Here is a 268,994-nt window from a genome sequence, read left to right on the forward strand (position 1 = left end):
AAGGAGAAGCAATTTGCCGGGATTCTTCTGGCCAGGCGTGTCCCGACGCCCACACGCCGCTCTCGCCTGTGCGGACAGGAGACACGTGCTCTGATGTTGCCCGACACCCGGCGCTGCTGCCGGCTTGCGGTCTCTGGAAGCGCTCGTGCAGGGCTTGGCTTTGTTCCTCCCCGCACGGCAGCTGTCAGCCAAGGCCTCGGCGTCCACCTGCGGGTATCGGCTCGGGGTTTGCCCTTCGCAGGGCGCGGGGCCGTGAGACAGCGAGCACGTGGGGTGTTTTGCGCAGGGAACCCGGGCAGCGTTGCTTCAGACAGGACGAAACCGGCTCCCGAGAGAGCGGCGATGCTCTGCCCTTCCCTTCTGTCTCACGGCTCCTGAGCATCCTTTGGCTTCAGGCAAGTCCTATCACATATCCAAGCTTCCCTTCCCTGTTGTTGCTCTGAATCACCGAGTCTGCCTCCTGGGAGCTGATACTCTTCCCCAGCAGAGCCGGGAACAAACCCTCACGTTCTGCTTTCCAGGTTTCCCTGGTTTTCCCGATCTCTGCAAACCTCTCTGAGCCTTTAATTCCTGGCTCCAAAGCCAAACCGCTCCGTCCCACTTCGCAGCCCATGCAGGGCACGTCCCGTCTCAGCACAGCCCTGAGCGGTCCCCCAGGCACGGCTGGTGGGGCAGCTTGGTTCCCCCACATCTTTTAGGTGGGAAAATCATTCTTGGGAGTCTCGGTGTTGCCTGTGCCCGTCGCAGACAGGCTGCAGTGGGGCAGCTAACGAAGGCACCCGCACCCCGGCATCCAGCGAGGCTCCGACGCGCTCCGCCTGCCGTAGCTGGGCTTGGTGACAGCCGGGCTTGGCCCAAAAACGCTGACTTGGCTGAATCCGGGCCAGGACGGCTCCTGCCCTGGCAGCCAGCAGGGGCTGGGAGCGACCGCTGGGGATGGGGTGGCACAGGCAGCATCCCGCCGCCCCCCGCTCCCAGCACGGCTCCCGCCACCCTGCTCGGGGCCAGCCCGGCCTGCTGAGGGGGGGCGGTGGGGCCGGGGGCCGGGAACACCCTCCCTGTGGCTTCCCTCGCAGTGAGGAGGGGATGATGCCATGCGCGCAGGCTGTTCCTAAGGGAGGAATGTCCTTTCTTCCCGTGCCATGTCGCGGCTGGATAAGTACAGGCCTGGGGCTCGGCAGCCTCCGCAGGGCTTGCCGTCGCAAAGTGTGCCCGGCGCATCTGGCCCGGGTGCTCCACAGCCGCCGGGGCTGCCCCCTCCCTCTCCCCAGCACATCTGGGCCAGGCAGCGGCGAGGCCGGAGATGCTGGGGCTGGCAGGGAGAGGCTGGGATGCACGGGGAAGGGAGAGCAAGGGGCAGAGCCCCTCTCCTGGAGCCCCGGTGCAGGTGCCCGTAGGCATGGCGGGGCACACAGGGCGGCCACATGCCTGCAGCACGGTCCCCAACGGGGAGAGGTGCCCAAAGTGTGCCGGCCTCCTCCTGCCACGAGCACGCATCGCCTCCAGCAAGAGCACAGCGTCGCTGGCACCCGGCCCAGCGAGGCCAGCGCAGCGATGGCACACGCTGCAGGTGCAGGTGACAGCGAGGGGACTCCCCGCTCCTGCCCTCCCCTTTCCTTGCTGCCCCCTGGGGGGCACTGGGGTCCCACCTGAGCAGCCCCTTCCCGCCCCGTGGCTGCAGGGCAGAGCAGGGTGTCCAGCTGCTGGCCCATGTGCCAGGTCGTGCCAGGGCCCCGTGCACCCGCACGCACGCAGACACGGGTGCGCAGGGGCGTGCAGCACAGGTGTGCACGTGTGTGTGTGTGTGTGTGCATCCACTGCCCTCTGCTGAGGGAGCCCGGGCAGCTCAGCCCCCATCGGAGCTCCGGGAAGCTCTGGTTCTGCCTCCCTCCACCCCACACACCCCACCGCTGCCTCCTTCCTCTGTGTCACCCACTCTCCTACAGGGGTATTGCTACGCCCTGACTGGGGGGGGCTATTTTCCGCTCCCCGTCCCTTGGCCCCTGGCTTTGTGCTCTTTTTTCCATGCCAAGAGCTTCCCAGATGCTCCCAGACCTCGTGGCTTTTTAGTTTCTCACGGGCCCCTCTTCCCCCTCCCCATTATCTGCTTTGGGGAGGGGGAGCTGTGTAATTATCCAGCTAGTTCTGATTTCTCCTAGCCCCAGCCAAACACTTCCATATGAATTAATAACCAGGAGCTGGACCTTAATTAATAACAAGGAGCCAGCTGTCAGCGGCCAGGTGCAGTGGGACAGCAGCACTCCTGCCCAAGCCAGCCACGCCAAATGGGGACAGGGGACATTAAGCCACAGCCCCTGGCAGCCATGCTCCCCTCTGCCCTGCCCCAGGGGTGATCTCAGCCCCGGTGCCTGACTGATTTAGCATCTGATTGTGATGGGGTCTGCCCAGGCACTGCCTCGTGTGCTGGAAACCTCAGCGATGCTGGCACAGGGCAGTAGTGTGTCCATGAGGCCGGATCAGCCTCTCCCTGCAGCACCCCTGCTCACCTGGGGGCTGCAAGCAAGTGCTTGGCTCCCTGCAGGGTCTCGGGAGGGTCTCAGGGTGCATCGAGCTGCCAAATGTGCTGGGGAGGAGCCGCTCCCCCTCCCCGCCTTGCCTTCTGTTCCCTTGCGGCCGCTCTGAAAATGGGCCACTTAATTCAAAGCCTCTGGAGGAAAGGAGAGGGGGAATCTCTGGTTACGTCTGCACTTGCAAAGCAAACAGTCCCAGGGCATTCCCAGGCACGGCAGCGTGACTGTCCACATGGGAATTTGTAGCACTGCCCTGGTGTGATTTTGGCTTGGGGCAGCTCGCGCTGATCCAGGCAATTTTTTGCTCGTGGTTTGGGCACCAGCCCGGGTCAGGGACAGTCCCGGCAGGGCTTGGCACACAGGCTGCCCATTTGCAGGATGTGTTTAACACCCTGCAGGTGGGCTGCTCCCTGGCAGAAGTCCTCAGGGCCAGAGAACAGCCCTGGGCTTATTTAATTTACTGTATAGCGACAGCTTTTGTGCCTAGAGCATCCTTCCTTCCCGGAGCGCCTGGCGACGGGCACTCTGGCAACACAGCCCTGCTGCTCCTGGGCAGAGGAGCTCCCACCACGGTGGCACGACACCAGCTGCATTTGCACAACCACCAGGCAGAGGATGGGGAAAAAAAATCCGTGTGCGTGCATGCATGCACGTGCCCGTGCCAGGTCCTTGGCGTGCCGCACGCCTGTGTTTGCGCCGCGCTTGCCATGTGCACGGCAGGGCACGTGTGCCAGCCGGCAGCCCGGCGCGGGTGCGTGTGCTCTGCGTGGGCTGGGTGTGTTTTCGCTCAACACATGCCTTCATCTGCAGCGGCGGTTTTTGGTTCAGAGAAAGCCCGTGCGTTTGATGTCTGCGCGTGCTGGGCTCCGCAGGTATTCCACGCACGCTGCGCCTCTGTGTGTGTGTGTGTGCGCGCGCACATGCGTGTGCGCACGTGTGTGAAGTGTGAGATCAGTGTCCCAGCTGGCCGCCGCTCCGGCTGCTGGAATCCCTGCCTCCCAGGCCATGTTATAGATGAATACACTTGAAAGCATTTTTTCCCCCTTAGCCACCAGATTTCACTCGGAGGAGAAAAGGAACTGGGCACTTTATCTTCATTAGCAGCTGGGAGCCTCTCGGGGCGGCTTTTGTCTGGGCGATGCTTCCTCCGCCCCTGCTCTTATCCCCTGTCCTCAGTCATTAGCCCTTTGGAGAGGGGAAAGGGGCTGCCTGGCAGGATCCTCTGCCTCTGCTCCAACCCTGCTCCCGCTGGCCACCACATCCCTCAGCCCAGTGGCCTTCTGCAGCCCTCTCCAGGCAGCGGGGCTGGGAGGCGAGGGGACAGCTCCCTTCCCTTACCCACTGTGGGAGACCCCAGAGTCGTGTGAGGCCCCAAGAAGCCCCTTTAGCAGCAAGCTGGCTTCAGAGCTGGCTTTGGCCAGTGCTGGCTCAGGGTCTGGAGGGGCTGGGGAGGGTCCTGCAGGGGGCTGCATGGCCAAGCCCCCCTGGGAGGGGGCAGCCTGTCCCTCCTGGGCTGCTCAGCACGGAGGAGCGCTCATGCCCGCATCCGTTAATACCCAGTAACCATGACAACTGGCACGGAGCTGTCATCCTGTCCCCAGGCCAGCCACCACAGGGGTCCTGACGGAGGGGTTTTGGGGCAGCAGCTTTCCTTGGTTCGCTGCTGCGTGCCCCGGACTGCTGCTGCTGGGGCAGTCTCGGGGGGGGGGGGGGGACACACAGCGCTGCCCCCAAAAGGGTACTGGGGGCATCCCGGGGCAGGGATGGGGCAGGATGCTGGGGCTGTGGGGAGGGCAGAGCTGGGAGCACAGAGCCTCTCTGCTCATCTCCCGCTAGCCCAGATGCTGGGGGTTCACCGAGACAGCGAGGCGGGGGTGTCAGGGGGCGGACTGCCTTAGGTAACATTCCTTCCCACTTAAAAGGAGCCATAAATCACTCACTCTTTATTAAAAGCCCTGCCCAACCGGGAGAGAAATGTCAGGAGCATAAATCACCCCCGCCGCTCGCTTGCAAGGGGTCCTGGCTTGCCAAGGGGTGCGAGGCAGGGAGCGAGCCCCCCACCGTCCCCGGGGACGGCACGGCACAGCCACGCTCTGCATCCGTCCCCACGGACAAGGGCTGGGGTCCAGGGTCCCGACAACCAGACCCCCCCCCCCCGTGCAAACCCTGCGAAAGACTGGAGGAAAAGCAAAGAGAGGCTGGTTTAGCCCAAAGCATCCCTCCTGCCAGCCCGGGGCGGGGCGGCGGCGCAGCTGCGGGTGGCGAGCACCCTCTCCTGGGGAAGGGAGCCCCTTCTCACCCCTCCTGCCCGACCCCAGCAGGCCTGCCCTTCCCCAAGCACCCAGCCCTTGCTCAGAGCCCAGCTGAAGCCGAGCACCTGCCCAAAGCCCGTGATACCCCGCTGCCGGCCAGGATATTGCCCAAAAGGACGGGAATCGGCCCCGTTCTCCGCGAGAGGCAGGGAGCAGGGGCAGGAGGTGCTCACGCAGCGCTGCAGCGGCCTGCGCAGAGGTAGCCGTGCTCGCCTCGCCGCCTCCTGTTTTTCCAGCTCGATGCGCGGCTTAATATAGCAGCGCTCATGTTGTAAAACATCGCCCGTAAAACACGCAGGATGTGCCGCGTGGGAGCGTTCCCGAGCCAATCCCCAGCTGCTTTTTGATGTCAGCCTGGAAATCGCAGCGTCCTGGCAACGGCCGCCTTCTGGGGCTTGCGTGCAGCGGGGCCAGCCCTTCCCCAGGTGCCTGCACGAGTCCCCGCTGGAGCTCGGAGGATTTCCACCCACCCCCGAGCAGAGGGGCAGAAGTGCTGGGACCGGTACTGGGGTCAGCCTGCCCAGGACAGCCACCAGAAGCAACCACCGGTGCCACTGGCACGGGGTGCACACACCGAGGATGCAACAAGTGTTTCTCTCCCCTCTCTGCGTGTCCAGCCCCATCCAGCCCCAGTGCGGGGCTATTCCCAACGCTGCCCGTTCTTGGACGGCTTCTCCAGAGCAGCGGCAGGCTGATAACGTGGCAAAATCAAGCCCTGCACGGCCAGGCATCCACACGCGCGAAGGCTGAGCGCTGGGGGCCCCGTCCTGCGCAGAGGGGAGGGCTTGGCTCCGCGGGGTACCGCGAGGCTGGGAACGGGGAGGCAGCCAAGGACGGCTGATCATCCTATTCCAGCCTCAGCTGGAGGGGAAATGGGCTGGGGGGGAGAGAGAAAGGGGGCGAGGGGAAAGGAGGGGGGGGATCTTGCTTGGGAAACCACCGGGACTCTTCCATCAAAGGGAAGGAAACCCTAAGCAAAATGCTGCAGGCTTTCATGAGCCGCTCGCTGCAAACCCCACGGGTCTGTTTATCCTGGCACGGGAGAGCCCATAAAGCACAGCCCCCAGCTGGCCTGCGGAGTGATGCTCTTCTCCACCGCAGCTGCGGCAGCGGGGCCGGGACGGGCTGCAGGGAGGGGAACGGGGCTGCAGGGAGGGGAACGGGGCTGCAGGCCTGGCCAGGGCATGGCCACAGCCAGCAGGTGTGCAGGGGCAGGTGTCCCTGTCCCCACACCTACATCCCCGCAGCAGATGAGGACCACTGGGGTCTCGGGGGCTCAGTCTCGGACCCGAAAGCAGGTCCCAGCCCAAGGACAAGGGGCTGGGAGCGGGGCTGGGAGCTGTCACCACGGCTGGCCGGCTGGCACCCCCGAAATGTCTCTGACCCACGGTGCCCCGCAGTTTCCCACGTTCCCTCCCGCCCGCCACCCGTCATATTTTGCATTTCTCCCCCTATCTTATCTCCCCGCCGGCTCACCCCTGTGCAGCTGGTCTCTTGTTTTCTCCCTGCTCTCTCCCTCGCTGCCCGGCCCCACCTGCCGCAGCTCCCCGCTGAAGGACCCCGAGGCAGGTCCCTGATAAGGGGCCAGACCAAACAAGAACCTTTTGTGCCACGCTGAGCTCATCCGCAGGAGCCGGCTGAAACCCTGGCCGGGGCAGAGCAGGAGCGATGCAGGAGGGTTCGGATGGCTCGGTGCCCCCAGGCAGTGCCAGGCACGCAGCACGACCACGCCGGGTGCTGCCTCAGTTTCCCCACCACCCCGACAAGCCCTCCGTGCTCACTGCGGCGTCCCCATCCCTCCCTCGCCCCCGTGCCGGGCCGAGCCGCGTGTCCCGCTGAGAGCTGCTGTCAGCGCCCAGCCCCGCGCGCACCGCAGGCAGCAAGCACGGGGGACAAAACTCTCTCCTCCCCCCCAAGCCTGCTGCCGGGTTAATATTCCCTCTAACGACAGACGGCTCCTTTTATCCCCTCGCGCGCTCCCGCCAGTGATTTAATCTCCAACAAGCCGTGATTATTTCCTGTACAGCTGCCTCCCTCGCACCACCGGCCAGGCCTGACGGCATCCCACCGGGCAGGGAGCAGGTCTCCGGCCGTGACCGGGGCTGGGGAAGGCGCTGGGTGTTTGGTCAGGGGGGGGTCTTCCTAACCCCAGCTTCACGGGGCTCTGACAAACCCTGGGGGTTACGTTGGCAGCCCGGGACCCCCCCCAGGTGGCTGCACAAGAGCTGGTGGCACGGCCAGCAGCAGCCTCGGGGGGTCACAGCTCCTTGGGGACCCCCCCAGCTGGAACAGCCAGGGCGTGCTTTGCACGGGGAGCTCGGAGGGGCTGGGACTGACCCCGTCCTGATCCCTGCTGCGAACGCGGGGAGCTCCGAGCACTGGGAAGACGTGAGGCCAGAAGTCCACTGAGGACAACGTCCTGAGCCTCCCCTTGCCCAGGCTGCTGGGGAGAAGGCTCCTAAATTAGCAGGCCATTACCCACCACAGGCGCTTTGGCTGTGCTGCTGAGCTGGTGGAGACAAGGGGGGTCAGCGCTGGGGGCCTGGCACCAGCACATGAGTCCAGGCTGGGAGTCCTTCGTCCACGCACTACCCGTGGGGGGGCCAGGATCCCTCCTTGGCAGCTCAGGGCCGAGCAGCAGGAGCCCGGAGCTGGCCCAGAGCCACCCGGCAGCAGCAAAGCGCGGGGCGCAGCTCCACCTGGTGGGCAGCCAGACCCCCCCCCGGCCCCCCAGCGCCTCCGGGTCCCTCTGGCCACCACCGCAGGGGACGGGGGGACCCCGAGAGCTGGAGCCTGTGGCTCTGCCTTCCCTGTCACCGCTGGCAAGCAAGGTGGGGGGGGGGGGACAGCAGCCTCACCCGGGGCTTGCACTGCACCTGGGATGCAGCCTGCGGATGCGCACCCCAAAGACCTTTTGCCCCGGGATGCTCCTCGGAATCAGCACCCGGCAGCATCCCTCCCACGGGGACCCCCCCACACTTCCTCCCGCACGGTGCGAGGCCCCCCCGGGACCCCCGGAGGGGGGCCGGGTGCCACCAGAGGGCAGCACCGGCCCGGGGCTGCGACACCCGGCACGGCTGCAGCGGGGGGCACAGCGGCTGCTGGGGGGGCCGGGGGGGGGGCTGGGGGGGGCCTGGCTCCTCCTGGTTGTCTGCAGGGTGTGGGGGTAATTAGCCCCTCCGTTAATCACTGCCAGGCTGCAGCTGGGTGGGCTTCCTCCTGCTGCAAGGCTGTAGGGATGCTCTAATGGGGGGTTGAGCACCTGCAGCTACGCTTGGGCTTCTTGGGGTGTATCGTCCCGTCCTGTGCACAGCTGGAGCCGTCTTCTCTCGATGGCTTTAACAGCAGCTGCCCTGAGGGGGCCATGGTTTGCAAGCACGGCCCCAGCAGCAATCCCCATCCTCACCCCACGGCAGCAAGGGGCAACCTGGGGGCTGCCCGGTGCCGTCCTGTGCCCCTCTCTCTGCCCAGGAATCGGTAAGTGTTTCCTGGTCGATTCAAGGCCTGGCTCCGTCTCACAGTTTCCACCCAGAGGAGCTGTGTTTCGCTGCCTCGGAGCTGTTTCCAGCGCTGCTGTTGGGCAAATAGCAGGCCAGAAATAGCCGCTCTCCTGGGGCTGCTGCGCTCCGCTCCGTGCCGCTGCCTGAACCCGGGGCTGACCTTGGGGCAGAGACTGCACGAGCTCCTGCAGGTCCGTGCTGCTCCGAGACACGCTAAGGGGGTACCGCGGGGTGAACCCCGAGCAGCCGAAGTGTCTGGGGAGCCACGGCTGCAGCCCTTCTCCCGTGGGGACCAGCCAAGGGGTGAGGGATGGAGGGGGAGCAGGATGAGACGGGAAAGGTGCTGGGGTACCTGGCAGCACAAGCACGTTTCTCCTCCCTGGGGGGCTGCAGACAAGCTGCCAGCCAGGCTCTCCGGGGCTCCCCAGCCCCAGGGCAGCCAGCTCAGCCAGCAGCTCTGCCAGAGGTTGTGTGCGTGCCGTATGGGCTCGGGGGGGGGGAGCGGCGGAGCCACCAGAGCCGCCTGCCAGAGACAGACGGAGGCTGCGAGCTCTGTCTCCACGGGTACAGCAGCCCAGCCGCTGCCAGGGAGACGCGGCCCTTCTCCCCGGCTGGCTTTGCCAGTGCAGACAGACCTCGGCACAGCAAGCGAGCCATTAAAAACCAGCCCCAGCCAGCCTGCAGGCAGGCGCTCCTTCATCATCCTGGAGCAGGCAGGAGGACGTGCCAGCTGCCTTCAGCCAGTACCCGTCGCAAGGCCCGTGCCCGATAGCTCTGCAGCCTGGAGGGGGGCTGGCATCAGGGTAAGGGCCCCAGGACCCTCCAAAGGGCATTTTCCTATCCTGGGGGAGCTGGGACAGCACGCGCCTGCAAAGAGCTGCGTGGCTCCTGCAGCTCGGCACTAGCTCCTTGCGATCTTTGCTCAATATTGCCTGGTTTTACCCTTGCTTCACCCCCCTGGTGCTGCTGCGTCCCTGACTCAGCTGCAGGAGCCCCGCCAGCTGTGCTGGCTACCAGCATACCCCACTGCCCATCCAGAACACCCCAGATTCAGCATGGGATACCCATTTATGCCCTCAAAATCGAGGGCCTGGACAAGCAGCCGTCCCTTTGTTGGCACTAGCCCATAGCTGATGTTTATGCTGCCCCAACTGGGGTGACCCCTAGGAGCAGGGGATCTCCGTGTGCCCGCGGTGTCCCAGCAAGGCCAAACCACCACCAGGTGAAGGATGCTGAGAGCAGCTTTGAGACCGGCTGTGTGTGCTGCCTTCTCCTCCTGTGCCGTGCCTTCCACAGCTGCCCAAAGCTGCTGGGAAGCGACCAGCCATGGCCAAAGGGAAGAGCCAAGCAGAGGTGGGCCCGAGGACGTAGCTTGTGCTGTATCATTGCCTGTCAGCCTCAGGGCTGGAGCCTGAAGAGTAAAACTGAAGGGGGGAGGCAGAAAAGATCCTCCTCCTTCACGTGGAAGAGCAGCTGCCTCCCAAGTAAGCTGCAAAGCTGCTTCCTTACCTGCATAAGAAATGTCCCTCTGCTCTTGCAGGGCCTGGGTAATTCCCCGGCGCTCGCAGGAAGCCCTTGGCACTGCCAGGGGGAAGGACAGCGTTGCTTACTGACCGCCCCCACCCGGAGCTGATCCTCCGGGACCAGACCCCGCAGCAGGACATGGGCAGGTCCCGGAGCTCATCTGCTGCTCCCAGCCGAAGCCTCGAGCTGCATCACCGAACGGCCCCAGGCTGGATTTTTTTATACAGGCTTCAGCCAAACCTCCCCTCCCGGGAGCAGTGGGAGGCTCACACGCAGGGAACTGCTCGGGGCTGGCGACCACGAGCCCAGCTGGGGGAGGCAGGGGAGCTCTCTGCATGCTCCTCCACGGGAAAGGCTGCAGAGCCCGGCTCATCAGAGCCAAATACAAATAGCCCTTCTTAATGAGTTCGGGGAAGCCAATTTGGGAGCGCTCGCGGAAGGCGGGGGCGGTTTCATGCGTTTCAGATGAAAGGATCTGCGAGCAATTTTGCTCCAGCAGGAGCAGGCAGCAGGCAGGGAGGGCTCTGCTTCCTCACCTGCAAAATTCAGCTGCGGGTTTCTCGGGAGACCGTGTTTGTGCATGGCAAATCAGTCCATCCTCACGCGTGCAAAGAGGGCAAGGACCACAGGCTCCTGATCCCTTCCCTAGGACTAGGGCTCCTCCATCTTCTTTGCTAGGCTTTGTACATCCGGAAAAGCTGACTTAATCTTCATCAAGAAGCTTGTCCTGAGTTTGTTCCTTTTTCATTTGTACCTTGTATCCTTGTTTTGACACCAAATCCTCTTGGTTTTTTGTGTGTGTGGCTTTTTTTTTCATTTTGATTATTTTTCTTCAGCCCAGCCTGAGCAGGCCTGGGGTAGGTGATGCTGGCCCAGATCCTTTTTGATTCTGGCCTCTCCCAAAGCAAATCTGCGTGTCTGTGCCTCTGTGCATACGCGCATGTTTTTGCAGAGGCCTTCTGCAAGGGAACAGCGGCGTGAGGCTGGCCGCAGTGGGTGATATGTGGGAACGGGGCTTTGCCCTTTTCCCTGCCCTGGCACAAAGGGCACAGCCTCTGCCCTGCCCCAGGCGTGGCACATCAGCCCCAGGCACGAGGAGGCCCGCCTGGAAGGATGAAACCCAGCTCTGAGCCTGCGCTTCCATTTCAAACACCTCCAGCATCAGCAGTGCAGGAGGAAGGGGGGGGGGGGCTCGTTTAGCTCCTCCTGGCTGATAATTCATTACCGCCTGTTAGCCGGGATCCACCCAGCAGCAGCCACATCCTGGCACTGACACGTGTTAATTTCGCAGATAAAAATGCTGTATCAAAACGCATCATCGATACATTCTCCCTGAAACCTTTCCCAGCTGCTCTCGGGCACTTTGCGTGCGGGAGCAGCGCAGGCAATCGGGGCGCTTTGTTCCTGATGGATGCCTGGCGATGAGAGCTGCGGGATCCGTCCCCCAGCTCACGCGAAATACGGCAGGACCTTCCTGCGAGGGGCACGGAGGCAGAGGGGGGGCTGGATTCATCAGCGCCGTGCTCAGATCTGGAGGGGGGAGAAGCAGGCCGTGCACCCGGCTGGTTTGTCACGCACCGTTCTGCGGCGATGCAGGAGCGCAGCATCCCCTCCCTCCTACCCCTGTCTCCAAAATCCCCGACTTTTGCCGGATGCCGGTGGGGGGAGATCTCCCCTGAAGGGCTGAAGAGGCAGGCTGGGGTGGGGGAAGCAGCGAGCTGCTCGTGCAGCAGGCGCTGGGCCGCTTTTGCAGGAGCAGGCCGTGGGGAGCCAGGCAGGGCGCGAGCACAGGCCGGGGGCTGGGGGGCTCCCTGCAGAGCCGGGCTGGGATCGGGCTGGTTCCCACCAGCGGGGGGGGGCTCTCCTACCGGGACCAGCCCCTCGGTGGGGGCCATCTCAGCTGCCCCCCCCCAGTGCCTGCCCACCCACTTCCCAAGCGTGGCATTGCCCAGGGCTCTCCCCCACCCCCGCAGCCAGCCGTGCCCCCCCCCAGCACCACCGGAACGGGACCTGGCAGGGCTCAGCCGTGCCCCCGGCCCCCCCCACCCCGGTTCCCACCCCCCCACCCTCGGGCTCCCCCCTAGCGCAGGGGCCGGGAGCGCCCCGTGAAGGTCACGGCGGGGCGGCAGCCGCTCGGGGCCGGCATCCCCCGATCCCCCTGTCCCCCCCCCCAATTCCACCGCCTACCGGCGGCGGGGGGGGGGGCGGGGGGGGGCGGGACTCACCGGGGCCCGGTGCGGCACGGATTGGCTGGCGGCGGGGAGGCGGAGGAGCTGGGGGGGGGGGGGCCGCGGCTGGCTGCAGCGGCGGGCACGGAGCCCAGAAGCGGGCGCGGCGGCGGAGCATCCTCGGGTACCGCGGCCCCGGTGCCGGCCGCTTTCCGCTTCCCACCCCCCCGCAGCCGCCGGCCTCCTATGGGCCCCGCTCGGCGTTAGCATGGGCACGGTGCTCTCCCTGTCCCCCGCCGCCTCCTCGGGCAAGGGGGGCGGCGGCGGCGGGGGGCTGCTGGCCGACAAGGCGCCGCCGGGAAGGGTGCCGGGCAAGGGCGAGAGCAGGCTGAAGCGGCCCGGGGTGCTCATCTCGGCTCTCACCTGGAAGCGGCTGGTGGCCGCCTCGGCCAAGAAGAAGAAGAGCACCAAGAAGGTGACGCCCAAGCCCGGCGCCGGGGCCCCGGGGGGGGTCCCGGGGGGCCAACCCGACCCGCTGGTGGCTCAGCGCAACCGCGAGAACCTGCGCAAGTCGCTGGGGGACGGAGCCAAGCAGGGCCCCCTGGCCGTGCCCGTGCCCACCGTGCCCTCGGCGGCGCCGCAGGAGCCGCAGCCGGGCTCCGGGGGGGGCAAACCGCCGCCGCCCCCCCCGCCGCCGCCGCCGCCGCCTCCTCTGCCGCCGCCCGGCAGCCGGGCCCCGGGCTCGCCGCGCCGCGTGGTGGTGCAGGCGTCCACCGGGGAGCTGCTGCGCTGCTTGGGGGACTTCGTGTGCCGCCGCTGCTACCGGCTGAAGGAGCTGAGCCCCGGCGAGCTCATCGCCTGTTTCCGCAGCGTGGACCGCTCGCTGCTGCTGCAGGGCTGGCAGGACCAGGGCTTCATCACCCCGGCCAACCTGGTGTTCGTCTACCTGCTGTGCCGGGAGGCGCTGCGCGGGGAGGAGATCGGCAGCCAGGCCGAGCTGCAGGCGGCCTTCCTCACCTGCCTCTACCTCGCCTACTCCTACATGGGCAACGAGATCTCCTACCCGCTCAAGCCCTTCCTGGTGGAGGGCGACAAGGGCCGCTTCTGGGAGCGCTGCCTGGGCATCATCCAGCGCCTGAGCGCCAAGATGCTGCGCATCAACGCGGACCCGCACTACTTCACGCAGCTCTTCCAGGACCTCAAGAGCGAGGGCGAGGCCGGAGACGGGGCCAAGCACTGGACGATCAGCCTGGACCGCTAGGGAGGTACCGGGCCCCCGGCGGGGGAGGCCAAGGACTGCCGGATCCCCCCCTCCCCCCCAAAAAAAATCTCCCCGTGGAGATGCTGCCTGGACCCTCCCTGCTCCGGATCCGGCCGCTTTCCCCCCCCCCCTCCCCTCCATCCCCTGCCGACCCCAGCTCTCCGGGACACCGACACGGCGGAGAAGACCGGGGGGGGGGGGAAAGGGACGGACCCGGGGGGCGATGGGGCGGGGAGGGGGGGGGCAGGCTGCCGAGGGGCGGAGGCTCCTGAATATGTTTTCTTTGGCCAAAAAAAAAAAAATAATGGGGGGGAAGGGGAAGGAGGGATGCAGCTGGAGGGGGGGGCTGGGGGGTGCTCCCGGCAGCCCGTGCACACCAAGGGCCCCCCCACGGCAGCGCCGGGCCCCCCCCCCCGCCGGAGCTGTCCGCGGTGCTGGAGCCGCCGCGGCGGAGCCGGGCAGACAAAGGGCGGCGGGGAAAGGGGGGGCCGGGGGGTGCTGGGAGGGGGGGGGGCGCGGGGCTTTGTGTCCCCGCCGCTGCCTCCTTCCCCGCCGGGGGGAAGGCAGCGGGGTGTGGGGGGGTTCCCCCGGTGCGGTGGGTCCTTCAGCCTGGGGGAGCAGCCCGCTCGCCCCTTTGTTTGAGATGCTGAGGGGGGGCTGCAGCGTCCCTTCCCCTCTCCCCCCCCGCTGCTGAGCCCCCCCCCCAGGTGCAGCCCCCCCCCCCCAAGCTCCCCAAAGCCAGGGCACCTGCGGGGTGAGCGGTGTTCTCTTGTTCCCTCTTCCCCCCCCCTCCCCACCTCGGCTTGCTGCGGGGAAAGGTGTATGTGCCAGAGGAGGGCTTGGGGGGGAGGGGGGGGGGCTGCTGGGGTTGGGGAGGGGGGGTCCTCTCCTCTTGCTTTGCTTCACTGGAGAATAAAGAGGCGGCCTGGATGGGCCTGGTGGTGGCTCCCTGGACTTGCTGGGGTGCAAGGGGGGGTGTTGGGGGGTGGCCCTTGCCCGAGTGGGATGTGGGGAGCCCGTTCTCGGAGAGAATTTTCTTCCCCAGTGTGAGCTGGGGGGGGGGGGGCACACCCCAATGTCCCTGCTGCCCGCTGTGCCCAAGGCCAGCCCTGCTCCTCCAGGGTGCCCCCCGGCTCCCTGGGCGCTCTCCAGGCCTCTTGCGTCGCAGATGGAAACGCCTGCCTGCCGGCTGCCTGCTGCCACGAATTTAACCAGGAGCCCGCGGCCCCCCCCTCCCTTCGCCTCGAGCAACCCCACCCTCGCCTCCTGCCTCTGCTCTGCAGGGCCGGGGGAGCCCTGTTGCTAGCCCAGTTACCAGCCCTGCGCTTCTGCACGCCCCAGGGGAGAGGGGTGGAGAAGGGGGAAGGCTTTTTCCCTCCTCCCGGCTGCTTGCTGCCATTCCAGGTACCAATTTTTCCGGGCTTTCTTTAGCAGGCTCCCCAGCACGCGCTCCCCCGGCGGGGGTCTGCACCCAGTGCCCCCCAGCCCCTCCGAGCCAGGCTCTCGCGTTCCCCCCGCCCCCCAAAGCCAGGAAGGGCTGCGCTGGCTCTGCAGGTCACGGAGGGTAAGCTGGATTCCCCACCTTTGTGCGCATCAGCAGAGCTGCTAATTAGGCCCAATCTGGCTCATTCAGGCAAAGCTGCGCGGGCAGGAAGACGGCACAGATGTCCCTGTGACGGGGCCCGACCTGGCAGGGTGCTGGGCGAGGTTTTTCCGTGGCTGCGCGCACCCGGAGGGACCTGCGCTGCTCCCACCCTCCCCGTCCCTACCGTGTGCACTTTTCCTTCCTTTATATCGACGTTTATGTGACCTTGGGGGGAGCAGTCTGGGCTAAAATATACCCATAACCCCTCCCCACCCCACATTTGGCTATACCCCTTCCTTCCTCGACCCTAGCAGTGGGGCTTCAGCCCCTCTGCTCCGGAGCTGAACCAAGGGCTAACACACACGGAGGTTTCCCACCCTACAAATCCCCTAAGAGACACTCCCGGGGTCCTTCCAGCCCCAAGTCCTGGCCTTTTAAAGGCTTCCAGCTGCAGAGGGGCCGCGTCCTTCCCCTCCTCCCTTGTGTTTCATTGATTAAGAGCGCTAGGCCTCGTCGGGGGAATTAGGAAGAGCTAATTGCAGGCTGGTAATTGAAGACAGCTTGGAGTCTCTGGAAATGTCAAGGAATGAGAGACGAGCTCGGATGCTCCCGTGCATTTAAATACGCATCGCCGGCTCAGCCGGAGCCTTGCTGGGGGGAGAGGCGTCTGCCTTTCCCTTCCCCCAGGGGACCTCGCGCGGCTGCCGGGGGGAGCGGGGAGCTCCTGCTGCCACCAAGGCCAACGGGGGACAAGCCCAGGGGCTTGTAGCCCCCCAAGAAAGGGGTGTTTCTGCCCAGAGCTGAACCCGCGCCCAGGTGGGCTGCAAGGACGATGGATACCGTGCTCCTGAGGGCAGCTGGAGGGGGAGGTCTCCCGCCTCTGGGGGAGCAGCCTGGGCACCACAGCTTCAAGCTGCTGCTCTGCTGCACTGGGGAGGGTTTGTGGGTGCAGGTGAGCTTCAGCCACGGATGTCTGCTTGGCCCCAGAGAAGCCAGGGCAGGCGGGGAGAGCCTGGGAGCCCCGCTGTGCTGCGCGGCAGAGCAGAGCGGTGGCCGTGCGCTGCCCCTCTCCCTGCCCCGTGTCACCCCGGGGAGCCAGCTCCTGGCGGGGCAGCGAGCAGCGCTCAGCTGGGGCCCTGGAGGGGCGCAGGGCTGGACCGGGTGCCTCTCCCTCGTCAGAAGTCCTGCGTTACAGCTTAATCTGGCATTAGCGCCTTAATCCTGCCCTCCCCGCGGCCCAGCCCGTGCCCTCGGCGGAGTCCGGCCCAAGGTCTCAGCGCTGCAGCGGGGCAGGAGCAGCACCGAGGTGCTCCCCAGCGGCCCCTGCCCGGACACCTGGGTGCTGGCTGGCCTCCTTCCCTGCCTTCTGGGCCTCTGCAGGGAGGCACGGCCCGGCCAGGCTCTGCAAATGGCGTCCCGGGCACACGGGGAGGCTTTGGGAGCAGGGGGAGGCTGTAGACAAGGAGAGCCCAGGGCACGTCCCTGGCAGGCTGCTGGGGTCGAGCCCACTGGATGGGAGCAATGGGGCGAGGGGGTGAGCACCCGCAGCAAGGCGGTGCTTTGGGGAGGACCACGGGGTCCCAACCCCGGCACAGGAGGCGATGGGGCCATGCCCACCAGCTCCCCTCAGCCCTGGCAGCACCAAGCAGGCGGGGGCTGCCCCAGGGAGACCCCGGCACCCCAACCCCACGCACGTTTGCCGAAGGGGAGAGCAGCACCCTTTGGGAAACCCCACGGTTGCTTCCCCGGAGGAGCTTTACGGGGGGGCTCCGGAGCCCCAGCGCCTGCTCCCGCCGAGCCCCGTTAAGTCACGAAGCGTGCGCAGGGAGCCAGGCGGAGGGGAGGTGGCGTCTGGAGAGAGGACGTGAGTCAGCAGCCTGCTGCGGGGTGCTGCGCGGGGCGGGAAGGAGGCAGGGAGGAGGATATAGAAGTGGGAATTGGGAAAACTGGGGGGGGAGGAGGGTGGGGACGCCGGCAGCCCAAGGTTCCCTAACGCAGACGTGACCTGGCTGTGCTGCGAAGGCTCTGGCCAGCACGGGGGAGGATACACACGATGGGGGTCTGCTAAAATAGGAGAGGGGCTCCTCCACCCCCCCGCTCCGATCCCTTTCTCTGGGGCTGGGAGGATGTGGGGGGGCTGGAGGGGTCCCCATGCCTTCTGGTCAAGGTGTTGAGACCAAGGCAGGGCTCAGCCCTCCCCTCCTGCTGGCTAAGAAAAGCCAGACAAAAAGATATATATATATATTTAAAAGCAGGAAAAAAACCTCCTCCTGCCTTTAATCACAAAGCAGCACACAAAGCTCCCAGGCCATGTGCTCTGCTCCCAGCTCAGCACAGGATGAGGCCCTCTGGGCACCCATTCCCCCACCCAGGGCACCCAGCACCACCCCCCGGCAGGCTGGGGGCACGTTTTGGTGAGCAGCAGAGCCGGGGGGCAGCCCTGTCCCCTCCTCCAGCTCATCCCCATCCTCACAGCCGGTTCCAGGAGGCACCAGTCCCTCCCCGAGCTGTGTATTTGGGCACAGGCAGGAGCGGGGCAGCCGAGACAGCAGGTAGGGTCTGGTGGGCGCACCAAGCCACCTGGGCTGTGCTCCCCACATGCCCCCCCACTGCCAAGGGCGATGCTCCCACATCACCCCCCCGGGCCAAGCACCCCCGGGCCGGTCCCTGCCGCCCACCGGAGCCGTGCCGGGCTCGGCCCCGCTCACCCATTGGCAGGATTTTGCTGCAGTCTGCTCCGAGCCGGCGGTTTGGGTGAGCGATGAGAGCAGCGCTGCCGCTGGGCAGGGTCACCCCGGGGCGCTGAGGTGGGGGCGATGCTCTGCACACACACACCCCCCCCCCAATAAGTGTGATGTGGAGGGGGCTGCGTGCGGTGGGAGCATCCCGAGTTGCCATGGTGATGCTGGCTGCATCCTCGGGCAGAGCGTCGCTGGGTCCTGCGTGGGTGCCCCCACCTTCCTGCCGGCTGCCGTCACCGGCGGGTGCGTCTGGGGACAGAGCCGGGGGACCTCCCTGCTTTTGGGGACGGAGCAGAGCTGAACAAGCCCCCAGCATCAGCCTGTGGGTGCGCCGTGGTGCCCCCAGCTCCGATCCAGCAGGGACCTTTTGGGGCCGGGAGCGAGCAGGGAGCTGGGCTCACCTGGGCTTCCCTGGCGCGGGCACTGGCAGAGGGACAGGAGCGGGATGGTGGTGGCGGGGGGGGGAGCTCCTAGTGACCCACATCCCTTAATCCCCGTCCTGCCCTGCGTCACGCTGTTACCTAAGCCCTGAAGCAGGCTCCCTGCTGGGGGCACAGCCCCCTGCACTGGTCTGAGGTGCCCAGCTCTGGCCAGCTCCCCCCCGCCCCCTTCCCATTTTGCCTTTGCGAGGCCAAAATAATAGGGGGGGGGGGGGGGAGGCTGTTTGCGTCTTGCTTGGGGGTAGCTGTTCCTTTTCCCCCTCTTCACATCCCGCAGCCCTTGGGACCAGCCTGTGCGGGGCTCAGGGACACCAGAGGAAGGGACCCCTGCACCCCCTGCATCTCCCTTCCCTCCTGTCCCACGCGTGGGCTCCGTGCCGGCAGCATCAGTCCCCTGTGCCCTCCCTGGAGGAGACACTGCCATCAGATCCCCCTCCCTTAAGCTGATTAGGGCAGCGAGGATGTAGCTGAGCAGATGCCACCGGGGCTATGAGTGTGACCGGACACCGGAGAGATGCAGAGGGGTCAGCACGGAGCCACCACCCCCGGGGCTGCCCTGATCTGGGGGTGGGGGGGGCAGGGAGAAGGGCTGGGGGCTGGCCACCTCCCCCATGGGCTGGATGCTTCCCCCAGGACCCAGCTGCGGGCTGGGCTGTCCCCCTGAGCACCCCGGGGCTTGGTGGCCCTGCCTGGGGCCGGGGGACACCTTGTGGCTGCCCCGAGGCCACCGCAGCAGGGTCATCCCGCTGCACCCCGGGGTGCTCCTGGCACATCCCTGGGGTGCCCGCAGCAGGATCGGGCCATGCTGGGCACGGTGCACTGCTCGAGCTGGTCGCACAGGGCTCTGCGGACCACGAGAGGTCTGGCTCCTGCCTGTAGGGCCGATCCCCGGGTGGCGGCGAGGCGGCAGATGTCCCAGCAGGCAGGCTGCCTCTCCTCTTTGTCTCCAGCTCGCCAGCCCGGGACAGGGCAGGCAGCTGCCCCAGGGGGGTGTCCCAGGAGCCCAGGCGTTCCCCCTAACTTTAGGGGGCTGTAAGAGCCAGAGGTGATGCTGGGGAAAGAGACGAGGTGCAGAGCGAGGCAGGGTGGCCGCATCCTCCCCGTCCCCGCCCTGCAGTGGGGCTGGGGACAGGAGGGGTGCGCCGGGCTGCGTCCCCCGCTCCAGCCCCCTGCGCACACGAGCAGACACAGTCACAGCACCTCTCCGTTTTATTGAAGCCAGATCCCTCCCCTGCCTGGCAGAGCCCGGCACGCCCGGCTCTTCTCCAGCCACGGGGTCAAAGTCCTGCTCTGGAGGGGGGGGCACCTCCTGGGACCCCGGGGGGGAGAGCTCCAAGCCCACCCCTCGGTGCCCTGGGCTCCCGGCTCTGCTCGGGTCCCTTCTCCTGCTCCACCTCCACCCAGCCTCACTCCTTGGAGATGGGTGGGGGGCCAAGGAGCTGCGGGGAGGGCCCCTCACCCCCGGGCAAGGCGGCTCTGTGGGGAGAGAGGAGGGTGGGCACGGGCTGGGGGCAGAGCTAAGCACCAGTGGGGGCCATGGGTTGGGGGGCTGAGGGGAGGGCGCACGCTTTTCCTCCCGTTCACACCCCTCTTTAGCCATCCCTGCGCATTCCCACGACCGTGGCTCCCCCCTCACCCTAAGCGCAGACACCTCCTGCCCTCCAACCACCCACACCAGAGAGAAGAAACCCTACTGCCCCGCGGCCACCCCGCGCCTCTCTCCAAACCCCAACGGGGGCGGCCGCCAGCAGGGCAGCAGCATCCCACCCCCCCCCCTCACCCCTCCCCGCCGAGCTCCCCAGCCCCACACCGCCCGGGACGGGACCGGGATCGGGACGGGGACCGCCTGGCACGGCCGAGCCCCTAATGGTAGTGGTTGTTCATGTTGTTGAGGTGGGAGGCTGCCATGGCGCTGAACGGGGCGGAGGGCTGCAGGCCGTGCCCGGGGTAGAGGGACGGGCTGGAGCCGGGCCAGTAGGAGAAACCGGCCGGCGTCACCCCGGAGGTCATGAGGTTGAGTTTGGAGATGCCCGAGAAGGGCAGCGGGGCCAGGTTGCCCTGGAATTTGTAGAGGGCGTGATCGGGGGCGGCCGGCTGGCAGACCTGCGCCAGCCCGTGGAAGTCGAACTTGTAGGCGTAGCGCTTGCCGTGCACCTTGGTCATGATGTTCTTGTCGTAGTAGTAGCGCAGCGCCCGGCTCAGCTTGTCGTAATTCATGTTGGGCTTGCTCTTCCGCTCGCCCCAGCGCCGCGCCACCTCGTCGGGGTCGATCAGCTTGAACTCCCCGTTGGTGCCTTCCCAGGCGATGCAGTTGAGGTTGGCCCGGTCCGAGAGCAGCTCCAGCAGGAACTGCCACAGCTGGATCTGCCCGCTGCCTGCCCCGGAGAGGTCGAAGCTCCCCGTCAGGGCACGGGAGCGGGATGTGCCCCTTCACCCCCTGCCACGTTGCCCCCTCCCGCCCCCGGGTGCATTTTCCCTGCACTCAGGACGCGGGTGTTAGCATCGTCGTGTCTCCTTCGCAGCATCCCTGCGGCATCCTGCGCCCCAGGCGGGAGGAGAGGACCCCCCTGGGGCTCTGGAGGCTTGGAGGGCAAAAGAAGCTGCAGCGGGGCCTGATGCTGTGTCCCCACACCCCCCCGCCTCATTCCCACCCCACCGAGGATGAGTAGCTGCTCGCTTACTTTGCCATCCAGCTCTGGGCTGGTTCTTTGGTCTGCAGCCCCAGGAGGAGGTATCCCAGCGGCAGCCAGACCCCAACAGCACCCACATCCCCCACCTCCACCTCTGCCTGCAAAGGGGCCGGTGCCGTAGCACATCTCCAGGGGCACGGATCCCTCCGGGGGAGCTGATGCCAGGGAGCAATGCTGCTCCGAGCCAAGCCCTGGCTGCCCAGCAGGTGCAGGGAAAGGTGAGACCGGGTGAGACAGGGTCCTCTGTGGGGTTGAATCGGGCACCAATGTCCCGTGTTTTCAGAGGGTATCTGTCCCCTCCGGGGACACCGCACCTCCAGGCTGCACCGAGTACCCTCGATGCCCAAGGTGCCCCTGTGCCAGGCGGGATGCGGGTGTGCACGGGACATTGGCACACCCGGATATGCCCACGGGCAGGCTGCACCGGGTCTGCCCAGGGGAGAAAAGGGTCCCTGGGCCTTAGGGGAACGAGCAGCCCCATGCCTGGGACAGCCACCCTGCAGGGCAGCCCCGCACCTACCCTGCAGCCCAGACCCCATTCCCTCCGCAACACCCCTGCACGTCCCAGCTCCCATCCCCGGCCGCTGCAGCACAAGGTCTTCCTGTGACACAGGAGGTGCCTTTGCATTTCGTCCTCCCCCCCATGCCTTTCTGCCACTATTTTACCTAATGCTTGTGCTCCGTGCAGCAGGCAGTCCCGTGGCTCACCTGGGTTTCGCCCGGAGCCACCTCTCCCACTTGCTTGCACCCACCTCGGGCACCCGATGCCCCCCCATCCTCCCTCTGGAAGAAGCAGGGAGCAGCCGCTCCCCACCCACCCTCACGCCACCAGACCCCGCTCAGACATCCCGATGCAGGATTTTCCAAGGCTGTGCCTTCACCCTGAGCCATCCCACACCTTCGATCCCTGCACCTCTTGGTGTTTCTCCCCCCACCATGGTGTGCCCACCCCGTGCCGGGGGTGCGGCTGGGTGGGGTGGCGAGGTTCAGTCCTGCCTCTGCGGCTCCCCGGGGAAACCTGCAGTGATCCTAAAAGGCCCTGCTCATGCGGCGTGGCTGGACAGAGTCCGCAATGCGGAGGCAAAAGGGCCAGCCCCAGCCCCAGCCTCGCCCTGCTCCCACCCCTAAACCAGGGCTCCCCTTTTCCTGCTCAGAGCAAGCCCTGGCCCCTATCCCCTCGCCAGGCAGGTGAACCGGTGCTGGCCCCATGTAACCCCACGCCCAGCGCTCCCCAGGCTGCTCCCTCCTGTCCCCGGATGGCTTTTCCCAGGGGAAGGCTCCAGCTCCCGGGGGATCCATCGCTTCCCGGCCACCCCATGCCCCAGCACCCCCCTCCCCGGCGGTACCCCCTTTCTCCTGCTCCCAGGACCGGCTCTCCCAAGCCCAGATGAGCCCTCGCAGCTCCAGGGCTGGCCGGCAGCTCCCTCTCCATCAGATATTCCCGGAGCACCGGGGGGGACCCGGGGTCACCGTGCTCTGCTCCACAGGCTGCGGGCTGCAGCAGCACCGGGCGCGGCGCTCCCCTCTGCTGCACCAGGACGGCTGTCAGGGGGCCCAGCTCCTTCCCCGTCTGGTTTTGGATCGCAACCATCCTGGCCTGAGCTTTGGAAGCCCCGCTGGACGGGGCACACAGAGAGGAAGGTGGCCTGGCTACGGGGTACGGGTGGGTCCGTGTGCCCCGGGGGTCCCTGCTGCCGGGGAGCCGGTGGGGCGCGGGGCGGGGAAGGGGCAGGCGGGCTCTTACCTTTCTGCACGCTTGGGTTGAGGGACCCCCACGCCTGGCTCTTGCCGTCTTTGAACAAAGTTTCTCCGACTGGATCTGCGGGACAAAAGGGGAGCGGGTGTGGGGGGGGGGGGGGCCGGGACCAGGCGGGACCGAGACCCCCCGGCGCCCACCCCCGGGCGGCCGCTCCCCCTCGCCTGCCCCGCCGCCGCGGCGAAGCCAGGAAACGCGTCCAGGAAAAAGGAAATCCGATTTCCGACAGAGCCAGGGAAGCTTTTAAATAGGAATAGAAAATCCTGCGGGCTGGGGTAGGGCGGCGGGAGGGAGAGAGGGAGAGAGCTGCGGGGCAGGGGGAAGAGGTGGACGGGGAGACAGAGGGACGAGTGTCGGGAAGGGCGCTGGGGAGCGGACGGGTGGGGAAAGGGAAAGAAAAGTAGATGGAGAGGCGGGTGGAAGGCAGGAGAGGTGGGCGGTGGAGGGCTGGAAAGGAGGACGTGTGGATGGAGGGACGGAGGGAAGGGTAGAAGGAGGTGGAAGGGTGGAAGGATGAGCAGGCAACGGGTAGAGCGGTGCGGGAACGGCGTGATGGAAGGGATGGAGTGATGGAAGGGACGATGGGCAGATGGAGGGGACGGCCAGCGGTGGGGACAGAAAGAAGGACGGAGGGATGGGTGGCTGGGGTGGAGGGGTGGCTGGAAGGACAGGGGAAGAAGGGCGGCTGGATGAAAGGTGGGTGGCAGGATGGCTTGGAAGGACACGAGGACGGACGGACGGACGGACGGAGGGACGGGGACACGGCAGGTGGATGAAGGACGGGAAGGAGGACGGGCTGCCAGAGCAGCGGTGGGGACGGAGGAAGGGACGGCGTGTGTGGGGCTGGAAGGGGGGGAGTGGGGAAGGCAGGGTGGGCGCTGGAGGGGGCCGGGGCACCGGGGCAGGGGAAGGGCCGCGGGGCCGCGGCGGGGCAGGGCGGGCGAGGGCCGGGGTGCGCTGCGGTGCGGGGGGGGGGTCCGCCCGTACCTGGCAGGTACATGTTGAGCAGCAGTGGCACCGCTCCGGCGCCGTGTCTCATGGCAGCTGTGGGGGCGGCCCGCGGGCTGCATGTTTTAATATTCCTGCCCCTATTATTATTATTATTATTCCACTTTATCAGGGAGCAGCTGATGGCGAATAAATGGCAGCGGGACGGGCAGGGGACGGGCAGGGGCCGGGGGGAGGCGGGAGGGGGGGGGGGGAGTTTCCAGGCAACTCGCAGGGGCTCGGGGCCCCGGCTCCAGCAATTTCCTCCGCTGTAATTAAAGCGGGCGCTGCCCCCCCCCCCACCCCAGCCCGCTATCGGGCCCGCATCAGACTTTAATCACGGCCGCGGGTTTCTATGGAGAGCGGCTCGGGCCGCTTCCTGCCTCTTCCGCCTCCTTAACTCTTCGCAAACACGGCGCTGCCATCCCAGCTGCGAGCGGGGCTCGGACACTGCCTGGAGACCGCTGTGGCCTGGCCTCCCCCCGGCCTCCCCCCGGCCTCCCCGTCCCCGCATCGCCCGTGCCCTCCGCGTCGCCCCGCCGAGCACCGTCCCTGTGCCCCCCGTGCTGCTGCTTCCCAGCGCTGGGGTCCCCTTGCAGCCGTGGTGGGGTGAAGTCGGGCACCCATCGCGTCCCCGTGCTGCGTCCCCTTGCAGCTCCCGGAGCCCTGGGGAGGGTACGGTGCAGTGCCAGCCGCTCACGGCACCGGGGCACAGCTCAGCTCTGTCCCCTCCCTGCCCTCTTGGTGCATCCTGGGGTCCTCAGCCCTGTCCCGACCTCTGACCGCTCTCTGTTAGGGTCTGCGCAAGCTGGGTGGCCCCACACACCGTCCCAAACGCGCACGGCCTCGTCTGCATCGGGCTTTGTGGGCGGCTCTGCCGGCTCCGGAAGACGCCAGCACCCGCTGGCCGTGCGCTGCCCGGTTTGGGGCTGGGACAGAGGTGTTTCGGGTGCCTCCAGCCTCTGCAAGCGGTGTGAAGACAGGAGGGTGACTCGGGGAGAAACTCGCAACGGGGAAAGGGGCTGGGGCAGTCTCGGCTCCCAAAGGACACCCCTGGCCACAGGTGCCACCTCCGAGCGCCAGCTCCGTCCCCACGGCCAGGACTGCACCCTGCTCCGTCACCGCGCAGCCCAGTGTGACAGCAGCGGGCAGCAGCATTCCCGGCCAGCCCTGCTCTGCCTGGGGGGTGGGCAGCCCCCAGGGGCACCGAGGGAGGAGCTGGGCGCTGCAGCTTCCCCGCCAGCCTGACCCGGAGGGTGCCACTGGCCGTCCTGCCCCAAGCACAGCAGGAGCTCGGCGCCGTACCAAGCGAGCCGCTCGTCAGCCCGCGAAGCCTCCTGCGGTGTTGCGCTGACGTCCATTAAAGCTCTCGCTCCAGGCTCAGCAGAATTCCTCCAAGATGTTCCTTGTGAGGCGTGAATCCAGTGGGAACCGGGACACGCTCGTGCCGGGCCCGCGGTTGTTATTCATCCCGCAGCCCACACGTGCCCTGCATCGCCAGCCCATGGGAGGCAGCGCGGGGGGGGCGCCAGGCTGGGAAGTCCCACGGCTGGGGGCTGGGGGCTCCCCCTGTCCCCTTGGGAAATGGGCTGAAAGCGGGGTTCCCTTGGGTGCTCAGCCAGCCCCCCCGCCCTCCACCCTCACCGCCCATCTCCATCAGGGACAGGGAGCAGGTGCTGGTGGGGAGAGCTGAGCGCAGCCCGCCGTGCGCCCCCACCACGTTTCCCCCAGCCCTTAAGGATGGTCTCCAGCCCCCCCAAACCGCCCCCCCCCCACCGTGCAGCCTCTCCGCAGCCTCCCAGACTTGCTTTCGCTGCCTGAGTCACTGCAACAAACCGCAGGCAACGGAAAACAAGCCCCGGACACAGCGGGGTGGGGTGGGGACGGGGGGGGCACAGCCACCACCCCTCTCCTCTAACAGCCTCAGGAGCTGGCCCCGGTGGTGGGGATCCTGCTCCGGGGAACCTGCGTGGCAGAGGGAACGCGCTGGGGACCGCGGGGCAGTGGGAGGGCTGTGGGAGCTGGAAATGGGGGGGGGGGGACCGGGGGCACGAGAGATGGGGAGCCCTGAGAGTGGGGGCTGCAGGAGACCTGGGGTGTGATGGGGCTGGGGGCTGGGGGTGGCCTGGGGGCCGAGGGGCAAGGAGGGTGGGGACCCAGGGGATGGGGAAGGATGGGAAAAGCAGGGAGGGGGGAATCTGGGGGACCCAAGAGGCGTTGTCCCAGGTTCGTGGGGAAGCCGGGGCAGACCCGTGGGATGGGGAGGGCAGGGCGCATGAGAAAACCCAGGGAAGGGGCCCAGGTCCGTGGGGCAGGGAGGGGATGGGGGCTCAGGTACTGGGGGAGAGGAGGGCTCAGGTCAGTGGGGTTCCTGGGCATGGGGCCCCGACCCCTGGAGCACCAGGCCGGCAGAAAGCAGCACGTACCCACAGCTGCAACCGGGCGGTTTGCCCCCCCGACCCCCCACCCAGCTCTCTCACCCCCTCAGGACAGGGCAGCGCAGCCCCCACATTTCCCTGTGACCACCCCCCAGATCTTCCCCCGTTGCAGCCCTGCGGGTCAGAGCCCGGGACAGCTTCACCTGCGTGCCGGCGGCGTGGAGCAGAGCGCCGAGCTGACGTGGCCTTGGGCTGGCCGCGGCCCGGCCGGTGTGCAGGAATGTGTTTGTGCAGGGGGAGAGGCCGGGCTGCGTGGGGCCGTGGCGGGGTGGGGACAGGGGAGGGCTGGGAAAGGCTCGGCGGCGGCCACGCAGCCCCACAGCACGGCCCTGGGAGGATGCGGGGGGTGCTGGGACCTTTGCACGGGTCGCACGGGGGTGCAAGGGGAGCGTGGAAGCACGGGGCGTGCACGCACACAGCGGCGTGCGAGCTCCTGCGTGCAACGCGCGCGCTTGTGCACGTGCACGCGCGCAGCCCAGGGTGCAGGGGTGTGCACGCACTGATATCGGGGGGGCCGAGACCCCCCCCCAGCCCGTCCCAGACCCTCCCCAGCCCCACGTCCTGCTGGGTGCAGCCCCGAGGCCACCCGTGCGGGCAGCCGGGCACCCAAGCACCCAGCGATTCTGCTTTCCTGTGGCTTTACAGGCGACACCCAGGGTGTGGGGAGCACCTCGGGGTGCCGAGGGGAGGTGCACGCCCCGGGAGAGCTGGGGGTGCTGCAGCGAGATGGAAGAGGATGGGGTGGCTGGGAAAGGGTGCAGGAGGAGGAGGCTGGGTGGGGCTCCCGGTGTGCCCAGGCGGAGCCGGAGCCGGATGCTGGCACGGATGTGCTGGCGTGGCCGGGCTGGGGGGGGGGGGGGGGGCACGGGGGAACCGGCCTCTGGGGGTGCTGGCAGCAGCGAGCTGAGCCCCCTCGCCTGCCCCCAGGTCCTCCTGCCCTGGAATCAAAACCTTAGCCCTGGGTTTTGCCACCTTGAACAGGACACTGCCCTGCACCCCCTCCTGCTCCCTCTCCTGCTGACCAGTGCCCCCAGCACCCCCCAGTACGCCCCCTCCGTAAGCCAGCGCCCCCCAGCGCTGCCCCGACTGGGGCGCCCCATCTGTCCCAGCCCCCCCTCACCCAGACCAGCCCCGTGCTCCCCTTCTTCCCCATGCTCAAGGGGCGGGGACCCCTCTCCCACACCGGGGACCTCGTGCTTAGAGGCTTTGTGGCAGTCACCTTCCCCGGCACAGAGCCTGGGAGCAGCATGACCCCCCCCCCCCAGGTCCCCCCCCTCCCCAGTTCCAGTAAGGCCAATATGCCCCCATCTCCCCAGCCAGAGCATCAGAGGGGTAGGAGCCGTTCTGTACCCCCTCTGCCCCCCGTGCATGGGCACCAGGGGACCCAGGTGGGGGGCAGAGGTGGCCACGGGCCCGATCCTGGCAGGGGAACGGGAAACTGCATCCAGGCCGGGATGGTGCCGGGGGGCGGCAGGGCTGGGGCAGGCACCCTGCCTCCTGCCCCACGGGGGGGGTCCCACAGCCCCCGAGGAGCAGAGCAGAGGCAGGAACACCCGTCGTGTTGTTGTTTTTTTTTTTTTTGACAAATGCCTTTATTCGCTACCAGGTACAGGTCTATGGCACGGCAGCCCGGGGGGCCGCGGGGGGCGCGCGCCCTGCCCCTGCTCAGTGCTGGATGCGGCGGATGGACTGGATCTGGTTGGTGTGGGCCTGGCTGCTGTATTCGTTGTACTTCTTGTACTCGCCGTTCTGCCTGTCCCGCTCCAGCACGTACTGGTAGCCCCGGTAGCCTGGGTACTGGTACGCCACCCACCTGCGGGGACACCCCCGGCTCAGAGCCCCCCGCGCCACGTTCCCCCTTCCCATCCTCTCGGCCCCATGGTGGGGACGGGGAGCACAGGGACACCCCCACGGCATGGCTTTCCGAGGGAAGGGGAGCAGGCAGAGTCCCCCTCATTTTGGGGTCCCCCATCCGTGGGGCTGCGCTCTCCGACACCCCTCTCCCCGCACCCCCCCCTCTCCCCCCCGCCAGCAGGACTCACGCTCCAGCGTTCACTTTGATGGATGCCACCTCCTTGTTGCCCCAGCCCATGGCCTGCAGCGAGGGGTAGTCGTCGCTCAGCTCGAACTTGTGCCCCTGGAAGTTCTCCGCCTCGTACAGGATGGCTTTGCTGTCGTTGTGGTTCTGCGGAGCGAGCGGGGCCGGGGTCAGCGGGGCAGCTGGGGCACGGCTGGGGGACGTGGCGCGGGGGTATTTGTGCCAGGGCACACCTTGGGACCGTGTCCGGCTTTGGTGCAAGGCTGTGAGCCCACGGAGGGGTGGGGGGGGGGCTTCAGCCTCGCCAGGACACCCCAGGGCTGCCAGGAGGATGCTGCCCTTGTGTCCCTGTGGGCCCCGAGGCATAGCTCTGGGGGGGGGGGGACCGAGCTTTGGTGACAGCAGCCACATCCTCTGCACCCACACGGGCTCCTGCCCCCAGCATCCTCCCACTCCCCAAGGCTGCAGGGCAAGGCAGGCTGCTGAAAGAGCCCCCCCCCCCCCCCCAGCTCAGTAGGGTTTGGATGGGCGCTGGGCACCCAGGAGTTAACGGCTGGGACACTGAGCGATGCGGCACTGTCCCCCCCTCCTGTCCCCCCCCCCCGTGTGCCCAGCCCCCATGCGCATCCATCTGCACCAGGGAGCAGTCCTGCCAGCAAGGAGCGATCTTATCGCGGCCCCTTTATTAAAGCCCGAGCATATCTGCCTGGTGATTATTAAAAGTTGGGGGGGGGGGGACGCCCCGCGCCGAGGCGCAGACATGCCGGCATCGCAGGCACCCGCATCGCTGCAGATGGAGCGATAGGGGCTGAGTCTGCGCGGCGCGGCTCGGGTACCCCAGCAGGGAGGAGGATGCACCCCACACATCTCCTCAGCACCCCTCTGCTCCCCCCGGCCCCAGGAAGCCAGGTCTGGGGTGGGGGGAGAGGGGGACGTGAGATATGGGGACCCCATCCTGGGAGGTGGCTCCCCGATGCGCAGAGCAGGAGTTGGGACGGTGTTCGGGGCTGCGTTTTGGACGTGAAGCGCATCTCAGGATGCTCGCAGGGAGCCGGTGGGCACAGCCGCCCCTCCATCCCACGTCCCCACGTCCATCCGTCTGTCCCACGTCCACTTTCTGTCCCCGCCGCCCCCCGGTCCCAGCCCCGCCGGGACCCCCGTCACTCACGGCGCACTTGACGGGCCGGAAGGAGAGGAGGTGCTCGGTGCGGTAGCCGCTGTTCCCGCTCCAGGCCTCCCACCGGGGGTAGTCGCCCTTCTCCAGGATGAACTGCTGGCCCTGGTACTCGGGGTACTCGAAGCCCACCCAGCTGGAGGGGAGAGGAGGGCGGCGCTCAGGGACGCAGCCCTGCTTGGCAGATGGGGAAACCGAGGCACGGCGCAAGGGAGGGAGGCTGTGCTCCCCCCCCCCCCCCCCGGCAGCGTGGCGCACTGAGGGGTGGCGGGGAGGGTGCCGGGGGGGGGGGGGGACACTTACGGGCCCGACTCCACCTTGATGGAGCGGATCTTGCGGAAGCCGCGCTCCATGATGCTGGGGCACTCCATGAGGAACTCGCAGCGCTTGCCCTGGAAGCTCTCCTCCTCCCACACCGTGATCTTGTGCTGCCCCAGGGTGTCCATGGCTTCGCTGGTCATGCGGGGAGCTCGGCTGCGGGCAGAGCCCAGGCGTCACCCGGGCAGGGGGTCCCCATCCCAGGCCGCTGTCCCCTCGCCCTCCCAGGCTGGTTGGGGGGGACACCCCCCGGCCCCCTTCCCCCCCAGCTGCACTCGCAGCACCCCGTCTCTCCGTGTGATACGCCCGGTGCCCGGGGCTGCCATCATTTCTCTGCTCCCAAGCCCCCTGCGATGAGTGACCTGGGTGCCGTCACCTTGCTCACCGAACCCAGCGGGCGGTGGCCGTGACCCCCCCCCCAAGACACAGCCCACCCCAAAGCAGAGCACCTCTCACAAGGCTGACCCCCCCCCGCTACCCGTGCACGGAGCACAGCACCCCGCACCCTGCCCGTTCCCCGGGGTGGACACAGGGCGGGGGGCTTCGTGGGGGGGGGGACACACACAAGTGCGGCGTGGCAGCGGCTGTGCGTTTGGGGGGGCTGAGGGGGGGGTCACAGCCTGGTACTTACTTGGTCGCAGGGCACAGAGGCGAAGGTGGCGGTGCCGGGGCCGGCTTTTCCCCGGGCCCTATATAGGCGAAATGGGGGTGGCGGTGGGGGGGCAGGCGCTGTGTCAGCGGGGGGGGGGGCGCCCACCCGGCCGGGCTGCCGCTGTCCATTCCACTCAGGCAGCGTGGCGAGAGCGGCCCCCCCATGTGCCCCCCCCCCCAGGAGCTGACAATGCAAGTGCTGGGCTGTGTTTGCACAGGGGCTCAGGGCACAATGGGCCGAGGGCCTGACGCACCGCTTTCCTTTCTGCCCCCGGACAATGTCCCCGCTCGGCACGGGGATTAGGGGCTGCTGCCTTTCCCAGGGCGCCGGTGCCAGCGGGACGAGGACGTGGCACTGCCAGGGCTTGGCCAGGGTGGGCTCGGGGAGGCGTGCGGCCCCCCCCCCCCCCCATACGGGTGCTGGTGCACCCCACTGCCTGCCCACGTCCCCGTGCCCATGTCCCCGCGCCTCCCAGCCAGGCAGGGGCTGGCACACAGCAGGAGGGGACCAGAGCCGGGACAGGGGTGCCACGGGGACATCCCCAGCCCCACCAGGGCTGGATGAGGACAAAACGGGGGTCCCGGTGGCAGCGCTTCTCGCCGTGTCCCCGCACAGCTGCGCCTGGCGGCTCTGTCCCCTGCTCAGCAAGGACCGGGGACCGAGGGGTGACAGCAGGGACCAGGACCCCCGGTCACCTTCGTGTCCCCGTCCCCCCCAGGCACCGGCAGCACCTCTTTCCCCGCAGCGAGCCCCCCCCGTGTCCCCCCCAGGGGAGCCCGGCTGTCCCCTGCAGCTGCCTCCTGTCCCCAGCCCTGCCGCCTGTGCCTATGCCTCCAGGTCCCAGCAGAGGGTGCAGCCCGGCAGCGGTTGGAGCTGGCTCCAGCGGAGGGACGGGAGGCGGCGGGGGTGGGGGGGGACACACACGACACCCCCTCCGCTTGCAGCACCCTGGGTGGGAGTTGCTGAGGGAGCAGAGGGTGGGGGAAGGATGGGGATGCTCCCCGGGGAGGGCAGGGGGTGCCCGGGGGCAGCAGACCCTGGGGTGCAGCGATTCCTCATCCCAAACCCCAACCCCATCCCCATGGGGCTGGGGAGGGCACGGATCCATCCGGCTCCCCCCCACACCCCCCCCGTCCACCTCCCCTCCGCCCTGTCCCCCCTCTGCCCCCCCTGCGTGTCCCCATTTGTCCCCATCACTAAGAGGTGTGCGCAGTGGCTCCTCTTGTGGGATGGATTTGGGCAGCCCCGTCGCTTGGGGGAAGACGGGTCAGGATGCAGAGCAGAGGTGTGGGGCAGTGCGGGGTGCTATGGGGTGTGGGGACAGCCTGAGGTTACGGGATGGGGGGGCGCCGTGAGGTACGTGGTGGAGTCCCTGCCACTGCAACGGGTTTTGTGGGATATATGGGATGCAGGCTGTGCTATGGAGCACGTGGGATGCTGGATATGGTGCTGCAGGATCTGTAGGGCGCTGGTGCTGTGCCATGCGGGCATAGAGGCAGCCCTAACGGGCAGCCCCGTACAGACCTTTAAGCAAAAGCATCTGGGGAAGTGGGGGGCACAGGGGAGAAAGCCACCCCCAGCTGCAGGCCGTGCCCCATCCTTGCTTCTCTGCCCTGTCCCACTCGCCGGGACGTGCCTCGCACCCCCCCCCCCGGCACACCAGGCACCCACAGAAGGGCGCAGCTGGCGGGGGGCTCCCCGTGCACCCCAGGGTGCTGACACAGCCTGCCCCCCCCCGAGCACCCCCGGTGGTGCTGGGTGGTCCCCGTCCCCATCCAGCATCCCCACGTGGCGGCTCGGTCACCTGCCAGCCCCCAGGACCCCCTGCAGGAGGGGGACAGGGGCTGGGGGGGGGGGGGGGGGCAGGCAGCGAGCCTGCTCGAGGGCAGCTGCTCGCCCAGGGCCTGCTGCATAGGCTAATTTAATAAGGGCCCCGCGTCCCTCCCGGCTCAGCCTGTTCCCTGCAGCAGCAAAACAGATCGGGTTTCTCTCTGCCAGCCCCGGGATGGGGTCGCTCCCCCGCTGCGGTCCCCAGCCCTGCGGGCACAGCCCCACAGGAGGGGACGTGGCTCTGCCCGGGCATCCCGGTGCTGCTGCCACATCTGGGGCACTGCTGGGGCTCGTGGCAGCACGCCGCCCTTCCCACCGTCGCTGTGAGCATCTGGGCTGGTGACCGGGACAGCCGCCCCCGGAGTCCCCCCGGTGTCCCCTTGCTTTGCCCCAGTCCCACTCGGGGCTGCGCTGTCGCCCCCAGGGGCTGGAGATCCAGGGCCGGGGCCGGGAGGGAGCAGATGGAGCCGGTGCCGGCCCCTGTTTGCCTTTTTCCCAGTTGCCTGGTGCTCTGTTTGTTCTGGGGCTGGCTTCCTGCTGCCAGGCCTGAAACAGGTGGCTTTTATTTGCAGGGTCTGGCTGATTAGAGCAGGGGCAGCGCGTCGTTCCCCTTACCCAGCCCCGCTGCTCCCTTTTCCTTCCTTTTTTCCCCCAGAGAAGCGAGGCCGGGGGAAATCCCCCTCCTCAGCAGGGACGCAGGTAACCCTCCCCAGGCACCTCCCCTCCGGGGCTGCTCTGAACACGGCCACACGAGGATGCATAAATCCCCAGCGGGGTCCGTACAAGCCCAAAGGCACCCAAACCCCACAGCCGAGGCTTGCTGCACCCCGGTGCCGCTTGTCCCCTCTCCGTGCTGGCTGGCCGAGGGTGCACGTGTGCAGGCACCCACCTGGCGGCTGCAGGCGCCCACCCTGGTGCAGCAGGAGCCCCGGCACACGCCGGCCGTCCCGCACGCACGTGTACCCTGCACACCCGTCCCCGCAGCCGGAAACTCCCCGGGACGGCAAACAGCCCGGCAGATGTGCCCGGGATTAGCTCCCACACGCAGCACACACGCACACCACGAGCCCCTGGGGTACGGGGGTCCCCTGGGCATCGCTGCGCCCGGCCCCGTCGCGCTCTGGAGCTGGCCACCCGCTGTCCCCAGCGGCCACCCCCAGGGGTGTGGAGCTCCTCCGCTGTGCTCCTGGGGGCCGCGCTCAGCCCCTCATCCAGCACATGCCCTGCCTGAGTTTGGGGGCAGGCTGTCCCCATCACTGCGGGGACGCTCGGTCCCCCCCCCCAAGCCCCGCCAGCCTTGCCGGGTCCCCACGCTGCCGCAGGGAGCCGTGGCCTCACCTGCCTGCTCCCCGCTGTTCCCATGGGGATTAATCCCACCTGAAGGTCAGGGAGGCTCCGCCAGCTGCTCACCTCCTGCCCGTGGATTACAGCCTGCCTGTGAGCAGGTGGCAAGTGCTGTGTCCCCGGGCCAGCCCGGCCCCGATGCGGGGCTGACAACGTTTCAAAACCCGGCCGGGCTGCTCCAAAAGGGGCCCCGGTGACGGGTCCCTCGCAACCCCAGGGGTCCCCTCACGCCCATCCCACCCTGCCTGGCACCAGGGCAGAGGAACTGGTGGCTGGCCCTGGGATCCTGATTCTGACCTGAAACGGAGCCCGCTGGTGCCAGCCTCCTGCCTGTTACCCCAAAGGTCCCCAGCCTGTCCCCCCCAGGGCACCCCATACCCACAGCATCCCGGAGGGAGGTGCTGGTCCCCTTCCCAGCACCCAGCCCGGCCCAGAGGGCCGGGGCAGGATGCTCCGAGGGAGCACATCCAGCCTGCCCCCAGCCCCACCTGCAGGTGCATCGCATCGTGTTTGGAGGGGCTCCATGGGGTAAGCATGGATCCCACGTCCCAGCTTCCCCTACAGCACCAGGGGGTTGTCGTGGGGGTGCCAGCTGCAAGGATTTGGGTTTATTTGAGTTGTCTTTAGGTTCTCCTCCTTCCCATCTCCCTCAGACCCAGGGGGTGCCAGGTCAGCCCGTGCCTGGCCAAGGTCCTGCCCGACCTTGTGCTCGTCCGCTCTCCTGAGCTGCAGGTGCCTTGGGACAGCCAGGGTGTCCCCCAAAAAGCCGTGCAGCACCTCCGGAGCTGGCCGTGCTGCAGTGATGGGCTGGGGACTGCCGGGGAGGAGGGGGCGAGGCTCACTTCTGGATTTACACCCACTGAACGAACAGAGGGTGCCCTAGGGAGCTGCAGGAAGGAGGCAGGGCACCAGCAAAGCTGTCAGCTTTTTTTTGTTGTTGTTGTTTCTTTTGCCCCAAGCCAGGCTGACGTTCATCCAGGCAGCGGGATGAGAGCCTGGCAGCCGCGGCTCCCCTCCTCCAGCAGCTATTAGGAGGCAGCGCAGGCGGGGGCCGAGCCAGGCGCCGCGGCGAGGACAGAACATCCTGCCTTGGGGCTCCCCGGCACGGCACAACAGCTGGGACAGGAGCCCCAGCACGCCGCTCAGCACCTCGTCCCCAGGCAGGCTGCCTGCCCTGCACCTTCAGTCCTTAACCCGTTTGCTCATAGGGGTTCGCAGCCCTTTCCTGGGGTCCCGGTGACCTGTGGGTGCAGGGGGGAGGATGCCAGGCTGGTGACACTCTGTGTCTGATGCTCCCCACGGCCAGGAGCAGGCTGGGGGCAGATCCGTGCCTGGGACCCAGCTCTCCCCTCCACCCCACCTGCCAAATAGCCAGGGGTTTGTCCCAGCTGGGCTCCACGGAGGCGAGTGGTGGAGGGGATGTGTGGGACAGCCCCAGTGCCTGGGGAAGGTATCTGAGGCTACAGCCCTGCCATGGGGAGCGCAGGACCCCAGCGGGGACAGTCCCTGCTGCTCCGTGCCCCAGTCCCTGCCTTGCCCAGGAACAGGTTGGGGAGAACCAGGGGTGCTCAGCAACACCCCCACCTTCCAGATTAGCCCAGCCCTGGGGACACAAGCAGCTTTAGTCTCCTTAGCCTAGACCTTGCAAGCTGGCTGGGTACCCACAGTGGTGCCAGCACAGGGACACGGTGACCTTGCTGGGGCAGGGAGCCCCTGCTCACCCCAGCATCTCCGCCAGGCATGGCACAGCCATGGTGAACAGGCTGGGGAGAGGTGGGCTGTTGGGGGGGGTCAGCCCCTGGTTCCCTTTGTGCTTGTCCCCACACATCCCCGCTGGCACTGGGTGCAGTGGCAGGTCCCTGGGTTGTCCCCCTCCGTGTGGCACTGGGGTGCAGAGGGCAGCCGGCTGCCTTTACCACATCCTGGGATGGCACAAAACATCCGGGCTGGGCAGGACACGCAGCTCACCAGGAAGAGCGCACACCTCTCCTCGCACGCACACCCAGCCCTGCACACGACGCACACGCACCGGCACACGGAGCAGCGAGCACGGTGAGGGCATCGCCAGCTCCACGCGGTTCGCCCAGCGAGGGCGCACACACACGCACACACGCACAGAGCCGTGCACACACTCGCAGCTGTATGCAAACGCGCGCACACACACACATGCACGCGCACCTGCATGCAAACACACCTCTATGCAAATGCACGCTGGGGCACGCGTGCCTCCTCAGCGCTCCTCCCGCGCCCTGCTCTCCCTATGCAAATCCTCCCGCACCATGCAAATCCCCAGCCCGGGGCCCTGGGAGCCCAGTGGGATGCAAATGGCCATTTTTGGGCTGGTGGGGTGGGGGACAGTGCGTGGTGTCACCACATCCCCTGCGCCTTGTCACCTGCCAGAATGGCACAGCCTTGGCACCGCTGCCACCGGCTCTGGCACGGGAGCCGGGGATGGTGCGTGAGGAAGGGGAGCTGGGGGCAATTTGTGGTGCTGGTGCTTGCAGGGTGTCCCCTTTTCCTACTGGGACACTGGGTCTGGCTCCAGCCGCTACCAGGATACCCTGAAAAGCCAAAGAGGCTTTTTTTGGGGCACCTGGACTAGCCACAGGGTGCCCCGTGTGGTCTCTAACGGACTCGGGCTGTGCTAGGGCACCACGCAGCCCCACAGAGCCCAGAGTCACCGAGGGCGGGCGAGGCGGCGGGGCAGCACCTCCCGTGCCCCGCTGCAGCAGATAGCATCTGTGCCGGGCTGTGCCCCCGCGGGGACGCACGTGCGGCAGCTGGAGCAGCGCGGGCGGCGGGGTCTGGCTTTGCTCAGCGCTGCTAATCGTGCTCTGTTTGATCCTGGGGGCAGCTGCAGGGGTTTGTGCGTACCGGGGCGTGTGTTGTGCTTTCTCAGCTTTTCAACTTTGCCAGGCCTGGTGGCAGGAGACAGAGCCCAGAGACGCGGCCCGGAGCAGCCCGTGGCCGCAGGGCCGTGATGGGCAGCCTCTGGGCAGTGTCAGCACGCCGCGTGCTGGCTGTCCCCGGGCTGGGATGGGCGCTTGGCTACCGAGAGACAGGGCGGGCTCCTCGCCCAGTGCTTTTGATGCTTTCCCCCACCACCTGCTGGAGATGTTCCAAGCATCTGCTCAGCGACGTGCCTGATCTCCATCCCTTGCAGGGGCACCCCAGGATGGAGCGGGGCTGTCCTGCTCTGCGGCAGGGGCTGCTGAGCCTCATCCCGTGCAGGGACCGGGTGGGGATGGGGGAAAGCAGCAGGAATCACCTCGTCCCACAGCACACAAGGCTCAGCCTTCGTGGCGTTCGCCAATGCTGCAGGCAGGGCTCAGGACCCACCGGTAGGCTCAGAGCATCCCTGAGCACAGCTGGGTCCTACGCCAAAAAAGAAGCACGAGCGCCTGCGGGGAGTGCCTGGGAGCAGCGCCTGGAGGGCAGGGCAGGAACTGCTCAGGGCTCTCAGGAAAAACGCAGAGAGCCAGGCATGGCCAGGCACAGAGGCACGGTGCGCATCCTGGGCTGATCCGTCGCTGTCCCAGCTCTCCGGGACTCCCCGCTAGCTCCACAGGGCAAGGAGCAGCCCTGGGCTCTGTGCTGGCCAGGGAGGGGAGCAGAAGTCCAGGTCAAGCCCTACAGCGTGCTTTGAGCGTGGGGTAGGCACTGAGCGGGCTGTCCTGGAGAAGCCCCCCGCAGCTTGCCACATCCCCCCCAGACCCTTCCGTAGCAGCGTGGGCAGCAGCAGGACCACGTGCCTGGCCCGGGCAGCCCAGCACACAGGCAGGGAAAGGATGCGACCCCCCCACCCCAGTCCTCTGCCCTGCTCTTGCTCTCCCTCCCCTGTGGCTCCCTCGGTGCCAGCAGACCGTTGAGACCTACCTGGAGCTGCGCCCCGCTGCTGGCGGGCGCACGGCCAGGCTGCTGCCGGCAGGCGGGACGCGTGTGCCTAGCGTGTCACGGGTGGGTGGCTTTCCTCTCGTGCCCTGGGCACACCTAGCGTGTGTCCCCCGTCTCACTGCCTGCAGTGCCGAGTGTCACCGCCGCCACGTGTGCAAACGGCACGCGGGTCCCGTGTCCTGCGTGCGCGTCCCGTGGCGTTCGCACGTGTTGCACGCACAGTGTCTTCTGCGGGCACTGCCTGCTGAGAGCTTCGCGCCCGTGCCACCCTGCGCCCGTGCGTGTGGGTGAAGGCTGCGTGCGTGCCCCACGGGCTGTATGCTCACGGGGTCGCACTCGCTGCAAACCAGCCCGCGCGTCCCGCACGGGTGTGCACGCTCCGCGTGGGCTGTGAGCCGCGTGGCGCAGGGGACGTGCCGCCCCGGCACGGCGCGGGTGCTTGCAGACGGGCTGGACCTGCCTAACGCGAGCCGAACGAACAAAACGTTCAGGTCAGGTCTTGCACGTGGGGCTCGACGCCAGGCAAGTGCAGAAGTCGCTCCGGGCTCGGACCGTGCGGGGTGGGGGTGCTGCCGGGAGCCCCTTCCCCGTCCCGCATCCCCAGCCGGGTGCCGATGTCCTCGCCACAGCCGCTGCCCCGAGCCAGCTCCGGCGGGGTAAAGTCCGGAAGGTTGGATGCTCGACACCTGCTGCCTGGGAAAGCCAAACAGAGCAGGGGCGGGTTAAACTGGCACCGCGGGGTGGGGAGGGACCGTGGAAAAAAAAAAAAAAAAAAAGACGGAAAGAAGGAAGAAAGAATAGAGGAAAGTAAATGGAGGAGGGGAACAGAACGGAATGGAAAATACAGGTGAGAGAGAAGAGGCAAGTTAAGGGAAGGGGACAGCTGGGACGGCATCCCCTGAGCCCGTCCCCTTCCCACCGGGGGGTTCCTCTGGGCTCCCGGAGCTTGCCCCCAGGGTGTCCCCAGCGGGACCCCCGTGCCCAGCTCCCTGCTCCCAGCCAGGCGGGCAGGACCCCGGCCCAGGCGTGCCGGGCTGCAGCACCTCACCTGGCTCCGGTGACACGCTGGCAGCTCGCAGGTGAGCGGCTTCGCCTTCCCCCTCCGGCTCACGAGCAGAAAATGAGGGTGACGCCGGCTGGATGGGGCTTTTATAGCCCTGATAAAAATAGCGCTGGCTGGCCGGCGGTCGGGGGGCCGGAGAGATGTGGCTGAGCAGAGACAGGCGAGAGGGCTGGGCTGCCCGCCGCGAGCCTTCTCCCCAGCACACCTGTCACGGCTCTGTGTTTGCTCAGAGCAAATATTGACCCAGGGAAGGCAGGCTGGGCAAGGGAGGCGATTAGCCCACCTAGATTAGAGGCAGAGCAGGTCTCTATGCAAACTCTCCAGGGCTGCCTTTGTTAATGGGAGCCTGATGGGCTGATAGGAGCCAGGAGCCTGGGTGCTGGGGCGGGCGGTGGGGAGGAGGAGGAGGTGGGGGGGGGGGGGGAGAGGAGGAGACATTCATTAACCTGCACTGGAACAACACCAGCTGTCACTTTTCCACCCACCTGCCCGGCTCACTTTGCAGCCAGGGGTGAGGGGAGAGCAGGCCGGCGGAGCAGGGGGGCCGGGGGAGGCAGGTGCGGGGTGCCCCGCCTGGGAGCTGCTCTTTGCTGCACTTTGGGCTGCCGAAAGGTGAGGGAGCAGCGAGGTCCTGGGGCAGGAAAGCAAAGCTGCCGCCTCCCCCCAGCAGCCTGGCTGACGGCGAGGACCCCCTGGTGCCCACCCCAGGCCCCTTCCTCGTGCCGAAGGCACCTCGGGCACACCAGGGCGATGCTCGCTTGGCTCCCGGGAGCCCCTGGCCCCCTGGTTTGGGCGGCAGGGCAGAGCTCGATGGAAGACCTCCGCTCGCTCTCGGGGAGCGTTCCCAGCGCAGCCCCATCGGCCGGCAGCCAGCTCGCCCGGCGCAGCGGTGCGAACAGGACGCGTCTCGCTCCGTGCGCCTCGCCTCGGGGTCACCTCAGCCCCGAGCTGCTCCAGCCCGCGCAGCCACCGGGCAGGGAAACGTGGGCTGAGACCCCATGCTGGCTCTCTGGGGAGCGTGCAGAGCCCATGGGGGCCAGAAATAAGCTATGAATACTCCTCAGCCCTGCCAGTCCTCGGCAGGAGCCGGGACATCTCTCCGGGTGCCTCTGGCACCCGCAGCTCCCTGGATAACAGAGCATGAAGCGCGACTGCGGTGGCAGGAGAAGCTCCTTTGTGCGAGTGCACTGGTGTGTTTGTTTGTGTAGATGGGAGCGTTTGCGGGTGGGGAAGGGCGTCACACTGCTTTAACCCCCGCGGCAGACACCTGCAGGTATCCTGGCTCCCGGGAGCGCATTAGACCCTGCCGCTGTCACCCCTTCCGGACCGAGAGCGTGCTCGCAGGTGGCAGTAAATGGATTCCCAAGTGTAAGTGGATAGTGGCGGATCCTTATCAGCCACTGCCACCCAGCTCTCCTTGGAGGCTCGTCCCTGGCAGAGTCGGGATTTTGAGAGGCGGGCTCCGTCCCTCCTGCCTGCTGCTGTCTCTGGGGGGGGGGGGGGGTCCTGCAGGCTGCCCACCCAGCCCAGGCACAGCAAGGAGCTGGGGGGTGCTGGCATTGGCCACCCTTACCCTTTTTTCCAGGAGCTTTGCCAGTGAAAGAAACTGCCTCCGTGTGCTCTTCCCTGGCAGCACCAGGGACCAAGCCCCTGCGCACGCACCCAGCGGGGCTGGCCCCGGTGCGGGCAGGCTCAGCCTCCTCTCACACCAGCCACGGGTTTGTGCTGCCCCACGAGGAACGGCTGGCTCACGTCAGAGCACCTCTTGGCTCCGTCAGAGGCCGCCTGCAGCATCCTGACCCGAAAAAGCCACCGCTCCCAGCTACCAAAGCACCACGGCTGAGCCAGCCGAGCCCGGCACCTCGGGCACGGCAGAGCAGAGGTGAGGGGGCTCTGCCCAGCTCTGCCAAGGGGCCGGGGAAGCTCACCGTCACCGCTTTGCTCTCCAGACGTCGCCCTGGCCGTGCAGATGCTGCAGGCTGCTCGGGGCAGGAGCAGTCCTACCTAACGCTCAGTATGGGGGGAGAAGGGGCTGAAGCCAGCCGGGGCCCGGGGGGCTGTCCCCCGGCACCGTCCCCGTTCCCAGGTGGAGACGGGGTCACACCGGGTGGGGGATTCAGGCTTCCCCCTGCAGTGGGACAAGCGGAGCCCTGCAGACACCCTGGCAGGGAAGACCAAGAGCAGCTTTGTTCCCTTCCCTTTATCTCCCAGACAATGGCACGATTCAGCAGGTGTTAAATGTTTTAACGGGATTCTGGATAGCTTCTGCTGCCCACCTGCCCCAAGGCCACCCCACCCCTCCCTAGGAGCCAGGACCGACAGCCAAGAAGAAAAGGCCCCTTGTGCGTTGCATTAACTGCCTGCTGACTGAGGCTGCCGATAACCAGCGCAGGAGGAGGGGAGCCCGCTGCTCGCCAGGCTCGCCCCCAGCCACCCTCCTTCTGCAGGCACCAGCCCCAGCATCCCCGCCACAAGGAGCCTCAGGCCGCTTCGTGGCCCAGCGCCGAGGCAGCAGCAGGGGAGCACTGGAGGGATTTGTGGCCCCCCGGTGAGCTCTGCCCAGCCAGCCCGAGCACACGAGGCTGTGCGCACACACGCGTGTGTCTTCCGAAATCGTCCGGGGGGGCTGTTCTCTGCTTGAGGAGAAGAAAGAGGACTTTCCCAACCCCAGAAAGGGGGCTGTTCCCAGCGTGTTCGTAAATAGGGTGAGGAGGAAAGGAGAAAAGTGTGTGACGGGTGCACGCCGGGTGGTTCTGGTTGACAGGAACCAGACGAGACCTAGAGCAGAGGCGGCACACGACCACCTCACAGCGGCTGCAAAGGGCTGAGGGAGGAGAGCTTTCTCTCACAGCTCCGTAGGTAGCTCCCAGGCCTCTCGTTCCCTGACTCACCCGCTGCCGAAGACGCTGTCTCAGGGCCCTCGTACTGCTCCAGCTGCCAAGTGCAGCGCTACCTCTCTTTTGTCCAGGTCGTATTCAGCACGGGAGAACAAGGAAAGGGGTGGGGGGGGGAACACACAGTGTTCCCCACATCAACCCATCTGTCCTGCGAGGCAGAGGAGGGAACAGTGCAGACAGGAGGGCATCACCATGCAGCCAGCCTGAGGATGGGCAAACTCATTCGCCTCGTTTCCACCGCTCCAGGCCGCCCCTGGGCTCCTGCTGGATGCCACCCGCTTTGGGAGGATGGCGAGGCTCCTGCCCCTGCCCACGTTACCCGTTTTGGGATGCCAGTCGCGGGATCTGTGCTGAGAAAATCCTAGCGAGGAGCCGGGACCAGGCAGATTCACCCCAAGTGGACCGAACAGCCAGGCTGGGCTGCTGCTGCCTTGAGCTGGGGAGGAGGGAGGTGGCACCCAGCCCCTGCTCGGCACCAGCCGGGGCCCAGAGGGAAGCAGAAAAGCCGCCGTGGGAGATCCGGCACCCAGCGTGCTGGGAAGGGAGGAAAGGGTCTGCGGCACGCCTGGTGAGAAGGATCCAGGAGCCACATGGAGCCCCCCGGGGCTGAGCTCGGGAGCTGGCGGTGCCTCTGCTGTATCTGCAGCAAGAGGAACAGCTCAGCCCTGGGGCTCAGGAACGGGCTCCGCACGCAGGGCTCCTGCGCCGAGCAGATCTCTGTGAGAGCAGCGGCACCCCCGGGCGCAGCAGGCGCCTGCCCTCTGCCAAGCAGGGCAAAAGCAGCCCCGCGACGCGTGGTTTTCCTGCGGGCTGCAAGGGGAGAAGGCGCAGACGTGGCCCTGGGAAGGCAGGGCAGGCAGGGCTCGGAGAGGGACGCCAGCAGGGCGCCTGGGCGCAGCAGAGCCCGCCGGGGCTGCGGAAGGGGGGAGATGCCCCAGGGCCGCCCCCGGTGCCCGGCGCGGGCAGCCCGCAGCCTGCAGCCTCCGCGGGGAGCAGCGGGCAGAGCCCTCAGCTCGGGGCTGGCACCGGGGCTTTCCCAGAACTCACACTGCCACCTCCCGGCTGTGACAAACCCCGCTCCTTCCCCAAGTGAGACCTTGCGGTTTTAAAAGGGGGGGAGCTGGTCCAGGGCGCTACCGAGCCCGGAGGCACCGACCGCGTTATATTACGCATCAGTATCCGTGTCCCCAGAGGCCAGTCTCCTTTTACTGGGCTGCCAAGCCTGCCAAAAGCTGCACGCACGGGCTGGGCTGCTGTATATGGGACCCGCAGAGCAGCCACGGGAGCAAGGAGGGGAGGAGGATTCAGCTCCTGCTCCCTGCTGGGGGGCAGCGGGGGCTCAGCACCTCGGTGCCCAGCTGTTAGTCCTTCCTCAACGATATTCCAAAGCAGGCTCCACTCCTCTCCCAGCTGGCACAGACCGAGGGCACCGGGAGCAGTCACAGGGGCCGTCCGCGTGCTCCCACCGCGCAGCGAGGTCCTTCTCTGATGGTGTGGCCAGCCACGGGAAGAAGAGACCTCGTGAACTCTGCTGTGGAGCCGCTGGAGGATTCAAGCTGGAGCTGAGGACGCAGGCAGGACATATGTCCTTGGAGGTGGCCAGCAGGCCGAGTTCAAGTCGTGGTGTGGGAGGGTCAGAGTTGCTCTGGACTTCACAGGGGTGGGATGAAGGGTGCAGGCACTAGGTGTGCTTGCAGAGCTCAAGCAGCGCGTTGTGTCACAGCTACGTTCTTGAGCTTTGGGGCGTTGGATTGGTGATTCTGAAGGAAAAGAGATTGCCTTTGGAGTGGGGAGAGTGCAGGCTGCTGCTGCCTCCCCCCAGACAGCCATCCCTCCCTGAGGGACCACAGGGAACATCCACCCTCCATCTGACAAGACTTCTGCAACTCTGGAGATGACACCTCCATTCAACAACCCTCCCTTGATGCCCTCTCCCTGTACTTATCCCCAGGCCGGGACAAATCCTCATTCTTTGCCCTCAGTCCCAAATCTGCTTCCCCACATGTGTTCACTCCCTCAACCCAACCAGATCCCACCCCATCCCGGACCGGGGCAGCTTTGCCCCCTTCCTGCTGCCCGAGGATGTGCTGCCTGCTCCTTGAGCACACTCCCAAGAAAGCCTCCTTGCGCCGGGCTCCCCAGCCTGACACGGGCTGTGCCTCAACCTGACACATTAAGGCCAGTTCCCGGCCCCCAGCACAGAACAGATACGCTCTGCTACCTTCGGAAAGGGCTGGGGGGCAGAGCGATGACCCTGGGCCGGGCTGTCAGCACCACCTCCCCACGGCTGGCTTCGATCAGGATGTTCTGCAGAGTGTTCTCCAGCACCAGCTCCGCCAGGGTCCCACAGGCTGGATGCCTGGAGGGACAAGAGTACAGGCAGAGGATGGTTATCAGGAAGCCGATAAGGAAGGCTGCTTGCTGTGGCTCCCCCGAGGCACAGCAGAAGAGCGCACGCTGCTTCCTGCATGCTGAGGCCAATGAACCAAAGCCTTGAGCAATCGGGTGCTGACCCTTCTCCCAGAACTGCCACCAGCTGGCACTCAGCCCTGACCTTGGTCAGAACAGGATAACAGCGGTTTTACTGCTTTTTTCCCTCCAAGCTGTGTTGTAGCTAGCATTCGTGGATGTGCTCGTGGCCTGTAGCAGCGTGCCAGGGTGTAGCCACAGTAAATACGATGTGATGAAACACTGCAGTAAAAATGAAAGGCGAGGTAAGCACACACTGCCTTCTGACGTCCAACGTAGCCAGGAGCATCCAGGTGTAAAGCAGACGTCACGCAGCATCAGCATCCTGGTGCTGCCCGGTGCTCAGCGCCAGGACGCAGCAAGCCTGCGCTCTTCACAGACTGCACTTGGGGAGGGGGGTGGGAGGGTGGGCTAGCGTGGGCTTCCCCACAGAGCACACAGAACACACCAGGAAGGCTACAGGGAAGATGGAGAAATGGGTTTCTGGCCAGGCAGTGCAATTTAAATCTTTTCTGTGTGAGTTCTTCCTCACCTGCTCAGCAACTCCTTCTGCTCCCTCAACTGCTCGTGTTGAAAAACCTCACTCAGCCTCTCCCAGGACTCCAGAAATTCCTTGTTGGGGGAAGATTCTTGCTTCATTTCTTCTCTCTCTCCATTCTCCTCAGTGTAAAGATCTGGGGAAGCAGAGCCCCTGGATGGGACCGTGGTGCACTGTCCCCCGTCCTGTGTCTCTACTGATTCTTTACAACGGAACTGGGAGAAATATGGGATGGGTTCATTCAAACTTCTCTTCACTGCGTCTTGGAACTGGGTGTTCTCCAAGAGGCCACTGGGAGGAAGAAAATAAGGGGTGAGTCCCAGAAAATCAGTTATCTGAGTGACCCCAGGGGATCATTACAAGTAAGAACAAGTCAGAGGGAAAACCGTGGCTGATATCAATGGCTTGAGCTAAAGAAACTACCGTTGCTTCCCCAGTATTTTTTCTTTAGACATCTGCAGCTTACAAACAGAACAGGAAAACCCCAATGCTGCCTATTTGCAGGGTGCTGCCTGTTGGCAAGGCAAGACCATAGCAGGCAGAGCACCGTGGTTCAGGACAGTGACACTGACCACAGCGCAGAGAGCTGGGGAGCAAGACCCTGCCTTTGGCTGTCACACCAGGACTCCCGAGCTCGTAGACCCCAGGGCAGCTTTAGGCAAGCTGCGTCCCTTATTTTGGAGCAGCGTCAATGCACGGATCCCGTGGGATTAGCAGGTGGCTGCCCGTGCTACACGCACACACCTGGAGGACAGGGGCTCCGAACCGGGTGAGTGTGAAGGGACACGCACCTGAGGACGCCTGTGAGCATGTCAGCCACTATCTGCAGCTCCTGCTTGGAGGCAGCGGCCAGGGATAGCCATTTGGGGTCCATCTCCATCCTGTCGCTGACCTTACTCCCATCCACAGGCTTGGTCTCCAGCGGTAGGTGGCTGAAGGGGCTGGGAAAGAGGGATTTGTTCCATCAGTGGTTCTGCTGCTGAACTGAGCTCCTGCAGCCCTGCAGCCTCCTGGCTGAACAGCAGCACTGCAGGCAAGCAGGGAGCTGCGCAGGGTGCTGGGGGAGGCGTGAGAGCTGCTACACGCGATAGCAGCAAGGACACTCGCAGAAGAGGAGGACTAAGCTCTGACTATCTCCCGATGGGCTGCCTCTCTTCCCAGCACCCCAAAGAGCGGCTCCTGGCTCACGTTAGTGTCAACAAGTGGCTGCAGCATCCTATAGAGGCTTTCCCAAGCCCAGTGGTTTCCAAGGTGTACACGTTGTTAAATACTCCTGCCCTTCCCACGCATGGCACCTCTGACAATGATTTAAGCCTGGGCTTTGTCCCATAATATCAGGGCCTTGATACTGGGGTGCATAAATATCGGGACCTGGACTACACCAGGCTATTCTCTCAAGAGAGGGAGAGAAATAGACCACGTCAGCTAATATCAGGGAAAGCAAAGCCCCTCCTGCCGATACTGAGGCACTAGAGCAGAGCTCCAGCTTCAGTGGGTATCAGGTCGGGGCAGCCCTGGCTCAGATGAAGATGCCAAGCCAAAAGGACAGATCTCTTACCGGGGCAAGAAGTACTTGGGGAACTCCGAGGGGAAGTTCCTGAAGAAGTCCTCAGTAGAGTGGGACCTGGCTGTCACAGCGAGGTGTAAAAGGATGGGCTTGGGAGGCTCTGGTTTGACCCACACCCGGCTGGCTTCTTTGTCCAGCAACAGCCTCCTCTCCAAGTGTCCAGCAGGGAGATTGGGCACAGGGTGGTTTTTAATGGGGGGCAGCGTCTGTTGGAGAGAAAAATGGCAGGCCCTCAGTTGCTCCTCTAGCCACAGGTAGGCTGGGGTATGTGTGAGCGCTGGCGTGAGGACTGGAAAGCCCAGAAGCCACCAGATGCTGTTCAGGAGACAGCACCCGAACGGCCTTGGCACTGCAGTAGCCCGATCAGGCACAAAGAGCCACGCTGGGAACCATGCCTGCCCCCTCCTTGCTGCCCAGAGCACCAGCCCCGAGCACCAGCAGGGCTTTGGGTATCTCCCCAGGGCCCTCAGGGCTGTTGCGCTCCAGCCCTTCCACCCCCAGTGTGAAACCAACCCCCCTGCCCATATGCACCTTTTCTGCTCATCTGAAATCTTTCCACTTTTCTCCGGTCATGGCTGCATGCTTCCAGTTTCCCTTCCCGTTCACCCCAGATGGAAAGTTACTGCCCACGGGACACAGCCAGACAGTCTGACTCTTCTGGCTCCTCCAAACAGTCTGTGTCCCAAAGCCTTGAAGCTACAAACCCTGCCGTGCTCTCTGCCCAGGCTCCCACGCTGTGTGATCCAGCATCTGCCTCTTTTCTAAAGCAGTCAGTTTGATTCCACTGGGGGTGAGACAGGCCTGACTTACCTTGTATTTCCTGACCGCAGCTGGGGGCTCAGGGAGATTTTCTGTCTCAGCAGAATCTGATGATCTCTTAAAAAAAAAAATAAGAAAAAAAAGAATAAATGGAGAAGTCACAGTGTAGGGAAAGATTAGGAGCAGAACAAGTCTTGAGGATTTCTTGAGGATTTGGTTTTGCTTTGCCCTAGCTGAAACCCAATGATCTATCTCATCCTCCCAGTTTTCACTGTGCCCCGTTCTTAATGGTAGTTACACGCTTCACTCCAGTGTTTGTCCATGTTTAAAAATCCAACCAGCAGTTTCCAGAGCCACTGGCTTTGTTTTCCCTAAGGCTTCTCATGCCCTCCCGAATTTCAGATGATCATTAGCAAATTCAGAGTTTGTAAGGTGATTAGAAAAAATCATTTTTGATTTCAAGTTCCACATCTGCCATCCCCTCTCTCAACATTAAAGAGAATGCAAGAGGATTCCTGGCTAGAAGTCAAAATCACATTTTCCACTGTCCGCAGACCAGCTGAGAGAACCTGAGTAGGTCAGAGCCCTACGTCCTCTCGCCTGGATTTTCTTCAGGAACGTTTCTTGTTGACACCTGGCTGCTGTTTCCGAGCTGCTGCAAAATTCTGGCAGCACTTACCCCTGCAGGTGACTTCGGCTTCTTCTCAGTCCTGAGGTCCTTCTCCGTGATGGTGAACTCCACAGCCTGCCGTTCCTTCTCCCTTTCCCACTCCTGCAGGTCGCTCTCATACTGACGCAGGGACTCCTGGCTGTATACCTACGGAGCAAAGCATGACCGAGGGAGCAGGGCGAGAAAGGAGCTGCAAACAACAGAGCCTCTGGCTCATGTTCCTGCCTGTTAGTCCTTCCTCCCTTCCTCCCCGTCACGTCCTCCAGTGGCAGGAAGGGGAGAGAGCAGTGCTATTGTACGGCTTACACGGAGAAGACAGTCTTCTGCCAAAGGACACCTGAAAATTGGCCAGTACTGGCCAGAGGGACGGTGCTGCCAGTCTGGGCCCCCACCAGTCTCACAGAAGCAAGACTTGCTTTTCCCTGATATTTAAGTGTCTGACTCCCACTGAAAGCCCGTTCTGTTCAAACGGTGACTTCTCGTACCTCCGTTCAACTCACAAAGCCCCAAGTTGCACAATTACACCTCACCTGGTGAGCCACACAGACAGAGGGGGACACAAAGCACCAGAAGAGAAGAAGCTCCGTTTCCTCAGCAAGGAGAAGCGCTGGCCAGCGTTACGGAGCTACGAAGGGTTCCTTCAGGTGGAAGCCAGCAGGCAGCTGACTGCTGGGGCCAGCCGTTTGGGAACTGCAGTGACCTGCCCACAGGATGGGAATACACACGTTCCTCCCGGGTCTCACCTCACACACCACATCTACGCTGTACAAGGAAGGGATCCCTGAAGGCTGCAGCGTGATGAAGCAGGGGATGCTCTCTCCCGGCTGCATGACCCCCAGCTCTGGAGCAATCTGCAACACCTGGGGAAAAGAAAATCCACAGACGATTTGTGTCTCTGTCCTGTGCCCTTGCTGCGTGCCCTCTCCTTGCGGGAAATACAGAATGGTGAGATTTCTCTCCCTGTGCCCTTCTGAAAGGCAGGTGGCATGAGGGAGATGCAGCTGCTGTATTCAAGGAATTACTGTAGACTTTGCTGGTAGATGGAGTCCTGAGGCTCATCACATCCTTTAGCCTGAGGTTCACTTACCCTCACCAAAATCTTCAGACACCCTTTCTGAATTCTTGCCTTTTTTCCTCCTATCCTACCCTTGCCTCCACTTTCCTCTGCCCTTTCCTTTCAACAGCTAGTAGAAAATCAAGTTTCCAGGATGTTTTCTCAGTGTCTGGGTGAAAATGGAGAGGAAGGTCTTTTTGTGGCACAACGGAGATCCACCCCCTCTCCCCCGTGCAGAATAGAGGAGAAAGAAGGAACGACTCACCCCACTGTCTTTAACAGTGCTCGTCTTCCAGGTGAACACAACAGCCTTGCTCTCCGAGATGTTGTTGAGAAAGACAAGCCGAGACACTCTGGTGCAGTCTGGGATATTTCCGACGCAAATCTTGTGGTGTGATAAGGTGGCCGCCTGCAGGAAAGAGGGCGAAACCAGGGAGAGCAACAGTGAAGAAAGATGGCATACGGGGAAGGGCAGCCACACGTTCATCTTCAGGTTGTACAGCAAAGTCCAGGAAAAAAAAATAAAAATATTAGCTGGTTACCTTTACCATAACAACTGGAATGAGTGTCACGTTTCTCTCAATTTACTCTGGCTGCAATAACTCTTTGCAGCAAGAGGACAGCCCATTTGCAGCGGGGGAGGACCAGCAGCACCCAGACTCTCTTTGCAGCACTCGTAGTCCAGGCCTTTTCCTCACTTCAGTTGGAAAAAGTGTGAGCTCTGTGCTTGGGCAAAATTCTCCTCAGCCTAGCTGTGAGTTCTGGGAAACTGCTCCCTATCTCACCCCGTTACTAGCATGCTGCTAGCCTGTCCCATTCCCCAGGCACAGACCAAATTCATTACAGCGATCATTTTCTAAGCTAAAGAAAACTTATGAAATTCATAAAAACTAACGAAATGTTCGGAGACAGGTTTTTAATCACCTCGTTGCTTTTTCCAGCAATGCAAACCGCCCTGCAGGAAGTCAAAGAGCATACGTAGCAGTGGCCGGGCTCCGGGGAAGGTGCGCTAACGTCACACGGAACGAACCCCTTACCTGCCTGGTGTACGCCAGCGCCGGTGCTGTGTAGCACTTACTGCACTGGGATCTGCGGCTGAGTTTAACCACAAACCATCCAGGCTGGCAGGACGGCTCTGCCCAGGCCAAACAAGCCAGCAGCAGGTCGGGCAGGCACATTCCTCAGGAGGCACCCGAAGCAGCGACCCTCCTGCAGTCTGGGTGCAGGCGATGCATCGCTCAGTCTGGCTTTGGCCGTGAAGCGGAGGCAGCTGAGCCTCGGACGTGGCACGTCAGCAGTAGGACTTTTTCTTAATGCGTGAATGAATTGCCAAGGAAAAGGTTTTATATCTGCAGACAAGGACGGTAGCTGCAATGGGGATAATTTTTAATGGAAATTTCAGAAAATGAACAATGCCTAAAGCCTTTTTCGTTCTAATGGTGGCAGAATGAGCAAGTTGGAAAGAAGGCACCTTTCAGAACAACAGCTTTGGTGAATCAGGCTCTAGGTGACCTGCTGGAAGGGAAATATCTTGCCCATCACACTGCAATGGACTCCTCTGCAATACAGGCTACTGCTAGATGGGGCCACGTGCATATTTCAGTCTTTTTCACTCATTTCTGGGCATATTTCAGTCTTTTTCACTCATTTCTGGGCCGATCATACTGCTCAAATCACCATACCTGGCCTTACCTGCCCAGGCACAGTCAGTTTGGTAGAACCCAGAAGGACAGAAGGAGACAAGACTTCGCTGAATGTGGCGTTCTCTCCTGTGGTATTCGGATCGTAGCCTACTCCCTGGAAGGTGATCAGAGCTGAATCACCCCCCAGGATGTGGATGGGAACTTCAACCTGCCTTGGACAGAATAAAAATATTAAGACCAGAGTCATATTTGGGAGAGATGTGCAAGAGGGCAGTGTACTTGCTAAAGGACTGCCTCTATGTAAACTACATTCATGGGTGAAGAGAACTCCGTGTTTCTTTGCTCTTTTAGGCTTTGACCTCTCTGTTGGCCTTTCCTGCTTACCCAGGAAGGTCAGTCAAGCAGGCAAATAGCAACTTCTGTATGAGATGGGCAGGGACTCCCTTTCAGAACAAAAACTGGAGGGTGTTTTTTTTTTCCTGTTTTATTTCTTCTTCTTTTCTTTTCTTTTTCTCTCATGCAACCACCATTAGTGGAGCTGTGCTCCAGCTCTGGCCATGCCTGCCTCCTGCAGCCTAGGTCAGTGGCCTTTGGAAAGGCTGTTTCCAGAGAGCTTTTTATACCCCCACGGACACTATTAGATCCTTGAAAAATATGTGCTGGGATGACTCTGGTTGTGAAAGAAATGTGTCCTTTGGGAAGGAGAGACTTATGAGATGATCTGCTCTGTTTCTTGACCAGAGCAGTCACTTCTTTGCTCTCAGATTCTGCTTCTTGGAGCAATGGAGCCATCAATAAAAGATCTAAAGAATTTTTGGCACAGGATAGCAGAAAGAAACCATTTCTGGCAGTCATGAGGAGGGCCTTACCAAGTACGTTCTGGCTTCCAGTGGTGAGAAGATCCACTCAATCTGACCTGTTGTGCCAGGGGGGATTTCTCCTCTGGGAGTTAAGCAGACGAACACAGGATGCTGAAAATTGTCCTTCTGGATCCTCACGATGCTGTCCAGCTGAACCTCAAACATCACTGGCATGGAGCCACCATTATAGAGTTCATAAACCTGAAGGGAATCATAGTGCACTGCTTGTTACACCCTGCACAAGTTAAAGCAGTTAACACTTCCCCAGAGGACTCTGATAACCACGAATTAGCCAGCTTGTCTCCTAAGCATGAGGAGACCTCAAAGTGTCAGGAGTTATCCCCGAGACTCTAATAGGCGACTGTGCTGAAGGTTTATCACCACGCAGGTACGTTAATGACTACAGTGCCTCTCCATGTGGCACCCTGTGAATTCAGGCTAGGAGGAAATTAATACAAATTAGCTAAAGGGATCACTGCAAAGTGGATTACTTGAAATGCTAAAACCCTCTTGTTAAAGTGATCTCAATTCAGTTCAGACTTGTTCATTTTCCAAGTAAATTAGGCAGAACAGAATCAAAGTTACCTTTTCTTGCTGAATAAGTGTTTAAGGAAGTTGAATTAATTTACTAAGAAACTAATTAGCATTCATTTCCAGAGTGCCTGGAGCAGCTAGACAAGCCTTCACCTAGATACAACGCAAGAGAACAGGGGAAGAGCCCAACACAGCTCACGTGCATTCTGGCTAGAGTAAATGCCAAATCCTGTAGAACTGGAGATGATGAGCGGTACTTTCCCTACAAGCTCCTGGCACCAATTTCCAGGCTCTGCCTAGTACCAAGTGCAGAGTTTTGATGTGGTGCTTTCCCGCGGAGACCACTCTGTTTCCTGGGAAATGCTTCAGACACTGCTGCTCCTTTGGACACAGTAACGTGCTAGCTCGTTCCCTCTGCCTGCTGCTGGGTTTGGCCCCAGGATGCTCACCTGTGTCGGGGGGTGGGAAGTCCCAATCGCGATGGGGGTGAAGAGGTGCTTAGCGGATGCAAAATGAACGTACCGCTGGTCCTGTTTCACCGTCACGCCTCTGAAGTTCAGCTACAGCAGGAAGAAACACAGTCACTTTCTCACAAAGCCTTGGCCCCGTCACTACCAACTACACAAGGACTCTGAAGGACTTTGCAAACTGAGAGCAACGCATTTACAGCTTGAAATTTGGTAATACTAGGACAGTGAGTCCTAAGACAGAGGCAAGGAGATGGAGAGCCTACTCAGCTGTTAGTTTTTCTCTGGGAGGTTGGCATCTTTTATCAGCAACATGGTACCTTTCTCCATTCTATATCAAGCACCAGCTTCAGTGCTTCTCCTTGCAAGTATGTAGTAGAAATTCTGCATGAATGAAAGTGTCTGTACGCGGTAGGCTGTGCAGCTGTGACATCCAAACCCTTTGCCATAAAATCCTGAGCCAGAATTTTAGCTAAGTAATGACCCCCTCTTGGAAGGGACCATCTGGATGTCCTCACTCCGCAGAACATGCTACTCCAAGACTGTGTATAACAGGGTCCAAAGGCTGCAAGAAGATCCCGGCTGAATTTTAGGTGATCAAGTAATGATTAACAGCAACCTGTCAGCAGAGCAGCCACCCCGCCAAGCAAGGCAGAGGGATTTGTAAGAGCTGTTTCATGGAAAGGCAGGGACACGGGATTCTGTATTTTGAGAAGACTGTGCACAGGCTAGAGGTGAGTCATGGTGCATGGTTTCCAGCAGGATCACCCCAAAGCACCCCGGAGCTGCCTGCTGCCTAGAGACAGAGGCTGCAAAGCAGTCGCAGAGCTAATAATGTCTCTGCACGGACAAAGGGAGCTAACTCACTGCAGTTCACAATTAGGCAAGCCTAGGACATGCCTACTTTTCAAGCTCATACACAGAAGATGAAGACATTTGTGATGCTGGGTGGATGCCTTGGACAGACACCTGAAGGAGATACCATACCAGCTGTTTAAACAAGGCAGAGGTTGCTGATTTCTTCAAAAGAACCCCTTCCAGTTCAACTCCATAAGCAAAGCGATGAGGGAGAGAGGACTAGAAATACAATACTAACAAAGTCCCACGTGGGATTTCATTCTTTCATCTTTTCAAAGCACTACATGAGTGTTCAGCTTCTAAGGGCCTCAGCAAGCCAGATACAGTGCAAATAAAGGAACAATAGCTGACACTTTCAAATTGCAAGGGAAAAAGGGTCAGGAACCTTCCCGAGCTTTGGGAGTGAAACACCCGTTTGTACTACCTGTGTCAAAAGGCTGCCTTTGATTCCACCAGACCAAAACTGCTGAGGCAAAACTGTCATCAGTTTCCTTAGACACAGGATGTGACAATTAGGGGACTATTATTACAGGGAAACGAACGGAGAAACGTGAAGACCTGCCGCAATCAGTTCCCCTTCCAGAGAGCACAAACCTCACCCTGCTAAAATGACTTAGAGCGTGCAAGGACAGGGATGCCAGAGCCCCCAGGGAGCAGAGCTGCTCGAAGAACATGTGCTGCATGTGACAGCATCTCACTATACCTAATTAGCAGCTATGAAGTGAAGTGCAGACGATTCCAGTTTATGGATCCTGTGTGCTAGGGGATTCTCCCTGAGATCCGGCCGTCCCCTCCAGCGAGCTCTGGGAACCAGCCTACAGCCACCTCGTCGTGCAACACCTGCAGGCAGCAGGGCCTTTCCTACTAAAAGTGCTGAGGGTGCAGACTGTGCCCAGCCAAAACTGTCCCTGAGCTCTGAGAACAAGGTCACAGCTGCACTGTTACAGGCAGGCTAAGGAGATGAGGCAAAGGACAACCCACGAGAGCATTAGGCAGCTTGAGGCCGTATTTCCCTCCTGGGCAAGAAATTGGGTGACAAACAAGTCCCACAGAAACTTCATCCTGCAGCCAGAAGAAATTGCTTGCGGGAAATCAGTTTGATTCCTTCGGAGCACCTATAAACCCCGTCACCACAGGACTGAAAGCAGGGGGGAAGCAGTGATGGGAACTCTTGAAGAAGCAGCAGACACTCTGCTGGGGAAGCAGAGTGGGAGGTTAAACTGCCCGTACGTGTAAAGCCATCGCAGAGCTGAGTTTGGACCACCCCAAAAAAATGATGCATCAGCCTGCAGCTGGCTACCATCACCGCTCTGAAGCCAGGCAATTTGGATTTCGACAGAATGACCGGACAATACCGTAGCCTGACAGTCTCCACCTCTGCTTATTGTTGCTATATCACCTTCCCAAAACTTAATTTTTGGGCTGTCATTACAGCATTTACTTCCCTTAAGATCAGCATATATTCTGCAAGTTTCACTCAGTTTCCAGGTGAGGACTGGTACAACCCTGGCACGTGAGCACAGTTAGGGTGGTCTCCACCATCTCTTCATGCCAGGGCTGGAGGGAGTGAAAGCACACTGTGTTTGGCCCTTCAGCTGCCCCCTCTTCCACTCCTACTTTCCAATATTAGTGCTTTGGTACTGGCACTGTGTTGCAACCCCCTGCACTGCTCCAGGTCCCTGGCTTGGCCTCTGCAGCTGCCACTGCCAGAGCTCCAGTGCACCCACGGGACTTTTAGCATCCCATGCTTGTTCAGCCCCTTCTGCAGTGACAGCGTGAGGTAGGGTGGTGGCTTCTGGTGGCCACCAAAGCCACTGGCAACGCAGGCAGGGGAGGTGTGTGCCCTATAGGCTTCTGGTACTCCAAAGCCTAATCCCTCACTGGCCAGCTGGTGAAATGCTGGCTGCCGCTCTCAGGACTGTGCCAGGCAGGCAGAGCACAGGGAGCCCGTCCAAGGGCTTTGAGAGAAGGCACAGTTAAGCCACTGTTTGAACAGCTTGGTCAAAGGGTTGGATTTTCAGCTGACAACAGTCCTGAAAGAAAAGAAAAATAAAAGAGATGTGTGAACACAATGGTCTCATAGGAAACTTCAGAGACAGACAGGAAGGCTCAGCCGGGCATGAGCTGTGCCCGGCAGAGCACAAGGTGACTTTGACTCTAACTGACAGTTTGAGAGAGGGAGGGAGAGAGGCAAATTAGTTCCAGGCCTGAGGAAATGCCCAGGGAAAACACATAGCGGATCAGCTCGGGGACGCTTTAGCAAGCAGCGAAGCAGGAAGAATGAGTAGGAAGCTCCTCAGCTATTGGCAAGGAGAAAGAAGTGGGAGGACCAAGCAGGGATGCAGGGAGCACCTCCTGGGACAGGGGGAGCAGCTGCCTCCATGCCTCCAGAGCCGGAGGATGCTCTGCCAGCCCTGTGCCAGCGCGTGTCCCCAGACGGCAGCCACTGCAGCTGGCACTTGTGGAGAAAAGCACCTTCCAAGGGGTTTTGAAGAGAGGAGAGAGCTGATGAGGTGGGGAGAATCAGGAAAACTTCATACGAGAGAAGCAGGATGGGCTGCACAACTAAACTCCGGGATCACTGCACGAAGAACTCACTGTGCAGCAGATGAAATGAGGGGAAGAAACAAAGAGATCCTGTCCGTGAGTTATACCTGAGTGTGGAAAACACACAAGGATGCTAAGACCCAGGAGGGCTGTTTTGGACTTTGTTTGGAGGAGGAAGCCGTTCTGTACTAACACCACTGATACAATATACAGGTTATGAATATATTTTAAATATATATATATATGTATCCATATATACACATATACATATCCTCTTGCAACTTGTGCTCTGGGGAAACCAGCAGATGCTACATCCGAGGGCCGTTTTGCCAATGCACTGCCCCAGCCCACTGTGCTGAAACCACGGGTTTGTCAGGACGCTGTTTTTATGTCTCTGCTTGGCCCTGTGTTACTGCCTGGCCAGTGCAGGCTCCAGGGGAAGGCCAGAGCCTCCTTCCTGCCACCTAGCTTCTGGGAAAAATAACGGGTAATTCGGTCCCTACCTGCTGTTCTGCAAACAGAAGCAAGAGCTACCTGCTACCTTACCAGAATCTCATGGCCATAGGAAGCCTTCAGCAGGACGGGGAGGTGATCGGTGCCAATGAAATCATGTCTAGCAGCACGAGAAGAGGAGAAAGAGAAAAACCATTAGCCACCAGCCTTGTGTCCATGGTGATAGAATCAGGGTCACACAGTACATTAGAGACAACTCATTTCCCTGCTAAAGAGTCACTGTTGCGTAAGGGCCGTAGAGAGAGGGAGCGGGACAGTTGTGCTTGGGTGGGAAAAAGTGATGCAATGTTGATTTTAGTCATACACCGATTTAGGAACCTGAGTTTCTAGGCCAAAGCCTTTAAAAATGGGCAAGTGGCATGTGAAGGGAAAGGATCTGGTATGGAAAAAGAGGGGATTCTGCTGTCCTGTCATGCGGCACGAGGCCCTGAAGTACAGATAGTTGCCATCACCTGTGTGAGAGCTGGACACATTCCTCCTGTCCTGGAAGAAGCTTCCCTGACTTTGGATAAACAGTGAAGAGCTGGTTATCCTGAATTCTCATCTGGTGCAGCTCACGGGGGCTAAACTCGGCATCCTCTGCCCAGTGTTCCATGTCCATCTTCTGATCAGAAGGAAAGAGGAAGGCCCTAGGGATCCAGTCAGCAACAAGGACAGACAGCTTGCCCAGGGCCACGGTCAGCGTGTTCAGTCCAGCCAGGCTTCCCCACCCAGACCCACCGACGAACTCACCCACTGCCCCACAACACAAGCTACACCAATAAAATCCACCCCGTTAATATTCAGACATCTCACGGCCCCTCTGAGCATTTCCATATCCTCAGAGAGACCCCCGAGAGGAGGCTGGGCTCCGGCAGGCACTGCTTACCACTCCACGGGCACCATACCCTTGTTCACCAGCAGGAGCACCACCAGGCTAGGCTCTGAGCCTACCGGGGCAGCCCCAAAGTTGAAATCCACCATGAAAGGAGTGTACACTGGAGGGATCAAGCACGTGCTGGTTACAGGAGAGAAAGAAAAGATTAAATTGAGACAGGAGGAAGAGCTGGCAGGGCAGGACAGGGGAAAGGGTCGTTCTACACCATTTGTCTTCCTTATAATTCTTCCCTGACTTTATGTTGTTGGCCATTTTTGGAGAAAGGATGCTGGGCGTAAGGAATGCCTTTGGATTTTCTCCCAACTTTTATATATGACTAATGAGAGTGAGTGGTGTACATGGAGGATCGAGTCCTGCTTAGCTGAGGCCTCTTTTTAGCTCCCAATTGCAAGGAACACACTGACATACTGCAACAGGTCTGGTGGAGGGCCACCAAGATGGTTGAGGACTGGAGCACATTACTTACAAGGAGTAACTAGAAACCTGCACTTGCTCAGCCTTACGAAGCAAAGGCTCAAGGAAGGAAACAGCATGAAGCTGCAACACAAGATATTCAAATTAGATATTAGGAAAAAACGTCCAGGAAAGTCCATCTTGGATTTGATGATCTTGAAGGTCTTTTCCAGCCTAAATGATTCTGGGTGTGGTTTCTCCACCCTTGGAGATATTCAGCATTGAAATGGACAAGGCCCTGAGTGACCTGATGTAGTTATCCCCGTTTTGAACAAGAGGTTGGGCAAAGACTTCTAGAGATCCCTTGAAATTTAATTATTCTTTGTCTGTGCTGCTCCTCTCTAGGAAGGGAGAGAAGTGGAACAGCCTGCAGGAGCTAGAATAAAATAACAGAGTGCTATGCAGCAGTAAGCTGCCAAACAGGCCCACAGCCACAGCATCTACGTAGGGCTTGTGCTAGCAACTGAGAGCTCCTCATCTCACCTGTGCCTTGTAGGAACTCTGTACGTGAGTTCGCTGGGAGCTGGGTCTTGTTCCAAGTATTCATTCAATTTGTCCAAGGAGAAAAGCCTCCAGAGGTACAGCGTGCTGACACCGCTAGCACTCCCTGCTGAACAGGCATCTGCGATGCAGAAGGCCGGGTAGACACCTGTTGCTTCTACGCAGCAGAGGGATTGTGGCTCTTCTTTCGTGCTTGCAAGATCCGGAGCTTGGGAGAGAAACACCACTAAGGGGCAGCTGTCCACGACAGCAGACTGGATAGACACGCTACCCGGGCCAAAGAAAGCACAGAACTTGCACACAGTCTTTTCTTTGGCAGCGTTTGAAAACCTCTGAACCACCGACTTCCAGCCATAACTTAAATTCTGCTTTTAGAAATCACCTAAAGTCTATGAATATGGTCCTTGTCAACAGGGTACTTTCACAGTTTAGTTCTGTGCAACTCCATGCTTTTTTTGGTTTAAGCCTACAGCCCAATCACTTTACCAAGCACCCCTTGTTTGCACACTGGGAAGAAAACAAACAGACAAAAAAATATATATATATATATTTTATGTTGTCTTCTCCATACCATCCATGTGGCATTGCCATTTTTTATTCTCCAAGGTGAAAACTCCTTCTCCAACTACTCCCTGCTTGTACAGATACTGCTCCTCACCCTGCTGCCATTCTCCACGCCTTTCTAGTTCTAGTACTTTCTGTATCATACATGGACCAATCCAGACCTGTAAAAAGGACCCCTGCTACATAGGACTGGTTGCATGAAGCTCTCAGAATATATTTCAGGATACATCATAGGAAGCCATGGTTATGCAGAGGGGCACAGAATCTTGCGAGCACAGCAGCAGGGAAGTTAGAGCTTTCCCTGTTTCTGTGCCTTGTGGCTCAATCATATGTAATCTAATCTAATCTAATCTATCATATCTAATCTCAAAAGGTGAAGCAAAAGGGAAACAGCATGCAGGATCTGACAAATTGCTCAGCACAGGGATTTCTGCATGTTGTGCTGTTACATTGGAAACTGTGCTGCACAGCCTGTCTGCAGCCTGTGCTGCCAAGCACAGTCTACTTGGCTGGGAGGGAGTGAATTTCTCCCCCTTCCCCCAAAATGCCCATCTCTTACCTGTGGGGGTGCAAATATTATATTTGATTGACCAGGTGTAATGCAGCCGACGGGCTGGCCTGACCGATACTCTCACAAAAGCTTTTGACCTCGCAGGGATCGTCCCTCTGGAGGGTTCCAGCTCTAAAGCTGTGGGGGAAAAGAGGTGGCGTGAGCTCTTGGTACCACTGGTGTCTCTGACACCACACATGCATTCAGCACAGCTCCCCAAGCAGGCAAAATGCAGAGAACTTCCCCAGAGGAGGCCCTCTGGAAAGGCAGGCGAAGGTTGGACTCCACCATTTCTTCTGGGAAGCCGCTTTGTTTAACTCCCTTCTCTGCTGGGAATTCACAACTTATTTCAAGGTCTCAGTTGGTCTAACTTCAATCGCCAGGCTCTGAGGTTTGCTTTTTCCAGCAAGATAGAAGAGTCACCTGTAGCAAATCCCTAAGCAAAGCAGCAGGTGCTTCTCAATCACTGAGGGACCTGTTCTTTCAGCAAACATAAGATGTAAACCACACTCACACACAGGGTGAGTGACAGCGCACACCCTGCCTGCATTATTTCCAGAACCGCCCTCTGCCCTCCTGTGCACCTCCGTGCAGAAGCACCTTCACATCCTTTGCGCAGTGCAAGCACCAGCACCTGCCATCTTACCAGGGCTGCGCTAGGTGGCATAGCTCCCTCTGACTTCTGACTGATGTGCCTGGTCTCCACATCCCAGCGTCTGGGTAGCCTCCTTCCCACTGGGTTGTAAGAGGTGCCCATGCAGTGCGAATTCCCTCCAATGAGTCTCCCAGCATTTCTTCTCACTTATTTTAGCCAAATATATGTACTTCAAATTGGATCTTTAAAATGTAACAGTCTAATAGCCCATGAAAAACATTTTCTTCAGTCCTTAGTACATGTAGAACAAACACCGCTGCTTTGATTTTACTCAGAATTATGCGCACACACACACACACACAGACAAAATTAACTTTGAGCAAGAAGCCAACACAGATATTTTTGATTAAGTCAGTGATGGGGATAGGAAGGTATGTGTGTTTCCTGAGAAAGGTTTTGCAAAGTTAACACGACACAGAAATGTTTCTAGCACTTGCACAGTACAAAATAAGCTGTTTTGCTGTACCCTCACACAGATTGCCTCATGTCCTCTCAAGCATACTTTTACCTCTTAAAATATGGTTTCCTTAAGGTGCTTATGACAATAGTTGCATGTTAGCCAGCAAGCAGCCCAACCTCTACGTTCATGCTAGTGTGATTTTGCAGAAAAGAAGGGGAGACCACGGCCCCATTCCAAGCTAATTCTCCCACAGTACCCAGTGGATCGCTGCAGACTTCCTCAGGGTCACAAGGCCTGGTGATCAGTTGTTCCACGCTGAGGATGAACTTCAGAGAACAGATGCCATCATTCAGCAGTACGATGCTGCAGCTTTGCAGGTCACCAACCAGAACATTTCCAAGGTCCAGGTGCTCCTTTAGTGCCTGGAACACAAGCCCACCATGCAAAGGTCACTGTTACACAGAGTGAGCAAGTGTGGTCACTGCTCAGCTCATCACTGTGCTGATCCCTTGGCACACAACACACAGTGTAAAGAGCTCCCTACTTTGTGTAGGGCCTCGCATGTCCTAGGAGATGCTGGAACAGGGCTGCAAGGGACTCCAAAGGCTTTCTCCTAGCGTTATTTGGGCTGCTAGCTGGGTAGGATGCAACATGTTAGGGGCTGTGAGGACACTAGCTGGCCAGCTGCACGTGGCACAAAGGCTGCCAGTGTGTCTCTATCTGCCAGCCCCTCCATGACTGCACCAAAAGCCCTCCTCTCTTTTAGCTGGCAATCCACTTGCATGCAATTTATAGTGACTAAACATCTCTGAGACCTTTCTATCCAACTGTCCAACGTCACTGACATTGGGAATTGACTTACAAAATATTATTTTATTTAGCTCTGGTTCCTTAGGAAACCTGCCTGAAAATTAAGGCAGCTGCACAGATCTGTGGACTATCCCAACCCAGTCCCCCTCCTGCTACCCAGTGGGTCCCAGTTCCTTACCCTGATGGTGCCCAGTGCTCCCTCCCCAACAATCCGTAAGGTATAATGGACACTTTTGGGAGAAGCAGGGGCTGGGCTTTTCCAGCTCACGAACACCACAGCTCGTAGGAGATACTTGGTCACCTTGTCAGGAGTAAAAGTCCATTCCTGAGCCTGGAATTACAAGAGGGAAGGAGAGAGCTCACAGGAGCTCCAGACCAGAGCCAATGGTCTGGAGCTCCTGGCATTCAATGCAGAGCCCTTTCCTCCACTGCAGTGATCTACAGAGAGCACTGGAGACATTCACTTCAGTCCTCCATCACCTCTGTCTGTGACAAAGGCTCATATTGATGGCTCACAGGAATGCACATTCAGATCTTCAAAGTCAGCCCTTGGAGATCTGTTCATCCTCACTACTCTTAAGAAGTACTCAGAGAATGCAGTAAAGATTTAGAACCTGAGTTTACAGGTAGAAGAACAGCAGAAGAACATAACGAACTCTCCTGTGCTCTCATTCGTCCTCCATCTATTAATATATCCAGGTGCAAAACATAGTTGTTGCTGTATGGTTACCCAGACCCATCCAGAGTCCCTCTTTAAAACTCATTATCATTATCTAGTCCCTGTTTAAAACTCATTTGGTCTTGTAGTCAAGGAGGATGTCATCACGTTTGGGCAAATCCAGATCATGGGAAACCGCAGAACTGCAGATTTTGGCTAGCAACCCAAGCTAAGACACTGACAAGGGGATATTCTCCCAGTTTGGCATTAACGACCAAACGATCAGCAGCCCTCATATTTCTGCTCTAAACACTCCACAGCTGCATTGCAGAGAGCAAAATACAGTTTTGGTAGAACCTGAACTTACCATGGCTTCATAGGGCTGGAGGAAGCCTGTGGCTGGCCTGACAGACAGGACCTTGCTGTCAGACTGCTGGATCTTCCATGTGAAGGCCATGGGCAGCCTTGTGCAGTTCTTTATGGTGTACATACGGGTCGAGGAGGTCCCTTTATAGATGGGCTTGAAGTATAGATTCCCATCACCTTCTAAGAGCAAGAGAAGGGACTCCGCACAGCTCCTGATGGCAATCTCCTGTGGAATTAAGAGAAAAGTAACAGACCAGAAGTCTCAGCTGACCTCTGGATGGACCTCGCAAAGATGTTGCTCCTTCCAAGAAGAAAGCAAGAACAAACTGGGGCTGAAGGAGGACAGGAAGGACTCTGAAGTGGGCTGCCAAGGAGGTCCCTGAGCACAGTATAGCGCATTACAGGTGACAGAGACCCAAGGAACAAGGGGTACAGGATGTCTGGCATCACAAGCATCTTCTATATGCAATGTGGATTCCCACCTTAAATGCTGAAAGTGTTCTTTCATTCCTATTTCCAAAGAGAAAAATCCAAACTAACCATTAGGAGATATAACAGGTGTCACAGTGCAGGTCACTGATAAAAAAAAAAAAAAAAGTACAAGGGAAGAAACCTTTCTTACCAGCTTCTACTTCCCTCTCCCTACCTTGGTGTATCCAGGACAGGAGTTCAGCTGCAAGGACAGGACATGCTGCTGTGAGATCGTGTTAACTGGGTGAGTGGAGAGAAAGAAAATCTGGTGGCCTCCTGGAATTATGTGTCCTGAGTGGGGCTTGACCAAAACAGAGGGACAAGCAGTTTGGTTCACACTGAAGGTTATCAGTGAGGTGCCTGTGTTCGAGAGCAGAATACTGCAGTAGGTGTCAGTGTCAGAAGCCACGGGAGGAAAGGTCTAGAAGAAAAAAAGCAAAAAGGGTTGTTTGCATTAGGCTCAGAAAGCCAGCTTAAAGAAGCAGCTTTTTTTTTTTTTTTTTTTTTTTCCCATTGAATTCCAGGTTTCAATAAGCACCATCCTGAGCCTGTGGAGAACTCTGTAACTGCTTCTCTTCAAGGAACGTAAGCAAATCACCCAAGGGTACACAATGTATGGTCTTTTCCCTTCTCACCTTTCATACATGCGTGTGACTAATGAATATACTTTCCATTATGCAAGGCTTTCTGCGCCAATAAGTAAGCTCCTTGCTGGGACCTGCAGTCTCTGCATGTATAGTAATCTCTTGGATTAAGAAATCCAACAGGCTGGAATTTGCTCCAGTTCATGCATATCAGGTGCGGGCTGTGTGCCCTGAACTAGGTGAGGAGATTTTCTAAGAGGTTTTTAAGACTCTTCTTACTTCCCAGGATCAGAGCTCACTTTACCTCACAGAATCAATACTTTGTTGTGCTACAAATACATCAACAAGAGACAGGAAAACTTCCACTCCACCTTGCAAGCCACTTCCCTTCCAGAAGCATGGATTCTGTGAGATGCTCTCCACTTGTGTAAGTGTGTGCAGAGTGTCTGAGGCACCTAGGAGGGGACTAAGCACCCTTGTCAGTGCCTACATCCACTTCCAATAGGAAGGAAGGAGAACCCAACAGCTCTCCTCTCAGAGCTGATGAGATGCTCAGTGCAAGCTGTCACACTGGGGGCTAGGAAGATAACACAGGAGAAGGGGCATCCTACTTCTGTCCCAAATCAGGAGCCTCCACACCATCATAAATCACCTAAGTCACATCTTAGGTTGGTGCAGTGGGGCACAAGGTGGAAAGTTCAGAGGTAAACACTGAGCATCTCTGCAAAATCCAAACTTCTTTAAGTACATCAACCCGTCACGCACCTTGGGGACGTCAAGGATGTACTGTGGGATGAAGTGTTCCCGTTCTGCTTCGAACGTGTGCGCCCTCAGCCTGACAGTCAGGCACCAGGGCGGGCAAATGGTGGCATCCTCCTCGATGTTGCTGTACTGCCTCAGAACCTGCAGGCACACAAGAGACAGAGCTGAGTGCACGTGGGAAGGAAGTGTGGCAAGGTGCCTACAAGAGCAAGTACCATCGCAGGCAGCAGTTTGCTTCACTGACACCCCTGGGCCTGAGGAACTGACTTCTTCAGGGAAGGACTGGCTGGTGCAGGATGAGGAACGTGAGTGCTGTTCTTCCAAACAGCTACATTTCAGAGCAGAGAGACCACTGAGTGACTGTTGAGCAGAAGGGTCTCTCCAGGCTGTTCTGTGATACCACAAGGGTTGCCTGAGGGAAGGAGTGTCTACAGACCCTCTTGTGCAGCTTGAGATATATGCAGATCCCAGAGTTAGCACTTTACAGGAAGCCACTGAAAACAAGCATTCATCCTTTACCTGAGCCCATAATACCCCTGACTTGAAGATTATTCCCAGATACCCATTCAGTCAGCAGCCTAACGAAGATCTCCCTCCTACCAGGGAGCATCCTACCACGGAGCATCCTCATTTTAGGATGCTAACACTCCTGTGACTGCAACTTCGTGAGGTGTGAATCCCACATCACACGGGAAGAGAGGCCGCAATGATGCACAGTGCCATCGCGTGCAGTGCTCTTCTTGTGGAGGCCAAGACACAAACAAGTTACTGCCCATCACCCAGGCCGCAACACCCATCCTTTTGCAGACTGCCGTCCACAATATCAGTTCAGTTATTCATAGCAATTTCTCCTTCAGCAAAGCGTGCGTTACTTCACATTCACTACACAGTAAGAGTAATCACAGCTGTCTATACGCATGAGCTATGGCTTGTTTTGCTGATTTATCTCTGCCAGGACACAGACGAAGGAGAAATGTTAACCCACCAGTGTATTGCGGCAGTGGCCACAGGATCTTAGAAAGGATGCAGGTTTGCTAAATTCAACATGAAAGGCTCCATTCGAATTTTAACTCCCCAAAAGGCCTGCAAAGTCTCTTGCTAATCCCTCACCTGAATCTGGTGCTAGTAATTTCTACTAACCTTGTAGAAGGCAAAGCCTTCCAGCTCTGCCGCATAAAGGCTGTTGAGCTGAGTGGGCTGGAAGAGGACACGGAAGGCTGAAGACTTCAAAGGCGGGATGTCACAGATTTCGGGTGTCACCTGGAAGGCACTGCTGTGGCTTGGAGTCCAGGCAACAGTGATCTTTCCTTTGGTGTGGTTGGTCACACAGAGAGGAAGCGGTTCTACCTTGTGGAGCGGCACACAGCAACCAAAATCATACTCCCTGGGGCTGACACTAACATGGGGGGGAAACAAGGCCAGGTCGCTGCTTATGCCATCATAGAAATACTCAGTCATGGAGCTGGCTTCAGTGTATTCCTTGGGGGGCTTGTCCAGAGGGATCTGCAGGATTGAAAGGTCTCAGTGTGAGCAGGGAAAATGTGCCTGTGGGAGACAGAAGGCACTAGAGTCCTGACTGCCTTCGTGAGCAAAAAAACATGCAAAATGCTCTTCAGTAACAGTTCCCAGGACAGCATAAAGTCTAGGCTTTAAGGATGCTTCCATTTGCAGCCAATCCTCACTCTGAAGCTGTACGTGGCAAAAGAAGCCCCCGTGACTGAGTTAAAGCCAGACAGCAGCTTAGCAGCAGAGCCTTTGTAAGACCCAACCAACGCAGATATTGTTAGTGTGTGCTGGGAACATTACCAGCAGAGACACTAAGGAGGTCAGGGTGGCACCTGCAAGTCCTTCTAGGTCTGTCTAGCCTGTGCAACAGAAGCCCAGCCTCTGCAGAGAACAGCACTGGGGCATCTTAGACTTCAGGGAGGGCAACTCTTACCTCAGGAGGCAGCATGAGGGCTCTTTTTTCATCCATCTGCAGCATCCCATCCTTCAGCATCGCACTCAGGATATCGGGGGGATAGAAGGTCAGCCCCCTCACCATATTGGTTCGAAACCAGGAGAGATGTCTTGCCTGTAGGATGGCTGGCTTAGCTGTGTCTGAATGGCAGGTACCAAAGAAGTCCACATACAAGGGTCCCTGGAAAAAACACCAGAAAGGTTTGTAAGATATAAGCTGCCGTTCTGTGATCGCTTTGAACGTTACACTAGCCTAGCACCTCACTCCCAAAAGCGTGCTTGGGAAAGCCTTAGAGTCTGCTCTCTTAGACTGCCAGTTACTTTCTGTCTTGATGTGGCCCAAGAACTTTGAGGCAATTGGAAGGAACGCTGAAGGCACTCCGTGCACAGCTGTGCAGCAAAATATCACTTGGACGCTTAAGTGGACACGAGACTCTGAGGACGTACCTCACCTCACTCCCCCTGCCACCACCCTGCTCCTGCAGGTACTACTGTGCCTGTCCACGTCAGCCCCCTACTGATGAGAGGAACCTGCACCATGGAGAGCCTGCCGAGCAAGAGCCCAGGACGGGCATCATTGTAAATGCAGTGGGAATAGATTTCCAGGGGCTGCTAACTGAGAGGGGCCGGCCCTCGTGGGTTACACTGGAAAAGCCCTCTGAGCTGTCAGAGCTCCGATACCACCCTTTGCCTCTCGTACCTGATGGTGGACAAGGCACACCACTCGGCGGTGATGGCTGATGGGGTGAGCAGGTCGGAAGGTCACCTTCAGTGCTCGTGTTGTTGCGCCCTCCAGGACGCCGCAGGGCTGATCCAAAGAGAAGACACTCCCCCTGCCATCAATATCAAACTGGTAGTATGCAGGGACATCTGAGATGTTGCTGATTTTCAGTATCTGCATCGAACTTTCCCCAAGATTGATCCAGTCGAAGTCCACAGAGAATTGGTGCAAGGACACCAAAGGACCTAGAACAAAAACGTGCAAGACAGATCTTGGACCTGTCATATCTCCTTTCTATCAGGATGTCACAAACCACTGCTGCACCTAACTGATCTCCCCAAACTGGAATGATCTCATTAGCAAACCCACCAGTCCTAGCACACAGCTGGATATTCACTTCCAACAACTTTACATCCATCTCAGGCAAATATAAACTTCAAAGACTGCACCAGGGACAGCCTGGATGGCAGCAGAAGGTAAGTCTATGACTGAGGGTTATGACAGTCCTTTTCCAGGCATTAGCCCTTTCCCTTCAGGGCTGGGAGGAAGGCGGAGAGGAACGTGAAAGGATTTCACTGTGATACCTTTACATGAGCCAACCACCTTCAGAACGGTCTGCTGGAGGCATCCAGCCGATACAACGGTGAAATAATCGGTGCTGTGCTCTCCTACCGTCCGTGGCTGAAATCGTATGCACAAGATCAGCTTCCCTTTGGCAGGCACAACACTGTGGGACACATCACAGGAGAAGACATGATCTTGGAGCAGAGGGTCTTTCGCTCTTTCTATCCTACACGGTGCATCAACCTGCAAGCAGAAAAGAAATAGGTTAACACAGGAACCCACAAGAGCCAGGACGGTGTCGTTCTGTATGCAGAACACTAATCAGTAAAGAATTGCAGCTTTTAGCACAGGCCAACACCACCAAGAACACCAAATCTACTGTGGCACAGCACAGAAACACTGTGCAGACACATGCAACCCAGTCCTGCTGGGGCACTGTGGGCAGCAGGCTCCCACCATATGCTCAGAAATCAGCGGGTTGCAGCAAAATGTCCTGGGGAACTCTAGGGATAGAATGTCTCTCCTGCTAGGAGGGGAGGTGAAGCTGACTCAAGGTGTCCTCAAGGGCCAGTGTAGCCAAAGTGTTCGCAGCGGCCAGGAGAACAGGCAAGCAAATAACTTATTTCGTTCCATCCACACTCCCTCTTCATCTGGGGATTTTCTTTTCACAAAAAAAAAAAATTAAAAAAAAAAAAAGAATGATGCTGTAACTCCGTCCTCTTGCCCCTGAAAGAAGGTCCTGATTCTTAGCTGGGTATGCTGGGCACTGCTGCAGAATGAATGACAGTATTACAAATGATTAAGCTTTTGGCACTCCTAGGTTTCATAGTCTTTTGAAGACCCAGCACTGCTGTCACCCATGCCAGCAGTCGGAGTGCACCCAGCCTTTAAGGGGTCTGGAATGGGCTGAGCTGGCACATAAACAAGGTTCTCAAATGCAGCCCATTTGACTCAGAGCAATTTGCCAGGCTGCAGCCCACTGAGGACACCAGAAGGTCTATCAGCTGCCTGGGACACATGCAGACCAATTTGAGGCGGCCACAACTGCCACGCAGGACTGATGGGCATGCCCGGTGTGAGCAGGAGAGCTGCAGGAAGGACCGCAGCGGCTGCCTGATCTGCACCAAGTGCAGTGAGAAGCAGGCAGGAGCTTCCATACCGTGCTGCAAATGAATGAGTTACTAGTGTCGTAGCTGAGGACAAGGGTGAATGGCCTTGTTGGCAGTGGAAGGTTCATCATTTCTGCTTTGTTCCAACTCCCACTTGGGCTATTTTCACAACATTAAGGGATATTCTCAGAACCACATCCCCCAGGGAAACATGCCAGCATGTCAACCTCTTACAAGAAGTAGTCTCCCTCTCCACATACCACAGACAAGTTGAAGATTTCTACACACTTCTCCACTGTAGTGCCCACTGGCACGGATCCAAAGCACAGCACGTCCCGAAACTTCCCAGGCTTTACACCTTCACACTGTTCCCCTGGCACATTCACCCGCAGGTAGGGGTATTTGGCTGTTAAAGAAGATAATACACTGCGTTAAGAAAGCGTGGTGGAATCTCCGCCCTTGGATATTCAACTCTCAATTAGACAAGCCTCTAATTAACCTCAGATAACTCTGAGGTTGGATCTGCCTTCAAAGCTGGCCCTGCTTTAAACCAAATGAGCTCCCTTCCGACCTCAATTTACTAAACAGAGTCACATCTTTTCTTTGTCAGTGGCCGTATAAGGCACTTCAGGCACAGGCTTGTTAATGAAACCATTGTGGTTATTCCAGATTATAGCCTGCTCGCATCCTGAAAGCTTTAGAATATCCCTCTGTCTCTCTGGCTGGCAAAGACAGCCATGAGAAACTGAGTGCAGGAAGACAAGGAGTTCCTGGAGGTTTTTCTGTTCCATCAGTGAACTCATCTCATTTCTTCCCATCTGCTGGTTTAAGCAGGCAGCAGAAACGTCAGTTTGGCCAAAGCATGCCACGGGGCACGTTAGACTCTGTTGTCTCTTCAGATCACACTTCCAAACCGACAACAGTCTATTAGAGAATTCCACAGGCCACTTTCAAACCGCAGGCTTCATTTGCTCGTCAGTGGGTGAGCCATCTACGGCCCAAGCCTGCGAACGCAGTAGCCTCCTGCATCCCTGCGGAATGCTGTTTCGCGGTTAGGGACAATACGCATTACTTTGGGTACTACTTGCACAAATGACTCACCCCGGGCTTTTAGCTGGAGAGTCCTCTTTAGTTTCTCTTCACCTCCAAACCAGCAGGTTGCTGCCACGTCACACACCACAGCCACCTTGGGCTGGAAGACCACCTTGATCGTGCACTCATCACCTGCAGACAGCATGCCGTGGTCAGGAATCATGTAGAAAGGGCTTGGCGTCTCCCAGGCAAACACAGTGATGAGATCACTAGCAAAGAGAGACATTTGAAGATGAATGAAACCTTTGCTGCCTGCGCAATCGTGCAGAGGATGGGCCTTTCCCAGTGGGTTGCTCACTGAGGATGTTAAGCAACCAGTGTTGAACGTCAGAAGCCCTCACGCATCCCGCCAAATATGTGATGCTGGGAAGGAATTTGTCTCTAATGCCTGTAAATGCTGTGTTTACGCTTTAATTAATCTTTGCCGTTACATCCTAGAACTTAATTAATGGCCAAAAAATCTCTCAGCCTCATCATGTGACAGCACACAAATCAGCTCCGGAATGAAGCATATGCTTTTCCTGTATCTACATTTGCTGCTACTTAATTCCAAATGGACATTTGTTCCTCTGTTACATGCCCAGGTGAGACGAGAGGACTGAACTCTTTTCCTAACACCTCATTCAGTTCTCCTCCGGAGCAAGCTCGCTCTGCTTGTTCGATTTGTGCAAAGAACATGACATAACACTGGCTTTTATATTACATTGATCCTAAGCAGTGTGCTGCTCACCATCCATATCCTCTACCACCCCAGGTCCCTCAGTGCAAGTGATTTCTCAAAGGAGAAAATGACTCATTTGAAATGGTTTCTGGCTGATCCCTTGCTCTGCTGAAGGTACATGTGCCCGCTGACTTTCCACCCTCATAACCACATCAACTGAACATTTTGGGCAGCGCAGGCTATTTTTCAGCTAGTAAAAGGTATTTTGCTCTCACTGTCACTCACCGTAAATGGTTTGAAGTACACCTCCTTCTTACCTGCAAACTTCTCCTCTGCTTTCCTATTTATAAAACTGCTTCAATTAAAACAAGACAGTCCTTGCTAACTGGGAGCATCTTTGCTCCTAAAGGATGAGTCCAAACCACAGAATCCTGCCGCTGCTTAGAGGCCAAGTCACAGAAAGACTAAAATGTTTCCAGCTGGTACTTCATCTCTCCCTGCTCTTGTGGGCATGCTGCCTTTGATTAAGCAGAAGCCCAGGCCTTTCCTGTGGACACGGGATGTTCTCTGCGGGACACTTGCTGGTCACTGACTATTTCCTGCGCATGAATGGTTCTCAGAGCACGCTGGAATCAGACAGATGCGGAATGCCAAGATGTGCCCGCAGTGAGATCTGGTCTGTACTACCACCTCTGCTGCCTTTTCTGCTCTGATCTCAGAGGAGGCAGGGGTCTGCTGACTGCTAAGACAGCCAGAAGATCTAATAACAACTGAAATGAGCTGAAAGCCCGAGAAGGTAGCCAAATATCTGACAAAACAGAAGGAGGGCCTGCTCAGCCACACGTCACTCACCCAATATTGCGCACGGTGAACGTTGTCTCCGTGACACTGTGGACGGCACAGACGGGCAGCTGGACAGTCGCTGGGAAGGACAGACACGGGCGCGGAAGCGTAGCACGCAGGGTGACAGAGAACTCGCCCTCGGCCTTCCTAAAGCAGATGCTGTCTTCGTAGTCCCTCTGCACAGAAGAGCGAAGGGAGACGGCAGTTAGATGGGGTCCCTCTTGCAGGTACTGCAGCTCCTCCAGTGAACACCCATCACCCGACCCTCACCTCTGGGAGGCTGTTGGGAACAAAAACATCTGTGAGAGGGGCACCAGGGAGAGCTTCTGTGCTGGAGAGAGAGCCTGTGAAGCACTCCGAAAGGAAGGCATTCAGGCACGCTCCTCACTGTGTCAGGGAGCACACGAACACCCTCTGAGAGCGCAGTTTGAGGCCACATTTGTTTCACCCGAGTGGTTTTGATGCAGATTGATAGTTTCAGTGTTTTCAAGCTCCCAGTTCAGGTTAACTGAAGCATGTGCAGCCTCTCCTTGATCTCCACCAGCACAGAAATATCAGTCCTCGATTAAGTGCCTTGTCAGCTAGAGACCTAAGCAGATAACACACAACTTAAAGATGCAGCGTTGACAGCACCGTGTACAACTAGCCCCAGGGCATCTGCTGGCCAGCTAAGACAGAAGAAATTGTCAGATATGTGTCTTCCATGCTCCCCCCATCCTCACGCCTCCTGGGCACCACTTTTACAGGTAAGGAGAGACCTCGGGCACTGCAGCACATGCGGTGATCCCTCTGAGAAAGCAAGTCTCCTGCTCTAGTGATTGATGTGGTACAAACTATCTGCTGGAAATGGAGCGAGGCCAGCAGCTTATTTTACAAGGAAAACACTCCACAGTCAACAGAAAAAAATCAAGATACTAAGAGACCAAGGTACAGGGCCCCTCCCAGTGATCACACTCTGGCCAGGACGGAGATACACTTCACAGGCATGTAGCTGTGGACACGAGCCAGAGGCTGACATTCAGAGCAACACAGACACCCGTCACAAGCTGAAGACCAAGAAAAGGGGCCAGTAATAAGAATCCTTGCTGCCAAAAATTAAGCTTAAAGAAAGCACCACCCACAAAAAGGGAGGTCCTTGAAGTATCCCTTACAGAAAATCCCTTATAGAAAATCATCAGCCTTTCAATTTACAAGACAGGGGTCTCCTGTGACATAGCAGAGGGTGAATCCCTCAGCCTAGGTACTGCACTAAAGCCAGCCAGCTGAGGCTCCCTGGGATCAAACCGGGGGCAGGCAGTTCAAATAGGGTTGGTTATCTTACTGACATGGTGGGAGGCAGCACGCAAAGACCTGGGAACGCTTTCTGTGTTTCTACACTAGAACCTCCCCTAAGGACAGGTTCCTGCAAGTGAAAACAAGCCAGAAAGGATAAGAGAAGCAGAGGCCCCTTGCCCCCACGGAAGCCAACCTGAGCATTGAGAGCAGCTTTGATGTTTTGCCACTTTACCTTCTCAGTGGGCCGGAAAATGATGGGCAGAGTTAAGGACATACCAGGGCTCAGAGCAATTGGCTGCGGGAAAACAGTGATGAAGAACCGCGTGGAAGGACACCTAGATAATGAAATCAAAACAAGCGATTTTGTCTGATGCCATACAATCGACATTAATTTAGCAGAAAAGAGAATAAAGTATCAAAAGGCCCCAGCAACGCCACCCCCCACTATCAGAAGGAACTTACAAACCCGACCCCAAGGTCACTTAGCAAATCAGCAGAAATAGGAACAGAACCCAAGTGTCCTGAAAACTGATTCCCACCTCTAAATACCTACCCCTTCCTAGAACAATATTTTACATTCCCAGGCCGTGTAGCGTGAGCCAAACACTTGCTAAGGGCAGAAACATTTGAGGCTCAGAGCAGGCAGTGCTCCGTAATCCCACAACAGGGAGTGCTGGAGTCCCGACATCCAGTGGGACTCCCGGGAGCAATGGTTTCAGGACACACTAGTGACGGGCTGGCACACATCCACAATTAAAATCTCACTAGACTGGAAATGCCTCACAGACAGAAGTATCAGCAAAACAGAATTTTAAAAAGGCATTTCATTTAAAATACTCCTGCCAGGAACAAGGGCTGTGCATCTGAATTAGCATGTTTCTGTCCGGCCACGCCGGCGTGCGTGCGCTGTTTGCAGCACACAGCCCAAGGGAAGGGGGGCAAACGGATCTGAGAAAAGGCGCTAAAGTGATTGACGGAGCAGGAGGGATGAAGACGCAGCGAGAGCGTTAGGAGGAAAAGGAGAAGGAAACTTGCCACGCACCTGTAGCTCAGCTTCTGGGTTTTCTCGTGAACATTTTTCAAGATCAGATGTTTGATCGTCTCTTTTCCAAGCTCCCAGCCACGCCACCTGAGTGTTTCCGCCACTTCAATGCCCCAGAATACGCCTTTCTTCTTCCTTCCCTTTCTTGCAGACAGCTTAGGGAGTTGCAACAGGCACATGAGCAGTTTGTGAAGGAGGGAGGAGAAATCACGCAAACAGCTGTTTCCCTGCACTAGAAGGCAAAGGGTGGGAAGAGCCACCCCGTGGAAAAGCTCCAGGAGTCACCCAAAGCCCTGTCGGGGACTCCAGGTCTGCTCCGTGAGTCCAGAGGGGACACCTCCCGGCCGCAGCCCAAACAACGGGTACTGAAGGATGTCATGAACTAGGGAAGCAAAAGCTATTTTTTTTTGTTGTTGTTTTTCTCCTCTTTCCTTCTCTGCCAGTAAATCTACCCACGACCACGGCACCCTTTGCTCCACCACTCACCTTCCTGACACAGCCACAGCGCAGCTTCTGAACTGAGCCCGAGTTTGGGGGCTCCCCATGCACTTGAGCAAGCATCTGAAAGACGAGGGGAAAAACTCTGCACGTGCTGCTCCAGCACCCAAGCAGCCTTTGCTGCCAAGCCCTGAGAGCTCTCAGGGTGCCTCAGCTCCCCGAAGGGCACAGGCTGTGCTGCAGCACCCCCAGCAATGCCCCCATTTTGCTAGCAGAGCTGGCACAGCAGGGCTGGCACCGCCGTGCACTCAGCAGCCCCCCGGCACTGACCACAGCCCCCCGACCCCGTGGGGCAGCGCTCTCCTCGGGCTCTCACAGCACAGCCCTGCCCGGCCCACGGTGGCCCTGCTCAGCCCGGCAGGGTGAGGCTGTGCCCTATAGCCCTGCTGTATGGCCGCCGCAGCCCCATACAGGTGCCTGCAGAGTGCTCCCTGCAGCGGGGCGCTGCCCAGCTCCCCGTGCTGCAGCGCAGCCCCAGTCCATGGAGCCTGGCCCCGATCCCAATTCCAATCCCAATCCCAACTCCGATCACAAACCTGATCCCAATCCCGATTCCAGCCCTGATCCCAACCCCAATTCCAATCCCGATCCCAACTCGATCCTAACCCTGATCCCAGTCATGATCCTGACCCCGATCCCAATCCTGATCCCAATCCCGATCCCAATTCGAATCCCAATCCCTATCCCAATCCCAATTCCTATCCCAATCCCGATCCCAACCCTGACCCCAATCCCGATCCTGATCCAGATTCCAATCCCAATCCCAACCTCAATCCTAACCCTGATCCCAATCCCGATCCCAACCCTGATCCCAGTCATGATCCTGACCCCGATCCCAATCCTGATCCCAATACTGATTCCAATCCTGATCCCAATTCCAATCCCAATCCCTATCCCAATCCCAATTCCTATCCCAATCCCGATTCCAATCTCAATCCCAACCCTGACCCCAATCCCGATCCTGATCCCGATTCCAATCCCAATCCCAACCTCAATCCTAACCCTGATCCCAATCCTGATCCCAGTCATGATCCTGACCCCGATCCCAATCCTGATCCCAATCCTGATCCCAATCCCGATTCCAATCTCAATCCCAACCTCAATCCCAACCCTGATCCCAATCCCGATCCTGATGCAGATCCCAATCCCGATTCCAATCTCAATCCCAACCTCAATCCCAACCCTGATCCCAATCCCGATCCTGACCACAATCCCAATCCTGATCCTGATCCCAATCCCAATCCCAATCCCAATCGCAAACCCTATCCTGATCCCAATCCTGATCCTGATCCCAATCGCGATCCCTACCCCGATCCCAATCCCAATCCCACTCCCTACCCCGATCCCAACCCCGACCCCAGCCCACCAATCCCGCCCCCCTCCCCTTCCCGTCCCGTCCCGTCCCGTCCCGTCCCACCTCCGCTCCCCGCCCGCGCCGCCCCGCCGCGGCCCGCAGCCGTCCCGGCGCCGTTGCTGTGGGCGCCGCGCGCGGCCTCCTCGCCTCCCGTGGCAACGACGGCGGCCGCCCGGGGTCAGCCCGCGCACGGGGGGCGGCGGGGGCCGGGGCCGCCAGGGGGCAGCAGGAGGACGCGCACGGGGGGGCTACGGGGGGAGCTGGGGCGTGAGGGGGCGGGGGGGGGGCGGGGGGGAGCCCAGGGGACGTGGAGGTGAGGTTGGGTCCTGGAGGAGGAGAAGCTCGTGGTGCTGGCAGCAAGGGCTGCGGTGAAGAACCGCGGGGGTCCGGGACGGAGGGGGCGGCTGTGGGGCTCAGGGGTGGGATGCTTTGGGGGCGTGGGGTGCAGAAGGCCGGGGAGCACTGGCGTAGGGACGGGGGAGCCCCTCGGTGCGGCCGGGTCACCCCCTGGAGCACCAGTGACCCGCATAACAGGTGCCAAAAGTTACGGGGCTGAGGCTGGTGAAGGGGCGGGGGGGCGCAAGCCAGGCAGCCGTATGGGCACAAACCCACGGGGTATCCCGGGTACCAGTCCCGTGGGGCAGCACCACCACCGTGGGTCACCCCTACATCCTCCCAGGATGTCCCTCGAGGTGCGGGAGGCCCTCGTGCCCCCGGTGGGGACACCCAGACAGCCCCCCGGGGGGCGTTAGCGGCGGCGTGGCGCAGAGCAGGGCTGGCAGGAGGAGAAGCAGCTTTAATGGCGTTCGTCTGCCTTTACAACGTGAGTCATCCGGCTAAGCAGCCGTAAATCAGCACCCCAACTCCTCCGGCATCCATCGCGTCCCCCCCCCCCAGCGCTGGACGAGTGCCTGGCTCCTGCAGAAACAGCCCCATAAATAACAGCCGCAAAACAAACCCTCCTGCGGCCGCGGAGGGCCCGCGCGCGGCAGGCGCGAGACGAACGCCTCCCATCCATCACTTTAATGGTTGTACTCTGGAAATTAAACCTGTCAGGGCCCGTCAAGGTGAACGGTTTCGAGTCTGTGACATCCCCTCAGCTCCCCTCCTCCTCCCTGATTTTCCCTTTCCCTCGCTGCCCCCGCCACCCTCGCGGCCCCCAGCTCGCCCCCTCCCCACGGTGCCCACCTCCGCCCACGTCCCTCCGTGCTCCCCTGGGCAGTTTTGGGGTCGGGACACCCCCCAAGGGGTCCCGCCGTGCCCGGGGCTGTGCTGCCTGGGGACAGGGGACCCAGGCATCAGGGGTGCCTGGCATCCAGGTCAGGCACCCAGGGGAAGATGCTGAGCTGCCAGCAGCCGCTGCGGGTCACTGTCCCCCTGTGTAGGACTTATCCAACATCCACCTGCCCGTCCGGTCCCACGCTGCCCTCTCCCTTCACCTCCTTCCCTGCCCATCCCTCTGTCCCAGCCGTGCCTCTCCACGCGCATCCCCGTCCCCTCTGTCCCCCAGCCCATGGTGCTCTGGCACAGCCCTGAGGGGTGACAGCAGGACACGGGGTAGGGGCAGCCCAGCCCAGCCTGCCCCGCTCCTACAGCCCCGTAATGGGACGGGGTGGCACAGCAAACTGGTCCCTGTGCCTGCACTGCCATCACAGCATCCCCAGGGGAAGCCCGGAAAGGGTGCAGAAACCTTGGGAAGTTTGCATATATAGATAGAGGGAAGTATATATATATATATACACACGCACACACACATACATAATATACAGGGTCTCTCAGGACCCTCCAGCATCCTAAGAACCCGGGGAGCCTGCTCACTTTTGGGTCACGGCCGAAGCCTAGGGCTGCTGGGGAGGTGGCAGGGGGTGGCTGTTGTCACCCCACTACTAGGGGCTGATCTGAGCCTGGCACAGCCCCCCCAGGGAAGCTATAGCCACAGGAGGGGGCACACATCCTGAGCACCCCCCTTCTCCCCCCGGTGCCCCAGGTAGGGCAGCATGGGGGCACCGGTAGGGCAGAGCCCCTGTCCCCTAAGGAAGAGCACAGGCATCCGGATAACAGCTTTATAGGGGCAGGGTGTGGGGACTCCCCCAGATACACACAGAGGAATAATTACGAGTTAAATAGGATCCAAACACACATAAGTTAAAGTGGGGGGCAGGCTCCCCACGGCCCCCCTGCCCCTCACGGGTACAGTCTGTGGCTGCCAGCAAAGAGGCCCCCGACGCCTCAGCCCGACCCCTCTCCCTGGACGCGGTTCACAAGATGGAGCCCATCTTCCTCTCCGTGGCGCCCAGCTCGTCCTCCTCCTCTTCCTCATCCTCCTCGCCCCCCGAGCAGGAGGAGTCGGGGCTGTAGCCCAGCTCAGCGGTGCTGCGGTGCAGGAAGCCCGAGCTAGGGCTGCGCCCCACAAACTCGGGGCCCTCGCCCGCCTGTCCCTGGGGCTCGCCGGGCAGCAGCTTCTCGCAGGCTTTGCCGAGCCCCCGCAGCTTCTCAGCCTCCGCCGTGGCCCCCTGCTCCTTGGCTTTGCGGCTCCGCTTCCACTTCATCCGGCGGTTCTGGAACCAGATCTTCACCTGCCCGCGAGGAGAGCACCCGTGACACCGGGGCCACGGGCACCCAGCCCCATGCAGTTGTGCCCCCAGTGCCCCATCCTGTCCCCACTCCCCCCGCTGCCTTCCCTGCAGCGCAGAACCACCCCCCCCCCCCCCCCCCGGCTCCCATTTTTGCAGGCATCCCTGCCAGGAGGCTGGGGAAGGACTCACAGCTCCAAGCGAGGGGCATCAGCATCACCCCAAATTCCCACCCCCATATCCCCAGGAGCCCCCCTCCGCCCCCCAGGACCAAGGTACCTGCGTCTCGGTGAGCATCAGCGACGTGGCCACCTCAAAGCGCTTGGGCCTGGACAGGTACTTGTTGAGCTTGAACTGGTTCTCCAGCTCCAGGAGCTGCTGGCTGGTGAAGGCCGTGCGGGGCCGGCGGCACTTCCCCATCAAGCCGGCCTGCGGGGTGGCTGCGGGACAGACAGCGGGATGGGGTCGGGGGGCAGCGGGGCCGGGGGCACCCCCTCGGCGAGCCCGGCGTGAGGAGGAAGGCGAGCGCCTCTTCCATCGCCTCCCGACCCAATAATGGCTTTATTGCCCGGCTGATACCGACCGGCGAGATACGTTATCAGGCCTCGGTGTGCAACTGGGATCAGTCCTGTGACTGGAATTAAAGCTCCTTTTATTGCCGGGACACGCAGGTGTCTGCCCAACTGCCGAGGGCTGCGGCGCAGGGCTCCGCGCGCCCCGTACTGGGCTGATAGCTCGCCCTCGGCCCGAGCAGGAGGCTGGGGAACAAAGGGGCCTTTGAGAGGCCGGCTGGGGTGGCTCTCGCGCCGTGTTTGATCCCTGCTTATCTCCTCTCCGCTTGCTTTATTGTCGTTCCCCCCCCCCAGGGTTCGGCTTTTACTGCTTCTCCCAGCACCGCAGCGGCAATCAAACCCAGAGGTTTGCAGCTGGGAGTAAAGGGCCGGAGCGGTGCAGGGGGGGCATTAAACGAGAAAGGTCCTTGGCACATCACCCCTGCCACAAAGTCCTCGCCACGTCCCACGGCACTGCTGCAGAGCCCCGATTCTCCCTCCAGCTCATCGGCAACCCAGGCACCAGCTCGGAAAACTCCTGCCCAGCTGGGCACCGGGATAAGGACACACGTGGGACAGAGCGAGACGGAGCCCCGCAGCCTCACGTGGGTTTGGGATGGGGCAGGGCTGTCAGAGGGGGATCCATCTCCAAAACGCCTCTGCTTGCCAGCAGCACCTGGCCGAGCGTGACATGTGAGGGTCACCGCGGCTCGCCCTCCTTGCGTGGCACAGGGCACCAGCAGCCACGTTATCTCCTCAGATTCCAGCTTTGATCCCGACCTGCCCATCTCCCGAGGTGTCCACCAAGCCCTTCACAAACACAGCGGTGACGCACGGCGCAGGAATTTATGAAGGGGGCATTAACTGAGCGCCATCCAGGTTTGATCCCGGGTACCTGGATGCTGGGTGGGACAGGTCAAACAGGCAGAGAGGTGGGGCTGGGCTGGGGCTCTGCAAACTCCTTGTGTGATGAGCAGGGGTGGACACGACCCCTCCTGCATCCGCACCCACGGTACCAGATCCGCCTCAGAGCCTCTGGCCGTTTAAACGAGGGACTGATTAGGAGGGATGCTGTGCCGATGACTCTGACATGCACACGGGGCAATATTTTCATCTAAAAAGTGTTAGATGAAGGACAGCTCAGCTCTGCAGCGGTCTGGGCTGTGGATGGTCTGTGCAAACCCTCAGCAGAGGCACGGGATGGAACAGATCCAAGCAGGGCCCCGTCTGCTAAGGAAAGGGGGACTGGCTTCTCCCACCTCGACATGGAGAGCCTTGAGCTCAACCCCGAACCTGTGCCCTAGGGAACACAGAAATCCTCCTGACCTCCCCGAAAGGCTCCTCTGTGCTGCCTCCTGCAAGGCCAGATGTGGGAAGGGTGGAGGCCCAGAAATGAGCCCTGACCCCAAAAGCAGGGGGAGTTCTGTCTGCTTGGGTTCAGGGGATGCTGACAGGCGGCTTGCTTTAGCAGCACCCCCAAAAGGGACTCGCTCTCCGCAAGGTAAGACACTGAGGACAGCTTGGTCAGGCAAGAAAAGGAAGAGCAGAAATTTTGCCCAAATCCAGACAAATCTAAATGGGATGTAGACAAAATGACTACCAACACAGGTGACTGGCCACTGGAGCACAATCCCTCTGGCAGCCCCAGGTTGTCCACCTCAGTGTCTCCAATTTAGGCTCGGCACAACGGTGCCCATCACAGACCGTGACTTTCTAGAAACCCCCAATTCCTCCTGTCCCAGTCCTGGCCAAACCAAAAGCCACCACCACCAGCACGGGGGTTCTGAGGGTAGGAGGTATGTTCCAGTTTGCCGTGCAGAGGGGAAATGCCTGTCCTAACCGTGTGCCTGGTGGAACCTTCCCCTGCCCTGTGGCACGGACAGCAGCCCCCCAGGGCTCGCCTCTCTCAGTTCCCTGCCAGCCGAGCTGCGAACACTTCTCCATCACCGCCACCACCCCACAGAAAGAGCAACCCCTCAGGAAGGCTCTCCCCCTTACCCAGCTCCTGCCTCAGCACCATGCCTTTGCTTGACAAAGGGTTTCCTACCTGCCCGTACATCTCCTGCGGGATCACAGCTCATCTCGGTATCCCTTCAGCCTGGCCATGCCCCTCTGATGGGTGCCTGGCATTTGGCTGCAAAAATCAGTGAATATATTGGCTGGCCTGGAGCTGAGAAAGCCCCCGACTCTGCGGCCAGGAGCTGTACAGGACAGCTGCCTCCCGGATAATTAGATAAAGCTTATAAAGAATTATTAGCTTATTTGATACAGTTCCGTCTACTTGATAACGAGCCTAATCCAAGGTTGATATTAACCCACTTGGTTTTAATTTGGTTTGTTTAGCTATAGCTCACTTGGCTTTGTGGGCTAGCAGATAAAGGAGAGGAAATTAGCACCCCCGCCCCCACTGGAGGTGTTTCTGCAGATGTCAGGGCTGGCAGAAAGAGAGGTGGTCCCACGGCCAGGGGTCTGCCAGCAGCCCCGACTGCTCTCCATGGGACAGTGTGTGTAAGGGACCTTCCTAAATCTTCCACCCCCAGGTTTCCTCCATCAGCAGGCTCCCGCCTGCTTTTTCCCAGCTGTTTCCCAGCTCGTGCTTCCTGCCGATGCCAGCCCACTGCACACACGGGAGCCTCGGAAGGCACCAGCCAGGAGCAGTCCCTGCAGCCCCTAGAAAGGGGCCTGAGCACCAGGTCCCCAGAAAGGAACCGTGTGCTCCTCCCGAGAGCCTTGCCATGTCTCCCAACCTGCAGCTGTGCATCACCACGCTCTGCTACCACAAATGTCTGCTCTGCTCTCAGCTCCCAGCACCCTGCTGCATTTCCACACCGCCAGCCAGGGCGAATAAATCACAGCTCCCATCAATACCGATGCGCGCAGCACCCCGGTGCCAAACGCTCTCCCTGAGTGGTTCAGGAGGGCAGCCACCTGCCCACAGCGAGTCCGAGCCCCCAGGACAGGGACCCGGGCTGGGAGCAGAGGAGCCCGGGTGGCCGCAGCGAGGACATGCCTGCTCCTTGGACCTTCCCCGCCTGCCCTCTCACTCCGCATTGCAGCAGAGGCACACGGGTGCTGGCTGCGGCTCCGCAGAGGCAGATGGCAAGGAAGGCACCCGTGTATATGGCAGCGGGAGCGCTTTTCGGAGCAGAACCAGCACCCAGCCCCAGCCCTGCTCCATGCAGGTGCCCACTGTCTCAAGCCACCCCCCAGCACCCTGCCTTCCCCTACAACAAGGGCAGGCCTGCAAACAACACTGTGCCTGCAAAACATCTCTACACTTGAAGCCAGAGAAGGAATTCATGATTTGGCTCTAGAATCTCCCACGAATACATCACAAGGGTGACCTCCCTCTGGGGTGCTCCAGAACAAGCACTGGGAGGCTTTCAGATGTGTCTCTCCCAAGTATCTGCCCAGTGCTACCGGAGAGCTAAACATGAGCAGCACCAGCAGCACAGAAACTTGTGCTCACACACTCCGGAAACCTCATCCAGGCAGGTCTGTCTGTCCATCCATCTGGGCCGGGTGATGGGACAGGGACACACAGACCACAGGCAGCCCAAGAGCCCTGTGCCAACAGCAGGAGGCTCCTGCCCAGCTCACCATCCTCTTCAGGAAGGGCTGTGCAGGCAGCATGCCCCAGGCAGGACGCAGATGTCCCCTCCTGTCCCTGCATACCCTCACCACGGTCCCCACCCCCACACAACAGCCAGCACGCGGGAGGCAAAATCTAGCAAGTGGTGGTGGTGACTACAAGAAGTCAACCTGCTTTTGAATCTTGCAGCAAGCCCACAAGAGGAAGAGCTGGAGACACCCTCGAGAACCCAAACGATCCCAAGGGACTTGAACAAGAGCCTGGAGATGAATGAGCCAGTGCAGAACGAGGGCCAGGGCCTGATGGCAGAGCCTACGCAGCAGCGAGAACAAGAGGACACAAGGACCGAGGGAGCAGGATCCCCTGCAAAGGGCTCCCCAGAACTGGGACCAAGCGCCTTCTGACCAGGATATGGACTGGGGCAGTGGTCACTGTGCTTTAAAAATCTACAGCCCTGGCAGTTCTTGCCACATCCTTGTTACACCTCCTTGCGTCTGCCTTGGCTCTCCCAGCTCTCCAGGTCCCAACCCACCAACACTGGGGTCAGCAGCCGCTTTTCCCCCCTTGAGCTACTCCCGTTGGGGCACAAACCTGTCCACGTTATCCCAGCCAGAAGCCAAGCTCGGAGGCGTACCCTGAGGTGCCGCCACCACTTTGCAGCTGGACCCAAAACCCACAGCCCCGGGGAGAGCCGGGGAGAAAGGAGAGCGGCCGAGGGAGGGGGACAGCCCCTTCCCCTTCAGCCTGTCCAGGTGTAACTTAACGAGGGAGCAAAGAAGGGGCTGGTTTACGTTAATTCTCCATTTGTGCGTTGTTATTCGTTTCCAGCGGCCCGGGGCGCTTTTGATTCGTTTCCCGGTGCCGGTCCCGCTCCCCGTTTCTTTCTTTTCGTTTCCTTCCCGCGGCGGCGGCGCGCAACGAGCCCGAGGCGGCCGTGCGGTGCCGGCGGCTGGGGGGGGTGCGGGCAGAGACCCCCCCCGGGAGCAGCTCTGCCCTACCGGCCCCGGGGCCGGCACCCCCCCTCCGTGCCGCCCTACAGCCCCGGGCCGGGGGAGGGCTGGCGGCGGGGCCAGATCTCCCCCCCACCCCCGCGCCCCGGGACTCCGCTCGGGGGTCTCAGCGCTGGGGGTGCGACCCCGCAAAGTGCCCCCCGCAACGGGGAGCGGGGCCGGGCACAGCACAAACCCCGCAATAGGGCCGGCCCCGAGGGCTCCCGACCTCCGACGGGGCGGCCCCGGCGAGCCTCAGCCCCCCCGGCCCCAGCCCCGAGGTGGGGGGGGGGGGGGGGGGGGGGGCGGTCCCGGTCCCGGATCCCTTACCGTGGAAGTCGGAGAGCCTCGGCACCAGCATCCCGGCTCGGATCCAGTGCTCCAGCGGCAAGGAGCCGGCCACGGCCGCCTTCAGGTGCTCCGCGCCGGGCGGCGGCAGGTGGGGGAAGGCGGTGTAGGCGAAAGCGGGGTGCTGGCCCCCCAGGGCCGGGAGCGGGTACACGGCGGGGGGGTAGAGGGCCGGCAGGGCGCCGAGCCCGGGGCCGGGGAGATGCAGCAAGCCGGGCTTGGGGACGAAACCGGCGGGGGCGAGGGGCGCAGAGACCTGGGGAGCCCTCGGCGAGGGGGTGTCGGTGCGCCCGGGGGGGCCGGGGCTCCCCGCGGGGCTGAGCCCCGGCGGAGATGCGCTCCTCGGCGGCTCTTCAGCCAGGAGCGCCTCGATGCTGAAGTTTTGGGATTTCTCCATGGGTTTGTGCATGGCGGGCCCCCCGCCCCCGGCACGGCACGGCACGGTTCGCCTGCCAGGGCAGAGCCCGGCCGGGCAGCCCCGGTACCGGCGGGCATCCACCCGCGGGGCCCCGCTCCGCTCCGCGGGGCTGCCCTCGGGGGCAGCCCTCCTCTCTTCTCCTCTCTGCTCCTCCTTCTCCCGGGCACTCGCTCTCCGATCTCCACCGGGGGGGGGCTTTTTTAACCCCCCCTCCACCTGCCCCAGCTCCCCATTGGCTCCGAGCGGGCCCCCCGCCCCGCCGGCCCGGCCTCCCTCCCCGCGGGCCTCCAGCCTCCGGTGTCCTCAGCCTCCGGCACGGCGCTGGGGGACCCGGTGGGGCCCGATCCGGAGGTTTCTGCACCTCCCCGGCCTCGTAACCCGGCCCAGCTCCGTGCCCAGGGGGTCCCCAGGCTGCGGGGCTCGCAGCGCTGACCCACAGCCGGGCTCGGTTTCCTCGGTGGGGAAATAGAGGCTGCAGAGGACATGGATCTGCTCAGATAGGGCGAGACCGGACAGGCTTCAGTGGCGTGAACCCCCAGCCCTGAGGGGCTCTGCCCTGGGCGCCTCAGGGCTGGGAAGGCAGGAGAAGGGCTCCATGTCCCCCTGCCATTTCCCATTGCACCCCTCTGGGACAGGGAGATCCGTGGACCTGAGCTGGCTCCACACAGTGTCCACCTCCCTGCATCGCCCGCACCCATCCAAGGTGCCAACAGGGCAGGCATGGAGATTTTTACTCATTTGCCCAGGCTTTGCTTATCCAGGCAAGCCACAGCTTGAAAAGCACCACCGGGAACAGACAGAGAGGAGAGCCTCGGCTGTTCTGCGAGATGCGGGTGAGCTGGAGCAGAGCTACCGTAGCTCCACTGCCAGTGGCCTTTGGGAAAAGGCAGAACATTTGGGAGCAGGTCTGTGCCTGTCTGTGTCTCCTGGTCCCACCTTGTGTCATGCTGATGCAATGAGACAAGCCTCTGGTTGTGCACAGCAATGGGTCCTGCTCTTTGGAAGGCAAGTGAGGCAGCTACTGCAGCTCTGCTTAAGGATTATCAGAGCTAGAGAGAGCTCCCGCCCCTGTGTTTCCTTCCCCTTCACCATTTCTATCCTTGCTGGATTCCCTGAGATTTTAGAGCAAGAGTCTGTTCCCCAGTATCCCGCATCCCACAGAGGCTCTGAGGAGTCACACAGGGAAGAGAAAGGCAGAAGCACGTGGGAATTTCCCCAGCCTCCTCTGCCCGGCAGCCCCAGGGGCTTCTCTTCCGCAAGCCCATCCAGCCTGGCCTGGAGCCCACTGAGCTCCCTGCACCCACAGCACCGAGGTCCAAAGGTCCCCCGTGGGGGATAACTTCCTCCTCCCTTTGCCTGAGCTTACTCCATCCATTGAGCGGCCCCAAATCTTTGCGTGGGAACAGACACGCAACAGCCCTTCTCCAGCTGCCTCCCCAGGAGGACAGGAGTCAGCCCCACGGCCAGCCCAGGGCTAGATTGCACAGAAGGGAATTTGGGGTGGGAACGGAGCAGCCTGGCTGCCGGGCAGAGGGGAGAGCTGCAACAGGTATCCTGGGAACCACAGGCGCAAGAGAGGTAGGACAACTCTTCTTCTGCAGGCCAACAGCAAGCAAGGCCCTTCACTTCCCAATAACAAGAGATATCTGGGATGAAAATGGAGGGAGATCCCTCCTCCAGGCGAGTCAAACCCAGAAGCTGGGGTCCGGCAAGAGATGCGCCTGGGGCAGGAGCGCCCAGCAGGCAGGGACAGGAGCAGAGCCCAGGAGAGCCGCCCCGGGAGGTGGCCAGCAGAAGGGGCGGGATGCGGGCGGTGATAGATGCCAGGGTGCTGATGAGTTCACAGTCTTCGGGGTCATTAATCAGATCAGAGCTGGATTAAGGTGTCCGAGGTCTGATTAGCTTCATTTCCCGCCTCGGGAAGGAGGGAACTTGCTTTCCCATCCATCAGGGTCCTCCAGCGACAGCTCACCTGGTTGCTAACTAGATCTGAGGATTGCAATGAGCGAGCGTGGCTCTGGCCTGGTCCCTTGCCTCTGCCCGTTGCAGAAGGGTCTGCACACAGGAGATAACACAACCCCGAGCGTCAGCCGAAGGCCACAGCCCCCAGGATATCAGCCAGAGAGAGCCTGACCCCACGGCCCAGGCACGCAGGGCACTGCAGACTCGCATCCTTCCCCAGCCACCTGCCAGCGGTGCCTCGGCTCTCAGAAATGAGCCGTGGAGGGGGACAGGTAGCATTTGGGAGCACAGTTCAGTTTTACAGCCCTGCCGTTTCCTCGCTGTCACCTTGGGCAGCAACGTAACACCCCTCAGCAAAGCCGACTGCCCCGAGATCAAAGCCCAGGGTGCCGAGGAAAACACACACCCCGATAAAAAACCGCCGACTGGGAGCAGACTCTCGCTTTCCCAGGATCAGGTCCTTATCCCAGGCTTCAGACAAAGACAAGACCCGTGCTGAGGCTGTTTTAATCTCCAATTAACCCATAATTTTGGCCGCTCATAGGCCATGGTTTAACACCAAGCCGTTCTGGTGGGTTTGGGCGGTGGCAGGCACGGATTTCTACCACCTTGCTCCCACCAAGGCTTGACCTTCTAAGTCTTGCAGGAGCTTCCCTGTCCCCAGGAGGCTTGCTAAGGATTAACTGCTCCTCCAGCCAGGGCTTTCTGCCTTTGGAAATGACTTCCCCAGATTTTTGGAGCCCTAACCATCACCCGCAGCGCTGCAGCCCTTCCCCTGCCCCTCGCAGGCCACCCCTACCTCCGGGCTCTGGGAAGCCGCAGGAGGCTGGTGGGGAAGGTAAATAAACTGCCAGCCCCGGGGTGATTTGTGGCAAAATGAACAGCCCCGAAGTCACCTGCGGGTGGCCCGGTGAGATAATGGCTCCTAATCTCCTGGTGGGAGCCGGGCTTTGCGGGGTCAGACCTGGCACGGCCAGCCCGGTGTCCCAGGCTGCTTGGTGGCCGTCCCCTCTGCAGAAGGCACCGAAGCAGCTGTCCGCACAGCCCAGCACCCCCAGGGCTCCCCAAACCCCTTGAGGTGTCTCCCAGCGATGGCAGGAGCAAGTGCCAGGAGTGCCACCAAAGCCACCTGCACGCCTGCTCCCGGGCTGCGCCGTGCGCCTCTGTCCCTGCCTGCACCCCCTTCTGCTCAGGGTCTGCCTGCTCCTGCCCATCCTGGGGGTCTCCGAGCCAGCTGCAGGCTGCCCAGGGCTTCTCCAGGCTGTGCCATCAGCAGGCAGAGCTCTGCCCTAAGGGACAGAGGGATCGCCACGTCTCCATCCCCCAGCACTGCACGGGCTCGGTGGGGAGCTCCGCAGCCCCCTGCTCACCGCATCCAGCCTCCACGATCCCCCCGTGGTGCTGAGCCCGGGTACCTGCCCCAAGCGAAGGGGTTAACAGGGAGAGCAAACACCGCGCAGTCCCTCCCAGACAGGCCTCCTGCAGGGATTTCTGAGCTGCTGTTTATTTAGCCAAGCGATTCCTCAAATAAGCAGCCCCATCTCTGATGGGACGTGGCAAGGCTGAGCAGAAAAACGTGTTAGCAGCTCCCCTCCTGGAGCAGGGGGATGGCAAACGGGTGCAAGAAGGGCTGCTCGGAGTGGAACGAGCCAGAGGAAGCAATAGGATGCCAAAACCCACAGCAGCCACCCAGAGATCCCCTCCTTCTGGTGCACCAAACAAGCTCTGGCAGGACCCGGGCTCTGCCTCGTTGCCCGTCCTTGCCCCAGGCTTTGGCTTTTTGGAGAAAAGGCTGAACAGGTGTCGTACCCGACGGCCTGGCATCACTTAAGAGGGATGGGACGGGATGCACAGCCCATTGGGAACACCCTCCTGGTACACCCCTGTGTCCTCGCTCCCAGCACATCACGCCCCGTGCCTACAGCCCTACTCTCCCCCCCTGCCACCCCCAGCAAAGGGCACTGGGGCACCCCGCACCCCTGATTTGTCCCGTCAGCTCCAGGATTTTCAGCTCCCATTTGGCTTCGCAGGGTCCTGAGCTGCTCCCCCAGAGGGAAGGGAAGCGAGGCTGGGCCCTGGGTGCAGGGTGACCCCCGGCACAGCCTCACCTCCTGCTAATGGGCTTTCCATGGAGTCAGCTCCCAGCCCGCTCCCAGGGTGACTGGATAAATCAGCTGCTCCTCCCAGGACCTTGGGCTCTAATTAATGTCAGCTCATTAACGAGATAACGGCCATTTATTACCCTGTCTCCCTGGCTGCTGATTAACCCTTTCCCGAGGCAGGGGGTGGCGATGGCATGGGGTGGCAGGAGCTGGGGACGTCCCTGCAGTGACACCCAGGGGTGCCTCGGGAGGACGGGGGGACAGGCAGGGCTTCTAGGGCTGAGCGAGGAAAGGATGGGACAGGGTTTGTGTGGGGGTGTGTGCGTGGCAGAGTTTTCCCCCTTTTGGCACAGAAAAGGGGTCCATGGATTACAGCCAAGGCCCTCGTGTCCTCACCTCTAGGTGCAAAAGCAGCCCCGGCTCCGTCTCCCCCGGCACTGCCGCCCCACCGGCCCTACGGAGCAGTGGGGCAGAGTGATCTGCCCTGGGGAAGGGGGTGCCAAGGGGGCTGGGGAGGGCATGGTACCCCCTCCCGGGGGGCTCACGCTCTCGTTACATCAATCACGGTGCGCCGTGGCTCCCTATTAGCGGGAGCAGCGGCTGGTTAATCAGGCTGAGGGCTTCGGCTCGTTAAGCTGACACCTCCGCTGCGAGAGTGAGACATGGGGGCACGCGAGGTGCCACTTATTTATTTTCTGCCTTTCCCAGGGAATATATTAAACAAATTAAATTCCTGGAGTGTTGGGTCAGCACCGACCGCTCTGCGCCTGTGCCCGGCACAGCCACGGGGAGGGTCTGCCGCAGAGCCCGGCCCCCCCCCAGCCCCTCGCGATGAGGCACAGCCCCCATTGCCCTCCCCATTCCCCTTCCCTGGGTGCTGGGAGGAGATCTTGCAGGGAATGCAGACCGTGGCTTGGCACAGAAGCCCCTCGGCCAGGGCTGGTGCCAGCTGTAGCCCTGGCATTTGTTTGTGGGGGCTGGTGGCAGGGTGGCACAGCGAGGCCTCTCCGTGGCTCAGCCCGCCGGAAGGCCGTGAGCGTCTTCTCCGTAGCACCTCAGAGTCTCCATCCCAGGACACTAAGTACGGGGGATTTAGGAGAACACCCCCAAAAGTGCTTTCATGCCTTAACGGCGCTGGTGTTGGCTTCAACCTATGTGGAGCCCTGAGAAGGCTCTTTACCGAAACAGCCCCTGCTTCAGGACCAGCCACCCCTTCAAAAGCAAATGTTGGCCCTGCTCAGATGCCCCAAGGGTTCGTGAGCCATTTCCTCGCCGCTGGCTGCAGCACCCCACCCTGGGGCTGGCCGTGCTTCAGCCCTGCTCCAGGTCTCTTTGGGACGAGGACCAACGACCGTGGGTGGGGGACTTGCCCCAGGTGAACCATTTGTTGATTTATCGGCCGTTCGCAGCTCTTTCCTCTGCCACCACCGCTCCCCTTCCCATCCTCGCAGCAAAGCTGGCGGCAGCCTGTCCCGCTCCGCTGTCCCGTCCCTTTTCGGCAGCCTCTTCCCCTCGCAGATCCCAGTCCCTTCCACTTAACCGCAGTCCTCCCAGCACCTCCTCGGTTCGGGAGCAGTCCCACCTTCCGCCGGTGGAAGGGTGACTCCCTGGAGGTTAGCGACGAATTAGAAATAATTTAATTTACCTCCCCGTTCGGGCGCTTTGATGAGCTGAAAGGCCCCTTGTCAGGCGGCGAATCCATCTTCCTCCAGCCTTACATCAAATTTCATTCCCTAATTAGAAACTCCTGCCCCGGAGCGTGCTGCCCCCCGCCCCGGCCGCCCCGTCTCCCCCACCAGCACCATTAGGAAAATAAATCGTTCCATTAGCCGCATTGTTGTGGCTGGGGGGCCCCCGCCGCCGGGAGTTATTGGAGCAGGAGGGAGGGCGGGGGATGCAGAGGGATGATTTATTAAGGAAAAGGGCCCCGATTAGATCCTTCCTCGGTCCCTCGCGAGCACATACTCGCAACACCCCGTCCCGGGGCACCCCGCAGCCGCTGGCAGGAGGTGACTGCGGGATGGCGGCGGGGTTCCCGGGGCCGTATCCTGCAGGTGCCCGGCTCCCCGGGCGGCGCTGGGACCCCGCACGAGGTAACGTCGGTGCCCGCTGCCTGGGGGACCGCCGGCATCACCCCCCCGGTGCTGCCACCCCGCAGCCGGGGTTGTGCGGGCGCTGCGACGGCAGAAGGCCGGGGGGCGAGGGACAGACGGGAGAGGCGGGGACGGGGCTGGGGTCCCCCCTTGTTAACAAGGCCGGGCCCTGTAACCTTTACAAGGCGCTGAATGGGAGGTGGGAACCTCTCCTCCCCTGATTTGGGGCCGGGGGGGGGGTCTAGGCTTGGATTTTAGGGAGGGGGGACGCCCGCTGCCCCAGATGGGAGCATGTGTGGGGCTTCTCCCGCCGCCACATGCCCTCCCTCTCCCTCCCGCCCACCATTCACATGGTAATGGGGACAAATTGATGGAGGGACATCCATTGTGGTACCCCCCCCGGCAGCCCGGCCCTTCTGCCGGCCACCCACCAGCATCCCTATCCATCACCACCTCGGGGTGGGACGGGACGGGGTGGGGGCCCCGGTGGGATCCCCGCCAGGATCACTGTGCTTTCCACGGAGCTCTCTGGGGGAGCTGACAGGGCTTCAGGAGGGCAAAGAGCCCAAAATCTTATTTACGGGTCCTTCCTCTTCATGCCCTGGGGGCAGCCCAGAGCCAGCACCCCACATTTCCCCCGCTTCCACCCCAAAGCAGCCCGCAGTGCCCTGCAGCAGCCTCCTAACGGGGCAGAGATCGTTTCCCCCATGCCCACAGATACCCTAAAACCCTGGGCCTGGAGATGCCCCCAACACCACGGGACATCCCTGAAGGGCACAACCGGTGCTGCTGGGGGGGTGCCTGCCCCTGTCAGCTGGGCTGGTGCTGAGCTGCGAGGGGGCACGGCCGGAGCATCCCCTCTGGAGCAGAGCCCCCCCACCTCGGGCTCCCCCCGGCCGCGGCACCGCCGGCAGCCCGATGGAAATTTCACTCCATAAAGCGGCTCTCCAAGGCCTGACCCCGCGCCCCCCCCCCCCCCCCCCGGGGGACCAATTTGTCCTTCTCTGTAATAAGAACCTAATTAAATTAGCCCAGCCGCCTCGCCGAGCCCTTAAATTAGCCGCGGTGAGGAGGGCTCTCGCTGACAGCCCGCTGCCGGATTGCTCCGCGCTCGCCGTGCTTTGGGGTCTGGGCAAAGACCCCGGGGGGGGGGGGACCCCGCTCCCAGCCCCGCTGTGGGACAGGGACGGGGAGGCTTGGGGATGGGGCAGGGGCGCACGGGGAGCCCGCGTGGGGCACGGGGGTGTGGGGTGGGCTGGAGGGGGGACGGGGCTGGCTCGGGGTGGGGGGGACAGAGCTGGAGGTTGTTAGCACCAAGCCGATGGGGAGAACCCCATGCGCCACGCAGGGGGGGGTCCGTCCCCAGGGGAGCACCGGGGTAACGGGGGCTGCGGTGATGGGGAGCCACCCGGGGGTGGCTCTCAGCTTGCTCTGCCCTAAGTTGGGGGCTGCAGGTTGAAGGCAATGCCCCCCCCCCCCGAGGCTGGGTCCCCCCACAGCAGAGCTCGGAGCACCCTCCTGGGAGATGACAGATTTATTGGGCCGTGCCCCCGACCACGAAAGGTACATCCAGTGAAGAGACAAACATACACTTGCCCACTCGTGCTCCCTCGCTTTGCCCCGGACAACAATCACCATAAAAACTGTGCTTTAAAATAATCTTTAAATAATTTCTGCTTTTCATTAAAATAATAATAATAATAATAATAAAAAAATAATAAATCCCCACCCCCGCCCCCAAACAAAGAGCTTGCCCGCCCCTCCCGGTCCCACCTTCCCCCGCACGCGCCGGCGATGCCTCCCGGCCATGGTACATACAAAGAGCAGATAAATAAATAAAGGCGCGTGATGCCGCGGGGGGGGGGGTGCCGGTCACAGCCCCCCCCCGGCTCCCTCACCACCTCCACTGCCAGGGAGGCCGAGGCTCTAACTGGGATTTTGGGGGATTTTTGGGGGCGCTGGCCAGACCCCCAGCCCGGGTGAGCAGCAATGAGATACCCTGAGGGTTTGGGGTGCCGGGGGGGGCGGGAGGTCAGGCCAGGCAGGGCTCTGCTCCAGCACCTGGGGGGGGGTTTCTGAGCTTTGGGGTGCAAAAGGTGTGGATTTGGGATGGGGCAGCTTGGGTCACGCTGCCCAGCCTTCTGCACCGGCAGCACCCGTGCCACCGAGTCCGGGTCTCGTGCCAGAGCTGTGCCAGCCCCAGGGGGAATGTCACACGCCCCCCAGACCCAGCACCCCGGGACCCCCCTCCCAAATCCTCCCCGCAGGGTCCAGCCGGGCTGTAAGCTGCCGGGAGCTCCCTCCTTTGCCCCCCCAGCCCCTCCGGGCCCTGCTCCCCCTCGTCTGCCAGACCTCCGCCGTTCGCTAACCCTGCACACGCACACGCACGTCACACGCACACACACACATAGCAGCATGTGGATCCCACCGGGGGCGCCCCCCACCAGCAAGGGGGCGAGGAGGGGGCGCGGAGGAGGCGTGCGGGGGGAGCCCCCCCACTCTGCCCCCCCTCTGCCGGGGGCACGTCCCCGTGCCGCCCCCCCCCCCCCCCGAGAGCCGCCCCGCGGCCACCTCCTCCGCCAGCGCACCCTCAGCTCTCCACCCGGGGCACCCCCAGCGGGTGGAAGCTGTCGGGGGGCAGCAGCAGCCTGCCCAGGCGGTAGAGCAGCCCCGAGTACCAGTGCACGCCGTCCCCCTGCGCCCCCGGCCACCCCACCAGGCTGTGGTAGAGCCGGAGCGGCCAGAAAGCCAGCTGGGCCAGCTGGTGCTCCTGCACCAGGGCAAAGCACGAGGCCACCACGTCGTCCACCACCAGCGTCCCGTGGCTCGTCAGCGGGGCGTAAGCCCCCACGTCCGTCCGGCCCCTCACCCCCACCACCTCGGCGGCCTGCAAGCCCCCCGAGCCCGACGCCACCAGCACGAAGTGTCCGGGGCGCACGCGGCTGGCAAAGGTGGGGCGGAAGCGGGCGGCGGGCGCCGAGGCGTTCTCGGCCACGAAGAGCAGGTGGGTGGGCGTCAGGGCCAGGCGCCGGGGGGGCTCCCGCGTCTCGATGATGTGGAAGGCGGTGAGGGCGCGGGGTTCCTTGTCCAGGAAGGCCAGGAAGTCACTGTAGGTGGGACGGCCGGCCCCGTCCATCGCCAGCACCCGCTGGCCCGGCCGCAGCGCCCACAGCGGCGTCCGGGCGCCGTTCTCCAGCGTCGCCAGCGCCCGGCCGGGGAAGCAGCCGCCCGTCTTCGCAGCAGCCGAGTGCTCTGCGCAGGGAGAGAGAGGAGAGGAGGGTTACCCGTCTGCGAGACCCCCAGCATCTCCCCTGTGACATGCAGAGACCCCCGTGCTGCCCGGCTTTGCCCGCTGCTCTGGCATCGCCACCCTGCACGGCTCCCCTGTGCACAATCCTGGGGTCCCCCCCCCCCCCCCCGCGCCGTTTGGGGGGGTTGCTGTGTGTGCCAGCACCTGCTTCCCAATGCAGGGCCAGGGCACAGTGACCACTCTGCAAAGCAGGGTCCCCAAACCTGCCTGGCCCAGGGAGCAGCCAGCGCAAAGTGCGGCCCTGCTGCAAAGCGCAGGGTGAACACCCCTTGGGTGCGGGGGCACCCGAAGTTTGAAGAGCGGGTGCAGAGCCCCGTGCTGGTGGCAGGCAGAGAAGCAGAGCGCGTGGCTGCTCCCTGGGTGCCAGGGCGCTCCCTGCCTGCCCGTGCGCTGCAGTGCAGCACCCACGGCACCACCGGGGAGGATGCAACAAGGAAGGGCGGCAGGGCGCAGCGCCCGGCACCGCAGCTCGCCCCCACCCCTTGCTGCAGCCCCCTCCTCCCCCTGCCTGCCCTCTCGCCTGGCACTCCCTGCACCAAAGCCCTCTCTCAGCTGCAGGGACGTGTCAAAACCCCCGGCCAGCATCAGGGAAAAGCCACCAGGCTGCTGGGCAGGGCCGCGCCAGCAGCAATCACAAGGCAAAGCACCCGAACACCTGGGGACACGTCCCCTGGGGCGGTGGCACAGGGGGACTGCCCCTCTCCAGGCGAAACAAGTCACCGGGTGTCCCCAGCGCCCAGGGTACATCCAGCCAGGTGCTGGCACTGGCAGGGGATCCCCGGCTTCCCAAGGAGCGATGCTCAGCCCCCCAGCAGCCCCGGCTCCCCCAGGGCACAGCCAGCCCTGTCCTGGGGTCTATTCGATGCCCCCCCACTGCCTGCCAGGGACATCTCGCTTAGGCTCCAGCTCCTGGCCCTGCACGGTCCCAGCCTCGAGCTCCCAGCCCCTGGGGCCCTCTCCCGGGTCCCCACCTGACCCCTCAGCCTCCCCCCAGGTCGCACTGCCCCCCCATCCCTCCCCAGCCTCGGGCAGAGCCAGATCCCAGCCCCCAGGCCCATGAAGAGAGGCATCCATCTCTGGGACAGAATCCTTTTATTGCTCAGACGAGGTGCAGCGTCCGCCCCGTGCCTGCTCCCCAGCAAGGGACAGGTCCCAAATCCTGCACCCCACGTCCCCAGGCAGGCGTCAGAGCCACGGGGTGGGGGGGGATGGCAGGAGGGCAAGGGGGGCACCTGGCAGAAGCAGGGGCACAGGCACCGGGCACGGAGGGGTGTGCGGGTGCAGGGGGGACCCGACGAGACGCAATACATACAACAGGCCACGCGGCCATCCGTACAAAAATAAAAGCCATTTACTAAGAGGCAGGGGCAGCCCGGCTGCCCTCTGTACACAGCTCTGGAGGGGGCCAGGATGGGCACCCCACAGGCTCCACCACACACCCCACGGCTTTGGGGATAAATCTGGGGGGACCCGGAGCCCCGGGGAGCCGCTGTGAGCCACGAGGCTCTGGCCAGCCTCCAGAAGCCCTCCAGGGTCTCAGGGCCCCGCTCGGCTGCCTGGGCCGTGGCGTTTGTCTTCGGTCAGTCCAGGGGAGCATCCTGGGCTTCGAGAGCCTTGGTCCTTCTCCGGGGGCACAGCCCCACTCCTCCGGCCAGCCCCAAGGCACTGGGGTCACGGTCCTCGCTTCGGATCCCGGCCCCGTTTCTCCGGCCAGCCCCTCCGGGCACCGGGAGCCCTGGTCCTCGGCCCACGCTTCGTCCCTCTTCTCCGGGGGTGCGTCGCTCCCTCTCTGCGCCGCGGTCGCCCCACGTCCATCGCGGGCCGGAGATGCGCCCGTCCTGGCATCGGCACGGGGGAGCGGGTCAGCGCGGGGGGCCAGCCTGGCGTCTGGGGGTGTCGGGCCGCTGGCCGCGGGCTAGGGCAGCAGGACAGGCACAGTGCGGTGGGAGCCGAGCGTGGGGACCCCACCCCGCAGCGCCCGGGCGAAGCGCGGGGACGAGGGGCACCGAGTGGCACCGCTGCGGGAGCCCCCGGCCACCGCGGCTCCTCGGGCGTGGGCGTGCGCGCAGCCGGGGGGGGGGCACACCGTGACCGTGGGCAGGCCGGGCTCGTGTGGCACCGCCGAGGCTCTTTCCACGCGTGGGCACGGCCCTTTTGCCCCAGGGCCCCAGGGCGTGGGGCCGGCTGCGCGTCCCCGCCGTGCGTGTGCCGCTGCTGCCCTCTGCCGCACGCCCGCAGCGCCGCCGGCACCGGGCTCGCAGCCGGGAAGGGACCCGGGGGGGGCTCCGGGGGCCTCGGGCACAGCTTCCCCATCACCACCTCCCTCGGCGGGGGGGGGCCTTGCACCCCATAAAATCACACCTCGGAAACCCCTTTCAGCACCGTACCGGAGAAGCGAGCGACAGCAGCGACCGCAGCACCCGGCCCCGGCCGGCTTCCCGCAGCTCCCGCTGCCCCCGGCACCCCCCCGGCCCTGCTCCCCGGCATGGAGCTGACCCCAGAGCACCCTGCCCTGTCCCTGCCTCAGTGTCCCTGTCCCTGCCTGGGTGTCCCTGTCCCTGCTGCATGATGCCCCGGTGGCCGCAGGAGACCCCGGGTGGGGGCTAAGGGACCGCAAGGGCAGGGGGGACAGGCTGGGGGAAAAGGGGGCGCGGGGTGGGAAAAGGAGGCGGGTGGATTTGGGGGGTCAGCAGACAGCTCTGATGGCAAATCTGCCCCACGGCAGTGGTCCCACAGGGGTGTGACTCGCTCCCTGCCCCGCTGCCTGCCCCGGATAGGGAAATCAGGCTGCGGGAGCCAGCACCCCCCCAGGAGCCCCCCCTCAGCCAGCAGCCGGGCTCCCATGGCACGCTGCAACAGGGGGGCCGTCCCCCAGGCCCGCTCACCGTCCCCCCCAGCCTTACCTGACTTGACGGAGCAGTGGATGTGCGCCTTGGACTCGTAGTAGACCCAGTCGAAGCCGGCCTCCACGGCCAGGCGAGCCAGCATGCCGTACTTGTTGCGGTCCCTGTCCGAGGTGGTGATGTCCACGGCTCGGCCCTCGTAATGCAGCGACTCCTCCGAGTGGTGGCCGTCCTCGTCCCAGCCCTCCGTCACCCGCAGCTTCACCCCCGGCCACTGGTTCATGACGGAGATGGCCAGGGAGTTCAGGCGGTCCTTGCAGCGCTGCGGGGCAGAGGGGCAGAGTCAGGAAAAGCTTTTGGGATGGGGGATTTGCCCTCCTGGTTCGCAGGTTGCGCCCCACCATGCTTCCACAAAGCCAAGGGACAGAGAAAAACAGCTGACAAGGAAACCCCGGGGGACAACAGCAGGTCCCAAAGCCCCAGGGCTGCCACAGAGGTCACACAAGCGAGCTGAGTCCTGCCTCGTCCTGCCCTGCCGGGGTTTCTCACCCCAAAGCACAACCCCAAGGATGCCAGCCCTGGATGCCTGGGCGCCCCGGCCGCTTCCCCCAGAACAACATCTCCGTCCCCAGCTGCAGCTCCAGACCTGCTCCAGCCTTGCATCAGCCCCTTGTGCACCTGACTCACACGTACAGCCTGCACTGCTGGCCCCTTCCCTGGCTGCAAAGGGGACGGAGGACGGAAAAGGTGCAAAGAAAGTGATATTCATGGCGTTGAGGAGCTCCTTGACGGCACTGGGTGAGCAAGGCTAGGACTGCCCGGCCAGGAAGAGCTGGTGGGGGGGTACAGGAGAGCTCTGTGAAACCAGAGGGGGGGGGCGGAGCCATTAAGGTCCCATACGGGGCAAGTCCTGGGAAACATTAAATGAAAGAACCGGGCAGCAGGCTAAAAGCAGACGCCGCGGGGGATGTTTTCGTGCTGTCACCGCTGAGCTGGAACTCCGTGCCGCAGGACATCACGGTGGCAGCGACACAAGCGGGTCATGAGACGCTGTCCCAGGGAGCATGAACCAAGGCTATAAAACCTGGCGCTGGGTCCAACCCCTGGCTCAGAAAGGCCCCAGCACCGCTCCTGCGGGGAGCTGCCCCCAGCACGTGGGCCCTCACCCCGTCCCCCATCACCAGCTCCTGCCCCGGGGGAGGCGGGTGCTGCCGCTCCCAGGGAACCCCGCTTGCTCTTGGCATGGTCCAGGCCCCAGGAAGGGCAGTGCCAGGCAGGTCTTTGCCCCACATGGGGCGGGGGAGCGCCTCTGCCCTCGTCTCGTGGCTCCCTGGGTGTGGGGAGATAAGCCGGGAAGGTGTTGGACAAACAGTGCCCAGGAGAGGGGAGGAGGAGGGAGGGGAGCGACTTTTGTCCTCACCAAACACCACCGTGGTGCCACTCTGCGCATGGCACAAGGAGCTCCCAAGGCTCCTGCTGGCAGAGAGGGGGCTTGGGGCCGGGGGCTGCCCTGCGGAGGCAGGCAGCAAGCCCCCAGCACCCCGCTGCATCCCCTGCACGGTCTCCGCTCCAGGTGTCCCCTCGCCACCCCGCTCCGGTCCCCCCTTGCGCCCTCACCGCCGACCCCTCCTTCCTCCGGGTGCTCCCTGCGGGACAAAGCCCCTGCACGCCCCCCGAGACCCTCCAACCTCTGTCCCCTGGTGGGGCACAGCGCCCGCCACCAGCCCCTGGGGACAGGCCAGCCTGTCCTAGCGGGACCCCGCTGTGCCACCCTTGTCCCCAGAAGTGCCACCTCCAGCGGGACCCCTGTTCCCCGGGCTGTCAGGGTCCCCGCAGCACCCGGCACCGGCTGTGCCTGTGCCTTTGGCGGCCAGCAGGTGTCAGGGCACGGGCAGGGACCGGCAGCCAGCAGGTACGGAGGGCAGGGACCGGGCGGGGATGAGCAGTGACAAGCAGCGGTGGGCGAGGGCGGGCAGGTGGCGATGCGCAGGGAGCGGGCGGCGACGGGGAGCGGCGCAAGAAGCCTCTGGTCCCCTCTCCGGGCTCATCCCAGCGGCTGCGGTCCCCAGCGGGCAGCCCAGGGGGGCTAAAACATCCCTGGGGACCAGGGAGGGGCCGGGATGTCCAAGCTGAAAACCCGAGAGACAGGCAGACAGCGGGGCTTGGGGGGAAGGCGCGTGGTGGCAGCGTGTGAGGGAGGGCACAGCCCGTCCCTGTCGTGTCACGGGCGGCCGGACGCCTCCAAGCCACACGTAAAGGCTCTGCACTGTCCCACGGCACGGGGTGTCACCCTTTTGGGAAGGCAGCGGGTCTGGAGGAAAGGCACAGCGCCAAGATGACACGGCCACCGGGGACCCTGGGGCACTCAGGTGGGACCACAGCCTCACGCAGGGGCTGTGGGTGGGATGCGATTGCTCGCAGCCGCCCCCCCGTGCCCGAAGCGTGGCCAGGAGAAGAAGAAGGATCGCACTACACCTGTCCCCAGGTGGAGTTTCTCCCAGAGGGAGCCAAGATCCTCTCCTGAGGTCCCCAAGAGCAATTTGTCACTGCCCTGAGGACGGTCGCCACACCGGTGTCTGCACGGGGTGATGGCTGGGGTAGGGACACCGTGGGGGCAGGGGGCCCGGGACATTCCTGGGCCAGGCTGCCGCGGAGAGGTGAGGCAGGCTCTGCCTCCAGCCTTATCTCAGCACCTCCGAGTGGGACCAGCGAGAGCAAACACACTGGAATTCTTGAGGAAGATGAAACGATAAAGGGAAGGCGGGCAGAGAGCAGCACTACCCACCCCCCCAAGCAGGCGGCATCGTCAGGCTGCCTGGGACACCCAGACCCTTGGACTTGGGGAAAGAAAACAGGTTTGAAGTGAGTCAACAGCAGTAAAAGCCAAGGCACTGGGGGAAGGGACAAGGAGCTGGGTCAATGGCCTTTCCCAGCCCATAGCTACGCGGGGCACGGTGCCAAAGCTCCCACGCTTGGGGGCATCTCCCACAGCCAGGGGCCAAGGGACGAGCCCGGAGGGCTGTGGGATGAAAGCGAGCTGCCAGAAGTCGTGCCAGGCGGCGGGGACAGCCCTCTGCCTGGCTGCCCCAGGCACCACGGTGCCCATCCGTGCACGGATGTGCAGTGGCAGGGACTGTGCAGGGCTGAGAGCCCTCACTTGGGCAGCGCACGTAACCTTCGAGAAGACCCAGGGAGCTTCCAGGTGCCCTGCCAGCAAGGCAGCAGGGAGGAGAGGGCTGGCAGGTGGGACACGGAGCCTGGGACATGGTCCTGGGGGGGTGGCAGGGGCACTGCCTGGGGCAGGGCAGGTGGTGGGAGCAGTCTCATGGGCAAACGCAGCCAGAGGTGCTCTCCTGCCTCTAATCCAAGCCATGCGATGTCACTCGTTCAACATAGCTCACTCTTCCTCAGCATCCCAGGAGCTGTTCTGCATCAGGAGATGCAGGCTCCAGTGACCAGCAGTCATGACTTGTGCAGCTCACGGGGGGGGCTGGATTCAGCCCCTCTGCTGCAGCCCCCGGTCTGAAAACCACCCCGTGCCACAGCGTCTGCCCTCAGGGACCTGCCCCTTGGGGCACATGAGGTTACAGAGCTGCCAAGCCGGCACACAAGCCACTTCTCTCCTTGTTACCAACACCTCGGGCAGAGTCCACGGCCAGAGCCCTGCTTGGCTCCTGCCGCCAGGAGCTCACCCACCCGCCTGCCAGCCCCCGACCAGGGGGTGCAGTGGGCAGCGGGCAGCCCCGGCTCCCCCCCGCCTCCCCCAGGAGCTCGCTCGGGCTGTAACCCAGTGCTGAAGCTGGTGGCCGGGTTTCTTAGCAAGGCCGTGTGGCTCCTTATCTGCATTCCTGAAACCCTCAGGCATTCTCCTGGCAATATTAAAACACAGAGTAACCTTCGTCCAGCATCACCCCCGCCGCCTGCTGCCGTCCTCTGTCCCCCGTGCCCCTCCTTCCCCCGGCCCAGGACACTTGCAGTCCGTCTTCGGCAGGGCGTTTGCACCGACAGCTTCTCCCCTTCCCCAGACGCTGCCAGCCGAGGGCTGCCCCCCGCCGGGCTCCCCGCACCGTCCCACCCGGGGGGCACGGGAGAAGCGGGGACACCTCCGCACGGGGGCTCGGCAGCAGCGCGGGACGAGGCCACCAAGGCGCTCCTGGGGCTCCTCTGCGTGCCCCCTTCCTCCTGCAGGCTCAGCTCTGCCCTCCGCTACGCGGAGCAGAGGGGCAAGGGCCGGCAGGGCGCAGCGGGGCAGGGTGCTGCCCCACCGGGGAGCGCCGCGTCCCGGAGCCGCCGGCCGGAGGCACGGCGCGGCAGCGTGCTGCGACCGCGGGGACGGCGGGACACGGGCCGGGGACAAGCCGGGCAGGGCGCTGCCACCTCGGGGGACGGACGGGGTGCTCGGCGAACCGAGGCGGGGTGCTGCTCCCGAGCTCCCCGTCCCGTCCGTGCCGCGCCGGGGCACCCGGCCGGGCACCGGCGGCAGCGGAGCGGGGCCGCAGGTGCCCGGCGCAGGGGAAGGGGGGGGGGAGAAGGGAGCGGCGGCGGGGCCCTACCTGGGTCATGAGCCGGTCGGCGCCGGTGTTCTCCTCGTCCTTGAAGATGATGTCGGGGTTGTAGTTGGGCGTGAGCTCCTTGAAGCGCTCCGAGTTGCGCGCGATCTTGCCCTCGTAGCGGCCGCTGGCCCCCAGCGTCTTCTCGGGCACGTTGGGGCTGAACTGCTTGTAGGCGAGGGGGATCAGCTTGCGGGGCGGCCGGCGGCGGCTGCCCACCACCCTGCCCGGCCCGCAGCCGCGCACGGCCGGCGCCAGCAGCAGCGCGCACCCGCTCAGCAGCAGCAGCAGCCGCGCCGGCTTCATGGCGCGCCCGGCGGCCCCGGGGCGGCCCGGGGGACCGGCGGCTCCGGGGGCTCCGGGGGCCCCGTTAGGCTCGCCCGCCGCTCCCTCCGCCCGCCCCGGGGCTCCCCATGCGGGGCGCAGCCGGCGGGCAGGTGCCGGTGGCGGCGGCGGTGGCGGTGGCGGTGCCGGTGGCGGCGGCGGTGCCTTGCGGTGGCGAGGAGCGGGTGCCCTGCGCGGGTGCGCTCCGGCTGCCCGGTGGCGGTGTCGGCCCGCTCTGAGCTGCCGTGCCCCGGCGGCGGCAATAAATAGCGAAGGGCCGTTTGTTTTGGCAGGAGAGCGGCCGCTTGCGGGGCGCGGGGCTCGGCGCTGCCCGGAGCCCCCCGCGGTTTGCGCCCTGGCGGTCAGCGCGGCGGGGCTGGAGCAGGAGACCGGAGCCGCCGCTGCCTCCGCTCCCCGGGCAGGAGTGAGAGGGGAAATTGAAGAGATCCGGGACCGGGAACCGCCAGGACCGCACCCTGCCCGTGTCCCAGCCTCCCTGCGCCCTCCCTCCCTCGCCTCCTCCCCGCGGAACCTGCCCCGGGCCGCCCGCAGCCTCCTCCCCCCGGCCGAGCCCCGGGGCCCGCAGCCCACCCCGCCGGGCCGCCCGCCGCCACCTGCCCCCCGGGGCCGCCCCGGGACGCTCCCGGACCGCCAAGCTTCCCCCCCCCCCTTCCTCGCACCCCCTTTTTTTGTCCCGGCCGCCCCCCCGGGGGCTCCCCCGGCGCGGCGTGGGCACGGGGTGGCACCCCCGGGGCTCCGGCCCCCGCCGCGCCGCCTGCTCGCCAGGGGCCCGGGCCTGCGGGCGGGGATCAAACAGAGCAGGGAGGCAGCTGGTTGAAATTTAACCACAATATTCTCGCTCCCCATTGTTTCCAGGGAGGCCCGATATTTCCACAACAGGATTATGGCATCTGATTAACTCGCTGAGACAACAATGAGGGGCTGGGATGGGCTTCCCCTTCTAGCTGCCAAAAGGGGAAAGTAAATACAACACCCTGATTTCAGGAGCGAGGCTTCGCGGGGCCCCCCCCGGTTCTCCCCCAGCTGTGCGCTGGGGAGGGGTCCGGCAGGGCTCTGCGCGCACCCCGCTGGTTCCCCGGCACCTCCCCAGGTGAGGCGGTGGCCTCGGGACACCCCTGCACACGCAGCCCTCGGGGGGATGCCCCCTCACCACGGTGCCCTTTGGTGGGCACGGGGAGCTCCAAGGGGTACCCGGGAAGGCCAGGCTGGAGCGGCCCGGCCAGCAGCCCGGCTCTGCCCGCAGGTCTGCGCTGGCCTCATCGGCACCGAGAGGTCCGGGTGAGAGGGATGCAGCCGGCAGCACCCATGTGCTTGGGATGCTGCTGCCCAACGGCCCCAAAGGACCATCTCCCTTGTGGGAGCAAAGCCGGCCGGAGGTTTCCCCATCTGGGTTTTGTACTCTGCAGCCACGCAGCCAAAAGCCGTGCCCAGAGCTCTGCGAAGCCCTGCCGCTGCGTGGGACGGCGTGGGCGTCCTGCTGCTGCACCCGCACGTGGTGGAGCAAGAGGGGCTGGCCAGCAGCCCCCCCAGCCACAACACTTGCACATCTCAGCTGCCTCTTCCAGCAGAGCATCCTAAGGCAGCCAACAGGCAGAGCAGAGACCTGTCCCAGCACCACTCCCCAGCCCCGCCTCTGCCTTCCCTGGGGCTGCGGCAAGGGCACGGCTCTCTGTGCATCACAGGCACGGGAGAAGCAGAGCCCGGCTTAAGTCCTCAAGGTCCCCCAGGCTGCTTTGCACTCCCACGAGGAGCGAGCCCAGCTCCCCGCCGTGCTCATCGCTGCCACGAGGAGCGGGGAACGGGAGTGTCTGGGGGCAGCGCTGAGGGTGCAGCACACCGCCAGGGAGAAGCGTCCTACGGCTCCCGGCGACCCGAACCCAGACCCGAAGGAGCGCTGCAGCCTGCAACACGCAGCGTGCATGTCACACGTGCCTGTCCCCCCCCCCCGCAGCCCCAGGGTGACAGCAGCCTGGCTCTGCCCTCACCGGTACCCTCTCCCCACGGGGACGCAGGGCTGTTTCTCCCAGACCTGACACAGCCAAAGTCAGGCGGGGAGCTGACTTGGGTTGCAACCACGGCTCCTGCCCATGCAGGGGCCCCAGCATCCTGCATCGGCTCTGGCCGTGGTGAGCAGCAACAGTGTGGCTGCAGAGCCCGCTGTGTCCCCGCGCAGCAGGGACTGCAGGGCTCCTGCATGGGGACACCCGAAATCACTCCTGCCCATTGACACCTGCTGCTGATGAAGGGCAGCCCCCCCCCGGTCCTGCCCCAGCCCTCGGGTGGGTCACCGGGGTGGCACTGTGCTGGGGACACTGCCAGCTCTCTGCAACACCTTCCAGAGGAGCCAAAGCGAGCTGTGAGCTCAGCACCGCCCACAGCACCATATTCCCGATGCCAGCCCGTGTCCCTGCTGGGCAGAGCCTGCTGGCACATGGGGCCAAGCGGGACAGGACCCCCGGGCATGGTGAGGGGGGGACCTTGCACGGGGCTGCTGGCTGATCGGGGTCTGTCTAACCAGGGCTGTCAGTGGGAAGGGGCACTGGCAGCGGCAGCACTGGGGCACGGGGAGGAATCACCTTCCAGCAGAGGTGGGAGGGATGCGGGCCCCACAGCACCTCCCGCATCACTCGGCCACTCTCAGACACCACCAGGACGCACGGTCCCCACGCGCTGCTCCCGGCTGCGTCCTCACCTTGCCCAAGCCCCTCTCTCCCTGACCCACAAAGGCCCCCATCCCCAAACCCCTCTCCCCCAGACCCACAAAGCCCCATCCCCGCATCCCTCAGGCTGCCCCCAGGCCCCGCAGGGCTGCCCGGAGCCGGGCGCTGCGCAGGGCAGGCGCGGAGCCGGGCGCTGCAGTCGGTCTAGGTGGTGCTATTTCTCTATTTTTGCACCGGACGGGTTTGGGATTTTCCTCTCCCTATTCGCTGCCTTGGTCGTCTTCTTCTCCTCTCTCTCTCCCCCTCTTTTTTTTTTTTTTTTCTTTTCCTTTTCTAAAAATACTTGACAGCGATTGAAAGGTCCCTTTAATCGAGGCCACAGAGCCCTTATTAAGGGCACGGGTCGGGGTGCTGGGCCGTGCCCGGCATAACGGCTTCATTAAACCCTGCGAAAACTAATATTTATGGAATCAAATTTATGGAGGCCGAGGCCGAACTTGTGGCCTTTAATGTGTGTCGGGAGCTCAAATCCAGCCGGCTCCAGGGAGGAGGGGGTGGGGACAGGGCAGGAGACCCCAGCGGGACGGGGATGGGACAATGAGCGGTGACACTCCCCGGAGCCGGCGGCGACCTGGGCCAGGCAGGCACCGATGGGCTCCACGCCGGAGCCACAGGGCCTGGGGTCCCTGCCCTGCCCTGGCTGGGGGCTGGGGGGCATCAGCAGAGCTCTTTTTCCCCGCTGACAGCTTCGATCTCCTGCTTTTGCCCACCCTCATCCCCGCTCCTGCAGGCCCATCCCTCCCGTGCCCGGGGGGAGCGGGGCAGGATCTGTCCCTGCAGCAGGTCCTTGCCCCAAGCCCCAGACCAAGGGTTGTCCCGAGGGGGGGTCAGCTCCTGGGTGCTGTTTTGCCCATGTAAGATGCTGGCAGATGGCAGAAGGCAGGACACAAGGCGGCTACGGCTGTCGGCACAAGCTCCCCATCCCGCGGCTTCCCCTTCCCACCACCCACCCTGCCCCGCACGCTGCTCCCTCGGAGAGGAAATATAAAAACCTCTCGCCCTGGGACTGGCCGGCTGCGGCCCTGCAAAGGCCCTTTCATTCCCCTTCCACAGACACGGGGGCTGCTCCGGATGTTTTTGTTTCCCCCTCGCCGCCCGTGAGAGCGGGCAGCGAGGCTGCGGCCAGCCCAGCCCCGGGGAGACGGGGGCAGGCAGGGGCAGGGGTCCCTGCGGTGTGCGGTGCTGCCCAGCCCTGCTGCCTATTTTGGGACCTGGTTGGGCACAGGAGTGGCAGCCCAGCTCCAAAGGAAGCACGCGGACGCAAGGACTGGAAGAGGATAGGAAGGGTTAGAGGGTGGATGGATGGATGGATGGGTGGATGGATGGATGGGTGGATGGATGGATGGATGGATGGATGGGTGGATGGATGGATGGATGGGTGGATGGGTGGATGGACAGGGAATGGAGGGGCAGAGGTGGTGCTTTGTGTCCAGAGAGCATCTGTAACCCGCTCCAGGGCTGCTCCCAGGCCTGGAAGCTTTCAGTGCTTGGTTGTCCCCTGCCCCTTGGAGGCCGGAGCATGGATTAACCCCATGCGCCTGCCCGCTGACCCTGGGGGAGCTGCTGGAGGGGCTGCGCCTGGCTCCTGGCACACGGTGTGTCCCCTGCTTGGGACAAGGGGAAACTGGGCTCCCGCCCCATGCTTTGCCCTCAGGACTCAGCGATCTCCTTCACGAGCACCCACCCCATACCCTGCTGGTCAGGGTGAGGCTCAGCCGGGGCTGGGAGCTGCCGTTCTGCCCCACAGCCCTGAGTTCCCATCTGCTCCTCACCATCCAGAGCCACCGCAAGCCCCTGGGACGGTGGGACCAGCCTGAGGGACCCATCTGCACGGGGGGGGGCGCACCCCTGTCTGGGCACTGCTGGCTGAGGGAGGACAGAGCAGGAGGAGGGGACACGTCACCTGGACACAGCCCTTTAATGCGAGCCAGCACGGGAGCAGGGTGCGTTGTCTCCTAGCCCAAGCCCGTTCCCTGCTGGAGCCCCGCAGCATCCCTGCTGGCACCCCCGCAGCAGCAGCCCTCCCGCTCCCCTCTTGTCCAATGTGGGCAGCCTGGGAGCTGCACCCGGGGAGAGGCACCGAAAAGTGTCCTGAGACATCAGCGAGGGGACGAGGTGCTCACGTCCCCGTCTGGAGGCAGCTCGGGAGCAGGGAACGGCCCAGGCAGCGTCCCCGGGGAGGTGCAGACGAGGCGGAGGGTGCGCCGTGCTCTGCTCCGCCTCTCTCAGATGTCCTCACGTGGTGGCAGCGACCTTTCAGCTGAAGAGCCCCTTCGCTTTCTTCGGCTTGGCCTTGGCCACGGGCAGCCGGGGCTTCTGCACCGGGGAGGAGGGCAGCTGGGAGCAGAGGGGGGGCAGCGTCAGTGCCCCGCGGGGGTTCCCACGGGATGGGTGCGCGTGTGCAAGCAGTGACACCCCCCCCACCATGTGGTGGATGTGCACCATCACACACGTGTGCAACAAGCCCACACGCTCCCCAACCAGGGTGCAGGGGGTAGGAGGTGGTGGGAAGCGAGCTGAGCCCCCCAGCATGCCCTGGACGGGCACGGGGCTGGGATTTGTGGTGTGGGGGGCAAAGGCTGGGCGCTGGGGCCAGGAGGAGCACACCGTGTCTGGCTCCCTCTCCCTGCCAGCCTGGGAAGCCCCTGGCACGGCCAGGCCGTTCCTAGCGCCGTGCTCACCGTGGCTCCCTCGCTCGCAGACGCCGTTTCGTCCTCCGGGGACTGCGGTGGCAGGTCGGGGTGCCCCGAGGTTTCTGCAGCGGGCGCCGGGCCCTCGGCGTCCTCTGGTACCAGGAGCAAAGAGATGCAATTTGGGGTTGAGACGAGGGAGCACGCGGCAGCGCCCAAACCCACACCGGGAGCAAGGGGATGCTCGGCCCAAAGCACAGGGGGACACGTGCAAGGGGCAGGCTGCCCCCACCCAGGTCCCCGCTCCCATTCTCCGGGGATGGGGGCTCGCCCAAGGGGTGCCCCACGCGCCCCCGCCTCGCATCCAGGAGCTCCTCACCCGAGCGGTGCCGTTTCCGAGCCTGCTTGGCCTCCTGCAGCGTCACCGCCGTGTAGAGCTCCTGCAGGGCCGAGGCGAACGCCTGCCCGTCCCCCGCACCGCAGATCTGGGGCAGGCTCTGCGGGACAGAGCGGGGACACCGTCACCAGCCGCCAGCGCTGGGATTGGGAAACGACCCGCCAGGAGCCGGACCCTGCCAAGCACACGCTCATGCACACGCACACACACCTGCTCGGCCCACCGGCTGCTTTCCCGCTAGGAGGAGGACAGCACAGCCGCTGCCTGCAAGCCGTTCATGAAACGCCGGCGATAAGATCGCACGGGAAGGGCCGCGGCTCCCCCAGCAGGAGCAGCGCAGAGGATGAGCTGATAAGGAGCACAAGCCTTGGGCACGGGCAGGACCCCGGGCACACGGTGGGGACGGGGAGCTCCTGCCTCACCACAGCCACCTCCTACACGTGCAGCGCAAGCCGCCCCGGTGGCCCCAGCAGCTGCCCCAGCACAGGCAGGGGATGGTGATGGAGATGTGGCGGGTGCCCGGTTTGCTCCCCGGCTGCCCGAGCGGCTCCTGGTGCTGTGCACACGTTTTCTTGATGCACTCGCCACATCTCATCTCAGCTTCCCATCACCCCGGGGACGCTGCTGGTCCCGGGCAGGGGCACGGCAGGGGAAGGGGCTGCAGGGAGCGTTAAGGGGATGCAAGCAAGCGGGTGCACCAACAGGGATGGGGAAGCGCCTGTGCGCAGCGGAGGGAGGGCTCGGGGCAGGGACGTGCAGGGGCAGCTGTGCGGGTGTGCGGGTGAGCGAGTGTGTGCGCGCGGGGCTGCGTGCGCAGCTGGACTCGCGTGCTGGTGAGTGTGGTTAGTGGTGCATGTGTGGTTGGTTGTGTGTGTGTGTGTGTGTGTGTGTGTCAAAGGTCTGGCACTAATCTCTGCTCGGCTCCACACCCAGACAGCAGGAGAACAAAGTGTAACAGATAAGGCCGGTTCCTCTCCCGGCCAGGGGAGCGGGGAGGGGATGGGGACGCTCAGACCCACTCAAGGCCAGAGTCCAAAGCGTGGGCCCGGCTTCCCAAGGGCAAAAAGGGCAGGCTGAGACCTCCCCCGGTGCTCCCCGCCGGGCAGGGAGCTGATGCCGGTGCTGGTGGCCAGAAAGGCACCTTCCCCGCAGGTCTCAGCCCTCCGGCTGGAAGCAGAGGCGTGAAAAACGCTCGGCTGCAGGACACGCACGCCGCTGGGGTCTGCTTTTTGGCCAACCTCTCCGCAGGACCTCCTGTGGCCCTGCCCACTGCCACAGGAGGGAGCGATGCTCTGGTCCGAGCGCCCTGCCAGCAGCCCTGGGATTGCCAGCCAGAGGGCAAACCTCCCGATTCTCTTTGCCCGGCCTCCGAGCTGCGGGCAGCACGAGGTGCCAGGGAGGAGGAGGGATGCTGAGCACCTCGGACACCCCTGGGATGCGCCAGCCCTGATGGCTCAGCCTCACAGTGCCAGGCTTGCACCCGAGGTTGCAACAGCAGCGCCCGACGCTGGGAAGGCGACTGCACTTCAAAGGCAGCAGAGGGGCTGGCATCGGGTGGCCGACACAGCCCAGATCAAAGGCAGGAGTCATAATTCAGAGAAAAGCAAACAGCAGCTCCCAGGAAAAGCCGGGACCGGCGGCGGAGCGAGCAAAGTGTACCAGATAGCACCGCGCGGGTCAGTGCCCCCGGGCACCACTGCTCACAGCGTGTCCCCACCGCCGAAGGGTCCCCGGGGGGGAAACGGGGCCGCAGGTGCAGGGCACCCCCTGCCCATGCCTCCGGGAAGGGCCCAGCTCCGGATGCAGCCGCCACAAGCCCGGGGTGGAATTTGGGAGTCACCGGCCGGCTCTGAGCCAGCGGGCTGCCGGAGCTCGCCCTCGCGACGCAGACCCCAAGGGAAACGGGTTTGTAACCGGGGCTGGAAGCGTTTCCCTGCAAAGCCCTGCCTCGGCAGGGAGCAGAGCGTGCTGTGCCAGCCACCGGCCGCCTGATGGCCCCGGAGGCTGAGAGGGACAAGGAGGTGTCCCCAGAGGTGGGGGACAAGCCCTGGGGACGGGCGCTTGCCCTCCCTCCTTGCCCCGCATCCCCAGAGCATCCCTGGACCAAACCCTGCTGCAGCCAGCTTGCTGTCCCCGCTGCGACTTCAGCCCTGGCTGCCGGTGCCTTGTTTTCCTCTGATCGCTTGTCTGCGGGATAAACACAACGCCCGAGGCCCGGGAAGAGGCAGGAGCAGGGTGCTGGGAGGCGGGGGGGGTGCCCGCAAGGTTTCCCCCCGCAGCGATACCCGGGGAGCTGGCGGGGGGCACGGCGGCGGACCGACCTCCGGTCGTGTTATGACTACCTGGCCGCAAGGCCGAGCGCCGTGCCCGGTATCAGGAGCGACTCAAGGCTGCGACACCGGCACGGGAGGCTCGGCAGCACACGCTGAACCGCGATTAGCCCAGCCGGGGCGGGGGGGCTGCCCCAGGAAGGGGAGGCTGATGCCGGGGCTGGGATGCGCGTCGGGCTGCGCTCCTCGGCACGGTGCGGGGCAGCTCACGGGGAGACGAAACCCAGCCTCGCACGGTGCCCCCATCCCAGGGCTCTGCTGTGGGGAGGTGGTGGGGAGAGGTGGACGCAGCAGGCAGGGTGCCAGAGCCATCCCCAGCCACCCAGCGTGGCCAAGGGGCTCACGTCACCCAGCCCAGCGCCATGCCCCCGGCGCAGGAGCGTCGCCGTCCCCTGGCACGGGGCTGCAGGCTGGCTGGGCCCCCGCGCCGGTGCCAAGCACCAGAGTCTAAATCGGTCGTGCTCAAAGCCGGGGACTGACCCTTTCATTATCACACCAGACGTTCGAAGCGGTTACCAACATTCTTTGCTCCCAACCCCACATTCCTATTTTTTAATATATTTTTAACTGGAAAACAGAGCGAACGGGGCCTGTTTGGAAATTACAGCCTGGCTGCTGTGGCTTGTATGTCAGATCTGCCCACATTCCCGTGGCCAGCCTCAGCACATGCTCCACAGGGGCACACTTAATAATTCCTGCCGGGGCTGGGAGCCAAGGGGTGTGGGCCTGGGGGGGGGGGGGGGGGCACGGCTTCCCCGGGCTGGCCCCGCCGGCGGTGCCGTGGAGCAGTGGTCCGGGAGCGGCACGCTGGCTCTCCAGTGATGGGCACGGCTGCTTCTGCCCCGCTGGCACGGGCAGGGGCTGGTGATGCTGCAGCAGCCCGTGGAGGGCAGGGGGATGGCCCCAAGGCTGGGGCGTCCCTGTGCCTGGTGGCCACGCTGCTGTCACCCTCCCCTGCCGCGGGCTTTGTGCGCTCCCATGGCGCGCTGGGCATCGCTGCCCGTGGTCCTCCCGGCGTCCCGCAGACCGGGCAGGGATCCACCCTGGGATCCACCCTGGGATCCACAGAGATGAGCACCGAGCTGTGCTAGCCGCTTGGCCAGCCTATACCAACGGCAAGGGATCCTCCCCTGAAGGGAGGACACAGCTGGAGGGGGGGGAGTTGTGCTGGGATCACGGGCAGGGAAAGGGGCAGCTCATCCCCCTGGGATGCAGCAAGCCTGGGCTCCTGTCCCTGTGGGGTTGTCACCCTCTCCACTGGGGCAGAGCTTCCCCAAAGCACCCCGAGCTGCCCCAAAGCACCCCGACCTGCCCCGCACTGGACGCTGACACCCTTTCCACCTCAAGCCCTCCTCCCCGTCTCAGACCCACCCGCACCCACCCACCCCAGCCTGCAGCACGCCCCGGGCACCGCACAACCCGGCAGAGGACATCTGAGGGACCTGCCCGAGGGCTGACCCCGCGGCCCCCAGCACCTCGTGCCATGCCCGCCCTCGGGGGACGGGGAGCAGCAGCCGGCAGCGACGCTGGCGCCGGGCGCTGCAATTCGTCCCGTGGCGCAGGCAGGGGCAGGATGGCCAGGGCTTCCCAGGCACGGAGCCAGCGCCGCGCACACCTGGCAGGAAGCGGCTGTGCCGGCTGGGGAAGGCAGCCTGGAGCTGCCGAGAGGTGACGGGGTCACCCCGGGGAAGAGCGGGCGGCGAAGCCGGGGCAGCCCGACGGCACAGCCCGGCCCGGCACAGCCCGGCACGGCCCTGCGCTCCTCCCGGCTCTGCTCGGGCCCCGCTGCGGGTGATGTTTTCCTTTCCCCCGATTTTCGCTGGCCTTTCCAGCGAGCAAATGTCAGGCGCATAAAGAGCGGCACTGTGAGCGGAAGATGGAGCGAGAATGCCTGCCCGCGTCCCTCCGTAAGTGCCGGCTCACACTTCATCAAGGCAGCCTTTGCAAGCGAGGCACCCGCTTAACAACCGGCGGTCTATGCTGGCCGGCGACCGCAGCAGCCCGCCGCTCAATACCCTTTTCTTTCCCCCCCTTGTGCTGCTTTCACGGCTTGGGTTACAGCCTTTCTCGCAGACACTGCGCGCAGGGGGCTCCGCATTGTGCCGCCTCCGCGCTGGGGCGGCCGCGGGGATGCCGGGGGTCCTGCCCCTGCCCTGCCCTCCCGCTGCTCTTCCAGCTCCCAGGGACAAACCCGGGACAAAGGAGGGCTGGCGGCAGCGCAGGCGTAGGGCATAGGCATTGGCATCCTCCCCAAGCAGCACGATGCTCCGGTCCCCACGGGCACGGCTCGGAGAGGAGCCATGCTGCCCACCACGGGCACCCAGCCCGTGAGTCGGGTGCCGGCTTGGCAAAGAGACACCTAAACCCGGTCCTGGCAAGGCAGGAGGGCTTGGGAGGACTCGATGCAGGAGGCACGGAGACCTGCTGGCCAGCCCCCCGCCCCAGCCCAGCACCCCAGGTTTTCCCAGGGCACAGCTCAGGGACCCCTCTCTGCGAGGGATCCGGGCGGCTCGTGCCAGCTCGTTGCCGTAGGGTTGCTCAACAAAGGTGGACACATCACCCGGGCTTATTATTGTAGGGTTCCTCGGCAAGGCATGCCAGCTCATGCCGGTTTATTATTGTCTGTCCAGGAAAGCTGGACACATCGCGCCGGTTTGTTATTGTAGGGTTTCTCAGGAAGGCTGGCCAGCTCATCCTGCCTTGTTATTGCTCAGGGCACGCGGGGGGCTGGCCAGGAAACTTCCTGCAAAGTGGGGTGATGGAAACGGAGCCACACCTGATGAATCACATGGGTGCCACACGGCGATAAGGGACGGCGGCGGGTGGGATCCTGCACCCCAGCTCCACCCGGCAAAGACAGGCCATGCATTCACGGCAAGAAACACTCACCGCTCCCCTGGGGCCACAAGGCTGGCCAAGGAGCTGGGAGCACGGGGCAGGGGGGGCACAACCACAGCTTGGCGCCAGCGGCAGGGGGGACGAGCAGAGCAGCCCCTGGACCTCTTGGAAAGCAAAGCCTGGGGGTGGCGAGGGGGACCCAAGGGGACCTTGCACCCAGTGTGGCCCCAAACTCAGCGCGCAGGGGATTAGCTGTGATAACAGGGCTCGGAGCGGAAGCAGCCCTGGGCTGAGCCAAGCGAGATTAGGGGCTTTGGGGGGAATCTGGGCGCGTTCGGGACCGGGCTGAGCTGCAGGCAGGGGCCGCCCTGCCCCGGTGGCTTCGCAGTTCCTCCCAGGTGTGGGCGCACCCAGCCGGAGGGGCAGCCCATGGGGACGTCCCCTGGGGACGCTGCCCCGTCCTCACCCGAAACCGCAGCAGGAAACGCAGGGGGAGCAGCAGGGCTAATCCCCCAGGCTGACTCAGGCGTCTCACCGGGCACACAGGGCCAGCAGGACTGGGTCTGGCGCGCCCCGGCAGCCCTGGCACCGCTGCTGGCACCGCCACTGAGTCACTGCCGCTTCCCCCTGCCTGGTGGCAGCCTCAATTTCCTCTTTGCAGCCAGCAGCGTGCCCGGCACGGCACCACGGCGTCCGGGGGACAAGGGGGCAGGTGTCCCCTCCAGACAGGTGGCCCTTCTGGATGGTGACCACCTGGGGCTGGTAGCCGGTGCCCCTACAGGTGGGGAGAGTGCCCAGGCGTCCCCATGGGCAGTGCCGAGCCGTGCAGGTGCCCAGGTGTCCCCGCGGTGCCCAGGTGTCCCACGGGCAGTGCCCAGCTGCTCAGCGCAGATGTTGGGCCCCGGCCAGGCAGCAGGATTGAGTGTCGGGCTTGCTCTCCGCGCAGCGGCAGGAGGCCAGGCTGCCCGGCGAGCACACAGCCCCTTCATTCATGGCAAAAAATAGCCCCCCGGGGTGTGGTCCAGCCTGGAAAAGCCCCCTCCAGCCCCGGCCAGCCCATGTTTATTCAGCGAGGGGGACGCGCTGCCCTCCCCCTGCCCGCCGGCCCTGCGTGCCGTCTCCGTGCCAGAGCGGCCGTTCTTGGACGCGGTTCCCCGGGTCCCCCCCTGGCCAAAACACACAGGCCAGGGCGGGGGGTAGGGGGGTGGGGGGTGGCAAACCCCTAAAAAGCACCGGGTTTGTCTCCGGGAGGAGCAGCCCCCGGTGATGTCATGAGAGTTTGCGCGCGGCCACATGAAAGGGACTCGCTGCCCAGGAAATCCACGGGCCCGCGCTCCGCCAGACAAGCCGGCGATTCTTCACTGGGCCGGGAAGGAAACCTCAGGGAGCCCGAACCAAGCCCGCCTTTGCCCCGGGGACAGAGCCTGCCCCCTGCCCCACAGCCCTCGGGGACCCCAGCCCTGCTCTGCAGTCCCCCCGTACCCAAATCTCAGCCCCGCAGACCCCAGCATCCCAACCCCTGCTCCCAAATCCCCCCTGGGTACCAACCCCTGTCCTGCAGTCCCCAGAGCACCAAAACTCACCCCACAGCCTCCCAGCATCCCAATCTCTCACACATAGTCCCTGGGGGCCCCATGCCCTGCCCCATAGAGGCCAGACCCTCCCTCTCCTCTGGCCTGGGGGACAGCACCCCCATTTCCATGGTGGGAGCATCCATCAAGCTGGGAGCAGCGGGTGATTTAGGGCTAGGCAGTGCTGCTGGCAGACAACGGGGATGCGGCAGGGCAGGGGATTCTCTTTCGGGAGGGATTACACCAAGGACAGCTGGGAACACACAGACACAGACTCCCCAAGAGCCGGCCAGGATCTCGACCCGCTGCGGCGGGCACCGCAGACACGGGCTCTGAAACCGAATCTGCTGCCAATCCCCTCCCCATTTCCCAGAGGCGCAGGTCCCCGGACAGGCAGGGGTGGCTCTGCCTTCCTCCTCCTCCTCCTCCTCCCCTTGTGGGACGACTCCTGGTTCCGCACCCCGCATCTCAGCCCCCTGGTCCATCACCGTGGAGCCCACACCACGTGGCTGGGCCATCTCGGAGAAGGCTGTGGGGCATCTCCATCCTGCCGGTGCCCATGTCCAGCCTCTGTCCCCCCAGCTCTGCAGCACCATGAACACGGAGGGGACAGGGCCAGCAGGGAGGTGACAGCAGCCCCCGATCACTGGCAGGCTCGTGGGACTGTCCCCTCTCCCCACCAGGACCAGGGGGTGATGTTCGCTCCCTCTGTGGCTCTGCAGAGGGGGGCTCAGGCTCTGGGGCTGTCAATCAGGCACCGCTCGCCAGAGCTAAAAATGCGCTCTCAGCAGGAAAACAAAATAAAAACACCAAACAAAACAGAGAGGTGAAAAATTCCTTGACATTTCTCTCCTGCGAGTCCCCAGGGCCAGCAGAGAGGCGAGAGCCCCCGGAGTTTGTCAAGCAAACACTTTCACACCCTGGGCCGCGCTCGGCACGCTGCCGCTGGAATGCCAAATATATATTTAAGCCCCGCTCATCAAAGGAGCCTGTTCGGAGTCGGTCTCGGGCAACGTGCATGTGGGTTTGGCCCGGAGCGAAAACCAGGGATGCTGAGAACATTTCTCGGGGCCGGGAGACGGCGCGCACGCGGGAGATAAATGCCAGCCTCCAAGGCCGTGCGGCTGTAAGGTCGCGGGCTGGGCACGAGATACCTGCCCGCTCGCGGCGCTCGCCCTTATCAGCTCGTGTCGCACAACGGGGTGGGGATGTTTAGGCTGGAGGGAGGCCAGCAGCAGCCCTGCATTCCAGCCCGCCGTAAACTTAGTCAAAGCTGCAGGAGCCCAGCCAACAACGCCAGGGTCCAGGGAGACGAGCAGGAAGCGACGCCGGGAGAGGACAGGGCTGCGGGGACACGGCGCGAGGGCGGAGGGGAAAGGAGGGCTGCCCGGGGTCTAGATATGTGTCGCGGGGGGTGACAAGTGTCCTCGGCCCCCGTGGGCAGGCTGCCCTCGGCTGCCTTCCTTGAGCATCCCCTCGATTTGCTGCAGGCGGCCCGGGGACCTGTGCTGGTCCTGCCGCGCACCGGACAGCGCCCCAGCCCTGCAGGTGCTGGGCTGGGCTTTCCCATCCCCGTCATCGCTCCAGCCAGGAGCAAAGGGCTCTCAGCCTAAATCTTGCCCCTAATCCCAGCTGACAGAGCTGCGGGTCAGGGTCTGGCCGGGAGCAGGGGAGATCATTGCCCCAAGCGAGCCCGGCACGGCGGTGCTGTGAAATCACGCATTACGCGCCTGTCGCCCGCGGCAGGAGCAGCCCGTCAGGCTGCCGGCACCGCTCTGCTTACTGGGGGCCATCCCGGCCGGGGGGAGCTGACCCTGTGCAGCCGTGCCCCCCGCCCGGGTTCATCCCCAGGTGAGAGGAGGGAGCGCGGGGCTGCGGGTTGGGTTTCAGGCACCTGCTGCTAATAAAACAGCCTGTCAGGGCACCTTCGCCCTCCGGGAGAGGGACGGGGTCCCGGCGGGGCTGTCGGGGGGCACGGAGGGCTCGGGGAGCTGCGAGCTGGGTCCCCGAGGACGTCCCCACCCTCTGAGTGCTGTCGGGCATTTAAACTCCTCTTAGCGACCAGGGGACCCGAACTTTCATCCGCGGGACGGCAGCGTCCTTCTGCTGCGGGATCCTCGCGACGCATGAAAGGAGCGAGGAGGAAATCACACCCACCCCGGCATCAGGCCTGGAGCGCTGCCAGCCTTTCTTCCTCCTGCCGCGCGGACGTTTCCTCCCTGCTCCTCTCTCCCGGCTTGTCCCGGTGCCCGGGGCTGCCGAGGCTCCGTGCTTTCTGTTCACATCCCTGCTTTCCCTTCGCATCCCTGCTCTCCGGCCCCTGCCCGCTCCGCGCGCCGCTCTCTGTGCTCCGCATTGCCTTGCCCCTGCCATCTCCGGACAGCAAAACCGTGCTGTTTGGCCATATATATATCTATTTTAAAAGCCTCGCCATTTTCAGCTCTATTTTTCTACCCTGATTTTGTTCAGTGCAGCGTTATTTGGCAGCAGCAGCCCTGTGAAACAGGGCCGTGGTGAGCATCCAGGGCGCCTGCCTGCAGCTCCCTGTGCTTGGGTGACTCTCCCAGCCGTCACCACCTTCCAGTCTAATAACGGGTTTATCTTTAACCTTATCCTTAACGTGCTACACTATTTACTATCTCCTACGAAGTGCCAGGCTAGGAAGTCCTCCTCCACAGCTTAAAACCCCACCTTCCCCATGGCCCTGATCTTTGCCAGCCTCCAAGAGAGCTGGGCAAGGCAAAGGTCCCCCCAGATCCCATTTTGGCTGGGAGAGAACCTCTCCAAACGCCTCGAAACTCAAAATACGGCTCCAGAAGTGGATGCCTGCACATCCACGGCCCCAGCCCGAGCAGGAGAGCAGGAATCAATTACAGGGCTGGCAAAGGCAGGGCTGCTCCGGGGCTGGCGAGCGGCACCGGCCCCCGCGGTGGCGGCACGATGCTGGCGCGCACGTGGCGCCACACCGGGGGCTGCCTGCGGGCCCCGTGCCTCCGGGCTGAGCGCTGCCCACCTCCCCGCTGGCACACCCTGCGGCCCCCCCAGGAGAACAGATGTGCAAATGGCTGGCGGGGAAGATGCATGGCAACCACTTGAAAGCCCTGGTATGAACGCGCTGGTAAACCAGGGCCACTCCTCTGCTCCTCCGGCTCCGGGCGTTATTTATAGTGCTCCGGGTGCCCACCCCGGGGGAGTTCAATCCCTGGGGTGCAAATTCTGCCAAGCCAGCTGTCCTCTCTGCCTTGTAGCTCCCAGGAGCCGCAGCAAGGTCTGCAAAGTGCCCCAGACCCAGCGAGGAGCCAGGATGCTCTCGGGAGGGCTCTCCCTGCCGCACCCAGGACCCAGCCGGGGGCCCGCGGCATGGCCACAGCAGCTTGCCCGGGGGGGGCTGCTGCCTTGCTCCAGCTGGCCTGCACGCAGCACGCCTGGCCAGGCAGCACACCCCGCAGGAACACAGGGACGTGCTCCACCGCAATGCCCTGGAGAGAGGTGCAGGGGCTCCCGGCATCTCCCGAGGGCTGGGGGTGAGGACGCTTCCGCAGCCACGCGTGGCCCCGCCGCTGATCAGGAGCAGGTGGCTGCTGCTGGCGCTCCCCCAGCCAGGGGCTAAATTTATTCCACGGGTCTGTGGGCACCGAGGGGACACGGGGGTCCAGCGGCCCGCCCCGCACGCGGTGCACATCCCAGCACCCGACACCGGTGACGGGAACAGAGCCCTTCCGGACCGTCTCCTCGGCACCCGCGAGTCCTGATTACTGGCCCCAAAGCGGACCCAAGTCCTTCCTCCCCCGACCACAGAGGGGAAAGTTTCCAAATTAAAAACCTAAAACTGGCAACAAGGTGCCCATGGCAGGAACCTCTTAAACTGGCCATTAAAGTTTATAAGTTAGACGGGCACCAGGAGCGCGCGGCAGAGCTGCAGGAAAACAGCCGCCCCTCCTTGGGCAGCCTAACCACGGCTGTCCCCAAAGCCACAGGGCTGACGTCAGGGCATGAGCTCACCTCCGTCACCCACCGCCTGGCCGGCCCCAGCCCCGTGTTTACCCCTGCCCGTCCCCGCCGCTGTCCCTCGCAGCCCGCTCTCCCTTTGAGGTTGGCAGCCCCGGGGCCTGGCGAGGAAGAGGAAAAAGAGCAGAAAGGAGGAAACCAAACCTCAGCGCCCACAAGGCGGGCTGCAAAACACGGAGCCCCAGCAGCTCCCTCCCGGCCCTGCTGCCTCTCCCGGCCACGTCCCCCCTTTTCCTGCCCCAAAACCGCCCTGGCCCTGAAAAAGAGGCGACCTCGAGGGGACATGGGTGCGCAGCCCTCACCCCACCTGCAGCTCGCACAGCCTGCCCGGCTCTCCTCGGGGGCCAGGGCTGTTATCCTCCCATTATCCTCCCGCTGCAATGCGCTCTGCGCCCTCGGTGAGATGGGCCGAGGGTGGGTGCCGGAGCCAGGCAGCGTCCCCTCCTGCCCCAGGGTGCTGGGATGCACCGCGGGGCTGCGAGGTGAGGGGGGGGACGTACAGCTTTTCTCCAAGCCCCCCTGGTCCTAGCTGGGGACATGCGAAGAGTTTTGTGGCACCAGATTTTGGCTAGAAGAGCAGGAACACAAGCTCCCTGCCCGGGCGCACAGGACAGCGCCATTCCCCTCTCCCTGCCAGCACCAGGGCACTCTGCCTCTAGACCTCTCCATGCTCCCTGCACGGCCAGGTGGAAGTGCAGCCAGAGGGGGACGAAACCCAGCAGGCAGCGATACTGGCAGAGCCCTGGGAGAAACACCACGGCTTTTTTTTTTTTTTTTTGGAGCCAGGGGACAGCGCTGGGACCCTGAGCCCTGTGCGAAGCCAGTGCCGGCCTGACCGACGTGCTCAGCTCAGGGCTGCAGGCTGCCAGAAAATGGGCGAGAGCCACAAAAGCCACAGGGGCTCACGAGGGGACGGCGAGGGAAAGGCCAGGGGCCGCGCGGCTGCCCAGCCGCACCAAGCCTGCGGCACCGGTCAGGACAGGCTGGGAAGCCACCGTCCCCATCTGCTGCCGTCCCGAGCCACACGGGGCACATTTCGCCTGCCGCCACCTCCAGCAGAGGTCTGTGGGTTGCATTTATAGCCCTGGCCACAGACCCTGTCCCCACAGCGCCCGAGTGCTCTGCACCGCACGGTGCTGCCCCCGCATCCCCCAGCCCGGAGCATCGCGGGGAGCCGCCGCTGCCACCTCTCCGGGCGCCGTGAGCGGGTGCACGCACGCACGCCCCTTGCACGCCCCTTGCGTGCCTCCCCGCCAGCATCGATCCACGGGGAAGCACACAAGGAAAACACACACACGCACACACACACACACACAAACAGGGCAGCCTCTGCAAACAACTGCTTGTTAAGTTAAAATTAAACTCTGCACAAATATTGACCTTTGGAGGGGACACAAACTCTGCCGATATATTTACCAGCTTTATAAATGGGCCTGACCACAGTGCCCTATATGCCGAGCTGGAGGAGACAAGGGCTGCCCAGGTACCCAGACCGTGTCCCCCCCATCGTGGGGCTCTGCCCGGGGGCTGCCCCATCCCTCAGTGGGCTGTGCCGGGTGGCAGAGCCCTCCCTGCGACGGTGACTTTGGCACCAGGCATTGAGGTGCCCGCAGGAGCCAGCTCGGTGGCCCCAGCAGCTATGGGGCCAGCGGGGTGCCGGAGCAGAGCTGCCCCTGCCCAGCGTGCAGCTGGGAAGCAGAGCCACGGCTGGGCTCCGAGCCCCTGGGGAGGAAGCCGGGGAGCTGAGAAATGAGGGGTAGGGATAGAAATGGCACGTGGAGAAGGGACAGCGCTGCGCTGTGGTGGGGACTCGCATCTCGTGAACCCCCCCCAGAGCTCTGGAAGGGGCCCGCACGCCCAGCTCAGCACACGGGGGGATGGCACCGGGACTGGGAAGGGACCTGGGGCAAGGTCTGCCCCCAGGGGCGGACGAAGCAGCTTGGCTAGGAGAAGAAGCAAGCTCTTCTGATAGGCGTAGGGCCAAGCGCAGGAGGCCAGCTGGAAGATACGGTGGGCTTTGCAGCCCGAGGGTACAAACGGGGCGCACGCAGGTCTCCCCTAGGACCCACCTTTGTCAGCAGGAGGCAACACTACCCCCCAGTGATGTTACACCGTTCGGGAGCCTTTGAAAAACCACCGAGTGCCACGAGCTGCAATTGCACAACCGGGCAGTGAAGGTGACAACACGATAAAGGACACGGAGAGCAACCCCGGGCCCACGGCGCACGGCCCAGGGGAGAAATCCCTGGGGTAACACGAGGGGAAGGCCCAGCCTGGGGCTGGGCAGCAGGGAGAAGGACCCTGCACACCCCGAGGAGCCCGGGACGAGGGCAGGGTGCCCGTGGTGCAGCCGGGTGGGGATTGCTCGAGCCCCCGGCGGCTCCTGGTCCCCGGCCCCCGGGGGCAGGTAGAGGGAGGGGAGAACACGGCACATGCAGCAGGGGATGCCCGAGCTCCAGCTCTCGGAAATACTGAATAGAGTCTTATTCAGGCTGATGTAAAACACTGTTAAAACACACAAAAATCCTTTGAGTAATGGGCGAGCGGGAAAGAGGCATCTATAATTAACAGTAACTGTTCGAGACGGTCGCTGCCCAGAGACGTGTACTGTGCAAAACCACTTGAAAAGGCCCCGTCTGAAAGGCGAAGCCTGGGGTTTTTCAAGAAGCCCGTCATGTAACGATCCTGGCCCTTCCAAAATAATTCTGCCATATTAAAAAAACCCAAAACCTCAGCTTAATCGCCCTGCAGCGCTGGGACTGGAGAGCTCTGAGGAGAGGGGAAGGGAAGCGCAACCGGCTTCCAATTAGAGCCTCGTTAGAAAGGAAAGCTGGGGAGCTATTAGGGAGCGGGCCAGGGGCGAGCCCCGCCGAGCTGAGCCGAGCTGGCTGCTCCCGGCGGTGGGAGGGATGTCCCCACACACAGCCCTGCCGCTCGGCCCCCTCGGTGGGCACAGCGGGACCCCAAGGGTCTGAGCAGAAGGACGAGAGGTGGGCGCACTTGTCGAAGCCCCCCGGGACGTCCTGGTCCTGCGGGGGGGATTTGGGGATGCTCGCGGAGCCACCAGGAGCTTTGGGACGGGAGAAGGGGGAGCTGGGGCTGCAGCCGGAGAGGGGATGGGGAACGGGGTCTGGGGGCTTTGCTGCCTCCCAGAGCCCGGGCAGCTTGGTGCGGGTGCCTGCAGCATGGTTCGGCCGCAGCATTCCTCTCGCTTCGTCAGCCGGGGCTCTAATTGCCCCCAGCGGCCCTGCCTTTTGGGGCAGGCCCCGGGCACCCGCTCGGCGGCTGCAGCCTGGCCCCGGGGCCGGGCGGGAGGCACGCTGCCCGGAGCAGCCTCCCCTTCCCATCCCACGGCCTGGGACCCATCCAACACAAAGTTAATTTCTAACCATGGGTAACCACCAATGCCCGAGCGGGGATGATTTATCCCCTATCTGCCTGGGTCGGATTTATGAGCCACACATCCCCTAGGCTGCGATAAAGGCCATGTCTGTCCTCCTCGCCCCCACCCCCCCCGCCCATAGCCCCTCCGTGCGGACTCGCCGCCCCCCCCCCCCCCACCCCATTTACAAGCCTTCCCCCGGTGCGGAAACCTGACAGCCCGCAGAAGAACAGTAAACAGCACAGAAAATAACACACGCTGGAGGCCAAGCAGAGACGCGCCGGCCGGGGAAGCCACAAATGGTTCCTGCTTTCGGGACCTGCTCAAGAAAACAGAGTGGGACGGACCCTGGGCTCCCGGCGGCTTTGGGAAGGGGCGAAGGGAGCTGCTATTAATAGGAGAGGCAGGGCGCTGCTCCCAGGCAGAGCCGGGCTGGGCGATGCTATGGCTGTGCCCGGGATGGCCGCGCGGTGAGGGCAGGTCCCCGCGGCACCAGCCGGAGGCAGCGGGCATCGCCCCGCAAAGAGGGATTCACCCACGCGGTGGAAAATTCCTCAGCGCGGCGTGAAGCCGGGGGAATCGGGGCCCAAAAGCAGGGCCTGGTGCTGCCACGTTTACCCGTGCCATGCGGCACCGGGCAGGGGGTGCCAAGCCACGGCTCATCCCTGCTGCCGCTCGCCCCAGTCCGTCCCCCCCCCGGCAGCCCAAAGCGGGGACGCCCCAGCTTCGTGTTTTTGGCCATAGCCAGCCCCAAGCTGCCACCCTCCGGCTGGACAGGGGGCGAGGACTGGGCAGCACGGCGGTCCCCGGGCTGCGTGGGACGAGGCAGAGCCCAGAGGGTGGAGGGACGAGGCTGTGGGCAGCACCACGGCTCTCGGGGCAGGGTGCTGCCAGCACTCTGCCGTCCCCGAGCCCTCTGCCGCGCTGATAGCGGCAGCCCCGGCGAGGGAGAGAAGAGAGCCTTGTTCTGGGGCCAAGACTAAGGCGATTCAGTGCTCCGCTCCCCTGAGGTTTCTCGGGTGAAACCTGGCTCTGTAATGGCTGTGTCTGTAAAACGTATGGAAATGCCCATAAAACCTCTATCAAATGCCATATGGATATATGTGGATGTATGAAATGAAGGGCACGGGGGGGAATTGGGGCAGGCTGGCTCCCTGCGAGCCGTAAACACGCCCCGGTGAGAGGCAGAGAGGGCAGCAGCCCCGGGAGCCATGCAGACGGGCCGGCGCTGCCCGGAGCCAGGGGAAGGGCCCCGTGGCTCCGGCTGGAGCACGGCTCCGTGGGGCACGGCCACCTGCACCACGGGGAGCCACCAGGGCACGGGGACCTCGCTGCGGGGCAGCACGGGGACAGAGCCCCTTGCCAGGACTCTCCAGCACCCTGGACCCTCGCTGAAGGGTGGGGGGCAGGAGGACTGGGGACAGGCTCTTGGGGAGACCCCAGCGGGGTGAAGAAGAGCTACCCAAGTGGTCTGTGAGATGCACAACGGGCTCCACGGTGGGGAGGACAGGCCAGAGCAGCACCGCTCAAAGATTTCGGGGTTGAAACGCTGGGGAAGGGGGGGCTCGAGGAGGGTGTGTGGACAAGGGCTGGGTGCTAGGGGTGGAATTTAAGCTCATTCCTGGAGAGCTTTGCTCGCGCTGAGCTGCTGGCACCCGCCCCACGGGGATGCTGCTGCTCCTCCTTCGGGCCGCTCAGCATCTGCTGGGGCAAGGCACGTGGCAGCGCCCGCAGCCAGCCCTTGGCACGAGCCCAGCAAGCAGCTGGCAAAATCCAGCTGATAGCAAGGGAAGCAACCCCAGATCTGGTCGCCCTGGGCTATCTCGGTGCAGCTCTGCCCTACACCAGGCTGTTCAGCTCCGGGGGCATCCCGCTGCAGCCCCAAAGCACGGAGGGGGCAGCTTGTGAGTGGGGAAACCGGGCTGTATCCGGCTCTGCAGCGGGGGGATCACCCAAATACCTGGGAGAAACAGCAGCCCACAGTGTTATCGATGCCTGAGAGCCACCAGGGATGCAGGAACCCGTACGTCCCTTCGGGGATGCCCCATCCCGAGGGGAACTGTCGGCACAAGAAGATGGCACGGCACCAGTTAGAGCAGGCAACTTCTAGTTTTAGTCCAAGGGCACCCGCACCAAATGCAAAGCACGTGTTCAACCCCAGATGGGCAGAGCTCGAGAGGTGTGCCCACAGCACGAGGAGCTGTCGGGGTCTCTGCTTGGCATTTATGGCCTCCCCAGCTAGCAGAGCCCCGCTGCCATCAGCATCCTGCTGTGGGAAGCTGCCGTGAGCCAGGTGAGACCCTACGACCCTATACAGCCGATTCGCCTTTTCCTACAACCCCATGACTCCGAGAGCTGGGGTCGATACAAAAACACCAAATATCAACAGGCTTTGCAGCAAGATCATAAATAAATAGGCAAACAGCGACCCTTGCCAAGGATTAAGCAATAAATCATGAGAGCAGCTGAGCCGTGGCAGGCTGCTGTCACCGCTGATGTTTGCTCCCTGCGCAGCACCGGGCAGCACCCAGCTGGCTCCGCTCCTTCCTCCCTTGCCCCAGCAGAGGCCGGGAGCTGGACTCCGCAGCCAGCCCTCCACAAGTCCCATCAAAACTCCTCGCAGCCTTCCTAAAGAAGAAAACAGGCCCAGAACCCCCAGATTTGGGACTTAACGCTGCTCGTCGACCCTGATCCATTCAGCTGAGCACGGAGGGACCTGTGAGCCCTTCGAGCCCTCGCGCAGCCGGGAAGCCCCGGGCAGGAACCGGCCCCAGGCACGTCCCTGCTGCAAACCCACACCGACAGGGGACAGGCGGTGTCTCAGGGGACAAGGGCTGATGCTCAGCGATGGGGGAAAGCTCCTCGGTCGCTCCACCCCACATCCCTACCGCATGGCAGCTGCAAAGTGGCTCTGTCCGTGCTGCCGACGGGGACAAAGCGCCTCCGCGAGGCACGGCGCTGGCACCTGCCCTGCTGCCCGGGAGCATCCCCGCCACGGAGGCTGCAGCTAGGGCGAAGCAGCAGCGTGGTGCAGGGGCTGCAGCACCTGGGATGCAGAGATGCAGCGCACAGATGCAGAGATGAAGGACGTGGCTGCAGATGCAGCGCACGGACGTGGAGATGCAGCGCGCGGATGCGGCGATGCAGCGCACGGATGCGGAGATGCAGCGCACGGATGTCAATGCAGCACACGGATGCAGAGATGCAGCGCACGGATGTCAATGCAGCACACGGATGCGGAGATGCAGCGCAGGGACGCAGATGCCACGCCGCAGCCCCACGCGGGCAGGCTCTGCAGGCCACCAGCCTTGTGCTAGCCGATGGCAGGGCGCCATCTGCCGCGTCTCTGCCACATGCACCGCGCGTCCCCAGAGCCAGCGGCGGTGCCCTGCTGCATTGCACGGGGGGGACGCTGCATGGATGGATGGATGCAGAGCTCCTGCAGCTCGGGGAGCATCGGCCACCTCCCCACAGCTCGCTGGCACCCGGGGCACCCGCTTCCCAGCAGCAGAATGAGGACACAAATGCCACCAGCCTGCCTCCTTTGGGCTCCAAGCCCCCAGCTCCGGGCTGGGGGTGCCACGGGCCACCTGTAGCCCCCTGGCGAGGCCGGTGGCCCCGGTGGCAGCCCTGGTCACAACGCAGCGGTCCCTGGGCACGGCAGCAGGCTCCTGCGCCCAGCTGGTGCAGCGCGAGGTCACACCCAGGCCTGTGAACCCCGGGCAGGCACAGGAGGAACCTTCTAGTCGCACAATTACTATATTATGTAGCACTAATAAAAAAAAAAAAAAAAAGGGGGGGGGGGAGGGCTTGAAGTTTTCTTAGTGCCACATAGTAAAGTATTTATAGAAATCCAGGCGTGAATGGGCCGCTCACAGGCCACACTCCTCCTCGGCGTCAGGATCTCCAGGAATTATTCTGTGCAGTCACATTGTTGTATTCACCCAGAGATTGAGTTTAATTACAGACACGCGGGCGAACAGGCTGTCAGTGTTCCAGCCTCGCCGGCAAAAGGGCGACTGAGCTCCCTTTAATGGACGCATTTTTAAAAAGACCCAGGGTTGAAACAGCAGCGGGGGGAGGAGGGCAGGGGGGCTGCAGGGACGGGGCGGGGGGACGACGAGGGGCTCTGGAAGAGGCACGGGGAGAGAGTGGGGATGAAGGGGACGGGACTGGGGTGATGGGGAGAGGACAGGGCGGTGGGCACGGGGCAGGATGCGGGGCCGGAGCATCCGCTGAGAGCGGGGTGGCTGATCCCTTTGGAGACCCAGAGGAGCTTCCCGAAGGAAAAAAAAAGGGGGTTGGGGAGGGCTCCCAACTTATTACAGAGCAGGGTATAAACAGAACAAATAAATATAGAGCTGCTTTATTACAAGGCTGGCCAGCTCTGGTGGCTGGCTGATTACAGGGCAGGCTGCTCCAGCGCTACCCGAGCCCAGACCTCAATAAAGGCCAGATTGGAGCTGCCTTTTGCCCGTTTACAAGCTCGGCGCGCTCCCGCCGTGCCGCTCAGCTCCTGCGCGCCGCCGGCTGCCCCCGCGCCCGATGGCAGGGCGAAGGGACGCAGCAGCGGGGGAGAACCAAAGTTTAAACAAATAGTGAGTAAGCGACGAGCAGGGCAGGCGGGATCGGCGGCCTCGCAGACGAGCACTAAAAATACAGCTTATTTTCCAAAGGAGCCCGCGACGTCCAAAATTGGCGATCAAGAAAAAAAAAAAAAGGAGCAAAAAAGCCGTAAGAATTACAGATCCATCACGGGGGCGGGGGGAAAGACCCGAGAACAAGGAAAGAAAAACACCCCGATGAGTAAGACGCACGCGTGACGTACACAAACACACCGAGACGGAAAGGCGTGAGCCTCCTGCGCACGCGGGCGCACGGCCGCGCGGGCAGTGGCACACGTGCGGGGCCGGTCCTCGGCGGGGATGGACGCTGCCAGCCCCGCTCAGCTCTGCTCTGCTCTTTTCCTCCGGGGCCGAGGGCACTAACCTCCGTGCACACACCTCTTCCCGGGGCTCAAAGGGCGCTTTGTCTCCCCACCCGGGCTCCCAAGCCACCGGCGCAGCCCCAAGGGCTCCCGCGACCACCTCGGTGCTGAATCCCTGGCCCCGGCGTGCCCACAGCTGATGAGGGAGGGACGGAGAGCAGCACGTCCGTGGGGCTGCGGGCCGGGAGGCTTCAAAGGAGCTGATTTAGTATTGTCCCACCTGCCCTGAAACGGGCGCTTGAGCGAGGGATGGAGGTTGCCTAGGGTCACCCCGGCGCTGAACAGAGCCCTTATAGGACGGGGAAGGAGAAAGGGGCTGCTTTGGGATGAGGTGGTTCCCCTGGGCACGGCTTGGCGGGACCGCTGCAGTCCCACATGTCACCCCGACCACCCAGGTCCCCACGGTGCCTTGGCCCCAGCTCATAAATTTGGGAGAAAAGGCAGAGCTGGCAGGGAAAGCAGGCGCTGCTCCCAGCTCTGCGGTGCTTTGCAAGGCTCCCCTCCCCAGAAGCACCACGGCGGTCCTCAGGGACCCCAGCCCCACGCCCTGCCCAGCAGCACGGCTTGGCCGCGGGGCTCTGAGTGCCTCCAGCCAGCCCTCTCCTCACGACACCAGCCCCCCCCCAAAAAATACACCCCGAGGAGGCGGGACGGAGCCTGATCCCAACCTCGCGGGGTTGACAGGGGCAGCGGGGAAGCTGCGCGGGGCAAAGCAAGAGGCACCTGCCACCCCTGTGCCTCTTCTGCCCTTTCACCGCCGCTGCCCTCCGCCTTCACCTGTGCTGACGGCGGTGCCGGGGCTATAACAGGGCGAGCCCGGGGCATCCGGGGCCATCACGGCACCCCCCTTGCTGCCTCCCCCCGCCCGGAGAGCGGAAAACGTCCCCCCGCGAAGGGCAGCTAATGCGGAAGCTGTTCGCATCCCGTAGCGCGAGCCCGGCGGGTGAGGAGCGGGGCAGCTCCTGGGTCGCCGGGTTATCGGATGATAACAAGGCAGCACAGCCCGAGCACGCGACTTCCAGCAATGCAAGGCTGCTTCCTTTGTTTTGGGAAAACAAGACGGGGGACAGACCTTCTCTGGCACGTTCTTGCCCGGCCTGAAGCTGCCCCCCCCCACCCCACTTGCACCGGCTCCCACGGCGGCCGTCCCCTCTGCCCCCATCCCCGCGCGGCGGCTGGAGGAGGAGGAGGGGGACGGGGCCAGCCTTCGCCCTTTCCACCTTCCCCACTGCCCGTGCGGAGGCTCGGGGAGGCCGGGACAGTCACGGGGGACCCTACCAGCATGGGGTTATCTCACCCCAATCCCAAGTGCAGGGTGAGCCCCTTACCAGCACGGGGAGCAGGACAGGGCACGGGGGACCCTCTCCGTCCCCGCGGCCGTACCCCTCGCTCCCCAGACAGTTCGATGGGGGTGTGGGAGCCCCCCCCCCACACACACACACCCCTTCCCCAGCGGAGGAGGAGGAAACATAATAAGAAAAATAAAATTTATAAGCCAGGCGGTAATTACAGCGTGGCTACAAAAGGCTGCCTCCTCAGGGCCATCATTATGTGGCTAAATTTAACGCCCCGCGTCCCAGGGCTCTGAGCATCCACACAGACGCCGGCTCCTGCTACCTTCCCTCCGTGCCGGCCAGGGCAGCACAGCTGAACAGCAGCCAAGAAAGCCATAAAGCAGGTCAGAATTTTTTTAATAGTCTATTTACCAAGATGCTGTTTTTACTGCCGAGGTTTCTCTCGTTTTATCTCTGGCTTTTTTTTTTTTTTTTTTTCCCCTTCTCTCTCTCTTTTTCCCCTGACTCCTGAACAGACTGGGCTGTATTTTCTGTTTTAGGTTCCTCTCTCTCACTTGCTCTGAATACTATTTTCAGAACTCTAATTTTATATGGCAAGTCCCTTTTTTTTTTTTTCTTTCCTTTTTTTTTTTTTTTGGTAAATATTTGCCATGACTAAGCCAGGACACATCCCGTTTAAAAGGCTCCCATCCCACAAAACATCAGCCCTTTAATGACATGAATCTCATTAGCTCTCCCCATGAAAAGAGGTATAGAAAGGGAGCATCCCTCAGCCCCTCTGAGCTCCTGTATCTGCACAGACGTATATTTAGCCATGTGTACTGTACAGTCACAGAAGGGGACAGACTGGGCACACGCACACCACCCCATTCAGACAGAGGGACCGAAAGCGGGGGCCCCTGGGGCAGGCTCTGTGGCCAGTGGGTTTTGGGATATCCGTCTGTCTGGGATGGGGCCGGGAAGGCTCTGGGCCCCGCAGAGGCTGAGCCGGGCCCTGGGAGCCCGTGGCCAGGCACAGGGGAGCCTCAGAGCCCCTCCAAACCGGGCTCTGGGCACCTCCGGGGGCCCTCCTGCATGCCCGGGGGGGCAGGCAGAGCCCAGCCTGGGCTGAGAGCAGAGCCCAGGTCCCCATCCCGTGGGCCAGGTCTGGCACCAAGCTGTAGATGTTGCAGCAAGCAGAGCTCCCAAGAGCTGGGGCTCTTCCAGCCTTCCTCCCAGCACAGATCTTAATCCGAGGCTCCATCCACACCAGCATCCTCAGGTGGCAGTCCTGTCCACCCCGCTGCCCCTTGGGCGTCTGCGTCTCTACACGGGCACGGTCACCCCTACTTCAGCATGGTCATCCCTCCCTCAGCACGGCCAGACTTTCCTCAGGGTGGTCATCCCTCCCTCAGCACGGCCAGCCCTTCTTCGTCATTGCCATCCCTCCCTCAGCATGGCCACGCGTCCTCTTGGCTCACGCTCCTGACGGCTGCCTGGTGCCAGAGGGTGAACCCCCAGGAGGTGCCCACGGCTGACTGCTCCCCCGCAGAGCCTGAAGTCAAAAGACGTAGCTGGAGACATCCATGGCGAAGAATGGAGATGTCCATGGAAGAGAGTGGAGAGCTTCATGGAGAGGAATTTGCTCTCTCTCCCCCAGGGCTCTGCTTTCTCCCCATTTCCAGTTCACCCCGGTTACGGCGCTACTCCTCCCTGCCGTGCCAGTGTCGGGTGAGTGTCCCTGCATGGGCTCCACCTCCTGAGCCATCCCCACCAGACCGGGTGTGCAAGCTGTGCAAACACATCTCTGAGCCCCACGGCTGGGCTCTTACCTCCCTGGGGGTGCTCCTCTGCATTTTGGGGGAGATAAGCGGGAGGCAAAACCCCTGGAGGGCTGCAAGGAGCAGTGCCGGGCAGCGGCTGGCTTCGCTGCAGGTACCGCGCCGATGGCGCAGCACCCGCTTCCCGGCCCAGAAATAAACCAGCTGCAATTTCACTTTCCCCTTGTTTTCCTTCAGATTGACCTACCAATTTGGTTTAGGCATTGCCAACACCACCAAACACAGCCGAACCCCGCAGCCGAACGGTAACAGAGCCCCACCGGCTGCACGCTTTGGGGTCCTCTCCTCCCCACGGGGCCACGTCCCCAAGCTTCTCCACGACCCGGAGCACTGGAAGAGCCAAGACACACGGGGAGAGTCCCACCTGCCCCAGCACATGGCTCCCAGAGCCGGGGCTTTCTGGAAAAGCACAGCCGTGCCGAGCGTGGAGCTGCACCGGGCTGGAGCACGTGTGCCGGGAAGGGCTCCGCGCTCCCCCCCCCGCACACGGCAGCCAACATTAATTCATTAACAGTCCCATTAACACCCAGCTGTGGTTTCCCCCCAAACTCAGGCAGGGACCCGCTCCCCTGTGACAGCTGCTGACAGGCCAAGTTTCCACGTTCAGCCCTTCTGGAGTTCTGTATAAAAATAAGTGGTGCTTTTTTAAAAAGGAAAACTGTATTTCCCCTCTACGCACACCCGCACGCGCGCACACACGTGCAGAGCTCACGGCAGGAATTTGCTCAAATTTCCCCCACCCACAAACACATCTCCTTTGGCTGGAGACCAAACGTGGGCATTCTGAGCCCAAAATATCCCTTTTTTCAGCACCCAGGACGCAAGAAGCCGGCGTTAGCCGGAGCGGGGCCAAATAGCGCTCCCGCTCCCCGCCACCCCCGGCATTGCCAGGCTTTGCCGTGCCGCACAGGGCCTGATCCTGCCCCACCAGCCTGCGCCAGCCTCTGCACCCTTCCCGTTGTCACCCCCAGCGTGGGAAGCCCTCTGGGTTGCGGCTTTTGGCCTCATCCAGCACCCCCAGCAAGGCAGCTGCCGGCGCTTTCCAAGGAGATGCCCTCACGGGCTGTGCGCATCGTGTTTGGTACCCGGTTTTGGCACCCGGTTGCTATTTTCTCCTTTCCTGCTTCTCGTCATCCCCCCAGGCACCCGTGAGCACCAGCTGCTCCGGCGCTTCCCAAGGAGATGCCCAGACGAGCACCCGCTGCCTATTTTCCCCTTTGCTCATCCTCATCTTTCCCAGACAGCCACGAGCACCAGGTGATGCTCAGGGGGCAACCCCGGCCCCTCCAGGAGCCCCGCACCACGCAGTGCTTCCAAAGAGCCCAAATCCGTGCCGTAACTCACCCGGCTGCACCCCGGGCACCCCATTGGGGTACTGGGGGAACTGGAGCCGGCCCTCTGGGGCTGCCACCGGGAAATCATGGGACGGACATCTCCATGAAACACAGCCCCGGGCTGCGATCAGAGCAACGGGTGTGCTACCTCGGGTGTGCTGCTAGCAGGGCAGCTCCAGCTCCCCGGAGAGGGCAGGGCAAGGGCCATATATCTCCCAAATACCTGGCTGCTAGCAAAACGCCCCGCATCCCTTTGATACAGAGGTGTTGGGCTCGCCGAGAGCCCTATAACTCCTCGTGCCTTTAAATAGCAAAGCTCACAAACGCCCCATAGGGCCCGGTGTCTATAAGTTGTCTATATATTTGTGTACACACATACACACAACACACAGAGATTTATTCGTGTTTTCAGAGCGGTTCAGGAGACATTCCAGGACGAAATTCCAGCCAGCGCTGGAGCCAAGAACATCAGTCGCCCCGGCGCACGCTGCCCCCTCTGCCTGCGCACACACTAAATACGGAAAGGGAGAGGTATAAATAGGCAGAGAAATACATGAATGGCCCTGTTTCCTCATACAGATAAATAGTACACAAAGGTCCGAGCCGAGAGGGAGCAGGCAGCCTCAGGAATGCTACGGCTTTGCCGGGGCGTGCGCCCTTGGGGGCAGGATGTGCCCCTAGGTGCACAACGGCCCCGGCTGCTGCTGGAGGGAGCCTGGCTGGCACCACCAGCACAGGGCACGGGGGCATCGGAGCAGCTCCCGAAATGCCAGAAAAAATTTTTTGAAAAAAAAAAGCTGTTTGTGAACGCGAGAGGGGAAGGGCTGCAGCTGCAGGGGGTGGGGGAGCTGGGGACGGGCCCAGGCCCACGCAGGAACGTCGCGAGGGCGTGAGGATGGCAGGGGCCTGGCAAGCACCCGGGTGCGAAATCTGGCAGCCCGTGTTGGGCGCAGCTGGGGGGCAGGCGGCACCAGCACCGCTCCTCTGCCCTGCCCCTGCCCATCGTGGCCAGCGGGGACAGGACCGCCCCGGCCCAGACCCCATCGCCGGGGATGGAGGAGCTGCCACGTGCCTCGCTGACACACAGCAGTTCCTTTAGAGCCCCGTCAAAGTCCACCTTGTTCTCCTCCCCACATGGTCCTTTGCTGCCACATCCCGAGCTGCAGGGCTGGGAACGGCGCTGCCACGACCGAGCTCCAGCCGGCACAGAGCAGAGGAGCGGGCGATGCCCGCGCGGCGTCTCCCCGCCAGCAACCCCCTTCTTTTCCCTCCTCTGCCCCTAATGCAGCCGTGGCGAGCTCAGCCCGGCGAGGCTGGGATGCGGGGCCAGGAGCTGCCCCCAGCACGTGGCAGCGGGGCTGGGGGCTGCCGGGGCGGGGGGCTCACCCCTCACAAGGCGCTGCAGTCGCTCCGCTTTCCGGAGGGGGAAGGGGCTCTCCCCCCCTTCAATGCCGCCGTTTGAGCTGAGGCCTGGCACGGGCTCAAACCACCACTCGCTGACACGAGATCAATCATCCCCCGCGCGGTCGGTGCCCACGCAGGGGCTGGGGCCGCTGCCGCACCGGAGGGGCTTTGGGCCCCGCTGCCAGCCCGCCCGTGGCACCCCTCTGCCTGGTTGCGGTGACACACGGCACGGCACGGCGGCACGCAGTGGCATCGCGTTGCACGGCGAGGCAGGGGACGGCACGGCAGAGCATCGTACGGCACTTCGCTGCGTGCCATAACACGGTGCAGAGCAGATGGGGAAGACCCCGTAACGCAAAGGGGGGGTTCCTGCCCGCGCCACACTGCTGCACATCCAAGGGCCACGCCGTGCCCCACGGAGGGCGGCCACAGCGCTGCTGGCCTGACCCTCCACCCCCAAACAAGCCACCAGGTGATGCCCATCCCCGGGGCCGGATGGGCAGATGGAGCAATCGGCCCGGCCCCAGCCCCGCTGCGGGGGGGTTTGCTCCTTGCCCACGGTCTGGGCTCTATTTCGGGCAGCCTGCTGCCCCGGGGCGCCCGTTACCAGTCTGGTTTTAGCAGCGTGCAGCTCCACTGACTCACTGCTTGTGTAAGCGGGCTGTGGTTGCCGGCGGCAGCCCAGAAAGCGCGCCCTGGCCGCGGCCCCCCACACCTGATTATGCCTAAGCAAATAAATAAATAAAGCCGCACCGCCGCCCGCCACGTGCCTCCGCGGCAAACACGTGGGGAGGGCCCGGTGCCCACGCAGCGGACGGCCCCCAGGCAGCACTGGGCACCCGCACTCGCCCCAAAATGCCGCTCTGCCCGCCGCCTGGGGATGGGTGCGCTGCGCTGACCCCGGCCCCTGCACTGGGAAATGGGATGCTGCGCTCTGCCCCGTGCACGCGTCGGTGCCGGCATGCACACTCGCACTTTTGCACAACGATGAGCGCCATGCCGAGGCTTGGCTGCACGTGTCGGCTTGCTCGCTCATCCAAGTATCCCAAGAGCCAGCCCCATGCTCCCAGCTCTGCTCCGAGCCCAGCCTGCGTGGCTTTTGCAGTGCTGGTCCCTGCTAACGCAGAGCTGTGGCCACCAACCCCTTCCCAGTCCCATGCAGAACCCCATGCCCTGCACCACGCGTGCGAGCACCGGCCCCGCGCCCCACATCGTGCCCATGCCGCCGGCCTCGCTCCAGCCCGGTGGCAGCTGCAGAGCCGCAGCTACCTTGCGCTAATTAAAACCAGTCCTCGTCGGAAGGAGCCAAAAGGCCGCTTCCTCCTCCGCCGCCCCACCGCACGGGGCCGGCGTGGGTTTGCGGGATGGATGCCGTCCCCGCCCTGCCCACCGCGCGGCCCACCGCTGCCGTCACCCGCGGGCAGACGGCGGCTGCTCCTCTCCCCGGGCTTATTTTTAGCTCCCGTTAAAAGGGAGAGGCAGCGCGGTGCGGGCAGGCAGAGCGCAGGCAGGTGCCGGGCTGCACCCGGCAGCACCGGGCAGGAGGGAACCGGTGGCCCCGGTGGGCACCCACCCGCCCCGGCTGCCTTCCACCTGCCCCTGCGCCCCCGTCCCCGGCGGGATGGGGACGGGCACCCGGCACACCCCGGTCCCAGGAGGGAACAATGAGACGGGGCGCTGACCCCCGCGCTCCCTGACGTCAGCCCCGCCGCCCCGCCAGCCCCAGCCCGGGGCTCCCGCTCGCCCTCGGCCACGCTGGAAGCCGGTGTTTGTTTGTCTTCCTCTCCAGCGTTGCTTGTTTTGATGGCACATCCTTCTCCTCGCCGGGCTAGGCCGACCCGTGAACCTTCCACGTCCTGTTTGCCGGGGCCCTGCGCTGCAAGCCGAGTGCACGGGGCGGCCGGAGGTGCGGAGCATCCACCCCAGCGCGCACCGGCCACGGGAGATAAAAATACACAGGGTGAAGCATCCTGGGGCGAGGGGGCTATATTTGAACTGATCGTATCTGCGAGTTTATCCCAGAGGTTTCGATCTGCCGCGCGGCCGGGCCAAAGCAGCCGACACAACCCTCGTCACCGCGGGCACAGTCCCCGATGTACCTGTCCCTGTCCTGCCCTGCACACGGTGGTGGCAGAGCCCCTGCCGCTGACCCCTCTCAGAGCTGGACCACGGAGGGGCATCGCCTGGGTCCCAGAACTCCTACGGGAGGAAAATTCCCCTGCTAAATCCTGCACGACCGAATGCTGGAGCCTGGAGACGTGCTGGGGAACCCGTGCTACTCCTGGGCATCCCGTGCTGCCCCGAGGGATCTGCAGCTCACAGGGATATCCAGGGACAAATTGGCCTGGACCTGCCGGGCCCTGTGCTGCTGGGAGGCGCTGAGCCCTCTCCGGCTGCCTGCTCTTCCCCTCCCGCACGAGTCCCCGGGCTTGCCAATAAAAGCTGCCGGCTTTGCCTCGCCTCGCACACGGCCGCCGCTCTCCTTCCAGCACTGCCTGAGCCCAGGCAGCTGCTCAGAAGTGAACCCTTGCCAAAAAACTGCGTGTGTGAAAGCGTCGTTTCCTAAACATATAAATATTCCCAGGGCTTTGCTGGAAAACTCCCCGCAATCAGTTAAAACTCCCTGGACGGGAGGGCGATGGCAGGCCCCGTGAAAGGGCATGTGGAAGGCGAGCGGGAGGGCCCCCGGCGCACGGCCTTTCCTCTCCACGGTGGGGATGCAACCTCGGTCTGGGAAGCGGAGCCTTCCCGAGCTGAGAGCGAAGCAGCAGAGCCCGATCCTGCATCCCACCAGCCCTGCGCCCCGCCACTCACGGCTCCCGTCGTCAAACATCTGCAGCTCGCGCGGCGGGGAGGGGAGGGCTGGGAGGACGAGCGGAGCTCTCCGTCTGACCTCCTGGCCGCTGGCGTCTAACCACACGCACCCCAATACCAAGCCCAGCATCTTGGTTTTCTTCCCAGCGGGCTCCCGGCCCGCTTTTGGAGACATCAAGAGATGGAGACGCAACCGCTGCCCTTGGGAGCGCGTCCCAGTCGCTAATCGCCCTCGGAAGCAAAACCATGTGCCTGCGTCCTCGCTGGAAATTGCCTGGCTCCGGCTCGCAGCGCCTGGCTCGCCTCCTGCTGCTCTTCGCCAGATTAAAGGGAGCCCTTCGCTAACCAGCGTTTTCTCCTTGTAAAGACCCTCACGCACCGCAATCAGGGCGCCTCTCAATTTTCCTGCTGATAAGCTCGACGAAGCTCTTCCCTTCCAAGCCCCCCAGTGCCGGGCTCTCTCTCCAGCCCTCAGCTCATTCCTGCGACTCCGCGCTCGTTGCCCGGCGTCTTTTTTAAGACCCAGGCACGGGAGTCGGTGGCAGCCTTCCCAGCGCCCCGCTCAGAGGGACCCCTGCCCCTCCAGCCCCTCTTAGCTGCTCCTTTTTGCAGCTTGCAAATCGAGCACAAAATCGCGCGGTGGCCCTGAAACACCTGCCCGTTTCGCGGAGCTAATTAGATCATTAATCTCCTCTTCCGCGGGAGCTCCACGTTCCCTGAGACGAGCCCCCCAGCACCACCACGCGCCCCCTCCCGTGCCCAGCACCCTCCCAGCTCCTGGAGGGCTCCGAGCTTCGAGCCCAATTTCATCTTTAGCAGACGTCGTTCGTCCATCCCAAGGACAAAGACACGCTTCATCATCCCCCGATGCCGGCACGGCCGCCCGCATCCTCCCAGCGCCGGCACGGGATCATTTACCGAGCACTTCTACCATGTCTGCTTCAGTATCCATCATCTCACCACCTCCAGCTACTAATAGGCTTATCCCTTCCCCGGACTTTGGGGTTTTCTCCTAATGCACTAAATAAAACCCTTTCCTCCTGTCCCTCGCCGTGATTTTTCCCCGATGTCTTTAGCTTCTGTTATCCATTTTCTACACTTCATAATTTCTAATTTATATTGATTGCTATCTACTCCCGCTCTCCCATTTGTTATAAACTGCTCTTTTATTTCTAATTGCTACCTTCACTTCGCCGCTGAACCAGAACGGGCTTTCGGCCAGCGCTGCCCTCTTTCTTGATTGTGGAATTGTGGCTTTTTGTGGCTTCTGAGATTCTTCTGAAAGAGCTCACAATTTTCATTCACATTTTTCTATCTAAATGTTTCCTCCTAGCTGATTTCACTCATAATTTCCCCCTGCTTTGGGAAATTAGCCCTTTCAAAGCACGAAGGATATAAATTACTGTTTAGGAATGTCCTTTCTTTGCCCAGGGTGAATGTAATCTGGTCGTGATCATCGGTCCCTAGGCAACCTCCGAGTTTCAGTCCAGCAATGAATTCATCTCTATCCATCATAACCAGGGGGAAGCGAAAGTTGCCTGTGCTGGATGCAGTGCCTCTCGTGTAAGAGTGGGACCGTCCCTAATTTTTAGAAGCTCTGCAGGTAGCTGGCTGTGCAAGACCAGCGAGCATCGCCCCTCTCCAGCCGAGTCCAGCCACCCCCCAGTGCTCCCCATCCAGCCCGGCACAGCACGCGCTGGGGCTGCTGGTGCCGGCTCCCCACGACGCCTCGGCCAGAGGACGGCCACCGCTCCTTACCCCGGCCATGAAGGTCTGCAGAAATGCCTTCTCCTGGAAGGGCTCTGTCCGCAGGCGGTCTGCAAGGGAGAGAGGGGGCATCACCCCGGGCAGGGCTGGCCAGACCTCCCAGCCCACCTCCACCTCCCCCTGCCCACGGGGACTCCCTTCAAGCTGCTCCTCCGTAGCAGCCCTGCATCCCCAGGGGCTGGTTTCTGCCCTGGCAGGAGGTGGCGATCATATTTTGGTGCCTTCTCCCAGCTTCTGGAGCAGGACAGGGCCAAACCACTGTTATACATCGCTCTGCCTCATTCAGAGCGCCAGTTTTACCCCGTCACTGCAAAGGTGCTGTCTGGAGAAGCACCCGGCCAGCTTTGCTCAGCAAAGGGACAACAGAGACAAGAGAGGCCACCTGCCCACCAGCATCACTGGGGCAGCTCCAGTGCACCCGGCCACCCTCGGGGATGGGGGGCACCTGGGGGGGTGGCAGGACCCGACCCACGTCCTACAGGAGGGGGGCTTCTGCCTGCCCATCCCCGCTGGCCGCAGGGGGCTGCGCGCTGGACGGGGGCCCATGCGCACAGCTGTGCTTCCAGCAGCGCGGAGCCGGGAGCCTCTGGTTGCTCTCCAGGAGCTGCTGCCTGCGGGAAGGAGCCTGACTCGGCTCCAGGGCCAGCCCCCGCTGGCATCAGCGCAGGCTCCTGGGGAGCAGCCAGGTGCTCTCAGCAAAGCGGAGAGCCCCTTGGCGACTCCCCAAGTCCTCCGGCTACCGGTCAAGGGCCGCTCCTCCCCGCGCTCTCCCCAGGGGCTGCTCCCCAGCCTCCTGGCTACCGTCTTGCTGCCGGAGCGGCTGGAGATGAAACACAAGCCCGGCTGGGTGATAGCCAGGGGGAGCAGAGCATGCCAGCTCGCTGCTCGCTCCTCGCTTGGCCCGGGCGTCCCTCCTCACCTCTGCTCAGAGCGGCCCCGCTCTCCCTGTAGTCCTCGATCTCAGCATCCTTCTGACGCAGCAGGAAGCTCAGCTCCTGCACCTGGTACTGCAGCGCCAGGCTCATCCGAATCAGGGGCCGCACGAGGTGGCGGCACACCTGGGGGGGGAGTCCAAAGGCGTGAGAAGGGAGGCAGGAGTCTGCGGGACACGTCCCTCCATCCCAGCCCCATGGCCCTCCATCCCCAGCTTCACGGCTGGGGGCTGCAGCAGGGGAAGAGCGCAGTGGGGACAGGGTGCAGCGGCAATGCTCCGCATACCCCTTGGGATGCAGCAGGAGGCAGAAAGCCCCCCCTGCATGTCCCCTAGCCCTCAGCAGGCCCTCCCCACAGCTCTGTGCACCCCGAGCCACGTTCCTACATAGGAAACAGGCAACGATGGGTGAAAAACCAGGACTCGAGATGTCACACTGCAGCTGGAGGGAGAGGGGAACCCCCCCCCCCCAAGGAGGTGAGACCAAAAGCAGAATGGAGTCCCCCGCTGGGGCTCAGGCAGGCTGCAGCCCCCCATTGCAGCCCACCTCCGCCCAGACCCCACAGCCGTCCCCTGCCCACGTCCCCCGCCCCGGGAGCCCAGCGGAGCCCTGGTTTTGGCCGCGGCGCCGGGGCCCGGCGCGTTACGGTGGGTGCCGGGCGCCCTCTGGTGTGCGCAGGGCGCACGGCCCCGGGGGGCCCGGAGCCCTCCCGGGGATGGCCTCTGGGGGCCGGGAGCCCTCCCGGGGGTGGGTCCCGGGTCTGCAGGCTCGGTCCCGGTCAGCCGGAGCTGCAGCCCGGTGGGGTGCGCCTAGGGGGGCCCGGCTCTCCTGCTGGGGCACCAGCAAGCGGAGCTGGCACCGGGCACCTTCCCAAAGCCCCCGCGGGTCATCTCACCATCTCCACGGGCACGGGGCAGCAGTGGAAGTCCCAGTAGAAGGGCAGGCCTGAGAGCTCGCTCTTCACCCGTAGGCTGAGCCTGCCGGCGGTGCGCTGGCAGGAGAAGGAGGTGGCGGAGTCAGGCTGCCCGGCCAGCAAGGGGGACATGAGGTTGGCCAAGCGGTGCAGGAAGGAGGAGACATGGGCCGTCAGCCGCTTGTTCAGCTCCTGGGGAAAGGCAAGGCGAGGTGTTCAGTGGGGCCCTGGAGAGCTGAACCCTGGAAAAGCCCGAGGTCTGGGTGGTGGGCAGGGTGCGGTGGTCCCCGCTCGCACAACTCCCCCGCACGCCACCACGTGCCACAGGCTGGCTGGGAGCCGAGGCAGCCTTGTTTTGACCTCCTGCTGGAGTCGGGAAAGCTGCCTCCCATCCAGCCCACAAGCGAAACAAGCGTGCAGGGCACGCACAACAGCCCGGCCGTTCTGCAAGGAGGAGGGTGCTGGGCCGGGCAGGGGGGCAGTGCTGGGGGGCAGCCGCACGGGGCCTGCCCCGGGTGTGTGCACCTCAGACCTGCAGGATCCGAGGGCCGTTGTGGCAGCGAGCAGTTTGTGCTGAGCTGTCAGCTGGCGTGAGGAGGAAAGGAGGTCCCTGGCCTTCCCAGACACTCACCTTGGACCTTTGCCCCACGGCCTCCGCGTCGGCACTCTCGTACCAGACGCTGCTGAGGTCGGAGAGCAGCAGGACGTAGCCAGTATCCCCGAAGCAAGCTTTGGCAATCAAAGCGGACTCGCCAAAGCAAACAGAAGCCCAGGGCTGGGTCAGGAGCCTGCTCTCCAGCTCCTCGGAGCCCTCCATCTGCAAGAGATCAAACAGGTCTCTGCCTCACCCCCAGCCCACTCCGCGGGGTGGCCTCGCAGGGACCCTCGGTCCCTGCCGCCCCCTCCGCGATGCCAGCCCCCTTCCCTGCAGCCCGGGGACACGCAGCTCTGCTGGGACAGGCGTTTCGGGGAGCGGGGTGCAGGCAGCTCCCAGCCCAGCTCAGCACAAGCACCCCTGCAGCTCGCAGCACCCTGGCTCTGCCTGGGGGGAGCGGGTGCCCTGGGGGGTTTTGGGGCACCGGGCGGCACCGGGGCTCCGCGGGTGCCGTTACCCGAGGAGAAGAGGAGCAGGAAGCCCAGAGCCGTGGGGAGACGGCTTTGCAAAGCCGAGCGAGGCCGGGCCGGAGGCAAGGGGCAGACTACGGCTCCCAGCATGCTGCTCTCTTCCGCGCCGCGAGCGGCTGGTGCACGCCGGGACGCGTAGTGCCACGCTTGTCACCGGCACGGGAAAACGGGCACGGCTCGCCGCTTCCCCAGGACGGTCAGGGCCCGGATGCGTGGCCGTGGGAGAGGAGAGGGGCCTGTGGCAGCTCGTCCCCCTCCGGCAGCCCCCCCCCGACGCTGTGCAAAGAGCTGTGGAGCGCAACCGTGCTTTGGCTCGCGCTGCTGCTGCTAAGGAATGGCTTGGTGTGGGCGGCTGGGCTCCGGGTGCATGGAGGGGGGGCTCCGTCCCTTGCACAGCAGAGCCAGGCAGTGGATACCGCGCTCTTGGCTGCATGGCCAAATTCGGGAGCAGGCTGGGTGGTGTGGGAGACGAGCAGCAAAACCCTGTGCCCCCCCCGACCCCCCACCAGATCCCAGCGCCCTGGCACAGGTACACGAGGGGCAATGCCTCGCCCCGGGTGTTGCTCCCGGCCTTACAAGGTGCTAGCAGGAAGGCAGAGGCTGGGCCCCACGGCCCCTTTGGGGCTGCCCAAAGCACCGAGCCCTTCCCCAGCAGCATCCGTAGGGTGACAGCAGCCACGGGGTGATAGACGGATCCCTGGCTGGAAAGGAAACCCCCAGGGCAAAGTTGGTTGAAGGTTTTTATAGCTCCCTCACAAAGCAGGGAGATGAGGTCCGTGACGGGAGTGTGAAAGTGCAGGTCTCTCCTGAGGCTTCAGAAATTGAGTGGAGAGGCTTTCGAGCTGCCTTGGAGGGACGGCTCAGGTCCCCCCACGAGGTGTCCCCCCCCCCCGGGTCAGGCCCCCGTGTGCCATGCAAGCGTCTCCGCCTGGCTTGGCTCCCTGTCCTGCGCCTCCCCGGTGCCGGGCTTCAGGAGCAGCCGTGTCCCTTCCCCTGCGGCAACAACCCCCTCCTCGGCCGCACGGCAGCCGTCCTCTCCATCTTCCTCCTCCTTCTCCTCTTCCTCCTCCTCCTCGTGCCCCGGGCAGAGGAAGCAGCAGGGGAAGGCTTTGCAGGAGGGCAGCAGCCTGCTCAGCCCGGCGGGCAGCGCGTACACGGGGCTGGCTTCGCCCCTCTCTCCGTCACCAGCCCCGGCTTTCTGCGGCAGCCCTCGCTCCTCCGGGGTTCCTGCAAGCAGGGCGATGGGAGCCCTTCCCCGCTGCACCCTCCCTGCCCATCCCCGTCCTGGCAGTGCTCGGAGGCGGGGGGCACCCGGGGACCGGCCCCCGGAGCGGGTATCAGGGGGGCACGCTGCGGCACCCAGAGCATCCCCTCACCTGAGACCGTGTTCTCCAGGAAGAAGGACAAGAAGCCAGTTAAAAAGACAGGAACCGTGAGCAGGGAGAGGAAGAGGAGGTCCAGGGGCACCCAGCCTGGAGGGACACAGCCAGAATGACCCAGGACATCCCATCCCAGCAGCAGGGAAGGGACAGGAGAGGTCACAGAGCCCTGGGGATGTGTGGCTGCCATCCCCCGGGGCTGAGGCTTTGCCATCCCTGGGGAATCCCCCCAATACCTGTGGCCAAGTGCGCCGGAGCCGCGCCGAGCCACCGCGGCACCAGCAGGGCCATGAACATGGTGAAGCCGACGATGAAGATGTTCCTCCCGGAGTCGATGTCGGCGTGCTGGAAGTAGGAGATCCCCGTGCCCACGGCCACAGCGTAGGTGACGCAGAGCACCCCACCTGCGCGGGGCAGGGGTCAGGCAGGACTGGGACGTGGGAACACCCTGGTGCTCCGTAGGGCAGCGGGAGGAGGGGACACGTACCGTGCACCGCCAGCGGGATGCGGGTGAGGAGCCCCGCCAGCCTCGGCGACATGCCCAGCGCCACGCACGCCAGCGCGCTGACCTGCACCGAGAGGCGAGAGCCGTCCTGGCGCCGAGGAGGGAGGGTGAGGATGGGGGAGCACCACCCTGCCACACGCCTCCCCTTCCATCCTGGGGGCCGGACGGGGGTGCGGCAGCGACAGCCCCCCTCCATCCCCTTCTCTGTTGCCTCCCTATCCCTACCTGCGTGAGGCCGCCGGCGCAGGTGTTGGCGATGCTGGCGGCCGTGCCCCCCGCGGCGCCCAGCAGCCCGGCCAGGAGGCTGCCCAGCCCCTCGGCGCACAGCCCCCGGTTGCAGGCGTGTTGGGGCGGCCGGGGGGCCCGCAGCAGCCTCCCGCAGAGCACGTAGCAGCCCGCCGAGTTCACGCTGCAGCCGACGGCCATGGCGATGCCCACCGCCAGCGCCCGGGGGGTGAGCAGCGGCCACTCGCCTGTGGCGGAGGAGAGGGGACAGGTGACATTGCCGAGGTGCTACGGCCTCACCCGGCCCGGCTGCCATCCCACCTGAATAGGGCAGCTGGAGCCAAGGGGGGTGAAAGGTGCTGTTGGCCCAGGGAAAGCGTGCTGCGGCCGCGTCCAGCGAGTCCCAGGGGACACGGAGGTGCTGGAGGATGGCACAGACGATGCAGACAGCAGCGAAGGGGAGCAGGACCTGCAAGGCCGCAAGGAGAGGCTGAGCAGGGGGCCCCCTCCTCCCCTGCTCACCCTGGCCGTCCCCCTGCTTGCTGTGCCCCAGACAAGAGGCCGCTGCCCCATCGCCTCTCCCAAGGAGCTGTGCCACATCCCCCCTCGGCCCCCCGCAGGAAGCATCCCAGGCTCTGCTGCTCCAGCACAAGACCCCAAAAACTGCACCAGGGTTTCCCACTCCCTGCCTTTGCCCCCTGCACCCCGTTCTGCTCCGGGGCTGCTGGGTCCCGCCCAACCCTTATGGGATCAGAAAGGAGCCTGCGCACAGAGAGAGGAGCAGGGCTGCAAGCGGCGGTACCGAGAGCGTGCGCAGGGTGGGGACGGCCGGCTCCACGGAGCCCCCCGGGGCACGGGGCCGGGCGCAGAAGGGCAGGCGGCAGGACCCCAGGTGCTGGGAGAAGGTGATGGTGAGGAGCATGAGCCTAGGAAAAGGAGCACAGGTCACGACGCAGTGCCACGGAGACGGGGCCCCGAACGCGTGCCTTGCACCACGGGGACGTCCCGTTCCCGCGGCGGCCCCCGGGCTGACGTACAGCAGCGCTACCCCCCAGCTCGCGGAGCAGAGGAAGGCGGCCTCCTTGTAGGCGGACAGCCCGATGATGGAGAGGCTGGGGGCCAGCACCATGGGCCCGCAGCGCCGCGCCGCCCAGCCACACACGCCCGACATCCCCAGAGCCAGCTGGGTCAGCCCGGACACCACCACGGCTCCGGAGACCTGCGGGGGAAAGGACGAGACCCGTGGGGCAGGATACGTGGAGAGCACCCCCAGTCCCTCCCAGTCACCCCAGTAAGAGCACACGTTCCCTGTGCTCCAGCCCCGCTTACTCCCAGTGTAGGGGAACCCACGTGCAGCTTTGCCCCCCTATTCACAGCAACCCCGTGGCAGGGCTGGGAAAGGGGCTGGGGGGACCGGCAGGAACTGGGGTGCAGGGGGAGCAGGATGGGTTCCCGGCAGCACCCACCTCTTGCAGCGAGGCGGCCTGGCTCCCTGTGACGGCGCAGTGCGGGGCAGGGCACGCGATGGCCACAGCCGTGCCTGGAAGGGAATCGAGGAGGGATGCGAGGTGCGTGGGCGCTGGGAGCCCGCCCGGCACGAAGCTTGCAGAGCGCCAGGCCCAAGAGCGCGCAGCACGGCGGCTGCTGGCTGGGGAAGGGCCGGCACAGCATCCCTGTCCCTGCAAACCCGTACCCTGGGAAGGTGGCTCCGGGCCCCCAATAGGTTGTGGATGTAATTAGGGGGGAGTAGCCCAGGGTGCTTGCCCGGCTGGTGGCACGTTGTCACTACGGTGCCCTGGGCACAGACACGGCCCTACAAGGTGCGGGGAGAAGGCCCCGGGGCTGCACTCACCATTCCTGTCTGCGCGGGACAGGTGGGAGCTCAGCACCACGGCGGGGACCAGGTACTCGAACGATGGGATTTGAACCAGCGGCAGCCTGGGGAAGGGGATGGCAAGGGCACGTCGGGGAGGGAAGAGGGGCTTTGGGGGCCTCCCCAGATGCTGGGTGCCGGAGGAGTGAGGGATGGGAGCGGGAGGAGGCTGGAAGCCCCTGTCCCAAACGTGCCACAGCACATCCCAAGACGTGCGTCCCACATCTCCCCCAGCCTCGGCTGCGCAGAGCCGTGCCCTGCCCCGGCATCACCCTACAGGCGAGGGCTGCGTCCCCCTCTCCCCGTTTCCTCACCGGCTCCCCAGGGAGGTCTGCAGCAGCGCGGAGACGCCGCAGGCGAAGAGGCTGCGTGCCAGCAGCTCGCTGGCGGCCGGGGCGCGGGGCTGCCCCTCGGGCAGGGCAGGCAGCAGGAGCAGGTGGAAGGCGCAGAGCAGGGAGGCCTGCACGGCGAGGTGCTGCGTGGGGAAGAGGATGGGTGGCTGCGACACCCCGTGCCGCAGCACCCTGCATGGGCGCCCGGCCCGCCCGGCTGTCCCCTCTCCTCCCGGCACGCCAGGAGCAGATCCCCCAGCGATCTTGGTGCGGCAGGATCCTTGTCCCGCCACCTGCGGGGGTCCCAGCCCTCTGCCATCACCCCGTCTCTCCGGCCGCTCACTGCAGTCCCCCCTCACCTGCAGGCCCAAGCAGCAGCTCAGCACCCGGGAGCACATCTTCGGCGGGGAGCGGGCCGTGAGAGCGGGGCTCCCGGCACCAGTCGCTCGGCGGCGGCCCCCATTCATGCCGCTGCCGCCCCCCGCTGCTGCCACGCACCTTGTGGGGCAGGGTCCCACCCCTCCCCCCCCCGAGGACTCCGCGCAGCCCCTACGGGGCTGAACTTCCACCTCCCGCGGGAGCTGCCCCGGGGTTGGCCATTAACCCGAGTTGGTGAGTAACCTGCCCTCGCGGCCAGGAATGCAAGTGTCACACTGGGATGGGACCGCGAGGGCCAGGTGACAGCCACCCGCAGGCAGGACACCGGAGGCGGCTGCAGTGCCAGCTGCCCGCGTCCCGCTCAGGGCCCCGTGTCCGTCCCTGCCTCTGGCAGCAATCGGGCAGGGGCTGCGCCACAGCACGGCCTCCTCCTTCACACGCTCGGAGCATCCCCAACAGCACCCTCCGGCCCCTGCCCGCACTGCCCCTCCCAGCACAGCGTTCCCGGCTCTCCTGCTCTGGCCCTTCTTTGCCATCGCGCCCCGGGGGGCCTGTTAAAATCCGCACGGGCATCCCCAGCTTCCGCCGTTCCCCTCCGTGGGCACCCAGGGAAGTCTCTGATGCGTGTCCACCGCACGCCCCGTGCTCCCGGGAGCGGGAGGGCTCCGCAGGCAGCAGGAGCGGGGGATGCCCGTGTTTTGTCACGGGGCAGCAACCACGACGGTGACCGCGCGAAGCCCTCGCGGCTCACTCATTAACCGGAGGGCTGGCAGCGAGCAGCGGAGCCCACGCATTCCCACGGACGGGGAACCTCCTCTGCCACCACCCCTGCCTTCCCCAGGCGTCAGTCCCTCCTGTCCCCCCCCCCACAAACCAGAGCCCGGGCCCTCTGGGGCCCTGCGGGACAGGGCTCGGCTCTCCCGAGCTCGTTTGCCAGCGGCTAGGACGCGCCTGGTGCGCCCATGCACCCCCAGCGAGGAGCCGCCAGCACGGAGGGGCTCGGGACACGACGGGCACACAGCGAGAACTACTTTTATTGGAAGAGATCGGCATCTACAAAAGAGTGAAAAAAGAGGTGTAAAATCCACAGTAAAAAGAAGGGGCGCAACGAGCCGGGCCGCTCGGCAAGCGGGTGCCGTCCCCCCGCCCCGAGGAGCGGTCAGGCACCGCCGCTCGCGGCCGCGGGCAGCTGGGATTCGGGAGGGGGGCGCGGCCCACCCCGCTTGCCAAGCGGCCCCTGGGACAGGACAAAGCTGAGCCCCAGCGCACCTCCGAGCCCAGCGGGGCGCGTCCCTTACCTGGGGAGAAGCGGCCCGGCAGCCCCAACAGAAGAGCTGCTGCGGCCAGCCCGGCGTAGGGCTGCTCGCTTCCCCCTCCTTCCGCCTCCTCTCCCCTCGCCTCCTCCCAGGGCACCCCGTGCCCTCGCTGGGGTCACCGCCCCGACCCCTCCGCCCCACACACGCAGCCCCAGCACCCCACACCCCACACACCGACCTCTGCCCAGCGCCACCGAGGGCCTCCCACCTGCTATAGGACGATGTACAACACCCCTTCATCGCATCGTCCCAGCCCAAGGGCACCCCGCTCCTACCCTCCAGCACCCCAACTCCGCCCCACCCTGTCCCGACGGCCCCAATGCTCCGCAGCACCCAAAGTGAAGGATGCCCCTGCCCTGGGCGGGGGACACGCGAATGCTGGTTTGGGATTAATGTGGGGGACGCCAGCCCCGCGCAGCCCCAGGGACCGGGGATCCCAGAAGTGCAAGAAGTGAGTTGTGCCACGCTAGGAGGGGAGGGGAGAGGGGCCGCCCCGCGCTCCTAGCTGGGAAAAATGAAGCTCTTGATTCTGCTGAGATCCAGGGCTGTGTGCAAGGAGCACTGCCCCAGCCCCGGGGGGGCCAGCCAGTCCTCGCGGCCGGGGGCCACGGCCCACGCAGGGCCCGCAGCAGCCGAGCAGGCGGGGCAGTGCAGCGCCGGAGGGGCCGGCAGCGCGGCAAGTCCGAAGGGGCCGTGCCGGCGGGGGGCTGCGGCAGGGGTGGTGCGGTTGGATCTCTCACAGGCGCCGGGGACTTTGCGCAGAGGGGCTTGCGGAGGGCTCCGGTGCGGGGCTAGGTCGGGCGCTTCGGTGTAGGACAGAGCCGTCATCACGCTGCCCCACAGGTAGAGCGCGGTGGCCGTGACACCGCCGCGCCGCGGCTCCTCGGCCGTCTCGTTCTCCCTCAGGCAGCGGGTGCCGCTGCCGCCGCCGCCGCCTGGCGGGACGTTGTCGGGCAGCTGGGGCCGGGGCTGCTCCCGCTCGGGGTTTGGGGCCAGCCGGGCGGCCAGCTGGCAGCCGCCCCCCACGGGGAACGGCGCGGGGCGGAAGGCCGCGGGGCCGGCGCTCCTCGTGCACACAGCCCGGTGCACAACGGCGGCGGAGGCAAAGAGAGCGGCGAAGCCGGTCAGGTACACCACGCCCAGGAGGCAGGCCAGCTGCGGGGAGGCCGAGGGTTAGCCCAGAGCCCCCAAGGGCTAAAACCAAACTAAAAAGCTGAAAAGAAGGTCCCGCCCCAGACCCATTGCCTCCCGGGCTTTACGCCCTTGCGAGCGGCCGCTCCCCCGCGCCCCTACCTTCAGCACTTGCTGGTAGAAGTGGCCCAAGGCTTGCTGCCACACGGACTGCTCCATGAGGACGCACAGGTCCGTGTAGGTGAACCAGCCGCGCCACATGCCCTGCTTCTCTGCCACGCTGCAGGGGGAAAAAAGGCAACGACGGAGGTGGCACGGACCTTCCTCACCGAAGGAGCTTCGGCCCAGGTGGGCTTGGGGAAGACCCCGCTCAAGGCAGCACGGCTGCGGAAGGGAGCCGCAGAGCCTACCGCAGGCTCGGGGCTACACCTACCGTCCTTCCAGCCAGCTCAGCACTTCAAACAGCTCCCGGGGGTCTGTGTAGAGGCTCCAGTCCTGTGGGGACGGCAGCGACAGGTCAGCGCAGTCAGACCAGGCCGCCCAGCACCTGGAGACATCTTTCTCCAGCCCCTCACGGGGCTGAGGGAGGAGCAGAAACCCAGGCTCCGCTCGACACCTCCTGCCCCCTCTCCGTGAGACCGAGGGGCCGCGGCGACGGCCCCACTTACGATGGCACTCAGGAAGTTCATCTCCAGCGTGTTCATGGTCTGGACGTCCACCTTCCCTGCTGCTCCCCACTCGTCGTTGAACACCTCCTCCTCCTCCCCCTCGTCGTACAGGTACTTGCTGGCAACCATCTAAAAACGGCACGAAGGACAGGATTTCAGTCCGCTCCCGCGGGCCTCCCTCCAACCCACTGACGCCCCGGCCCGCGCCGCTCACCATGGAGATCAGGAAGAGGTCTGAAGACGAGATCTGCTGGAGGTATTCGGGGTTCCGGTGCCGGAGTCTCTCAATATAAACCAGCGCCAGCATCATGGAGCAGGGCGAGATGCAAGCTTCCCTGTGGGGACACGGCGGGACCCATCCCAAAAGTTATTTACAGGCTGCAGAGGTCCCAGCCACCGCGGCACGACTCGACCACTCCCTCCCCACGCAGCCGCACGGGGAGGTGCAGCACACGGGCAGGTGACAGCGCTCGTGGCTGCGGCACGTCCCAGCCTTGCCCGCTCCGTGCCAGCTGCCTTCAGCTGCAGCAAAAGTACGAGAAGTGTGTAAGCACAGAGCCAGCGCCGGCCCCAGAAGCAAGTCACGGCGAAACCAGAGCTCCCAGCGCTGCCACGGGACGGCGAGGGACGGGTTTTGCTTCTTACCGAGACACGTGAGACACGTATTTCTTCTGGAGCCTGCGGATGGGGCTGGGAGCCACTTTCTGCAGCAGCTCCACAGCGATATCTAGGACAGAGAAACAGCACGGAGGGTTAGCCCCGCACGGCTCAGCCCGCCTGCGCCCCTCCCCGTTTCCCCCACAAGCCCGTCGAGCCTCGGCGCTTCCTTTACGGTGCATCCGCGAGCGCAAAGGGACTACCAGGGCACGGAAGCGGGGCTGTGGCGTACCTGCACGCCCAGCTGCCTCCCGTTTGCCACGTGAGAGCTTGCTCCAGGCGGGACGGCGTGCTTCAGGCACGCCTCATTTCCCGTGTGGCTTCGCGGGTACCAACCAGCCAAGACCGAAGGCCGTGACAGCGAGCAGGCTCCTGCAGGAGCAGCGCAGCCAGGACAGGCGGCTCTGCGCCAAGGATCCGCGCAGGGCAGGCGCGTGGCACCGTCACCACGCACGTTTTCGTGCCTCAGCCCTTCGTGCTCTCCACAAAAGGGACTCCGCGCGGCCTCCCCTCGCCGCAGCTCCCCCTCTCAGCCTGTTTTGCCCCGCTCGCGGCCGTGTGCCTCAGCGCTCCAGCACCGAAAAGGCCGGAGATTGACAGCTGCTGGCAGACGGGCAGCAGCAGCAGCTCCTGTCTGGCTTCCCACTGCGACAGGACCAGCTGGGAGCAGCCCTAGCAGCACCACGGGCTGCCGCTTGGCAGGGGGCGTCTCTGACAGGCAGCTCCAGCTCCGTTCTGCTGCCGGGAACGGCCGGGAACAGAGCTCCTTCCAGCAGCCTGGCATTTCCAGCTCCCAGGGGAAGCACCGCACCACGCCTCTCCTTTCTATACCGCTCCGGCAGCAGAGAGAATGGCTGCGGGCCCGTGACAATCACTGAGCACAAAACCACGGGGCTGAAAGGGACCTTCCCGGCTCGGTCAAGCCCCGCGACTGCTGGCAGCCACCACCAAGCAGACGCAGCTCCAACCCCGACGCCAGCAGCTCCCTGCCTTTGAAGCGTCATGCCCCAGAGAGCAGCCGAGCGCTGCCCCATCCCACAGCCATACCATGCTGAGGGAGATTATGCTTTTTTTCTTTTCTAGAAGCAAAAAAAAAAGCACTTTTCTACCCCTTTCTCCTCACACAGCATCCCCCTGCGACTGGCCCCCAGTGCTGCAGCCCTTTCCTAGCCCATCCTGCTCGTCTGGGCTCTCCCCGGGATTGCTCCTACCTCATTTCAAGAGCTGTGCCATAAACTCCCCGCGTAGCAGCAGCACAGCTGTACCACGATAGACCCAGTACCCCCACGTCCTGCTTTTTGACAGCAGCTAGCAGAGGACGGCCGTAAGCCCGCGTTGATATTCCCCACACGTCTTCCTCCCCCCCCTCCCTAGCTGCCGGAGCTGAGGCATTTCCTGGGCTAGAGGCGGTCTCGAGAGTTAACAGCCCTTAACAGCGCCTTCCGAGAATGCGCCCTTTGAACTTCCAACGCTGGCAGCGTCCGCAGAGCAGTCCCGTCCTGCCCCGGGGAAGGGCCTCGTGCCCTTGTGGCGCTGCCTGTGTCAGCCACCGTGACTCCTGGCAGTGCCCACGCAGCTGACAGAAACAGCAACTTGACCCCACTGCAAAACTGCTCCAGCAAACCACTGCTTCCCCTCGACGGCCCTTCTCCCCCATCACCTGAGCCTCAACCCAGCACCACCCTTCTGCTCCCTCAAGCACTCCTGGAGCAACAGGAGGAAAGCCAACCACACAGCAGGCGCTCCTCATCCCTCTGCTGCCCCGGTATTTCGGGGAGCGCGAGGACTTGTCGAAGGGCCAGGGATTAGGGACAGGGACGCAGCCCTCATTGCCGAGCAACCCGAAGGACTCTGCAAGCCAGCGAGCTGCCACAGCAATAAAACAAACAAGGAGGGCTGCGAGGCCCTGGCACCCTTCCTGCTGTGCTGCCTGCAGCGAGGAGGCCAGCCGGGGGGGGACTTGGCACAGGGGAGGAAGCAGGTGCCTGTTGTTCCCGGCCCCTGGGCTACCTCCAGGCCTGCTGCCTCAGCGCTCCCGCCCGGCGCTCACCCGCCACGGGGCTGGAGAGGTTGTCCAGGCCGCAGTCCTTATCCCAGCCATAGTAGAGCCGCTTGCGCACCCTCTCGCTCAGCTGCTGGTGCCGGGGAAGGAACTGGAAGAGGAAAAAAAGAGACGAGAAAGCTGAGGAAAGCCTCGAGAAGAGAAACGTGAGGGGAAGAGAGACGTGAGGCGAACACAAACGCGAGGCGAACGCCCCCTGAGGCCCGACCCCCCCCCCCCCCCGAGGCCTACATCACCGGGCGGACACCCCCGTCCCTGTGAGGGGCCCAGGGCCCCGCAGGGCTCCTGCTGTCCCGCCGCGAGGCCTCACCGTGAACTCCTGGAAGCCGCTGAGGGAGAAGGCGCCCTCCTCGTCCAGCAGCAGCCCGCCCAGCTCCATCCCGGGCCCTCACCCCTCCGCCACCTCCTCCCTTCCCCTTCCCCTTCCACTTCCGCCCCCCCCGCGCCTGCGCACACGGCTCCGCGCCGCCGCTCGCACGGCGCATGCGCACCCCCCCCCACCCCATCCCACCCACCCACCGCCGCCGCCGCCGCCGCCGTTACCGGGGCTGCGCATGCGCGCGGCGCCAGCGGCCGCCGGTCCCGGTGAGGCGGCGCCGCCCGGTCCCGCCGCCCGCCCGCCGCTGCCCCCCCGCAGCCATGGCGAGCGCCCGGGCCGACGAGGGGCAGGAAGCGGCGGCGGTGGCGGCGGCGGCCGAGGAGGAGGAGGAGGAGGAGGAAGCGGCGGCGGCGGCGGCGGCGGCGCGCTTGGCGGCGGCGCTGCGGCAGCGGCTGCGGGGCTGGGAGGCGGCGCTGGCGGCGGCGCAGCGGCTGCTGGTGTGGGAGAGGCCGCTGCACAGCCTGCTCACCGCCGCCGCGCTCGGAGGGGGCCTCTGGTGAGCGAAAGGGGGTGGGGGGCACCGGGACACCACGGGGACGGGACCGGGACACCCATGGGTACCCCCGGGGCACCCCCGGGTACCCGCAGGGCACCCCCGGATACCATCAGGGCACCCCTGGACACCATCAGGGCACACCCGATACCCCTAGGACCCCCCCCGACACCCCCGGGACCCCCGCGGATACCCCCGGGGCACCCCCGGATACCCCCAGGATCCCCCCGGGACACCCCCGGATATCTCCGGGACCCCCCCAGTTACCCCCGGGACCCCCTCCCCAGACACCCCCAGTGCACCCCCGGATACCCCCAGATAGCCCCAGGACACCCCCTGATATCCCTGGGTACCCCCGGGACCCCCCCGGCTCCCCCCCAGACACCCCCGGATACCCCCGGGGCACCCCCCGATATCCCCAGGTACCCCCGGGACCCCCCCAGATACCCCTGGGGCACCCCCGATATCCCCGGATACCCCCCGGCCACCCCTGGATACCCCCAAGGCACCCCCGGGACACCTCCCGGATACCCCCTGGGGCACCCCGCAGGCCCGTTTCTGCTTCAATTCGGTCTTTATTTTTAAAATTAACTGCTGGTTTTCGCTTCATTCCCCCCCCCCCCCCCAAACGGTGCTTTGGAAGCGCAGGTGGTGTTGCCCGTCCACCCCGCCGGACGGATGGAGGCAGCGGGGATGAGGCTGCGGAGGGGGAGGACGGCTCAGCCCGCTCCTCGGCGGGACCCCCGTGAAAACGGGCACGGCCGGCCCGGGAAGGAGCCGGGGGCTGGCTGCGGGGGGGGCAGGCAGGGGGCAGGAGCCGAGGCCAGAGCTGGAGGGCTGCGCGAAAGGGGCTGCCTCTGCTCTGCCCCCCTCATCCGTACGGTTTTCTGGTGCTGAACCGGTGCCGGGCGACTGGAAGGAGGGAGAGGGGGCTTTGAAGTTAGCGGGAGGGGGGAGACGAGCGCCCTGAGACCGCAGGGGTGGTCAACGGGCGATGGCTAAAGGGCTGGGCCAAAGGGTTGGGAGAGAAATACGGAATAGGCGACGGCGGAGAGAGGTTTGAAAACCGTGGATGGGGAGGAATTATTTCCAGTCCCGTGGAGGATTCGGCCAGCGTCCTTCATCTGAAACCCACGAACAAAGAGGAACGGGAGGAAGTTCTTCCGGAGCTGACGTGGTCGGCTACAGAACGGCTGTCCCACAAGAAAGGACGAAAACTTTGTTGTTCGGGTCACGGCGTGTCGCCGGACGGCGTGTGGGTGTCCTCGGTGGGACGCGTGGCCCTGAGCCCCCTGCAGCCGGCCGTGGCTTCTTGTGGAGCGCAGCCCTCGTTGCACTGCACGTGCTCTCCAGTTCTTGGTGTGTTTGGTGTCAGTTTTAGACGCGTGCTCGTTGGAGAGGGGGAAGGTGAAGCAGTGGAGCTGCCCTTCCTTCCCGGAGAGGAGCTCTTGTCGCTGGACGGAGGGCGAAGGCGTTTCCCTGGTGGTTGTTTCTGGGGGTGCCTTCAAAGCAGCTGGGTGCTGGAGGGAAGCGCTGGCGTTCCCCTCGGAGAAAAGGGGGAATGCGGACGGCCGCCTGGGACCTCCGCCGCTGAATTCGTAAAGTCAGATGTCACAGATAACGTTAAGAAGTGGGGAGGTGGGCTCTTTGGGATGGCGCGGCTGCGTGAGCGCTGTGTGAGCTGGCGCTGGGCTCGGGCCGACGTGTTGGTGAGGGCCGTGAAAGGTTTTACGATAAGAGTCAAGTGAGCGACTAAGCCGGTTAAGTGCTGGGCCCCGAATAAACGGGGAGAGGCTCGTGGCGAAAGGGCGGGCCCCTCGGAGCAGGTGCAGGGGCTGCTTTGGCGCTACCTGGGGGCGGTGCCGGGCCTGGTGAGGAGAAACGGGCCGCGCGTTTCCAGAAAAGAGGCCGATTCCCGGGCAGCCTTCTGCAGCGCCTGCCACGGCGGTTCGTGTTTACGTTATCTGGAGCCTCCACCTTGAGGATTCGGAGGGACTCGTACTAGTACAAGGGAGCGGTAGCCGTGTTTTACAACTGGAGGAGGAGCTCGGCAGCAGGGGAGGAGAGTGCCGGGAGATGGCAGGCGGGCAGGCAGCTGTCTGGTCGTGGGCAAAGGCGCCATTTGACAGCGCCCGGGGGCGGGGGGGTGATACAGCGCTCGCTGCATCGCTCCGTGGCGGTCGGATGTGTCTGCTCGGCCCTGCGCTGAGCCGGATCTGCTCGCTTCCCCCAGCTAACCGTTTCTCGTTTGATTTCTAGGTTGTTTTCCTCCACTTCCCTGAGGCCCCTCTTTCTCCTCAGCATGTCCCTCCTTGGCATCCTCTTGCTGGAGAGGTGGAAGCCCAGGTTCTTGTTTGACTTCTCAGGTAGGTAATGGAGCTAGCGACACAGGTCTCGTGGCCGCAGCCGGCCCTTTCCTGGCTCTCCTAGAGCCCTGTTCCTGCTGTAACCGCAGGCTTTGCCGCTGTTTGTGTCAGAGTACCAACAGGCACCCCCTGGGCAAGCCTTTGCCTGTGGAAAGCAGCGTGCCGAGCCCTTGAGGACTGACAGAATTGCTCACAGTGCTGCCAGTAGTTCCTGGTGAGCATGACTAAGGGCGCCCAGGCTAGCGTGTCAGGGAGGCCGGTGACAGGGATGATGCAGTGTTTCTGCTGCATCCTTCCTCTCCTGCAGGTGTCACGGAGAACGAGCGCTTCAGCCCTGAGCTGGGGGAAGGAAACGGAGGGCTTGAATTACGCTGGTGCTGGTTAAGCGCAGCGTGGGCTCGCGCCCTAAGAGAGGCAGAGCGGCTGAGAGCCGCTTCCCCTGGTGGCAGGTAGCAGAGCGGGCGGTGAGGTCCGGGACAGTCGGCGTATTGTGCTGTGCTGCGCAGCACCTGGCCTCCGGCTAATCAGGGAGCCCAATCTGGCTTATCTCCCCCTTTTATTGAAGGGTCTTTGCCAACGTCAGGCACAAAAGCGACGAGAGGAGTAGTCTCAAAGCGACGATAGGCACGGCAGGCTGCTGTCTGCTTCGAGTGCCTCCTTCACCGGAGTTTATTTTTAAACAACTGGACTTAGACCTGCCTACTGCTGCTGTTCAAAGGCAGCTTGGGGCCCTCCATCCTTGCCCCTCTGCTCTGGGGAGGGTTTCTGAATGAAAGCCCCTCTATATGCGTGTTTGTAAGGTGCCCTTTATTTGACCTAGAAGGGTACTGACTTAAAGGGTGCTTTCACAGAAGTCCTGATAAGATTAGATACGTTTCAGCTGTAGTCTCAAAACTGTTTGCTTTGTGTGGTTGAGGTAACTAGGCAGCCAAACTGGAATGGCCAATTTAATTTCCTGCTTATTCACATTGTTTTTTTAAGGGAATAGTTTAAAGCCAACCCAAAACATCTTGCTTGAAACGTGGCCAGAAATGCAAAGGCTTGGTGTCCCGTACAGAATGGTGTTATTGAGGCAGGTAGGAGTAGAATCACTCCAGAAAGCACCAGGCCTATAAAAGTTGTGCTGTCACAGAGGGAATAGGAAATCCGTACTGAAATCCGTTTGTGTGATACAGAGCAGCGAGGAATGGAAAGAACAACAAACCAAAAACAACAAAGGCACATAAAAAAGCAACGCACAAAGCCAGGAGTTCCACCAGGAGTTCCTGTGACACCAGCTCCTTAAGAAGTCAGTGCACATCCTGCTGAGCTGCTCCTCAGTGGTGCTCTTCCCTGCGTTTCACTCCCTTCTGGCTCCTTGCAGCTTCCCAGCTGCTGAAAGCAAAGAACGGGGACACCTTTCTGGCGTACCTGGCTAGGTCACGGCCCCAGTTTCGGCAGAGTCCACCAGACCACATTTCCCCAGCCTCCACAAGGAAGGGGCAGTGTTCTGCGTTCCTGAGGGGCCTCCTGTGGAATTGACCCTGCTAAATACTTAGGGGTTTTTGTGTGACTCCCGCTGAAGCAGGGCTGTAGCGTTGTGGCTTTCTTCCTCAGTGCTTCCTGTAAGCCTTTCCAGGAGCATTTTGGAAGTAGGTCAGTACCACACCTTGAAGAACTGGCACGTATATACACAAACCTCAGCTTGTGGCAGTTCTGCGTCTCTCGGGTGACTGCTTATAACATCACTTCTGAAGGAATGCTAAAACCTCAGCATATATTTTGCAGTTACTCACGCTTTGTGATCGGGGGCACGCTAATAGCACTGAGGTGCACCACCTTTACAGGTCCTGTCGGACAGGACCGCATATTTTCAGCCTGAATGCAGGGTGTTTTCTCCATGTGTAGTCACCACTGTGTGGGGTTCCACCTAAATATCGTTCAGGGACTTGGGAAGCACCTCCTGTTTTCTCCTGAAATAGCTATCAAGCAGGGATGGTTTTCGTAGCCTTGTCGTTCGGCAGCTGTGGTTCAGTGAGAGTTTAGCGTAGAAGAGCTCCAGCGATGGCTGCGTTGCAGTTGAATGCTGGCACTCCTTAAAAAGGGCCCCTGCTTTCTAGCTAAAGCGCGCACACGGGTGAAGAACGCTGCCTGGGGAAGCGTTGAAAACCTGCGAGAGCCAAGGAATCCGTCGGCGACGATTTGTCAGTACCACCGTGTAACTTAAACTCCTGCGTGGCTGGCTGCTCTCTCCCAGCAGAGTCTGGTGTGTGTCAAGCGGTTCGTATTAATCCGCGGCCCGCTGCGAAATGCTGACAGCGAGGTTGCAGCCGGTTATTGACGGGGGGAGGCCGGCTGGGTGTTGTGCTCGCTGGCCCGATCGTCCTGCGGCTAGGCGGTGTTGCGGCACGGGTTGGAGTTAGGCCTCACCTAAGCAAGCTCCGGATTTGTGGTGGTCGTAGTGTCCCTCCAGCTGGGCAGCGGGCAGGTTACGCTCTCGCAGGAAGCGAGGCGCTGCCGGCTTTAATGACAGGCCGCGTTTTGCCAGGGAGGTTAAATCACGTGAGCGCTCTGCAGCCCGCTGGAACGCTCTGCAGCTCCCAAAAGTCTCTCTGAAGCCTTCGGAAGCGGCTGAGAACCGTTTCGCTCCCTCTGCTGGCATATTTTGGATGGCTCGGACTGAGGCAGGCAGTCCGAGAGGAGAGGAGCTCTGTGCCACCCTGCTCGCGGCAAGCATCCCCGCGCCTCGCTCGGTAGCTGGTACAACCGGCGTAGCCAGCAGTCGCAGCTGGGCCGATGCCAAATGTAATTTCTTTGGTGCTTTATTGCAGATGAAAGATGAGGCTCTGAGATACGGCTGGATTGCTGCGCGCTGCCATTAAGCAGCTTTAGACTCCGGCGCGCAATAACAGAGCACAGCAGCGGCGGTTGTGAGAGAGAAGCGAGTGCCCCATAGGGGTGCAGCTGCATCCATGACACTCTTTCCTCACGCAGAGGCCAGACGCCTGCTGTGAGCGGTGCTTTTTGGCTGCCTGGGCAGCCACGCCGGGCAGGCACGGGCTGGGCAGCCCGGGCCGAGGGCGGTTGGCTCCCTCTTGTCAGGCCCGATTACTGGAAATCTGGGTCACGCTCTCAAAGAATTGCCTCCTCCCCTCTGCGGATGGCCTCCCGCTCCACTGCACTGGTGCGGTGCCTGCGGTGATAGGAGGAGTCCGACATACTTGGCCCGGCGTCCTCCGCCTTGGGAAAATGGTGACGGGGCCCGCTTTCCTTGGGGAAGTCGCTGCCGCTCTCGGGCCTGTCGCCTGCTGGTGGCTCCAGGGAGGCTCCAAACCCCTTTTTGCTCATGTCGCGTTTTTAAGCCCTCGTTGGGTGGACCTTGAGAGGCCTTCACAACATCACCAAGGCCTTGTTACGGGGATCCTCATAAAGATTCTGCTGCTGGAAGAACTCGGGCCCTGTACGTCCTTAGGCACTCGTCATCGGGACACCCAAATCCACAGGCAGCCAGGCTCATGAGTCCCAGTTGTCACAGAAATATTTGGGATTTTTTTTTTCCCCCTGTACATCTAGAAGCAGAGCATAATCACATGTGACCTCTGCCATTGAAGCACCGCTCCTCCCTTCAGCGCTGCGTGGAGCCCCTGTTTGATCATTGCTGCTAGGACGCAGAGAGGAATGGGAGAAGCTTTCTTACCCAGACTTAGCAGGGTAGTTATATCCGTGCCTTGCTGGCACGGAGGGCCGTCAGGAGACAAAAGAGCCCTAAAATTAGATAATTATGCATGAGGCTGCTATTTGGTACTTAATTCCACGGGAAAGGGCAGAGGCAGCAGGGAGATCTCTGGCATTTGTACGCAGCATCCTGCCAGGGACTGTGGGCTGGTCGGAGGGAAAGGCAGCTCCGCGTGGAGCTCCGGGGAGGGAGCTGACGTGCTGCCCAGCTCGGGTGGTGCTGGCAGTCCTGTGTGGATGACAGGGGCTGGGCAGCTGCGGTTGTCTCCAGGGATGGCTCCGCATCCCAAGGGGACGGCGCTGCCCAGGCGTGTGGGGCTTCAGACTTCACTGAAGCCTGCGCGGTGCAAACTGCACGCCAGTGATTCCTGCTTGCTTGAGAGCATGGAGAAGGTCCCCAGGGTGCGTCCCTGGCTAAAGGCGACGCGTTTCCAGCTGTGCTCTGCTCGAGTGGTAAAAATGTCAGGTTTTATTTTTCACTTGGCTGACCGATCTCTGTTCTCCCTACAGCACAGCCATCGGAGGAGCCAGGAGGGGACAGGTAAGCTCAGTAACGTGCTCCGTGGTGAAAGGGGAGAATGGAGATGCCTTAACTCGGTGCAGTGGTCTCACCTACCCTCTTTGCTGTTGTCAGTAGACTGCATGGCTCCTTCCGTGAAACCTTGGTAGGGGTTTCTCCCGCGCTGGCAGCTGTTTAGCAGCTCAGGAGCCACAGTTGGAGAGTCGGGGGGAAAGTTAATGTTCTTGAAGTGGCAATAAAGCTCAGGTGCTTCTGATGTTAGGACCTGTCAGGTTTCTTTCCTATATCTATCCTGGACTGTTTTAAGAATCCTCCAGAGAGAAGGAAATCCCTGAGACTGACTTTTGCAGGCTCTAAGTGCTGCCTGTGGCAGCGTAGCTTGCAGCCCATGCTTGGCCGCGGTTACAGGTCCGAGCACTGCACTTCCCTCACCTCGGACCTGGTGCCAGAGAAGGCCACGTAACTGGTTCCACCTCCAGCGCTTCTGTCTGTGTGGCTTGGAGCAAAAACTGCCGTGCGTCTTGGGCCTGTGGCATGGGAATGCTGTGGCATGGTGTCTGCTGCTTGGCTCAGCTGTCTCTTGGCTCTCTTCCTGGTTAAAAGCAAAACATGCCTACAAATCAAGCGTCTTCCAGAGTTCAGCTGCAGATGCAGTCGGTATTGCCAAGCCTCGGGTAGGGATCTCCACTTCCCTGTGCGGCTGTACCCCCAAACCGAGCAGATCGTGTTCAAAGGTTGTCTTCTTGCTCTTGTCTGTCTCTAGTGAGGGGGTGACTTCAGGGGCACAGCCTCACCTGCTCAGTGTCCCTGAGCTGTGCCACTGCCTGGCAGAGAGCTGGGTCACCTTCAGGCTGTACCTGCAGGAACTGCTACAGTACAAGAGGCAAAATCCTGCCAAGGTAAGCTGGAGATACCTACTCTTCTGTGCAGGGGCTTTTCTTTCCATTGCCTAGGAGGTGGAGGAATGTCAAATCAATGTTTTTACAATTGCTATCCCTGCTTAACGTTTGCTGTTCCTTCCTTTCAGACTCTGTGCCACGGGAAGCTTAAATAACGAGTGATTGGCTTCCAGTGTTTGTAAACTGGAGCAGAACTCAGTGCCTTCTGTGAATGGCTAACTAGGCTTATTTTTATTTCTTAGTGTGCAAAGAAAGCTCTTAGACTGGGAGTAGGAGGAAGAAAGGGGAGCCTCCAGGCTCTGCCCTTCTCGTAGGCTCCACTCAACCTTGTAAGCTGGTCCTGCCCATTTGGCAGACTGTAGCTAGCCAAGCCCACATGCAGCAGTGCTCCCGAGTGCGTGGAAACTGGTCATGAGCCGTGATGGCTGTGACGTGCTGTTTGGAAAAGGTTTGTAGACAAGAGTTACCTTAGCACAAAAATAGGACAGCTGAGCCACGAGGATTATGTCGAATTGCTGGGGTCCAGGGCGCCAGGAGTGGGCTTTTGTCTCTGTTGATTGCTCTGCTGTTAAAGCGCTGTCCCAACGACAGCTGGTAGGGGACTACGACAGTAGGAAGCAAAGCCCTTCGAGGGCCCTAGCTTTTGTAGGGCCTCTCCGTTATGAACAAACCTCTTTATTGCTGGATGTAGTCAGGATCTTAACCCGTACCCTGGCGTGCAGGGTGCCTGTTCTCCCTTCTCCCCGTCCCCAGGAGAACGCAGGACAAGCCGGCAGGGCTGCACCATTATGCTTCCACTTTTTCCGGAGGAGGAAGAGCCTGGCCTGGTGGGAGTGTGGGTTCTGCTGCTGCTTTTGCCAGCTGGTTTATTGCGTAGCAGTGGCACGTCATCTGGTGACTCCGTAACAGCTTTCCGGCTCTGTCAGGACAGTTTGGGCTTTTCTGAAAATGCTGAACTCTGCAGAGGAGATGTGCTCTAAAATGCCAGTTTGTGATATCCCACCCTAGCCTCGAGGAACACAGTTTAGTTCAGAAAGAAGCGTCCGATGAAAGTTTTGAATCATTTTACTGGGGTCTCGGGTTACCTCGGTCTTTCTGCGCTTGAACCTCTAATGCTTCCAGCTTAACCCAGCCAGCCTGTCTGAGTTGTGACAACCAGCGTTTGAATGTACTCAGTGCAAGGCTGGGCAAGAGAACAAACGGTTTCAACTGCTTTTGGCAGGGGCAGGAGGGGAGGGCTGGTGTGCTGACTTTGTAAGGAGCATCCCTCTCTTTGCTCTAGCTGGGTTTCCTGCACGGGTTGCGTAGATGTATCTCTGCCTCTTGTCACTTCTCTTTGTTCCTCTCTTCCTTCAGTTCTGCATGAGTGTCTGTTCAGGCTGCCTGATTCTGGCTGTAGTTGGACACTATGTTCCAGGCATAATGATCTCCTACATCATTTGTGAGTATAAGCAGCTCTCCCTCGTGACTTAAGCTGAAACATGACCTAACCGTGCTGTTGATTCTCTGGTAGAAGCGTCCATGTGGTTTTCTTGCGGGCATCTGCGCTAGATGACAAATCAATACAAGCAGGGAGCTCTGGGAAGTCTCGCTTTAGGTGTGCGCATGCAGTACAACTGCAAAGGCAGGAGAGGGAGCCACCATTAAAACGTCGCTTTCCTCTTCTTCTACCCACGGGGCTGTGCTGGTGAGGTCCTAGAGAAGCAGACAGCTGCAGTTTCTCATTCCCGAGAGTGGGCAAACCCATATCGAGAGAGTTTTTAAAGAAACCGCATGCTTAGCAAATGAGGCTTTTTTAACTGCATTATGATTCCCTGCTAACTCTGAAGATGGTTCGGGTGCTCTGCTGCTAGCGCATCTATATACGAGCTCTGTGCTGCTCCCCTTCTAAAGGTTTCAGCGACTTTCAGTTGTAAATGCCCCATTTCAGGGCCTTTGTTGCATGTTTGGGCTGAGACACAGTGGCTGAAGCGGAGGGCTTGTGCTTCACCTCAACAAAAATCTGTATCTCAACATGAAGGAGGACAGGGATTGGTTTAGAAAACCTGTCCAATTAAGCTGCTTTGGAATGAATAGCCAAGGGTGAGGATTTTAGGCAGTCAGATGGAAAGCAGATCCCGTTCAGCTGCGCTTCCCGCGATGCAGAGTTGCTGGCGCCCCGTGAATTTGCTGCGTCGTGCTTGGTCTGTTTCACGCTCCCGGCGTCCTGTGTTTGCAGTGCTCAGCATTCTTCTCTGGCCATTGGTGGTCTATCACGAGCTGATCCAGAGGATGTACACGCGATTGGAGCCTGTCCTGATGAAACTGGACTACAGTATGAAGGCAGAGACGCTGCACCACAAGCATGAGAAGAAGAGTAAGGACTCACCTTCCCTCTGACTCCTCCTGGCGCTGTGCTCCCAGGGTGGAGCCCTAGCAAAGGGACAAGGGGAGAGCAATGTCTGACACCAGTTTGTGTTGAAAGGCTCCAACAGAGCAGGGGAAAACAGGCTGAAACTTGAGGGTCTCGGGGAGAGTAACTGGGCGGGTAAGTGCCTGTTGTCCTGGGAACAGCAAACTAGAGCAGCAAATTTTAATTGTTTCTAGGAACTCTTAGGTTCTGGGAAACCCGCATGGTTTTACGGAGAAGTAGTGGGTGAGTGATGTATAAAAAATTCTTTCAGTCTCATGGAAAGCCTTTCTTCTTTTCCTCAGAGCGCCAAGGGAAGAGTGAGCCTGCAGCAGGTGATGAGCCAACGGCAGAGACGGAGAGTGAGAGCGAGGCAGAGCTGTCAGGCTTCTCCCCAGTGGTAAGAGCACAGCAGAGCTATGCAAGAACCAGCCCCTCCTCTCTGGGCTGCTGCAGGTTGAGGACCAAGGTGTGGTCCAACTGCAGCCACAATATTAACCAGCAGAGCAACAAGTCACTTTGAAGAATCCCGAGGGAGAAGGGTGCTGGTCTGATGAAGGACACTGTCTCCGATCCGGGTGTTGAGAATTTAGTGTCCCAGGGCTGGTGAGGCAGGATGGGGGGAGCAATGCTCCAGGCACCTGCAGACCTGCAGAATTGCCTTGACGCTTATGCTTCACGCTCAGAGAAGACAGAAGTCTCCTGAAGAAATCAGCTGCCCTGTGTCATGTGCAGGAGGCTTCCCTTCTGCTCACTACTAGAAGAAGACGATGAGCAGTGCTAGAGCAGTCTTACGCAGTCCCCTGCTCTCAGCTCAGACTGGGTGGGACCCTTCTATGCATGCACCACAGAAATGGGCTCAGTGTCTGCCTTTGCAGGAGTTCTGGGCATGGAGCTGGGGCTGTGAGGTGGGAAGCTTTAGCTTCCAAAGGAATGCAGATACTTGAACCACTGCTACGTGTAGAAGACTTCTTTGGGCCTAGTGTGAAAGTAAGAGGGAAGGGGTATTTTGCTCTTTGGCGTTGCCGTGAGAAGGACTGAAGCCTTCTGATACTCCTGCAGGATGATCCCATCTTGTTCTGGCTATTTCATGCTCCTCACTGAGAGCAGGCAAAGCTTCAGGCAATGAATTACTGCAGGAAAGCCAGTGATTTAAGATTGACCCTCGCTGGCAATGCAGTGAGCACTTTGCCCAGATCCCTCCTGCTATCATACTGTCCCTGCGCAGAGTCTTTCCAGCCTTCTGCCTGGAAGCTCTGGTTTGCACTGGTAGTCACACATCCAGGAACATGTCCCTCTTTCATCCCATGCAGGTGGATGTGAAGAAAACTGCCCTGGCACTGTCGATCACAGATTCTGAGCTCTCTGATGAGGAGGCTTCCATCCTGGAGAGCGGGGGCTTTTCTGTCTCAAGGGCTACCACCCCACAGCTGACGGATGTTTCTGAAGGTATATGACGGGACATTTTGCTGCCTCCCTTCCCCTGGGTGTCCTGTCCCAGAACAACTGTTCCTCTGAATGGGAGGACAGGGAGAGAACCCAGCTGTTTGCGGGGGGATTTCCCTGAGCCCATGGGTTTTAGTGGAGTGCTCTAGATGCAGTGTGAGCTGGGGAAGCTGGTCTTCCCTGGGCACAGAGCACATAGAACAGATTGAAAAAAGAGAACGCTGTAGGTGAGTTGTGCCACTAGGAGAGGGAAATAACTGCAGACGCCTTCCTGCTGTGCTCCCAGAGCTGGGAGAAGGCTTAAAAACAAGCCCTAATGTGTCAGCTGGGAGCAGGTAGATGGGAGATGTCAGTGCTCTGGGTCAAGACAAGGTGACCCGTGCCTTAATGTTGATGTTAATGCTGGTGCCTTCCAGACCTGGATCAGCAGAGTCTGCACAGTGAGCCAGAGGAGTCGTTTTCCAAGGACCTGGCAGAGTTTCCCTCCGTGGAAGAATATCATTCCAGAGATCTGGGACCACAGAGCGATGAAGATGCATTTGGTGTGCCTCTGGGTCCCGAGCTTGCCCACGCTGCCCGTGAGCTGGACTCGGCAGAGAAGGAGGCTGCGGACTCCGACCTCTCCATCCTTCGCCTCGCGTCTCCTCTCCATTTTGTAAATACGCACTTCAACGGGAGCGGGCAAGTGGCAGGAGGCAACGCGGAGCCAGAGACTGTCCCTGCGCCGGGCCTGGGCATCTGCATTGACACGCTGAGCGAGGAGATCGTCACCACTGCCATTACCACGGCGGTGCAGAACACCCTCTCTGCCCTGCTGCGGTCCTCGGAGGCCAGCGAGGGGCCCTCCCTTTCCGAGTTCCTCCCCACTGAGCCCGAAGAGAAACTGAGCTTCCAAGCACAGCTGTCAGAGACCGAAGCGGTGGAGACGGAGACAGCGGCTTCACCGGAGGACGAGGAGGAAGCGGAAGACTTTGAGCTACTGGATCAGAGGGAGCTGGAGCAAATGGATGTAGAGCTGGGGCTTGGGGAGGAGCAGGAAGCTCAAGAGTCTCCTGCTGCTCCGGCTCCGGCTTCCCCCTCTCCCGCACTCGCTGAGCTGCCAAAGCAAGGAGACGAGGAGGAGGCAGTGATGACAGCAGCGTCTATGTCTTAGGTCTTCTTCACACGTCCCCTTGATCTCCATCATCACTGGAAAGAAGGAAGAGCTCACGTGGCGAACGCGCAGCGGGTTTTAGATGTTTGTGTTGACTGGGATGGAAACGCGTCAGTGTTAATGTGCTGTGTCTGGAATAACGAATCCTTTCCATCCTTCTAGAGCCCGGCCTTCGCTGGCTGAGCGGGAGACGCCCCTGCCCCGCGGCTGGGGAGGAGCCGGCTCCTAGAAGCCTTACGCCACAATCGAAACACCAACCCCAGCAAACGCTTCCTAGTAATGGTGCAGTATTTTGGTCTGTCTTCTGTTTGTCTTTCGTTTTGCACGCAGAGTACCGAGCTAGCTGTAGCTGCTGCTAATACCCAAATCCCCAGTAGGACATATGCAATCTTATTTTATTGGGTTTTTAAATGGCTAAAAGTGTAAATAATTTTAACTCCCATTGGTTTAGTTTGGGGGGAGGGATGGGGAGCACCGTCGGACACGGCTCTCAGGGGCTAGGGGAGGGCGAGGGGTCTTCGGAGGGGAGGGCGGAGCAGCAAGGGGACGGGAGCAGCTGTGAAGCGGAGGGACCCCTTCTGCAGCCTGTTGGCATCTTGCATATCACTGCTGGAGCACGGCGTCGGGCGATACCTGTTTTTCCCTGTCTGATTTGAGTTGTGCTACTGGGTGGCTGTGGAGTTTTTGCAATCAATGAAATTCACTCCTGGCCCCGTTCCGTGCTGCAGTTTCTTCCTGCCGCCGCCCCCCCCCTCGCGCGTCCCTCCTGTCCCCCAGACCCCCTCACCCTGCCGGCTGGCCGAGCTCCCTTTGCCTCCTCAGCCCTTCCTCGCTGGGTCAGCCGCCTCGGCACGGCGCCTGAAGACTGGGAAGCGCCTCGAAGAGATGCCGGGAGCTCAGTTACGAGGGAGAGGATGGGAGCTTTGGGGCTGGGGCGCAATGAATGGGGGGGGGGACAGGGGAGGGGAAGGGAGGGGGAAGGAAGGGGGACGGGGGGGGGAACCCCCCGATATTTAAAGCAAGAAGAAGCCCTCTCCATGGGGCAAAACCCCTCGGGCTGCGGGTTGGGGATGGGTTGGGGACGCTCGGCACCTCGACCCCCAGCCTGGGCAGGACCCCCCCCACCTCCCCCAGGCGGGGTCCGGGGGCTGCAGGGGGGGGCCCAGCGGTGCCCTGTGCGGCAGCCTGGCGGGGTGGTGGTGGCGAAGGGTGACCGACGGCAGCAGGAGGAGGAGGAGGAGGAGGAGGAGGAGGACACGGGCAGGACCGCGCGGGGGTGGCGCCGGGCGCGTCCCCGCCCCGCGTGACGCCGGCACGGAAACGGCTCGGGGCCGCCATGGAGTTCCCGGAGCTGGGGGAGCACTGCTCCTGGGGGCCCTGCCAGCGCCTGGGTGAGGGCCGGGGGCGGAAGGAGGGGCGGAGGGGAAGGGGGGGGAACGGAGGGGAAGGGGGGGGGGGAGCGGTGCCCGCTGAGCGTCCCCGTCCCTCGCCCCCCGCCCCAGATTTCCTGCCCCTCAAGTGCGACGCCTGCCAGCAGATCTTCTGCACCGACCACGTCGCCTACGCCCAGCACGCCTGCACCTCCGCCTACAAGAAGGTGAGCACGAAGGGAGGGGTCCTTCCTTCCCCCCGACCCCCCCCCCATGGACCAAAGGAACACCCGGAGGGCTGCGGGGCTCTGCCCAGCTCCCCCCCCCTCCCCGACACCCCGACACCCCGCAAACGTGGGGCGAGGCGGCGGGACGTGCCCGCCCGCCCGCGGCTTCGCGGCCCCGACGCCTTGTCTCGCGCCGCCCGCAGGACGTGCAGGTCCCCGTGTGCCCGCTCTGCAACACGCCGGTGCCCGCGAGGCGAGGGGAGATGCCCGACGTGGTGGTGGGCGAGCACATCGACCGCCACTGCAAGGCCGACCCCGCGCAGCGCAAGCGCAAGGTGGGAGCCCGAGGGCGGCGGGGGTGGGAGGGCTTCGCGGGGGCGATTTCGGGGCTGGGATAGCCCTTTTGGGGGGGGGGGGGGGCGGCACGGCATCCCCGTGGGGCTGGAGGAAAGGCGAGCAGCCCGCCGCTGCTCGAGGTGCGGGGGGCAATTTGCTGCCCTTCTCGCCAGGGAGAGCCGGCCCTGGTGCTGCCGTGGGGCTCTGCGAGTCTCCTGGTGCTGCTCCGTGCTCGCAGCGACCCTTGTCCGTAAGGAGCGAAGCGTTAGTGCGTGCTAACAAAGTGCCTGTGCAAAGCCCCTAGCGGGAGACGGGCCCCAGGGCCCCCCGAAACGCGGCACCGGTGGCGAGGGACGGCCCCGTGCGTCCCTCCTCACCGCCGCCACCGCTGCTTGCAGATCTTCACCAACAAGTGCTTGAAGCCCGGCTGCAAGCAGAAGGAGATGATGAAGGTGATCTGCGAGCAGTGCCACAGGAACTACTGCCTGAAGCACCGGCACCCCCTGGACCACGACTGCAGCGGGGCCGGGCACTCGCTCTCCAAAGCTGGGTGAGGGCCTGGGCACGGCAGGGCTGGTGGGGTGACAGAGAAGAAACCAAGCTCCTCCTGCCCCTGGCCCCTTCTCTGGGACTGCTGCGTGCTCACACCCTGTGTCCTGCAGCTAAATACCCACCGCCAGGGGTGGCTGGGAGGAAGAGGGTGCCGGGGAGGCCTCTCACTCACCCGGCATCCTCGCCCTGGGTGCTCAGCGCCCGGGGGCGCCCCGTGATGGCGGAGCGCTCGCTCACAGGCCCGCTCTCTGCCCTAGGCACGCCGCGCTCGCTAGGGCCCAGGCGTCCTCCTCCAAAGCAGTGACCCCGCCAAGCAGCGGAGCCGCCCGGCCCGCAGACAGCCCCTCCGCCAGGTAGGTCTGGTGGCGACCCCACTCGGCGTTGGCTCCCCGTGGGACGCAGGAGCTGCTCCCCGCTCCCTGTGCCCGCTCGTGCCGGCGCTCCCCCGGCGGTGACCCGGCTTCTCCCCTGTTTGTAGAGCGGCCGCGTCCCAGACCCCCAGCACCTCCCCGCCGGCTGCCGTGCTGCAGAACGGACTGGTGAGTGGGCTGGCCTGGGCTTTTTTGGGGGGGGTTTGGGGGGGTTCCTGCTCCCTGCGCTGGCGGCAGGGGCAGAGCGCGGCTGCTGACGGGGCGGGCTTTGTTTCAGAGCGAGGAGGAAGCGCTGCAGCGGGCTCTGGAGCTGTCCCTGGCGGAGTCAGCACAGGGCTCAGCGCAGCCGCCCAGGTACGGCCGGGGACGCGCGGTGCCGGACCCTGAGTCACGGGGCTGGGGCTGGGGGGGTGACGATGACCCTGCGTGGTTAGGGGGGGGGGCACAGGGACGAGTCCAGAGCCGTCGCTGAGCTGTGCTCTGTGCCACGGGTGCTGGGGGGGGGATGGCGAGGGGCGGCATGGGGTGGGACGCGCTCGTGACCGCCTGTCAGCGATGAGCACGGCGAGTCCTGGGGCACGCCGCTTGGTGCTGCCCCCCGGGGGGGGCACGAGGCCCACGCTGCTCCGCTGCCCCCACAGCACGCAGGAGGAGGAGGACCTGGCGCTGGCCCAGGCGCTGTCGGCAAGCGAAGCCGAGTACCAGCAGCTGCAGCGGCAGGTGAGCGTGGCCGATCCTGGGACACCCCCCACACACACCACCCCCCCCGAACACCCTCCAGGTTCTGCTCCTGGGGGCTCGAGCCCTGCCCGTGCCCCTTGCAGGCCGGAGGAAGACGCCCGTGCTGCCTCCCTCACCCCGCGCTCCTTCCCCTCCCAGGCGCACGGCTCGAAGCCGTCCAACTGCAGCATGTCGTAGGCACGCGCCCGTGCGCCCGCGGAGGCGGCGGCGTCCTGCTGGGGCACGCACGAGGGACAGACAGCCGTGGCCCCCCACGGGGATGCCGTCAGGGCATCCTGGACGTCCTGGCACCATCTCATCTCCCCGGGGGCTGTCGGCCAGCCACCAAACGCACACGGACATCTCAGCCCCGCGTGCAGGGGGTGCGGCAAACCCCTGGTGCTCCCGCGGAGGTGCAGGCTGGGGGGGGGCGAGCCCGAGCGCACGCTGGCCGAAGCGAGCAGCGGTGCACGGAGGGTGCTGAGCCCGCAGCTGGTGTCCTGTCACCGCTGGGGGTGTGGGGAGAGGGCAGGGCTGGCCTGGGGGGGGCTCCCCCCCCTCTCCAGCCATGCTGCAGGTCATCCCCTCCTCGGGAGCAGCAGCACGCAGCTAGGGCTGGAGCACGGCACCCTCAATCCCTGCGGGCAGGAGCTGATCCCCGGGTTGGGGTCGTGTCCTGCCAGCCCCCTGGGGGAGGTCGGTGCTGCCCCGTGCTGCTTTCTCGCCGGCTCTCTCAGGTTTCCCTGCTGGACCTGCTCCCGCCCGTGTGGATGTGCCTGGTTCTGCGGGGCTGGGCACCCGGCAGCAGCGCCTTCCCCGGGGCTGGAGCTGGGTTGGGGGGGCGGGCTGGAGGAGTGCTGAAACGTGTCAAAGTGCTGCTTGGGAGAAAATAAAGGCATAGCACAAGGTGCAGAGTGGCTGTGCGGGAGCAGCGGGTTGGTGCTGGGGCTGCGGGCTCGGAGTTGCGAGCTTGGGGGGGGTGGATGGGGGCACAACGGGGGGGTGGCAGCACGGGGGGGGACAAAGCGGGCACCGGCTGCACTGCTCCTTGCTTCCTTTGGCAGCGAGCAGCCCTTGGTGCTGGCGGGATGGGGACAGGGACAGGTTGCTGGACTGAGCCCCGTGGCAGAGCTGCTGGTGACCCCCCCAATCCCCCTCCCTGCCCGCAGCGCAGCCCCCTGCCCCGGGGGGCCCTGCAGGCACCCTGCCCAGAGCACGCAGGCACGGAGCTGGGAGGGACCTGGTTTAAGGAGCTACACAACAGCAAACCAAACGCGTACAAACGCAGCGGAGTGTCCAAGCCAGTCCCTGCCGCTCCTGGCGCACACGCGGAGCCGCAGCTGGCAGCGGGGGTCCCCCGGCACCACGGGTGCCCGAGCCCTGGTTCGGAGTCACAGCGGAGCCCCCGGCCGTGCTCACGGCCCCTTCTTGCCGCCGGGGGGCTTCTCGGTGCGCCGCTCCTTGCTCTCGCCCTCGTCCCCAGCCTGCTGCTGCTGCAGCCACATGCTGGCGTACACGCCGCCCTTCTGCAGCAGCTCCTCGTGCCTGCGGGGACAGCGGGGGGGCTGCAGGCTCCCGAGCTGGCCCCAGAGCCGGGGTCCCCGTGGGCAGGCGGCGCCGAGCCCCTCCGGCCCCCTCGCTCACCTCCCACGCTCTGCAATCCGCCCGTCCTTGAGCACCAGGATCTGGTCTGCGCCCACCACGGTGGAGAGCCTGCAGGGAGAGGCAGGGCCTTGCTGCGGCAGGGCTCGATCTGGCAAAAAGGGGCTTGCACGGCGCGAGGAGCTGCTGTCCCGGGGGGGCGAGGGAAGTCCCTGCTCCTCCTGAGCCAGCCCAAGGGCCCTTGGCGATGCCCCAAGCTGGCCAGGAAAAGCATCCGAGCTCTGGGAAGTGCTGCTCCGGAGGATGCCGCGGCGAGGCTGCGGGGCTTGCCCTTCCCCGTGCCCTCCAAAATCCTGCCACCCCACTGCAGGAGGGCTTTGTGAGCTGGATCAGCCCCTTCCGCCCGTCCCTACCTGTGTGCCACGACGATGCTGGTGCGGTGGGCGCAGACCTTGGCCAGGGAGGCCTGGATGTTCCTCTCGGTCTCCGTGTCCAGCGCGGAGGTGGCCTGGGGGAGAGGGAGGGGGCTATGGGAGGCAGCCCGCCGCAGAGGGGCTGCTGCAGGAGGGGGGGGCTTTGCCGTTACCTCGTCCAGCAGGATGATGCGCGGGCCCTTCAGGATGGTGCGTGCGATGGCCACGCGCTGCTTCTCCCCCCCGCTCAGCTTCAGCCCCCGCTCCCCCACCTGGGTGTTGTACCCTGCAGGCACGAGGGCAGGAAGGAACTGTGGTGGTCCCCTCCGAGACAGGGACAGGGCCCAGAGGGACGGCGGGGAGAGGCAAAGCACGGCCAGCAGCGCCCACCCCGTGAGCTGCAAGGGCGTGGAAGCGGGGAAGGGGCTGCGGGGTCTCACCGTCGGGGAAGGAAAGGATGCGGTCATGGATGTCGGCAGCCCGGGCTGCCTCCTGCACCTCCTCGTCGGTGGCCAGGATGCGCCCGTAGCGGATGTTGTTGGCGATGGTGTCGTTGAAGAGCACCGTGTCCTGGGGCACCACCCCGATGTGAGTGCGCAGCGACGCCTGCTTCACCTGGGGAGGTTGCGGGGAGGTCGGGGGGGGTGAGGGCTCAGCCAGACCTTCGCCCCCCCCCCCGTGCCCCACTGCCCCCTTCCCACCCTGCCCTCAGCCCTGCAGTGCTCAGAGGGACCTCACCTGGGAGATGTCCTGCCCGTCGATGCGGATGCAGCCACCCCGCACGTCGTAGAAGCGGAAGAGCAGGCGGATGACGGTGCTCTTCCCCGAGCCCGAAGGTCCCACCTGCGCTCAAAGGATTTGGGGACACCAGAGACACACCCCCCCCCCGCCGCTGCTGGACACAAGGGGCTGAGCGAGGAAGGACTGTCCCGGTTTGAGGCCAGTCCTTCACACCCCATCCCTGCCACCCCCTCGTCCCCCCATCCCACACCCACAGTCCTGCTCTCACCAGGGCCAGGGTCTGCCCAGGCATCACGGAGAAGGAGACGTCCTGCAAGATTTCCTTCCTGGGAGAGGGAGCAGGGTTCAGGGCCACCTCCCGAACCCCACGTCCCCGTGCCAGGTCCCATTGCTGGGCTCATCCAGCACCCCGTACCCGTCCACGTAGCTGAAGTGCACGTTCTCAAACTCGATGCGCCCGGCCTCCAGGCGCAGGTCTCCGGCGTTCACCGCGTCCTTCACCTGCCGTGCAGAGAGACGTGGCCTCAGCGCCAGCCTCGGCACCGGGGGCCGTGCCAGGGAGCGGGCTCAGGAAGGAGGCCCCCACCTCCTGCTCCTCGTGGAAGAGCTCGAACATGTTCTCCATGTCCACGAAGGAGTTCTGGATCATCCTGGAAGCGGGGGGCAAAGAGCAGAGGGAAGGGTTTGGGGAGCACACCCTGACCCAGGCGCTCCCGGGGATGGGGCAGCACTACCTGTAGTAGGTCCCGAACCAGTTGAGCGGTGTGTAGAGCTGGATGATGTAGGTGCCGAAGAGGACAAAGTCCCCCACCTGGAAGGGCCGGGGGGAGACGTGCCCGTCACCCCCCAGCAGCAGGACCCCCTCCCCAGGCAGGGGCGGCCCCAGCCTCACCTGCAGCTTGTTCTCGGTGACAAAGTAGGCGCAGAGCAGCGACCCCGCCAGCAGCCCCAGGCCGATGACCAGGTTCTGGGTCTGGTTGAGGAGGCCCAGCGAGGCGCTGACCTTCCACTCGGACAGCTGCAAGAGGCGAGGTCCTCCCTGAGCCCCTCCGAACCACGGCAAGGCCCCGCCAGCTGCCCGCAAGGCCCGGCTCCTTCGCCTCCAAGCCGGTGCTGAGCGCCCCGTACCTGGTACTTGACGATGGCGTCGTTGAAGCGGTTCACCTCGTAGCTCTCGGCGTTGTAGTACTTCACCTGCGGGATGCAGAGCCGGGCTCAGCACCCTGCCCAGCGCCGGGCGGGGATGCTCGGCGCCCACCCTCGCCCCTCCGCCGTCACCGTCTCGAAGTTGAGGAGCGAGTCCACGGCGCGGGACTTGGCCTCGTTGTCCCGCGTGTTCATGTCCCGCCGGTACTTGGTCCTCCACTCGGTGATGAAGATGGTCAGAGCTGCGGGGGGAAGGGGCTGTGTCGGTGGCGGGTGCCCGCAGCCCCGGCAGCTCAGCGCCCCGCTTCCCGACCGCGCTCACTCAGGTAGAGGCTCATGCACACGAAGATGATGAGGCCGAACCAGGCGCTGAAGACGGAGGTGAAATAAACGATGCCGATGACGATGTCCGTGACGGTGGGGACGATGCTGAAGACGATGTAGCTGCGGGGGACAGGGGGAACATCGCACGAGGCCGGTCGGCGGGGTGAGCCCAGCCGCTGCCGCGGGCTTGCTCTGACCTGAGCAGGCTGTTGATGCTGCTGGTGCCGCGGTCCACGCTGCGCAGGACCTCGCCGGTGCGGCGGCCTAGGTGCCAGCGCAGGGACAAGCCGTGCAGGTGGGCGAAGAGCTGCACCTGCACCTGCCGGTTGGTGAACTGCTGCACCCACACCCACAGGAAGGTGCGCAGGTTGCTCACGAAGCCGGTGGAGCCTGCGGGGGGCCAACAGGGAGGTCGGCAGGGATCGGGTCCCCCCCGCGGTGTCCCCAGCCAGGGGGAACGTGCCCCACGCCGTCTCTCCCCAGCACCCCGTCCTTCCCCCGGGTCCTTACCAGCACCTCCTCCCTGCAGGAACTTCAGCCCCACGTAGATGCAGACGGTCCAGGCCAGGGTGTGCCAGGGAGCACCCTCCGTCAGCTCGTTCACTGGGGAGATGGCGGCACGTGTCGGGGCAGGGAGCACCGCTGGGTGCCCCACGGGAACCAGCCCCAGCACCCAGCTCCAGCCCCAGGACGCTGCTCCTGCCAGGTCCCTGCACCCTCCCAGGTCACTTGTGTCCCCCCCCAGCACTTGGTGAAGCAGCGGGCTGCCGTCCCGAAATGCAGCATCCCCTGGGGTGTGCCAGAGGAGCAGTGTGACGGCCGAGGTGGGGACTCAAAGGACCTCACACCTTCGGGATGTGGCAGCAAGCACATCTCCGGGCACAGCGTCCCGGGGCTGGGCAGCCAGCACAGGCAGGAGAGGAGCACTGGGAAAAGTCCCCAGAGAAATTCCTCTGCCCCCTGCCACCCGGCAGGACACGGGGGGCTCATTCCCAGAGCATGCAGGCTCTCAGGGGCCAACCGCAGCCCCCCCAGCCTTGGCTCTCCCAGGCCTCCTCGCTGTGGGGACAGGGCGTCCCTGAGCCAGGACACCCATCCCCGGGCACCTCACCGATGTTCTTGTAGTAGATGGGGACGAAGACGTTGATGGCCCGCTCCAGGCCCATGAGCGCCATGCAGAAGAGCACCAGCCCCTGCAGCAGGCGGTTGCCTTTAGGCCACATGTACTGCGCCAGCAGCCGCAGCTTCCTCCGAAAATCCTTCCAAGTGGAGGTGCTCCTGCCCGCGTCCTGCAGCAGCGGCTGGGGGAGCGCAGAGAGAGAGGGGTCACCGGCAAGAAAACCAGCCCCGACCTCCTGGGGTCCCCGCTCCGTCCTCCCAGCACGCAGGGAGCTCACACGGCCCTAAGCCACGCTCCCCCCAGCTCCTGAAGATGCCGGTCCCGGGGGGAGGCGGGTCTCTGTTCCGTCCTCAGCCTCTTCCCCAGCAGAGGGGTGCCCCGGGACTCACCTGGCTGTTCTCCACGTCCCGCTCCTCCTCGTTCACCAGCAGCATGTAGGGCTTGTGGGGCAGCCCCGGCGCCTTCATGCCCAGGACGAAGAGCAGGAACGTGCAGATGTAACGCAGCAGCCAGAGGCCGAACTGCACCTGGGTGGAGAAGGCTCAGCGCCGCAGCCTGCCCTCAGCACGGCCCGGCCGGATTCGAGATGGGCGTGAGCCGGGAGAGGCGAGGACCAGGGGCGGAGAGGAGCGGGAGCAAGGGCTGAGATGCGCGGGTGCAACGTGGAAGCGTGCACGCCCCGGGCGTGAAGCAGCCACGTGCCGGGAGCATGGCGGTGCCGTGCACGACACCCGCCCCCAGCACCGCGCCGCTGCAGCCCCCCAGCGAGGTGCCCCGGCCCCCTTCCCTGCCCACCTACCTTCTGGCCGGTGTCCTCCAGCGCCCACCACCACAGCGGGCTCCTCCAGCACACCAGCGTCAGGTTCTCGGCGGCGAAGGCCAGCGCCCAGAAGAGGAGGAGGACGGTGCCGTGGCCCCGCGTGCGGTCGTGCGCCAGCACCCGCGTGTGCTCCAGCTGCAGGAGGGCCACGGCGCAGCCCCAGCTGAGGGCCCAGAGGCAGGCGTGCAGCACCATGTACCCGTAGAGCCTCCCGGGGCCCCCCACTTGCCACAGCAGCCCCCCGAAGGGCTGCAGGGCCAGCAGCAGGGACAGCAGGACCTGGCCTCGGTAGAGGGGCGAGCGAGGGATGTATTTGGGCTCCATGGCGCGGCCGAAGCGGACGTAGCAGGCGTACTGCAGGGCGCCCAGCAGCAGGCAGACGCTGAGCAGCACGGCGGGCACCAGCGTGAAGAAGAAGCAGGGCTGGAAGCCCTGCTGCACCCACGCCTGCGCCACCGAGCTGTTGCCCTCGCAGTAGCCCCCCAGCAGCCCCATCCTCGCCGCTCGGGGGCTGCGGAGAGACGGGGAACGGGGGTCTCAGGGGTGCGGATGGATGCCGCGAGGGACCCGCGGCGTGCCCGGGGCTGGACGGAGCCCCGGCAGGGCTGGCGGTGCCGGGGCGCCCCGGGGGATCACACCCGGGCTGTGGCCGCGCCGTGCCGCCCCCTGCCCCACGCCGTGCCCGCTCCCGGCCCCCCGCTGCCAGCCCGCGACCCCCGCCCCCCCCCCCCACACCCCGAGCAGCCGCCGCCGCCCCCCCCCGGCCCGGCTCCGGTCACCTGCCCCCGGCCGCCGCCGCCTCCCGGTGTCCCTCCCGGTGCCGCTGCCTCCGCCAGGCCCTGGCGCCGCCCCGCCGCCGCTCCCCGCCCCGCCGGGCCCTCCCCTCCCCTCGCCTTCCCTCCCTTCTTCCCCTCCCCTCGGCCCGGCCCCCCCCTTATCGCCGCGGGCAGCCCGGCCCTGGGGCCGCAGATAGCCCCCAGGCGGAGGTCGGGCAGGACGGGGCGCGGCGCTCACCCCCCCCCCCCCCCGGCGCAGACGGGGATAGATATAAATAAATAAATTTATATTTAGCTCCTTCCAGCCGCCGCCTGGCCCCCGGCCCGCTCGGGCTGGCAGCGAGCCGCTGCGTGCCCGGTGCTTCTTGGCTCCCACGGGAGGCCCCGCACACCTCCAGGCTCCCCGTGCCCCCTGCCACCCCAAAAGCACCCCCACAAAGGGACCCCCCAGCCCGGACCCCACTGCCGCCCAGCATCCCCCCGAGGGAATCGCCGGTCCCTGGGCAAAACAAGCCCTGGTGCTCCTGCCACGGGGGGCTGGCCCCCCCTTTGCAGCCCCCGTGCTGTCACAGCAGGGTGACAGGGACTCTCCACCAGCCCCCCGCGGACCACCTCGCCACCCCCCGCATCCGCACCGGCTCGTGCGGCCTCCTCGGGGCGCGAACAGAGACACGGAGGCGGATGATACACCCCGTCTTTATTCGATGGCTAGGCAGCTGTACAGCGAGGGCGCGGGGCCGCCCGGGCATCCCCGTGCCCACGGGGCTGAGGAAGAGTGGCTCGCCATGCACACGGGACACGGACGACACAAGCACAACATGCGGCGAGGACTCCTGGCCGGCCTCTCCCTCCCGCTGGCCCGGGGAAAGGCACGGACTTTCCCCCCCCCCGCCCCGAAGACGCAGCCAGCCTCCACCTGCCCAGCCTAGAAACCAGCGGCAACCATGCCAGGAAACCCAGACGCGGCGTCCCGCAGGCCTCGGGGCTGGGCTTGCCTTCAAGGACACCCGTGCTCACCCTTCCTCCAGAAGCTCGCCCGTGAAATCCCTGCCGGCCCACCCACCAGCTGCCGCTGGTCCCCTCCGTCCCCTCCGTGCCCAGAGGGAGCCCAGGCGGCACGGGCAGCAGCTGGAAAGCTTGGGTTGGTGAGAACCACCCCTGGTTGCTCCCGAGCTTGGCGGAGATCCCCATCACTCACAAGTCCCCGGGGTGCAGGGAAGCCCAGGGTTCAAGGAGGAGCCCCGCTCGCCGCCTCCGCCCCGTCCTCAGCAGCGCGAGCAGCAGCCGGCTCAGCACCCTGCGCCTGGCCCGGGCTCAAAGGGCACGGGGCAATGACCTGGCAGGGGAAGAAAGGTCACCCCGTGCGCCCCAGGGATGGGAGAGGAGGGCCCGCAGCGCTGGTGCCGGGCATGGCAAAAGCAAGGCAGCCCTGCGGGAGGCGAGGGGGGTGAGGGAGGGTGGAAGCAAAGCCTGGCAGTGGGGGAGCCGAGATGCGGATCCTCACAAGCTGCCACTGGAAGAGAGGCAAGGGAAACCAGAATGATCTCGGGAAGGCCTTGGCCAAGGTCACGCTGCACAGCCAGGACCCTGATACCCTCCTCCACCCCCCCAGGGCTGGGTTAGGGTTTGCCTCTCCCTTCTAGGTTCAGGGCACCCTTTCTTTCCACCCGAGGCACTAGCCAGCTGCTTTGCATGTGGTCTCCAAAGCAGCTGAAGCCACGCTGCAAGCAAAAGGATTGCCTCGGGAAGGAAGGAAGGAGCCAGGAGCCCCTGGGGGAGAAGCGAGACACACTGAAGCCTTTGTTTGGGCAGGAGGGAAGGCCGGATACCACAGAAATGGCCGCATCAGGAAAACAGACCCATCACAGAGCGGGCGTAGGGGGAAAGGAATCGATACACAGAGCACAAGACCTCCACCGTGGGCTCCGAGCAGCCTGCGTGCACTCCTGGGTAACACCGGGCTGCACCACGCCAGGGGCTCTTTGGCACTGCGAGAGGGCCTGTGAGCAGCCCACATCCCACGGGCGCTGCGCAGGGCAGAAGGTGCCACCCTAGCCCCCCAGGACAGGGCAGGGAAGGACAGCAGAGAGCCAGGACTGCCACCCCAAGGTCCCCTCCTTGTGCGCCTGTGCCAGGGCAGCTGTCACGGGAGCCAGGGAGGAGCTGCAGCATCCCCGCACCCCGGAGCTGTTCCCACCAGCTCTAGATCCCAGCCCGACACGCATGGCAGCAGCTGGGGGCATCCTCCTGCAGGGTGCTGGGGCAGCACACGTCTGCGCACAGAGACGGGTGGGTGACTGCCCCGCTGCTGTCCTGCTCCACCTGGAGGGGTGCGACGTTGGTCCTCTCTGGGAGGGGGAACGAGGCGCCGGGCACCTCCCCGGGCTGCAGGCAGGGCAGGTGTGGTGCCAGCACCGCTGCAGGCTGCGCTAGACCCCTTCGACAGCTCCTGCTGCAGTCAGCTGTCCCCAGGGGACACCAGCTCCCTGCCTTCATTTCGGAGGCAGCTCCCCGTGGACGGCTGGAGCTGGTGCCTTCTCCCATCTCCGCCAACAGCAGCCGCTGCCGCCACCTCCACGCCTGTCACTGCTCGTCCCGTCCCGTCTGCTGTCACAGGCTCTGCAGCGATCCTCCGGCGCAGACGACACAGATGTGAACACAGACACAGGTATGTACTCACACACGCATTCACCCCACAAGAGTCAGAGTGGCGTTGGCTTGACACACGGCTGGACACAAGGCGCCACCGCAAAGCCGCTGGCCCGGCAGTTTTGTCTCTTCGGCAATTGATGGCAACAGAACGGAGCCCACGACCACCCCGTCCCCTCGGGACAGGAGAAGAACCAGGCTGACGCCGCATCCTGCTGCCCAGACGGCCCCCAGTCTGCATCCCCCACGAGATCCCCAGTCTACAAGGCTATACCTGCAAGACAGAGAAGGGACGTGGCCCTTACTGGGACCAGCTGCCGGCACCCCCACCCGGCATCCAGGTGCGCGTTGCCCCTCTCAGCCGCAGCAGCCTTCACCCCTACCTTGTGGATCTGCGGTGGAAGCTCATCCTCCGAGCTCTCCTCTGGCACGGGCTCCGGGTGTCTCGCTGCCTGCCCGTCCTCAGCCCAGCCTCCTAGCGGGAGGCGGGAGAAGTGTGACGGGGCTCTGTGCACTGTGCCTGGGTCTGCAGGAGAGGCGAGGAGGGAGGTTAGCTAGCTGGGGGACTGTCAGTCTTCTGGGGCAAGCAGGTCGCTCGTGCCAATCCGCACAGGACACTGGTTGTGGGACTTTGGCCTGGAGATCAGCCCTCCCGCTCTGGCTCTCGTACCTGTGATGCCACCGTAGCGCCGCTGGAAGCCAGTCTGCAGCGTGGACGTCTCCTCGGCAGGCTGCCGCGGCGAGGAGAAGGGGTAGCTGGCAGAGCGAGGGATGGGGACGGGGGCACCCCGCTGAGCATCCAGCTCCTCATGGGTGCTCTCCCCGCTCTCGTCGCTCTCCCGCCGGTGCCAAGTGTGCCGCTCGGGCTCCAGCTGGGCGTGCTGCTTGTGGAGCTGCAGGGCCGAGACACGAGCAGGTCAACTACATGGGGAGAGCCCAAAATGCCCCCACGCGCCCTCTTCCCAGCAACGCAGCTCCGCTCACTCCAACCCCCCAAGGCAGGACACCCCAGTCCTGCCGGCCCTGGGCCCGCACCCCTCTGGCCAGCCCAGCTTCAGGCTGCTCACCTCGTGCATGTAGAGCGCGTGGAGACTCATCTCGGTGGAGGCATACTCTGAGAGAATCATGCTCTGCAGCTGACCCTCCCAGGCACTGCTCCCCGAGCTCACGGTCCTCGCATCAGCACTGCCACAGGAAACACGAGTGATGTTTGCCGCCCAGGTGGCCCCCAGCACCCCCCAGACCCCTCTCTGCTCTAACACCGGGCTCACAGACGTCCACTCCCGTGCTGGATAGGAACAGGACCTCTGCAGCATCTCCCCAGGTCCCCCGCTCCAGGAACACCATCACACCGTGCCACTGTGCTAGGGCACAGAGCTCATCAGCTTCTCACTGCCAGAGCAAGCAGCATTCAGCACCAGGGCAGGCCCTATTCCATCGTACCCTGCATCCCCAGGAAGGGATGCTCGGAGCTGCCTCTTCCCCACCAGGGGTTTCTCAACACTGTGGTTCCTACAGGAGAACACCAGAGCCCCAGCGCCGCCTCTCGGGGACAACATAAGCACCTGGGCCTAACTCTCCTTGTGAAGATGGCCCTTGCTGTCCCAAGCTACAAGCGCACACAGCGACCACGCACCTAGGACAACAAGGGGTGAAGGGATTTGCAAGGTCTGGCTTGGTCTTACCACCCCGTTCCAGCCTGCAGCTGGCAGCCGAGGCTGCCACACGCCCTTACCCAGAGGCCGTCATGGCACTGGCGCCCCGAGGCTGGGTGCCCTCTCCGTCCCTTCCTGCCGTCTGGAAGCCACTGGGGGGCTGCTGGGCAGACTGGAGCGGGGAGAAGGAGCGCAGGGCCGAGGCCACTTCGGAGAGGTGGCGAGAAGCCTGTCCGTCACGGCCCATGTGGAAGCCCAGCGCCGAGGAGCCCGCGATCACATTGGCAATCAGGCTGTGAGGCTGCAGAGTCAAAACGTAGAGAGAATCACTGCCCTGCGCAGACCTGGAGGCCTGATCCCCACCACCGAGAACTGACAACAGCACTCTTTAGCCCCTTCTCCCACCTCACAGGGCCCCCAACACCCAGCTGCCCTTCCCTGGAGAGCCTGAAGCAGTCCCAATGAGTGCTGATCCACCACGTTCGCATCTCTGGCTACAGCACAGCCAAGGGCAAAATTTGCCCAGAAGGTCTGGTTATTACAGCTTGTCAGCACGCAGCAAGCACCCTAAGAACACCCCACGTCCCCCCCCGATCCTAGGCACCTCCGACTCTGACTGCAGGGACTGGATGGAGCTGAAGAGGGCGTTTTCGGGGAGCACGGCCTGCTGGGCCAGTGCCACGCTGCTGTCACGGTGCACCCGCTCCTTGAGGAAGCCGATGAAGGCCGTGCTCTCGCGGGGTGGCTGCCACTTGGGGTTGGTGATGGCGAAGTGCATGAGGGACAGCTCCGTCTTGCCATCCTCCGCCTGCTGGTAAATGGAGGCCTCCGTCTTTCCTGCTGACATCCACTGTGGAGCACAGAGAGATAACGAGGGTCAGGACCTGCTTTATACCCGTGCCAAGCCCAGGAATCCCGCGGCCGGTCTGGGCAAAGCACGCAGCAACCAGCACAAGCTGGGCCACGGCTCCGTGCAGAAGGCGAGCGCCGTATCAAAAGCCCTGTGTTAGTTCAGCCCTTGCAGCCCACCTTCCACCTCCATCCCAGAATATACACGGGAACTCAAGAGATGAGGGCCAGTCACAAAAAACAGAGCTCCAACCCGCAGCAAGAGCAACTACAGCCAACAAATAACTTCTTAAAAGCTGCCTGCCACAGCGAGACCACCCCTCCCTTGTCCCTCTCACTAGGGAGTCCTTCCTGACGAGTAACCTACATTCCCAGGCACAGCAAAAAGACCGATCCTCTTTCACTCCCGCGTAGGTTTTGTACAAAGGGAAACTATCTCCCATCTCCCCTAGGCTCCTTGTCTCCTGGGCAAAAGCAGCCCAGCTTTTAAAAAGCAGTTCTCACACTTTGCAGATATCCAAGTATCCCTGTTCCTCTCTCATGAGGACACAGAACTCCTAGCCGTGCAGACAGACGAGGACATGAAGAAATGGCAAAGCCTGGTTCACGAAACACCAGGTTAATAGTCACAGCTGGGCCACAGGAGCCTTCTGGGGATGGGGACCTGTGCTGGCAACCCCAGACACAGAGGCATACGCAGGCAGCCAGGCTGCGGGCTGCCGAGAGCGCTGATTTACAGCCTTTTCTGTGCCTAAAGGACCAGATACGATGTGTGGGGCCCACACTGCCCTCCCGCCGCCCGCGGGACCTACCGCCGGGTGGCCATGCTGGCGCACGTCCATCTGGGCGAAGGAGCAGGTGTCGCCCACACCCACCACCTCCACGGTGAAGTTGCGGAAAAAGTCGACGATGTCCAAGGACTTGGGCCGCAGGCAGACGATGAGGATCAGGGGGGTAATGATGGGGCTCAGGAGCTCCTCCAGGATGAAGACCTGAGCACAAAGACGACGGGCTCAGCACAAGGTTGAGGATGTCAAGAAATCTGCCAGCCCCAAAGCCAGCTCCAGCCCATCTTCCGGGGCGGGGCGTCTCTGAGAAAGCTGCCTCCATCCTCTGCCAGCCCAGGGATGGGAGAGAGTTTCCATCCCAGCCCCTCGCGTGCCAGGCTCACCGCTTTGTACTGGAAGAGCTGGGCAAACTCGTCCCTGGTCTCATAGCGGTGGGCATTGCCCTGCCAGTGGTCAGGCATGTAGTGGATGTGCGCCAGGATGACTCGCAGCAGCTGCTCTGGGCAAAACACCAGGTGCTGGTCGGGGATGAAGGACCTGCAGGGCAGGAAAACGTCAGCGTTCCTGGAAGACCTCGTCCTGGGATGGCACAGCGACTGGCCCACATCGCAGCTTCACCTGTGGCCTTCACTCCAACCCAAACCCTCCTGCCAGCCCAGCCCTGGGGTGTCACTGTCCAGCTCCAGCAACACCCCCACATCATCACATCGTCCCTGAAGGCATCGCCACGGCCACTGCATCCCAGTTCCCCCTTCTCCTGCCTGCCCCGCTCTGACTCCCCAGCCGTGCCCTTCACTCACACAGACCCACGTCCACCTGTAACCTAGGAGCGCACCAAAACGCACGGGGTCAGCCTCGCTGCTCCCCACCGTGCCGCCAGCAGCAGCACGGGGGCAGCGGGGACCCACCTCACCTGCACACCGTGATGCCCACCCCGAGCAGGGTGACCGTGGTCAGGACGTGCTCGACAGCCAGCACGTCTTCGTCGTAGATGGTGAGCGCGATGAGCACCGCCAGGATGGAGCCAGCAAAGAAGGCCACGTTCTTGGCCACGATGGTGAGGAGCGGGGAGATGAAGCAGTTCATGTACTTGGAAGCTGGCTTGTAGCCTTTGCTGAGGCGCGAGTGCAGTTCGTGGTCCAGCTCGTTGAAGTGACGGAGGTAACAGCGGCCGTAGAGAGACCAGCAGCGGGCACCCAGGCTGCCCGGCTCCCGCTTCAGGATCTCCGTGTAGCTGAAGAAGGCGTAGAGGATCTGCCAGATGAGGATGAGAGGGCAGAGGAGGAAGTTGGCGATGCCAATCCAGAGGATGCGAGTGCTGAGCTTCTCGGCCAGCTCCAGGCGGTTCCCAGCCCGCTTGTACTCGGCCTTCAGGCTCCACTCGTTCTCGAAGAGAGAGCCAGGCCCCCAGAAGAAGATGAGCTCGAAGTTGTACTTGAGCCCCCGCGTGTAGAAGACGGTGTCTCCCAGCAGGGGCAGGCGGAAGCGGATGGGCAGCAGCGACTTGTTCACCATGGCCACCATGTAGTTCTTGAAGCGGAGGATGCGGTGGTAGATGTCCAGCTCTGTCAGCTCCTTCTTGTGGATGCAGATCTGGTGCTCCTTCTGGATCTGCACGATGCGGGCCTGCACCTCCTGCCAGGTGTAGTAGGGCAGGTTGGACTGGAAGGGGAAAGCAGCGAGGTTAGGGGCAGGCTGCGCCCGCTCGAACAGCGGATCCCAGCGCGCACCCCGGGGCGTGGATGAGCCACGTGCAACATCCCAGCATCAGGCACCTCTTCCTGCACTGCTTCAGCCTGCAGCAGTGAGCAAACCCCACGCCTTGCCCCAGTGCCCTTTCCCCCTCACTTAGTGGAGGTGGCTGTTTTCCAGCCACTCACGCACCAGCTGCCTGGGAGGCAGGAACACAGGCCCAGTCTCGTGTGGGTCCTCCCAGAGCTCACAGTCCTGTGTTTGGAGTCAGCAGCAAGGCACAGACAGGGAAAGGGACTCAACCAGCATCCCAGAGGGAGCCTGTGAAAAAGCTGGGGACAACCCAAGCCTCGTGGCTCCACCCCATCTTTCTCAAGACACGATCTCTCCTCAAAACACCCTTCAGTGTTGTCTGTCAGAGCAAGGACTCTGGACGAGGATGTACGTGCAAGCCTCAAAGCCCAGGTTTGACACACTGACCAGGGTGTCTTCAGCAACTAAGCAGCTCCAGGCCCCAGTTTCCCCATCAGTAAACAAGGAAGCTGATGCTCTCTACTTCCCGAGGAGGTCTGAGAATACCCTCACTTATGTCTCTTCTGCTGAAAGGCATCGCAGAAATGGCCATCGCAGAAGAACAAACATACTGGGTGGCAGATGGCAGAAGCTTGTGCCAACACAGAGAGGCAGGCTGGGCAGAGGGGTTAGCAGGCAGTAAGCTGGCTGCTGGAGAAGAAGCTGGAAGGGGAGCCATGCAGTCACGTAGACTGGGATGAAGCAGAGGGACAAGAGCCCAGCACAAGTCTCCTGAAGAAGCTGACCACAGAGAGGAGTGAAGGTGAGCTGATTCTCACCACGTGCCTCCCACTTCCCTCAACGGCACCACATGCTGCCCCTGTCCCAGCTACTTACCATGGGGATTCTGAGGGCATTGATGTAGAAAGAGTGAATCTCCCAGTAGCAGCAAATATTGTAAATAAATTTGACAAGCCGGTGGATCCAGAAAACTCCAGCTATCACCAGGATGCAGATGAGGAAGCTGTTTGCCTGGATTCTGCAAGCAGGAAGAGCACAGAGTGGGAGTCGAGCCCAGGGAAGGAGATCTCAGTACCTGAAAAAGCAAGAGCAGTGGCTAACGTGCCCTTGCTAGCGCCTACCTTGCACTGCAGACATTTGGAGGCAGGAAGGCATCTGGCAGAGTCACCTTAATGGGCTCACTTGGATGCTGGCTGTGATTTACTGCCTTGTTGGCAAAGAGGATGTCATAATCAACGCAGCTGATAAGAAAGGTGGTGAACGCCACCACGAAGATGAACTGCCTGTGGAGAAAGGGAGAAGCCGTGAGGGAATCACACTTCTGCCCCCGCAAAACGTGAAGCAGGCAGGACACAGGGTCACACGTCACGGAGATGCAGGGTCACGCACTCCCACAGCCACGGCAGCAGGAAAGCTCACAGGCAACAGCTCCCCAAAATGAACCGAAGGTTTCGGCATGGATAACTCTATCCAGGGGTGGACAAGATGACTGTAAAGGGAATCCTCCTGCCCACCCAACTGCAGTAACTATTCCCCAGCAGCTGTTACAGTCCAAACAGAGGGGCAGCCTGCACTTACATGAGCTCAAAGATCTCCCCGATGAGCATGCAGGTGAAGCCATTCTTCTGATGCAGGTTATAGACGTGAGCGCTACAGTCAAGGAGAACAGTCTGGAGACCCCTTTCCTCTGACCAAGGACGGAGAGGCTGCTGTCCCATGGGCAACCACAGGCTCTCAACCAAATCTCCATCACCTACAGGCCTCCCAGACCTCCTCAGCAGGGAGTTGGTTCCCTACTGGCATGGAAACACACGCTGCCGTGCTAAAGCTCCCCTTGGACGACAAGACCGGCCCCAATCCATACCCCTTCTTCCCCCACCCAGCCCTCAGAGAAGGATTATGTCCCAGCACACGGCACAAACTCAGCTGGCCCTCAGGAAAGCTCTCAGGTGCGGGACAACGCAGGGACAGGCAAAAACGCATCGAACACCCACAGACACGGAGGGTCTGCCACCCTACAGCCCCTATGGAGCCACGGGGCGTCCTGCGGGACGGGGCAGCCCCCACCCCGGCTCCAAACCACGCCAAGCCAAGCGTTCCGTCAGCACGGGCTGGGAAAGGATATCCGAGAGAAGAAGAGGTCCAGGTTCTCTATGTGGTGCCACGGAGCTGAGGGGAGAGAGACATGGTGAGAGAGCAAAGCGGCACAGCCCCGGTCCCCCCTGACCCCAAACCCCTACCCCCGGTCCCCCCTGACCCCACAGCAGCCCCACAGCCGCCCACCCCCGTCCCCTGCGGCCCCAAACCCCCACCCCCGTTCCCTCCGGCCCCCCGGCAAGCCCCCCACCCCCGTTCCCCCCGGTGCCGCCGTTCCCCCCGCCTCACACTTGGCTCCCTCAGGGACGTGCACCAGGAGGTCTCCGCCGCCGGGCGGGGACTCCGTGGAGGAGCTCTCCAGCCGCTGGTACTGCGTCTCCAGCTGGGCCATGGCCGGGACCTCCCCCCCCCCCACTCCTCCGCCGCCACCACCGGCCCCCTCCCCGGGCCCGCCCCGCGACTGACGGCCGCTCCGACCAGTGGATGGCGGCGGCGGGGGCCGAGCCCGGCGGCGGCCGGTAGGGGAGGAGAAGGATGTGACGGAGCGGGGCGGCGCTGCCGGCGGAGCGGGGCGGAGGCCGGGGCTTAGCGTGGCCGTCACCGGCGTGGGGGGGGACCCCGGAGGGACCGTCCCGGGAGGGTCCCGGGGGGGTCCCGGGAGGGTCCCGGGGGGGTCCTGAGGGGGTCCTGAGGGGGTCCTGAGGGGGTCCCGAGGGGGTCCCGGGGCGATGGCGGCGCCCCGCAGCCGCTCCGTTTTCCTCGCAGCCCAGGACGCCGCGCTCCTGCACGGGCTGTCCCTCGTCACCCGCTTCGCCGCGGCAGGGCACGGTGCGTGGGGCTCCCTGCGGGGGTCCCCGGTGTCCCGCTCCTGCCCGGCAGCCCGTAAAGGGTCCCGGAGCCCCTGGAGGCGCCGCACAGCCCCTTTTGTGGTTCTTTCAGGGCGAGCTGCTGCCAGCCCCGGCGAGGAGAAGGGCGGCGGGGTGCCCGAGGTGCCCGAGGGGATGTGGTGCTCAGCCTGCGCCCAGCGCTTCGGCAGCCGGGAGGAGCAGGTGAGGGGGGTCCGAGCGCCCCGCCGGGCTGGTGGGACGTGTCGGGTCTCTGGTGCGGGTGGGTGCTGCGGAGCACCGGGACCCTGCCGGCCGACCCCTCTTTTCCCAACAGATCGAGCACTACCGCCTCGACTGGCACCGCTTCAACCTGAAGCAGCGGCTCCTGGGGCGCCGGACGCTGCCGATGGAGGTGTTTGAGGAGAAAACCACCGCTGGTAAGGAATGGAGATGCCCCCCAGCAGGGCCCGGAGCCCGTCAGTGGCCTCTCTGGGGCTGTTCTGCCCAGGGGCGAAGCTTTCGGCTCGCTGTGCTGGTTCACAGCTCTGCTGTGCTGTCTTCGGGGGGCTTCCGGGGGCCCAGCACTGCTCCCGAGCCCTGCTGACTTGTCATGGCCAGGAGGTGGTCTACCTGAGCCCCTGCTGGTGTATATCTGGGGGTCCAGAGCCCCAGACGCCTATTTCCCCTGCCCACAGCCTCCTTGTGATATGTAGGGTATCGCACAAGACACGTTAGGGCTGTGGGCAGGTTCTTAGAGCCGAAGTTTTGGGGAGGCTGTTTGTTAATCTTTGTCCGGCTCAGCTGTCCTATCTTCTTTTCCTTGCAGGTGATATTTCCAGCATCTCAGGGTCTGATTCAGAGAGCTCTGATGCAAGCAGCGAGTCAGAACTGCAGCCCCCTGCCAGCAGCAGCCCCGGGACCCCCCAGCTGCCCCGCTCCCACAAGGTGCTGCTCCGCAACGCAAGCGGACAGCTCATCTCTGCCTACCGCTGCGTGCTGAGCACTGGGAAGGCAAGTCACAGTCCTGCTCGTTGGGAGAGGGAACGGAGAGAAGAGGGGGAGCTCTGGGGCGTAGATGCCTGCCTGAAAGTCCCTGGTGTCCCTTTACGGGAGGGGTGGGTTCTGGTGCCAGGTCAGAGCCCCAGGCTTGCTGTAGGATGCTCCCAGGAGTGTGTCTGGGGTTATGCATGTACCAGCAGGGGGGCTGGCCTCTGTCCTGGGGGACAGCAAGGTGATCCCATAGGTGCTAGCAGGAGTGTCTGTCTCAGGGTGGCAGTGAGGAGCCAGAGGAGTTGACAGCATCACTGCAGAGCCTCAGCACAAACACGTGCTGGGTTGTGCTGATGATGGGTGGCGGGCACTTCGCAGGAGCTGTGTTCCGGGGGTGAGTACAGGGGCACAGGGCTGGGGTTGCCCCTCTGGGCAGAGACAAGTGGGTCCGGGCGTTGAAGGGGCCCTTCCCTGAAGGCCAGCACCTCCTTACTCCTCCATCGCAGTGCTTACCACACCCTGGGCACCAGCAGCTCCTCCTCTTCTCTCGAGGGCTGGCTAACCCCAGTTGCACTGCGGGAGAAATGTTAATCTTTGGGGCCCCAGGGGGAAAACAACTTATCTTCCAGGGTCCCAGGGAGCAGCAGCTCTCCTCCTCTTTGTGCACAGGTCCCATTGCTTATTTCTGCCCCTCTCTGCAGCCCCCAGGTGCAGGAACACAAGACCTTCCACCGCTACACGGTGCGAGCCCGGCGGGGCACAGCCCAGAGCCTCCGGGACGCCCAGACCCCAGGGGCAGCACCCAGGTCGGCCGGAGCCTCCCTGCGGCGTTACAACGAGGCCGCGCTGCTCAAGGTGGGGGAGGACTGCAGCCCTGAGCTTTTGACAGAGAGAGGTGGTCGTGGCCAGCTCTGTGTGAGGGTGCTGCGCCACTGCCGGAGGTCGTGTGCGGGCTGTGAGCTCCACAAGGGGGGTCAGGGCCCAACTGGGGCTTCTCTGTCCTGGGTTTGTGCCTGTTCCAGAGCTGCCTATGCCCATGCTGCGTGCTTACGACCCCACGGTGCCTCCCCTTCCTACACAGGACATTCAGGACCTGCTGACAGCCTGGGCACATCACCTGAAGGAGGCTCAGCGCATCTTTCTCCGGGCCCCCCGTCACAACAGGGCGCTGCTCTTTGGCGGCAGGAACCCCCCGCTCAGCCAGGGCGACCCCCGCATCTGCCACATCCCCCTCAGCACCCGCAGGGCCACCCTGCGGGAGGTGCTGCGAGTTCACACCACGCTGGCCAGCCTGCAGGTGTACGGTGAGTCGGCCCGGCCCCGGTGCTCAGAGCAGCTGGGGTGCCGTGGTCCCTCGCGTGACCCCGTGTGCGTTACGGGGTGCTGCCCACGGGGTGGAGGTGCCAGCTCTCCTGCCCTCCGTCCCCGGGGACGCGGGGTGCACCCTGTCCAGGGAAGGACACGCCACTGGAGGACATTGTCGGGTCCCCCCGGAAAGGGTGGCAGAAGCGGCAGCGGACAGCCGAAACGGATCCCCTGCAAAAGGACGCGAGTGGTGAGTTGAGCTACAAAGGGTGACGTAGCTCTGAGCAAGCAGGGGAGTCTGGTGTTAGGGCCAACGGGTTTGCAACCCTGCAACGGGTCCTCTGCGGAGAGTGGCCTCGTGCTGGGCAGAAGGGGAAGGTGTGCCTGGCTGGGAATCCCAAATGATTCAAGCTCTGTGTGGGGCTTCAGCCCTTGTCCTTTCACCCCCCTCAGCCCCAGAGGATGAGGAAGAAGAGGAGGAAGAGAGCCCTGCAGGGGAACTGGAGACTGTGGAAGTGACTCTGGGGACCTTAGACCTCCGGGAGTTCGAAGTGATGCCCAAGCGAAACCGCAAACGGAGGAAGAAGAGGAACAAGAAAGTGGAGAATGGTGAGGGGGGAGAACTGTGCCTGGGGTGCAGGCCGGGCTGTGGCCCTTTCCCTCACCACTCTCTCCCTGTGCAGGGCCCCAAGCCGAAGAGACGGGATGCTCTGACACCCAGGGTGGGCAGCCAGGCCCGGAGCTGGTGGCAGAGCTGCAGGAAGAGGCTGGGGCTGAGCCCCTTCCCTGGGCTGGAGGTGAGGGGGGTCTGGAGCTGGGCACCTGCCCCGTGTGCTGGGGCCTTCGCAGCAGCACAAACAACAAGTTGTCGCGCTGGGTGCCGGGGTGGCTGTAGCGCAGCCACGTGCCTTCGAGTGAGCAGAGCAGCAACCATCCCAGCAGAAACAACACGGCTTGGATGGGATTTGAGAGCAGCAGGCGTCTGTGCTGACAGCAGGCCTGAGCTGTTGCAGGTCAGCAGCTGGCCAGTCCCCTGCAGAGAGTACAAGCTGATGGGAGAAGGGAAAGCACCCAGGGACACCAGGTCCATTCCCCCGGCTCCTGCTTTGCGAGGCAGGCAGCGCCTGGCTAAGCCAGGTGTATGGGGTCGGGGTAGGTCTCATCTCAGCAGAGAGCATGGCTGCTGTCAACGTCGCCGTGGTGCCCTGTCACAGATGCTGAAGGTGTGGGGATCCTGCAGTGCCCAAATCCAGCTGTCGGGATGATACGTTAAACAGCAACATGTTGGTTTTCTGGTCAGACCTGAGCACTGCTCTACCCTGGCAGCCAAACAGCCCTGTAGCATCAAACTCCTCTCCTGTTCCTCCCTCACAGGAGACCCTCAGACCCAGCTCCGCGATACCCTGTTCACAGCCTGCAAGACAGGGGATGTGGGGACACTACAGCACCTCCTTGGCGTGCCAGAGAACAGGGGCTCCCTGGAGGAAGGCAAGGACGGGAAGGATGCACAGCACCTGGATCTGCCTCACTCCTTGCTCAACCAGCCCTTGGACGAGCACGGCTTCACCCTGCTTCACGTGGCCGCGCGTGCGGGGAAGGCTGAGGCTGTGCGCCTGCTGCTGGAAGCTGGGGCCGACCCTGCGCTCAGGTATGGCCGCAGGGCACCCAGCGGTCCATGGGCACAGCCCCTGCTGGGGGAGCACGGCTACTCCTGTCCCTGCCACTAGAGGCTGATGCCAGCCTTGTCGGGCAGCCTGGTGTCTCCCAGCCAGGACGTCTGGGTTTATTTCTAGGCAGCTCAGAGGGCTGGGCTAAAATTGGCCTTCGCGGCGTCTTTTGAGATGAAAGGAGGAGAGGACGGGGGAAGATTGTGGTGTAGGGATATGCAGCCTTCCCCGTCTTGGCTGCAAGACGCTGGCCTGCTGTACCCGTTGGACACCTTCAGCGAGTCGCTGTGCTCACAGCCCAGTGAGCAATGGGCAAGGAGATTGCAGGGCTGAGCCGCTCTCCCTGATTTTGCAGAGACCGTCAGGAGAGGACCCCCTACTGTGTCTCTGCTGACAAACCGACCCGCAACACCTTCCGCAAATTCATGGTGGACCATCCAGACAAGTACGACTACAGCCGTGCCAAGGTGCGTGCCTGCCCTCACCCTCTGGGGGACCCAGAGCAAAGAGTCCTGTTCTTACCCACTCGTGCTTTTGCTCCCAGCTCCGTGGGAGCTGCTGACACTCACCCCAACCCGTGCTGTCCTCAGGTGCCAGGGCCCCTGACCCTGGAGATGGAGGCCAAAAAGCAGGAGAAAAAGCGGGCGCAGAAAGCCCAGCGGAAGCAGAGGGAGCAGGCGCAGCGGGAGGAGCGGCAGCGCTGGGAGCAGGAGGAGGGGGAGAAGCAGCGGTTTGCAGCCCTGTCCGACAGGGAGAAGGTGATGCCTGGCACAGAGAAGGGGATCCAGCCTGGCTGGGGCTGTGCTGATGCTGTGGGATCCAATGCAGCGGCTCTTGCGGGTCTGACCTATCTTCTCTGCTCCCCAGAGGGCCCTGGCTGCTGAGCGGAGGCTGGCTGAACAGAAGCAGGACGGTGGCACAACAATTTCCAACATCAGGTAACGGCCCAGGCAGCTTGGATGCCACGAGGTGGCAGGAGGAGGGTGGTTGCTGTCAGTCCTGGCCAGAAGTGCTCCCTCCAACCAGGCCCTGGCCCTTGCTTTTAGTATGATGTTAGTCATCACTGCAGACAAACTCCCCCTGTCAGCACAGCCGTGCCCTGCCCTTTTTGTTCCAGTTCCTATTTCCAGTCTAAAGCTATTCCTGTCCACTCTATTCCCAGTAGTGTTTTTATAAAAGCTCTCTCACTTTCTTCCCCTGCCCCCTAAAATATTTTATAGAAGACAGCTCGGTCTACCTGCAGCCAGATCTCTGGCAAGCCAGGCCCCCGGCCTCCCTTCTGCCCCTCTCTCACCCCACCTGCACTGTCCCTTCCCTTTGCCACCCCATCGGCTTGTGGGCAGCCAACCTTGCACGTGCTGATCTGGAGGGGGCTTAACAACCCCGTAAGGGGCCAAATTCCACCATGTTCAGCCTGCCTTGAGGTACCTTGTGGTATTTCCACAGAGCATTTCCTCCGCGGAGCATGCCCTGGCCAGGCCGCTAGGTAAACCCTGCGCCTGAGCACGCTGGCGCTGTAGGACTGCTCCTTCATATCTCAGTCCCTAGTTCAGCCACTAAATGTACCTCATCTGTCCCTCTGCTGTTCTTGCAAGCATCCCCTTCACTCAGGGGCCACCTCTGCTCTTCCCTGCAGTCGCTGCTGGCACTGCGGGGAGTCCCTGCTGGGCCGGATTCCCTTCCACTACCTCGACTTCTCCTTCTGTTCCACGGCCTGCCTGCAAACCCACCGGCGGGCCCGGGCTGGCCACACGTAAGGCTGGGGCCAGCTGCCATCTGCCAAGGACCAAGGTGGTGGAAACACAGCTGAGCACTGGCGTTGCATCGAAGGAGAGCCATGGAGCAGCGCTGGTCAGGGACGGAGCTGGTCACGTCACGCCGCAGCAGCTATGGCAGGAGTGGGCACCGCAGCGTGAGTGTTGCTCAAGGTGGGGACTCGGGGGACGTTACAGCAGGGAGGCCTGGCTGGGTTGCTGCACAGGGCCGGTGCTCTTTTGGGGCCTGGCCCCGGCCGGGCAGTCCTGCTGCCTGCTTTTCTCATGGCTACCTTGCAGCTGCTGCCTGTGGCCAGAGGACGGATGGGGTCCTGAGCCCTCGTGCCTGCAGGCACCCCCTAGGCTGTGCTTTACCCTTCCCTCTCCTAAATGCCACTGGATCTTGGCTGCATCATGTTGTTAGTAACTACCTCTTCTGCCTGCGTTGTCAATAAAGAGGTGCCTTGAACCCTGTGGTGAGTGTGTGAGGGAAACGATTTGGGTTGTGTTGTGGGATTAATGCAAAACACCCTGAGTCTGGGCTCCTTCCTCCCTAGTGCAGACCCCGTCTGGCCTCAGAGGGCAAGGTGGTCAGGGCTGTGCCTGCCCACGTTCTCCAGGAGCACATCCAGCACATCCCTGCCCTGCTGGTCACACGCAGCATGGTGTCTGCCCATCCCGCTCCAGCATCCCCTGCTACTCCTGCAGACACAGGGTCAGCGCTGCCTTCCCCGCACCCCAGTCCCACCGCCCCAAATGCTGCCAGCACAGCATCCCCCTGCCTTCTCCCCCCAAAGCCAGCCCAGGGCTGCCTGCTGCCCCCAAGGGGACATAAATGGGCCAGAGGGGTGCCCCTCAGGGGCTCAGTGGGGCTCTCAGCCTGGCCCCAAGGGCCTGGCCCAGCACGTCCCTCCCCAGAGGCACCCCACCTTCTGCAGCATCACGTAGCTGCGGTCACAGATGCCGTGGGGAGGAACACAAAGCAGGGCTGGGGCCGGGACATCGTGGGGCAGCTGCGTGTGGTACAGCACAAAGCCAGGGGCCTGCAGGGCAGCACAGAAAGGGAAAGGGGGCTGCGGGGCCGGGGCTCACCATCTCCCACTCAGCACAGATATAGGGACCCGGCCACAGGATCACCAGGAGCCCTAGCTCCGTTTTGAGGTCCAGGAAGGTTTCCATGTCCCGGTCCCCAGCAAAGTCGTACACCCCTTACAGTGGCTCAGAGTAGTTCCAGGGCATGTAGCTGGGGCGAGATGGGGATGGCGACTGGGGCGCACTGGGGGAGCCCAGCTGTGTGTTGTGCCTGGGAGGGGAGTCCCGGGGGGGTCCCCCATTTTGGGAGTTCTAATAGACTTCCTCTTAGCAATTCTGCCAGCACCGTCCCCTGCTCGTGGCTCTGCTCTCTGTAGACTTGATCTGTCTATGTCACGCAAAGCTTTACTGGAATAAGAGGATGTGATAATCTAGTTCTTTACATAGGCTTAGATGCTCTCTTCTTGAGAAATGTCTTTTCCTTCACCCCTTAGATATTGGACAAATAACACATTAACTGATTAAATACTAGCTGATGTGACACAACGCATAAGACAGATGGATGTGCAGTAGGCACTGAGAAAGCATTCCAACAAACTCCCTGCCGTGCTTGAACCCCTTCAGAAAGGTCAGAAACATTGCACCATACCTGAATGCTTTCATCTTCAACTGCTTTGCCAGCACCTTCCAGAATTGCTTTAGAGACACCTTAAATGAGAAGAGGCATATGATTCTTCTGTTACTCCTGTTAAAGCCCTATCTAAGGCAGAACTGGATACCACTTACTCTCTCATTTCTGAGAACAGTACAGGTTACCTGATGAATTCAGCAGAGCCAAGAACTGTTAAAAAGTTGGAGGTGCTGCAGCACTCCGCTTTCTCAGTAGACCTCATGCCACCCGATGCTGTCAGAAGTATTTTTTTATTCTATCAATATGCTACAGAGATTATATTGCTCTGCTTCCACCCCACCCCCAATGAAACTCTGAACTTTGGCTTGGTTAATGATTACCTCTTTGAAATAACCTATTTCCTCAAGCCTTATCAAAAAGGCCTTAAACCAAACAAACAAACACACAAACAAACCTCCCCTCCTCTCTTCCAACACACGCACCCCTTGCCTTTCTTTGTCCTGTTCTTTTCTCCTTAAGATCACAGGAAGGGCACTACAGGTAGTGTACAAGAGCAGGAACACCTTCCTTATGCTTATTTTCATGGCTCTCTTAGGCTATACCTAATTAATTTGGGTATTAACTAATTGCAGAAGGGGTTGGGTGAGGTTTACAGAACCTCTTACTGACATGCCCGGGAGGGCTATCGTATTAAAACCAAGCACCAGCCTATTAGAGAATTCAATCCCCAAGTAGCTGCCTGTAAGTGAACTTTTGAAAACCAATGCTAAATATCTCGAGAGATTGTTTTAGGCAAACACAAGCCGTTAACTACAATTAGTTCCTTTATTGAAATCCACAGTAAATGACAGCATTATAATTTATGATACCTTCTCATACTCTATCAGAAATGCAACACCATGCAGTCAGTGGTTGAAAGAATGTCTCTTTCAATCCCCCAACAGCACTACCCACTCTTTATTGCAACTAGGATGGCCAGAATGCTGCAGGGAAAGGCCAAGATAGCATAAAGGGGGTGGACAGGTGTAGGATTTCTACTGAAAACTACTGTTAGGTTACATGTCAAATTGAACTCCTGTTAGATACGTTCAACTGCTGGAAAAAAAGCAGTCTATGGCAGTGCTATCAAAAATTGCCAAAGGTTGCTTAAATATAAACAAGCTTTAAGAAATTAATTTGATAAAACTATTTGTTTTCACTGATCTATATATATGTATTTAATGTGCAGGACAGGTTTATAAAATGAAGAGACATACAAACTTTGCTGCAATCAAACTGCTCATCTAGTGAAAGTGATAAGGTATTCTGGGTAAGCCTGAATGTCATTAAAAATGATAAACATGGATGGATTGTTTACGTTATCAGTTGAACTATCAAACAGATCCACGGAGTTGCTAGCACTTTTTGGTGCTGGAGTAATTGATCCTCTTTTGCCTTGAGAATATTCTCCAACAAGTACTCGAGCCATGTACATGTACTTCTTTCCATCCACGTCTGGTTTAGAATAGGTGTCCTGGGCAGAATAGCTGGCATTAACAGCAAAGTAAGTTCCATTTCCAAAGTTTGCAGCTATAGTCAGAAAAAAAAATGTATTTCATTAATAACAATCACTTATCCGCCAAGAGATTCACAGGCTGTAATGATGGCAATAGGGAGATTTAACAAAACAAAACACTTTGCATACAAGGTAGGACTACACAGAGGACATGAGTTATTCCTAGCCCTATTCAGGGAAATGAGCAGTTTTGAAATTCACATTACCGTGCATTCCAGCATAGCTCCGATTAAATCCAGTGTTGTTAATTAAGATTAATGACTCCTTACTCGTCCCATGAAACAAAATCTTCTCATTATCTCCACTGACATTTTTCTCAGCCATTTGACGCTTTTTTATTTGGTAGGCCTTCCACAAAAATGGGTTCTGTATCCTTTCAATCTGCAAAGTTTGAAAATAAGACATTTTGAAAATAAGACTTTTTTTTTTAGCTTGTCGTCATAAAAAGCATCATTGTATCAACGATTCAGTGTTCCAAGATTCTACTCCTAGCTACAACACGTGTAGGCTACATTATAAAATAAGTTAGCCACATCGCTCCAGATTTCAGCACTACAGACAGCAGAACCCAACCCAAAACGCAACAGGGAAATAACATGGGATAGTTTTGTGTATGACCCAGAAACCTGCAAAACACCTACCTGCCAAGCACATGTGGGTTAAGGCAGAAAATGCTCTGCTCTACTATGGCAAAAGTGATCTAATGAAACTTTAGAAGCAATTGCTTAAGACTCGCTCCAAATACCTTAACTTGATGCAACATCAAATTGATGCTGATTAAAATTGGTAAAACAGATTATATTAGTGCCACTGATCTCTTATTCTTTGGGGAAATGTCCTGAATAATCTCTCGTGCAACTTGACTGCTGAGTAGTTGATGCCTATGTAAGTGACACATGCAGAGGTATGTAGCCTTGCCGCTTCAGGAGTAGCTAATGCTTGAAGCTAATAGTTTGACTGCAAAAAATGTACTGGATACCGACATAATGTCAAAACTGGCTTCAAATAATCAAGCCAGCTCAAATCACAGGTACCCTCTTGAGGATTAACACACTGGCAAGCAGTCTGGCACATGCTCCTATGCTACCAGAAGCGAACTGTCAGTACTGCTGAGACACGAAGTTTTTTAGGAAGAGTATTTGTGTAGACCTAAGCAATAACAGCTTTCATTAGCACATTGCTTTTCACTTGTTCCTGGGTAAGTAATCCCCTCTGATTACTGTTCTGACACTTGAATAAGCAGAAGAGTGAAATGAGTAGTAGCTACATGAACAGAGAGCATACACACAGGCACTTCCATTAAAATCACCCTACTTGACATGTTTTCAAGCATCGTAAGTCTTAGTGTCAGAAGCAGCTTCTTCTTGAGAGTGGAGATATTTTGCAACAGATTTGAAGGTCATAAACATCACATTAAATACCTGTGCAGGTACTTAAAGTTTAGTGCATCCTCTTCAGACAATTAATTAAAAACATATTATAAGTCAATTAGGAAAGCAGATAAAACTGTTTCTCTTCCCATAGAGTCTTGTCCCCCAAATCCTAACAGAATTTATTTTTCCACTGTTTACCGGTGGCTATTCATGAGTTGTTATCAAAGTATTTATGCTTAGAAACGATGACATGCTTTTACCTTTTCAATTTTTAGAGACCGAATGGTCTTCAGAAACCTTTCTGCCACCTCTTTGTATTCCTTTGATTCTGGTTTTAGTTCCACTACCTTGAGTTGCTGGTTTTGCATATCATCCCACATTTCAGGGAGCACTGTGGTTTCTTGACCTGCAGGAGAAACACAATCGATTACCCAAATCCCTTGCTTAACGAGAAATATGCTCTGCTACAACCCCCTCTGAAAACTTGTACACCTAGCTTACCACTAGTGCCTGTTGGCTTTTGTCACCCAAGAGTATTTCTTTTAAAACCAACCAACCAAAGGAGTAGGGCGTTTCAGTTCCCAGGTTGTCATTGCATTGGCAGTTGATGTGCCTGAATGGGTAGCTCCTAGACGAACCTGTTCTCCTTCACAACTGAAGAGGAACCATTTGCAGCATCTTTTACCAGTAGCCTTACATGCAAAACAAGTTTTCAAGGACATGGGTCAAATTCAAAAATACCGAGTACTTAAAAGGGTTTGGGAATGGGCACAACACATCAATCAATCCATTCTTTAATTGCTTTCTGCCCACATTAGGAAGGAAACAAGTACTGTTAATTCTCAACTAGGAGCAAAACATCTGAACAAGGGAGATTTTAAGTTAAAAACTCCAAGAAAATACTGTCTGTAAGGCAGAATTCTTCCCCTCTATCATTTCATGAGAGGCCTAGTACTGAGCTCTGTTGTCAAACACTAACATTGATGGATACACTAAGAACATCCAGCACATTAGGTTCCATCAAATGAAGAGGGCCTCATCCTTTCAAGAGTGACATTTTTTGGTAATAAAACAAAAATAAATAGATACTTGAAAGAATGTGCAGGCTGAATTATTAAGGCACTGGGAATTGGATGGCTACTTAAACCTGTCAACTTTCATTTTCAAGTGTTGAATGGAAAATAAATTGTTCCTGTTAAAATTAAAAATGTGCTCCTGGAAAACTGAGTGACAGCAGGATGAGGAAAAGTAACCCACTGGGAAAAGTCCTGTATGGACGAGACAGAGAGTGCACGAGGGAGCTCCTTGTAATGTAAATGTCTGAAAGTAAATAGAGAGGATAGATCTCAAAACAGAAATGAACTAGCTCAGATCTAGAATGAAAACTGCTACAAGCATATCTAATTATTGCTAGTCAGCCTGTTAAGAAACTCTGATGGCATTATCTGTATTTCTAACAGTTTTAAATAACTGCATGATTCTTTTATTTTCATTTCCCACTAATTCCTATCTACATTCTCCAGAAGCTGACCCGCACAAAGCTCCTAGCAGTATTTCACATATTCTTATTTCTTTCTCTTACTAGGCTAGATGCAACCTGGTTTCATGTTTGAGTATCAACCTGTCAACATGCTTTTACTTACCTTCAGATTTATTAATACGCATAATGGGTTTACGTTGTCCTTGGTCATCTATAGCATATTTACCAACTGTGTTCACTGTGTATTTTTTCTTTTGAATCATGACTGAAATCTCTTTCTTTTCTTCAAAAGCATTTTCCAAGAGCATATTTGTCAGCCTGTCAAATGGCACATAGGAATCGTTTTCTAAATATTTCCACTCAATTAAGTTTTTTAAAAGTTCTGCTTTGACCTCTTCCTGTTTAGCAGCTTTTACCCTGTGGATCATGTCTTGAATACTTGAATAAGCAAACCAGACGTCTTTACTGACTCCCGAAATTTGAATAATGTTGTTTGTCAAGTAAAGAGCAATATTTCGACTTTTCTGTAGGTCACACAGTTCCTCATGCTCTGCTTCACCAAAATCGAAGATAGAGTCATCCTTGATTTCTGTGTGAAACTGTTCCTTTAAAATTGCACTTTTCAACCAGGTTTCTGTTTCTTCCACTTGTTTTTTATTTTCACCACAAATCTGAATAACAGCCTGATCAATTTTCTTTTCCAAAACTGCTTTGTGTTTTCCCTTTGGGGACTGTTTCTCAGAGTTCAGGAGTGCTACATTGAAATATACAAATACTGTAATTAGTACCAGCTGAGAATGGTTAACATTAAAGATTGATCTATAACCTCTATTTAAGAGTGACATCTACTTACATGCTAACTTGGAAAAAAATGATTTGGATTTAGTTTTACCAGGACTTCCTCTTTTCTTCATGCTTGTATGGAACACACTCAGCAGATGTGGCTGAAAGATGACAACTTTAATAGTTTTCACAGATGGAGCGGTGTTACTCCTTGCAAAGTCAATTACTGCATTCATCATCTCATCAGCTGCTACATCTGGAAGACAGCCTGCCTGACCTGGAACAAGTTATAAATATTTTGCCTTTAAAAACAATTAATAACTTACAGCAGACTAAAAGATCTTTAAAAGAACAGTTACGATCATACCCACAATCACTTATATCACAAACAACTCACAAGTAACTTTGGGCTGGCAATTTAAAAAAGGTTTCAATCTGTCAGGAAGAGGAAGTTCAAGACCATCTTTCCAGCAAGGGAAAAAATTGACGTTTACTATTATTGACATGGCAACTGATAAGGTTATGATGCAGATGTTGTGGCTTGGCTACCTGAAAGGCCAGAGGGCTGACACTCAATAGGCCAGTAGGCAACCCTTTGCTCCAAGAACAGGTCTATTTTTATTCATGCAAGAGGTCCATTCATGCATGAGGTCCTACAGTAAAAGGATGCAGAACTGCGGATTTTTACTGAACTAACTGAAAACAATATGAAACAAAAAAGGACAATTTGCCACTTTTGATAGGTTCACATTCCATCTGTATCAGCCCCACTTGTGCATCAGCTAGAAGGAATTCTATCGTCTATGGGTTTCTCCAATGGAGAATCAGTTCCCTGGGCGTTCTCTGATGAGCTGCCCACGCATATCAGGCTGCTGTGACAAATATTTATGGTTCTCCATAAAAGTATAGACCTACCTTTGAACCCCTGTTAGCAAGGGATTATCTAAGGAAGCATCAGCTCTAGATCACTCATACTTTTCGTGTATGAGCAGACTGCAGAGTGAAGCTTTAAGACTTCATAAGATTCCAGTGATGGTTTTGATGTCTGAATGCTCTTGTTCTTGGCTATTTTTTTTTGGTTTGTTTGTTTTTAAAAACAAACAACAACCCTTCCAGACAAATCAAACTCATTGCTTGAGTCATGAGATCAACAGAATCGCACGCACTGAACCTGTTCAAAAAGGGAGACACAAACCTGTTCCAATCGCTGGGAAGGTGACAGAGGCATACTGCTGGATTTCACACTCCCGAAGCACTTTGGAGACTGGCACCTTGATGTTATCTTGGCCAACAACATGAATTATTTTTTTGCATGGCAGGCTTCCTGCTTGGGTGGTTATACAACCATTGTTAGGTTGCAAGGCTGAAACAAGAAGGAGAAAGTAAACAATCAACAATTATCTACAATGTAGATGTGTACCAATCCTCATTAGGAGACAACAAACGATGACAAAGGATAAGAAAATAAACGATGATAAAGCCCCAGGATAAGCTTCAAGTATCCTTCCACATGCGATCAAGCCCCCTCTCTTTATTTTTACTTTCTAGGATACACTTTATATTTAAGAAACACTTGCCTTGTTAGGCAAATAAGTTTTGTGTGCCTTTATTTGTCAAACTTGCTCTGCAGATGCGAAGAACTTCACACAGACTAGGTACTATACTCAGTATTTACACAAAGAAGCATGCCACGTACCCTCAGGCTGCCTTGCCTGAATTTTCCTCTTGGTCTGCACAACAGGGGTTTAACTCCCATCTCCTCCATGTAATTTTTGTTTTGGTTGGTCTTCTGAGTGGACCTCCACACCAGACTCTTTCCTACTTCCCTTATTTTGCAGGCTTTCAAACCACATTTTCATCCTTACTCCCCATTCACTGGGTTTGCTGTTCACTAACTGAATTCGGTCTACAAATAAATGCCTCTTCTGAGGCAAGAACCCAAATTCACTGTTTTTCCCTCTTGGTCACACAGAGGATATGGTAGTGGGTTGCTAGTGAAGACAACAGTAAACATATAGTTTCTCACTCGGGGAAGAGGAAAGAAGCTGCAGGTAGGGAGTTGCTCCCAGTGAGGTATGACTTCCTCTATTAGCAATTCTGCCAGCATCATCCCCTGCTCATGGCTCTGCTCTCTGTAGACTTGATTTGTCTATGTCACTCAGAGCTTTATTGGAATAAGAAGATGTGACGATAGATCTAGTTCTTTACATATGCTTTCCAACAAACTCCCTGCCGTGCTTGAACCCCTTCAGAAAGGTCAGAAACATTGTACCATACCTAGTTGAGCACATTCATCTTCAACTGCTTTGCCAGCACCTTCCAGAATTGCTTTAGAAACACCTTAAATGAGAAGAGGCATATGATTCTTCTGTTACTCCTGTTAAAGCCCTATCTAAGGCAGAACTGGATACCACTTACTCTCTCATTTCTGATAACAGTACAGGTTATAACTGAGAAGCGTTGTTGTCTAAAAGTTAGGCTTATGCTTTTCAACTCAAAATGTCTAGAGTACCAAAAAGCTTCACTGTGATCAAAACCTCAGTGAGGTTAGTCTTCTCCTTTAGTCCAAGAGATGTTCTATAAAAAGATTCTATTGAAATACTAACGTTATTAGTTTCAATTTTCTGCTAGTCTTTAGCATGTTTTCCTGTAGCACAGAACAACAAAGTTTCAGACACTTCCTAATAGGACCTTTGTACCCTAAGAAGCAAAACTGAAACCACACTGTGAAACAAGAAGTTTTGAAACACTGACAAAAAAAAAAGAAAAAGAAAAAGAAACCACGCTCCCTGCTCCCTTTATTCAGCCCACAAGTACTATTTTCACGTGTAATACCAACAAAAGTACCTGCTTTGAGGCTGAAACTTTGGTTTGTTACGTTTACAATGACGTCTCCCTTTTCCTTGGTAATATCACCAGCAGCTACCTGGAACACGATGGAGCCAATTGTCATTTCGTACACATCCTGTGCTGGGGTTGAAACGGGACCAAAGAAAGCTGCAGGAAAGAGATACAGACACTGAGCAGAAGGGAGCGATGAGGTAAAAGACGGGGGACTTGTTCATGGGTACAATCCTTACAGATCACAATTTGGCTCCAGGCTGCCTGTGAAGACAACTGCCTGCATTGTTAACTGAAAATCATTCCTTCTCATGGGAGTCTCAGATCAGCCTTCACCTACTCCCATCATTGCTATCTATGCTGAGAGCGCGGAAAAAACATATTTCATTGCACACCTGAGACTCTTCTTTGCAGCATCTTACTGTAAAAGCCTTTGCAAAACATGGAAGTATTTCAGCAACAAACTTTTCAAGTCTCACTCTTTTGCTTCTGTCACACAAAGTGTTCAGGCAAGTTCTCTACTATATGACAGGAACTTTTTACCTATGCATTATTTGTAAAAGCTTGACTGAGCTTCCAACGTATGCTCCTTTACTACGCTCTGCAGTCTGATTGGACTGGATAGCACCAAAGAAGTTTCAGGTTGGTTTTGCTATTGATCTGAACGTAAAAGATTTGAGAGTTTCCAAAGAGGCCCCTATAAGACACATCAACAGGAACTCACCAGCCTTCCCAGGACACAAGAGGAGACTGCAGCAGCAAAAGGAAGAAGCCTCACTTGTGCCTTCTGCTATCCTTATTGTAGGGGCACTTTATCCAGATAATGAATCCCAAGTACGTTTTTCCTTAGCATCTCTGACACTGTTTCAGCTATCACAGACACTCATCCTGAAAACACTATATGCAGCTTTTACAGCAGCCACTTTGACTGCTGCTTGGCTTTTGGGAGTGACACGCTCACCAATATCTAAATATCTATAATGAATACATTCTCTGGAATATTTAAGGGCAAAATAAATAAATAAAACAAGCCACCATGGACACAACTTCTTTAAGGAAAACATTACCTGTGGCTTGACTAGTCTCATCTGGAACAGTCTTGTCTACGCTATTCCCATATCGGTTCTGAAATTCGTCTGAAAATTCCTAGAGAAGGAAATTACAGTCAACTGCTGTAGAAGTTTAAGTTACACAGTAGAAACAAGGGCTTGTAAAATAAAGTTAAAAAGACATTTAGAAAGAGCTCAATGCAAATTACTTCATAACATCTGCCACAATGCTGACGGCAAGTCTTGACACACTGATGCTCTCAGAGAGCAAGGTTATTCTACACGAGCAACAGACAGAATTGATAAACAACTAAGTCAAAGCCCTAGTTACCATTCCAGAGCAATACATCAACAAATGGCATCCTTACATCGAGGGACTAATTTACACTCTAACTCAGGTCTTGCAGCTAATTCCATTCTTCTCTATGCACAATAGCTCAGGCTTTGGCACAGTAGCATTCAAGTTCAGCCTTTGAAAAAGCATTAGATACTGCACTAAGTGGCAGAACTCATCAGATACCAAAACATTTACTTGGACGTTACTTCACAATGTGACTGCCCTCTTTTGAAAGACTTATGTGTTAAATGAGCAACTTGAGCACAGACATCGAAAATCTGCACTAATGTGATACTGAAGAAAGAGGGATGCAGAACACTGGTATGTTTTCTACTGGAGAAGTTTACCTGCACACAGTCCTAGCATAATTATTCTTCCTGAAAGACATTAGTTAAACCCATGGAAATCACTCCTTTTTCCCCCCAGAGTGAAGACACCTATGCAGAAGCTGCAGCAAATTTGCACGTAGGTGAGCCCTATGTGACTTCACAAGATAAAGAGTAACTACACTTTTATCTGTATTACTGCCAAGGAATAGAAAGGACAGCAAACAAGCAGGGCTGTTCAAGACAAGCAGGTGACTATCAGGAGAAGCACCATGAAGAGAACTTTCACTATAGGGTAGAGAGACCGTCAGCAAACTGTGCTCTTCTTTATTCTTTGAGTATGAGAACAAGCAGCCTGAAGATTCTTTGGAGAACGTCAGATAGCCAAGTGTCGTCAGATAGACCCAAATAAAACAGCATGAAATAGAGAGAGAAAAACATGGTAACTCACCTGAATATTATCTTTGTCTTTTGGATGCAACACAAAGTGAACCTCCTTAAGAGAATTTACTTTGTTTTTACTACTGAATTCAAATACTTTGTCAAACAGCAATTTAGCAACAACAGACCTTGGGAATCCCAAGTTCCCTGTCCCAATTGCTGGGAAAGTAATTGACTTTAAAAACAGTTTCTCAGCCATCTGCAGGCATTCTGTGATGATGTTGCCCAAGACCTGCAAAGCACAATTAGTTTTTTCAGTTACTGAAAGACATTTTTTCCAGAATATGCAATTTAGCACTTTCCCTTTTTGCTATCTCTTGGTATTAAACTACAGCGATTACATACATCAAAAGGAATGTATTAGACAACAAGGGATGAGCCACACAGCTAGAAAAAAGAATAACCCAAACTCACTCATTTCCCCCATTTCAAAGGAGAGGTTGCATTAAATCCACTGCAAAGCCCAGTCAAATTAAGAGTTTAGGCAAATAAAAACTCTTATACCGTCTTTGGAGATGCAGTTGCCTGTGACCATCCAGGTGCGACAGCGTGAAATACAAGTTTGCAATCTAGATTGTAACCTTTTGTTGTGAACACAGATCCTTCATCAGCTGTTTTTTGTAGGCCCTCTCCACGTAAGTGCTCCTGAAGCATTGGCCCTGCCTTGCTTAGCAAAGCTTTGCCAAGTGGCCCGTTATTAAGCTGTAGATCTTTGGCAACACTGACGACAACAGCATCTGTCTGAAAGACACACAAGCAAAAACTCCAGCTCTTAAGTACCAAGTTAAAAAGTTTTACATCCATTAATTAAATACAGCCTGTCTGCTGATTTACAAGGAAAAGTTTTGGGGCAGCAATTGGAATGAACAAAGCTTTGGAATAAAACAGAAAAGTTGCGCTCAGTTCTAACACCATGAGCGTGCCTGAAACCGTACAACAGATGAGTTAACAGTGAAATTTGTTCCAACCTGACAAGAAAAAATTAGAATCAGTAGACCAAGAATGTGGAACTCTACCTCCATTTGAAAAACATTCGTGCAAGTTTAGTCTGTAAGAGACTCACAGACCAGAAGACTACATTCAAGTTGCCCTCGTCCCAGCATCACAGAGGTAATGCAGGACAAAGCTCCAGCTCAACCCGTGTCTGCTGAGCCTGGAGCACAGCTGACATGACTGGTCGGTGCAAAGGAGAAGCTGAGAAAGAACAAGACTGGAGGAAATGTAAGGAAAAAGAGAAGTGAGAAAAGCACTCATTTAGAAGGGAGAGAAATAGAAAAGGCATCATGTCAAGCACTGTATTCAGGTCTTCAGGAAAGACCTCTATATGCATTTTAAAATATTTATTCTGCTCTGGACAACTGGAGGAGCTGTATGCACAAGCAGTGGGATGCATCCGCTCCTGAAAGGGTCAGCTGGCCGCTACAGAGAGGATTCTGCAAGAAGCTGCTTCCAGAATCGGTGATGCCAGTAGAGTAGCTCCCAGGTCACCTAACAGCACTTCAATGCTGGAAGTAACTGGATGAATAGAAAAGTTAGTTCTCCACGGGGAAAGCAACAGCAGCCGTACACAGCATACCAGCCTTCACCAGAGACATAGTGGGCAGCAGTTTCCCAGATCAATATCCTACAGACACAGGGCAAGCCTGGCTGGCTCTGGGCAGAGGGCTCAGTACAGGCACAGGATCAGATGTGCCTGGCTGCGCTGCCTCGGGGACACGATGGACCCGACAGCAGCCAAGCCACTTGTCAGGGTATTCATGTTAACCAGCGCTGAGCACCCCGTTTTGTTTCTGTGCAAGCACCATTTCTTTACTGCATTCCTGCAATCGGCACTTCCAGGAAGGTCAGTGCAGCATGCAGGTGGCTCCTGCACAGCAAGGTAGGGTCAGGAGTAGCCCAGAATAATTTCTGCTGACCCCAGTTGTTTCTACAAAACTATACTGCTCCACACCACGGGATCCCCTGTGTCTCTGTTAGCAGATGAGGGAACACAGTGCTACACAGCCATCTCTATCATAAACGACAGTCATCTTAACAGCAATTAATATCTGCAGTGATAGATGATTCCAGTAACACATCAAGCATGTTATGTTGCTAATTACAGATGATGGACTAAGGGTTTTATTTTGTTTTGTTCTCCCCTCCCTCCCATATTTTAAAATGTGCTTTACTTCAAACTGGACAAACAGCCTATCACTTAAAATACTTACTGTAGCGTCTTCAATGCTTCCTTTTTTCAGCATGATGCTAAGACCTTCCTCAGTTGTTACCGATGCGAAGCTCATGCTGGTCTGAGTTTTCCTTTTGGTGGGCTGACGAACTGCCTTGGTCTGATGCACTGATCTGGAAGAAGGTTCATAATCCGAAAACACTTTTTTCAGTGCCTCGGTGAAAGCCTGAACCTTATCCTCTGTGATATCCACAAGATGAATCTCCTTCAAGCTGCTTTCCCCCCTGAACTCTTCCAAGGTTTCCTTGATGGATAACACAATTGAATCTGCACACTTCTGCAGCGGGAAGCCAAAGATCCCTCCACTTACAGAAGGGAAAGCTATAGAACGATGATTATACGTTTCAGCTAGTTGTAGGCTCTTTTTAACTGCCTCTTTCAATAAATACACGCACTTTCCTGCTTCATCCCTACTCCACCGGGGCCCAACAGCATGAATGATGTTTTTGCAGGGGAGTTTCCCAGCACCTGTGATAACCGCACGCCCAGGCTGCAATCGGCCATAATTCCTCACCAGCTCATTACACCTCGTTTGCAGCTCCGGACCAGCTGCTTGTAGCAGCGCCTCAGCAAGGCCACCAATGTGTTTCAGGTCTTCGTTTGATGCGTTCACCACAACATCAACATGATGAGTGCACAAGTTAGCTTGATAAACCGCTATTGAAACTCCACCCATGGTCACCTGCATATGGGGCTTGCCTACATCACTGTGTTTTTGTTGTTCTTCCTGATGTTCTTCTGGCTCTTCTTCCAGCTTGATTAGACAGTTAAACTCTTGCTTCAAACAGGCAACAAAAAAGTGTTCTCTTTCTTTGAAATACGACTTTGCTCCTGGCTCATTAATTACCACACGCTTATAATGCAGGCTGGACAGAATTTGCTCAACTAGGGTGGCTCCCTTCAGCACTTCTCTTCTTGGCCCCCTCAAGGATATAACTCTGCATTTCTCCAGCACACCAAAGTCAACTTTCACACCTTTTTTCTTTAAGTCATCCCAAACTGAGGTCTTCTCTTTCTCAAAGTACATTATGACTACGGTGGGCTTTCCTCCGATGACCTTTTCTATTTGTGTGTTTTCATCTATGAAGCCAAAGAGTTCCTCAAAGGCTTTTGCTACTGCTTGAGAACAACCAGCAACAATGATCTCACTCCCTATCTCAGTGACCACTACAGCTTCATTGGAGCAGTTCTGCTGGGTGAGCATTTTCCATTCCTTCTTCTCAAGGACTGACTCATCCTCCAAAGCAATGCTTTTATAGTCCAGTTCCTTCTTTATTTCTTCCTCCGCTTTTAGGAGAGTTTCAGCACCATTCCCTTTCAAGATGACAGCATCTTTGTCAAGCTCATAAAAGGCACTAATTTGTTTTGACATAAACAGGCTCTGTGACAGGGTTTCGTTATCAACACTTCGTAAAAACTGGAAAATGTAAGGATGGATACTAATGGTTTTCTTTGCCATTTTGTGCATGTTAACCAGTATTTCCCCTTTGACTTTATAAACTTCCTCAGGCACTCCACACAGGTTAATTAGCTTCTGTGTACTATCGTAAGTTATATGCAGAGCTGGGAATTCCGTGTGAATTTTTTCTTCAAGACCAGTACTCTGTAAAATTGCAAAGTCCCCTGGATTTAGCAACAATATTTCTTCAGTTCTTTTCTTTTGTCTTTCAATTTCTCTGGTGGCTTTTTCTATGAGCAACTTCAGTTCCTGTTCAACATCCTTTAGAACATCTTTGTCACCTACTAGGACAAGGAAATCCTTGGAAACACCTGGGATTAACAAAAGTTCATCGTGGACAAAGCTGTTTTTAATGGCTTCCCACACCTCTGCACTTACTTGATATTTAATTGCTACATACTTTGATATGCTACGTGAAAATGCTGTGGAAACCGTTTCATTCCATGTCCTGATCAATCGAGCCACTGATCTCTTTGACTCAGACAAAGCAGCTGAAGAGAACTTCAAGATAACTTCTGGTTCTGCACAACTGGGTTTAGGCCATGTTATCTCACAGTTATAATTTGCCAGTTCAGAACTTATCGCCTCAGTTAGGCCATTTTTTCTCCATAAGAACTGACAGATATAGGGATCCAGTGGCACTGTAACTGGATCTGGCATCTTTATTGGCGGCCCTTCCTTTCCGTATAGAGCTGTTCCCAGTGACACGTAGTAAGGATAGACAGAGATTGGTGTTTTGTTGAGTAAATGCTGCTTTGCCAAGACATTGTTTACATCTAAAACAAACAAAACAGACAAAAAAATTAACGTTAGCACCTAAAACCAAGGAACTTTGAAAAATAATAAAGCAACAGTTAACAAAAAGTTTACTACATATTAATGCTTATATGTAAGAAGAGTCTTACATGAGTTTTCCTACCTTCCCAGATAAAAATAATTCCAAATTATTGAAGAGTTACTAGTTTTAAATGACAAAAACTAAACTAGGAAGAGCCAGTTAAGAACCAACAATGTCCACCTCCAGGAGGAAGTAAGTAGAGCACAGGGCTGTTTTTGTCCCCATCTCAGTTACACTCTACTCAAAGTGGCCAACTCAGTAGTTGTCTGGGCTATTACTCAGTAGTATGAAATCACAGATACTTTTTGGGGGGGGGAAATGGAGGAGCTATCTTCTTCCACTTCCCTTAGCTCTCCTCTTCTCTGCAGCTGCTCCACCTTCCCCCTTCTCCTCCACCTTCCACAGAAGCTCATGTTTCTGGCACTGGCTGGACAAGCCACATAACTTGTTGTCTAGCCAAAAAAAACATCAAATAAATTGTCCTCAGATGAGGGAGACAGCACACACTGCCACTGGGCAACTGGTGATGAAGGCTCTGCACTGTGTGGGCTGTGTTTTCCTCAAATTAATTTAAACTGTAAGTTGAATTCTGTAAGGGGAGAGACCTGGGTGAAAAACAAACTGCGTAAGAAGAAGAGTTCTATACATCATGCCCAGCTGGTCCAAAACTTTAGTTTGCACTTCTGGTTGGCAGAGATCTGCTTACAAAGCAGCAGATCTGCCGTTTTATGAGGGCGAAGTCGCTATTCCTTCAGAAAATCTGCATTTTGATTGTTAAGTGAGAGGACTGCAAGAAATAAGGTTTTTGCATTTCTGCATTACCTTTATGATCACTGAACGTAATGATAGCTGCTCCTTCGTCATGCAGTTGCTGAACATCCACGACTTGTGCACCTCCATTCTTTTTGCTTTCAAAGTAGATAGTTATGTAGTCACTGGGTGTGTGAGGTGGTATATTTTCAGCCCTAACACTTTTTGTTAAGTCAAGGCAACGTGCAGTAATATTTTGTTTCTTTACTCTTTGGCTTTGGTTTAGCTTCTTAACAATTTCCTCTGTATCTAGAAAGAGAAGGGAGGAAAGAAACAAGATCAAACCAGTAGCTCATTCTCTGCTCTGATGTGAGCAGACTATCACCGTATGCACTGACCACAGCACTGAATTATGAAGCATCTGTCAAAACGGTGGTGCCCACGAAGCTAACTTGTTTCCACACACTCAGCTTCTGCCACCTATTCCTCACCAGAAGGTTGATAGCAATTATTGAGGTACAATGACTGCAGACAGAATTCATCACTAGTTTTCCTAGTGAGTAGCACTTGGTCTCTTTAACCCCGAAAGAAAATAAGATCAGGTTCATTTATACACAATTAATCAGACAGAAGTCAAGAGTTTTAATTCAGATTCTTTCAGTTTTATGATAAATACGTCCTATTATTCTGGCCCTTCCCCACCCTGCTATCACCATGGTAAGAGACAGACAAGTCACTTTTAGGTGCGCGTTTGCCTGACAGACCTGTTTTTTAAGGATCTACTTATTTCCTCCAGGCTACACCAAAAATCTGGGACCAGATCGCAATGAGAGGCAAATTCTATCCAACTTCTACAGTAGAAAACTCCATGCCTTGTCAAAGCTTAAAAGCTTATTTGGTTCAGTTATACCACTGACTAATCCCTTCACAACTTTAAATTTTCTGAACAGCTTCATTCTTATACATTACCAGTACTACAACCGTTCCCACAAGGTTGCTTTAAACTGGCATGTAACTTGTTTTCATCACATTCTACCTTCTAAAGAGACTTCCAGCTTTTCCTCCACAGAAGAAACAGTTCTCTCTGCTTTCCTGTCCCCCCTCCTCAGCCAAACTCAAGCGCACGTGAAATCACCTTGTCCCTAAGTGTGCTCAAGCACAGCAGCACTGACAGAATGCTGCAGCCAGTTTCCTGCTGTCAGTTTAGTTCAGTTCCCCTGGAAATGAAGCTTTGTTTTCCCTACATCATCAGTTATGGCACTGGCTTACACCACTTACTGTTGCCCCTGTCCTGGGTTGGGATTTGTTAACAGTATCACCCAGAAATCTTGGCAGGGACCTGTCCATCCAGCCCAGTATCCTGTCTCCTGCAACAGCCACAGCAGGTATCTCAACAGCTGTAAGATGCTGCTGCTTCCTGAAGTCTCTACCAACCTCCAATTTCTTAGTACAGAAGATTTCCCAAGCATGATGCAGTCTATTTAATAACCATAAAAGGCTCTGTTCTAAGCAGTTCTTCAATTTTCCCTTAAACCCATGCAAACTTATTACACGTTATCACCTTTTGGGAAGCGGAACCTTTACCATTGATCTATTTTAAGACCCACCATATACTTTTGCTGCTTTCATATAGTTTATTTTTAGCCCTACCCATTCTGTTCACAATTCTCATTTACACTGGCCTTTATACCTTACCATTCTGTTCACTCTTCTCATTTACACTGGCCTTTATACCTTACAGATAAAAGGTATCGTTGACATTCCTAGAGCCGCTACTCATTTAAAGTGATGCAGGATCAGATTTTTCCTTAAGCCAATGACAAAATATTCTTCATTTCCCACTCCCTCCCACAAACAGAAAAGTAGCTCGTGAGAGAAATCTGCAACCCGGACTTCTCCTTACCTGTACTTCCAGTAAAAGCAACTACAGCAGCCTGTATTTCAGGTATCATTTCCACACTGAAGTCCCCATCTTCCTCTGACAAGCCACTGATGTTCTCTACCAGCATAATTAGCATGTAATTTTTTACTGTCTCCTGCACATTTTCAAGCACAACTAAGGGGGAATGCAGGGGTGCTTCAGAGTTTTCCACTCGGAACGGCTCCTGGATAGTCTCCACTTGCCAAGGCTTCACGAACAGATTGATCTTCTTCACTGAGTGATGTTCCCTTTGCAAGACTTCTTGGGCATCTAGTTCCACATGGAAACAAACAAGAAAGATGTGATTTTCATCTTCCTCCCTTCTCCCAAGAGCGGATCAATATTGAAAAGCTACACTCTAAAGTCTTGCCAGCCGTATTTTCCTCATATGAAGAAAAGAAGAAACAGAAACAAGGCCAAAAAAAGGGGGGGAGAAGTTATTTTTGAGCGCTACCTCCTTTCTACTACTGTCCTCAAGTGCAAAAAAACTGTTTTCTAGGTATCTGTTTTAGATATAATAGCAAATAAAGAAAGGGGTTTTCATCCTGCTTATCTGTGCATTTAACAGATATGACTATTTCTTCTGCAGAAACAGTTTCGTCTTTTTGTACATGTCCTTCACTTGCTAACAAGTAGTCAACACTACTTTAGCCTGGAGCAAAGCATAAGAAAACTACAGATAAATTGAGACTACTTTAAACTTTTTTTTTTTTCTTTTGTAAACAGAGGCAAGCATTCACCTCTGTCTTATAAATACCTGGAATTTACTGCCTGTTTTCTTCCCAATCTCCCAAACCCTGGCAACTGAAATTAGTAAGTAAATACTTTTTCTTTTCTTTCATATGATCTGCAATTAACTTATGCACTATGCTTTATCCTGTCTCCTGAGCAAGAACTAAAGCTGACTTGTTCTGCAGTGCTCCTGACATGACCTTTCCTGTATTGTTCTCCGTAAGCCTTGATCAAGCACTTGGGACAGGTCTAGAGAACCACTTCTTTCCTTGCAGGTTATTACAAACACTGTCAGAAACCCGCATCTAAATTGGACAGACGGGTACACCTACTGCTTTTACATCCTGTCACTCTCCAAAATAATACACTTTTATCATAGCAATGCCCACAAAGAAATCCACCACCAGCAAAGGTCTGTTTTTAAAAGGGAGCATTATTAATATAACAGCCATAAGATACAATCATACCTTCCTTATCATGAAAGGTGATGATCATTTGCTGATCCTTTCTGACCCAGGACTTGATGGGCCCCCCACCAGACTTCTTTTTATTTTCAAAGTACATTTCCACTACTTCGTCTTCTATTTCTTCCCCAGGGGCAGTGGTTACTACTATGACAGAATTCCTAGAGTCCGTTTCTGCTTCCAGATCCGCACATGTTTCTAAAATGAAAGATCACACCCTGATGCCTTAGGCAAAAATTAAGGGAACAAACAACCAGTAATTCAGTTTTGTTACACAACATCCTTTGAAGCCCAAACAAACCCAGCGCATCACTATTGTGAGTTTTCCTACCAACATATGAGGAGAAAATTTGTCCCTGGTAGGGACAGCAAAATAACGGCTCTGAAAGCTTCTTCAAAATCCACGGCGAGGAGAACCATCACTCTTCTGCCCACGCTTTCTCCCCATCGGCAGTTCCCACCACGGCTGCGGGTCACCATGGCTCTATACCTGCGGGCTGCCACAGGGTATGCAGCCGATGACGTTCTGCCACCGGTCGCCTAGGTGGGATGAGAGGCCTTATGCTGCCTCATGGGTGGCGATGGTGGCGGCTGGAAAGGTCTGGGCAGCGACGTCCTTACCCTCAAAGGGTCAGCGTCCACTGCGCGCTTCCTGAGGAGCTGAACTTTCTGAGATAGTCAGTGAAGCAGGAGAGTTTCTTAAAGAGACTCAAATATGTATATTTTTTCCTTTGTGTGAGTCCCTTTAGGAAGTGATCATCTTGGGAGAAGGAGATCTATGTATCTTTATCTTTTAGCCTAAGACAATGATTTCTGCACTAGATCAGACAAACACCAGCAGCCATGCAGGTGACCGGGGCACTGCTGCAGCATAAAGGTCAATGAAAACCCTCGAGGCAAGCACACGCTGGTCTTTTGATAAGTGGCATCCTTACCTGTTTTCTCCTGCTGAAGGCGCGCGGAAGCATCCTCATTCTTGCAGGTGGGAAGAGACGCGCTGGGCTCGTTAACTAGAGATAAACGACACCGCTCTCAGCCTCCGCGCACGCAGCCACAGCTGCGGTGCTGCTGAACGTGGGACCTGCAGGACGACCCTCCTCTGCAGGGAAGCGCCTTGAAAAACCAGGCGCCTAGGTAGGGTTTTTCTGACTCCCGGTGAGCTCCCTACCTGCCGTTTGCTTTAAAACACCAAGGGACGCAGCCAAGCGAGAAGATATAAATGGGAATAGACACCAGACCCTCACCCCCGCCCTGCGCATCGCTCCACGAAGGAGCGTTTCCCGCGCGGAGGTGGCCGTGCTGCCGAGTCAACGCCAGCCTGGAGGAGCGGATCTCGGCCAGAACCGCACCCAAGCCCGCAGGGAGCGCCAGTCCCTTCCACCTAGGCCCGGCGAGGAGCTAACGGTTCGGGGCAGCGCTTTGTGACTGCACCTCCCTTCCAAACACGGGGCGGGGCACAAAGCACGGTGGGCGCTTACCCCCGCGGCGTCCCGCAGCTCTCCCCGGCTCCTCGGCCGGGCCCGGCTCCTGCAGGCGGAACGAGAGGTTAAGGGGGGGGAGACAGACAGCGGCTGCAGCCCCCCGGGTGTCCCCCCCTCGGTCCCACCTCACCTGCGGCAAGTCGCCGTCCGCCGGGGGCTCGGTGACGAGCAGCGACAGCCTCCCCCGGGACCCAAGGTCCAGCTCATGTCCCTGCCGGTCGAGCACTCGCTGCCTCACTGCCAACACGACAGGAGATGGTGAGGGGGGGTTGGGGGGGGAGGTGAGAGGCGGCCGCCATCGCATCCCCACCGCCCCTCAGGAAACACCCCCCCCCCCCCCCCTCACCATCGGGGCGGGCGAAGCAGACGAGGAGGTGGCCGGGCCCATCCCGCAGCTCGCACTCGCCGCCGCCCGAGCGCTTGTTGCTCTGGAAGTAGAGGAGCAGCTTCTTGCGCAGGGCGGCCGGCGGCTCGCCCGCGCCCCAGTCGCCGCGCACCAGCAGCGGGAAGGCGGCCGCCCGCGGCCCCGACATGGCCGCCCCGCAGCCCCGTCCCGTCCCTCGGCCCCGCCGCCGTCGCCTCCCTCGGCCCCGCCGCTTTCGGTTTCATTTCTCCGGCGAGGAAACGCAGCCGGGCCCGGCTCCGCCCCGCCGCCGGCGAGGGGACGGGACGAGACGGCCCTGAGGAGAAGGGCGGCTCCCGGCCCCTCCTCGCCGCACGGAGGGGGTGCGGGGAGCCCCGAGCCGCTCGGTGGCTGAGCTTGTAACGGGGATGGGGTACCGCAGGTTTTCCTCCTCCTGCGAAGTAAAATCCCCTGCTTCCGTAACTCTGCCTCGGACAGACTGCTAACCCCGTGCCAGGCGGCAGCGGCCTCTCCTCCTCCTGACCCACACACGACACCCACAGATTCACAGAATCATTAGGGTTGGAAGAGACCTCCAAGACCATCTGGTCCAACCACCACCCTGCTACCAATGTCACCCACTAAACCATGTCCCTAAGCACCACGTCCGACCTTTCCTTAAACACCCCCAGGAACGGTGACTCCACCACCTCCCTGGGCAACCCGTCCCAGTGCCTGACTGCTCTTTCTGAGAAGAAATGTCTCCTCATTTCCATCCTGAACTTCCCCTGGCGCAACCTGAGGCCATTCCCTCTAGTCCTATCGCTGGTTACCTGTGAGAAGAGGCCGACCCCCAGCTCCCCACAGCTTCCTTTCAGGCAGTTGCAGAGATCCGTAAGGTCTCCCCTGAGCCTCCTCTTCTCCAGACCAAACCCCCCCAGGTCCCTCAGCCGCTCCTCACAGGACTTGTGCTCCAGGCCCTTCACCAGCTTCGTTGCCCTTCTCTGGACACGCTCCAGGGCCTCGATGTCCTTGTAGTGAGGGGCCCAAAGCTGAACACAGTACTCAAGCTGCAGCACCCAGTCACAGAGCTTACAGTTTTTAACTGCAAGCTCCTTGCTGTGTATTTTACTGTTGTGCCCAAATATGAGGCACTGAAACAGCGGGTAGGGAATGGAAACACGTTCCCCTAACGTCACTGAGAATACATCTAGGAAGTGGCTAAAAACCAAATGTCCTTAAATATGACAAGCACAGATGGATGTCAGATACATATAGGTATTGTCAGACACACCACTGAGCGGACCCCAAAGGAATTCCCTTGTCTCTCGGTGGGCAAATAATCTTTTGTTTCCTAGCATGCTGCTCTCTCAACAGGTAGCCTGGGTACATGTTCTCCTCCCTTGCCGGAGCCCAGGCAAAATATCTGACTAAATCAGATAGATTTATTCCTCAACTGTACAGGTGTGATTTAGAAGATAAAGGTCTTGTGCAGCTCTGATTACAGGATAAAGGCTTGACAACTTTCCCTGACAGCTGGCAGGGCTCTTACTCCTCTGTTGGCCCTCAGCCTGTAACACTTTGCCATAGATAAAATGGAGGCAGGTGAATTTTCAGACAGGGGTCTAAAATTGATGAACTGGCTTATTGGGCTCGAAAGTGAAAAGACGGGCCTAATGAAGAAACCTGGGAGATTTGATCTTCACAGCTCGTTTCAGTGCGCAGATCCACATGAAAACATGGTCATTTAGAAGCAACTGGTATATTGGTATCGTAGGGCACAGAAAATGGAGAAAGCTTGCAACAGCATTAAACGTGAAACTAAATACAGCAAAACAAAACACAGTGGGAAAGTCATCTCAGCTCACATGGGAGCCAAACTGTGCCCACTGCTAGGAAATCTGAAATTCATGGTGGTAAAGTAGTGCTGCCTATTAACCATGGAAGGAATTTACTTACTTTTTAAAAAGAGCATGTGTGGGATCCAAATCACTTTGGAGAGGTTGCTGGGAAACTCCCAAATCAAAAAGATTACAGAAATGTATGTCTCTAAAACAGGAGGAAAAACTTGTACAGAAGAATGCAAAAATGATCATGTGATAACTATATATTTTATTTATTATATGTAATAGCTTACACAAATAGTTTAACTCATTAAAATTAGGGTACATCAAGTGAAACCTATTTGTTTTCTACCACCACAGAGGTAATTGGCAGGCTATTCGGACAGCTCAAAGTAGTGACAAAGTATCTTTATATTAACATTTAAATCGTATTGGAAGCGATGGGAAGTATAGGGTTACATGCAAAACTGACTTAAAAGCAGTATTTAAGCTTAAATACAATGAAGGGCATGGAGCCAGGAACTCATTACCAGAGATGACCACAAACAGTTTCTGTTTGTCCCAACCAGACTTTGAGCATTCAGCATTTCTGGACACAGGTGAAAAGATAGCATCCACAAAACCTATCACACAACATTATCCATGCCAATTTCACGTTTAAAACCCAAACCATTAATGCCATATCTACCCTGAAAAGGAAAAGAAGCAAAAGATCATGGCCATACACAGCCGATACTGTAACAGCTTCATAAAAATCCTCCAGCACACAGGTTATATGATGCTATCCATGACGACTGATATAAAAACATGAAGCAGAAGTATTTGGTCAAAGTAAAGCTAGTAATGGATTTTCCACTTTGGAGGTCATACTGAAGACTTGTAGGAAATAGTACAGACAAAATTCATTGGTAAAATGAGAATAAGATACACAAACTGCTATTTGACAAATGCTAGTACAGATGCTGCACTCACGAGATCCAAATTCTGCAAAGAGGAAAACATATAGGGAAGCATTGTTCAAAGAAGCAAATAACGCATGAAAACAACATATATGTTTTGATCAGAAAAGTTAACTTGTCTTAGCTGACTGTGAAATACAAGTGATTTAAGTATAGCAGTTGAACAAACTAACTTTCTTCTTAGAGCCCGATTAGTGAATTAACTGCTGCGTGTTCAGTTACTACACTTAAAAGATGCCAGCTGGTAAGTTTCTCTATTCAATTCCTCTTGCTTTCAATTCTGATCGAACCCGCTTCAGATAATCAGGATCAGGGTAACCAAAACTAGAAGAAGAAGAAAAGACTTGTTTGGGATACTTGTGCAAAGCAGCACTTGACAGTTCTACAGAACCTTTACATCAAAATCTCTTAAAATACTTTACAAATTTCATGCACACACTTCTCACCCTATCGAGAAGGCAGGCCTTGCAAATTATAGGGCACTCGGATATGCATCTTTCTAAAAAACAGACCAGAAGTGTCTCCAAGTGAGCATTAAAACACAAAGGTAATAGCACCTTTGAATTTTAAGTAGCATGTCACCAAAAGGGTATACATAGCAAGCGATAAGAAGGGAGAGCATTCAGCAAAGTGGGGGATAAGCCATAATTGATACTCTTTGCTCTTTTATGATCCTGGTCCAGGAGGGAGTATATAACTCTAGGCACAGATCTTTAGAGCTTGCGGGAAGACGCCTGACCCTGAGAGGCTTCAACAAGCTTAAAATGACTGCTCCAAGCCTCCTTCTCAACTCTCGGATAGAGCCTGAGAAGCGAAAGCAAAATATTTTTGTTCTCTGTAGTACAACATGATCAGAGCTCTGTCAAGCAAGTTTGCATGTTACTACAGAATTAACCAGTATTTAACCAAGATGTTGACTATTGTACATGTAAGCTGTGCGTGTTCTTGTTTTTTTTTTCAAACGTTTTAAACAAACCTAGATATATTTCATATACATAAAACCTCAGGTGACAAAAAGAATAGAAAAAAATGAAAAATAAACCCAGCATCCAATTCTTCTATATTCTGAGCTTTGACAGCATTATTTTTGTTTATCTCGTTAGAAGCATTTTGCTTCGCTTGCTAGTTTTCTAACCAAGGTGTTTCTATAAAACATTACTTCCAAAGGCTAGTATTTTATACCTTAAACAAACAAACAAAACAAATATGAAGACTGTACGATTGACAGGAAAAGGCAAGAGACAATGCAAGCTATTCTTTTCTACCTTGTAGGTCTTATTGTAGAGCTAGCCTGTACCAGCCACGCACTGTTTAGCACCAAAACTTACTGGTCACATCAGTTTCTAGTGGCAATATTCAAAACACCAAAGCCTCTCACTGATGAATGATTCCATCAATATTGGTCTCCAAGAAAAGGTTAAAGACAGGAGGACTTAAAGGCAGAAAATGTCATCAAAAAACAGTTCTTCCTGAGACATGTGTGAGGGGTGCAGGATTGTTTAATCTAGTTTATTTCATTCTAGAGACAATTCATTCCTGGGCTTTCATATTACTCACCGTGACGACTGCCACATTCAACAGACAGCTGTGCTCCGAAGTCTGTTTTCAGAGGCAACAGCACTAAAATAACCCAGAAGCATCATATTTTTATTTACAAAGTGATTCTCTCTTGGAAAGATTCAAAATTTCCTGGGAACACAAGAGAACACCCTGGAGGGCTGTAACTGCCTGCGCGACTGAGAATGCGTTGGAGGCTGGTTTGTAGGTGCAGCAACCTTGATCAGCCAGTGCTGTGCTGTGCTGTGCACAAGCCTTGGCCACAGAATTAACTTAGCCAGCTAATTGTAACAGAGGAGCCTGCAGGCAACTCCCACTTGTTACCAGCAACTACACCACCTGCGTGTCCTTGCCTTTTATCTAGAAGCGCAGCAAGATTTCATGTGAACATTCTTTCTGTTTTACAGCAGAAGTGCTCAGCAGAGTTGCCTTCTTCTAAGAAAATCCTGTAATGGCTTCACAGACCAAAATATCATCCCAGCTCTGGATGGGGGCTGCGTGGTGTGCCGTGCCCTGACTAGAGGCCCGGTCAGTGCTGCACAACTCAGAGCTGTGAAATTTGTTTGGTGAGATTTGCACCACAATTGTTGAAGTGGACATGGAACAAGGGGTATGGCCTGATGGCAAGACTTCGTCGTCCCAGCCCTCCCATCACTGCTACCCTACACTTATTCTCACAGTCAGTATTTGCTTTACTTGTCATCTTTCTTGTAGTGTTATTTACAGCGACTGCGTATAAATACATTGAAAAATAACAATTTTTCAAGTAGCACCAAACAACTTACTGATATAATCTGTAATTAGGCATGCCTTTAAGAAAGGACAACTGTATGTGCCTCGAGGGGTGGAAGGTCGTGATCCTGACCAGAAGGCCGTTACAGATTGAGGAATTAGTGATCCACGTACCAGTGCTGCACGTACAGCACAGCCTTCAGTTTCTGTTGTGCCATGCGCATCCCTCAGCCGCAGGACAACCTCAGCCAGCAAACCATAACAGAGGAGCCTGAGGGCAGCTCCCACTCAGACCCAGCGATTACACCACCTGCGTGGCCTTGCTTTTATCCAGCAGTGCAGCAAGACGTTCTCAAGAAATGCTGAAGAGGGTTGTTTTCTTCTAAGAAAACCCTGTTATAGCTCAAATGGCTAAAATGGAGCAACCCTTTCTAGGGACAGAGCCTGAGTGGTGTGCTGTGCCCTGATCAGAAGCCTCCTGGATGCTGCACATCTCAGGGTTTCAAGTATTTAAAGGGGCATGACCTTTTCTATACTACCATCTCTTTCTTTACACCGTTAACTCTTTCTTTACACCGTTAATTCCAAGTAGAATTTCAAATGATACTTTACAGAGTCTGAGTGCCTTTCTTTCTGCTGTCGTACTGGACCAGCACCTCCTGGTAACGGCTGGTAGCAGAAGAGGCTGAGATCAGGAGCCAAGCCTTAGCTGCTCTCAAGAGATTGACGTCCTGTCCTGTACTGCAAATAGTTTCTAATCATAGCAGGTATTAGCTGATTAAGTACCTCACACAACTGACTGGCGAATGAGTGGCCTAAGGGGCAACAGAAGACTAAACTCAACCTTGTTCCAACTGTCAAAATAGTCCCTGTGATGCACTATTGTTGCTGCACGCAGTGCTGCCCGTGCTTTTCCTATCACCATTTGCACTAGCAGCGCTCAAAGGCCACGAAGGTGGTTCAAGTCTGAAGCCACAGAACCTTCCACACTCACTTTGTTAGTAACAAACCAGGTCAGACGCATCAGATTTGCCCGTGGCTTGCAGCACAATGAAAAATCTGAAAGCTCTAATGTGGAAAGTATACAGGGTAGCCATCCTGCCGCATCTGACCAGCATTATAATTACTTAAAGAGAAGACTACTTACTTTGTAGGTCCACCATACATGGAGGTTTTGTGGTGAATATCATTCCACGTGATAACACCTTGTAAACCAGTAGTGTGTGACTGCCCCACTGTGAAAATCAATTTTTGCCGAAAGGCTCTTTGAAGGAGCTGCAGAATTTCTCGCCCTTCCTTATTATTAGGCAAATACGCTGTCCGAGAAATCGCGTGATAAGGTTCCCCTGGGTTTGGATGATCTTTCTGTTTTGTAGAAAAACAAAACAAAGAGGCATTGTGTTACCATAAATTCTTTGAAAGTGTGGAAATCACACTTCCCAGCTTTCGCAGTACGTTTTATCTCTCTTTGATCCATTCAGAATGACACAGCATGACTGATTTTAAATGTTTTTTTTCTCATTGTACAATTTCTTTCATATACGTTTCATTCTCATTTACTTTTCATCACTCGTGCATCCATCACATCGCTATTGTTGTTATTTTTCTCCTCTTTGATTTCCCAAATACTTGTCACCCCACCCCTGACTTCTTCATTCATACCATTTTCATTCCTAGTCATGACTCCAAACATGGAGCATAAGCTGGTTTCTCAGCTGGAAAACTTAGAAGCCAACCTGCTCTTCAGTTTTGTCAATCGTTGTCATTTGCTAAGAGAATGTCTCAGAAAAGCCTCATTAAACATACCAGATTCTACTTACATGATACCGCTCCATACATTTGTAGAGAACAAATAAAAAAGATGGAAAAGTACAGAATTTTACACTCAACATTGGCTTTGCTGGGGGGAAAGTGTATTTTAGGGACCTTTAAATATACTTACAGTTTGAATCCCGCCTTTCATATCATAGCGAATCACAATAGTACCACAACTGGAATATCCAGGAAGACATGAAGAAACAAATTGAAATGACATTTCTCCCTCTGGTTGATTTCCTTGCATGAGCCCGTAGACAGTATTACAAACAGGACAAGTTTGCTTGTAAGTCATGGCCTTTTTGATGCAACCTTTGCAAAATGCATGCTTGCACTTTGTCAGTATTTCTTTATCCTTCATGCTCTCCATGCAAATAGGACATACACCATCGGTGTCTTCTTCTGTCTTTGCCTTAGCCTGCTCTTTGGAAGAAAAACTACCCTTTTGCCTGTCACCGTATTTCTTCTCAGACACTCCTGTAGTTTCTTGGTTGCTGAGTGGGGTCCTGGTTTTAGTTTCTGCACAGCCTCCAGCATTAAGAAGCTTCATAATGTGCTTTTCAGCAGCATCTAGATGGTTTGGTAAACCATATAAAATTAATTTGTCTTCCTTCTTCTTAAGTTTTACGTGCAGGTTTTCCAATTGTTTTCCATCAAGCATATTTAACCTTTGTTCCTGATATTCTGAAAGTTTACAGCTGATGAGTTTTTCTCTTAACATTGCAAAGGCATTTTGAAATGCATTGATGAAAGTTTCAGTAGCATGTGAAGACCAATCAGAAATTTTGGTCCTAGGCCTAAATATTATGAGCATCTTCTGGCTATCTGAACTGTGTTTCTTTTCCATTACAGTATCAAAATTTTCTTTAATGTCCTCAATTTCTTTTCTTAATACTGTTTCCAACAGATTGAACACAGAAGCATCAACTGCAACTTCGTTCCTGTAGGTATAAAATTCACATGATATATCCACATTCTTTTCAGTTTGGCTGTTCTGCATTTCCTCTGCTAGAAATTTTTTGGCATTGAAAATTTCATTTGTTGGACCACGGAGGAGCAATTGATCCTCTTCCTGTTTGGCAAGAAGATTACTAAACCTATTATTTAATTTCATTATTGTCTCATTTAACTGGTAACTGTTTGTTAGGGAAATTTTTTCCTGCTTCACATCTTTGATATTTTTCTGAAAAGCACTGGTAAAAAAATCCTTAGCTTTTTGTATTGATGCAGAACTTTTATTAGAAGTGAAGCATACTGATGTGTTCCCATTGTTACAGTCTTTACTTCTTACATGCACACCAAAACATTCATCCAGTTCTTTAATTTGATCTTTGCAGATATGACAGAAATATTCATAGAGAGCTGATGGAACTGTAAGCTCATTCGCTGATGGAACTGTAAGCTCATTCATTTCTCCATTTTTCACACCATTCCCATCTTCTAAACCATTCTTACTCCCAGTACGTGAAAAATCATGGTGTTGGTCATAGCCTGCAAGGATATCTTTAAAGTAATGATAAGCTTTTTCAATATCTGTGTAATCTCCTGTTAATTTCTCATAGCCGTCGATATCAGGATTTCTTTCTCTTTTTAGGTTTGGACATATAAGAGCAATTTTCTCCCTTTGCTGTTCAGTGAACATACTGGTATTCAAAATCGCAGATACTGTAAGAAAAATCTAAAGAGAAGACAAGAAGATATTATTTTTTTTCCCTAAGGTTCTCAGCTTGGTGCTTCTATAGTTTGAGTAATGAAAACCTTGACACAATTCCATAGGGCCAGATTAGCATAGAGAAATTTGCACAGTGTTTCTTTTATGTCATGTATACAGACACTACATCTAAGTAAAGCAATCTGCTTCTAAATCAGCAGCAAAACTGAAGTTTGTTAATGTCATCAGTTTTACAGGAACAAAGAACAAGGAACTTTGCTACTTAGTTTGACAGGCAACACATTTCAACAGCACAAACGTTATATTATGTTGTTCTTTTTTATTACATTAGACTTTCCAGTCATTTTCACTCCTTAAAAAAAAATTTCCAAAAGAAATGCTTCAGTAACTCAGGATTAAGGCACAAAGCAGGATTCTGAACAAACATGTTCACATCTCTACGTCGCACAGAAAGAAGGATAAGAGAATTTGCATTAAACTGCTACAGATATCAAATAACCATTAAGTCAGCACATGCTATACCCCAGAGCTGCATCTATGCTACGATGCAGAACAAGACAAGCTCTCTGGGCCAGGTGTCAATGTCTCAGTAGAGCAGCATCAGCATCATGTAAGACATAGACTGGCCCTACAGCTTATACCATGCCCCTAACGCACAGTTGGGGCTTTTCCGCATGACTTCTAGTTCAAAGTGTCGGAAATGTCTCATCAGAGCAGATTTTTGTAAGACTGAGGTATGGGATGGAAGTAATTAGAGCTGTTTGAGGGAGCAAAACATGCTGAAGTAGCGCTGGTGGTCTATGTATCAGGAAGAGATCCAAACCTCATGCAATTCTTCCACCTTTTGGCAACAGTCTTTGGTGCATGCTACCCCCTGAAACCTGCCACGGCACCGTTTATGGAGCAGCAGTGCCAAAACCATCAAAAGTTGCTCTCTACTCCAGTTTTATTGACTAAGACAGCACGACTAACGTCTGTGTGGTATGAAACACTGAAGTGTGACAGGAAGCAGCACTGTTTGGCCTTTCCCAAAGGAGTCACAGGACTACAAGCAGGGCAGGCTGTGATGCTGCTTTATACACCTCTTTCTAGCCTACCTTTTTGGTCACGACTTCTGCTGCGGTGTCTCGCTGGCCTTCAGCCGCCTGCATTGCCCCGGGCCCCTGTGGCGGTGGGGAGATGTGGTATGGCTGGGAGCAGCTGGCGGAGGCTTGCGACGTCGACTGGCCCCCACTCAGGCTCCCCTTCTCGGGCTGGATGCTGATCTTCAGGCACTTGGCACCCATTTCCACGACATGGTCCGTGCGGGACTCCACGCTCTTCTTATCTGCGGGCAGAGGGACGTTTGGGCAACGAACCCCGTGTGGCCGCGCGGAGCCCTCGCCCACCCACCCCGGCACAGCGGGCACAAGATGGTGCCCGGGGGCGGCCATTTCACGCCCCCCAGCCCCTACCTTGCTCCCGCTGGAAGTACACCAGGTAGGTGCCGGGCTCGGGGCCCGCCTGCAGCTCGCACTCGCCGCCCCCTGAGCGCTTCCCTGACTGGAAGTAGCTCTGGAGCTTCAGCTTCGCCTTCTCGCCGTCGTCGGGCGCCGGGCACAGCTTCACCAGCAGCGGCGCCGCCGCCGCCATGGTTCCCGCTGCCGGCTTTCGCTTTCGCTTCCCGCTCCGCCGCTCGGGGCCGCCCTTCCCCGGTTCCGAGGTGCTGGGGAGCCGCCGCCGCCTCCGGGGCCGGGACCGGAGCCAAGGGAGCGGGGCCGGGGCCGGGGCCGGGACCGGGCGCTGCCGCTGAGCGACCCCGGGGCGCAGCCGGGACCGCCGCGACTTGAGGTAAAAGCGAGGCGCGGCAGCCGCCTCCCGGCCGTCTTCTCCCGTCCCGGGCCTAAAAAGCGGGCGGCGGCAGCCCCGGCCCCGTTTCCAGCGCCGGGAGCCTGAGGAGCACTTCCCCGTCGGGCTCGCCAAGCAAGTGCTGGGCAAGTGCTTCTGTCCTCCGGGCAAGTAACGCTGTCCTCTGGACTCGTGAAGAGCTGGAGTTGGCTTCTTGTCACCCACAGCTCTCAGCTTGTGCTAGGCAAAGGTGTGGATGCTTCAGCTGCGGCGGGCCGCTCATCGTAAGCTCATCTCTGAGCGGCATTTTAGGTGTTAGGAGGCTTTCAATATATTTTTTTGTAAAGCTGGTGGTGCTGGTTTGGCTTGTAACAGAACTGTTTCTGCAAGAACCCAGTGCATTCAATAGTAACGTGTGTTTTCTCTTTCCTGTTTTTACAATAAAGTAATCTGTCACAGACCCCAGAAGACACTCAGAGTTCAGGTAAGCCTCGCGCTTAGCCATCTGGAAAGCGTATTCCTGCATTTCATTTGAAAACTGCAGCTATAGCCAGCAGGCTGGAAAACTTTGGCATGGGACAGCTAAAAGCAATCCTAAATGTATAAATAGGTCATAGTTGTGAGTCAGCGTTACTGTTCATTACTTCAGCAGGATTTGCTTGCATCTCTTTCATCAAGCAGAGCTCAGAAGTGCCCTGATGAATTGGTGTGCATGCTGTTAAACTCTTTTTACAAGTAGCATACTCCAATGAAAGTTTAATTAAACTCATACAAATTGATTTACGCTAATTGAAATTGCTACTGCATGTAGTTCTGTTGACACCTGCGATCAGGAGACTATATAGCCCTAGGAACAACATAAACACTTACCCACTCTGTTACATTAATTTTATTTCCTAAAAAAAGTGGTTTAAAAAGCCCTTCTGAATTCCTAAGTTTCTACCAAAGAAAGAACTTGCTCTCGGGATGTAAGTGCAGACCACTTGATGACAGAACGAACAGGCTGACGAGTCTTCCTCTGGCAGCGTGGCTGTGGGTCAGAGACTCTGCAAGGGCCTGGGGTGCTGTACAGACCCTTGGACCTTATTGGAAATAAGTAACAAAATGCCACAAGTGCCCTGAAGGTGGCAGAGAAGGCCAGCCTTCAAAACAAGCTCAGAGGGGAGAAGTGTTTTCTGCTTTTGCAGGCGTTTTGAAGCCTTGATTATGGCAAGGCTTTTCTCATTTGCTTTTTCAGCTGGAGTCTTAGTGGTAAATGCAGCACAGTGGCACTGCGGACAGTTAGCAAAGCCCTTTGATGTCTGTTTCAGAGGTGTTTCTCTCACACTTGTCTGGTCCTTTCTCCTCACCATTTATTCGCGGCCCATTCAGTCATGCTGCTGCATCTGTCTTTAATGTTGATGCTTTAAATAAGTTTAAGTTTTATGTGTGTGTTGTTTTTTTGTTGTTTGCTTGTTTTGTTTTGTTTTTAATGCAGATTATGCTACTGAATTATTTAAGAATATGTCCCTGACAGTGGCTGTGCTAACCTGATGGTGGGGATAATAGGCAGTAGGAAAGAAAGAGAGAACAAGTAGCAAGAGGAGACATATCTTAACCAGGCTTCATTCTTGGTTAAACAATAAGGCAAATCTAAACCCTCAGGTCACCACGGGCTCAGTGGTATTGTTATTGTCATCTTTCAGTGCCTCTGGAGGAAAGATAGGGAAAGAAAAGCAGTAAGTCACTTCCAAGGAAAAGGTATTTGCCCAAGGGACCTACTGGTAGTCCCTCCGCTGAGAGGATTCTGGGGGCTGAACAAAAAAAGCAAGCTGTTTGGGGGCTCAGGCTGTATTTCACCAGGGCTTGCTATTGCCAGGTCAGAAGAAGGTACCATGAAGACAGGGAGCTTCGGGGGGTGGAGGGTGCGTGGTCTGTCTGAGGACAGTGATCAGCAGCTGGCTGCTCTCCTGTCCACCTGTATTCAGTTATGGGATGGGGGCTGCCTGTTGGTTGAGAAGTATAACTGGAAGCATTCACAGACCTACAGGAAACAGCAGACAGCATAATGCTGATTGTTTTTCAGAATCCAGGTGTGTTGAGCTGACAGAGCGCAGCTGAGCTTTCACTTCCCTGAAACTTACACTGCTGTGATTTGTAAGGGATCAGAAGGAAAGATTGGAGAAGGTAGGAGAAGGTCTTGAGGAACTGTGGAGCTACTAGATGGGGTGGCTGATTTGGACAGAATAGTGAACAAAACTACTCCCAGGAAAGGAGTTAGTGCCCAACTGGAGTTTACTTCATAGTTTTCTCCATAGCATATTAATGCAATCCCTCCCATAAGACAAAGTCATCAGTCTATGTATTTTCACACAAAGCCTTGATTTCTTTGCTTAGTTGTGCTTACTAAGCCTCTGAAAAAGGGAGAGAAAAGATCAGACTATAACAAAAAATATTAGTAAGCAGTGACAGTAAGGTGAAATTCGGAGGTCTAAAACACACACACACACACACACACACATAAAAGTTTTGTCAGTGGTTTCTTGGATTTCACTTTCTATTATTCTGTATCCTAGAGCCAAGAATGGATGAGGACAGCTTGACGATCCCCATCAACAAAGATGCTTATGAAGTTCTTAAGAAAAGAGAGCACTGCCTAAGTAATCTCATTGAGAAAAAGTTTGCTTGTACATTCACCTTTGAAAGTGTAAAATCCACTGCTGAAGTATACAGAACAATACTAAAGCAGGGAATTCACATATCAGTTTGTAAGGATGATCTTACAAAACACAAAGCCGATGCTTTGGTGAATGCAGCCAATGAATACCTAGGACATGAAGGAGGCCTTGCTTTTGCTCTTTCAAGTGCTGGAGGGCCAGAAATAAAAGAGGAAAGCAGTATTTATATTAAAAAGTATGGAAAACTCGCAGCTGGCAAAATAGCAGTGACAGGTGGAGGGAAGCTTCCATGTAAGAAAATTATTCATGCAGTTGGTCCAAGGTGGTACATGCCTGAAAAGGCAGAATGTTGTTTCCTGCTTGAGGAAGCTATTGTGAATGTCCTGAAATACGCTAATGCTCCAGAAAATGGTATAAAGTCTGTGGCTATCCCAGCAGTGAGTTCAGGTATTTTCGGCTTCCCACTCAATTTGTGTGCTCAAGTGATTGTAATGGCTATAAAGGGATTTTTTAAGACAAGTCCACCAGGAAGTCTCAAGGAAGTCCGTCTGGTGAACATTTGTGAGAAAACAGTAGCAGAAATGAAAAAGGCCTGTGAAAAGTTTCTGGGTGATAGCAGTTCGCTTCAGGAAACTGCTCCAGCTTTGCCAAGCCATCCTGTACCTGTCATCATAGTTGGAAACTCTCGCTTGCGTATCTTAAGAGGACGCATTGAAGAGCAAAAGGTAAGTCCATCCTGCAATATATTGAACGTGGAGTTGCCTCCGAGTCCCTACGGGCTTTGGAGTCGAAGAGTACAGAACACGTTGTACTGGTCCACAAAATAGCTGTCTCCTCATCTTGATGAAAATTTATGAAAGATAAATAAGCTATATCTGCAAGGAGCTAGTTTTTTAAATGGGTTAGAAAGCTTTTATTTCTTTTTTTTTGTATACATGCTACTATGGGATAATAGTAAGCAGCTAAATATTGGATGATTAATAATAATATATCCTTATGTTTTCTCTTTTTATTGTAACATCATAGGAGTTCACATTTTATCATGCATTCCCTAGAAGTCTACTCTTTGCCTTGTCTTTTTCCCTATAATTTATATCATCATAGCTGTCAGCTGAAAATAACTTAAACAGTTGGTGTGCGCCTCACCTTTCAGTGGTGCATCATTAAAATTGAATCGTTTAACATTTTTCATTAGAAAACCTGACACAAAATATGTGAGCTTAGTCATAGTATTCCAACAGAGCTGTTGGACTGAAAGCTTTATCACAAGAAAGGCATTTGCTTTTAGCAAATACTGTACCTTAAAAAATTTCAAAGCTACTAGGAAAATATGCTCCAAAGTCTTGCATTTTTGGATAATCTCCATCAATAAACATCAGCATAGTTACTGCTGTTACCAGTGTTCTGTAAACGCATCGTTAGCATTTCACATATTTAATTTGAAATATATCAGACCTGTGATGGGGATGTGCTGTTTCCACAGGAAACAGAAGCAACCATAGCTTTGCAGTTCCTCAGCGTGCACTGACCCCAGTAGTTTGGCTACCAGTGCTGGCTACGCTTAAGCTGTGAGCATCGGTGTGAGAGGGGGGTAACAGACGTAGCCATAGCTCTCTCCTGCTCAGAGATAGCGGGCTGCAGATTTGCATTTGATGAGGTGCCTGTGGATCACTTCTATGGCTGCAGTAATAACTGTTGACCATGGTCAGATGAATTGAACAAGCCTTACGCACACTATTGGCTTCTGAATAAAAATATATATCTTCACTGCCGCTAGCAGGTGTATGCTTTGATGTGTTCCATCACTGTGCTTAGCAGTAGTGAGAGAACCTTTCAAACAGCTGATCTGCTGCAGCTGGGATTTTTTCAAGGAACTGTTCCTGGAAAGAATGCTCTCTGTAGTAGCAAAACTTGCAAGTACAAAACTCAAGGTATACTGAAACTTTGAACTCTTTTCTTCCAGACTGTAGCCATTGTTAGCTCTGTGTCTTTGGATGGCAAGTTTTATTCTCCATTTTCATCACCAATGGTGCAGAAAGCGGGTCCAGCTCTTCAAGAGGAACTTCGGTCTCAGCTTTGGCATTCTTCATCTTACAAGGAGCTCATAATAACAAAAGGGTATAACCTACCCTGCAATCATGTGCTGCACGTTGTATGGCAACAGTACAGACACGTGGTGTTACTGTGTGAGGTGATGATCGGTTAAACTGGGTTTTAATTGAAGATTTTCATGTTGAGTGATGCGAGGAGTAAAACACTTCTTTTTCCTGCAGCAATTAAAAGAAGCAGTTACCAAATGCTTGTGTTACATTCAGGATCTGAAACAGCCTTCAGTTTCTTTTCCGGCAAAGGGGATTTGGTCAGTAATGCTGCCTGAGGAAACAGTGGCAGAGATCATGATTGAAGAGGTCTCAAATTTTGCCAGGAAATACCCTGAGAAGATGTTAGATGTGCAGTTTGTCCTTTGCCCAGATGACAGTGCTTCCTATCAGGTAATAAATTTGTTGTTAACTACCAGTAAGGTGAACCCAAAATAACTGTAAAAAATACTTCTATAGATGACTAGAAGTTAAAATAATTTGAATTCCATACTACTTACAGTATTGGTGAGTGGCAGTTTCCCTATCAAACTATTTGTCTTTCATCAACGGGTGTTAATCTTTACAAACCTTTATTTTTTCTTCACTAATCCAAAAGTCATCACCCTGTGATCTGATAGCAATTTACCAGATGCCAAATCCACTGCCTAGCAGAGCAGTGCTTCTGAGGCTTTCCAAGTGAGATCATGAAGAGGAGCTTTGGGGTAAAGGTAGGGAGATAGCTTTAAAACTTAGTAAAGATTCGTCAACATTAAATTGCGAGTAATGGACACCTTCATCTACTGAGTTTCGCATGTGCCGCAGCCACAAGGTATTGGGAAGGGTGCCATTCGATGTGTAAGGCGTCTTACCTTAGGAGACTTAGGAGAAATGCATTTGATAGCCAGGAATAAAATTTTGGCAAAAGCTGATAAATAATCTGTTAACATGCTATCAGAATTTGTTGAGTAATTAGAACTGTAAACTGCTTACCAAACAGAGTTTTGAAGAGACTAATTGCATGTTTGATAACAGAGGTTACAAACTGCTCCTGAACTTTTCTCTTTCAAGGCTTTCCAGAGAAAACTTAATTCAGTAGCAAGAAAAGAGAAAGAAAAGCTGTATAACTATGGAAGCAATCATCCGAGTAAGTAATGAACAGAAGGGGCATTGCGAGTGAGTGAGCGGTCCAGGTTTGAGGATCTGAAATCACATTCCTTTAACCATAACTTTGTATTTGTATATGTGTCATGGGCAAAGGCAAAAATGCAGGAGAATTTTGCTTGTTGATAGTTCTAGTGTTCGGTAAACCCTAAAAGGGGTGTAATGATCAAGGGAGAAGGTTACACTTATTCTGAAACCGTATTTTGTAAAAGTTATATGAAGACTTACTAGATTAATAATTTAGTCTGCTTTTTACTATTATTAGGTTACTATACAAAGGAACTACAAGTGCCAAGTTAACTCCTCAAACTGCAGTGTTTTGTCTTCTGAAGTTAGATTCAAGATGGGAGATAATTATGTTCAAAATGATGTTTCCTTAGATTTGAAGTTTCCTTAAATTTGAAGAACCTATCTGTGATAGTTACATATTTTCTTCAAAGTAGTCATTTTTCATCACAGTTTCCACCATGCCAGGAACCCAGTGCATATCATAAAAACTGAATGAGGGATGTCGTTTCAAACGTGTTTACCAAGCTAGACACAAATTTGTAGATGGCTACCATCAGCCTCCAGCCGCATCTTTAAGCGATGACCGCCACTCCTTCCTGCTCTGACAGATACTTTCAGATACATTTGGGCAGGCTCCATTCAGTGTCTCCTCTCCGTGTTTGCAGGGATTCATGTAGAGGATATGAAAGTATCTGAGGTGGACACCTTAAAGTAGCGATTGTCAGGTCTGCTGAGTCTGACTACGTTTCTTGGATTTGCTTGGGATCTGTTTGTTACACATACTCATATTTTTTTAGCTATTTTGAGAGCAAACACAGCCAAAATGGTATTGCTAAGACAGCTTTAAATGAAGGTTTTCTATGGCTTTTTACCAGTCTCCTTCTTTTGGGGTTTTAGCATTGGAAACCGTTTGTTTTTGTAGATTTTTCCAGATTTTTTTCTTTTCCCAGATACTTACTTCTGGCTAAATTTAAAAAGAAATGCAATAAAACGTAGGCTGGCCCTTGTTGCCTACATTTTAGGCAGCACATATAACTGCGTTCCACACCTTCATCGTGTTAAGCAAATGTGATAAAACTCAGCGCCAAGAAGCACGTCCTTTGTGTTATTGCTACTGGGTTCCATCGTAGTTTAACTTTTGGCTGGGACCTTGCTGGCAGGCAGGGGAGTTGATGACTACACATGATGGAGCTTATGGCTGTATTTTCAGTTCAGGGAAGTGAAGTTGTTCCCTTAGGCTTGGGAATAGTTATATATTTTCAGGGTACACCCATGTGCTAAGCCTATGCAGAGAAGCCCTAAATAATAACTAAAGTGATTATATCCACTGTAGGAAAAGTTTGAATAGAGAAAACATGCTGTTACTTGAAACGTAACTGTGTAGGATATGCATGAATAAAATATATAATGACACTGATTTACTTCCTGCTTAGAAAAAATCTAAAATGTATCAGATAACTTTGTTTTCCAGAGCAAAATTTCAGAAAGATATGTTGTCTTTGTTAATTTTGGCATTACTTTTCCATTTCGCTTACAAGATCTGCCATTTTGACATTGATAGGAACGAAACTAGATGCTCCCTTAGAAAATTTTTAAAAAATGAAAAATGACAGCCAGTGCCAAACTTACTGGAAATCATTTAGAGGAAGACACAACAAATCTGCATGTGCTTTTTTGTTTGTTTTTATTTTTCCTGTAAAAGTTCTGGTATCTAATCTCTTTTTTCGAGTGTATCAGAATAGTAGAATGTTTTTTGCACTGCATGTCTTGGTTTATATATCGGAGTTTGTTAACAGTACTTGAAAGTTTGTCACTCTTGCAATGCCCTTACATAAACCATTTGTGTTCCAGGTACAGAGTCAGACAGTCAAAGCATAAAGAAGACTCCCAATAACAAACCGGCTATCGAACTTAAGGGGAGCACACACATTGCACTGAAAGCAGCAGAATTGTGGGTCCAACGCATAGTACGAGCTCAGGAGAGTCGCTGTGCCAGTGTTGAGAACAACTTCATCTTTAGCCTTGGTAAAAAGGAGTTTGCAGAACTATCTCGAGAGCAGCATTCTAGCGTGCGTGTATCAGAAAAAGTGAGAGGTGGGAAAGCGAGCCTGGAATTTCATGGCCCCCCTGATGCTGTGATTGATACAGTGCTTGCAACTGAGAAATTACTGCTTCGTATGCAAGAGAAGACTACAGCCAAACAAGAGGAGCTACTGCAGTTAATGGGTGCGTAAAGTACATAAATGATTAAGTAAATAAGCACATAAATAGGGTCAAGTATGAAGCAACGTATACCTGGGCATTGCTGAGAGCGGACAGATGTATATTCAGTGCACACATTGACTGAACATCGCTTTAATTACTGATATTACTGTACTGCTGTCGTACGAGCCCTTGAAAGACCATTTGTTAGCTTACTGCCTTCAGTCACTCGCTTGGCAGTGTTCCCAGCAGGGCACGGTTTCTCCAGGGGCTGGCCGTGGCTGCACAGCCAGCTGTCATGCTGGCTTCCTTCAGAACAGCTTAACTTTAAAGCCTGACCACGGGAGACTTACAAAATTCACGCTTAATTAACACGTACTTTTGCTGAGCTCTTTTGCTAGCTACAGCTGTACCACTGGGCTGCATGCTTGACTTTCATTAACAGTCGACAGATTTAGTGGAATTACAAAAAGCTACTGAGTGATCCATTTTTTCTTGTGTTTGTATAGTAATTTAATAGAGATACCACTGTATGAAAATTTGGCTGTAAAGAGATGTAATGGAAAAGATACAGTATTTTTGATTTTCTTTTTCTGTTTCTTTTTTCTTAACAAACACAGAGAAATAGTATGAATATATATTATATATATATAAATTTCCTTTCAATACTAGCCTCTGACATTGCTTTGGAGACTATATTCTTTGTTCTTAACTAAACTACCAAAATAATGCATCAGATCCTTCTTTTCCTTTGCTTCAGATATTATCATATATAAAAATTTTACTTCCTTATTTGTTTCCAGGCCAACCAAAAGCAGATCAGCTTTCAGAAGGACACCTTCACAAGACAAATGCTACTAAATGCTTCCAGATTTCACAGGTAGAACCACACCTTCAGGAGTTTAAGGACAGACAGAAACAATTTGAAAAGGCTGGGCTTCATGTTCTTAAGGTAAAGAGGGTATTCATGGCAAAATTAAATCTCAGTAATATATTTGAAGTAACTTGTTTAATATATGCTTTAAAAACTTGAACTATTTCAATATATTGCCTTTAAAATTAAGATCAGCTTGGCCTAATCCTTAAAATAGATGTAGTTGTACTCCCTATAAAAAGTATTTTGAACATACTGCAAATAATCACTGAAAAAAAGCATGGTTAAGTTTTGTGAAGTCCTTTTAGCTGTTCTGTATGTTCTGTCTCATATTTCATGCTTCAGATGTTCCTCAAAAGGACTGTAGAGAAATATGAGATTGGAATGTTATGTAAGTACAGTATTCCAGGACACCTTAATGCAGTATCTGTTTTCTTCTTGTGATCTTGACATCAAAAAAAAGCAATTGAATTTGGCAGAGTTATGATTTAATGAGTAGTTTCCTTAAGTTGGGATCTTGCTTGATTATGACTGCTTTACTTAATGGAAGGAGCATGAGGTTGTGCAACACAGGGAAGTATGTAAATTTGTAAACAGTTGTCTAATGATAACAGCAGGTAACTGGAAAGCAGACTGCCACAAGCCTAACTAACTGCCTTTCAACATGAGGAAAGTATTCAACGTTGAAGTAATAGCAAGTAGCAACCAGGTGAAAGCAAGTTCTTTTTGATCTGCGGAACTAATTAATTTGTCGAGTCTCAACACAAAAGCAGTTAAATGGCTTTAGTAGAGCAGAACTTTGATCGTGCTTCAGCACATGCTTGTCTTTAGCTGAGCTGTCACACGCCTGGCATAAACCAGTTACTGGAGAAGAGGCCGCACAGGCCCCTGGTATTCACCGTTGCCCTAAGTCTGTGAGTAGCCTACTGGTCTGGTCTGCTCTGCCAGTGAGGTCTTCAGGGGTCCCAACCCGCCTGAAGTTCTTTGTGGTGCTCCTTATGCTGCATGCATGCAGCTGTGCTTTCAAGACACAAGCTAATATAAAGGCTGTCTTATCAATGGACCTCTTTTCCCCGAGAGTCCAATTTACATCAGCTGTACAGTTCTGATCAATGAGAGCTGAGGTTCTCCGTGCCTGCCAGGACACTTGCAGTTGTTTACAAGATTAGGCTGTAAGCACCCGCAAAGCTTATTTTCACGTATAGTTGATACTCAGTCTGCTCAGCACAACGTAACTTCAGGAAATCAGTACGGTAAGATACATTCCTGCTGATTTCAGTGAGAGGCATTGGATGACAGCATGGCTGCTACATGGTCAGTGCATATAACTTAAATCTAAAGTTCTTACATTGAAGAACGTAGCCTGAACAAGAGCTCTTATGCATGTCGTGGATACCGCTCTGTTTGCTTACACTAGAGTTATGTTACAGATTGAAAAAATCCGTAATCCTCTCCTGTCTGCTGCGTTCCAACAAATGAAAAAAAATATAGAAGAAAAAGGAGGTTCCTCCAACGTATCCCACAAGTTGTATCAACGTGTTCCTGCGGAGTTCTGTACCTTGGTATGCCAGACAGGATTTCATAGAATATATTCTCCACCAACAGGTAATGTAACTTGCTATGGCACCTTTGATCAAAATGAACAGTGACTTACTGTTGAATTTGGATTGAAATCAGAAAGAATGGCTGTTTTACACAAGGAATGCTTCTTACTAGAGTCTTATGAGCTTCTTTTTTTATATATATAGCCAAGATTTTTGTGTTTTCCCTTCCTGATACTGTAGTCAGTAAAGCTCTGGGAGGATAAACTTGGATTCTTGTCTAGCCCAGCCGCTGCTGACAGAATTGTTAATCCACATGTAACACCACGTCCAAGTTTTATTTTGTTGTATCACTCTGTAAAGGTCCAAGTCTATGTTTACTTGCTGCAAACAGGCAGTTATCAGCTTGATGCTTTAGAACATGTTCAAAACTATCACTGAATTGAGGCTGGGAGGTACTGCTGACGGCCTGGTCTGATGCCCTGCCCAAGGCAGGTGCGATCGGAGGAAGCAGGCAGTGACTGAGCAGAGTGCCAGGCAAACTAGAGCAGAGGACACGTAGGAAGAAAGTATGTAAAAACTCTCAAACAGAAAGCTCGTTGTCATGGTTTATATGAAATGTTCTAATAGATGGTGTTCAGGATGACTTCAGAAATAGAAAGAATAAGCTTTTAGTGCCTCGCCCTGCAACAGATGAAGGGCAGTAGCATGTGACACTTTTGCTTGTCAAATGCAGAACTGGGATTTCAGGCAATAAACTAAATAAACCTGTATTTGCCTTTCCTTATCTATGCAACAAAAATAGCACGTATTCACACTTTCAAAATAATAAATATGAAGCTCTCATTTATTTCTCTGCATTTTTCCACAACAACATAGTAGCATTTTTATGCAGTACTCTCCTTATAAATTCCAAAGCTTTTTTGCAGCTTACATTATTAAAATCTTACCTTCTTTGGTGCGTATCAGAATCCTACTACATGGTGACATAAGTTTTTTATATAAATACATTATACCTTCACGTTTCTATTACTGGCTTACCAGTTAAATCAGAATAGTCATCACTGGAGTAAATCACAATGACCACCAGCTGTCATTGCTTGCAATTTCAACGGGAATTCAGCACTAGCCTCAAAAGCCACTTAATGTAAATTTACTTCCAAGAGGCTGACACACTGAGCAAAAACATTAAATGTAATACTGAATAAAAAAAGCAGTCTTTTAGTACTACCACCCCAAAAGAACCAATTGTTAATGACTTTTTTCTTGAAATATTTTTTCTTTTCCAGATCAAAGATACGGAGCTGGCATCTACTTTAAAAGGAACCCAAGAAGCCTCATTGAGGATGGAGGGGATTGGGAAAAAGACTCTAAAATGTATGTGTTTGAGGCTGATGTGTTAACAGGCTTATATACTGGAGGCAGGCAGTCTTACATTATACCACCAGCAGTGGAGGGACATGCCACTAAGATGTATGACAGCTTAGTAGATGATGAAAGCAATCCTGGCATCTTTGTCATTTGCAACAGTGTTCAGGCCCTCCCACATTACTTGTTGACTTGCTCTCAAGTGAAGTAGAGGCACACGGACCTCCGCAGAAACCAGCAGCATCCTGAGTAAGCATTAGTCAGAATGGTAGCTATGGTGAAGACCCCCTCAGAACAAAGTCTGGTACTTAGACCTCAAGAGGGTGCTGTACCTAGTAATGTGTTGTGATCAAAGAACCTCTCGACAGCTCTGATATATCTATGAGGACAAGTAAGCTGGTACCTTAAGGAGATCAGAACAATGTGTGAGTTCATCTGTGTATGAAAATAGAATGGAAAGTGTCATAAAATAGTTCAACATTTATCTATCTTAGTATTCTTAGCATGTGGCTACACACAACCTGTCTTTTTTTCCATATACTTTCTTAATCTAAGGTATTGCGTGTAATAGTGAAACCCAAGACATTGAGGTTGATTTGATTCTTAAATCTTCTTTTGACTGAAATGGACAAATGTATCAGGTGAATGTTGTTTTCCACCTAGGGCTGTGCTGTTAAATACACAGTTATGACAAATATGGAGCAATGCTTCAGGGCTTCAGGATTTCTAACAGTAGTTGCTATTACAGTTTTTGTTAAGAAATTCCAATCATTGTAGATTCCTGTATTCAAAATAAAAATTATGAATGATACTATCAGCTAATATGTGTTGTTTTTTTTCCTTATGGTACAGATTTCTCAGTGGCGTTCAATCTCTTTGCAAGGCTACAATGAAAGTAGAGAACTGGTTCAAGTTACAGTTGAAATTGCTCTTCAATAATCTGCCTTTACCGATATCTTTTAGAGATTACAGCATCAACATCGTAGCTAGAGATGTCCATACTGCTGCTGCAGTGACCTGAAGACAGTAAGTGGTAAAACCTAAGAACTATGAGACTCATTTCAATTTAAAAAGGGATTCTGTCCAGCTCTCAGGTACTCTAAAACCTTCTGCAGTAAAGCCTGAAATTGTCCGATATCAGGAGGGTTTAAAACAAATCCATCATCCAAAAGTAAAAGCTACTAGCAGATTTGTACAATCCAAAGCATTTAAAACCACCCTTTACAGCCGCAATTGAACATTTTAACAGGTCGTAACAGTGGTGCAATACATAAATAAGAGCTCAGCTGTCAGTGTCAGGTCTGCTTTTAGACTGAGGAGTTACCCATGGTTAAAAACTGTAATTATCTGGGGAGAATGGCTTGCACAAAACTATTAAAAAAAACAGTGAGATTATCATACAAAAAGTGTTTCATCTGCCTGTGAAGCACTGTGCTAACAGAGAGCAGTCTAAACCCTAAAACACAAATGTAATCAGTGTTTAGTAACTTTTTTCAAAGGCTTTGTTAATGAATTTCCATCATGTTTATATTGTACCTGGAACTCCCAAGGTAATATTCCCAATGCTAGGAACAGGTCAAAAGCCCCAAACAAAATAAGTTCTAAAAGCCTAGTTCTGAACCCTTAAGGCTGTTGCAAGTGGAGAAATATTCCTTATGTTTCCGTATTCACACATTACTGCCAGAAAAACAGACAGCCGTAGATTTAAGATTAGACAGCATGGAATAGACTCTTATTCCAGCTTCCTTCAAGAGGTTTCAGTTTTAAAAGAATTTTCTTGGGAGAAAACTTGCTGTTGTTTTTTTTTGTTTGTTCGTTCTGTGGTGGTGTTTTGTTTTTTTTTTTTTGGAGAAGCCCAGCACAGAGCTTCTGAACTACTGCAAAAATTTCTAACAAGCATCAGTTTTCAAAAAACCCTAGGGACTTTTCTTTTTTGCATAATATATCATCTTTCCTCCTACTCTGGATAAACAACAGTTGTCATAGCACAATACAACTTGAATACAGTTACGCAAGAACTGGTACCATCCTTTAATAACCTTTTTATTAATTTATGTAACTGTTTTCCTAACAGCATCTGAAAAACACTGGAAGTCAGTTTAATAGGAAAAAGAGTAATTACTGAGAGAACTTTAACAGCTTATTCCAACGCTCAGTATGTGCCTTCTCCCTCCAAATACACGCGTTTAAAGGATTGCATCTTACTGAATATTAAGCTTGCTTTTTATTATAACAAGGCTTTTTTCCTAATATGTAATTTCTGTATAAGTTCACCTGCCCTCTCTGCTCTTACTGTCGCCTATGTTCTCTAGATAGCTTTTTTTAAAAACCAGTAATGTAAGAACTTGTATACAGTTGTGTTCATCTGGTCCTCAAAAAGATTAATTTCATGTACAGAACCTAGAAGCTAAACCCAGCACAAACTAGGTGTGCCAAGTACTACACACAGTTCAGTTGGAAGGGACCTACAACGATCAGCGAGTCCAACTGCCTGACCGCTTCAGGGCTAATCAAAAGGTAAAGCATATTAGTGAGGGCATTATCCAAATGCCTCTTATTCAAATAATTACCACAGTAATCGGAAACTCCTGATCTTAGTCCTACAGCCATCAGTTAAGTAGAGGCTACTCCAAAGCCTCTGGGATTTCTGTGTCATCCACAATAAGAGTATGAATAATTCCTTCCTTTCGTTTTCCACTACTGACAGCCTTAATGTAACAGCTGTGGTCACCAACACTGAAGTGAGTTTCAGTCCCATCTTCTACGAATTCACCCTGGGAGAAAGGAGACAAGAATAAAAACAGACGTGGTATTTCGGTAAGAATAAAAGCTCAGTGCATCAGACTGTTTCCAAGGTCATGACCACTTGTAGCTCCTGTAATTAGAGTAGCCATGGGTAGCTGCCGAAGAACGCTGCAGAATCGCAGATGCAGCTTTGTCAGACTGCCAGTTAAAGATTTGTGTAAATGACGATCAAGATTTCACATAAGCAGAAATGTAAAAGTTTGAGTTTGAGAGCCCTGGTGAGAAAGCACATCCTTCAAGGATGGGGAAGCCTAGATAGTGAGAACCGTCACAAAATAAAGGCACCAAATGCATGAAGCCTTTTAACAGTTCATCTGCTCTACACATTAATGCTGGTGTGGCAAGAAGATTTTATTTGTTCCAACAAAATTACCTAAGCCCAAAATGTTAGGGACCTTCTCTAGATCAACCAAAATCACCAGCCATAAAAGAATACAGGTGTGCAGCTCTCAGTCACCACTAACAAGAGCAGGTCTGGATGAGGTGGTTCTTGAGTCTGTGTCAAACTTGAGTCCCTCCCACTCCCCTGTAAGTGTTCTCCCTAAAAACCCTGGACAACTGACCCAGAAGATTTGTCTAAAAAGTGTAAAGCATTGTTCATCCTTACATGGATAGACTTTTGGCATCTTAACAGTTAAGTCAGGATATAAAATGCTCTCGGTTATAAAATACAGTGAAGGAATTTCAGGACAGACAATAGCACACTGTCTATCTCGATGTATGCTCATACTCTCTGTTGCAGTGCCTTGCTCCTCGCTGTGGCTTAGCTAGCACGTTACGGATACGTGCTGTGGCTTATTTTGGTCAGCTTTGGTTATACAGCCATAGCCTAGGAAAAGCCTTTGGGAATGATCACGTACCGCTGTTTCCAGTTTTTTACCGTTGCACCACACGTCCATAGTGTCCTTTTCTGTGAAGGAAAGGAGAACAAAAAGTAAAAAGAACAAGATTCTCCCTCCTCCCCCCACAGACAGGGAGATCTAAGAATTTTTAAAATTTACTGTATGTTACTTTTAATTCCTCAAACAAACTCCTAATTAACCATAGTACCTGAGCTACGACTTTGTTCTAACATTGGAGAGATGGGAGGCTCTGCCATCAATGGGCAAACTACTTTTGCTAAGAATACACATTTTTACCTTTCTCTAGCCCTGTCTGTTAACACTGCATTGCTCTCAATATTGTAAGCGATGTTCTGACATTCTTAAACAGAAAAATTTGAAAACAAAAATGAAGTAATTTGTGCTATTTATTTGAGTACTTGTATTTGAATCAGTATTTGAAAAGTGCTGCAGAAAATAGCATGCCAATTAATTTATCAAAAAATGAAGAGTAACACCATTATACTTCTTCAGTTAAAGACTCCTTGACTTTGGCATATGGTTTCTGAAAGGAAAGCATTGTTAACTGGTTACCTAGTTAACAACGGTGCTGCAGAACAGAAAACTAACAGCAGGCTCACACAGACCTGACAAGACTGCTATTTTTGACTGTCATTGGCATCTAATTCTAAAGTTCCAGACCACTCAGGATTTTTCTCTCCGACAGTGCTAGCCATTGAACTATGCTTTCTCTTAATTTTCAGTTATTAAGTGCATACAAGTTCATTTGAAGGCAGCAACATGAAGTTATTCGGTATTTACTTACCTAGAACAATTCTATAGTCTGTACCACCCAAGCTCAGTACCCAAGTATTTGTTGTTTTTGACCTGTTCTCCATATATTTCTTGAGGCTTTTTCCATTGATCTCCAACGTATATTCATATGCAAAACCACTGACTGCATCAATGTTAATAGTAGCTTTGGTTTTGGCTACTCCGACAGTAAACGTTTCTTTACCCACTAATTTAAACATCCACTCTTTTCGTATTTCCTCCTGTGGAAAAAAAAATAAAGACCATGGGTATTAATGGACAAACCTGAAAACATGTTTAAGTATTAACAAAAAATGAACCAGATCTGAGGAAACAGCTCCTCAGTACTTAATATTTTTTTAAAATGTACAAATACAAAGTATTTTCTGAGGACAGAGTGCTTCTGCCCAAGGATGGCAAAGCACTTCATCGATACTCACACCCTAACACTGACTAAAATGATGTAGTTCATTAAATTAGGCAAAGTTAGCCAACTGAATATACCTCACTTGCATGTATTAGTATTTTTTGTTTGTTCTGATGACTTTTGAATGGAAATGCACTTATCTTATCTGTATCTCAGCGAATTTTGAGCACAGAGCAATCTCACCTTGCCATCAACATAGACGACACGTTTTCCTGAAGTGGTCCCGTGTTCGAATTCAATCTTATGGATACCATCGCTTAAAGCTACTTCCCAAACAGCCACCAGGTCTGTCATCTTCTCCAAGTGGCTGTACCAAGACCTACGGAAACACAACAAAGTAAATTAATTGTCACTGGAAGAGTTCAAATACTGATGACTACAGTTCAAAGCTTCACTGCTTCAGGCAAGTCACCTTTTACGGCTGCGAAATGAGACTTGAAAGACAAAGCTTACACAGTTACTTACATTTTCACATTTTACAAAAATATCACAAAAAACAGGTAAATAAACTCACTTTGACAAACTCCATACAAAGACATATATCCATCTAACCTCTAAAACATCTATTTCAGGTGACAGCATAGCTTAAAAAGTTGCACTTAGAACTCAGATGTTCCTGGACAATTACTTCTTGGCAGGTAATAAAACACAGTATTTTATTTGGTCTCTGAGAAACTGTTTTAGCCTTCTAAACTTGAAAAATAGTTGGGATGACCAGTTAAGCTATTATAATAATTTACTCTGTTTTAACAAATTTGTCTGTAATCTCTCGTAAGTATTACCTACATCATTTATAGATGCAACTCTGCACACACAAACACACACGGGGAGGAGATCAGGAAAGATATCCCTCCATTTAAATGATTTCTGAAGTTTAGATAGTCATAAGTGACTGCTGGAACGGTGGATATCTTTCCAGAAGCTGTTCATACTCAGTTCTGATATTTTTACCTTACTTCATCTTCATAGACAGTAATCTCCTCGCGGGATGCCATAGTAACCAAAACGGCTTTTAATCCAACTAGCAGCAAGAAAAAAAGAAAAGCAGAATAGCAGCAGGAAAGCGCTGAGAACTAAATTTTCCTTGCTTCTCCAGGTAAGGTTATAGTTATTTTTTTATAGTGTCATGAACTGTCATGCACTACCAGAAATACATGCGGTAATACACTTTTTCCTTTTGGACTAAAAGGCAGATGTAATTATTAATTTACAAAATCAGTATGTGCGATTAACTCTACCTTTGGTAGCACATCACAATTTTGTCACTTCTTTGATGGAAAAATGGTTTGCCTGACTTGTGAGCAAATGCTTGGAAGGAAACAGCTTGACCAAAGCAGGAACTAAAGCCAGACCTCCACACCTCAGTCACAAACGGTAACTAGAGGCTACTGCCACCTCAGGGAACTGAGACAGCAGATGAGAACAACTTCCACCTGCTGGTTTTTCTAAATCATCGCTGAAGTTTTCAACAATCATTATTAGCAATTCAACTTGGCAATTCTATCCTAACAGCTACATTAACCACAGATAAATCGCTTGTTTCTTACTTAAAGAGGTTTTTTTTGTTTGTTTGCTTTTTACAATGACTGTGGTTTTACAACACTGCTGGCTTATTTTTAATTTATTGCTTTTACTAACCAAATGAGTTTGTGTTAGAGCTATGCACGTTAAGAAAAGGACTCAACTATGCTGCTAATCACACAAGCTATAACGAAACTCCCATCGGTTGTCAGGGAATCATACTTTCACATTTCACAAGCCTAAGTAAGAATACCGTAAGGGACTTCGAAAGCAAGTTCTTTCGCTCTAACCCAATGTAGTTATTAGTTACCAACAGCTATAATTAAAGTAAGTGACAACTGAATTTTTGATAATTGTACTTTCTAGTGAAAAATGAATTAAGGTTGTAAGCTTTAGGGTCTCTTTTCAGCACAATGGTAAGCATGCACTTAAAATTAAACCTCCTTAAGTATCTATTTTAAAACATGCTTAACACTGCTGTAGTACTGTTCATGTTTTCGTTAATAGTGCTAAACGATTCTGTTCGTAAACTGAAAAAAAAATGTTTCAAATATCATTTACTGTCTCGAATGAAATGAAATGGTACTAAGTAAAGACTGCATCATTCCACGGCATTTCCTGTTGATCAGGTAAGCAGCCCCAAACGGGATGTACTTCTGTATACGCAGGGACTTGGTTTATAAAGCAGGAATAGGGTCTCCATGAGGAATCCACCCAACCCGCTCCTGTGAGGGGCAGCGGGCGATGGTACAGCAGCAGGTATGCGAACCCCAGAGCGCAGGGCTCCCCCACCAGCCACACACATACACACCAAAAATCTCGACCTCAAGCACCTCTAATACCATCCTGAGAGCCCGCCCTCATTCTGTAACGTGCTGTACAGAAGGAAAAAATAAGAGTTTATTGCTAAATGTCTTTCTTTTTCAATTAAACCCTGACAGCCACGTTTCCACGGCTCCTCCAGCAGCCCGTGGCTGATGGCACCGACTCTTGGCACCCGAATAACGCAGCACGGCAGCGGCCCGGGCCCTGCACCCGTCCTAACCCACCCCCGGCTGCTGCCCGCCCCGTCCACGACGGTGCCTGAGGGAGGGAAAGGCAGACGCGGCCCCGGTCCCGAGCCCGAAGCCGTGCTCGGCCCGTTACGGCACGGCACGGCCCCTACCCTACCTCGGCGGGGCTCCGCTCCCTGCTCCGCCCCGCGCCTCAAAATGGCGGCCGCCCGCCTCCGTGCCCTCCCCTCACGGCCGCCGGGCGGGCGAACGGGCGGGACGTTACCCCCGGCCCCGGCCCCGGCCCCATCCCCATCGCCTCAGGAGCCTCCGGAGCCCGCCCTCCATCTCGGCGCCATCCTTCACAGCTGCCCGACCCCTTCCTTCTCTTCCCTTTCTCTCCGCCGTGGCCCCGGTCCCTGCACCCGGAACGGCCGCTCCTCGCCATGGCTGAGGTACCGGGGTGAGCGCGGGCTGTCCCGGCTGCCGGGCGGTGAAAACCAAAAAAAAAATTAAAAATAAAACACAAAGCAAAACGGGTGCACGGCTCCCGAGAAGCCGTGCCCGGCCGGGAGGTAGGGGGTGAGGCAGGGCTGGCCCGAGGCGCTGCAGCCAGGGGAGAGCCCGAGCTTAGGGCCTGATCTTGTGTTTTTCTCTTATAACAGTGATTAAAATAACCTGGGTCGTCTGTGTGCAGTTTAGTACTTTTATTTCGTCAGTATTTTTTACGGATCCTGTTGGAAAGCGTTGCAAGTCCACCTGGAGCAACTGTGGCTTTCGTGGCTTGGTGTGACTGTGTGTCCGTTTCTTCTTGTGCTTTTGTTGTTGTGTTGGTTTTGGTTTTTATTTGGGGGCATTGGGTATCTTTCGCTGTATGCACAACTAGAGGAATAGGAGGCCATGAACTTACCTTCAGAATTCAGGTTTTTGCCTCTTCTCTCAACTGTAGCAGGAGAAAGCCGAGTGGGAAAACTTAAACAAGCTATTAATGCGGCATGGGTTGAGACCAGTGAGTCTTGCTGCCCCCCAAAACAGCAGAAACATATCAGGTAAGGAAATGCCAGTTTTACAAGTTCTTATATACTAAGCTAGAATTCATAAGGTATTTCTAAAGCCATCACTTCCAGATGGTAGCGGTGATACAGTCTTCTTCAATTATTAAAAGCCTTTTGCTAAGACTTTGCTTATTCTGTATTTTTCCAGATATGATTGTCATAGATACTCAGTCTTCTCTGGGAATAAGGCTTGCATTAACAACGTTGGTGGAAGACACCGACCGACACCAGAGGATGATGCAAGGCCTCATGGAGGCTAATCGTAATCTTAGGTGAGATGCGGCGGAAGGAATTTACTCGCTAATGTGGAGCAAAAGCGCTGCCAGAGCCCATGCTCTGCCAGGTGGAGCTCGTCACACCCGAGCCCTGAGACCTTTTCCCTGAGATTTTTGTCCAGCACGCAGCAATGTTGGCCTAGATCTGCTTGAGTTTTTTGTGTTATTTAATCTGCTGCTTTGTCCCACAGCAGCATATTTACTGTATCTGTTGCCGTAGGCTATTACTGGGCGTCATCAGATAACGTTTGTCGGTCCTGCGCATCCTTCACTGTATTTAGTGAAATGAGTTTAATTTAAATCAAGGATTTATCTTTTTAGAGATGAGATACGACAGGAACGAGGTCGGGCATCTCGACAAGAACAACGGGCTAATGAGTTGGAAAACGTGGTGAAAAACATTAAATCAAAAATTTGTCAGCTGGAAGATGAGACGATAGCTAAAGTTTGCCAGCAACAGAATCAAGTCAAAGAACTTCAAAAAGATCAGCAGGTCTCACAGGTAATTCACATAGTGCTGTCTGAGGACTCAAACTTCTGACTTCTTTTGAAAACACTAGAAATATTTACATAGGTCAAGATAAACATGAGTCTTGTGTCAGAGTTAGTACATTGTTTATTGGTAAGATTTTACATTTCATGAAGCATTTTCTTATAATAAATTGGAAAAAAAATATGAACCCTTTTTCCACTGCCTCTTCAGTATGTCTAAAAAGCAAGTACTAAGCTTCCTTAGGACCAAGTGCTACTTGGGCTAGTAGAGCACCATCTCCAGTGTGCAAATTAGAATAATTTCAGAATGCTCCTCTAATCTCTTCACAGTCAAAATATCAACAGCAACAAGAAAAGCTGCAAGAACAGGAAGAAATTATTGCCCGTTTGCAGAAGGAGCTATGCAAAGCTGGGATGGAGGAGCAGCAGCGTGTTGCCACTCAAACCAAAATGTTTTGCCGGTTTTGCAAAAGAGCTCCCAAGTCGCTTCTAGATCAGCAGTAAGAAATTTTCTTGTATTGGCAAATGATCTGTAGCATTAAATGAAGAAACATATTTTAGAATAACTGTTCTTGATACTTATATGAAGAAAGTTGGATACTTTAGGAGTGCAAGCTGAAATACGAAGCCTTATAAAGGTACATTAATGCAATAATTTGTTGTTGCATGATAAATGTGAGCTGGATAAATCCATGGCAAAAAGTAAAAATTCTCAGCCACTGCATACGCTAGGTGTCAGCAAAGAGAGAAGAATGATTGACTCTGGAAATTCAGCATCTGCTAGGGTGATTTCATTCTGGGATTTAACGTCTTAAAATGTAAATTTAAGAAACAGTCTGGGAAAGCAGTCCTTGTAACTGCTAACTGCAGGCATGCTGTAAGGATTCCCAGGTACTTTTGTGCAAGTTCTGAAAATATTCTAAGCATATGTCTCATTGAATAGAATTTCTATATCTCTACTATAATCAGAGATTAGATAGTTTTTAGACCTCATTTTTCTGTCACTTAGTTGTGCTGGTGTGGCTGGGTCATCCGGGTCTGGCTAGTAACGTTAACCTAGGAAGAATTTCAAAGGGATTGTGTGTGCGCCTCTGACTTTTTCTTGCTGTGCCCTCACTAAATCAGAAAAAGGTTCACTGAATTTGGTTCCCTCTCACCTGTATCTTCAAAACAGAAAATCACAGAGTGGCTCAAGAGGAATGGCTCAGCTGTCCAGTTTTCTGTGGCTTTATTTTCTTGCAACCACTCCTTAGAAAGTGAAGCTCTAGAAATCACTTGAAGTTTCTTTGGAGATGGTTTCTTGGGTTATGTGGGACCCCACGTTCTGGTCACTGCAGCCCTAGAACTGAGGAGTGTGCCGTGCTGTTAAGCATGCTGGGTACACATAGGCACAAGGTGAGGAAGCTGTCAGAAGGATTTAGCTTTTGCCTTGTCTTGAGAAATTTTAATACTTTGAGTCTAATATAGGGTTAATGTCTCTACGTTTCTTTTTTTTGGAAAACTGACTCTTTGATATGAGGGAGAACCTACTGTTTGATGCAGTCACTTCTGAAACACAGTGCAGTTGTGCAAGCTGTCCTCTTCCTGTGGGTTGGTTACACTATCTTTAAGACACGATTTATTTTTCTTTTTTAGAAGATCTGAAAACCATGATAACGTTTTTTCCTTTTTTTCCAGGTTTCTTTGTCTAATTGATTACTATGAATCTCAAATTAATCAAATGAAAAAGGAGCTAAGGTAGGTCTCCTGTAATGCCTTGTGGTCCAACTGCTCAAAGTTTTCTTTCTGCTTACTGCTCTTAAAACTTGTAAATGTTCTGTGTCCCAGATGTTGCTAGCATGTAAGAAACAGCAAGGGACTCTAATGGTCTTGGAAGTTTGGATTCATCCTGGGAATAACTGTCAGTTAGTCTAAGCAGCTGCTAGGTCAGGAGGCCAGTGCAGCTAGGAACGTGGTGTATTTAGCCACTTGAGCTGTAAGCCTTTGGTTGGGTTTCCTCTTCCCTTCTTGCACTGGTTTACGGGAAGAACTACTGCATTAGCTGTGCTCCCTCAACTGGAAGAAAAAAAAAAGGTTCCAGCTTCTTAGCTCCATCATGGTGCCTACATGATACAGAGCAACCAGCAGATACCTGAGAGACATTCCTGTAATTTGAGATTATCATCTTGAAAGCTGAAATGGGATTGTACTGGAATTTCTCTCGAGGAGTAAGTGTACTCAATTAGTAGATGAAACAGCTTCACAGAGTAAGAGAGGAGAGCAGTGGCTCTTAGGGCAAAATTTCTATTCTGATTATTTTTCAATTTATGGAAACATTATCATATGTAACTGCTAACTAAACCAACTTAGAGTGTTGAGGTAATTGAATTGCAATAAACTGAGAGAGTTTATTCTTCCTAATAGGCAATATAAAAAAGATGAAGATCATGTACAGAGAGAAGTAAAAAGCAAAGAAGAGTTTTTAAATCTGGATGCTACTCCTAATTATAGAGCACTGCTGACGGTATGGAACTGCTAAGAATAAGTCCATGCAGATCTCTAAATGGTAACCCCTGAAGATCTACACAGAAATAGATGTCTTTGATTTCTATCTGCTTGTTCTTGTCTTCGTGGTTTGTAAACTCTCTGGGCAGGGTTCACTGTCTTAATCTGTTTATGCAAAGATTCAGTGCTATATTGTGAGTCTTTGCTGAGCGCTGCAAAGACCTCTTTAATCACAGGTTCTCCACCTGTGGTCTCCTCCAGCAGGCTCTTGATCTTAGTTGGCTATTTCCTCATCCGTGCTGCCTTGCTATGTAAGGCAGATGGGAACCTCTCTTAACACATACATACGTTAAAGTGCTCGAGCTTGTTATTATGGAATGAGTGAAATAAATAATGCAGTCTATGTTGCAGTCTTTCCAGAATCAGCTCGTTGAAACAAAAGCCAGGAATGAACAGCTTTTGCTTGAAAACATAAATCTCAAGAAAGATTTGGAAACAAGGTGAGAAAGGATAAATACCATCCTTTGTAAAGGCACTTCAGTAGACTTTGCTTTACAAAGACAGAAATTGAAAGCACCAGCAATTGTAAAAGCATAGCATAGTGTGAAATCTGACTTTAAAAGCAATTTGTAAAAGAATTCATATTCTGATAGGGCGACAACAATCAACTTGCCCTCCCTACGCTGTTAATAATAACAGCTATTATTGTGCAGTGCATTGTGTTGGACAGTTGCATTGATATTTGCACTTTATTTAGCAAAAGCAGTAAAAATGTGTGCGAGTACAGCCTGGGTTCGTGAGCTGGCTGACCCAGAACGCTCACAAAAACGTAGTCTTTCCACTAATAGCATTACTGCTAAGCCTGATTTCCACTTTAAAACCTGCTGGTCAACGTAGAGACGCAGACCGCCTTAGTAAGAAAGCCTGAGCCAGCAGAAGTGGTTTTTGGTGGTGCACTCTACCTGCATTACAGTTAGTGCCACACAGAAATATTGTAAAGTTTCCTTTCCAGAATGATACGGCACTGGCAGAGCTTTCTTGCTTTTTCGCTTGGCTGAGTTTTATGGATGCCTTCAACTGCAAGACATATAAATAATATGGACCTTTTTCTTTTCAACAGACCTACTGCACAGGAATTAAAACTTTACAAGCACCGAGTGAAGAAACTAGAGAAAATTTTAAAGAAAACTATCCAGTAAGCGTTTTTCTTCAGCAACTTCCATGAATCCTCTGAATTTCTAAAGGCAAAGATGCTCTGCAATCAGTAATGTAGAAGACAGCTTGTAAAGCGTGTACCTTATCACCGTTCCCTAGAGTCAGGTTTATGGGCAGCAAACGCTTGTGCATCTCCGGAGACACCCTGCGGATTCAGGAAGTGATGGCGTGGTGCCCAAGTGGGGGCACAGCAGTGTGTCCTTGTAATTTCGTTTTGTCTTTTGGGATTTGAGCGCTCCCGTAGGCAATATGGGCAGGACCAAACGGTGGTGTTTGCTGCTTCTGTGAGCTCCAAAGCAAGTTACTGGTTGTGCTGTGCACTGTGAATGAGAGAGTATTATGAGAGTTGGCAAACCGTTGCAGCTACGTGAGGTTATGTCCATATTGCCCTTAGAAATTTACTTAGATTTTTTTCTCTTTTTCTTGAATGTTGCTAAGAAAATACACTAAAGGTTTTAGACATCTAGTGTTGACAAAGTGTCTTGATCTGGAATTCCACTTAATCATTTGTGCACGTGTATACTGAATGCTACATATTTTGTAGCACAGTACATAATCTGAAAAAGACATTACTTTAAAAATGTTTGGTTCTTCGTTTTACATTGTGTATGTTTAAATGATCCTTTCTCTCATGCATTGGGTATGATTTAGACAGCAGTTTTAGGCTGAAAGTCACCTTAGAATTGACAAGAAGGGTAGTAAGTTATATATAGTAAGGCAAGAAAGATGTTCATGCAGCAGTAGATAACTGGACATACAATTTGACTATTTTGAGTAAAATTCTGGGTTTCAGCTCTAAAGCCACTGTCGAACTTCTAGTAACAACTGCACATCTAGTATTGGCCCCTCTACGTTAGCATGCGGTCTGGTATAACATCAGCCTGGAGACTTGAGATAAATTTCTGACATTTACATTAGCTATTATATTCTTAAGCTAGTTCAGTTTGATGGAATGGTATTGACAGGCATTATAAAATGGGGACTTCACTTTTTAGGTGTAAGTATATGTGCTACATTCCTGGTTCTTTAATCCAGGTGAATGTTGTTATCTCCTGCTAAGGCTACGTGTGTAACCTGCTGTATGCATTTGGCGTGTAGGTCTTCAGGGAGTGGTATCAGGGAAGGAACAGAAGAAAAGAAAGAACCTGAGAGTATTGCAGGAGCAGAGCAGCTGCAGGCAGTTAGCCAGCAGTACTTACAGGTATGCAAATTTCATCTGTACTGTGTGTATCTAGCACTTTCATAATGAAATATAATAAATTAGTTTTGTTTAACTATGTAAACTGAAGCTTGCTATTTCCAATGAAAGAGTTTACGTAAAGCCCTGTACATAACGTGTAATGTTCTGCTTGTGGCGGTTAATGTGGGCTTAGTGTCAACTACCTGAGAATACAGCAAAAAAGCAGAGACTAGCTTGGTAAACACCAAATCAATGATTTAGTCCAAAGCCTTTTTAGGAAAGGGTATCTGATCAAGCTCATGTGTAAATCACATCCTTATGTTATGGTTCTAAAAATGCCTGAGGAGATGGTAGCTTTTATTTCTCCTTGAATAAAGAAGGAGCCAATACAGTCAAACTTAGCAAAATGTAAACTGGAAGTAAGAATGTTGCAAGGAGATAAACATTAAATATCTCTCAATGGGAAATCTTATTTGCATTACTTTCATCTATCTTCTAGCTAGCACATTTTAAAACCTTTGACACTATTGTATATTGAATACATCTATAAAATTCATCGATAGTAACTTTTTGGAGATGTTTATGATTTAATGTTTAGATGATCATGATTCTAATGGTGAGAGATTTGGTTATAAAATGTTGTATTTGAGCAATAACTTTTTTTTTTGTATTGAAGGTGTTGTCCAATATTGATTCTATTATAAGAAGTCCAAGAGCTCCTCCGTTAATATATAGGCGCAGTAAAGGGCCAGTGCAAAATTATGTCAAAGAGAACGGACAGGAATGTGGATTTGAGCACCTTCCGCTCACTATAGAAATGTGGGCAGATCAGCTAATGGCCCTAAAGGTAAGGCACTATCACGCTTGGCTTTATATGCTGCTTTTAATCTGCTGATGACCCCCTCAGTGCTTCCCTATATGTGGCTCTTTTGTGTGTGTGCGTAGCCTTTGTTGTTGTCTGACTTGGTATTAAATGGACAGCAGAAAGTTTTAAAAATACACACTATTGTAAAACATAGTAAAGTGAAAAACGTGCAGGCCAGATGTATTCTGCTGTGTATGTCACGTAAATGTTTTTGTTCACTGGCTGAGTCCCTAGGACCACATGTAGGCTTTAGAGTTTCTGTATTTGGCACATAAATGATGACGCATCCTCTCTCTCTCTCCCTTTTGCCTTACCAGAACAGTAACTTTTTGATTTAAATACAATTGAAGTAATCTTGTTTAAAACCAAGCTTTCTGTGACCAACACTTCTTATTTCATTGAAGCAGTAATATATGAAGTATTTTCACTTTCAGAATATCAGTGTTTGTTTTAATTCAAAGAATGTAAACAAGGAACTCTGCTTAAATTCCATGAAAACTAAGACCTTGCTGTTTCTAAAACTGAAATACTTCTGTGTATGAGAAACAGAGGATCAGCCCCTTCCTGTAGTAAAAGCAACCCTAGGCAGTTACTATAATAAGCTGTCCTTCCTCCCTTTTAAAAGGATTTACACAGGTCGTTGAGAAAACTGACTCTGGAACTGGTGCCCTGGCACACCACAGATCCACAGGAAAACAGAGAATCCATACGAGTTCAAGACCTTCAGTTCATAGTAGATACAGTTTTGGAAGAAATAGAAAACAAGGAAAAGGTAATTCTTACCAGAGTCCTATAAACAAAAATTACGTACTTAAATGCATTCTTCGCATGTTGATTAGACCTGTGCATCTCAAAGCCCTGTGGAGTTTAAGAAATAGCTGCATGCAGATGTTCAATAGTCAGAGACTATTTTAACGTAATGGATAAATTCACCCTGGGGAAGACTGCTTTAATCAAAGTCATATGGCCAATGAATTTGCATTGCCCTGTAGTCTTGGGTGTTATCCTGTTATGTCTGTTTCTCTCAGTTAGCATTGAGAATACATAAACAGACATAATAAGCAACAGAAGACTTTCCAAAGTGTTTTTTTTTTTTAAAGGAATATTTTTGGTTTGCCGGATATCTGTGTCTGAAAACCCTCTTCAATATAACTCTTCAGATTTAAGAGTATTTGAAATGCCTTGGCTTAATAAGGGAAGTTAACACCTGCTTTTCTTCACAGACTACTACTAAGAATGTTTGTTGGTTTAGAAGAATCCTTGCTAAGCAACAGCACCGACAACTTACTCTTTCTGCTTACTACAGAACAGCCAGACGCCATCCTTACCAGCACTGTATGCAATAATCTCTCACTTCCAGAAGTTGTTTGATGTGAATTCTCTGAATGGCATTTATCCACGAATGAATGAGGTTTACACAAAACTGGGGGAACTGACCAACGCTATGAGAAATCTCCACGAGCTCCTGGAACTAGGTAAAGGCTTACCGCCTGGCTTTTGTTCAGGCTATTTCCAAAGGGAAAAAGAAGATATGTGAAAGGCCAGCTCTGTACAGAGGGATATGTTGAGCTGCTGAGTAATGAGAAAACTAGGCATATTCTTCACTGAAACATAAAAACAGCCTGTCAGTTAATTGGGAGTTGGCAAAAACTTGTAAGCCTTTAGGAGCTACTGAGAAATACCAGAGAGGCAGGAGAAGGGAGTAACATGAAATTGAAATGTCTTTTTTTTTCCCCATAGTTCTGTTTCATGTGCACTCACTTAATAATTCTCCTTGATTATCTTCCACTCTCTGCTTGAATAATAAGTTAAGAATGGTGTTGTGTTTTTTTTTAATTATTTTGGAACAGCTGTTATCTATATAACCTTTGCTATATATTTCTCCTCAGTAACTCATTCAAGGGTAAGTATGTCCAGTTCTCAGGAACTTACCTCTAATGCTCCTAAAGTTTGTTTGTTTGTTTGTTTTTGTTTTTTAAAAAAACCACTTGTGTTGTTGAATGTTAGGAACTAAGTGCCAGTACTCAGAAGCCTGCAGTAGTTACCTCCAGGTGCCCATTCTCTTCTGGTTTTGTACTTCTGTAGAGCAGCAGCTGTTAATTTTCCCTGAGCTCATGGGTTTAAAGACTTGGCTGTGCTGCAGGGTGTACAGCCAGAGGGCAAGGCTCCTGGACTAAGGTCTTCAGAGCTTCAGTCAAAGAGAGCAGCAGGCTTCCTGCCTGCCACCAGCACAGGAGCTGAGGAGGCTTCTCGTCTCCCTAGAAGTCAAAAAGCAATGGAGCTCAGCAGATAACTCCTCCACAAATAGTTCTGAAACTGAGAGGACAAGGAGCCTGTTACCTGTCATCAGAGTAGTCAAGGCAGGTAAAAACAATACCCAAACAAGTTCTGGCTATTCACAAAGTGTGAACGAGCAGGTTCCTGGTTGGCCTAGCCCCCTACAATGCACTTCTGTCGTGTTACAGGAGCCCAATGTATAACTTCTCTCTATATAATTTCAGTTGGCTGCTTTCCACTGACAGTGTAGGGAAGACTTTAGGACTATTTCAATTGTGTATTTTCAGTTGTACAGCTCTGACAAGTGTTTAGCTACTAAAGGATTAATGAGAGATTCCCTCATCCCAGTAACATTAGTTTATTTCTGAACATAGGCACTTTGCTTTCTGTGAATGATGAAACTCGTACACCAAGATGCGTGAAAGCTGAATAAAATCTGGGTACTTTTAAGAGCTGAATTATGGCTTATTTTCCTGTTTTTACTGTTACCAGAAACGTGAATATTTGTTTTCCAGATAGTTCAGTTCCACCCACTGTGGTAGTGGATACTGTTGGGAAACTGTGTGACATCATTAACGAGAATGTGACTGAGCAGGTACAGCAGCTTCTGGGGACCCAAGACATTCACAGGTATTTAGGGCTGTTCCATCTGTGACAATTCTTCAAACTTGCTAATTGAGAGACCTGTCTAAGTCTGATACTGAAAGTGACTTGACTTTAATCACTTGCCTCAAAATCAGTGAGCTGTGACGGTTAAGGACTCAATTACTACTATCCTACATGGAACTGTGTTTCATGAGGAGACACAGCAACTACTGCATGTTGGTGGGGAGCTGAAAGTGTTGCAAGGCTTCAGGTGTAATGCTGACGTGTATTGGTTGCTGAGAGAGTGTATGCCTCAAACTTCCTACCAGTATTTTGGGAACTGGACAAATCTTATTCGCGTCTCCAGCAGCTGAGAACATAGACGTGGAAGCAAATTGTGAGAGCTTGCATTGAGCACGTGCTATACAAATGTTCAAAAAGATTAATTGCAGCAGTAAATTTGACACAGTTAATAATGTGACAGTACTAACTCCCTCAGCCTCTCTGTGCTTCTCACAATTCGAACTAGAGGTGAGCTGCTTGTAAAATATTCCTTGCCTCCACCTCTGAAGCAGTTACATCAGCCACCCCCAAGCAGTATATTTAGCATACATGGGCTACTGTTCCCATCCAAAAATTACATGGCGCTATGTCAGGAGGAAAGGAAGGATGTATACAGGGCAGAAATAGTGAAATTAGAGAGAATCTTTTGACAATTAACAGTTACTGGCTGCAGGTTTCAGAACTTGAGAATGCGTTTTTGGTGTAGATGCATTTATATCCTACTAAGTAGCAGTGTTGTCAGAAAGCAACGACACAGTATGACAAAGCAGCCAACAAAGTGAGCTTAACGTGGTCTTACATCTTCGATCTGATATTCTTATTCACAAATTTCAGTATAATCAATAAGCTAGAAGAACACGAGTGCTTCTTTCCACCATTTCAAGCTCTCATTCAAGATTTGCTCCGTCTTCTAGGTGAGTAATATTTGCAAAAGCTGTAATTATTTTCATGCCAAAGCTTCCTCCTAAGACTTTAAATAGCTAACACCTATTTTGTTTACTCCCGGTGTGCAGCAAAACACAAAGTATGACAAAAGGTGCTAACTTTTGCCTCACTCTCACTCTTTCCTGAGAAAGTGACCGACATAGGTTTGTTTTCATTGAAAAGGGGGCTGATTTACATTCAATTGCATTACTCATAAACTAATTTTTATCTAAAAACATTAAAAGGGTTGAGGAGTTTATTCTCTGCAGTACTTTTTGCTCACTAGCTTTATTTCTAACATTTAAGCTAGAGTTTTGGCTGTACTTGAAGGTGTTCTATGTACATGTCTTACCATTTTGCTTTTCCTTCTGTTCCAGAGATCAGTAACCTGGATGATATTTTACCTACTGTACAAAACTTGAAATTGGCAGCTAGTTAAGAGTTAGTCTGGTCTATTCTAGGAAGACTTATGTAACCCGTGAAGCGGCCTGTTGATGAATACCCTTACAGCTACCTCTAATCTCTGTTATCCTAATGAAGTTTCACACTTTTTGACATAAATAAAAACTTGGCTTTGCCACTGCATTCCTTCATTTCTCTGAATTCTTGTCTCATGGTCAATTTAAGAAAAATTTAAATAATGGCAAACAACTGGTCTGCTCAGTCTCAGAGGGAGAACCAACAGACACTGTACTGATCGAGGAAACTGAACCCAGCACAAAACCAGAAAACAAACAAAATCACTGACTGTACCAGCTGCACTCAAAAGGGTAAGTATGAGGTACAGATGCTCTAACTGCCTTAACAGCGACACTTCCATCATTACCTTGGTTGGCTGGAGAGCTTATTTTAAAAATACTGCTTACCTCTTCAGGTAAGTTTGGGATTTGAGTTAGTGACTATCCTCTTTTCAAGTACTTACATGATTTCAGGCTTCCTGCTTTGTGCTGCAAACAGCTGTTCTGCCAGTGTTGTTTCTGGTTATGGATTGAGACAGGCTGAACTCATGTGATCTAGGCTGAAAATATTTTAAACCTACTTCAGGTGGTGACTTATGTTTTTTTTTTGCCTAGCATGCAGTTGAAGTTACCATGTTCATATTCTACAGAAGGGCATAGTTCAACTTCCTTAAGCAAGACATTTCAAAGTTTATTGTAAACAAACAAATACACAAAGCTTCAAAAAATATTTTGGTATATTTTGCTCCAATATTAATAAAGCTTAGTTTTACAAAACTCTGCTGGTCCTCAGGCAGAATGCTTTACTATCAAGGCTTATGAGATGTTGAAATGTAAGAGAGATATAACAAAGAACAAAACGTGTTAAGGCATCACAAACTAAAACCTTAATGATACCTTGGTAAACTAATCTCCCTGCTTCTGGAAGCTCATAGCAGGTTGTGGCTGCGGTTTTGCATAAGATACTTTTCAAAAGTGGAATATCAATTTTTTAGTTTCTCAAAAACAACTTCTTATTAGTCTTAAACAGTTTATTTGAATGGGTCAGATGAAGGATGCTGTTTAAAAAATTATTCTTTTAAAAGTATAATGCTTTCAGATATTGTTAAAACAACATGAATAGGCTCTTGTGGAAATGAAGCTAGCTGGCAATCTTCTCTAGGTATGCTTCCTTAAGAGCATATTCATATTTACCAGTTCTTTGGGGGAAATATACCAGAAACAGCAAATATAAGTGATTTGTTATTTAGAGAGAAGTAATTTCCACTTTTTTTTTTTTACATCACGAAGAACTAGTCTCTGAGTAGGATCATTAAATTTACATGTCCTAAGCAGCAGCTGGCTTCAAGTTTGCAGTGACTGTTTTAAAACACTTTAACTACAAAATAGATATATACAGTCAATATAAATTTTAAAAATTAGTAACTTATGTACATGAGAAGAAATCAGTTTTTCTTGCGTCTACTTCTTGTCAGCTCATACCTGCAAAACATACAATAAGCAAGCAGTTTAAGGCTTTGACTTTTTAAGTGGCAATGCTTTATTGCTTGCACTTCACAGGCAGCGTGGTGAAGGAGGCTTCAGAGATGGCCTCAAACTTCAGCTCTTTACTGGGAACGCTGGATGAGTCAGTCTTCTCCTATTGCCATATGCTTCCGTGAGACGCACACGAGCTGGGCATGGGGAACTTGGTTTTCCTATGCTGCTGCCCACACCAGTGGCAAGCTACTAGACTACACACACCACATTCCTTGGTCTCCTTCAGTGACGGATAAAGGAGGAAGTGCGACTGGTACTAACTAGAGACTTAGAAGGAAGAAGCACTGGTTCTCAATCTTTGCCTCAGACCAATACTTAAGGTTGACGTCTGAACCACAATGACCATACAAGCAGAACTGTAAGTGGCTTATTAAAACAGTTTATATAAGTGCTTTGTAATTAACATTTTATCATACATATATATTGCTGATCAGAGTGTTAATTTAGTTAGGATCCTTATCCAAGTTATTTGTTGCAGGTTTACTTTAATAAACATAATTTTTATGTATCCCAGTGGCTTTTATGTAATTTAAAATATGCTGAAGACTGAGAATAATTGACATATAGGCCTCTTATTAAAACCGTTTCACAGGGTAGGGATCACACTGCTAACCAGATTAACATAAACTTTAGATAAAACTATCAGATTAGTTCAAGTTAGTCCTGCATTTGCAGGTAAGCTACGATTGTTGCTCACCAAAACGCGCAGCCCTTCTACCACCACCCCAACACCACCACACCAACTCTGAGCAAAGCCATTAGCCAGGGTGTAAAGTGTGAAGTTGAAACAAACTTACCATTGTGCAAACCCTTTGATTAAGTCCTCCTGCGACAAGTCAATCCGCACCTTTAAAAAACATTTTTTTTTAAATTTATATATTTAATACAAGTTGGTTAGCTAATCTAGCACTCCAAGTCAGTTCCACTTTAAAGGTCTAGGTCTGCAGCCCAGGCTCAAGGCAGACGAGCTTCCTGCATTCCTGAGACACAGGCATCAGCCAGCCTCATCTCTAAAGCTCAGTTTCTTAATAGCATTTTTTGAAATGTATCTATCACTGAAGACAGGATTCACGTTTACTGTTCACAGAAGCAAAGCTGTTCACAGAAAACTTCAAGTATTGTCGGCAAGTTCTCTGTTTTAATCTCGTCTTTCTCAGCTTCATGTTTGAACTACTGGAGCTATTCCCCAGGCAGGCAGCAGGGGATCCCAGGAAACGCATTTTTATTTCAGGAGCACTCCCAAAGGAAGCAGGGTGGCAGATCAATCACATGAAACCACGTCAGCTTCCACAGGGGTATGGCCTGATATCAGAGAAAAATTTGGCAGGAAGTTGTTTCCAGGTTGCTAGTTCTGCAGTTCAGGATTACAGGAATGTCTCAAACTCTTCAGCTCTTAAACAAGTCATGCCACTGGTTTAATCTTACCTTCCCCAGCTCCTTTTTTTCTTGTGAAATGAATGGCCTGCTGTTTTTCACTGCAACGTCTAGCGTCCTTTTCTTGACATCTTCCAAAGATTCAAAAAATTCAAACCTAAAAGAAAAATTTGGAAAGAAATGTTTTAAGTCAAAACTTGAAATCCTGTAAGCATCAGTGGCCAAAATACAGCAATTCCAACAGAGAAGGACCGTAGCTTCAGACAATGACCTTTACAGGAAGCGAATCACACCCACAGTTTGAGAAGGCATTACAGCCCAATTGTAAGCCTTGAGAACGTTGTTGCCCAACCACAGCATATTTTAGCACAATTTTGGAGGGCTGACTACAATCCACATGCGAACACGGGTTACTCTCCACGGAACAGAAAAGGTAATTCTATAGTTAGTTTTAGTAATATTTTAAAATATATATATATACACACACACATATATATTTCTTCCAAGCCTTACAAAAGACTGACACTCTGCTGGTCAGACTGTTCACCGTGCCAGCGGGATGAAGGAAAACGTGCATCCATAATGAAATGCCATTTCCAATCGGTTTTCCCCTTCATAGAAGATCAGCATATTTTCCATGCAACCTTTATTACTCAGAGGAAATAGCTGAGCCACCCCCCCCAAGTTTACAAAGTAGGCTTATACCACATTAAGAGAAGACAAAGAAAGAAACCTGTGGCAATTAAATTCTTAATGGCGCTGACTCACGGCTCTGGCACACACCAGCAAATGTCAGGTCAATTTTGTCCATGCGAAATCATTTAGGTTCTGCCCACCCGAATAGTTTTTCCTTAAGTCAGAGTCGTAAAACAGGTAATGTGTTTTGGAGCTAAGTCTTGCTCAACCTATTATAGGTAATTGAGGATGTGCAGGACATGCCAACGGGGGATGAGAAGGATGCTGCTCCCAACAGCTGCGCTGGCACTAAGAGGAGTACCTGCCAGGGGAGCTCACGAGGATAGGCTGAAGCAAACCCCACAGCTGGAGTGACTAGTGTTTGGAGTGCTAATAGGAAACATTTTAAAGTTTTTTTCTCCATTTCTGACCTACAGACACGCACAGAAAGGACCTAACAATGAAACAAAAAGTTAATTATCCAGGCTCACCCAATATTCGTGTATTTTCACCAATTATTTGTACCTTTATCTAAATACTGGACTAACACCGCTTCTCAGACCAGCTCTACTGTGACTGGCTTTGTACAGCACACATTCCTTTACCAGGGCAGAGCTGTGGATGTGGCAACTGGCAAAGAGGTGGCAACGTTTTAACTTGCTTCCACCAGCACGCACACTGTCTCTGCAGTGACAGGGCATGGTTAGGGGAATGCCTGCGAGGAAAGAAGCAAGAGCAGCCTGCACCTGCTAGGATCAGGGAAGGGGGTGGGAGGATGGGACGATACTGTATATGGAGCAAAGCCAGCCCCAAGGAATTGCAAATCACAGTTAAAGTGCCATTTTTTCAGAAGACCCGCAAATATTCATGAGACACATGTTCAGGTGCACTAGGTGCGTACCTTATGCGAGCCCTTCCTTTTTATACAGAGATAGTAACTATGTCAGCTGCAATCATGATTAATGTTTTCTTACTTTTCATCATATTGGGGGTTCAGAGTTTTTTTCTTAACGGAAGTCTTCTTCCTGCTCGTCCATCTTCTATCTGGAAGCAGGTATATTCGGACATAAGGATCTACCCCACGATTGGAATTGGGTACTAAGTTTCTGTTAAAAGAAATACAGTGTTCACAAGCAAGACACCTTCTCCCCAGGTATATTTTAATTCCTTGTCTCTCTTAAAATCGGAGCCACCCTTCCTGGATTCATGGGCCAACAGCATTTATCTTTGGAGTTGAAACAAAGAGATTAAAGCCTTAAGGATGTGAAGCTCAAAAAAAAAATTCACTACTGAATGTGTGGCCACTTACGGGGTTCCTAAATTAACACGTGCAAATTCAGTCACAGACATCAATCCTTGTCACAACGCCTCCTTCAGACATCCCAGGACATGTGTCAGTTGTCAGTGGTGTTCAGAGGAAGTTTTGGATGAAAGTTACAGCATCCCTGCTGCAGCAAGCACAGGAGGCTGGCCGCTGTCACAGACCCGCTGCTGACACTGACCAGAGCTGGTGGCTTCCACCTGCCTGGGCTTAGGGAGGCTGTGCAGATTGAGGTCAGCCTACAGCCAGGCATCTCGGCTGGGCAGCTTATGCTCTGTGTGGTTCTGCTCCAGCTTTACTGAACGCCTGATGCAAGCTCTGGGAGCCCTTCCCTTTACAGAGAGGCGAGCAATTGTCAGCATTACCTGCAGCCATTCACCAGCACGACGAGACTCTGCCGTATTGAAGCATAACGCACTGTGAGCTGAATCTCTCCCAGAGGCATTTCAGTCCCGCTGTAAGACAGTTGCACAGGAAAAGCTTTTAAACACAGCTATTGAACAGACCAGATGCACAGACCTAGCAGCACGAAACAGTACATGAGCTCCAGAAGCTGCTGATGCGTTTTTCACTAGAAGCAACTTTCAGGGCACTGTTCCTCTTCCTGGCATCTTATGGTTTACTTTCTAGAAAGCAGCTGGACCCCAGAAACAACACTCTTGTTAGTGCCAGCACTGCCCAGCCTGACTTCTGTACAGGTACCTGCCCCAAGACCCAAAGCATATATAGCCAAAAAAACACCTAATTGGCCTGTTGTAGGTGGAGCAATAAAGTACAGACCCGCATGTGTTTTGTACGTTCTTTGTACACAACTCCTTCAAGGATGCTTGTATATGTAAAATGGGACCCTTTTTATATCTCAATCTGCGTTTTACCAAAGTGGTTTCAAATCCAAGACATTGTTTAAAAATGTTCTAACAATGTCTTATTCTCTAGCTCTGAACAGGACCTCACTTACATGCCAGTATACAAGTATTAAATTGAACAGCTGTACCTGGGTTTGATGTTTAAGCTGATAACTCTGATGCTCTCTTAATTGAGACAGACCTTCCTTGCTGCTTCTATTCATTAATTCTACTAGCTCCAGTCTGTGCCCTTGGAGGGACAGACCCAGCCCTCCACCCCCCCTTTGCAGAGCAGAATACCCACAGCCTGATACTTAACACTACAGGAAGGGCGCACACAAGCAAATTTTTCTAGGATAAGTTTGTTCACAGCATCATGAGAGTCTCAAAACTTTAGGCATCCAAAACTTGAAGCAGCCAGATACGCTTATCACAAGTTTGTGTTTGTACAGCAGTGGGACAACGCAGACTCCCAATCTCCTGTTGAAAGGCACCTTCGGTATTAAACTCATGAGTGTTATGGGACCTAGGATATTCTGTATGAGAGCCACTTAAACAATACAAGACCAACACATGCAGCACCCCTTAGGACAGCCAGAGAAGGACACACATTCACGTTACATTCGATCAGACATCACCCCTGTAATTGTTTGCGGTTGACTTAGGCCAGTTCTTTGTAAAGTGATTTGAGACTCAAGACTCCAAATGACTCGAACTCAACTTATGCAACAGCAACCTATAAAAACGAAACCTTCTCAAGAGGAGAACAGTTCAGCTGGGAGAACCACCTACTTATGAAGGTCCAGATTGCTGCTACTTAGTTCAAAGCAAGAAGAAGGCAGAGAACCCAGGGAAGTAACGCTGGGTGCAAGCCTCAGTTCCTCCACAATCGGCAGCGTAGGCACTACCACTGCTCTGGTATGCAGTGCTGACGACAGGTGATGCTCGGGCTTTTGCTCGCTCTCCGTCTCATTAAGGCCAGCAATAGTTTCACTTGCTACAGGCACTGCTGAACTGTCATATGTGTCCAGGACTTCACTGCTGTCCTTTTTTGGCAGGGATTCAAGCACGGCAGCGTCTTTGCTCACAGGAGGTACTTTTGAGACTTCTGGTTTTGGTGGCGAGACAAACTTCTGCTGGTTTCCACCCTTCTCCGTGACACGCACAGGACCTTGCTTCGAGGCATTGCCACCAGCCTTGACACTCTGTGGATCGGGTTCCTCAACATTCAAGGCCTAAAAACCATGAGAGAGAGAAATGAGCACTGCTCCCAAAACACTGGCGTTCACACCAGCATTACCACCTAGGATGAAATTTCACCACAACACTACTGGTCTTAAAAAGCAGGAAATGCCATTAGAGATGAAGGAGGCCTACGGGACTAGCTATGACACTGTGTTTCCTTTTCCTCCTGTGTACATATTTAAGTGTCTGAACACTGATCCAGAACACCGTGAGAAAACAATTCCCAAGCATTAGTGTTTCTCACAACCTTGCTGGTTTGATTTCCCAGCTTAGATTTTCTCAGCCCCACTCTTTAACATCATGAAAAGGCTTTTGGCAATGCCACTGCACTAAGTTTTAGGAAGCCTCAGGGGAGAGCTCTCAGCTCCAACGTGCACTTTTAACTGCAGTTAAGGACCTTGTCACACTTCTGCCTTCTACTCATCTGTGAAGCAAGGCTGCATTTCTCCTCTCCCACGTTTTATCTCTTTTGCCTGGTTAGAATTGGAAACTTCCACTGGGGAAGTCAGGTGAATATGGCAAAGAACAACTTACCCGCAACACAAGTTTCATCTTAATGAAGCTGTCTGAGCTGGAATGATCCAGCTGAAATCTCTGATCCAGAGTCATGTTTGGGTCCTTAAGTAAGTGGGAGAGACATACCACTGAAGTTCCCAGGGCACTATCCCGATCCTTGTCTTTTATCTAGGAAAAAAAATGTTGTTTTTATTAGAAGACAAGCTGGAAAGCTGGGAACAGCAAAGAAGGTATTTCAGACAGACCAAAATAAGCTAATTTACTTCAGGACGTATTATCAAGAGTAGTTACTTCTGAATAGGTGACGCCAATATTTCAGAAGTATAACAAATTACTATGTTTGAAGTAAAAATCCCATCTCTAACTACACAGAGAAGAAACTGCCCTAGCAGAAAATATAGGCCCTAGAATTTACCTGAATTTCCTTACTTGCCCTGCAGAAAATGTCCTAGGCAGCTAGGACGACAGCTGATCTACACCCTCACAATTTTTAAACTTTTTTTTATAGTAATAGTTTAGCCTTTCTAGCCTCAATATGCCTTCTAAGTTTAAATCCACTTCTGCAGCCCAGAGAACAGCCGCAGAACTGGCTGTGACTTTAATGTAAGGCAGTGAGATACAGGACTTCATAAGGAGCCTAAATACCAAGGTGAAGAGAGACGCTCTGGCTGAGGATTATGAGCACTCTGATTTCCGACAGCAAAATATTCACGGCCTTCCTGCATGCAGATCTGTCTAAAACCTCCTTTGCAATTTTCAGCCACAAATGTCCCATGTTTTGCACCAAGATATTAAATATGATATGATCCTAGAGCAAAGGTGGATAACAGCATCACCTAACAGAGAGCTGCCTGTGCAAAAACAGGTGCTCCTTCCACTTCTTAAGTCAGAGGACCCCTGTACATGCAGACAGATACAACCTGCACTGAGATCACACCCACTATGAAGGAGGTGTCTCCCTGTGAATGTACACTGGCTTTCCAAAGGAAAGGCTTTTCTCTTACCTCAACATGCAGTGACTGGGAATCAGCACTGTGGACAAAGAAGGTGAAAGCCTGGCCCCACGTGGGATCTTTGCTGAAATTGCAGGTCTGCAACAAGAAGATTGTGGCATTTGTATTAGCTTATTCTTTAAGCAGCAAAGAATACTGTGACACAGAGGGGGAATACTGTAACCAGAGAGGGTCACAGTGACCTTTCTGTCCCCAAGCTGTAAAAAGAGAGTGAAATTTCCAGGTCAGAAGTGTGCACAAGCAAAGTCTCTGGCAAAACCAGGACAAGCTCTGTGAGGTGTGGAAACGCCGATGAACGAGTCAGGCGAGCTGCAGTTCCCAACCGGTGTTGCCTGGACCAGCAGCCTGCCCCACCTGCAGCAAGGCACTGCTCCCTTCCTCCCACCTCTCCGCCCAGAGAGTCAGCTTCCAGCCAGCAGACACCCAGAGCCAGCTCCCAAAACTGCAGCAAGCTGGCAGGGAAGGGTAAGAAAGCTAGAGGGGCAGTTTGAGGGGTGTAGAGCTTGTGGGAAGAGTGGGAGGGGACAGCTTCAGTGCCATCCACTTAAAGGATGAAAGAGCACAGAAACCACCCAGGGGGCTCCTCCTGAGGCTGCTTCATAAAACAGTTCCTTCTGCCAGGTGACAGGTACTGGCAGCAAAGGAAAAGGAAAGCTGAAGTCTGTGCTTCCCCACACTGGTTGGTCCCCGCCTCCTGGCCTCTGCAGTCAGCACCATAACCTCAGCTGTTCACACAGCTAGAGTGGTCCTGTCCCCTTCTAGGGGCTACTTGGAGGTGGTCACCCACAAAACAGGTGGTATTTAAAGCAAGCAGAAGAGTCAAACAACCTCACCTTGCTTTTATGAGTCTTGCTTCCTACTGTGAGCAGGACAAAGGAGGAAGGTTCTCTTTCTGTCTTCTGTCATATAATACAAGGAAAAAAAAAACAATTAACAGTTTTCAAGAAGCAAAATCAAACCATTACTCTTACTTGAAATACGTTGCTGGAAAGCTGGCAATAGTTTTCAGATGAGAGACACCTGAAGAGTGCAGCATGCAGGACAGACTCCAGCTGTAACACAACACAGTCTTACCCTCTAGCATCAAGAGTTCACACTTAAGCTAAAGCTCTACATGTTTAGGTCTCAATAAGTAAATATTTGTCAGAAGCTGTGAGGAAACAGATAGCAAAAAGTGTTGAATACACCATGGGGGAGTCTTCATCATTCCCTGGTGGAATAGAATTGGTTTCCTAGGCTCAGAACATGCCGTAAAGCAGCTACAAGTGAGCCTTTGGTACCAAGTAACAACTCCTTTTCAGAAGTAGTAATACTGAACCCCTCGTACTGTGCTCCTTTGCACTAACGTTACAGATGTTAACACTGAGGAGTTGGTCTTGAGAAAACAAGAAAAGTGCGTACAATGGAGTCCAGAATTAAGGATTATTGAATGTCATGTGTGTGGTGTACCAGTGCTGGTAACTCATCTAAATTGTAAAGATCACATTTAGGAGGGGAGCTACTCATTGAAGACAGGCAAGCTTTACCCACTGCTCAGAGCCGTGACTGTGCGTAGCCTGTTCAAGAGAACAGGGTGAAAGACATTCTTTCCTATATCCACAATTTGCATCACGGCAGTAAAATCCAGTATTTGAGGTGTAAAACGTAACCATAAGCAAAGGGAGAGGAAGCATGAATGACAGCGTTGTTTCTGAATTAGAAATCAGGGGGAAAGAATCTGGCGGTCAGGTCCCCAATGGACAGGAAGGGTACCACGAACAGGCACAGCCCTCCGCTCCCAGTGGGATAAGCTCCAGCTGGAAGAGCCCTGCAGCAGCAGGAAGGACAGCGTGACTTGCTCTGACGTTTGGAGCCTCTTACTCTCCAAAGCATAAAATAACGGCGACCCCCCCACACAATCAAATATTTCTGTGCTGCATCCCTCCTTGGACCTCCTAGGCTTGCACTGGGGGCGGGGGCTTTCAATCACTGTCTTGAACCAGCGGTCACAGATTTTGACAGTGGAGAAATTACTTCTTTTTAACAACAGCTACTTTCAGTTGCTATGATACAGCATAAACCAGAAGGTGTTTTTGCAGGCATGGGGGAAGGATACGAAATTTTACCTTGAGGTACTTGTTATTTTTGATCTTCTTTGCTCCACATTCACCATTCGAATACTCAAAGTGGTTTTTCTGAATTAGTAAAAGGGAGTTTAAAAACCATTAATTGGTGGGCTTTAGAAAAAAAAAAGGGTTAGGAGTGAAGGCTGCGTGTTGTTCGTACTTACTGGAAGGTTGAAAGCACTGTCCAAGTAGACTATCAGAATTGCTGTAGACAGACCCTTCTTATCCTGTGAAGGCCAGGAAAACAAAACAAAACAAAAACAAGGTAGGCATGATCACTCATCAAGGACAACATAGAGCACACAAGACAAATTCAGAGTTTCCCTAAGCTAAGCAGCTCTTCAGCTTTCTCCTTAAACTTGCAATTTAGAGGAACCAATACCCTACAGCATGATGGTTTCAAGCAGACCAGTAAGAAAAGGCATAAGTCTCTGCCATTTGCTCGCTTTAATGCCCTTCAACCTATTTAGTGCAGAACTGGTCGGATTCCCTGGTGCTGGCTATTTGTCTATGACTAGTACAGGTATACAGACACTGGGGGTCCTGCACATATCACAGATGAAGAGGAAAGAGAAAAATGATCAAAGAAAGGAACAATGAGAGGCCACTTTGCAGTTGGCCGAACAAAGTTTTGTTGATTTAAGTAAAATGATCTGCCAGATTTTAGTGGCTCCTGTATTACCAAGGCATGTGGGGCAAGCAAACACCCTTCCTCTCCAGGAGAAACAGGAAAAAAAAATACATCAAAACTTTGTCAGACAAAAATAAACTCCCATGAGTCTGCCGGGGATCCTAATTTTACATGCTCCTTTACTGATCACTGGACAGGGACCAAAGTATCTGAATCCTTTAAGCAAATATACTCACCTCATGTAGCTTTTCTTGGTCATTTACTAGTGAAAGCCACTCCAGCTTTAAATGCAAGTGCCCACTTGTTGTCTTACTCAAGGGAAACCACTAAATGGAGACAACAAAGCATAACTTAAGAACTGTGAGGCAGAATAATTTGTACATGTTGCAGACACTGGGACTTAAGTACAGTAGACAATACAAACTGTACTTTGAGCTTCTTAACTTGAATTTTTGAGACTTAGATTGTAGCATGGCCATCTACTTGGGAACACAAGCCAGAAACACTGAAACTAAGATATCCACACACATTTAGTGCACATGGGTATCTGCAACCAGCAGCAGCATCAGACAGGCACTCTGGCATTGTTTGCAGTGTTGGGTTGCAGGATGAACCACAGTACAATCTGATTATTTCTTCCCTCAGCAATCAGACTGCTTCACAAACTTTATTTGTAGCCTTGAAGAAATATTTGGTACACACAGGATACGTGATATCAACCCACTGCTGGTTCAGCATAATCTCAGGGCTATCTGAGGTTGCCAGCCTGATTGTAAAAATTATTGTGATGGCTACTTCAAGTTTTCTGAGCAAAGAGAACTTCACAAAAAAAAAATACCACAGTGAAAGTGTGCAAGGAAGCTTCACGCACACAGAAACAACGTAGTAGCATATGGAGAACATGAATGAGTACATATAAGCATGCACCACAACCACATTTAAAAATAAGCTGCGATCTTTACCTCATCAACAGTTCTGTCATTCATTATATCCACAAGGCTTATAAGCAAGCTGGAAGACACAAAGCAAACATTTCAGCATATGTTTACACATATGGTGTGTTGCTGATTAGTGGACAAAGGGGAAAGGAAAAAAAAAAACAAAACAGAAACCATGGCTACCAAGAAAAATAGCCCACATGATGTTCCAAACAGCAACTTCTAGATATTACCTGTGTGCATGTGTGGTGGAACAGATACTTCTACACACAGTACCTTCTCCCTCTTGAAATGCTATCAAAACTAAAATATATTCTAAACAAATCTTAAGTAGTGTAGTAACCGCCACCTCTAATGGTGGTTAAGATTCCCTGCAGGAGTCAGGGCCCACTCTCTAACTTTTTCAAAGCTAGTTGCACTAGGAACTAATAACTTGATGACAACATTTGGACGCAGGGAATAGCTTCCTTCAACTTCAAACTTCCTGTATAAACAATCTGGGTGTTCCTTTTCAGAGATCACTGGATCTGAGCAAGGACTGGATTGTTTTGTTTCTTTCTTTGGTTTTTTATTTATTTTAAATTAAACAAATATGAAGATAACTGGTCCTAAGAAGCAAGATCTGACATGCTCTGTCCGGACGTGATCATGACCATCTCTACCCCTAAGTGCTATTATCGAGAACATCAGTGATGTTGTCCCACTTGAGAAATCCTCAACTTATGAATAAGTGCCCCTTTCTTATCTGTCATCTGATATGAAGAGTGCTGTTTTCTGGCCACCAGTCATTTCAGATCCTTTGCAATTTCTGTATGAAAAATGGATGTCGTATATCACTATAAGGATATTTCTCCATTACAAAACAGCAACAAGACCTTATTAGAAGAATGAGAAAACATTCCAGTTAGACTGCACTTGATTAGGACTGAAAATACAGAAGAGAAAAGATCTAACGTCCAGACCTGTTTTCTCAAATCTATTGAGCAGACTTTTCAGAACACTAGATCCTTTTGAAGAGCAAGAAAAAGAAAGTCTCATTGATTTACCTCCCCATGAAGTCATCTTTATCTGGATCTTCATCATATAATTCAACTTCTAAGTCCTGACCAGGCAATTCATGAACAACAAACTGGAGGAGAAAGATGTATTGATTAAAAATAAAAAGCACTCACACAGGTTCACTACTCAGGCTGTGGATAAGAACATGACACTTTACAGCTGCATAACACATTAAGGACATTCCCTGCTGTTTTGTGCCTCATCTTGTAACAAATACAACTGATTATAGATGAAAATATTTTAAAGCCAGTTTGCTTGGTTTCGAATTAAAAGTTAAACCTGTCAAACTGATATCCCTAATAAGTATTGTTCACAAAAAGAGCTAAAGACATCCTATACACAAAGAATACCAATGCTAGAGCAGAATACAGTCGCACAATCAGACTGCTGCACTGATTGATATTTAAAGCAATGCTTTGCACGTCCTCCAAAAACCCACATATGTAAATCAGATCAACCCGAATGCCATTTCAGGTTTGCAATTTAGATTTGATTTGTTTAAGAGACAGAAATGCCTCATCAATCAAGGAACCAGGAATTCCACTTGCTCCAGTGCAGTCAGCTAAGAGAAGGTCCTCCAAACACAAGGATGTAAACAGCTGTGCATCCTATAGATGGAAAGATCAAAAGATTCAGTACCTCAAATGTCTCATTCCAAACGGGATTAAGATCTCGGGAAACTGTCTTGCTTCGATACTGCACCACGCCAACTCGAAGAAGAGCATATGGGTCAGATTTCCCCCTGATTGCACCAAGAAAATTGTCTTTCTGGACAAGGTTTTCAGCTTCTAGCAGATGAACCCTTATTACTCCCTGGGTAATAAAAAAAAGAGAGAGAAAATTGGTTGTGAAAATGTGATCTTTGGATAATTATAATATGCTACCTCCTAAAACTAGTTATTTCAGGCAACAAGGGTAGTCAGCATGACAGGTTTGCAAAGAAATATATTTTGAGGCATTTCAAATGACAGCTGTGATAAAACAATCACTCTTCTCATCATTTACCTAGAAAAAACCCTAAACAGATACACAATCCAATGTAGATAGTTGGGTAGGAAATAGTCTTCAACTTATTTTAAAATCAGAAACACACATATACACACAGGATCGTACACTGCAGTTAAACTGAGTGTAGAGTCAAGATCAATTCATACTGACTGAAGGAGGAGCCAAGTATTCATTGGCAGATTCTTATTTTATTGCAGAGAGGCCATTCAACTTCAATTTGGTGATGAAAGCTTTCAGTAGGAAGCAGCCTTTCGTCATTCATCATTACTCTCATTCATGAATATATTAGGCATTTGACAGGAGGAGACCAGAGATCTGGATGCATCAAACATTTAGGAGGTTGGGGCTTGTTTGGGTTTGTTTGTCATTCAGAACTTTTTTTTTCTTTAATGAAGAGATGTCATACTCTGAGCTTCCCATTTACACCCTTTCACTGCATTAGTAAAGACATTAAGTAGCCTGACACTTAGTGCTCATGTATTTACTTTCTCTAATTGAAGACCTGTGGTATTCTCAAATGAGACTAATGGCTTAAATTGGTAAACATCTGTGTCTAAATGGACTTCTTATGCCATATACGGGGAGGTAAGTGCCCCCCCTGCGTCCCCCAGAATTAAGAACTACCCAATATTTGCTTTTGTATTCCTGAAATATTGCCTACAGAAAGCCTACAATCCAGGCTGACACAGCTGATGAGAAATGGATGTGCAGGAACCCAACACACTAAGTTTGCATGCATCTGCGTTGCAGCAAATGCACACTCAGTAGATCAACATCCTCCCTGAAAAAAAAAAAAAAACCAAAAAACCCTCACACGTGGGATAGGGAACCTCAGTTGGGCAATGTTCATGTTCTTCTTCAGAGGCACTGTGATCCTGTTTGGTAGAACCAGCCGTGAAGCAATGTAATCTTGAATCAGCGAGTCTGACATTACACTGCAGGTGAGAAAAAAAACAAACAACCTCAATCTCTACAATGAAATCACCATTTCAGTTAGAATGAAAGAACAAGGCACAGCACAAGAAACAGGAGGCACTGCAAAACGAGCAACACAGACCACCTTCCCCCAAAGAGCGGGGGAAGAAACTCGGGCTTGTGACATTTAGCTTAGACCAAAAGGACAGGAGACGGTAGTTTAACACCAGAACTGATAACCAAGGATCGATGTGCATCACTGGGGAAAGCTCAGCCATCTCCTAACAATAATTCCAGTCCGACTGAGCTGCTGCAGAGCAGAAGATGAGCACGGACTTTCCAGTCCAATCTAACTGACTCATTTTTAGCTTTCCAGTTTTAAATCTTTTATTTGGAATTGCCATGTTTGTTTGGCAGGGAAAACTAATTTGATCTGTTTTTCCTGTGCAAGAAGTGTATGGCTATCACAGACCTCCAATATTCTCTGGGTGATTAATGAGAGGATTTCAACGTGCTACTGCAACTCAGAATGAGCAGCAGACAATATTAAGAGAGAGACCTGAGCACACCAAACACCAGAAATTTTTTCATCCTCTTGGTAAATCTAGTGCTTATAAGGCATTTCTCAGGGAAAGGCCATGCAATGAAATTGTCACAGTTCGTGGATGAAGCCCAATTCACAAAGAAGGAATTTTTGTGAATCTCCTACTCCCATTGTCAAACCAGGAGTCTGAAAACCCTTGTTCAAACTATTGGCTTTCCTGACAAATTCCTCTGCAGGAATGTCACAAATTGTCTCTTCTCTTCAGTCTTACGGTATACTCAGCTACACGCAGCTTGCACGAGGACAGATATCTGCATCTAGTATCTTCACTCTCTTAAGTAGGCGAATAAAGAAAAGGAGAGCTCTTACTCAACCTGTATTTCAGCCTGTTCACAGCACACATGATTTGCTCATGGCTTTCATGTGCTGTGTTGATGAACAAGCAAAGGTTTCTATGTTCAAATCCCCGTGAGAGAACCAGAGAGTGAACATTTAGGACACCAAATTTGCACTTAATTATATGAGAGGTTGTAGGCTGGAACACCTACATACCTTCTCCCTGCAAGGATTAAGGAAAGCTGCATCAGAAAAGAACAGATTAATTTG

The 268,994-nt window shown here is 56.9% G+C and overlaps 20 protein-coding genes across 71 annotated transcripts in view; 6 read left to right on the plus strand and 14 right to left on the minus strand.

Moving 5' to 3' along the window:
• Positions 1-12,133: 12,133 nt before the first annotated feature.
• Positions 12,134-14,703, plus strand: CDK5R2 (cyclin dependent kinase 5 regulatory subunit 2). The gene has a single exon (XM_080599275.1). The coding sequence runs from the start codon at positions 12,304-12,306 to the stop codon at positions 13,294-13,296; it is 993 nt and encodes a 330-aa protein (XP_080455401.1). The 5' UTR covers positions 12,134-12,303; the 3' UTR covers positions 13,297-14,703.
• A 561-nt stretch (positions 14,704-15,264) lies between these two features.
• On the minus strand, positions 15,265-23,795 carry FEV (FEV transcription factor, ETS family member). The gene is made up of 3 exons (XM_080599276.1): positions 23,496-23,795; positions 22,497-22,571; positions 15,265-20,437 (listed from the first exon to the last, which is right to left on the minus strand). Exons 1-3 carry the CDS (start codon positions 23,545-23,547, stop codon positions 19,926-19,928), a joined length of 639 nt encoding a protein of 212 aa, XP_080455402.1. The 5' UTR covers positions 23,548-23,795; the 3' UTR covers positions 15,265-19,925.
• Positions 23,796-27,246: 3,451 nt separating this feature from the next.
• CRYBA2 (crystallin beta A2) lies at positions 27,247-38,624 on the minus strand. Of its 7 annotated transcripts, none has more exons than XM_080599335.1 (6): positions 38,232-38,624; positions 30,095-37,876; positions 29,449-29,619; positions 29,140-29,281; positions 27,976-28,118; positions 27,247-27,746 (listed from the first exon to the last, which is right to left on the minus strand). In XM_080599335.1, the coding sequence occupies exons 2-6, from the start codon at positions 30,277-30,279 to the stop codon at positions 27,599-27,601; spliced, it is 789 nt and encodes a 262-aa protein (XP_080455461.1). In that variant the 5' UTR covers positions 30,280-37,876; positions 38,232-38,624; the 3' UTR covers positions 27,247-27,598. The 7 variants fall into 7 exon arrangements, with proteins under 7 accessions (XP_080455461.1, XP_080455460.1, XP_080455466.1 ...); XM_080599339.1 differs by having other exon boundaries at positions 27,250-27,746; positions 30,095-30,152; positions 37,166-38,621; XM_080599336.1 differs by having other exon boundaries at positions 27,250-27,746; positions 30,095-30,152; positions 33,323-38,621.
• Positions 38,625-42,331: 3,707 nt separating this feature from the next.
• Positions 42,332-74,552, minus strand: CFAP65 (cilia and flagella associated protein 65). 3 transcript variants are annotated; one of them, XM_080599332.1, is made up of 33 exons: positions 74,455-74,552; positions 73,026-73,100; positions 72,540-72,694; positions 71,730-71,832; positions 70,232-70,398; positions 68,728-68,927; positions 67,887-68,032; positions 66,538-66,760; positions 65,933-66,198; positions 65,213-65,413; positions 64,414-64,776; positions 63,277-63,414; positions 62,103-62,348; positions 61,458-61,682; positions 60,611-60,763; positions 59,879-60,044; positions 58,577-58,705; positions 57,436-57,661; positions 56,491-56,619; positions 56,075-56,251; positions 55,656-55,722; positions 51,687-51,797; positions 50,713-50,904; positions 49,893-50,051; positions 48,466-48,609; positions 47,890-48,006; positions 47,156-47,293; positions 46,528-46,593; positions 45,709-45,923; positions 44,942-45,091; positions 44,145-44,441; positions 43,365-43,502; positions 42,332-42,903 (listed from the first exon to the last, which is right to left on the minus strand). In XM_080599332.1, exons 2-33 carry the CDS (start codon positions 73,098-73,100, stop codon positions 42,867-42,869), a joined length of 5,319 nt encoding a protein of 1,772 aa, XP_080455458.1. In that variant the 5' UTR covers positions 74,455-74,552; the 3' UTR covers positions 42,332-42,866. The 3 variants fall into 3 exon arrangements, with proteins under 3 accessions (XP_080455458.1, XP_080455457.1, XP_080455459.1); XM_080599331.1 differs by having other exon boundaries at positions 71,691-71,832; XM_080599333.1 differs by lacking the exons at positions 71,730-71,832; positions 72,540-72,694; positions 73,026-73,100; positions 74,455-74,552 and adding an exon at positions 70,493-70,786.
• Positions 74,553-76,096: 1,544 nt separating this feature from the next.
• LOC308198113 (uncharacterized protein) lies at positions 76,097-83,537 on the minus strand. Its single transcript, XM_080599777.1, has 3 exons — positions 82,427-83,537; positions 77,244-77,404; positions 76,097-76,967 (listed from the first exon to the last, which is right to left on the minus strand). Exons 1-3 carry the CDS (start codon positions 82,851-82,853, stop codon positions 76,650-76,652), a joined length of 906 nt encoding a protein of 301 aa, XP_080455903.1. The 5' UTR covers positions 82,854-83,537; the 3' UTR covers positions 76,097-76,649.
• Positions 83,538-90,295: 6,758 nt separating this feature from the next.
• Positions 90,296-100,068, minus strand: IHH (Indian hedgehog signaling molecule). Its single transcript, XM_080599772.1, has 3 exons — positions 99,726-100,068; positions 95,233-95,494; positions 90,296-92,271 (listed from the first exon to the last, which is right to left on the minus strand). Exons 1-3 carry the CDS (start codon positions 100,026-100,028, stop codon positions 91,610-91,612), a joined length of 1,227 nt encoding a protein of 408 aa, XP_080455898.1. The 5' UTR covers positions 100,029-100,068; the 3' UTR covers positions 90,296-91,609.
• Positions 100,069-100,776: 708 nt separating this feature from the next.
• On the minus strand, positions 100,777-138,925 carry NHEJ1 (non-homologous end joining factor 1). Its single transcript, XM_080599778.1, has 8 exons — positions 138,322-138,925; positions 137,841-138,026; positions 137,192-137,401; positions 136,284-136,422; positions 135,356-135,414; positions 105,797-105,914; positions 105,469-105,572; positions 100,777-105,124 (listed from the first exon to the last, which is right to left on the minus strand). The coding sequence occupies exons 2-8, from the start codon at positions 138,024-138,026 to the stop codon at positions 105,044-105,046; spliced, it is 897 nt and encodes a 298-aa protein (XP_080455904.1). The 5' UTR covers positions 138,322-138,925; the 3' UTR covers positions 100,777-105,043.
• Positions 138,926-139,061: 136 nt separating this feature from the next.
• On the minus strand, positions 139,062-143,895 carry SLC23A3 (solute carrier family 23 member 3). Of its 24 annotated transcripts, none has more exons than XM_080599755.1 (12): positions 143,008-143,895; positions 142,631-142,776; positions 142,296-142,381; positions 141,910-141,983; positions 141,481-141,662; positions 141,246-141,369; positions 140,765-140,912; positions 140,444-140,691; positions 140,201-140,306; positions 139,950-140,117; positions 139,711-139,806; positions 139,062-139,561 (listed from the first exon to the last, which is right to left on the minus strand). In XM_080599755.1, the coding sequence occupies exons 1-12, from the start codon at positions 143,113-143,115 to the stop codon at positions 139,230-139,232; spliced, it is 1,818 nt and encodes a 605-aa protein (XP_080455881.1). In that variant the 5' UTR covers positions 143,116-143,895; the 3' UTR covers positions 139,062-139,229. The 24 variants fall into 24 exon arrangements, with proteins under 24 accessions (XP_080455881.1, XP_080455880.1, XP_080455878.1 ...); XM_080599754.1 differs by having other exon boundaries at positions 142,631-142,791; XM_080599752.1 differs by having other exon boundaries at positions 139,711-140,058; positions 142,631-142,791.
• A 147-nt stretch (positions 143,896-144,042) lies between these two features.
• CNPPD1 (cyclin Pas1/PHO80 domain containing 1) lies at positions 144,043-149,315 on the minus strand. Its single transcript, XM_080599771.1, has 8 exons — positions 149,171-149,315; positions 148,849-148,951; positions 146,787-146,868; positions 146,356-146,476; positions 146,142-146,270; positions 145,907-145,968; positions 145,636-145,753; positions 144,043-145,497 (listed from the first exon to the last, which is right to left on the minus strand). Exons 1-8 carry the CDS (start codon positions 149,237-149,239, stop codon positions 144,844-144,846), a joined length of 1,338 nt encoding a protein of 445 aa, XP_080455897.1. The 5' UTR covers positions 149,240-149,315; the 3' UTR covers positions 144,043-144,843.
• A 13-nt stretch (positions 149,316-149,328) lies between these two features.
• On the plus strand, positions 149,329-162,935 carry RETREG2 (reticulophagy regulator family member 2). The gene is made up of 9 exons (XM_080599770.1): positions 149,329-149,735; positions 151,992-152,098; positions 156,323-156,353; positions 157,096-157,231; positions 158,588-158,672; positions 159,450-159,587; positions 159,926-160,020; positions 160,934-161,069; positions 161,483-162,935. Exons 1-9 carry the CDS (start codon positions 149,344-149,346, stop codon positions 162,217-162,219), a joined length of 1,857 nt encoding a protein of 618 aa, XP_080455896.1. The 5' UTR covers positions 149,329-149,343; the 3' UTR covers positions 162,220-162,935.
• A 336-nt stretch (positions 162,936-163,271) lies between these two features.
• Positions 163,272-166,701, plus strand: ZFAND2B (zinc finger AN1-type containing 2B). Its single transcript, XM_080599779.1, has 9 exons — positions 163,272-163,610; positions 163,722-163,816; positions 164,020-164,151; positions 164,551-164,702; positions 164,962-165,057; positions 165,183-165,243; positions 165,353-165,429; positions 165,717-165,795; positions 165,955-166,701. The coding sequence occupies exons 1-9, from the start codon at positions 163,556-163,558 to the stop codon at positions 165,991-165,993; spliced, it is 786 nt and encodes a 261-aa protein (XP_080455905.1). The 5' UTR covers positions 163,272-163,555; the 3' UTR covers positions 165,994-166,701.
• A 324-nt stretch (positions 166,702-167,025) lies between these two features.
• ABCB6 (ATP binding cassette subfamily B member 6 (LAN blood group)) lies at positions 167,026-172,843 on the minus strand. The gene is made up of 20 exons (XM_080599743.1): positions 172,741-172,843; positions 171,941-172,472; positions 171,531-171,668; positions 171,133-171,322; positions 170,532-170,624; positions 170,219-170,411; positions 170,020-170,141; positions 169,830-169,939; positions 169,680-169,745; positions 169,444-169,569; positions 169,286-169,362; positions 169,138-169,201; positions 168,967-169,052; positions 168,820-168,877; positions 168,549-168,653; positions 168,251-168,425; positions 167,984-168,096; positions 167,811-167,905; positions 167,440-167,508; positions 167,026-167,340 (listed from the first exon to the last, which is right to left on the minus strand). The coding sequence occupies exons 2-20, from the start codon at positions 172,454-172,456 to the stop codon at positions 167,211-167,213; spliced, it is 2,526 nt and encodes an 841-aa protein (XP_080455869.1). The 5' UTR covers positions 172,457-172,472; positions 172,741-172,843; the 3' UTR covers positions 167,026-167,210.
• Positions 172,844-173,422: 579 nt separating this feature from the next.
• ATG9A (autophagy related 9A) lies at positions 173,423-183,002 on the minus strand. The gene is made up of 14 exons (XM_080600213.1): positions 182,789-183,002; positions 182,529-182,572; positions 181,982-182,046; positions 181,525-181,686; positions 181,280-181,421; positions 179,592-180,340; positions 179,062-179,215; positions 178,703-178,882; positions 177,646-177,891; positions 177,122-177,342; positions 176,454-176,571; positions 176,057-176,279; positions 175,770-175,912; positions 173,423-175,660 (listed from the first exon to the last, which is right to left on the minus strand). Exons 1-14 carry the CDS (start codon positions 182,889-182,891, stop codon positions 175,655-175,657), a joined length of 2,556 nt encoding a protein of 851 aa, XP_080456339.1. The 5' UTR covers positions 182,892-183,002; the 3' UTR covers positions 173,423-175,654.
• Positions 183,003-183,138: 136 nt separating this feature from the next.
• On the plus strand, positions 183,139-189,512 carry ANKZF1 (ankyrin repeat and zinc finger peptidyl tRNA hydrolase 1). 3 transcript variants are annotated; one of them, XR_013953731.1, is made up of 16 exons: positions 183,139-183,328; positions 183,440-183,549; positions 183,662-183,764; positions 184,154-184,338; positions 184,596-184,711; positions 185,019-185,172; positions 185,399-185,621; positions 185,771-185,872; positions 186,052-186,231; positions 186,306-186,419; positions 186,997-187,270; positions 187,645-187,756; positions 187,880-188,047; positions 188,157-188,227; positions 188,926-189,217; positions 189,344-189,512. XR_013953731.1 is itself a non-coding variant. In XM_080600247.1 (15 exons), exons 1-15 carry the CDS (start codon positions 183,229-183,231, stop codon positions 189,044-189,046), a joined length of 2,133 nt encoding a protein of 710 aa, XP_080456373.1. In that variant the 5' UTR covers positions 183,139-183,228; the 3' UTR covers positions 189,047-189,512. The 3 variants fall into 3 exon arrangements, 2 of the variants coding, with proteins under 2 accessions (XP_080456373.1, XP_080456374.1); XM_080600247.1 differs by having other exon boundaries at positions 188,926-189,512; XM_080600248.1 differs by having other exon boundaries at positions 183,141-183,328; positions 186,076-186,231; positions 188,926-189,512.
• A 2,003-nt stretch (positions 189,513-191,515) lies between these two features.
• Positions 191,516-211,391, minus strand: LOC308198203 (protein mono-ADP-ribosyltransferase PARP14-like). Its single transcript, XM_080600202.1, has 19 exons — positions 211,113-211,391; positions 210,897-211,003; positions 210,764-210,812; positions 210,221-210,295; positions 209,289-209,483; positions 208,072-208,359; positions 206,241-206,477; positions 203,102-205,356; positions 201,396-201,632; positions 200,902-201,123; positions 199,806-199,884; positions 198,745-198,894; positions 198,175-198,237; positions 197,093-197,260; positions 195,968-196,174; positions 195,278-195,868; positions 193,895-194,040; positions 192,468-192,642; positions 191,516-192,275 (listed from the first exon to the last, which is right to left on the minus strand). Exons 1-19 carry the CDS (start codon positions 211,297-211,299, stop codon positions 191,986-191,988), a joined length of 5,721 nt encoding a protein of 1,906 aa, XP_080456328.1. The 5' UTR covers positions 211,300-211,391; the 3' UTR covers positions 191,516-191,985.
• Positions 211,392-213,201: 1,810 nt separating this feature from the next.
• DTX3L (deltex E3 ubiquitin ligase 3L) lies at positions 213,202-221,390 on the minus strand. The gene is made up of 5 exons (XM_080600246.1): positions 221,143-221,390; positions 220,786-221,015; positions 218,144-219,694; positions 217,349-217,566; positions 213,202-214,236 (listed from the first exon to the last, which is right to left on the minus strand). Exons 1-5 carry the CDS (start codon positions 221,318-221,320, stop codon positions 214,167-214,169), a joined length of 2,247 nt encoding a protein of 748 aa, XP_080456372.1. The 5' UTR covers positions 221,321-221,390; the 3' UTR covers positions 213,202-214,166.
• Positions 221,071-234,225, plus strand: PARP9 (poly(ADP-ribose) polymerase family member 9). Of its 15 annotated transcripts, none has more exons than XM_080600241.1 (11): positions 221,380-221,518; positions 221,962-221,999; positions 223,581-223,681; positions 224,071-224,897; positions 226,136-226,363; positions 226,446-226,664; positions 227,322-227,397; positions 229,275-229,649; positions 230,429-230,577; positions 231,930-232,104; positions 233,330-234,225. In XM_080600241.1, exons 4-11 carry the CDS (start codon positions 224,079-224,081, stop codon positions 233,617-233,619), a joined length of 2,331 nt encoding a protein of 776 aa, XP_080456367.1. In that variant the 5' UTR covers positions 221,380-221,518; positions 221,962-221,999; positions 223,581-223,681; positions 224,071-224,078; the 3' UTR covers positions 233,620-234,225. The 15 variants fall into 15 exon arrangements, with proteins under 15 accessions (XP_080456362.1, XP_080456370.1, XP_080456367.1 ...); XM_080600242.1 differs by lacking the exon at positions 221,380-221,518 and adding an exon at positions 221,526-221,661; XM_080600243.1 differs by lacking the exon at positions 221,380-221,518 and adding an exon at positions 221,543-221,682.
• Positions 232,859-241,094, minus strand: FAIM (Fas apoptotic inhibitory molecule). 2 transcript variants are annotated; one of them, XM_080600252.1, is made up of 5 exons: positions 240,966-241,094; positions 238,458-238,593; positions 237,861-238,089; positions 237,074-237,123; positions 232,859-236,182 (listed from the first exon to the last, which is right to left on the minus strand). In XM_080600252.1, exons 2-5 carry the CDS (start codon positions 238,566-238,568, stop codon positions 236,033-236,035), a joined length of 540 nt encoding a protein of 179 aa, XP_080456378.1. In that variant the 5' UTR covers positions 238,569-238,593; positions 240,966-241,094; the 3' UTR covers positions 232,859-236,032. The 2 variants fall into 2 exon arrangements, with proteins under 2 accessions (XP_080456378.1, XP_080456379.1); XM_080600253.1 differs by lacking the exon at positions 240,966-241,094 and adding an exon at positions 240,845-240,868.
• A 6-nt stretch (positions 241,095-241,100) lies between these two features.
• Positions 241,101-252,787, plus strand: CEP70 (centrosomal protein 70). 3 transcript variants are annotated; one of them, XM_080600250.1, is made up of 16 exons: positions 241,101-241,250; positions 241,737-241,836; positions 241,991-242,114; positions 242,439-242,619; positions 242,940-243,109; positions 244,287-244,346; positions 245,013-245,112; positions 245,505-245,593; positions 246,214-246,288; positions 247,407-247,509; positions 248,165-248,335; positions 248,979-249,125; positions 249,660-249,828; positions 251,146-251,260; positions 252,113-252,192; positions 252,580-252,787. In XM_080600250.1, the coding sequence occupies exons 2-16, from the start codon at positions 241,776-241,778 to the stop codon at positions 252,639-252,641; spliced, it is 1,707 nt and encodes a 568-aa protein (XP_080456376.1). In that variant the 5' UTR covers positions 241,101-241,250; positions 241,737-241,775; the 3' UTR covers positions 252,642-252,787. The 3 variants fall into 3 exon arrangements, with proteins under 3 accessions (XP_080456376.1, XP_080456375.1, XP_080456377.1); XM_080600249.1 differs by having other exon boundaries at positions 241,108-241,242; XM_080600251.1 differs by lacking the exons at positions 251,146-251,260; positions 252,113-252,192; positions 252,580-252,787 and having other exon boundaries at positions 241,108-241,242; positions 249,577-249,824.
• Positions 252,788-253,330: 543 nt separating this feature from the next.
• The window catches only part of ESYT3 (extended synaptotagmin 3), a 32,422-nt gene continuing 16,758 nt past the window's right edge, over positions 253,331-268,994 (minus strand). For both annotated transcript variants that reach the window (XM_080600212.1, XM_080600211.1), the window contains exons 8-23: positions 267,744-267,864; positions 266,561-266,734; positions 265,909-265,991; positions 264,887-264,935; positions 264,161-264,250; positions 263,458-263,520; positions 263,294-263,362; positions 262,022-262,087; positions 261,180-261,266; positions 260,194-260,343; positions 259,207-259,649; positions 257,935-258,024; positions 257,223-257,354; positions 255,625-255,730; positions 254,997-255,046; positions 253,331-254,142 (exon numbers count right to left, since the gene is read on the minus strand). In XM_080600212.1, coding sequence (XP_080456338.1) covers positions 254,106-254,142; positions 254,997-255,046; positions 255,625-255,730; positions 257,223-257,354; positions 257,935-258,024; positions 259,207-259,649; positions 260,194-260,343; positions 261,180-261,266; positions 262,022-262,087; positions 263,294-263,362; positions 263,458-263,520; positions 264,161-264,250; positions 264,887-264,935; positions 265,909-265,991; positions 266,561-266,734; positions 267,744-267,864 — 1,810 coding nt within the window. In that variant the 3' untranslated portion in view covers positions 253,331-254,105. The remainder of the gene's footprint in view (positions 254,143-254,996; positions 255,047-255,624; positions 255,731-257,222; positions 257,355-257,934; positions 258,025-259,206; positions 259,650-260,193; positions 260,344-261,179; positions 261,267-262,021; positions 262,088-263,293; positions 263,363-263,457; positions 263,521-264,160; positions 264,251-264,886; positions 264,936-265,908; positions 265,992-266,560; positions 266,735-267,743; positions 267,865-268,994) is intronic.

This window comes from Anser brachyrhynchus (genome assembly GCF_964034855.1).
Source record: "Anser brachyrhynchus genome assembly, chromosome: 7".
Taxonomy (NCBI): Eukaryota; Metazoa; Chordata; class Aves; order Anseriformes; family Anatidae; genus Anser; species Anser brachyrhynchus.

Bases quoted from the DNA above. Each gene is read 5' to 3' on its own strand.
- CDK5R2 (XM_080599275.1), top strand. From the start codon at position 12,304: ATGGGCACGGTGCTCTCCCTGTCCCCCGCCGCCTCCTCGGGCAAGGGG.
- FEV (XM_080599276.1), bottom strand. From the start codon at position 23,547: ATGAGACACGGCGCCGGAGCGGTGCCACTGCTGCTCAACATGTACCTG. The intron at 22,572-23,495 runs GTACGGGCGGAC...TTTGTCCCGCAG, and splicing joins GCTCAACATGTACCTGCCAG to ATCCAGTCGGAGAAACTTTG. The intron at 20,438-22,496 runs GTAAGAGCCCGC...TCTCCGGGGCAG, and splicing joins CAACCCAAGCGTGCAGAAAG to GCAGCGGGCAGATCCAGCTG.
- CRYBA2 (XM_080599335.1), bottom strand. From the start codon at position 30,279: ATGGGGGGGCCGCTCTCGCCACGCTGCCTGAGTGGAATGGACAGCGGC. The intron at 29,620-30,094 runs GTAAGTACCAGG...CTCTGCCCGCAG, and splicing joins CCTCTGTGCCCTGCGACCAA to CCGAGCTCCCCGCATGACCA. The intron at 29,282-29,448 runs GTAAGTGTCCCC...TCTCCCCTCCAG, and splicing joins ATCAAGGTGGAGTCGGGCCC to CTGGGTGGGCTTCGAGTACC.
- CFAP65 (XM_080599331.1), bottom strand. From the start codon at position 73,100: ATGCTTGCTCAAGTGCATGGGGAGCCCCCAAACTCGGGCTCAGTTCAG. The intron at 71,833-72,539 runs GTGCGTGGCAAG...TTCATTATCTAG, and splicing joins ACCCAGAAGCTGAGCTACAG to GTGTCCTTCCACGCGGTTCT. The intron at 51,798-55,655 runs GTAAGGTAGCAG...TTCCTGCTGTAG, and splicing joins CCTATGGCCATGAGATTCTG to CTGAACTTCAGAGGCGTGAC.
- LOC308198113 (XM_080599777.1), bottom strand. From the start codon at position 82,853: ATGCACAAACCCATGGAGAAATCCCAAAACTTCAGCATCGAGGCGCTC. The intron at 77,405-82,426 runs GTAAGGGATCCG...TCTGTCCCGCAG, and splicing joins GAGGCTCTCCGACTTCCACG to CCACCCCGCAGGCCGGCTTG. The intron at 76,968-77,243 runs GTACCTTGGTCC...CCTCGCGGGCAG, and splicing joins TGATGCTCACCGAGACGCAG to GTGAAGATCTGGTTCCAGAA.
- IHH (XM_080599772.1), bottom strand. From the start codon at position 100,028: ATGAAGCCGGCGCGGCTGCTGCTGCTGCTGAGCGGGTGCGCGCTGCTG. The intron at 95,495-99,725 runs GTAGGGCCCCGC...TCTGCCCCGCAG, and splicing joins CCGACCGGCTCATGACCCAG to CGCTGCAAGGACCGCCTGAA. The intron at 92,272-95,232 runs GTAAGGCTGGGG...CTCCCTGCGCAG, and splicing joins CCACTGCTCCGTCAAGTCAG to AGCACTCGGCTGCTGCGAAG.
- NHEJ1 (XM_080599778.1), bottom strand. From the start codon at position 138,026: ATGGAGGGCTCCGAGGAGCTGGAGAGCAGGCTCCTGACCCAGCCCTGG. The intron at 136,423-137,191 runs GTGAGATGACCC...CTCCCCCCCCAG, and splicing joins GCCCCGTGCCCGTGGAGATG to GTGTGCCGCCACCTCGTGCG. The intron at 105,573-105,796 runs GTGAGGAGCTCC...TCCTGGTACCAG, and splicing joins TCGGAAACGGCACCGCTCGG to AGGACGCCGAGGGCCCGGCG.
- SLC23A3 (XM_080599746.1), bottom strand. From the start codon at position 143,115: ATGAATGGGGGCCGCCGCCGAGCGACTGGTGCCGGGAGCCCCGCTCTC. The intron at 141,663-141,909 runs GTGGGTGCTGCC...TTTCCCCCGCAG, and splicing joins AGGCCGCCTCGCTGCAAGAG to GTCTCCGGAGCCGTGGTGGT. The intron at 140,913-141,245 runs GTACCGCCGCTT...GCGGCCTTGCAG, and splicing joins CCACCCTGCGCACGCTCTCG to GTCCTGCTCCCCTTCGCTGC.
- CNPPD1 (XM_080599771.1), bottom strand. From the start codon at position 149,239: ATGGAGCTGGGCGGGCTGCTGCTGGACGAGGAGGGCGCCTTCTCCCTC. The intron at 146,271-146,355 runs GTGAGCGGCGCG...TGCCGTTTTTAG, and splicing joins ACCTCTTCCTGATCTCCATG to ATGGTTGCCAGCAAGTACCT. The intron at 145,754-145,906 runs GTAGGTGTAGCC...TTCCCCCTGCAG, and splicing joins CTGAGCTGGCTGGAAGGACG to CGTGGCAGAGAAGCAGGGCA.
- RETREG2 (XM_080599770.1), top strand. From the start codon at position 149,344: ATGCGCACCCCCCCCCACCCCATCCCACCCACCCACCGCCGCCGCCGC. The intron at 152,099-156,322 runs GTAGGTAATGGA...TTCTCCCTACAG, and splicing joins GTTCTTGTTTGACTTCTCAG to CACAGCCATCGGAGGAGCCA. The intron at 161,070-161,482 runs GTATATGACGGG...GGTGCCTTCCAG, and splicing joins GCTGACGGATGTTTCTGAAG to ACCTGGATCAGCAGAGTCTG.
- ZFAND2B (XM_080599779.1), top strand. From the start codon at position 163,556: ATGGAGTTCCCGGAGCTGGGGGAGCACTGCTCCTGGGGGCCCTGCCAG. The intron at 163,611-163,721 runs GTGAGGGCCGGG...CCCCCGCCCCAG, and splicing joins GGGGCCCTGCCAGCGCCTGG to ATTTCCTGCCCCTCAAGTGC. The intron at 165,058-165,182 runs GTAGGTCTGGTG...CCCTGTTTGTAG, and splicing joins GCAGACAGCCCCTCCGCCAG to AGCGGCCGCGTCCCAGACCC.
- ABCB6 (XM_080599743.1), bottom strand. From the start codon at position 172,456: ATGGGGCTGCTGGGGGGCTACTGCGAGGGCAACAGCTCGGTGGCGCAG. The intron at 168,654-168,819 runs GTGAGAGCAGGA...CTTTGAGCGCAG, and splicing joins CTGGGCAGACCCTGGCCCTG to GTGGGACCTTCGGGCTCGGG. The intron at 168,097-168,250 runs GTGAGACCCCGC...TCGTGCCTGCAG, and splicing joins CATCCTTTCCTTCCCCGACG to GGTACAACACCCAGGTGGGG.
- ATG9A (XM_080600213.1), bottom strand. From the start codon at position 182,891: ATGGCCCAGCTGGAGACGCAGTACCAGCGGCTGGAGAGCTCCTCCACG. The intron at 177,343-177,645 runs GTGCCTAGGATC...TTGACTCTGCAG, and splicing joins CCCTGCAGTCAGAGTCGGAG to CCTCACAGCCTGATTGCCAA. The intron at 176,280-176,453 runs GTGAGCAGCCTG...TCGGCCCTGCAG, and splicing joins ACGCGCTCTACATGCACGAG to CTCCACAAGCAGCACGCCCA.
- ANKZF1 (XM_080600247.1), top strand. From the start codon at position 183,229: ATGGCGGCGCCCCGCAGCCGCTCCGTTTTCCTCGCAGCCCAGGACGCC. The intron at 183,550-183,661 runs GTGAGGGGGGTC...TTTTCCCAACAG, and splicing joins TCGGCAGCCGGGAGGAGCAG to ATCGAGCACTACCGCCTCGA. The intron at 184,339-184,595 runs GCAAGTCACAGT...TGTCTGTCTCAG, and splicing joins GCGTGCTGAGCACTGGGAAG to GGTGGCAGTGAGGAGCCAGA.
- LOC308198203 (XM_080600202.1), bottom strand. From the start codon at position 211,299: ATGTCGGGGCCGCGGGCGGCCGCCTTCCCGCTGCTGGTGCGCGGCGAC. The intron at 198,895-199,805 runs GTAATGTTTTCC...TCTTTCCTGCAG, and splicing joins TGAGACTAGTCAAGCCACAG to CTTTCTTTGGTCCCGTTTCA. The intron at 192,276-192,467 runs GTAATGTGAATT...TTCTGACTATAG, and splicing joins GAGCTATGCTGGAATGCACG to CTGCAAACTTTGGAAATGGA.
- DTX3L (XM_080600246.1), bottom strand. From the start codon at position 221,320: ATGGCGGCGGCGGCGCCGCTGCTGGTGAAGCTGTGCCCGGCGCCCGAC. The intron at 219,695-220,785 runs GTAGGCTAGAAA...TCTTCTCTTTAG, and splicing joins CAGAAGTCGTGACCAAAAAG to ATTTTTCTTACAGTATCTGC. The intron at 214,237-217,348 runs GTAAGTAGTCTT...TTCTTCTTCTAG, and splicing joins ATGTATGGTGGACCTACAAA to TTTTGGTTACCCTGATCCTG.
- PARP9 (XM_080600231.1), top strand. From the start codon at position 221,772: ATGCTTCAGCTGCGGCGGGCCGCTCATCGTAAGCTCATCTCTGAGCGG. The intron at 224,898-226,135 runs GTAAGTCCATCC...CTTTTCTTCCAG, and splicing joins GACGCATTGAAGAGCAAAAG to ACTGTAGCCATTGTTAGCTC. The intron at 227,398-229,274 runs GTAAGTAATGAA...TTTGTGTTCCAG, and splicing joins CTATGGAAGCAATCATCCGA to GTACAGAGTCAGACAGTCAA.
- FAIM (XM_080600252.1), bottom strand. From the start codon at position 238,568: ATGACAGACCTGGTGGCTGTTTGGGAAGTAGCTTTAAGCGATGGTATC. The intron at 238,090-238,457 runs GTGAGATTGCTC...TTTTTTCCACAG, and splicing joins TCGTCTATGTTGATGGCAAG to GAGGAAATACGAAAAGAGTG. The intron at 237,124-237,860 runs GTAAGTAAATAC...TTTCCTTCACAG, and splicing joins AGACTATAGAATTGTTCTAG to AAAAGGACACTATGGACGTG.
- CEP70 (XM_080600249.1), top strand. The intron at 243,110-244,286 runs GTAAGAAATTTT...CTTTTTTTCCAG, and splicing joins AAGTCGCTTCTAGATCAGCA to GTTTCTTTGTCTAATTGATT. The intron at 247,510-248,164 runs GTATGCAAATTT...TTTGTATTGAAG, and splicing joins TTAGCCAGCAGTACTTACAG to GTGTTGTCCAATATTGATTC.